This window comes from Miniopterus natalensis, chromosome 1 (assembly GCF_054644295.1).
Source record: "Miniopterus natalensis isolate mMinNat1 chromosome 1, mMinNat1.hap1, whole genome shotgun sequence".
NCBI lineage: Eukaryota > Metazoa > Chordata > Mammalia > Chiroptera > Miniopteridae > Miniopterus > Miniopterus natalensis.
In genome coordinates this window covers 58,912,135-59,158,409 of record NC_142081.1, presented here as the reverse complement: position 1 = coordinate 59,158,409, position 246,275 = coordinate 58,912,135, and the positions used below count along the sequence as shown (strand labels likewise).

At 44.3% G+C, this 246,275-nt stretch overlaps 8 protein-coding genes, 1 long non-coding RNA gene, 1 other non-coding gene and 1 pseudogene across 13 annotated transcripts; 7 read left to right on the top strand and 4 right to left on the bottom strand.

Annotated features, from left to right (window-relative positions):
* Positions 1-10,869: 10,869 nt before the first annotated feature.
* OIP5 (Opa interacting protein 5) lies at positions 10,870-24,670 on the bottom strand. The gene is made up of 5 exons (XM_016220399.2): positions 24,337-24,670; positions 24,018-24,084; positions 19,203-19,325; positions 15,322-15,403; positions 10,870-11,878 (listed from the first exon to the last, which is right to left on the bottom strand). The coding sequence occupies exons 1-5, from the start codon at positions 24,653-24,655 to the stop codon at positions 11,783-11,785; spliced, it is 687 nt and encodes a 228-aa protein (XP_016075885.2). The 5' UTR covers positions 24,656-24,670; the 3' UTR covers positions 10,870-11,782.
* Positions 24,671-24,732: 62 nt separating this feature from the next.
* Positions 24,733-51,130, top strand: NUSAP1 (nucleolar and spindle associated protein 1). Of its 2 annotated transcripts, none has more exons than XM_016220398.2 (11): positions 24,733-25,115; positions 31,996-32,058; positions 36,591-36,734; positions 37,750-37,906; positions 38,750-38,851; positions 40,123-40,232; positions 43,538-43,722; positions 46,447-46,604; positions 47,435-47,551; positions 50,100-50,208; positions 50,881-51,130. In XM_016220398.2, exons 1-11 carry the CDS (start codon positions 24,858-24,860, stop codon positions 50,972-50,974), a joined length of 1,497 nt encoding a protein of 498 aa, XP_016075884.2. In that variant the 5' UTR covers positions 24,733-24,857; the 3' UTR covers positions 50,975-51,130. The 2 variants fall into 2 exon arrangements, with proteins under 2 accessions (XP_016075884.2, XP_016075883.2); XM_016220397.2 differs by having other exon boundaries at positions 24,737-25,115; positions 43,535-43,722.
* Positions 51,131-53,063: 1,933 nt separating this feature from the next.
* Positions 53,064-69,533, bottom strand: NDUFAF1 (NADH:ubiquinone oxidoreductase complex assembly factor 1). 2 transcript variants are annotated; one of them, XM_087822223.1, is made up of 5 exons: positions 69,498-69,533; positions 65,838-66,486; positions 61,539-61,724; positions 54,439-54,513; positions 53,064-53,928 (listed from the first exon to the last, which is right to left on the bottom strand). In XM_087822223.1, the coding sequence occupies exons 2-5, from the start codon at positions 66,408-66,410 to the stop codon at positions 53,779-53,781; spliced, it is 984 nt and encodes a 327-aa protein (XP_087678349.1). In that variant the 5' UTR covers positions 66,411-66,486; positions 69,498-69,533; the 3' UTR covers positions 53,064-53,778. The 2 variants fall into 2 exon arrangements, with proteins under 2 accessions (XP_087678349.1, XP_016075933.1); XM_016220447.2 differs by lacking the exon at positions 69,498-69,533 and adding an exon at positions 69,260-69,483.
* Positions 69,534-69,794: 261 nt separating this feature from the next.
* LOC148094152 (uncharacterized) lies at positions 69,795-76,607 on the top strand. Its single transcript, XR_015715310.1, has 3 exons — positions 69,795-69,917; positions 72,322-72,408; positions 76,265-76,607. It is a non-coding gene; the product is annotated as an uncharacterized LOC148094152 (long non-coding RNA).
* Positions 76,608-83,170: 6,563 nt separating this feature from the next.
* Positions 83,171-144,780, top strand: RTF1 (RTF1 homolog, Paf1/RNA polymerase II complex component). Its single transcript, XM_016220410.2, has 18 exons — positions 83,171-83,374; positions 95,289-95,399; positions 110,505-110,652; positions 112,293-112,497; positions 117,657-117,771; positions 119,661-119,772; positions 131,698-131,833; positions 132,316-132,493; positions 137,142-137,224; positions 138,337-138,424; positions 138,524-138,631; positions 139,216-139,293; positions 139,815-139,936; positions 140,452-140,509; positions 140,915-140,992; positions 141,435-141,530; positions 142,294-142,405; positions 142,639-144,780. The coding sequence occupies exons 1-18, from the start codon at positions 83,171-83,173 to the stop codon at positions 142,743-142,745; spliced, it is 2,139 nt and encodes a 712-aa protein (XP_016075896.1). The 3' UTR covers positions 142,746-144,780.
* A 737-nt stretch (positions 144,781-145,517) lies between these two features.
* LOC107542963 (deoxyribonuclease-2-alpha pseudogene) lies at positions 145,518-148,291 on the top strand (annotated as a pseudogene).
* Positions 148,292-154,217: 5,926 nt separating this feature from the next.
* Positions 154,218-163,078, top strand: ITPKA (inositol-trisphosphate 3-kinase A). Its single transcript, XM_016212299.2, has 7 exons — positions 154,218-154,706; positions 161,202-161,298; positions 161,368-161,584; positions 161,697-161,901; positions 162,122-162,223; positions 162,690-162,761; positions 162,875-163,078. Exons 1-7 carry the CDS (start codon positions 154,218-154,220, stop codon positions 163,076-163,078), a joined length of 1,386 nt encoding a protein of 461 aa, XP_016067785.2.
* A 1,022-nt stretch (positions 163,079-164,100) lies between these two features.
* Positions 164,101-173,198, bottom strand: LTK (leukocyte receptor tyrosine kinase). The gene is given in 22 exon segments (XM_087814749.1): positions 164,101-164,249; positions 164,252-164,380; positions 164,383-164,425; positions 164,526-164,615; positions 164,687-164,813; positions 164,943-165,167; positions 165,284-165,328; positions 165,330-165,383; positions 165,473-165,598; positions 165,790-165,808; positions 165,811-165,850; positions 165,990-166,119; positions 166,629-166,668; positions 166,671-166,778; positions 167,060-167,151; positions 167,583-167,739; positions 168,151-168,249; positions 169,174-169,301; positions 169,533-169,617; positions 169,620-169,660; positions 169,662-169,759; positions 173,133-173,198. Coding segments are annotated over 22 exon segments (2,091 nt in total).
* A 1,802-nt stretch (positions 173,199-175,000) lies between these two features.
* On the bottom strand, positions 175,001-191,652 carry RPAP1 (RNA polymerase II associated protein 1). The gene is made up of 24 exons (XM_087822189.1): positions 190,614-191,652; positions 190,163-190,311; positions 189,794-189,883; positions 189,204-189,324; positions 188,319-188,540; positions 187,115-187,294; positions 185,999-186,114; positions 185,657-185,755; positions 184,438-184,539; positions 184,087-184,254; positions 183,421-183,603; positions 183,162-183,296; positions 182,898-183,068; positions 182,227-182,384; positions 181,628-181,786; positions 181,270-181,471; positions 180,728-180,837; positions 180,291-180,486; positions 179,931-180,083; positions 179,559-179,701; positions 178,081-178,837; positions 175,831-176,007; positions 175,624-175,683; positions 175,001-175,516 (listed from the first exon to the last, which is right to left on the bottom strand). The coding sequence occupies exons 1-24, from the start codon at positions 190,792-190,794 to the stop codon at positions 175,367-175,369; spliced, it is 4,182 nt and encodes a 1,393-aa protein (XP_087678315.1). The 5' UTR covers positions 190,795-191,652; the 3' UTR covers positions 175,001-175,366.
* Positions 191,653-200,112: 8,460 nt separating this feature from the next.
* TYRO3 (TYRO3 protein tyrosine kinase) lies at positions 200,113-216,708 on the top strand. Of its 2 annotated transcripts, XM_087822185.1 has the most exons (19): positions 200,131-200,272; positions 202,044-202,227; positions 202,433-202,533; positions 203,281-203,451; positions 205,120-205,206; positions 205,963-206,078; positions 207,596-207,773; positions 208,439-208,584; positions 209,117-209,261; positions 209,564-209,693; positions 209,776-209,876; positions 210,163-210,258; positions 210,602-210,682; positions 211,134-211,226; positions 211,619-211,740; positions 212,124-212,233; positions 212,412-212,571; positions 212,801-212,937; positions 215,197-216,707. In XM_087822185.1, exons 1-19 carry the CDS (start codon positions 200,146-200,148, stop codon positions 215,585-215,587), a joined length of 2,676 nt encoding a protein of 891 aa, XP_087678311.1. In that variant the 5' UTR covers positions 200,131-200,145; the 3' UTR covers positions 215,588-216,707. The 2 variants fall into 2 exon arrangements, with proteins under 2 accessions (XP_087678307.1, XP_087678311.1); XM_087822181.1 differs by lacking the exons at positions 208,439-208,584; positions 209,117-209,261 and having other exon boundaries at positions 200,113-200,272; positions 215,197-216,708.
* A 10,728-nt stretch (positions 216,709-227,436) lies between these two features.
* On the top strand, positions 227,437-227,567 carry LOC148094151 (small nucleolar RNA SNORA44). Its single transcript, XR_015716509.1, has one exon. It is a non-coding gene; the product is annotated as a small nucleolar RNA SNORA44 (small nucleolar RNA).
* Positions 227,568-246,275: the final 18,708 nt, after the last annotated feature.

Genomic DNA, 246,275 nt, shown 5'->3' with positions numbered 1-246,275 from the left:
CTACAGCAGTAAATTCCAGATATGTGTTGTACTTTGAAATGAAAGAGATGCTAATATATATATAATCCTGTGACATAGATTAACTGGACAAGAACAAAGGTCCAGTTTTGCAGTGAAACCTTTGATGTGATAAAGAAGCATAAAAACAATATTGCAAGGTTAATTTCATATATGAATAAGACATCACAGTCTCTGTATAAATACATATTTTAATGTGTAAATCCACATTTTGGGAAGAGATTTTTCTCCAGATAAGGAAGCTTTTCTTTCTCAGAAGTCTTTTTGGACATTCGATATTTTAAAATGTGGGGTTTTCTTCTTCTAAAGAAGGACCATATTGTGCTAACCCAATGAATGCATGCTTGGGTTTAGTGAGAGGTTGGTAAAAGGAAACAAAAGTTTTGAGTCCAGCGATGGAGCCCTATTTACCTCCCTAGGATGAGAGGCTGCTAAATTCATTCTTTTTTGTGGAGTCTTATATAGCACTTGGGACTTTTTCCATGCTCCTAAAGCTGGAAGAAAAGTGGCATAAGTGGTTTCTCTATTCAGAAGATTTGATGGACCCTACAGTACGATCTGTCTTCAGCTTTGGACATGGAGGAACGGGGAGGGAAATGAGAAAACTTTCCATGTAACTCTTCTAAGAAAATGAAGCAAAAAATGCCTTATACTTCCACCTGACTTTATGGCATTTTACATTCTATAGCTCTTTTGTAAAAGTATAAATAACTTTTTCTTTTGACCCAAGATCAGTACTTGGATGTTTGATTGCTTTTTCTAGATGATAGCTGTAGTGTTAGGCTGAAAAGGCTGGGACTCAGGTAACTTTCCCCATTCTCATGAGAGAATGGGCCTCAGAAGCAATGTTACTAAACATGGTTGGATCAGTGAAGTTTAGAAGAAATTCAGGTCTGAAACCTCAAACAAGAAAAATAGTTCCATTAAGAAATATGGATCTTCCTTTCCCTTAAAACTTACACTATATGATAAATAGACTATAGTGTAAAGCTGTTCTTGCTTCAAAATCAACAGAGGACTAGTGTATGAATTGTCAGGTCTTTACATGAGAAGGATGAAACCATTATGGGTCTTTGTGATTAGAAAAGAATTTAAAACCTCTTAGATGAAATTAAGAACAAATCATCCTAGGTCATTTGTGATTTAGGGAATGTGTGCCCATGGCCATACATGTTATAATGCTGAAAACTTAGGGTAGATATACCAAAATTTTTTTTAAAAAAACACCACATCTATCTTTATTGATTTCAGAGAGAGGAAGGGAGAGGGAGAGAGGTAGAAGCATCAATGATGAGAGTCATTGATCGGCTGCCTCCTGCACGTCCCCTCGTGGGGATCGAGCCCACAACCTGGACATGTGCCCTGACGGGATTGAACTGCCATCTCCTGGATCATAGGTCGATGCTCAACTGCTGAGCCACGCCGGCAGGGCAGATTTACCAAAATTTGAGAGTGGTAGGACGCCCAGAATGGAAATGTTGTACACTCTTAATGATTATTTTAATTGGTCAGCTAATCTGAATTGGCATAAGAAAGCTTTTTAGTAAAAATAATTATATAGATAAAATGTAATTTTCCTTAGTTGAGGGCAATTACTAGGTGGTAAAGCATAGAAGTAACTTTGGGTAAAGGTAACTTAAATTTTTCTCTAACTTCCCAGCCACTTCCTGATATTTAGTATTTTGTAATTATTAAAGACAGAATGGAATTTACATATATGGGTGCCATTGGTATATTGAGAATATCAAATGGAGAATTTTTGTATCTCCAGTTGTCTTATCCATCTTACTGGTGTCCTTTTGGCAACTTTTTGGGTAGGATCATTTGGCAGGAAATAGGGACCCTATACTATCAGCACCAGTGAAACCATCTCTGGCCCACTCGTTTGAATATGTATCAGACTGAGCTCCCCAGTTGCTTTATATATTTTTTCATTTCACAGATAAGAGAACCACCTTTAAAGTTGTTTTTGAATCTTGTCAGCAGATGGCGTTTAACAAAATGTGTATATTCCAGTTGTATTTGCTCAGTGTTTACTTAATACATCTACACTGTTTTTTTCCCTGGTCATCTTTTGGTCCCTTTCTTGATGGCAAAAGTTGTAATTTTTGGCAGGACTATGCTTCAATCTATAGCTGTGCCTGCTTCCTTTCCTTTGTTTCATCCATGTTAGCTGGCAGATTTTGGTTTTTGTTTAAGTTAAAAACGGGATACGTGCAATAGAAATATATATATGTATATTTTAATACTTGTGGACAAATGTTACAAGTTGTTTCAGAACAACAAAATCACCAATGTCTTCCATTTTGAGATGTGTATAGTTTTGTAAGCATTAGTGCTTGGTAGCATATTTGTAGTACCATGTTAGGAGTTAGTGCATGAGCCTAGTAATAATTTCAATTTCAGGATGAATTATAATAACCAATAGTGTAAAAAGTGGAAAACTTAGAACTTTCATAAATTTCTGTATCTATGATATTCTCCCTGGGGAGAGGAGATTAGGCCAAAAAAGACTCATTTATGAATAGTAATGTGGGGTCACAATGTGAAATACTGTGTTTGAGGATATTTAAGCTTCTTGTGAGGTAGCTGGAAACCAGCTGCCTTTGTCTTACGAAACCTCAAATCAAAATGTGGCCCCATTTCAAGATTCTGCTTTGCTCAGTTTTAGGTGAGATTGTTCTTATGCTGTTTTCACATTTTATGTCTTTTAGGTTTATTACTTTCCTGCTCCTTTTGCATCAGGAAATTATTTTGCATGTCTTACTGAGATGCTATGTTAATTGCTTAAGTGAGTGCTTTTCTAATTTGCAAACCATTTACACTTCCTGTCTGCAGCATGCCATGTGTCAGTACTTCAGAGTGTCCCGGATTAATTTGTTATGGGCTTTTCCTATTTCCAAATTTGCTGAATTTTGTATTGTGATTCCAGATTTCATGGAATTGGAAATGTAGCCAATAGAGCCTACGTAGGTTGCCATGTAATAACTAACTTTTGCTTGGTTATAGTAAGCTGCCTCAGATAGCTTTGACTTTTCTACCTTCCTTGTAGACATAAAAGTTACTTTGTTCTGAAAGCATAAGATAGCTTCCTGTAGGAAAGAAATTCCTACCTCTAAAAACTGCCTTGAGAACTTGGAAATGGCAGTGTTCTGAGGTAATTTTTAAATCATAGTGTTGGGAGGGTCCAGGATTTATTGACAGGTTCTACAATTAGCATGATAGGAAATGCAAAACTATTTTAATGTGGTTTCTCATGTGTAGAAGCAAGCTTAGACAAATAGACTCTTTTGCAGCAGCTCTCCAGGGACCCAGGTTTAGATTCTTATAGTGTACTTTAAGTAGTTGTACTCTTGGCTCAAGTAGTTTAGTGCCTGTAAGAATCCATTTCTGAAAAGCATTTAAACTTTTTTTTTTTAATACCTCTGAAAAGGTAATGAATGCAAAATAGCACAGTATATAGGAAAGGATATTTCCTATTGCAAAAAAAAAAGCCATAAAATGAACTAATAATTTTCAAGAGGTAGAATTTTAGTAGCAATAACAGTTCTGGCATGTATATAGTAAGTTGCATTAGCAAGGTTGTACAGTCGACTAAGTATTACTAGAGTTTGAAAGGCTCTGTGGTCAAGCAGAGTTGTACAAAAGGAAAAAGATGTTCTAGATAAAGAGCATATAAAAGGTACTTTTTAAAACTATGAATGTATATGACTATCAGAAATAGCTACTTTTGTATAAGTTAAAGGCTAAAGACTTATTTGTCTCCTAGAGCAGAGGGTTAGAACCATTGAATGAAATACTTCTAGTGCTTAACCTGGAAACAAATGTACTCTTACTGATGAAGTCCCACTGAAGCCATCACGTGGGGATTTTGCTTACAATGTTTTTTTAGCATCAGGCTAATAGCATACCTTTTGCCTTGTCACCTTATCTTTCTCCATTAGTTTCCTGGGTGCGTTTTTAAAAAGGAAAAGTTTGTTGTGTATATGTATTTAGAGTTAAAAAGAACAAGAACTTGGATCACTGGCTTTTCCTCAGGCCTATGGTTAGTTTAGGAGAGTTAAGATTTAAAGGTGTAAAACAAAAGGATTGAAGGGAATAGCCAAAGACAGTATGTTGGTTTTTTAAACCTTGTCTAATATAGATGTGCTAGGCCTGTAGCCTGTGACTACTTATTTTAACAAGAACCCAGCAAACTAGTTTCTTGATCTAAGGAATCATACAGCTCACATCAGGATATGAGTTGAATCAAAGTGACTTCTTACTCCCTTTACCTCATGTCATCTTGGCCATTTAGCACCTGAAGATCCCTGAAAAGACGTCTTCTATGTTCCCTTGTTTTCCCAGGGGGAAAATACCTAAAAGATAAGTGGAGATGATCTACAAAAATAGTGCCTCTTGAATATTTAATTCTTACATGGCAACTCCAAAGGATAGGGAGGCTATATTAAATTGATTATAGCTCCTCTTTAAATGTCCCAGACTCTCAGTTGGTGTTAGGGACATTGGAATAACCAAGCAATATTCAGACATCGGCATGATCATGTACTGCTGTGATGGGAACAGTTTAGTTACTTAGAACAATTAAAGATTACCCTTAATAGCCACATTAATTGTTCCAAATGCTAAAATGTGCTACAAGTTTTTGTGGTTTCAAAGGATGTGGCTAATTACCTTTCAGTGTTGTGATCTCATGTTTACTCTTTGTGTACTTGTGATATGCAAAATATGAAGAGACCCTTGGCCTCCAGGAGTTTACATTATCATGGTGCTGCTGGTGCAAGCAAATTACTTTGTTTATTCAGAACATTGCTTGGCTATTAATCATACCATATTTGGAAGGATCCCTTGACCAACAGTTTTCAAAAGCAGAGGGCTATGCTAAATTTCAGGGCATTGATTTTGAGTTTACTTTGTATTAGCTCTGCTGTTCATAAACTTTTCTCCTGGGAGCTGTGCAGATCATGCTCTTAATGTGAATCAGAAAAGAAACCATTCTAAGAGCATCTTCACCATCCCTACACCACTATGTTCCTCTATGCTGTAGCAGTCAGTAATTGGTCAAGCAAACTTACTGCTCCAGAAGACTGTGCATATCTCAATTCTCTTTCTTTTCCCAGAGGCTTTACATCATTCTCTACCCAGAAGGACCAGGATTTGCAGTTAAGCCTTTTATAACTGAATAGTGGTCCTAATTTTAACTTTTGTGTGTCACTTGTACATGTATTCTCAAGCAGCATTGTGATAGGTGTGGAGCACCTGCCTGCATTTCTAAGCAATCACTTATTAACCCAATTTTTGGTTGAAACTTTGCATGTATCCGTGCAATTTCTTATAATTCCTCTGAGTCAAGGGGTTTTCTCTGCATGTTTATTAAAACTGGGTCTAGATGAAAGTGTAAGCAATAGTGGCAGGCCCATAACTGATTTTAGAGTACTGATATTCTAATGCATGATTGAAAATGTCCAGTACTAAGTGGTTACTAGTAATTATATATATGCATTTATTAATGAAGCAATAGAGACTTAAACCAATAGCTTGAATTTATTGTTTGGATTATTAGTTTTATTTCATTTTCTAATTAAAGATGGTCTTCCATTGAAAATGGGAGCTAGAAGATAAATGGGCAACCATATCAAACTGTCAGGAATAGAGCATAACAGTGCTCATCACCCTCTAACCTCTTGCCTGGTTCCATTAGTCCCTAAGCATGTTTAAAAACAATACAAAAGGCACAAACTAAGCATGTGGAATAAATAAATAAGCAAGCTGCTATGGCTATAATCAGAAAAGGTGCAGAGTTTCTAAAAGGGTAGGAAAGTAGGGAATACTAGTGTGAAATTGTAAAATAATTAGATACGGGGTTTGTCTGATAAAGTTTATGTGGCTTAAGTTTGCATCTCATAACTAGTATCTTGGCAGTGAACAGAGGCAATTGCACATATTTCATGTTTCAGGATTTTCAGATAACTAGGGAACTCTTCTAGGTCATATTGGTTTTGACCAGCCATAAAGGATCAAAGGATCCCGGTAGCAAAAGAGATTTTCATTTTGTGGAAATAGTCCTGAAAATATTAACATATCTATGATTTGGTTTCTCTTTTGTTACTGTATTACATTGACATTTGTGTTATTATTTTTTAATAGCCAGAGTTTTATTCTTGGTGTTTTGGTCAGACTGCATAATTTGTTGCCTAAAGCTTTTTTTTTTAAATAAGAGTTTATTTAAACCAAACTGGCGACATGCTGGGAAGCAAGATCTCAAAATGCTCTTGTTGCTTGCCTAAAGCTTTTGATACCAGGTAAACAGGAGCAGGTTTTCACATTTATGTTTATTATAGTAGCTTAAAAATTTTTAGATGATTCCTAACTTTGGAATAATCCTTATAAGTCCAAGTGATTATGATGAATAATATAAATGGAAGTAATTATACCAGAAAGAAGCCTAAACAGGATTAGACTAGATGCTTTGCTGTGAGATTTCACTCCAGATAATGTTTGAAAATGTTTAAGTGTAATGGTAACTTTTCAGTAGTTTAGAGTGGAATTAGAAGGTATAGTCATCGCAATGTTTGGTTTCCACCCAAATACAGGAAGTGAGATGTCATATCCCATATGTAAATTTTCTCTTTACCACTTATTAATAACATACTTGTCAACCAGTGAACCCGATGAAGATTTAAGGACAGTTTCTGTAAACTCTGTTCCCATTCCACTGAGGCATATTAAAAGTTATTAGAAAAACAAACGTCACAGATTTCTCCAGGAACCCATCCATACTCACTCCTAAGCCTCCTTTTAAGTCAAAATAGATATTTTAGGGTTACTGATAATTTTCAAAACATTTTGTCTCCTGTGGTGATGGTCTGCCATGCCATCGATTAAAATATATTTTTCTCCCAGGGATAAAGGTATTCAGGCAATACATTATCATCAGTCCTTAACAGTAATCATCTTGGCGCTTACCTTAAAATCACCCATCGCTTGTAATTTAGAAGATTCATATTAGAGTACCGTTCACACCGAGTTTTATGTACTGTCTGTTCCTTTTAAGTGCAGTTGTTGCTCACTGTTGTTACTTGCTATTCTGCATCTTCTCCTTTGCACCATTGGTATAGAGTCTGTAGACGATAATGTTAAAAGAATTTCATTGAATGTTTAAAGTATTACAAAAGGCAGCTTGCTTTTTAATCTATGCATCTTTGGGATTTTAGAAAAGATTTTATTCTTTGATGTAAAAAGGAACTGCTTTAAGAGTTGGAAACTCTGCACCTGTGTATATATATTTTTTGGCAATAAAGCAGCATGGGCTGAGAATGCACTGAAATTTCATTGTGTTGTTCCTTGAAATGGGTAATTTCTAATAATGCAGTAAATTAGGAAGATGGGAAAAGGAACCTATCCACAGGCCTGTGCTGAAGTAGGCTCCAGATACCCGAGTCATGGTTTCTGGTGTCCAAGGGAACAAGCTGCAATTAGAAGAAAGAGGCTTCTTACTGGTTTATCTATTTTCAAATTGTAAGAGAAAGTTTATTTAGACAGAGGTAGCAGAAGTGAGCAAGCTGGGCTGCGTAGGCTCAGGAAACATGCCACTGAAGCAGAAGGGCCCTTGGGGATTAGGAGAAAGACAAAGGTAACTACTGGGGGGAAGAAGAAGGCAAAGGGACAGGCTTGCTCCTGAGAGGGAGAGCTTGCCAAGAGACATCCCATTTAAATTTATGCCATTCCCCTTTTTGGGGGTCAACTTTATTCTAGGTCTGTGAGCAAATATTTCTGGTAAGGAAATAGTAAACTAAGTACAATAATGATACTATTGCAGGAAACCCTATCTGAAATATATAAAGCATTTAAGATCCTTTTATATTTGATATTTAAATGTTGGCTAAGTTTTAACTAAAGAGATTTTAATATTATAAGAAGATATCCTTTTCCTTGATTAAGGTGAAAGGAAAGGAGTTTTCTCAGGTAAAATACTAGACCTTACAAACTTCCTTGGGATTGAATATTGTAAATGCAGAGGAACAAAAGCTGTGTGGTTTTTGTGGTGTGACTTACTAATGCAGTAGTTCCTTTGATTTATGAAACTATTCATTTAACATATACTTACTGATATACTTCACTCCCAGGTACTGGGCTATATCTTGGGCTTAAAATAATGAAGATGGTTTCTACTGTTAATTAAGGAACTCAAAAGTTTACAACTCAGGGGGAACTTCAATATGCAATTTTATTTTCATAAAATAAAACTCTGAAACTAATTTTATTCAACATATAGACAATGCTAAATGGTATCAAACTTTAGTATAGGAGCCTTAGAATCTGTTAATATCAGCCACTCTATCAACTCTTATACCACCTAAAGCATGTTTAAAAAGTGAACTACTTATATCAATTAGTGCAGTAAATTAGGGAACAAGTGTAATTTGATATTTACAGATGGTGTAATATCAAAATTGTAACTGCACATTGCCCTTTGACTCTGTCTCAGTTTAGGAGTCACTCCTACAGAAATGTCAGTACCAATATGCAAAGATATATACAAGGATCCAATATAAGAATGGTTAAATTCTGATATATTCATATAATTGAATCATAGGCAAATGTTAAAACCCAATGAAATAATTTGTGTATGGGCTGGTATAGAAAGCTGTCCATAACATTGTGTGAAAAGCAGGTTGCAGAATGTTAAAAATACACTTACCTTGCCCTAGCCAGTTTGGTTCAGTGGTTAGAACATCAGCCTGAGGACTGAAGGGTCCTGGGTTCTATTCCGGCCAAGAGCATGTACCTCAGTTGCAGGCTCAATCCCCAGCCCCTGGTTGGGGCGCGTGCAGGAGGCAACCAATTGGATGTGTCTCTCTCACACTGATGTTTCTTTCCCACTCTCTGAAAAGCAATGGAAAAAATACCCTCGGGCGAGGATTTAAAAAAAAAAAATATATATATATATATAATGTACGTATGTATATATAGTTGCCTTTGGCTTATGTCATGTATATACATACACACACATGAAGGTTATAATAGCTAGTATTTATTGAGCACTTTACTATGTACTAAACACTGTTGTAATTACCTTAGGTGTATTCATTAACTTGTTTTAATGACTATACCTCTAGTTTTTAATCCCTTTTTTACAAGAGGAGTTTAAGTAAATTCTTCAAGTTCATGGCTAATAAGTACCCAAGGCACAATTTGAATCCAAATAGTTTGGGGCTCCAGAGCTTGCCCACTTCCCAGCATGCTATATTAATGCCTCTCAAAAATGGAAAGGGAAGTACACACCCTTTATTTTGTTACACTTCTGTATCTGCATGCTTTTCTAGAGTGAGCCTATAATTTGGAAAAAGAAATCTTTTAAAAACCAGGCATCTTGATTTGATGCCAAATTCAAGCATTTAACTTTTTATTGAAAGTCTACCAAAATGCAAATCCAGATGTTAAAATAGCTACATAGGAACAGCCTTTTGATTTAGATAAAGGAAATATATTGAGGCAGATACATCCACATACAATAAAAAACCCACAGATGATTCAATATAGCATTAATTTTCTGGTACTGTTTGTTGACAGAGGCTTCACCCTTGCTTATAGAACAAAATTTTGCAACTCAAAAGCATAAATCAGAATTTTCAAGTTTAAAATATTTTTAAAGGGAACTATCCTTTGTACAGTATAAAATGGAAAGAACCTACTATAAGAAATATATCTAGGCCCTGATCAGTGTGGCTCAGACGGAGCATTGCCTTGTATACCGGTACATTGCTGGCTTGATTCCTGGTCAGGGTACATACCTAGGTTGTGGTTCCAATCCCTAGTGAGGGCACTTACAGAAGGCAACCAATCAGTGTTCTCTCACATCATTTCTCTCCCCCCTCTAAAATCAATAAGCATATCCTCGAGTGATTAAAAAAAAATCTAGCTACATCTGAACCAAGTTAACTTCTCTATGCACCACTGCTTGGCTATATCATCTGATTGTGCTAGTGTTAGCCCCTCTTTAGTGGTAGGTTGCCTTCCCTCCCACCCATAATGAGGTTCTGAAAAAGAACATTTGATCCTGTCATAAGCCTCCTCTAAAATTCTTCAAGGGTTTCCCATTGTTCTTGGGATAAACAGACATCCTTCTGGAATCTAGTATGGCCTTGTACCTTCTGGTCTCTGGCCACCAGAACTCCTGTAGGCCTTCTTCTAAGGGCTTCATAGGACCTTTGCACAGGCTGTTCCCCCTACCACCTTATTCACTCCTACTTACCTTTCAGACCACTGCTGAAACTTCATTCCTCAGGCCTTCCTTGACCCTCAGACCAGTTTAGTTACCTGCTACATGGGCTTATAACTCTCTGTCTCATCTCTTTTCATGTGTGTGTGTGTGTATAAAATTATTGATTTCAGAGAGAGGGAGATAGAAACATCAATAACAGTCATTGATCTGCTGCTGCTTGCACACCACTTACTGGGGATCAAGCCCGAAACCTGGGCATGTGTCCTGAGTGGGAATTGAACCATGACCTCCTGGTTCATAGGTCAACGTTCAACCAGAGTGACCCAGAGGTCTCTTCTCTTTAAACCCTTACTACAGGTGCTATAAGCCAAAGTGCTATGTAAAGCAAAATATGAAAAATCATTTCAGTGAATGATATTTCATTATTCCTTTCTTTTATTACCTTATTAAGCTCAGTTTCCAACTGAAAAGAGAGAAAAATTGTATAGTATTATTGAATAGCACCTATGTAAGTACCTGTATTTTACATAAAAAAAAAAAAAAAAAAAAAAGATTCTCAGTATGAAACCAATAAAATGACCCGGCTCCCAGATCCCAGCTTCGAAAATCAAACATGAGACAGGTGGTAATGAGAATGAAAGTGGTTTATTCAAGTTGCTGGCAACTCAAGATGGGGGGACTTCTGTCCTCAAAAACCCACCTTAACATCTCAGCGCAGGCAGAGGTTTTTATAAGAAAGCATAACTAAGAGATCAGGGGGAGGGGCTGTGGATGTTCTGTCTCTCCCTGTAGAAAAGGGAGGGAGAACTGAAGGGGAGTGGGAACATGCCACTTCTCCTGAGAAAGGGAAGAGGGAGCAAGGGAAAGGGAGGCAAGGGCTCAAGGGGAGTCACACAGCTCTTTCTCAAGTTTCCTCCCCTTGTTCAGATGCTCTCTCTCTTCAAACAGTAATTTGTGGACTTACAGCTCATGGCTGGCACCAGCAGCCCCTTCACATGAAAAAGGCTGCTCTAAGCTGTAATGAAAGCTCAATAAGCAAAAACACAGGAATTTATTTACACATTTTAAGAAAAAACAACTGACAATAGCCTTAAGAAAATGCAGAATATACAAACTTTATCACCTAATTGAAATGTTACATCATAGTTACAGCTATTCATGTAACCGCTCCATGTAGGAATCACAGTAGTGAACATTAAGTACAACTTTATTTTCATATACATCTTTGGATAGAGCATTCATGGCACATTGCCTCTTAATCCCTAAATATGCAGTTAAAGATGTTTTCAGAAATTACTACAAAGCCAATAAGAAAACTAAAATAATTTCTGAAGTCAAATAGCTATGAAACCTGGACAGAAAGCTCCTTTCTATAAACAGCTTTACAAATCACTTGGAAAAACAGCCTAGCTGTAAATATAATAAACTATATTTCCTGTCCATTCCTGAAGTTGATCTTTCTCAAGAAATGATCAAACAGCACCTGTCTTTCAAGATGGCAATAAGGCCTGACCCTGATACTCAAGTTCCCATTCTGGGTCAGTTTTCTGGGTTGGAATGGTCAGGAGTCACTTCCTTCAGCATCTTCATCAGTGAACTTAAGTGAGTATGCATTGATATTATCTTCTCTTTCAGCTGGGAAGAGAAATACATACGTATTAGGACATCTTAATGCTCAATTTGCTAGTTCTAGAAGTCACTTCAAGCTAGTGATTGGGAGGTGGAAATGTCTCAAATTTCATTAATACATTTGTTCTATTTCTGAAAGAAGTTTATGCAACAAAGAATACACTAAGATCCTCAGATATAAAATTTCACATGAGCTCAGCCGGTGTGGCTCAGCCGTTGAACACAGACCTATGGTCCAGGAGACTGAGGTTAAATTCCTGGCCAGGGCACATGCCCAGGTTTCAGGCTCAATCCCCAGCAGGGGGTGTGCAGGAGACAGCCATTCAATGACACTCATCATTGATGTGTCTATCTCTCCCTCTCACTTCCTCTCTCTGAAACCAACAAAAATATATTGGAAAAAAAAAAAACACAGCTTACAAAAAAAGATTTTCACGTAAAAAAAGACCAGCCATTATTAAGCATCACTGCTTCTGTTTCCCTCCTTCCTACCTCTATCACTAAGTTTAAACTCCAAAAATTGTGCCTGGCCAGCGTGGCTCAGCAGCAGAGCATCGACTGTGATCCAGGAGATGGCAGTTTGATTCCTGGTCAGGGCACATGCCTGGGTTTTGGGCTTGATCCCCAGCAGAGGGCATGCAGGAGGCAGCCGATCAATGACTCTCTCATCACTGATGTTTCTCTCTCTCTCTCTCCCTCTCCTTTCCTCTCTCTGAAATCAATAAAGGTATATTTAAAAAAGAAAAAAACTCCAAAAACTGGGAAGACAAGAATAAAATGAGCAAGAGAGCATGTGGAGACAGATGCATCAGCTAGTTTTCCTCTCCTTTTTCTAACTCTTTGTTCATAGTTCAAAATGCCTTTAATATTCTAATGGTCTCCAGAAGTAGCTCTAGTTGTCACGTTTAGAAGAGATGTTTGTTGCAATTCGATAATTTCCAATAGTTCTTTCACCATAGAATAGTTGTATCTAGAAACAAACTGGTGATACTCAGCATACAACATGTACTTAGACTCATAAATAAACTTATAAAGTTATCATGGAATACAGAATAATGAATAACAGTTATCTGTTGAAGTCAGGGTTAATTTAAAAAAAATCGTATTTCTGAGATTTGCACAGTATACTAAGTCCACTTTTTTATGACTCAAGATAGAAGAATATACAAAATTCATTAGAAAATTTGCTTAAACAGGTAACTCTAGGGCCTGTTAATCTTACTGGGGTGGTCTTGGACGTGATGAATCACTTTGTTTTAAAGATATTTTTCTCCTTTTCCATATTTCAACATTTTTACTATGATGTACTGAGGTATAGATCTCTCTGCATTTATCCTTCCTGAGCTTGTTGAGGTTTCAAATATGTAATGTTTTTCATCAAACATCAAAAGTTTTCAACCACATTTCCTTGATATTTTTTCTACTTCTTTCTTTCTCTCCTCTCTTTTTTATACCCCATTGCCAAAGCAGGTCTCAGGCTCAGTTCATTTTTCTTCATTCTTTTTTCTCTCCTCCTCAGATTGTAGAAGGTCATCAGTCTATATCTCCAAGTTTGGTGATTCTTTTTTGGCCAGTTCAAATCTGTTGAGACCCTCTCATTTCAGTTATTGTACTTTTCAAATCACAGGATTTTTATTTGGTGCTTTTTTATAATTTCTCTCTCTTTAGGGATATCCTGTATTTGATGAGACACTGTCATCACACATTTCCTTTGCTTCTTTAAGCATGGTTTTCTTTAGTTTTTTGGACCTATTTATAATAGCTGCCTTTTTTTTTTTTTGCTTTTTTATATCTTTATTGATTTCAGAGAGAGGAAAGGAGAGGGAGAGAGAGAGAAATATCAATGATGAGAAAGTCATTGATCGAGCCCGCAACCCGGGCATGTGCCCTGACCAGGAATCAAACCCCAATCGCCTGGATCCTAGGTCGACGCTCAACCGCTGAGCCACGCCCAGCCGGGCTATAATAGCTGCTTTGAAGGCTTTGTCTTGTAAGTCTAATATTTGGGCCCTTTAAAAGGTACTTTCTAATGTCTGTTTTTTATCCTGTGTATGTGTCATGATTTTCTCTGTGTCTCCTAGTTTTTTATTGAAACTTGTCAATTTAGATATTATATTGTAGCAACTCTGGATACTAATCACAACACACATACCTTCTCGTGATGGTGGTTTGCTTATCTGTTTTAGTGAGTTTGCTAGACTATTTTATTGATGCCTCTTTCCCTCACTGGGCAGCCTAATGTCATTCCTCGGAGAATAGAGCCTTGGGCATATGCAGTTGCCTTGGGATGACTGGTTTTAGCAGGGCTGTCTCTTTCCTTGGTCTCTATAGGCTGTCTGCCTCCATTAGCATCACACCCAGCTGTTAGCCTCCATCAACTGCTGGCTGATTGCTCTATTGTTTTTGATGATGCCCTGGGACACAAATTGCTCAACAGTCTAATCCAATTAAATTCAGACACTTTCTAGGGATGGTCTTTATTAAAGCCAGCCCTTTTTTGTTCTAACTCCAGCAGGGCTGCTCCTAGCTATTTCCCTGATTCTGTCATAAACTAGTCTAAGGTATAGCTTCTTGCTCTCATAGAATACCAGCCTCCTTTTAATTGCTAACCACCAAAATCTCCATTGTTTTGGGCAGTACCCTTAGACTTGAACTTCCCCACACAATTTCAAATAAAGTCAGCTCTTCCCAGACAAGAAAAAGCTAAAGGAATTCATCACCACCAAACCTGTATTACAAGAAATGTCAAAGGGTCCTTTGGGGGGGAATCAATAATAAAATGGCAATAACTATATACATGTATCAATAATTACTTTAAATGTAAATGGTTAAATGCTCCAATGAAAAGACAGGGTGGCTGAATGGATAAGAAAACAAGACCTGCCCTGGCCGAATAGCTCAGTTGGTTGGAGTATCATCCCATACACCAAAAGGTGGCAGATTCAATTCTTGGTCAGGGCACATACATACCCGGGTTGCAGATTTGATCCCAGGTTGGGGGACATATAGGAGGCAGCCTATTGATGTTTCTCTCTCTCTAAAATCAATAAAAACATATCCTTGGGTGAAGATTTTTTTTAAAATTCTTTTTAAAAGGAAATAATGAACTGTTGATCACCCTGACCCAGTGGATCAGTTGGTTGTAGCGTTGTCCTGTGTACCAGAAGGTCGCAGGTTCAATTCCTGGTTGTGGCATGTAGTACCTGGGTTGCAGGTTTGATCCTGGGTCAGGGCGCATGTGGGAGGCAGCCAATTAATGTGTCTCTTGCACATTGAAATCTCTCTCTGTCTCTATCTCTGTCTCTCTCCCCCTTCCTCCCTCTATAGGAAAAAAAAAAAATCAATTAAAAAAAATTATTGGAGTATCACATCATTTCATCTCTCCCAAGTTCACTGGCACAAATTATCAGGAATTGTCTAGATTAAAGGAAACAATTATGAAATTTTACCTCTGCAACCTTTTCTGGTAGAGGCATGTTGTGAATATCCATCTCAGATGCATTTACGATGGCTTTTGTTTTTAAGAGATAGCTAGATAGAAAATAGAGAGAGAAAATATTAGTACCATACTACAATTAAGATTATCAAAGAAGCAAACTTGCCCTCTAAAGCAATATCTGTCAAGCAAAGACTGCCTTCTTACTGGTTTCCATTTCAATATTCATAATGTATTTTGTAAGAAAAACAAATTCTCAATTAACAAATCATTAGAGAGACACTTCCTTATCCCATCCCTTGCCAGCCAGGCATACATGAGTCAAAACTAACCCAGGAGAAATTAGACAAAAACCAGGGTCACATGAATCATCATGATGAGTATAAACTTCACACTCCACCAGTAGGTCCTGTAGCACAGTTAGAAGAAACATAATCATATTATGACAAATAACTGTTGGTTGCCTACCCAGAAGCCATTCCCCAGTTCTTTGGTGTGAACAGAACCAAAATTTTTAGGGCAGTAGGGTGCCATCCTAGGAGATGACCCATAACTTTCTAAGCCTACTGTGGCAATCTTATTCCCTATTGTCACATACTTGCTTTCCTTGCTTAGGTGATCATGTGACACAATGCTGATAAAAGACCATTCCCTGTATTCCCATACTTCACATATCCTTTTCCATCCAGGTGGGTATGCTACTGTCTGTGGATGTAATGCTTATAATTGTAGCAGCCACCTTGCACCCAAGAGGAAAAGGCCAGGAGAACCAGAGATGATGACCCAGAGCCCTGTCATGACTGAGCCACTAGAAAACTGGAGTGGCCAACTGTCCGCATCCTTTGTTAAAGCCACTGTGGTCGGGTTTTCTCTGACTGGCAACAAAATTCATCCTGAGGCAAAGAGATATAGATTTATTATCTTCCCAGACTCATGCTACCTATACTTCCCTAATTTCTACTTAATCAAAAAGAATATACTGACCTTTGAGTCCAACTCATTTTATTTATTTATTTATTTATTTATTTATTTAATCCTCATCCGAGGATACGTTCTCCACTGCTTTTCAGAGTGGAAGAGAGAGAGAGAGACAGACAGACGGACAGACATTGATTGGTTGCCTTCTGCACGTGCCCTGACCCAGGCCAGGGATCGAGCCTGCAACTGAGGTACATGCCCTTGGCCAGAGTCGAACCTGGGACCCTTCGGTCCACAGGCCAATGCTCTAACCACTGAGCAAAACTGGCTACCGTGAGTCCAACTCATTTTAAAGATTAAGAAATTACTTAGAATCCCATAATCCCATAATGCTTTTCAAACTTATATTAAAATTTTGTTACTATACGTTTACTTCTCCTAGGCAAAACGCAATTACAACTCTGCTGAAAAAATTACTTATAACTATTTCTAAAAAATATTTGAGGTTACTAATAGCATATATTTAGTTATCCCCCTCTTTAAACTTAATTCTAAATAGAAATTATGTAAGAAGAAACTAGAAATTGAAGTATATCTCAAGTATGTATTTCCTTTCGAAAACCTGCATTGACGAACAAATGGTATACATAATGCACACTGAACAGCCTCATGGTAAAGGATGGGCTTTATTTATAAGTTTTATTGCTTAGTCATCCATAACTCAGCTAGAGATACCTATGTAAGCATATTAAATGAGAAAAGGGAAACTTCATGCTTTATGAAAGGAAAATGAGCTTTGGAGTTAAGACATGGATTCAAATCTCAGCTCTTCCTCCTACCTCTCTGAGCTTTAGTTTTATTTTCTGAACTCAGTGAGGTAAGCATAATGCCTGGCACAAACTAGGTCATCAATGGCAGTTTTTGTTTTTAATGATCAAGAAAAGACTTTTTTTTTTAACCTACTGATTGTGAGAGAGAGAGAGAGGCATCAATTTGTTGTTCCACCTATTTATGCATTCATTGGTTGGTTCTTGTATGTGCCCTGACTGAGGGTCGAACCTTTAACTTTGGCATATCGGGAGGACACTCTGACCAAGCTACCCAGCCAGGGCAAGAAAGACTTTGACGGATGTTTCAGTTTGTTGTAATAAAAAAAGTTTAACTAATAAGTGAATTTATTAGAAAGATAAATAAATATCCCGAGTAATTTCTGAGTAGGGTACTTATTCAGACTCTGAGGCCACATGGTCATTATTTGTTACTTTTCTTTGTGTATCTGCTTCTTGTCTTTTCCTGCAGACAAAATTTCTCTGTATCTACATTTATAATGTAAAAAATAACTATCCTAAACTAGAGCTTTCACTTCTCAACTTCAGCATCAGTACCACCTGCAAATGACCAATGTCTCTGGGTCCTTATTTCAATACCTAGGGTAGAAAGCCTGACTGACTTGGCTTGGGTCAAGTATCCATTCTTGATCCCATGACCTGGGAGTGGATCACACATGATACAAATATCCCACAATACAAGGTCCCACCCTATGGGAGGGAGACAGGGACCAGGCAAAAACCCATAAAGTGTTTACAACATTATTTTACAAAAGCTTACTTCCAGCACCTGGCCGGCGTGGCTCAGCTGTTGAGGATGTTTGATTCCTGCTCAGGGCACATGCCTGGGCTGCGGGCTCAATCTCTAGTAGGGGGCATGTAGGAGGCAGCCGATCAATGACACTCTCTCATCATTGTTTCTGTCTCTCTCCCTTTCCCTACCTCTCTCTGAAATCAATAGACATTAAAACAAAAAAACAAAACTTACTTCCAGATGTTCCTATAAGGAAAGAATGTCCTCTCAATTATTACATTATATGATTATTAAGACCTGGTATGATTATAAGACACCTAAAATGACTATATTATATATATATATATATATATATATATATATATATATATATATATATATATATATATATATTTTAATAATTTATTAATTATTTTGTTGTTAATCCTCACCCGAAGGATATTTTTTCCCTTGATTTTTAGAGAGAGTGAAAGGGAGGGAGGGAGAGATAAACATCAAGGTGAGAGAAAAACATTGATCAGTTGCCTCCCCCACATGCCCCAACTGGAGATTGAACCCAAAACCTGGGTATGTACCCTGACCAGGAATAGAACCCTCCACCTTTTGGTGTACAGGACGATGCTCCAGCTGACTGAGCCACATAGGCCAGGGCTTTTATTTTTAATTGATTGTACAGCGAGGAAAAGAGGGAAAGAGAACTAAAATGACTATATTTTGATCCCACTACCATCTTTTTTTAAGAGACAGTGCCTGGCTTTAGCATCTTCTTTGGTATGAACATTCTGCCTTTTCTAGACAGCAGAGATGGAACTGGAGTGTATTATGTTAAGTGAAACAAGTTAGGCAGAGAAAGACAAATATCACATGATCTCACTTATATGTGGAATCTAAAGAACAAAATAAACTGATGAACAAAACAGACCCAGTGACACAGAAGCACTGAACAGACTGACAAATCTCAGAGGGAAGGTGGGAAGAGATTAACAAAAGAATTTATGTGCATAAATGCATAACCCATGGACACAGACAACAGTGTGTGGTGAAGGCTTGGGGGCGGGGGGGGAAGGCGTCAATGGGGCAGAAAAGGTGACATCTGTAATTCTTTCAACAATAAAGATAAATTTTAAAAAATAAAGAAAATTTGATAAAGAAAATCTAAGTCGCCCTAGCCAGTGTGGCTCAGTTGGTTGGGCATCATTCTGTGCACCAAAGGGTTGCCGGTTCAATTCCAGGTCAGGGCACATACCCAGGTTGTGAGCTTGATCCCCAGTAGGGAGCCCGCAGGAGGCAGCCGATTGATGCTTCCCTCTCACATCAATGTTTCCCTCTCTCTGCCCCTCTCCCTTCCTCTCTAATCAATAAAAATATTTTTAAAAAAAGACTAAGTCTACTCACCACTCCATTTTATCACTGGAAAGGCAGAAGTGACCTTTCAAGGCAGCCAAGGCAGCATGGGTAGAATAGAGATGGAAACCAATGGGAATCCCACAGGAACTACAGAATAAAAGGTTGTAAGTGCTAGAGGGGAAAAACAGAATATGGGTAAGAAAGAAAATCTGAAAACAAATACAAAATAACCAGCACCTGGAAACATTCCTAAAAACTATGCTATAGTAATGTTACATTCAAGAAAGGTTAACAAAGATTTTAATATAATTACACCCTAGATTACAGATAACCTTGTGCATTCTGGTCACAAAAGAAATCATGGATGCAGAACTGTCACTTCAACAGAGAAAAGTAATTTACATATGAAAAGCAGAAAGAAAGCTAATCACCTTTAAACAAATAAAACTACACATGACTATGTTTTTTTTAAAATATGTATTTTTAAAAAGTGATTTTAGAGACAGGGGAAGGGAGATAGATACAAAAACATCGATGAGAGTGAAACATTGATCAGCTGCCTCCTGCACACCCCCTACTGGAAATCAAGTCTCAATTCCAGGCATGTGCCCTGACCAGGAATCGAACCAGTGACTTCTTGGTTCATGGGTCAATGCTCAACCACTGAGGCACCCTGGCCAGGCTACACATGACCCTTTAAATTAGCTACCATTAATCAATTTGACCAGGGCTTACTAAAAAATTTATTAATAGAATTCAAATCAGGACTTTTATTTTGCAGATGAAACAAAAAACTTTAAGGAATCCTATTATCCTAGCAAGCCATCAATTTTCTTTTCCTTCACCCTCTGAAACATCACTGGATGAAGAACAGGGAAATGTTGATTTTACTCCTAGTTATACCACTTGGGTAAGTCGCTTACCATATTTGCTGGTATATAAGAACATCCAAACATTACAAAGAAATGTCTTAGGAAAAAATGAACTATGTTTCAGGATGCCTGTACTGAAAACAATTTTAAGGGGGGAAAAATTGTATAAACATAATATACTACGCAGTAAAATTCTGTAGAGTATAAAAATCAGATGGCTAAAAATGAATCATTCTAGAAAACAGATACTAAAAAAGACCAAGCAACAAAATATACTAAATTTACTGGTAAATGAAGTCCCACACTACATATGTAGTATTGCATTTTTTGTGACTATGGTAACCAAAATGTAAGTCATGAAATAAAGTTGCATTAATTTGAATTAATTCCTATGTAGGAATTACATCAGACAAAGCACAGTACCTACAGATAAATGTCTCATGGAAACAGATATATAGCACAAAGCAAAATGTAAAGAAATCCCAAAATTCTTATGCATGCAATATAAAACAAGTTATTTCATTGAATATTAGCCTGCTAAAGACCCAGGTCCTTCACAAATGAAGGTCTATATCACCACACCGGCTAAAGAACTTGCTGAAGGCAGAGGGAATACACAATGAATGGGTAGTGAAGAAGGTAGTTATAAATACTAGCTATGACCATGTGACCAGTTACAGAACTGAGAACTATAACTTTCATGCGTATTTCCTCTTTATTTTGCTATGAATGTTTGTGTGTATATGTTTGTTTTCTTCCCTTTCTCTCTCTTTTCAAGGTTTTTAAAACTGATTTTTAGAGAGAGAGAGGAAGGGAGAGGGGGAGAGAGAAACATCAATTTGAGAGCAGAACATTGATCAGCTGCCTCCTGCATGCCCCGAGCTGGGGACTGAGCCCCAAACCAGGCATGTGTCCTGACTGGGAATCGAAATGTCCACCTTTCAGTGCAAGGGATGATGCCCAACCAACTGAGCCACACCAGCCAGGGCTCTTCCCTTTCTTCAATTGTTAAATTTACACAATAGTATTGTTATGAGAAATCAAGGAAATAAGTAAACATCAATTACGGACTTCACCTGGAGAGGGGTTAGTGCATTTTCAGTTATATTGTAAAATAGTTGTACCATGTTACACAGAATTATGACCTTGTTATTGTCTTTGTTTGGAGATTAGTAGTTCTAGGATATTCATGTGGGTGCCAAGTTAATAAGTGATGGTTAAATTTTGTGTCAACTTATCTGAGCCACAGGGTGCCCAGTTATTTTGTCAAACATTGTTATGAATGTGTTTGTGAGGGTGCTTTTGAATAAGATTAACACTTCAATCAGTAGACTCAGTAAAGCAGATTGCCCTAGTGTGGGTGGCCCTCCTCTCATCAGTGCCTGTACCTCTCATGAGTAAGAGAGAACACTTGCCTGACTACCTTGAACTGTGGCATTGGTTTTTCATCCTGCCTTTGGACTTAAACTGAAATGTAGGCTCTTCTTGGGTCTAAGAGCCTGCTGGGCTTTTGGACTGGAATTCACACCTTTGGATCTCCTGAGACAGGCTAGTAAGCCAGGACAAGAGGAATAGGGAAACTGAGACAGTTAAACAAGCAGTTGGCAGCCATCTAGTAAATCACAAAATCCTATCTTCTATAACCAAGGACACTTAAGAGTACTGTAAATAGTTTACACTTCTCCCTCTCCCCAACCAGAGGGTAAAAAACTTAAATCACCCTACTCAGGGAGATTGATAGCAGAAATCCAATTAGTGCCATTTGCCAACCACACCCAAGAACAGAAGAAGTTAAGGAAATAAATTTCATCTGGGCACATCAGCATAAAACTGATGAATATTCTATTGCGATCCTCCCTAAGATCTCCCCTAAACTCCTAGCCTCTAAAAACCTTCAAAATGAAGGTCCCAGCGTGCTCTCCCTCCCAGGAGCATGCCAGCACCTCTCCCTTTCCCCTCTTCTTCCCCCACAGGCATGCATCTCCTAAACTCTAAGGGACCCCACAAGGCTTGCAACCAGACAGCAAGAGGCAGCAGCAGCAGCTCGTACAGAGCTAACCCCCTGATCCTGTCAAGGCCCCCTTTTCTCTGACTTCTTAATGAGCCAAGGCAGCCCAGCTTAGGCTCACTTCCCCACCTAGTCCCTCCCCTGTAGCTTCTTCTACCTTAGGCTCTTCCCCAGCTTTAATAAACGTCCTCTAAAAATCACCTGGACTTGTACTGTGAAATCTTTGCTGCACCATCAAGAATCCACACACTAGCAGCTGGCGCTAGGCAGACCCACTCAGGGCCAAGTCCCCTTTCCGGTAACACTCAGGCCTGTGAACTTGGACTAGAATTAACCCAATAGCTCTGCTTGCCAACAACAGCTCTTGGGACTTCTCATCTTCCATAATTGCAGAAGCCATTCCTGATAACAAATCTCTTCCTGAAAAGTCCCATGGCTCCCCTTATTCCAAAAATACCCAAAACGTGGTTCTTTCCCTCCAGTGTTTTATAAACCATCTAGATCAGTACTGTTCAACAGAAATATGTGAGCCACATAAGTAATTTAAAATTCTCTCAATCTTGTTAAAAAAAATTTTAAACAGGTGAAATTAGTTTTAATATATTTTATGCTATCCAATATATCAAAAATATAATTTGAAATTTAATACTTCTAAATTATTGATTTTCTGTACCAAGTGTTCAAATCCAGTATGTATTTTGCACTCACAGCATATCTCCAGTCAGAATGAACACAGTGCTCAACAGCTAGATGTGGCTAGTGGTCACAGCATTGGAGAGTATGGGTCTAGACACATTATCCTCCTTTCTAAGACAGTATCAGAGAGCTTCTGCCTCTGGCCCCACATGATTCACTTCCAAGCAGGCTACCACTCCTTCCCTCTGTTCCTTCTGGGTGGGAAGAGGACACTCCAGTAAGGGTAAGGAGTGTCTTTCAGTTGGGAAAGAGAAGCAACAGAACTCTTCCTGGTTACTACCTAAAGCGACTAAGTATTCCTATACTTTAACCCTAAAACTGAACCAAACTGGTCAGAATGAACTGTCTTGCTGTTAAAGCCAACATTCAAAACTGAGGAGCCTTGTAATATAAGGCCCCCAGTGGATGTCTGAAACCATGGATAGTACTGAACTCTATATATATAGTATGTTTTTCCTATATATTCATACAGTTTATGACTTCTTTTCGGCATATCTGAATAAGCAACATCACTACTCTTGCATTTTGGAGCCATTATTAAGTAAAATCGGGGTTACTTGAACACAAGCACTGACACAGTAACAGCTGATCTGATAATCAAGCCAGTTAGTACATAACTAACCATGAGTTAGTATATACAGCATAGATACGCTGGACAAAGGGCAGAACACTGTGAAATTTCACTACGCTATTCAGAATGATGCACGATTTAAAACTTATAAATTGTTTATTTCTGGAATTTTTCATTTAATGTTTTCAGACTGTAGTTGACCTAGGGTAACTGAAACCATGGAAAGCGAAACCACAGATAAGGGGGGCCGACTACTTATTCAAGTACTTGACTTTCAACTGCGTTTTCCCCCTAGTTTCCTGGGTTACAGCAGAATAAGTTCTGCCATTGCTTATTACAAACTCCAGGTTAAATGCAAACTTAAAAGTCCCAGTTATCTCAAAGGACTGTGGTTTCTAGTAAGTTATTCCCACTATACACCAAAATATAATTTTCTCCTTTTTCCTCTTCTAGACACACCTTCTTAGCCTCACTTCACTTGCACAAGTCACTAGGGATACGTGGCCCTCAGAAAGATCTTAAAATCTACACACAAAGACAACTTGTCCATTCACTGATGCATCAAGTTCGTGGAAGACTGAAACAGGTAAAGGGAGCATACTTCCAATACAATGGATGGATGGAATATACTTTTCTTCCAGTGCCAAGATACCATTCCAGCTCCTCAGTATCATTAAGTCGGGGACTGGACACCGATCAGGAATCTCAGTACGTACCTGCCTTTGAGTAAACCTTCAATGCCAACTAAGAAGGGAGCTTCCAAAACCACGTTATTTGTAACTCCTATGAAGGAAAAAAAAAAAAAAGCGGGTCAGAATGAGTACCGGTGAGGCCTTGAAAGGGAAAACCTTCCCCTCCAGACAGGTTCATCATGGCCACAAAAATAAAGAAAAGTTGCCCCCATCCCTGGCAAAGGGTTAACTTCCAGATCTTAACCCGCTTTTCTTCCCCAGCCGGCTCTCTGCCGCCCCGAGAGAAAGCGGGAACACCCTCTTGGGCCCCCCTCCGCCTTCCCCAGACAGCGCCCCCACTCACTGGAGAAGGCGACGGCCCCCAGGGACCGCGACAGGTTCCAGGCGAGGTGCACCGAGTCGGCCAGCACTGCGTGGCACCGCGCGCACTGGAACACGACGCACCTCTCGGGCTGCAGCCACGACGGCAGCCGCGGGCTGGGTGGCGGCTCGTCCGTCCCCAGCCCTGCGGGACCAAGCGGCGAGGACCCCTGCACCACCTGCGTGTCCCACTCCATGGAAGTCGTCAAAGAAGGTTCGTCAATTGTCTTAGTGCCATCACAAAAGTCACCCTCCCACAGCTTTGCGTACCTAGAGCGGTGCCGCCGCGGACGAGCAGCCATCTTTCTGCGGCCGCCGCCAGGATTTCGAACACGCACCAGGCCCCGCCCCAAGCACGTGTCCTGCATCTTCATTGGACACCATAAGCCCGGGCCTGTAGCGCAGTCTGTGCCTGGACACGCCCTTCGGCTCCTAAGGATTGGTGAGGCGTGAGGTAGAATGTACGTTTGAGGCTGGGAATCAGCCTTTCTATTGGTCAACGCTATGAAACCCCGCCTTCGATGCATTTTTAACCAATGGAAGTGCAGCATTCTTAATTTAAACTGTATAAAACTTGGCGTAGTCAACGCTTCTAGCGGCGACAGAGGTTTGAACTGCGGAGCGGAGGTTGGAGGGTACTTTGTGTGGTTACCTCGATTGCAGATCGCGATGACCGTCCCGTCCCTCGAGGAGCTGGACTCCTTCAAGTACAGTGACCTACAGAACTTGGCCAAGAGTCTAGGCCTCCGGGCTAACCTGAGGGTACGGAACGGTAGCGGGTGGGGTCGGCTGAGCCGCCTCGGGGAGAGGCAGTGGGAAGGGACCGACCGGCCTGTGGGGGTGGGAGTAGGTATGGTTCACGAGTATCCCTTAAACTCTGCAAAAGTTGGGCGGAAAGGGAGCCATAACCTTCACCTGTTTTTGAGACTGACTTTTCTGGGGGCTCCCGTAGGCCTCGGCTTCAAAAGGGTTTGTTTGGTTTGGTTTTATTGGAAGTACTCTGTAATACTTCCCAGGACATCAATTACGAAATGCAGGCCCAGAAAAAAGCTCAAGTAACGCTGGCATTAATGCCGATTAATTGTTAGGCAGTCTCGGAAATACTGCCATGGCTTTTGGAAAATTCGAAACAGTAACACTTATATAAATTGTCATAGCACCCAAAATCTCTTGCTACTTTATTGGGATACCCGAAAGAAAGGTTTTTAGGGGACCAGCCCTGTAGGCACATTTTTATAACTCAGCCTTGATCTGGAATGATCGTTGTTTATTTTGATCGCTGTTGTGGTAGTGTTTCCAAACCTGTAAGGTCTTTGACTCCGAGGCTGCAAAATGTTGGGGGGGGAAATGTAGAGATTCATTTTGGGATTGGGGTTCTATATTAGATTGTAGTGGCGTTTTCCTATATAATGCTAATGTATACTCTGGAGATTTGTTCTTATGGCTTTTAAATGGTTTAAACAAAATAATAAGTGCCCAGGTATCTGTTGTGGCTGAATGATAAAGGAGTGTCTTTGGAGATATTTTTTAACTATGATGTATGGTTCCCCAATACTTCATAAACAAAGCCTAATACCTTAGCTTAAATTCCTTAGGCTTTTTGCAATCTGGCTAGAATCTTTTCTCCAAAACTGCATCCAATCTGGACTGCTTTCTGAACACTCCTTTGTCCATCTTTGTGCCTTTGCTAATTTTGACCCTTGGCCTCAGATCCCCTTCTCCCTCTATCGTCTTTATCTGCATGAATAATTTCCAATTATTCTTTTTTTTCTTTTTATTTAATTTATTGGGGTGGCATTGGTTAATAAAATTATATAGACCTCAGGTGTACAATTCTATAATACATCATCTGTATGTGGTGTGTTCACCACCCCAAGTCAAGTCTCCTATCACCATTTACTGCCCCCATACCCTCTTCTATCTATCCCCCACCCCTCTTTCCCTCTGGTAATCACCATACTGTTGTCTGTGTCTATGAATTTTGTTTTTTGCTTATCCCTTCACCTTTTTCACCCAGCCCTGCAATTCCCCTCCTCTCTGTCACTGTCTGACTGAGCTTTCATCACTGACTTGGTGCCTGGCCCCCTCCTCTTCATTTCCTTAGCCACAGGTCCACCACCGCAGTAATCCCAGGAGCCCTGTGTGCTTTTAAACAGTTTAATTTCAAGTACTGTCTTTGAGCGCTTGCAGGCTTCCACTTTGTACAATGGTTATTTGTGTATGTATGTTATCTTCTCTACTAAAAGTTAAAGTTCCTTGAACTGGGATCTTCTCATCCTTCCACCTTTGAAGTCTTTACAGTACTATGAGTACATTTTATACAGGAGATGTTGAATAATTATTCAGACTATTATTTACCCCTATTTTTTGGCAGTGCACCACAGGGTAGCAAGAGAAGCTTCTACCTGAATTCCTAGCTCCTAACAGTAAGGCCCCACAACCATTTGAATCTCTGAAGAGCTATTGCAAGTTTAGATCTTTTTCTGAAAGTCCCACCAATCATTGTCTCTTGAGGCACCTGATCTTGGGTAGTCAGTTAATCATCTGTTTTCATAGAGGGGGAGTGGTTTAGTATTTGTCACTGTAGACCTCATTGCCTGCCTAGCACACAATATCTGGCACATAGTAAGTGTCAAATACTTGAGAGGTACTATTTCTCATAATAATTTGATTATACAAGGCTTTATTATAGCCAATTATAAAAAGACACCTTTGAGATGGAGAAAATTAAGCTTGGACTAGGTGTTAAATTCTATTAAGGTATTGTTAATTTTGTTGGGTATGATAATGGTATTGTTATGTTTCCCCCATGTTTTTTTAAAGTCCTTATCTCTAGGTAATGCATACCAAGTATTTACGGGTGAAATGTTATGATGCCTTGGGTTTGCTATAAAATACTCCAGGAAATAGATGAACATGGAGTTAAAACATGGAGTTTCATTACACTAGTCTGTACTTTTGTATGTGTTTGAAATTTCTATAATTAAAATGTTTTAAATTACTTCCAGTTGGTACAGCCCAGGAGCTCATTAAATCTATCACCTTTTTAAATTCCAAGTACATAGCAAAAAATGAATAAGTTGCTCTAAGAAATTATCAAGATTTAATTATTTTTTAAAATGTAACAGTAAGATTTAAATAAATTCCACCAGTATGATAACATTCTAAATTTAGAAGAGAAAATGTTAGCTCTTTTGATTGAGGTACTGCTATTAAAGGTAAAGCAAAATGAAGGCGTCCACTGCTAATATTTATTGCGTGGCCACTGGTCCTTCTCTCACTCATGCCCTCATTTTCCTCCTTGCAGCTTAGATTAGGAAGACTGGCACTGTTTCCACATTCTTGCAGCTCTATTCCCTCACCTGGCAAAACTAAGCCTGATTGAACTCAGCTATGTGCTTAATCGTTGCCTATACCTACCCAGCTGATTCTGGCTGGAAAAGATCACCTACATTTGTTGGCTGAACTTAATTTAAATTTATGACCATAAATCGTAAAAGGGGCATTTGATTCTACCACACTTCCTTGGTAGTCTTAACTTCCCCATTTTGGGGGACCATTATTTCATATCTTCTCACCTCAGATTGGCTCTTTTCCCTCACTTGAGGGCCATGGAAAAATAGATGCAATCAGCTGAGAATTACCTCATCTTTCCACCCCCACACACTCCAGACAGCCTGCACCTGTCCCCACCTATTCCGCCTCCCTCCTGTGCCTAAGGGCAGCCTCATCATTCACGCTGGGGATCCTGTTCCTCTATGGCTACACTCCTGCAATTATCTCTCTCCTGCATCAGTTTCTCCCACTCTCCTGGCTCTTGTCCCGTTATGCATGCAATCAAGTCTTAACATCATCCTTTTTTTAAAATTGTTTAATTTTTCCAGTTATAGTTGGCAGTCAATATTAGTTTAGTTTCAGGTGACAGCATAGTGGTTAGACATTTATACGAAGTAATATCACCCATCTTTTAAAAAAAAAAAAAAAAAAAAAGAAAAAACTCTCCGGTTCCCACGTCCTTCATCTACTGCCCACTTTCTCTGTTCTTTTCCACCGAGATCGCACTTACAGAGGCAACCATGCTTACAAAGCTTGTGGTCATCTTACTGATACTTCATTTTCTCCTGCCTTACTAGCACTTCTTTCTAGTCTCCTTTGCTGGTTCTTCCTCTACCAAATCTCTCAATGTGGAGTGCCCCAGGTTTCTCTCCTTGGCCTTCGTTTCTCTAATTGTGCTGTCTCCATTGGTAACCTTATCCATGCTAATGATTCCCAGCTCCACGTCTCCAGTGGGACCTCTCCCCTGAGCTGCTGATTCATGTATTTAAGTGCATGTTAAACAGCATGGCCAGTTCAAAACAATTAAGATCTCTTCCTAATTTCAGTAAAGGGTTCAGATCCACGTTAAATCACTTTCATTCCTCTCTTCCCTGCTCACAACTGTCCATCCTGTCAGCTCTTCCTCCAAAATAACTTGAAATCTGACCTCTGCGCCATCTCCAGTGCTACAAACCTGAGCCACACCCTCGTCCCTTGACCACTGCTTCAGCCCATCCTGTGCTCCTTGCCGCTGCTCTTGCCTCACAATAGTATTCTCTTGGTAGACGAGTGCCATTTGAAACTTAAAACGAGTCATTTTTTTCCTGCTCAGTGCCCTCCAGTGACTTTTCTTACACTTAAAATCCAAACTCCTCCAAAAGTAATGAGAAGCTTGACTTGATCCCGATTGGGAGGGAAATTTTAAAAAAAGAAAACAGCTGCCCAGTCTGAGTGGCTCAGTTGGTTAAGCATTGTCCTGTGCACCAAAGGGTTGCTGGTTCAATTCCTGGTCAGGACACATGCCTGGGTTGTGGGTTGATCCCTGGTCAGAGAACATATGGAAAGCAACTAATTGATGTCTCTCTCTCACAATGATCTTTCTCTCTTTCCTTCTCCCTCTGCCCCCCTCCCTTCCACTCTCTCTAAAAATCAGTGGAAAAAATATCCTTGGGTGAGGATTAACAAAAAAAGAAGGAAGAAAACAGCTAACCTTGGACAGAGTGAAGGAAATTTGATTATGATCTACATATCAGAGGATATTAGGAAATTATTACCTTTCCTAGATATGGTAATGCATTCAAGGTTATGTAGGAAAATATCTCCTTAGTTTTAGGAGATGTGGCTGATGTATTTAGTGGTAAAGTACCATGTCTGGAACTTATTTTCAAATAGCATAGCAAGAGATATATAGTAATAGAGAAAGCAAATATAAGACAATGATTGATGAATCTATGTGGTGAGTATAAGAGTGTTTACTAAACTATTTAGACTTTTCTATAGACTTATCTTTTTTTATAATAGCAAGTTAGGAAGAAGAAACCCACACTGCTTGCTGTGGCCTGTAGCCCTCTACTGACCCAGGCTCTGGTCACGTCTCTGATCTCTCTGCCCTCCACTTGCCCTGGTCTCCACCATGTGGCTTCTTTCTGTCCTTCACATTCACCAATCCATCTCAGGGCCTCTGGGTTTGGTGTCCCTCTGCTTGGAATGCTGCTTCCCCACATCTTCACCTGCTGCCTCTTCTCATTCACATCTCAGCTCAAAAGTCACACCTCTTAGAGGCCTTTCTTGATCATCACAACTTGGGTAACACCCCCAGTCCAGTTATCAGTTTTGGTTTTTGTTTCATGCCAGTTGATATCATAGCATTTATTTTAGCTTACTTGGTTAATAGGTGGTTTCCCCACTAGTCCACCACTTGAGGCTCCTGGAGGGCAGTGACAGGGTCTCTTTTGTTCACCACTCTTTCTCCAGTGCCTGGAACAGTGTTGAGCACCATAAATGCTGGTTGAGGGAATGCATGGATATGTGCCGGTACTAACATCTATACCTCCAGCTCAACTCTTCTTGAGCATCACCCCATATCATACAACCTGCTAGAAGCCCTCACTTGGCTCTGCCACAAGCACCCCGTTTCATCATTGTGTGTTTGAGATTTTCGTGATAATCCAATGTGTCCTGGAAATCTGAACAACCTAGAATTTATGATTAACAATACTGTATTGTATACTTAAAATATTGCTAAAAGGATAGATCTTAGTTAAGCACTCTTACGGCCAAAACACCAAAGGGGGCAGTAGGAAACTATTGGAGGTGATGGGTAAATTTATGGCAGTGATGATGGTTTTATAGGTGTGTACTTATCTCCAAATCTCCAAACACGTGAAGTTGTATACATTAAATATCCACAGCTTTGGCGTGTCAACTATACTTCAATAAAGTGGTGGTGGGGAAGGGATGTTAGTATCAGAGGAACCAAGAATGCCTAAATTCTGCCCCCCCGATCATCCCCTGCACAGAGAAGACCCCAAAGAGGTGCAAGGAACAAAGGCAAGTAGAAAGTAAGGCACCACTTTATTACTAGCTGGAATGGTGTTGAGCATTCTGGTCAACTGGGCTGCAGCATGTGCTTCCCACCCCAAACACAGCCTCTCCTGTGCCGAAGCCCAGACCAAATCAGGATCTCTGCCATTCTTTCCTGGACACATGCCAGTGATACATGTGGCCAGCGAAGAGCCAAGTCTAGTGGCTGGGGCCCCTTGAGAAAGGAATCTGACTGTCAAACGCATGACTGGGTGAAGTGGAGGAAAAGAGTACACAATTAATATGCTTGACCTTTTAAGCATAGAAAAACATTACCAATTGGATTAAAAGGTCTTCTGGGGTGGGAAGAGAAACTAGGCGTTCTCTTTCACCAGGGACCTGTAACCATCCTCCTCTGTAAGACCTCCCCATCTTTGGCATTCCCCATTTAGGAACCCCCACCACACCCCACCAGCTGCCCATGCCAGAAATCTGTGTATAACAAAGTTTCCCTATTCCTCAACCCCCATATTCATGTTGATATTTTACTTCCTAGGAAGGTTTTGAATCCATCCATACTGCCTCAGCACAGTCATCTCTGATTTCCTACAACAGAAAGTCCCTGTCTTCCACCTTACCCCCCATCAAATGCGTCCTGCTGCTGTTCAGCCGGAGTGATCATTGTGAATAATGCAGAATCGGTCACTCATTGCCCTGCTGCACACTCTTCAGAGATTGTCCTTTACCCTGAGGGTAAAGATTATACTCTTAAAAGGCTTATAAGACCTGGTGGGATCACCCCCCCCCCCTTTCCCAGTCTTCTCTCTCACCGCCTCTAACAGCTCCACGCTCCCGCCACACTGAAACTGTAGTTTCTCAAACTTCACTCTCATTCTTGCCTTCCCGTGCTATTTCTTTACCCTTTTCCCTGTGTCCCACTGTCTTCTAGCCATCCTTCAGACCTCAGCAGTTTAGACCTCACGTCTTTGTCTTAGAACTGGCGTATTCTGTTACCTGCTGAAGTCTCTACCCTAGTGGGCAAGCCCAGCCGTGTGCTTGCAAAACATCCTGAGAGTCCTCATGTTGGCACTGACCCTGCTTCGATGTCATTGCCTCTTTCCTTGTCTCACTTCACTCTGCTGTGAAATCTGTGAGGCAGGGACCAATTCTGTTTTGGTCTTCATTCTATTCCCAGAGTCTGCCCAAAGGATGTTTGATGACTACAGGAACGGGAGGAAGTGTTCAATGTGTCTGTCTTGCTTATTTGATTTTGGTTCTGTTAAGATCTTTAACTTTCCTGCAGGCAGACAAGTTGCTAAAAGCCTTGAAAGCCCACCTGAGAGGGGAAGCAAGAAAAGAAAATCAGGTAAGTGAGGTTTTTTATCACCTGTTTAGCAAAACAATCATGTTCAGTTAATGAATGATAAACACAATTTAAGACCTACTGTTTATTACCAGAAAGATCATTATTGGTTATGTGAGTCCTTTCATAATAACTTGGTTATAAATGGTGAAAGTACCTTGCAGCAAGTTGGATAAGTTGTTCTTGTTTGAACTCTGTTGAATAAGTTGTTCTTGTTCCAAGTCAGAAAAACCCAGGTTAAGTAGCAGTTTTGTCTTTTTTTGTGTATTACCTGGGAAAAGTCAAACTCCTTGATTCTTAGTTTCCTGCTCTGCTGTATTGAGTCTTGTGAGAATCAGAGTGAGGACAATGCAAGAGACTTTGTAAACTTTAAACTACTGCTGACGGCAGAGGTTGTCATGGCTGCTTTAAATCCACACCAAAGATTGCTGAGAAGGCATGACACCTAAAAGGATCAGCGGGTGCTTCATTAGGGCCAGATTTCTTAACTTGAAATGGGGAAAATGTTGAAAGGCCTTAAGGAACTGGGCCTTAGAGAGCGTCTGTTATATATGTGGAAATGAAGGTAAATATAAACACGAACTAAAAAATTAACTTCCTCTTGTCTGTCTATAGTCTCTGTAACTGTATTCCAAGTTATAAATATTTTAAAACTTTCAATATTCAAAATTCTTTTGATTCCAGGTTTGAATTAACTAAATAGACAACAAAAACAAATTTTCAATTAATTAAAAGTTTTTACATCAACTAAATAATTTTATTTGTGTGTGTGTGTTTAAATGATTAAGGATATATGATTATAGTGCTATCTGAAATCAAGATTTTACTTTGGATAGTAATTGATAGACTAAATTAAAAGTGATTTACCATATTTTAACTACAGCATCTCAGGGGCCATTCCATTTTGAAAAAGTTTCACAAGAGCAGGGTGATAGTCAACATTCAGTCAGACAGAGAATTCCTAAGTAGTGAATCTGTCAATAGTGAGCTTAGATTGATGGAAAGACCTGACATACCAAAAGTTTATCTAAGCCTGCAAGAGTCAGCACAGTCCAAATACATAGCAAAGAGATTGCTTATGTCCCTAGGATAGACAAATGAGTAAGCTTCCAGACCCCCAAATCATCACCTGGGAGGTGCCCAGGTGTGGATCACATCTGAGTGAGAGTGACCTCAGACCTCTGGAAGCCTTATTTTCTCCTACTGGAGGTCAGCCTTAGCTGTGAGTTGGAGAACCTCTAGATGTAGGTTAGCCTGGCTGTGCTGGGGACTCCCTCTTCCAAACCAGGTGTGCCTGTTCAGTCTTGGATTTAGACAAGCTGTTACAATCACAGCATGGTGCATTCAGGAATGAACACATCTTCCCTGTCACTGTTGGCCTCCCAGACTAATATACTATAGTTTAGGTGTGTGGGGTTAAAAAAGACGTCTTTGGGAGTTTTGCTAACAGGCTTCTAAACCAACTATAGCACCTGTCCTGCACTGTGCTACTATAGGGGGCGGGATGAATGATTACTTTAAAAACATCTCTATATTCCAGTAACCTGTGGTGTAACCCAAAGGTACTGCTTCTATAGTGGAAAGTTTCTTTTTCTTTTCACTTTCTTCCCCATGACTATCCCAGGGGTTGGGGAGTCAGATCCAGAGAGCATCTTTCTAATCGCATGTAAATATCCCTGCTCCTTTGAAGTTATGCTCACCTATTCTCATCTCTCATCTCTTGACCTCCCCTTTGCTTTCTGATGTTCACTGTCTTGTCTTCCTCATCACCTCATGTCCTGACCTTATTTTGGGTGAATTCAAAGGTTCGTTTGGATGTCTCTTACTACCCTTGCCGCCTGTTTCCTTAACTCGTGTGACTTTTGTTTCTGCTCTTCATTAGCCGTCCACTTCTTTGAGCATATCCTGGACCTTACGTCCCTTGGAACTATACTACTTGGTAATACTTCACCTCTGCCTAAAACCTTCCACTCCAAGCCTCCTTATTCTTTCACTCCCAACACATTTACTCTATATTGTGGTTCTCAACCCCGGTTATATAGGAGAATCAGTTGGGGAGAATCATTTTTTGAAAAGTCAGGATATAAAGCAGTCTACCCCCTACTTCCATGTGTAGAGTACCAGGTGTTTACTGCCAGCTAAAATATTAGAAAGTTTCTGTGTAAGGAAATTAAATGGTTATCAAGCAAAGGCCTGGTGTTCAAGGATCTCCAGCACAGTAGCCTCCTCCTAAGGAACCTAGTAAGTCAGATTCCACCAGATAACAAGCACTCACATTCAAACTCCTCATGAGGTTTTTGCTCTGAATATGAATAAAAGACCAACAATCATAAACATTTGAGGAAAGCCTGTAGTCAGAGAGTTTAAGATAAAGATTACCCTAGGCCCTGCCCAGGTAGTTCAGTTGGTTAAGAACATCATCCTAATACACCAAGGTTGTAGGTTTGACCACCAATCAAGGCATATACAAGAATCAACCAATGAATGCATAAATAAATGGAACAACAAATCGATGTTTCTCTTTCTCGCAAATCAATTTTAAAAAAAAGATTACCGGCCAGGCGTGGCTCAGCGGTTGAGCATCGTCCTAGGATCCAGGCAATAGGGGTTCAATTCCCGGTCAGGGCACATGCCCGGGTTGTGGGCTCGATCCCCAGTCGGGGGCGTGTAGGAAGCAGCCGATCAATAACTCTCATCATTGATGTTTCCCTCTCTCTCTCTCTCTCCCTCTCCTTTCCTCTCTCTGAAATCAATAAAGATATATTTTTTAAAAAGCCTTACAATAACTTATTGATTTATCAACTTTTAGAATCAAGCTACAAAGAAAGGACATAGATGATTCAGTTAAGGTTACATAACAGGCTATAAGTGGTATCAGCTTGGATGCTTAAAGAGAATAAATGACAGAAGTTGAGGGGTGAAGGGAAATGTAAGGATGCTAATATCTGCAGTTTACAAGCTAGGTGTATATAGTTGTGGAACAATATTTAAAGCTCCAAAGGTAACTAATACAGTGACTAAAGTGGTATGATTCTGTTAGGACGAAGATGTGGAGATGAATGGTACAAATGAGCTAAATTTTATCACCTGATAGGCACAAAAATAACTATTGAAAATATAAGTATGGAGGGGGGCAGGAAGCCCAGCCAATGTGACTGACTGACTGATTGAGCATTGACCCATGAACCTGGAGGTCACGGTTTGATTCCCGGTGAGGGCACATTCCCTGGGTTGCAGGCTCAATCTCCAGTAGGAGATGGGCAGGAGGCAGCCGATCAATGGGTCTCTCATCATTGATGTTTCTATCTCTCTCTCCCTCTCCCTTCCTCTCTCTGAAACCAAAAACATTTTAAAACAACAGAAAATATAGATGAATATTTCATCTACAAATCACTGGTGATATATGTGACCACCCGAAATTAAGCTTGAGAAATAGGAAGGGTAGGCAGAGAACCAACTGCTTTATATGTTTATTAGTTCACTTATTATTCTATTAGTTTATTTCAAAAAATTAGAACTTATGAATTAAAAAATTAGAAAAGCACCAAAACAAATCAGATCTTTCCTTTATAGTCTATAGGTAAGAAAGCCTCCCTCATGTGAGGTTATGATAATATTTTCACCTATTTTTTTTTCCTAGTGCTTTTATTGTTTCAGCTTCTACTTTTTAATCTTTAATACATTCAGATTTCATTGTGGTATGAGAGAAGGATTGAGTTTCATGGCCCCCCTCCCAAAATATTAAAAACAATTTTCTCACCATCATATGTTGAATAATAAGTCTAGCCTCCTCCATGATATGAAGTGTGACCATTATCACATAATGATTTAGTATATAAGCAGGTCTGTTCGAGATGTTTTGGTACCTGTACTGTACTGTTTTGATAAAGTAGCTCTTTACTTTTTAGTTTATGGTACTGCAATTGCCTTTTTTTTTTAAATATATTTTTATTGATTTCAGAGAGAGGAAGGGAGAGGGAGAGATAGAAACATCAGTGATGAGAGAGTCGTTGATCGGCTGCCTCCTGCGCACCCCCTACTAAGGATCGAGCCTGCAACCAGGGCATGTGCCCTGAGCGGAAATCGAACCAGTGACCTCTTGGTTCACGGTTTGACACTCGACCATTGAGCCACACCCAGCCACGAGTGCTCAAAAATTTTAAAAATATCTTTTGCATATGTAATATGCTTTTTTATTGTTATTTTTTTTTAATCTTCACTGGAGGATATTTTTCCCATTGCTTTTCAGAGAGAGTGGAAGGGGGAGAGAGAGAAACATCAGTGTGAGAGAGGCACATCAACTGGTTGCCTCCTGCACACTTCCAACCAGGGCCAGGATGGAGCCTGCAACCGAGGTACATGCCCTTGGTGGGACTCGAACCTGGGACCCTTTAGTCTGTAGGCCAACATGCTAACCACTGAGAAAAACTGTACAGGGCTATAATATATGTTTTTTATTCAGTTTAAATGCTGATTCTTCTGAGCATTATACCGCTATACATAGGGCATGGCAGATTAATCTCTCTCTTTTTCAGGATGAAAGTCAGACTTCTGCATCCTCTTGTGATGAAACCGAGCTACAGATTAGCAGCCAGGAACAAGCTGAAAGGGAGCTGGCGAGCCATGTCACCAAAACAAGGAGAAGGCGCAGGACTGCCCACAGGAATCCTGACTCCCAGGTAGATGGAAGTGTGCAAACTGAAAACAAGCCATCACCTGTGCCAAAATTGGTATATTCTTAGGGAACTTTTTTGTTAATTTCCTTATGCTATCAGGTAGTGGTCCATGAGTGCACAGCCCCAAGTCTAGGATGCTCATCATCAAACCCCAGGCGCTGGCGTTCAGGAAGCACTTATTAAGTCTAAGCACAAATTATATACTTATTGAAGAAGTATGAACCTTCATTAGTTTTTACTTACGTGAGGTGTAGTAAATAAGAAGGAAAGAAGCCAACATTAAATATGATTTTTTTCCCCTTCTTTCCTCTCCTGTCCCAGGCCTGGTTATCACGCTCTTTTTAGTCTTCTAGCAGCGAGGCCATGTGATTGCAGGGGCTTCCCTCACTTGCTTTGAGAGGACTCTAATTGTATTGTCCTTTCATTCCAATATAATTTTTATAATACATGGTCCTAGCATTTCTAGCTTTGTTCAGTCCCTTAGTCATTCGCCTGTCTGGGTCTCTTAGTGTTGGTTTCGAATCCCTAAGAGGGTTTCTCCTGCCATTATGCCTTCCAGTGGTCCCTAGTATCTCCTCCTTCCAAATTCACACTCTTGTGACACTTGAGACAGAGAACCAAACCTGCCACTCAGTAATCTTATTGTCCTACTTTTCTTTAACTCCTTTCCTCCCTCAGCTTGGTACTCATCTTTGAAGGTACTGATTATTTCTCTGTTCTTTTTAAATATATGACCATAAGCAATGTTTTTAAAATTGTTAATGTTATATTTTTAAATTGAGATATAATTGACATAAGATTACTTAACTTCAGTTGTACAACCTAATGATTCAATTGATGTTTTTATATATTGCGGAATGAGCACCGTAAGTCTAGTTAATATCCATCACCGTGCATAGTTACAAAAATATTTTTCTTGTAATCAGTGCTTTTAAGATTTATTTTTTAGCAACTTTCAAATGTGATGACTTCTTATTTATCATTTAAGTCATTTATTTCCTTTTAAAATTTGTACCAGGATCCTTTACAGGTAAAAACAAGTGATCCAACTGAGTTCCAGACTCAAGAAAAGGAGGAAAATCAGGCTTTCAGAACTGTTGTAGAAATTTCTTCTCCACCAGATGATAGACAAGGAGATAAGAATGCGGTGTCCTCGGGAAAGAGTGAAATAAATGGTATGCCAAGTAACTAAAAAATCCAAAATTGCTAGGGCAGCCACGTGCCTTATATCCCTATCATTGCTGTAATGAAGTGCTACAAATTAGGCAGATTAAAAGAACACATTTAGCCCTGGCTGGTGGGGCTCAGTGGTTAGAGCATCGGCCCTTGCACCAAAGGGTCTCGGGTTCGATTCCTAGTCAAGGGCACATGCCCGGGTTGCGGGCTACAGCCAATCAGTGCAGTGACTCTCTCATCATTGATGTTTCTTTCTCTCTCTCTCCCCCTCTCCTTTTCCTTCTCCCTCTCCCTCTCCCCCTCCCTCCCCCTGAAATCAATAAAGATAGATTTAAAAATAAAAAGAAACAAGTATAGGCATACCTTACTTTATTGTGCTCCTCAGATGTTGCATTTTTTTTTACAAATTCAGGGCAAGACCCTCCACCAGCAAAAAATTTACTGCTTGCTTTATTGGGTGGTCTGGAACAGAATCCTCAGTATCTCTGAGGTCTGCCTGAGGATACATGCCAGAAAGCTAATGGTGTTTCTAAGGCTGGTGGGATTGTGTGATTTTTTTCATTCTAGTTAGAATAATATGTTTATAGCAAAAGTTCTGAAAAAGTGTTTTAAAATTTTTAGTATAACTACTATACAGAAAACAAAATTTCTGCCTACTTGAAGCATATGAGCTAAAATTTTAGTGATGCTATAAACGAATTCTTTGTGCTCCTCATGTGCCATTTCTCCCACCGCCCTGGCAGAGCCTATCACATCAAAATGCTCATGTTAACTGTCAGACATTTCTTTATTGTCAAGAATCTGTTGAAATCTTTTCATTAGTTCTGTATCTTTGTATTCAGGTACTGAAGATTCAAAGGTACCCTCAGAAAGAAAGAAGACTGTCTACACAGATGGGTTTTCCAAATCTGGAAAAAATAAAAGAATTGCAAGCACTACTCCAAGTAAGCTTTGCAGGCTGATGTTGGCGAGTCCGTGTGCTGTCACAGCTGGAAGTGGGATGCCAGAACCGGGCTGGCATCTGCATGCTCTTGTTTTCTAGCTGTGATATCTTGGGCAACTTACTTATCCTCAGTAATCTTCAGTTGAAAGTGGGAATGGTTGTACTACCTATTCATCAGGTTGATATTTAGATTAATTGAGACTATTTTTCCACTTCTGATTACCTAGCACAGTAACTAGTATATAGCACGTATTCAATAAATATCTGAGAATGAATGTCTGTAAAGTACTTGGCATAGTGTCTACCTTGTAATAAATTTTTTATTTTATTTTTTAAAATAATAAGTCTAAGGGACTCCATTTTGGGACATGTAATTGTTTGTCCCTATTGCTTGGCACATAGAATGTTGATTGTTATATGTTTATAGTACTTAGAATGCTGCTTAGCATATATTAGAAATTCAGGTACTTAACTAAAATATTCTTAATTGGAATGTGTGTGTGTGTGTGTATTTTTTTTTTTAGAATAGCACAGAACAGGGGTCAGCAGACTACTTCCTGCCTTCGCCTGTCTTATAGCCCTTGAGCTAAGAATGGTTTTTATAGTTTTTAAAGGGTTGTATAAAAAAAGAATCTGAGACCATACCATTTGTGGCCACAAAACCTAAAATATTTATTATCTGCCCTTTACAGAAAACGTGTGCCAATGCTTGGCATAGAGCTTTCTAGGCATTTTAAAACATCAAATTTATGATTAAATAAGGCCATTTAATTAATTGGTGAGGGGAGAGGACAAATCAGTTACAGTGGCACCTCAGTTTTCAAACGTCTCTGTTGACAAACGTTTGGGTTTACAAACACCGTAAACCCAGAGGTAAGTGCTTCTGTTTTCGAACTCACCTCAGAAGTCGGACATGGCATGTGGCTTCCGCTGAGGGCAGGATCCTGAGGCCCAGCTGTCGGCTATGGATCCCTCGGCTTTCGAACATTTCAAAACTCAAAAGGTCTTCCGGAACGGATTACACTCGAAAACCGAGGGACCACTGTATTCTTTTCTTATCCTCTGGACTAAACCAAGATGTCAGCAGTATATGTTTTGCCCCTGAGTTTCCAAAAACTAAATGTTTTGAAATTAAAGTTTTGGCAAAGATGATGTTGAAATTGAATGTTAGGGGTGCAGAGAAGTGAATAAGTGTTAACAGAAAAACAAAGGGAAGGTGAATAAATGGATTTTGTCTTGTTATTAATTTTCATATTTTGTGGAACATTCTAGACTTTAAGAAGCTTCATGAGGCCCGTTTTAAGGAAATGGAGTCCATTGATCAATATATTAAGAGAAAAAAGAAACATTTTGAACAACACAATTCCTTTAATGAACTGAAGGTAATTATGTTCTTAATGGGACTAAAATATTTTATTTTAATGTCAATACCACATATACACCATGGTTAATACAGCCAGCTTTCTATTACTCCATTAGTGGAATGGATTTGAGTTTATTGAATTTTATTATCTTAAATTGCTTTCCCCCACCATGAGAATTTTCAAAACCCTCCAGATGAAATAGTGAGTCCTCACTATACAGAATGAATTCCAAAGTGGCAATAAGTTGTTGTGTTTTCCGCATTCAGACATTGTGCCTATCACCTTCATTTATAGCTGAATCCATCTGCTTTCCCTTTCACCTAAAGGAAAACGGGTGACTAGCAGTGTCTAACTTAAAGGCTCAGTGATGACTGAGCTCCCTGGCGGGCCTTCAATCCAGGTCTTCCTGGACTCGGCCCCTTCAAGTAAGAAAAGGTGACAAAGTCAAGCCCCAAGGTTGAGTTAGCAGAGTAGTGAGCTGATAACATCCTAGATAGTTGATGCTATTGTCTTACATGGTATCTGGTGTCCAAGCGGGGAGCCTTAGAAACATTTATTTTAGAATTTTTAGTAATACATAACCAACCACCTGCCTATTTCTAAAAAGACTTTAAGGCAGTTTGTGCTATTACAGTATAAAGTCGATTTGAAAGGGGCAGAAAATGAGCGCTGTTAGCAGGTACATTGTCTATTATATCAGTTACTCAGTTGAGTTTTGAGTTTTCTGATACTAATGCCAACAGGGAAATGCACTGGGTGGTAAGTTAATTCTAAATGATTTAAAATAACATAAGCTTCTTAGTGAGAAGCTTAATCTTGGCTAATAAACATTGGAACGGTATTCATAAAACCACTGTTACACAGTTGAAGGCACTGTTTATCAGTCTTCAAGCAAACAGTGACAAAGCCAAGTCATGGCATTAAATATCTCCGTTCCTTCATACTGATCAAACAACATGGGTGGAGAATCCAGACAGGAGATATTTAATATGGTTAGAATACTTTCATAAATATTAGAAAGGGATAGGTATCACTACATTCACAGTCGAATACTGGGACAGGAGGCCCATACTGACACTTTACAGAAAGTAGGCATTTAGCTTTTTCTGCATAGGCACTAGGTAGTTGGAAATATGCCTTGGAAGCAGGGCCACTCATTTTCCTTACCAGGAAGTTAGGTCTACTTATGTACTTGATTGAAAGTCAAGCTTTCTATATGACATAAGATGGATGAGTTAATTTTCCAGCTAAAAGTTAAGGGTAGAACAACTGCCTCAACCATAAACTTGAATGTGGCCTTAAAGATGTGTTGAATAAATGAGTAGCTTATCTTTTTCTTTTTTTTAAATATATCTTTATTGATTTCAGAGCGAGGAAGGGAGAGAGAGAGAAACATCAGTGATGAGAGAGAGTCATTGATCTGCTGCCTCCTGCACCCCCCCACTGAGGATCGGGCCCGCAACCCAGGCATGTGCCCTGACTGGGAATCAAACCCTGATCGCCTGGATCCTGGGTCAGCGCTCAACCACTGAGCCACGCACAGCCGGGCAAGATGTACTTTTTTAAAAAACGAAAAAAAAAGTGGTAATGATCAAATTTTTAAAATTTTGATAATATGAAATAAATATCAATTGAATTGATATTTCGTTGATCATTCTGTTATGTTATTTATATATTATATATCTTTCTATGTTATAATTGGCTTTTTTCTTTGAATGCTTAATTTAAATTTTTGTACACTTATGAGCCATTAATCTATATTAATGATATATATTGTATGTTGCAAATATTTTCCCACAGTTTATCTTTATATTAATGGTGTCTTTTACCTTGTGGAAGGTGTTTTTGTTTTATTTTTAGTTAAATCTATCCAACTTTTCCTTTTAAGGCTCTGAATTCTTTTGATGCACTGCCTGTCCCAAGATCATGAAAATGTATTTTTATATTTATATTTACTGCTTTTGTTATTTTTCCCTGTTTAATTTTTTTTTTTAATCTTCACATGAGGATATGTTTAGAGAGAGGAAGGGAGAGAAACATTGATTGGTTGCCTCCCATACGCACCCCAACCAGGGATCGAACCCGTAACCTAGGTATGTGCCCTGACTGGAAATCGAACCCACAACCTTTTTGGTGTATGGGACAACACTCCAACCAACTGAGCCATCGTCCAGGGCCCTATGTTTTACTTTCATATGTGATATAATTGAGTTATTTGCTTTGTTAGAACAGGATTTTTATTGCTAAAAGAAAGGGAGGAATTGATTGGATACATTGCTAAGAAAATGAATTAATACTATTAGAATCAGCAATATAATGTTGTACCTGAAAAAAAGGCAAAGAGATTGGTTCTCAGTGCAATTAGAATCATTTATACATTATATGGTGCTCAAACAAAGATGTAGAGTAGATGGTCCTGGCACCAAGTGTGGACTGCAAGGAGACTGTGGAAAGGGGAAATTTAGAGGACACATAGAAGGCATAAAAGGTGTGATTAAATACTACGGTATACTTACTACATCTAATCTGGGTTCTCAGCTTATGGGAAAGATGTGTATTTATTAAAGATTGTAGTTTTACATTGGTCTCACAACATTAGAATCTCTTCTGCTTGTATGTCAAGATGACAAGTTAACATAATTCTCTAGTTTGTCTTTCACAGGATATAATCAGAATTTTTTCATTTTGCTTTTCATTGTGAATTTCATTAGTCCTGCCTCTGTTGTCAGATAATGAAGTTACATTTCTTCTGCTTGCAACAGAGCCTAGACTAATGATAATAAAACATTCAATTACTTTTGTCTTGACAAAAGATAATGTAAGTGGAACCCTTCCCAGCCATTTCAAAGAGAGCATTTCCTTCCCTCCCTTCTTTTCTTTAGGTTTTTTAGAAAGAATTTTTTAAAACTATGAGGGGAGTGGAGGTGAGATTATTTTTAGATTTCACATACTAACTATGTAGTAGGTTCTTCTTTGAGTTTGTATTTAATAAACTGCATATCATGCTGTCAGAGTTACCATATGTCCAAGATAACCTATTATTTATTCTCCTTTTCTGGCCACTGGGCCTGTTTAAGCCACATTCTTTCTCTAGTTAGAAAATACCTGGGTATTTGGGACCTGGGGAAGGCTTTCTGGAACACATTACTCAGCACAAGCAGAAGTTACTGTTAAATCAGAGTCACTGTAGCAACACAGGTGGAGGAACTGCCCAGCCTGCCAGGCAGGTAGGATAGGTGAAGTATTGGAGAAGGGATGACAGGTGGGGTTAAAAGTGGGGATGACGGAAAGCTTTAAGGATGATTTTCCTTTCTTCTTAGAAGCAGTCCGTCACTAAGGACGTGGTGGCAACTCCAGTTGGACTCCAAGGAAGACACTCTATGGCTTGTACACCCTCAAGCCAGCTGCGCCCGCAAGGCCGGGCCCAGGGCCCTGCAGATCAGAGCACCTTGTGTGTGAAGGGGTCAGTCAGGTACCCCACTCTCTCAGCAACTAAAATGAATGTCAGGTAAAGCACTCCAAAATGTGATCTAGGACAAGGCCTCAGAGCTTTACAGCTTCTAATGCATTTCAGGTGGACTACATCAAGTGTTTTCATGTTGATTAAAAAAAGAATGAGCCCTGGCCAAGTGAAGCATTGTCCCCTACAGTAAAAAGGGTGCGGGTTTGATTCCTGGTCGGGGTACATACGGGAGGAAGAATGAGAAAGTATTGGAACAGAGAGAAAGATCAGCAAATTGGTTTTATAAATTCTAATTTTTTTCTTTAAAATTGTATTTGGTTTTCTTGTTTCGTTTTGTTTTTTCTTTATGAATTTCAGAGAGAGGAAAGGGGAGAGAGAGAAACATCAGTGATGAGAGAGTTGTCATTGCTCGGCTGCCTCCTGCACGCCCCCTACTGGGGACTGAGCCCGGACCCCAGGCTTGTGCCCTGACCCGGAAACCATGGTTTCCTGGATCCTAGGTCGATACTCAGCCGCTGAGCCAGCCTGGTTGCGCCAGTTTTCTTGTTTTATCCAACTTACCTAAGCTCACATTTGATTCATAGATAAAGATAGAAAATAAGATATATGAATATTTTTCATTTTAATGTATACCTGCAAAGATGTGTAAAGAGACATTTTTCCATTGACTTGAACACACAGTTGAAGCTAAATTCCTATAGAAAATCTCCCAATGCAGTGATTAAAAAACGGACTCATCCTAAAACATAAATACTGTAACCCACTGGGCACTGCAGTATCATAGCTATCTCATGCCCATCGATCCCTCTGTTTTGTTTGCTTGTACCTTTCCTGACATCAGGGTACCGCTCAACTATGATTGTCCCCCAGATGAAGATCTTCATGCTCCTTTTAATACCAAAATTTTATTCTCTCCGTTTTAAAGAGCATCTACAGCTCTAATAGAGCTGGTGCACGGTAACACTTCCCCAACATGTGCAATTACGTGACATAGATTTTATCCTCACCCGAGAATGTGTTTATTGATTTTTTCCGAGAGAGGAGTAGGGAGAGAGAGAACACTGATGTGAGAGAGAAACATCTATTGGTTGCCACCTGTACTCGCCCTGACCGAGGATCGAACTCGGAACCTAGGTATGTGCCCTGACTGGGAATCGAACCTACTCCCTTTTGGTGTATGGGACAACTGAGCCACCCGGCCAGGGCTGACGTAATTTTGGTTTTTTTTTAAGTGTATAACATTTCTTGTTTATTTACAGTCAAGTTCTTTTGGGCAACACAGCTGAAAAATTAAAAATGTGCCCTGACCTGTGATTTTTCAACTCTGCTCAACTCGAGCTTTCTGAAGGACAAACAGAAAAGGGGAGACGTGGGTGGGGCAAGGGGAGGGGGAGCCCCGCCCAGTGGGAGGAAAGGTGCCCCTTACCCTTCACCTCCCACCAGGCTCCAGCACTCACACCCACAGCTGTCAAGAGAGCAAGCATGGGAGGAAACAAAGTGCAAATTGGAAAGTGATAAAAATATTGGTGTTTCAGACACTTAAGGAACCAAAATTTTTATACACAGGTAAAATGGGAAGGATAAATGCTTAGGAAAAAAATGCCCCAGGCCAGTTTTCCCTGGCCTGATCACAGCTCCTGAAATGGAAGGTGACATTCCCTCCCTCCCAGAATGAGCCCCCTGCCTCCTGCACCAAAGGGCACTGCACGGGGGCTTGGCACAGGGGGCATTGACCTGTAGCTGCTGGCTCCAGAGACACACCCTAGCCCCCGAGGCCCCGGCAGCTGTACTCTAAGACTGTGGCTTGCTGAAATAGTTTTTTAATCTTAAAAATGCCCTTAGGTTGGGAATTCTATTTACTGAGTTAGCTTGGAATATGAGGTGCCTATACTTTTGGCAGTTCTGATTGTATTTAATACTATTTAAGAACACTATGGTCAAAGACTAGCCTTTGTTTCATTGCAATGTACAAAACAGCCTGGAATTCACAACATCTGCCCTAGCACATCCAATTTTCCTAACTATTGTAGAGTGTTTGGTGATAATTTGGGGTGTTGATTCAAGATCACCATCAAATTACTAGTTTTAAGTCCAGAAGTCCCCTGTTAACCCACCACCAACAACCCTATGTATATTTTTATCTGTCATTAGTAGATATTCTTTAAAGGTAAGACACGATCATCTAAGGACTCACCATTATTTTATAAACTGTAAGAAAAGTAACTGCCAACTATGACATGTTAGTATTGTAAAAAACATCCCAATTTCAGAGATGTTAAAATGTAGGAAAACTATGAATCAGAGAATCAGTGAAGAACATACGTGGCAGTTTGTTATGAATAGAGAATGGGCTTATGTACCACTCAAATGAACATCTTCTAAGATGTAAGATCTGTTCCCTTCACTTATTTGACATAACAATCTCCTGTTCCCTCTGACTTGCCATCACCAGGAAGAGGAGAAATAAGGGGAGCTTCTTCCAGTACTTCCTAATCTGTAACTTGAGGCCTGCAGGCATCTCCTTCAAGCTCTGGCTTATACTGTCGTTGGCCAATTCATGGAGAGAAGAGAGTACAAGCCATATTTTATAAATAACAAAAGTTGGTAAATGATCAGTGTTTTAAGAGCATGTCTGTTCTGCAAAAGAGGTTCATTTTTGTAACAGTATTTATTGGGGCCCTTTCACTGCTTGGTGATGGCTTTGTTTATAATCTTGACACAAGTTGCTCTTGACACTAGCCATGTCTTGCACTCCACTGTTCTGTTTAGGTTTTCAGCTGCTACTAAAGATAATGAATACAAGCGTTCACTGACCAAGACTCCAGCCAGAAAGTCTCCACATGTGTCCATATCTGAGAATACCCCAAAAGGCCAGGCTGTGCTTGGGACAAACAAGTTACAGACCACAAAGGGGGATTCTGCTACAGGTAAAAAAAAATTTTGGTTGATCTTTAAGTCCTGTAACTTCCTGAAATTAAGTATATCTATTTCTTTAAGCCTATCCATACCTGTAAAATCAAAAGCAAACATTTCACCATAGCTTTTTTCATTTTATACTAGTGAGAGAAATGCCAGAGACACAAACAAAAAACTAGTATCTGCCTGAGGACTTGGTCCTGTTCAGGAGGGGTCCTAAGATGGTGATCCTCCCTGAAGAGCATTCAGCCCCTTCTCAGACCCAGGGGTTAGGAGGAGAACCATGGTATTCATTACAGACTCCAAGTGGTCCTGTAGGACCCTAAACTAACAGGTCCCAGAGTTCATGGAATGAATGCCACACTACTGACTAGTGGACTAGGTAAGGCAGAATAAGCCATACAGATGCTCTTGTTATTAGTAACAAACAGAGCCATTTCATCTATATGTGATTAGGTTTCTTGCAGTCTCTATATATGTGTTAATGAAAATGTTACTGTTAGTAATATGTAATTTTTAAGAAGGGTAAATATCAGGGAAACAGCCTGAAAAATTACCCACTTAATTCTTTAAACAGGATTCTAACCTCCCAGTTGATCCTAGGAAATGTCAAAATGTTTACACTATTTGAGGAGCAGCTAACACAGGAAACAAATCTCGGTGGTTAACTTTCTTCAGTTATTCTTTTCTCGTCCTTTTTAACCCTACATTTGTTTCAGACTTTTCATATAGATTATATTTTTAAGATTGAGAAGTGATACTTTAATTAAAAAAAAAACTATAACAGGTCTTTTTTTCCTCTAATCAAGCCCTTGGCTTTTGTGTGTGGGCTTTTTTTTAGTTATTACCCCATTCAAGTTGACAACTGAAGCAGCACAGACTCCTGTCTCCAACAAGAGACCAGTGTTTGATCTCAAAGCAAGTTTGTCTCGTCCCCTCAACTATGAGCCACACAAAGGTATGTGGGGATGTTTTAAGGTACAAGACATGCAAAGACTTAAGATTAACCAATTTCATAACTGAGGATGTGACCCAGATGGAAACCCTACTTGACCACCTAGAATTCCTGGCCCTACTCCTCATGATTAAAAAGAATGTCGAGCCCTAGCAGGTTTGAATCAGTGATTAGACCTTCGGCCTGTGGACTGAAGGTTCCGGGGTTCGATAACAGCCAAGGCCACGTACCTAGGTTGCAGGCTCTATCCCCGGCCCTGGTCTGGGCACATGTGGGAAGCAACTAATCTATGTGTCTCTCACATGGATGTTCTCTGTCTCTCTTCTACTCTCTCTGAAAAGCAATGGAAAAAATATCCTTGGGTGAGGATTAAAAAAAAAAAGGCCCAGCCGGGCGTGGCTCAGCAGTTGAGCATCGACCTATGATTCAGATCTTGGTTTGATTCCCAGTCAGGGCACAGGCCCAGGTTGTGGGCTTGATCCTCAGCAGGAGGCAGCTGATCGATGACTCATCATTGATGTTTTTCTCTCTCTCTCTCTCTCTCTCTCCCCCTCCCTCCCCCTCTCTCTGAAATCAATAAAGACATATTAAGAAAATAAAAAATAATAAAAATTTAAAAACAGCTACTCACACACCCCATTTTTTCTCCCCATTTTCCCATCTGGGGCAATGGTACCTCTGCTGACTTGTCTACTGAGTTGTCAGGGCAGAAACCCAGGAGTCCTCTTGCTCCTCATATCCAGTCTTTTCACTTCTACCTTTAAAAAAGATCTTTAATCTGATCGCTTTTCACCCCTCCACTGTGACTCCCTTTGGTCCAGGTCGTCATCCTCTCTTTTTTTTTTTTTTTTATATATATCTTTATTGATTTCAGAGAGAGAAAGGGAGAGAGAGAGAGAAACATCAACGATGAGAGAGTCGTTACTGATCAGCTTCCTCCTACATGCTCCCAACTGGGGATGGAGCCCACAACCTGGGCATGTGCCCTGACCTCCTGGCTCCTAGGTCAATGCTTAACCGCTGAGCCACACCGTCCGGGCTCATCATCTTCTCTTACCTGGGCTTCTAGAATAGCCTCTTTGCCCCATTACAACCTTATAAACAAACAGAGCACATCACTGCCTTGCTCAGAACCTCCTGAGGTCTCCCATCTCTCTCCCAACTCAGTCACCGCCTCCTCCCTTTCCTGACTTTGGGACAACCACACTAGTGTTTCAGCTCTTTAAACAAACAGAGCTCATTCCCACCTCCAGTTCTTTGAACTTATCTATCCCTCTGCCTTAGCTAGAAGTTTCCACAGACCTTTGCACAGCTTGCTCCCTCATTTTAATGGGACATCCACTCAGCTGTCATTAAGTCAGGCCTTTTCTCCACTCCCTGCCTCCCAGTCTTGACTCCTTAGCCTGGTCAATATTTCTTCATAGCACGTGGCACCACCTGATGTTATGTTACTTGACTATCATCTACTTCTACCACCCGAATGTAAGCCCAAGAAAGCAAGGATTTTTCCTGCTTGGTTCACTGATTGTGTCCCCAGCACCTCCAACAGTCCCTGGCACACACCAGGTGCTCAATAAGTATTTGCTGTGGGAATGACCACCACTAACTTTGACCGAAGGGAGAAAACCTAGATTAGAGCGTCATTTGTGCTTATTATTATTTTTATATCTTAGACAAGTCACTTAGTTCCTTTATGGAAGGGAAAATGAGTAAGTACTATTTTAGTGTTTATTGATTAAATGATAACCATGGGTGTGAAAGTCATTTTTATAAAATGGGAAACACTGCAAATAATAATCATTGGTACTCAGGCATAGGCCATAAACTATACAAATAAAGCAATACAGCCCGGCTGGGCATGACTTAGTGGTTGCGGATCAACCTAGGATCCAGGAGATCGCAGTTCAATTCCCACTCGGCATATGCCTGGGTTGCGGGCTCGATCCCCAGTGGGAAGTGTGCAGGAGGCAGCCAATCAATGATTCTCTCTCATCATTGATGCTTCAACTTTCCCTCTCCCTTCCTCTCTCTGAAATCAATAAAAATATATTTAAATAAATAAATAAAGCAATACATAAACATCTGGAAATTTGGTCCCGGTTCTAAAGCCAACAAAATATTCCCACTTGTTCCATTCCAAATACAGTTTACTAGGTAACGGTAATAACAAACTGCATAAGTGAAATACCTTTTTTTTTTAAATACCACTTTAATATTAATCATAATACCTATGCAACCTTGGAATAAACTACTTAGTTGTGATTGCTTCTTTTAATGTGCTATGTAATGGGAGTTGTTTTTTGTTTGTTTTTAATATTAAGGTTTTCTTTGTGACTTTCCAAGGATTAAAAAGTAGAACACATTATTTAGAGAAAAAAATGCAATTTATATCTGTGGAATATGAAATTGAAATTAATGAAAGACATATTGGCAAATGTCTATTTTAAAAAAAGTATAGATGTTGATAGCAAGCAAGTAGCCACAGATGAATAAAGTTGGGGCTATAAATACAAGAATCTTCATTAATCTGTCTTTGTCTGTCCTAATCTAGGAAAACTGAAACCATGGGGACAATCTAAAGAAAATAAGTCTCTGAATGAGCGTGTAAACAGGGTTAGCTTCCACAAGAAAACTTACAAACAGCCTCGTCTCCAGACCAGGTGAGTACATAATTATCCAGTCCTATAATTCTTTTAATTTTGAAAGAATGTATATAAAAGCAGAGCCTCTGAGGGACAGTTAGTGATGAGAGTCTCAGTAAGTGGTGTTTAAGAAGATGCTAGAATCACATATAGAACTTTATAAAAGTACACATGCCTAGGCCCCACCACAGTGGGTTCTAATTCAGTAGGTTTGAGGTGGGGCCCAAGCATCTGCATGGTTTCCAACTACATTTACTATTAAGATCATTAACATGATCCTGGGGCCTCCCCACCACCACCACCACCACCAATCCTTTCATTAAAACATAGTGGCTTAAGTCAGATCCTGGTTCCTAGTTCCAGCATTTTCACTAGACTGTGTAATTTTGAGCTTGACCTTTGACTTTCAGAGGTAGAGATTTATTAATTAAAACAAAAACTACAGGGGTTGGGTTCAAGCACTAAGGTGCCTTCTGGTTTCAGTTCTGTGCTTGACTTTAGAGTGCTGCATTAAGATAAAAAGGAAAATACCAATTTATAGCCCTTTAACACAGCAATGATTTTCATCACGACCACCAGATAGACTGCAGCATCCCTATAAGTGTGTTTTACACAAGTGTGCTAGATGTCATTTTAAGTCTGGACATTGTGGAGCTTCACTAGAGCCTAATGTGCACCTGTCCCTCTTAGGGAGGAGCAACGGAAGAAACATGAGCAAGAACGAAAGGAGAAGAAAGCAAAGGTCTTGGGAACCCGAAGGGGCCTCACTATGGCTGCAGATTAATAGTTTAACATTCTGTAAATATTCCTTTACTCTGAACCTTTTTTTGTAAATATTTTTATACTGTCCTTTCCACTTTAGTCAAAAGATCTTTTTCTGCTCTTAACTTTGTTCATAATATGTAGTGTCGGGTTCTTCACATGCTACAATCTCTGAAAAGATGCTACTACCTTAAAGCTCACACACTTTTCAAAATGGTTTTAACCTAAGCCCCTGTACAAGTCAGTTTTCCAATGAGACCCATCCTATAGGTCCTTTTTTTTCCATTCTATAGATTCTTGACCTAGATTTTTCCCCCTGCTGGTTCTAATATGAGCAGAATTGCAGTCCTCTTCTAGGCGAGAGCATTTACCTAACGGTAGCTTGTTATACCACAAGCTTTAGTAGAAATTGAACAGTAATCACTTATGAATAGGGTAAGTTGGGAAAAGTTACCTCTTCATTCTTTAGAGAATTTAGTCATTTTAATGAAACTGTGGGCCATATAGGTCAGTTATGGCATCAATATTTTACCCATGGGAAGTGGTTTGTTCCCAAGCTTACACACCTTTGTTCCTATCACTCCATGTAATTGTTATCTCACTCATTATAGTCTTAAAAATAAAAACTCTGTAGCTCATTCTAGCTTTGCTTATTTAACAATATACAGGGCCATGTTGAAATTTGAGGATTGCTGCTTTAAGGATTACTGTGCTGTCAGAATTAAATTGTATTCAATTTATGGAAAAACGAGAGTTGCTTAGCATCATATCCATGTTTGTTGCACCTAAGTGGAGCTTCTGAGTTTCGTACTGCTTCAGATTTTCATAAATAAAATTTTTTTCTCATGGTGGTAGATTCATTCTTTGTAAACATAATTGGCTTCCAAGATTTAGTTGAACAGCTAAGATTAACAAGTTTGTGCTCTTCATGCATCGTTTCCTGACCACTCACTCCCACCCCAAGAAGAAAAGCCTATGGCCTCCTCTTCTATTTTCACATATACAAATCCACAGAACATGACATACTCCTGGGAGCTTAATAAACTTAGATTTTGCTATCAAGAGGCAGAGATCAGATCGATCAAGAAAGTTTAGGGTAGCTGTCAAATACACTGATGCTGAAAAAGTAAAATTATACAACTACCTTAAAAAACAGTTTAGTAGTTTCTTTAAAAAGTTAAATGCACATCTACCATGTGACCCAGCAATTCTACATCTAGTATATATACCCAAGAGAAATGAAAACACATGCCCACACAAAAACTTATACGAAAATGTTTATAGCAGTATTATCTGAAGTAACCAAAGAGTGGAGAAAAGCCTGGTCTGAGTGGCTCAGTGGTTGAGCATCGACCCATGAACCAAGAGGTCATGGTTCTATTCCTGGTCAGGGCAGATGCCTGGGTTGGGGGCTTGATCCTCAGTGGGGCGTGCAGGTGGCAGCTGATCAATGACTCTCTCATTATTGATGTTTTTATCTCTCTCTCTCTCAAATCAATAAAACATTTTTTTAAAAATGGAGAAAATAACTCTCCATCAATTGATTAAAAAAATTATGCGCTTAAAAAGGAACCAAGTACTGATAACATGCTACAACATGGATGAACCTCAAAGACATTATGCCAAGTGAAAAGAAGCCAGACACAAAAGATCACACATTATGTGATTCTATTTATATGAAATATCCAAAGAAGATAAGCATCGAGAAAGTAGATTAGTAGTTACCAGGGGCTGGGGGTGGGGATGGACAGTGACTACAAAGGGACATTGGGGTTTCTTTTTAGGCCAATGGAAATTTTCTAAAATTACCTTGTGGTAAAGATTGCACAATTCTGTAAATATACTAAAAACCATTGACTTGTACATTTAAGACAGGCAAACTCTGTGGCCGTGGCTGGGTAGCTCAGTTGGTTAGAGTGTTGTCCTCATATACCAAGGTTGCAGGTTCAATCCCTGGTCAGGGCACAAGCAAGAATCAACCAATGAGCCCAGCTGGGCGTGGTTCAGCAGTTGAGCATCAACCTAGGATCCTGGAGATTGCAGTTTGATTCCTGGTGAGGGCACATGCCCAGGTTGCAGTAGGGGGCGTGCAGGAGACAGCTGATCAATGACTCTATCATCATTGATGTTTCTCTCTCTCTCTCTCCCTCCCTCTCCTTTCCTCTCTCTGAAATCAATAAAGATATTAAGACAAAAAACACAGGTATGTTACCCACACACTCAAATATTCACAGGTCTACCAGAAGGGGGCACTCACCATCTGGTGCATTCAAGAGATATGCAGGTACCTTGATCTTGGACTTCTCAGCCCCAAAAATTGTGAGAAGTAAATGTATGTTGTTTAAGCCACTTGGTCTATGGTAATTTGTTATAGCAGCCCTAGCAGACTAAGACAGTAGGTATGTCTTTTCTCTGTGACTTCAATAGTATCAATATTTTTTAGCAGTCTCCCTTCCTCAAAGATGGGTTGGAAAACAGAAGAAACCTATAAGGAATAGAGTGGTAGAAGTCCATCAACAGTCATCTCAGAGACTTCTTGCTTTGGAAACCATGCAGGAATTGTTTCTAATAGGAATCATTCTAACCAAAAAGTTATTTACATAGTATCTCTGCATCAGTATAGTACTTGTATTCTCTAAGTTAAGGTACAGTTTAGAACCTGGTTTCCCTCTATAAGGTCCCTCTTAGGAGCAGCATTTAGCTTTGTCTTAGGGAATATATACCAGCCACTGATCAGATGCCATTAATGAAATACTTTATTTTGTCTCTGAATCATCATGGATACTATTACCCTTAGTTTAGTAATACAAAACTACCACATGACCTCTATTTTAAAAGTCTTGGGTTAAGCTCTGGAGAATTTTCATAAGCAAATTCTTCTGTGTGGGCTGGATCAGTTAACACTCCAATAAAATCTATTTCCAGGTAGAATGGACCATCCACTTTATCAGCCAGGGTGAATCCAATAGAAGAGATCTAAATTTAAAATAGAGAAATTGATCAAAATTGCATACTGATGTTGCTAGAGTTTTAAAATTCCATGGATTACTATAGCTGGGTCCTTATACTCTCAGCCCTGAGCAAATATACCATAGTTCTCACATGCTGTAGCAAATTATAAGAGGGAATACTGGGCTGCTTTTCTTTCCACATTCTACGTCCTTTCCTTCTCCTTTAATGTAGTGCCACTTAAGAGTAGTGAGGACAACAAGGGTGTCTAGTGCAGGTTTCTGAAGCTCTCCTGAACTCTTAATACTGTTCTCTTTAAAGCTAAAATAAAATGAAGACCATAATGAAATTCTCCAGGATGGGGGTTTGGCTCAAAGGATAGATCTGTGTCAACATCTGTCCGGGTATTACAGGGGTAGCCTTGAGTAGGAATTTCCATCTTTTATTTGCCAGCCTTCAAAAATGGACTGAACTCATCCTCAGGAGTTCTGTTTCCCTAAAGAGAACATAGTTCTGAATAAAAGAGGAAAATGTTACCTTGTCAAGCAAAAGCTGGAACTGGGCATCCCGGATTCTTCCTTGATTAGAGAAGAAAAATTTGGAGAAAGGAATCTGAAAAAAGAAACCATTTACTTCATAGCTGAAATGTAAGTAACTGAGGCATTTATATGTTATTGCAATGATAAAAGAATAATAGTTTAATTCTAAAATTATATATGCAGTTATGACAAGTGGCTAGTCATTTGGATCACAGATATATAACTAAAAAAAGATTAAACAACTCAATAGAAAAATGGGGGTGGAGAGAAACAGGACACTTGTACACTGTAGTAGGAGTGCAAATTATTACAACTCTTTCAGATGGCAGCTGGCAGTTGTGGTAGGCAGATTCTAAAATGGCCCCCAAGACATCCAACTTCTAGTGTACACACACCTTCTTTGAGGTATTTGAACACTAATCTCAGCGTTGCTATGAAGGAACTTTTATATAAGGAAGATTATTCTGTATAAGGCCTGACTTAATCACTTGATCCCATCAAAGGGACTGACTGGTGACAGATTAGAAGCTTGAAGGGATTCAATGGGGTGGGAGGGATATTCCACTGCTTTGAAGATGGAGGCAACTAAATGGCAAGGAATTCAGGCACCTTCTAGGAGCTAAGAGTGGCTCCTAGCTAACAGCCAGTAAAGAAAGAAGGACAGCAGCCCTGCAATCACAGGAACTAAATTTAGCTAATAACCAGAATGAGCTTGGAAGATTCTTCCTCAGAGCCTTTGGAAAGGAATACAGACAGCCCAGCTAACATGTTGAGTACAGCCTTATAGGATCCTGAGCATTGAACGCAGATCTACTGTGTCCCAACTTACGACCTACAGAATTATGAGCTAATAAATGTGTTTTTGAAACTGCTAAGTTTATAGTAAGTTTGTGTGTGTGTGTGTGTTTAAATATATCCTTATTACTTTCAGAGAGAGGAAGGGAGAGGGGGAGAGAGAGAAACACCAATGATGAGAGTCATTGATAAGATGCCTCCTGCACACCCCCTACTGGGGATCGAGCCCGCAACCTGGGCATGTGCCCTGACCAGGAATCAAACCACAATCACCAGGATCCTAGGTTGATGCTCAACCACTGAGCCACACCCGGCTGGTCTATGGTAAGTTTTTTATGTAGCAATAGAAAGCTGACAGCACTGTCTAACAAAATCTGAAATGCCATAACTTTGACCTACCAATTTCACATTTAGTAATTTATATTTCAGATAAACTCTGATAAATACATAAAGACATAGCTTTTTCTAATAGCAAAAGAGAAGAATACCTTCACAATATATTATTAGTCAAAAAGTAAGATACAAATATACAGATTTTTCAAAAAAAATTAGCCTGGAAAAAAATAAAGCTAAGAAGGAACATTAAATCTAAAGCTTGCATAAAAAAGAAAAGGATAGAGAGAGACCACAAGGTCATGGCGTAAGTAACCACAGTACCCACACCACCTCTCACCACTACATCAAAATTACAACTAAAATACAGAACAACCATCATTCAGAACCTCCTGAAATCTAGCTGAACAGAAGTCCTACAACTAGGGAACTAAAGAAGCACATTGAGACTGGTAGAGGGGCAGAGACATGGGTTAGAATCTGAGCTGAATCACGAAGAGACACGGGCGCAGCCCACATCCTGGGGTTGAAAAGTGGGAGGAATATCTCAGCGGTGGAGGTTTCCCGGAGAAATGAGCGGTCCCAGCCCAGGGTCCCAGTGCTGGGAACAGAAGTCCCCCACAACTTGTGGCTGTAAAAACCAGCGGGGATTGGGGCTGAGGGATGCAGAGGCTGTTGGAATCCCAGGCAGCTCCTCTTAAACGGCCTGCACACAGATTTACTCAGACACGATCCCTCAGAGCTCCAGTGCTGGGCAGCAGCTTCAAAGGAACCTGGGACATTTGGGGAGGAACTAACTTGCCTGGAATCAGAAAGAGAGCTGGAGGGGGCAGCTTTCTCCCAGACAAAAGAGCTTGCAGAGGCCATTGTTTCTTTGACAAGCCCTTACCCCACAGAGCTGGCAGGCAGGCACCATATCTGAATCTCCATCAACCTGACTCATACCTTTCACCCTGCCCTGGTAATTCCAGGAGACCCCACCCCTCCCTACTCATCCAGGCCATTTCCAGTGGCTTTTCTATGCAAGTGTCCTCTCAAGCCTCATGCTTAGGACTTCCCTAAAATCTCTCAATCAAGTAGCAGCTGGCCCCAGGCCTGGCATTCATGGCAGCCTGCATTGGTTCATAGGTTTCCCTCTCCTGGACACCTCCAAGCCCAGCACAAGCAGCAGCCATATACGAATTGCTGTGTAGCTCATGCTGGGTGGCCCGGGGCAGGGCATAGGCAGAGGCTGCACCTCCTAGGACCCCCAGAGACAGTGCACCTGGTGGTCAGCTTAGACCATGCTGGATTACAACCCTACCACATCCATGAGTGACACACTCAAGGGGCACACTTGGTGAGCACCAAAGCCCCACTGAAGCAAATCCTGCTCCATAGGGGTGTCTCCAGCACAGCAGCTTTTCGTCTGTAGTTGCAGCTGGTCCTCACAGCCGATTGGCCTGGGGGTCAATTCCTCCCAGTGACACCAATAGCAACCAAGGCTTAACTACAACAGGACAGTGCACACAACCCACACGGGAGTACCTAGAAGGCCCAGCTCAGGTGACTGGGGAGATTGAGCCACTGGGCCCTACAGGATTCCTACCACACAAAGCCACTCTACCAATTCCAGGAGACACAGCAGCTCTTCCTAATACATAGAAACAAACATCTGGAAGCAGCCAAAATGTGGAGGCAAAGAAACATGTCACAAAGGAAAGAACAGAAGAAATCTCCAGAAAAAGAAGTAAATGAAATGGAAGCAAGCAAACTACCAGGTACAGAGTTCAAAACAATGGTTATAAGGATACTCAAGGGTCTTAGTAAGACTATTAAAGAAACTAGTGAAATCATCAATAACACAATAAAGAACCAGTGAGAAAGGAAGGCTACACAAACTGAAATGAAGAATAATTTACAGGGAATCAACAGGAGAGTAGAGGACGCTGAGAATCAAATCAGCAATTTGGAATATGAGGAAGCAAAAAACATCCAACCAGAAGAGCAAAAAGATAAAAGAATCCAGAAATATGAAAACAGTGTAAGGGGTTTCTGGGACAACTTCAAGATGCCCAATATTCTTATTATGGGGATGCCAGAAAGAGGAGAAAGAGAGCAAGAAATTGAAAACCTATTTGAAGAAATATAACAGAAAACTTCCTCTACCTGGTGAAAGAAATAGACTTACAAGTCCACGATGCACAGACAGTCACAAACATGAGGAAACCAAAGAGGCCCACACCAAGACATATCACAATTAAAATGCCAAAGGTTAAAGAGAGGATCTTAAAAGCAGCAAGAGAAAAGCAGTTACCTACAAGGGAGCACCCACATGACAGCTGATTTCTCAACAGAAACTTTGCAGATCAGAAGGGAGTGGCAAGAAATATTCAGAGTAATTAAAAGCAAGAACCTACAACAAACATTACCCAGCAAAACTATCATTTAGAACTGAAGGTCGGATAAAGAGGTTCACAGATTAGAAAAGGCTAAAGGAATTCATCATCACCAAACCAGTACTACATAAATGTTGAAGGGTCTTCTCTAAGAAACTAATGAACAAAAGAAACTAACAAACACAATAGACCCAGAGACACTGAAGCAAGCAACAGACTGTTGTATCTCAAAGGGAGAAGGAATGGGGGGTGGGGAGGTGGGAAGAGATTAACCGAAGAAGTTATATGCATATATGCATAACCCATGGACACAGACAATAATGGGGTGAAGGCCTGGGGAGGAGGTGGGAGAGGTGGAAGGGGTCAATGGGGGGGGGGGAATGGGACACTTGTAATACTTTCAAAAATAAAGATAAATTTTAAAAAAAAAAGGAAAACAAAGTCACAGAGATTTACCTATAATTCAGGCAGAGTAAAAATGAGATTCACTGGGTGTCACAAGCATTTTCAAGAACTGATTAAAGGGATAACAGGGTAACAAAATTCTATCACTCAATACAAAATTTTCCTACCAGAATAAAAATAAAATAAGTAAAAAAGAAAAGGATAAATAGTTGTTTTTTTCTCTACAGGTGACAGTTAACTAATATACATAATATTCCTCTATCTTTTCTCTCTGTCACCAGAGTAAATATTTGCATATCTCACTTCTGTTTACTAAAGAATTATTAATGAGGAAGTGAACAGCAATTAGTAACATTTAATTTTTTTAAATCCCTAACACTTCCCCTAATAATTTTTTTTTTTAATGTATCTTTATTGATTTCAGATAAAGGAAAGGAGAGGGAGAGAGAGATAGAAACATCAATGATGAGAGAGTCATTGATCGAGCCTGCAACCCGGGCATGTGCCCTGACCGGGAATCGAACCTGGATCGCCTGGATGCCAGGTTGATGCTCAACCGCTGAGCCACACCTGGCCGGGCTCCCCTAATAATTTAAAGAGAACTGTTGGAAACAATTATTATTTCTAGCCAAAGATTAGGGCCACATGTGTTTTTGGGAAAGAATAATCATTAACAATTACATAGCAGTGATAATGGAGAATAATTTGGCAATGTACATCAAAGAACTTTAAAATGTACATATTATTTATTCTAGGAATTTTATTTCCAGGAATATAAGACAATAATTAAGGATGTCTACTTCAGAGTTTGATATAATTGTGAAAAACTCAAAAACAATCTAAATTATAACAACAGGAGATTAAATTGTGTTCTATTATGTAATAAAAGATGCATTTATTTAAAATTATGTAGAAATATATTTCAACAGAAAGTTGTATACAAAATTCAGTTCAGTGTACAATATATGTTATAAAACAGCATTGGCACAGTACCATTTTTTTAAATGTTTGTATTAAAACCAGGGTTGCAGGCTTGATCCCCAGTAGAGGCTGTGCAGGAGGCAGCCAATTAATGTTTCTCCCTCTCCCTCCCTCTCTCTAAAATCAATAAAAACATATTTAAAAAATTTTAATAAAATTAAAATAGTATTTTATTTCTCGGTAGTGGTAACAAGATATTTTTTCCTTTTCTGAATTTTCCAAATTTTCTATAATGAAATACTTGTTTTGTTTATTAATTATATATTACTTATATACAGGTGTTACATATATAATAATTTTTTGGTTATATATCTGTATTAGTGCACAAATATGTTTCAAGCACCTACTATATGCTAGGCACAGTTTTGGGTGCAGGGAAAACAGCTATGAACCATACAGACAAGGTCCCTGCTCTGAGAATTTACAGAATTTATGTTCCAGGGTAGCAGGGTAGAGAGTGACAATAAACAAAGAAACAAGTAAATGAACAAAATTGTTTTACTTCACAGTAAGTTCTACTGATGAAAAAATTAAACAGGGTGATATTATTGAGAGTGACTTGGTTAGAGGGTGCAACTCTAGCTAGAGGGACCAGGAAAGGTCTCTGTGAGGCAACTCTCGAGCTGAGAGGTGAATGATACAAAAGAGGAAACCGGTGTAGATATGAGGGGAAAAGCATACCAGGAGATACAACACAAAGGGCAAAAGGTCTGAGATAGCCCAGCCGGTGTGGCTCAGCACTTGAGCATCGACCTATGATCCTGAAGATTGAGATTCAATTCCCGGGCAGGGCACATGCCCAGGTTGCAGGCTCAGTCCCCAATAGGGGATGTGCAGGAGGCAGCCAATCAATGACTCTCATCATTGATGTTTTTGTCTCTCTCTCCCTCTCCCTTCCTCTCTCTGAAATCAATAAAGACATATTTAAGAAAAAAAAGGTCTGAAATAGAATTGAGATTGTTGAGTTTGAATTGAGATTGTTGAGTTAGACACAGAAAAGGGGCCAGTGTGGAGGAAGGAGGTAGGAGGGGAGACTGGAGATGAAGACAGGTCTGATATTGGAGGCCCGGTAGGCCATGTTAAGGAATTTAGACTTCATTCTAACTGTAAGTGGAAATCACTGGAGGATTTTAAGCATGTGAGAGATATAATCTGAGCTACACTTTAAAAAGTTCACTCTGGTTGCTGTGTGGAGAGTGGATTTTAAGGGGGCAAGAGGACAAAGGGAAATCGATAAAGCTGCTGCTGCAGTAATCCAAAAGCCTGGACTAGGATGAGAGTGGAAGAGATGGCTAGAAATGTCAGATTCTGGATGTATTCTAGAAGTAGACATGACAGAATTTACTAATAGGTTGGATGTGGGGTGAGGGAGAAAGGAATCCAGGATAAGCATTAGGTTTAAGTATAAGTAAAATACTTTCTTTTGAGTTTAAGGATTAAAAACCTCCACTAGTCAGGAGACAGGAATAGGCACTTGATTTAATCCTCTCTGAATTTCCACTTATTTTCCTCCTGGTTAACGTCGTTTACCTTCTCAAAGCTCTTCTCACTTACAAAATAAGGCTGCCTTATACTACCAAGAAATAAAAATTTTGATGTCTATAAAGTATGAAGTATTTATTCCTCTTAAGGAAGCCTCTCTACTAAGCTAGGGACACTAGCTTAGTAGGGACACCAGCTTAGTAGAGTTGCCTTAAAGAAAGGACACAGCAGAAACGTAAAAAGAAACATCTACTTAGGCACAAAGCAGAGATGTGCCCATGACTTAACATGCACCTGCCCATATCCTTATCAAAAATATTTTCTGGTTAATAAGATAACATTTATATTAATCAAAGAAAAAATCAATTATGTAAATCTTGCCCCCAGGTCCTCTTCCTTCTTTCCTTTCCCACACCTTCCAAGGGGAACTAATAAGAAAACAAAACCCGCCCAGCCCGGCATGGCTCAGCGGTTGAGCGTCGGCCTAGGATCCAGGCGATCAAGGTTTGATTCCCGGTCAGGGCACATGCCCGGGTTGCGGGCTCAATCAATGACTCTCTCATCATTGATGTTTCTATCTCTCTCTCCCTCTCCTTTCCTCTCTCTGAAATCAATGTAGCTATATTTAAAAAAAAAAGAAAACAAAACAAAACCAAAAAAACTACAGTGTCATCATGATCTCAAAAGACCTAATTTCATATACAGTAAAGACTTGTGCTGTTACCTTGACCTCCTGCCAGTAGGGCCCACCACGGGTGAACATGAAGTAACTGTACATCTGATTCTTCCTCTGAACCAAATCTGTGTCCTCTCTGATATTCACCATCCAAGGCCGACCATCTCCACGGACACGGAGATACAGAGTGTTGAACTGAGACCAATCATAAGACTTCTTTCTCTCAAAAGCACCCTAGGGTACAGAAAGGAAAGTTAATTTCACCTCATTTTCCACTATTAGCAAAATGTGAGTCATCGCCTTTAGTAGCAACAAAAAGGATCCACTAGCCATTTTTCTTTTTCAGCTCTATCACAGGAGGTAGATAAATCAAGTGATTCTTATTTTAGTACAAAATACTGACATAGTTATATGTTTCTAAGGTAATGTTCAAGACATGATTGGCATAGGACAGTATTTACATGGGGTAGGCACTTACTTGTATCACTGAATGGAAAAGAATTACTGTTATGTACTTTCTTTCCCTGGTCATGAGGAGCAATGGCTTCTGAGTGGGTCATTTAATGACAACTGCCTTCCCATAAATTAGAAAACTATGAAAGAGCTCAAGTTTTAAAATTGATATTTTATAACAACAGCTACCACCTTTTGAAAACTTAAACACTTTGCATGCATAACTTAATCCTCATAACAGCCTATGAAATAGGTACTATTGTACTCCATTTTATAGGTGAAGAAACTGAGCGCTCAACTAATAAGTGATAAGTTCAATACTGTTTAACTCCGAAATCTGTGTTCTTAACAACTACCTATACTGTCTCTCTCTTTCAAAGTGGAATTTGGTATTAATTTCCAAAGGTGTTTATTTATAGCAATCTCAGAGGTAATCTGATTTCAAGAATACAGTGATGAACTATTATTTACTAGGTGTATAACTCTGGACAAGTTACTAAATCTCCCCAAGCCTCAGTTTCCTCATCTGTAAAATTGGGATGATCATACCTTACAATATCGTTGTAAGAGACAAAAGGGATAATGCAAAAAACTAATCAGCACAAGGAATGGCAAGGTACACTTAATAAATGTTATCAACATTTTCTATTACTCCACAGTGCATATCTAGCCATAGAACTATTTCCTACTATGGACTGATCAAATCCATTTTGTGTATTTTCAGTGCCTGGGGGAAAAAAATCTTGCATAATTTGTATGCATAATTTGTTGCCTCTGAAAGAATACCTACCTTTCTTTTTCATTATTATCTGAACAGAGGGAGCCAAATACTATTCCTAACATTTGTTTTTCTCCTTAAAGCAAAATATCCAAGCAAACAACCAGGGCCTGTGGCCAAGGCCAGGCATGGGAACCTGTCCAGGGCAGCCCTGAAACAATACCTGATCGGCAAATTTGCAAAAAGACATATGACCAGTGGCAAGATAAAGGAACTGACCTAAATAATTTTGCAAAATAATTTTCTTACTGGAAACTGTAAGGCTAAAGACAAAAGAAACCATACATAAACACTGTATTCTAGTTGGTAAAGTTGTCTCACAGGGTTACACATTAAAAATCCTGAAGCTGTATATTGGGGTTAATCTAATAAGTAAACGAATGGTAAATGGGGGGGATATGTTTCCCACTGTTACAGAGGGAAGTTACAGAAGCAAGAGGGGGAAGGCAGACTAAATCTCATGGTACTGAATTAGAGTGAGAACATTGGTATGAATTCATATTTAGCATAGTATGAATATAGAAATAATTACAGACATGTGTTTCCACATGTATAGGTTGGTATGTATACATATACTTCCTAGCTATGCCCACCGAGATGTCCTAGACAGAGTGTCAACCCAGTAGCAACAAGCATCCTCACTGCCCAAATATTGGTCTCTAATGACATTCTCCATAAAAAAGGAACAGGGCTCTTTCGAGAAATGGATTATTCTAGGATTGGGACAGGGGAACTAGGACATCTTGTAGAGCCAAAAAGTGCTCAAAAACCAAAGGATGGAGCCCTGGCTAGTGTAGCTCAGTTGGTTGGGCATCATCCCAGGCACAGAAGAGTTGCCAGTTCAATTCCTGGTCAGGGCACATGCCTGCATTATAGGCTGGATACCTGATGGGGGGCAAGTAGGAGGCAGCTGATCAATGTTTCGCTCTCACACTGATGTTTCTCTCCCCGCCCCCTTCCTCTATGAAACTCTATAAAAATATTAAAAAACGAAACAAAACAAAAAAAGGATGGGGGCAGATCAAAGGGACAGGAGCCAACCTGAAAGAGTTCCCAATGGCCAAAGCTAGAACAATTTCAGCAACAAAGTAATAGCACACTATTGGATTATAACCCAAAGTGTGAGTCATACTAAATGAGTAAGTAAATATGATAGAAAAAACAAATCTTTCTTTCTGAAGAATCCCAAGTAATTTATGTATATACTACACCTTCCAGGAGACACAACTTAATCCCACACACTTCCCGTCTTGAAAGTAGGGTGAACCTAGTGACTTGCTTCCAAAGAGCATGGTATAGAAAAAAGAAAAAAAGCCTTGGCCAGTGTGGCTCGATTGGGCATCGTCCGTTCATCAGAGGGTTGCCAATTCGGTTCCCAGTCAGGGCATATGCCTGGGTTGCATGCAGGAGGGAGCCAACCAATGTTGCACTCTCACATGATGTTTTTCTCCCTTCTTCTCTCTCTAAAAATCAATAAACTGCTTTAAAAAGAAAGAAAAAAAGGAACTGAACAATGGAGTAACCCAGCAAACACTACCTTGACCAAGTGATCAAGGCTAACACATCAGTCATAAGTCAGGTTGCTAGCACATACCTTTCTTTCTTTTTTAAAAAAAATATCTTTTTAAATTTACTTTAGAGAGAAAGGGGGAGAAAAAGAGAGAAACGTCTATTTTTGTTGCTCCGCTTATCTATGCATTGATTGGTTGACTCCTGTTGTGTGTCCTGACCTGGGATTGAACCCTCAACCCTGGCGTATCAGGACAATGCTCTAACCAACTGAGCTCCCCAGCCAGGCATTGCATGTACCTTTCATATGATGCAATGAGAAGGATACTTTAACTTTGTGGCATTCTTCCTAAAAGCCCAGAACCCCAGTCTAACCAGGAGAAAAAAACATCAGAAAATCCCAAATTGAGGGTCATTCTACAAAATACCTGACCAGTATTTCTCAAATCCTCATGAAAAATAAGGAAAGACTAAGAAACTCTCACAGACAAGAGGAGAATAAGGAGACATGACAACTAGATGTAGTGTGGGATCCTGGAACAGAAAAATACTGGTGGAAAAACTAGTGAAATCCAAATAGAGTCTGGAATTAGTTAATAGGTATGTACTAATGCTGTTTTCTTAGTTGTGACAAATGTACTACAGCAATGTAAGATTACAACAATTGGAGAAGGTAGGTGAGGGCCATACAGGAACTCTCTGTATTACTTTGCAATTTTTCTGTAAAACTAAAACTACTCTAAAATTAATTTTACTTTAATAAAAATAAATAAAAAGCCACAGGCTGATCCTACCTCCACTCTAAGGAACCCCTAGCCATCACAGGGTCTGTGGTCTACATTAGAGATGTCAATCTCCCCAGATCATCATCAATCGTCTAAACTCTCAAGGCACCTCAAACATAAGAATGAGCGGCTCTGGTCCTAGCCGATTTGGCTCAGTGGTTAGAACATCAGCCTGAGGACTGAAGGGTCCCAGGTTCAATTCCAGCCAAGGGCACATACTTTGGTTGCAGGCACAATCCCTAGCCCTGGTTGGGGCGCACGCTGGAGGCAACCAATCAATGTGTCTTTCTCACATCGATGTTTCTCTCGGTCTCTCTCCCCCTCTTTCATTCTCTCTGAAAAAGCAATGGAAAAAATATCCTCGAGCCCGGCCGGGCGTGGCTCGGTGGTTAAGCGTCGACCTAGGATCCAGGCAATCAGGGTTCGATTCCCGGTCGGGGCACATGCCCGGGTTGCGGGCTACAGCCGATCAATGACTCTCTCATCGTTGATGTTTCTCTCTCTCTCTCTCCCTCTCCCTTCCTCTCTCTGAAATCAATAAAGATATATTAAAAAAAAAAAAAAAAAAAATCCTTGAGTGAAGACAAAAAGTAATAATAATAAAAATAAAAAAAAGAATGCGTCACTTGGGGCCAAAGTGATGCCCAGAAACAAGTAATCCGTCTTCAGGAACCACTTCCCCCTTGTGCTTCAGCTTTACACTTGTGCCTAGTGGTTATTTAACCCCATACAGGTGTTTTCATTTACAGAAACAAAAGCTCTTGGTGTCAATGAAGTTCACCCCAATTCACTAGAAAACTCAGGCTCCTGGGCCTAACCTACCCTTGGAATCTTGGATATCATTGCACAGTACCCGCTGCGACCGCTCTCCCCATCCTGAGGTGCTGCAGAGCTCAGAGTTCCATACAGCAGTGCACTTTGGTTATTCTTGCCCATTTTCAGGAACACTTCACTTCTGCCTCCAATTGTCTTATCCGAAGTCACTATCCACTTATCCAAATCTTCTTTTCCACGGAACTGCCAGACAACTTTGGCTTGTTCCAGCAAGACCTCTTGCAGAGGGCGGCCTTCAGGCCCTATCCAATGATTCACAATCTCATCCTTCAAACGCCTAAAATGGTCCTTTATTTCATCTTTAATTGCTTTATCAAAACTAACTTCAGTCTTCTCCTCAGGAGAAGTTATATCCAAAGCAACTTCTCTCTGGTGATCTTGCAAACCCCCTTCAGTGTTCCTCTGAGAGGAAGCTTTGCCAGAAGTAGCCACTGGTTTCTGAAGACTACTGGAACAATAGTCTGCAAAGTGAGTGCTCAGAAATGGACACGAGGTAACACTTGGCTTCAGGCATTTTCTGAGAATACAAGTGCCATTCAGCAATTTGTGAACCAAAGCCATGGTAAGAAAAAGTCAAAATGTAAATTTCTCCCTAGGCTACCAGAGAAAAAAGCTTCAGCAAATAGCCCAATTCTACCTATAACAGAAGAGACATTGAACAGTTACCAGTGTAGCAAAAAAATACATCACAATTTCAAACTCAACATAGATTACGTATTATGAACTTATTTTCTAATTCTATAAACATTTACCCAAGACTTACTATGAAACTATTGTTTGCACTGTATGTAATGCATCCCACTGTCTTGTGAAAAAAATACCAAAATAAATATAAACACAGGGCCCCTTCATGGAGTTTATGATTAATCAACCCCAAAATAATTCAAGTATGTGTGTCAAAAGATTGTGTCCATTTTATTATTATTATTATTTTTAAATACCTTTATTGATTTCAGAGGGAGGAAAGGAGAGGGAGAGAGATAGAAACATCAATGATGAGAGAGTCATTGATTGGCTGCCTCCTGCACACCCTCGACTGGGGATCAAGCCAGCAACCCGGGCATGTGCCCTGACCAGGAATAGAACCCTGATCGCCTGGATCCTAGGTCGACGCTCAACCGCTGAGCCACACCCGGCCGGGCAAGATTGTGTCCATTTTAAAACAGTTTTATTCTGAATTTTGTTTGCTTGCTTTGTTTTTAGTTTTTGTTTTTTGGCAACTCTGCCGGAACTGGATTTTTAAAGAAATAATTGGTTTCTAAAATAAAGTATTCAACTAATTCACTCCAGGACCTAAGCTAACTGACATGTTAGCAGTCCGTAAAAAGAGGGACTTAAAGGTCCCAGCCAAGTTGGTTGGAGCATCTTTCTCCAAACACCTGCAACACCAAAAGGTTGCAGGTTCAGTTCCTGGTCACAGCACATACCTAAGGTTGTGGGTTCAATCCCCAATTGTGGGTTCAATCCCCAGTTGTGGGTTCAATCCCCAGTTGGGGCACATACGAGGGGAAACCTATTGATGCTTCTCTCCCAGCTGGTGTGGTTCAGCGGCTAAGCAGTTGAGCATCAACCTATGATCCAGGAGATGGCTGTTCAATCCGGATCAGGGCACGTCTGGATTGCAGGCTCGATCCCCAGCAGGGGGTGTGCAGGAGGCAGCCAATCTATGAAATCAATAAAGATAGATGATAGATAGATAGATGATAGATAGATAGATAGATAGATAGATAGATAGATAGATAGATAGATAGACAGATAGATAGATAGATAGATAGATAATGATAGATAGATAGATAATGATAGATAGATAGATAGATAGATAGATAGATAGATAGATAGATAGATAGATAGATAGATAATAGATAGATAGATAGACAGGCAGATAGACAGATAGATATCCATCCATCCATCCATCCTCGGATGAGGATTAAAAAAGAAAAAGGGGAAAAAAAGGGACTTAGAGTGTGCACTGAATATGGAATCAGAAAACTTCGACGTAACACCTGGCTCTGCCCTCTTATTAGGTTCTGAGCATTGTGAATACTGGCAATTTGATATGCTAAGCCTAATAAAGCTGCTTACCCTCAGGTAAAGTAGTTGATCTTTTGAGGTCTCCATTTCCTTGGGGGTAAGGCTGCATTAACAGTTCCCTTACTGCCTTAAGAGATTTTTCTGAAGATCAGATGGAATGATGGCTATATGAGGGGTCTCTAATCCAGTAAGTCTAACAGATCTCCACAATTCTTCATATCTAACAAGCTCTTAGTCCAAGGTTCACACTCTGAGTAACAAGGCTTTGACTATTAGTCATTACTTGAGCTCCTCAAAAGATAGAAACTAAACAACAGTAGCACTAATACCATCATGTTTAAATACTGCTCTTAATATTTTCAAATCACTTTGACATATTATCTCATTTAATGCGTATATGACTCCTGTAAGACAAGGCAGGTAGATATTTCCTTTCTCTAGGAAACAAGATACCAACAGATGAAGTGACTTGCCTAAACTCACATTGCTAACCAGTATGGAAGCTAGAACACTGGACTGAAGTCCTTCCACTCGATGCTGCTGCCTCTCTATATGTAAAGCATTAGCAATATAACTTCTATAGCTCTAGTAAATAACAACTTTGCTCCTAGCAACATTTCATAAGTGCTGCCAGAACCAGGAAGACTAGATAGTCCCCTCTCCTACCTGTTCCAGTTTCCCCTAAAAAGAAATAAACTATGCAATGCCAAACCATGTATGTTAACAGAAATATAAAAATGTACAGAGGCACTCTCCGTCCCAGGAGCACACTAGTGCCTTTCCTTTCCCCCTCTTCTTCCCCCACAGGCATGCATCTCCTAAACTGTAAGCACCACCCCCCCAAGAGACTTGCAACCAGGGAGCAATTGGCAGCAGCAGTTTGTCCCAGGTTAATCCCCTGAACCTGCCTCCAAGTACCCCTTTTCTCTGACTCTCCAGTGAGCTGGGAGTAGCCTGGACTTGGCTCACTTCTTCCCCATAACCTTTCTAAAGAGCAGAAGCAGCCCCGCCTAGTCTCTCTACGTCGCTTCTTGTATGCTAAGCCCTTCTTTGTCTCACTGTCCCCAGCTTTAATAAATGTACCGTCAAAATAAAATTTTAAAAGTACAGAAAATATTTGGGGGGGGGATAAAAGTCTTAGTCTCCTGTAGGATGATGGGATTCTGTGTAACATTCACCCTATTTTCCAAACACTCAGTAGTGTTGTTACTTCTCTAATAATACAACTTTAATTATAAATGTTTTGTTTCATATTTTAACCAATAAAGTCAAATCCGCTAACGGATGATCCCAGCCCGAAGTTGATGACTTTTGACAGCGACATAACCCACGCAACTAAATGGAGCAGGCTTTACAAAGATGATATATCCAGGGCTTACCATGTGCCAAAAGCTGTTCTAAGTGTATTTCCATTGACTCGTCACAACAACTCTGAGAAAGGTACTATTATTATTCCAATTACAGAGATGAGAACATGGAGGTTCCAAGATAAAATTGCCCGAGGTCATACAGCTAGAAAGTGGCAAAACTAACTCTAGAGCCCTGGCGATAAACTCCCAGTCCGAGCGCGGGAGCGGTCCGGGCCATGCTGCGGCGAGGTGGTCCCCCAACCCTCACCTGCTAGGGCTCTATCGCCCACGCACGTCCTGGACAGACAAACCGCCAGCGAAGGCCCCCATGCCCTCCCCGCCAAGCTCAAGAGTGGCTTCCGACGGGTCCCCAGCTTTTCCCCACCGGGTACTCCGCCTTCCCGGTGTAAGTCCAGCTGCTTTCACATCCCGGCGCCAAACCACGAGTTTTGACACTAGAGTTCCGGCCCGGTGCGGAGGCCCCGGAATACTAACGGGGTTCCCAAGCCAGGCGACCCGAGGCTTTGGTTGACTAGCTTTCCGAAAAGCGCGGCTTCCACCACTCCTGCTCTTCTCTGCCCCATGTGAGAAAAAGGGGATAATTTAGACAAGCTTTTCGTCTTTTCCTGCATCCCGTCTTCATGCTGCAGACTCCATCCCGCATCTTTCAAATAGGACCCTGCTGTTGGTAACGTTCCTCGCCTCGCGCCCCATTGCCCCCACCCCCACCCCCAGCCGCCCATGAGCTTTGACCTCACAGAACCGGTTCTGCTGGACTTGCCCTCACGGAATCTTTGGAGACCCAGCACGCACCTGGACAGCAAACCGTCCTCCCCGCCGTGTCCCCACCCGGCCCCTGGGGTCGCCCACTCCGCGGGGCTTCTAAATCTTGTGCACATTGCTGTTTAAGCATTTTGAATATTGTATCTTAATTGTTCCTTTACTTCTCACTTCCTCCAACATACTGTGAGCTTCTTGGGTCCAGACTGTGCAGGACCCCAGCACCTGGTATAGTGTTAGCAGGAATTAAGGGCTAAGCTTGAATCGAAAAGTATTGTAACCCCTGGCAGTCAACACCATTACTCTCCAGGGTTCGGAAAAGACCTCGCCAAATATAATTGCCTTTTCCAAGTTGCCTCCATTACTCGTTTCCACACCACCGCCTCTTCCTTCTTGAAATTTTGCTTTGACATCTCTAGCCTCTACACTTGCCTAGCTCTCCTACCTCCTCCAATCTTCCCTAGCTGCCTCCTTCACTGACTTCTTTCTCTTCCCACAGCCTTCAATGAGGTGGTCTCCAAAGCCCAGCCTGCGCCTTTCTCTTCTCTAGTTTCAGATATGAGTTATGAGTTATGTATCAATGAGATATGAGTTAAAGACAATGTGATAATCTCATTCCCTGCACCCCAGTAAACATTTTCAATCTCTCCATAGCAGTTTCAGCAGTGAGATATACACTAGCATCTCAAATGCCGTATGTCTAAAATTGAATTACCCATATTAACTCCTCCCGTCTTCCCTATGTCTGTAAATGCCCACATTCTTCTAAGCTGGAAACATTTGGTTATCCTTGGCTTCTCTCCTCAAGACCTCCTCTCATCCACTCTAAATCCTATTGAGCTCTCTTTGCTGTTTTTGACGTTTTGTTCCTTCTTTCCAAACCCAGTGAAACCTGGATAGTTACTGCTCTTATACAACTTACATTCAGTCTACTGACTGCCCTACTCTGAACATAACAGTTTGTCTATTTCCATTTTTAAATGTAGCACCCAGAGCTAAACACCATATTCCTTTGGCCTCCAGGTGTGCCACTGCATAAATTCTAAACTCTTCATAATATCCTACTCTATCTAGAATATTCATACTTATCCTCAATTTCTCATCCAAGCTGGTATCTACCTAAACCACGCTCATTCCTCCTCATAATGGAGTTAATATTTTCTCTGCTCAGCATTCCTCCCTCTTCTGCATCCCATAAATTTGGTCTCAGATGTTTACGTGACTCCCCTCACTCTAGCTGATTGGTACAGTGGTAAGCACCTGGTCTGCATTGGGCCAATCAGGTTATTCCCAGGAATTTTCTGAACAAAAACTGGAAAAGAGTCCTTTTATTCCTGGTGGCTCTTGTGGAGCTCCTGAGCTACCTACTAATATTGTGAAGAAAATTGGTTTGCATCATAATAAAATAAAGGTCCTGAGAGAAATGGGAATAAGAGGGTAAAAGAAGACTCAGTCAGCATTTATTTTCCTAATTCTAGTTGTTCCTGAGGCCCAGCTGCATCAGTTGTCTTGCCATGGCTTGGCCATTGAGTCTTTCCTTGACTTCCAAACACCAATAAATTCCTTTTACCTAAATTAATGAGTTTAGTTTCTATCACTTGCAACCAATAGGTCCTCACTGATACATTGACTGCACCTATTCAGAACACACCTTAAATCCCTTGTTCTCCTTAAAAACTTTCCCTAATGTGTTTATCTCATAATGATGGCTCTCCTTCTGACATCCTATAATACTGATTCTTTATGCTATACATACTGACAATTACATTCAAATGAAAACTAGATTATAAACTTGACAAAACTGTTCATTGTTTTATGTACAAGCCTTTTCTCTTCAACAAGAGGGTAAAAATCTTGAGGGTAGTGATTTTGTCATATACTTTAAATTATGTCTTCTACAGTAACCTACACAAATTTGGACACAGAGTGGGTACTGCCTCAAGAGGCCAAAGGACAAATTTCATGAAAACCTTTAGGAAGGGCTGAAGTGACACAGGCCAGCAAAATAATATTGCAGTAGTTCAGGCAGGATGCAAATAACTCAGCAACTTCATATCTTGATAGAGTTCCTTCAGAGTTTAAAGATGATCAGGGCATGATCCAGGCAAGGGAAATAAATGATTTTAGAAAAGGAAATTACCTCATGGGAATTTTGGGTCATGGTGGTGTCACTACAGATCCAGGATTAGTTCTCTGCTCTGATGATCCAGGAACTTGATTTTATCTGTTTACTCAGAGGATTAGTTCTTGCCAAGCAACTTCACAGGAGGAGAAATGGCAAACCAGAATGACCATTTATTCATCTACAACAGAAAAATGGGCCTGATTTGAGATTCAAGACATCTATCTGGGACAGTCCCTCCTGATGGGGAAGTCCACCTTGCAGTCCAGACAGACAGGTGAGGAGAGTCAACTAATTAGAAAGAGCTGGCAGTGTTCAAGGGAACTTTCCATTAAACAAAATGAATTGTCTATCCTTCCTTTGGTGATATTTCTATGCGCAGCTCTGAGACCAAGCATTTTGTGATGTCACTTTAATAAATGTCTGGGGACACACACACACAGCAAGCTCTGGCCAGTGTGGCTCAGTTGATTGACTGTCCTGCGTTCTGTACATGGAAAGGTTGCCGGCTGATTCCTGGTCAGTACAAATGCCCAGGTTGCAGGTTCCATCCCCAGTAGGGGGCATGCAGGCAGATGCCAATTGTTATACTCTCACACTGATGTTTCTCTCTCCCTCTCTCTCTTCCTCTCTCTAAAAATCAATTAAAAAACCTAAAAGTAAAAATAAAAAGACATGTTCTTTTTCTGTGGCTCAGGTCTTAGTCTGCTTCAGGCAGGTCTTTGGCTAAACCTCACTGGCCAGGGTGCAAGGATTGGACAGACTTAATAGCTTCAGTTCCTGATTGGCATCTCCTAACCTAATCCTCATATTCAGCAGTCGAGCCCTGCAGGGAAAACTACTCATTGTTTCCTGATAATCCTTTTTCATTCATTTCATTGTAATAGAATATTTAGCAGATCACGTGAATAAGTTTACATTTTCAGCTTCCTTTGCAGCTACCAATGGGACTGGAAATGTCATGTGATTCCTTAAAAGACAGCTGGCATGGGTCTTCCCCCTCTTCCCCTTTGCTTTCATATTACTGCCTAGAATTTGGAAATAACAGTTAAAACTCCATCTCGAACCATGAGGTTGAGGGCAACTTTCTGCAGAAATAGAAGAAAACAAGGAGCCTGGGACCTTGAGGACTTTGTGAATTGGAGAAGCTAAAATAGCCCTGGATTGCCTACATCTGGACTTTACCATGAAAAATAAACTTTTTTCCTATTTAAGTTATTGCTCATGGGGGTTTATCACCCACAATGTCCCTAATCCTAAAGAATATATCCCAGTTTTTGCCACTATCTCTAAGTATACAGCTTGACCACCTTTTTTCTTTTTAATCCTCACCTGAGGATATTTTTTCCATTGCTTTTTCAGAGAGATTGGAAGGGAGAGTGGAAGGGGCGGGGGGTGGGGGGGGTGGGGGGGAGGGAGACGGAGACGGAGAGGGAGAGGGAGAGAGAGAAACATTAATGTGAGAGAGACACATCAACTGGTTGCCTCCCACAATTACCCTGCTGGGCCAGGGATTGGGCCTGCAACTGAGGTACGTGCCCTTGGCCGGAATTGAATCCGGGACCCTTCACTCTGAGGGCCGATGCTCTAACCACTGAGCCAAACTGGCTAGGGCACTTGACCAACTTTTTTTTTTTTTTTTTACTTAGTATTTATTTTATGTTGAATTTACTCCCGGGCCATAAGGTTTTGTTTCTTCAGTTCCTCTGGGATATCTTTTTCTCCTGTGCAGCCTCCTCTTCTGGCTTAGAAACAATCTGCTCTTTTGCAGTAAGAATCATCTCAGTGTGGCAGGGACAGCTCATGTATGGGTTAATCCACCTATGAGCTCTGTAAGTTCTGCACCACATCTTGGGAGCTTTGCTCACCTGGATGTGCTCAGTGACCAGAGAATCTACATCTAAACCCTTAAGTTCAGCATTGCTCTCTGCATTTGTAAGCATGTACAGCAATAATTTAGCACTCTTGGGCCACCAACCCCGTGTCCAGCCCTATGTTTCCCCTGGGCACACCTACCAACTCACCATTGTAATGACAGAATGGCACATATTTCTTCTGTAATGTGACATTCTTCAGATACTTGGTGGCTTTTTGAATATGCCTACCCTTGATGGTCTGGGCAGGTTCACAAGTGTTCTTAAAGTGAACATGGAGATTTGAGCCTCTTGATTTGCATGATTTTATGGGGTTTTCTGGGTCAAGTGAATAGTGAGCCATTTTCAGAGGGCACCTCTGGGTGCTTTTCACTTGACCAACTTTAAAAAAAATTTTATTGCCTGGCCAGGCGTGGCTTAGCGGTTGAGCGTCGACCTGGGATCCAGGCGATCAGGGTTTGATTCCCGGTCAGGGCATATGCCCAGTTGTGGGCTCGATCAATGACTCTCTCTCATCATTGATGTTTCTGTCTCTCTCTCCATCTCCTTTCCTCTCTCTGAAATCAATAAAGATATATATTTAAAATAAAAGTGAAAATAATTTTATTTTATTGGTTTTTGAGAGAGAAGAGAAACATCGATTTGTTGTTCCACTTATCTGTGCATTCATTGGTTGCTTCTTGTATGTGCCCTGACCAGAGTTCGAACCCGCAACCTTGGCATATGGGGACAACACTCTAACCAACTGAGCTACCTGACTAGGGCCTAGAATGACCAATTTGAGGTCACGTTTCTATTTTAATAGTAATAGACCCAATGGGAAATACAGATAAATATGCAGAGAGCTTCTAAACACATAAAACTTTGTGATGATGGAAATGTTCTATATCAATTCCATACGTCAGTATTCTGTATGGTAGCCACTAGCCACATGTGACTATTGAGCACTTGAAATATGGCTAGTGTCACTGAGGAATTGAATTTTAAATTTTATTTAATTTTAACTAATTTAAGTTTAGCCACATGTGGCTAGGGGTTACCATATTGGACAGTGTAGTCCTATATAATAGAGAACTCTGAATTACTCCTGAAGTTGTCAGCGTGTGAAAGCCAGAAACTAATAAACATGATAGGGAAAGTAGGATTAAGTCAACTATAAATTTTTGCCACAGATTAGGCCTTCAGAAGATCCAGGTAATATTGGCTCTGATGGTATTAACCAGTAGGGCATTATTCAGCATTTTGTCTCCCTCATCCCCTAAATGTGAGGTTTCTTAAGATTCAGTCCTTAAGCCTTTGTCCCCCTTTGAGATTTCACCCCCTTCTACTACTTCACTGTAACATTTAGTATTCGATCTGCTTTCTATTCCCACGCAAGATTGGTACTTTCATTTTGAAATGAAGCCACCTGTTTTAGCTGCAACTGCCTCCCAATTGTATGTAAAACGTGACTTTCTAGGTGTAAATGTCCATGTAGAAGTACCTGGAGGGAAACATTCCTGAGCGACTCTAGTATACTGAGGATCACATGGTATGACAGGGACAACCAGTCTGCAGGATCTGAAGTCAAAATAAGTGGAAGATGAGAGAATATGGCCGTGACCAGGGCTTATACTTTCAGATGCATGGCTCTTATAGTGGACATTTCCTCTCCTTTTAGTACCATGTCCCCAAATATTGTTTAGAAAACTGCGCCTCCTCCATTCTCAGCCACATGATTTGGATGGCATTAAACTCCAAATCCAGGTCCGAGGGTTGATCTAACTGGCTTAATCCAATTGGCACAGCCCATCCCTTCGGCCCCAGGGATTGGTTCAGAAATTGACAACTAATCCAGTCAGTACCAAAGAGTTACTGGGGCCTTCTAGGAAGAAGTAGCTTCCTCCTGCTTCCTTGGAGGCTTCTGAGGTCCTCTATCTTTCCTTTGGTAATGTAGGAGAATATAAGCCATTTTGCAACCATAAAGAGAGAACCTACAATTGCTTGAGTGTGAGTGGGGTGGAACACCAAGGATTAAGGCAGAGTCAAGAACTGAAAGTAGGTCCCTTCTGACATCATTTGAGCTGCCAAATCAAGCCTTGCCTAAAGCCAGACCTGCTTCTGGACTTTTTAGTCACGTGAGCCAGCAGATGCTTTTATTTAAGCCAATGTATGTTGAGTTTTCTGCTACTTGCAGCCAAAAGCATCCTAACTGAAAGTGTTATGGAGAAGAGAATAGAACATGATTATAGTAAGAGGAGACACATTTTTATTTTTCAGACAAAAGAGGTGTTAAACGGAAGGAGCCATCAGAAAAAGAGATTGAGGACATGGAAAAGGAGAGCAATAATCAACAGAGTAGTGCTTCTGAGAAGTGGAAGTAACAGACTATAGGACATAGGAGGAGCTTTAAAGAGAAGTACATGCCCTGCAGTATCTGGGACAAAGTAGGCACTCAATAAATATTTGGTAAGTGAATAGATTAATGATTTGGAATCTTTTGAAAACTACATATTGACAAGTTGTTTATAGAAAGCTGCATTCTTCTGCATTTTGAATCTACTCAAGTCATTCTCTCTTTTTTTCTTTTTTTAAACATTTTTTATTGATTTCAGAGAGAGGAAGGGAGAGAGAGAGAGAGATAGAAACATCAGTGATGAGAGAGTTGTCATTGATCGGCTGCCTCCTGCACCCCCCACACCGGGGATCGAACCTGAAACCCAGGCATGTGCCCTGACCAGGAATCGAACTGCGATCTCCTGGATGGTTAAGTCAATGCTCAACTGCTGAGCCACACCAGCTGGGCTACCCAAGTCATTCTCAGTGGGTCACCCTAACTTCAGCTTTTGGAATACCTTATGATGTGCATGTACTTCTTATTTCAGGAAACATCAAGCATAGAAAAAAAGCCCCTGATCCTGAACCCCTTACATGATTTTGAGCTTCTTTCTCTGTGTACAGACCAGTGTTTTCCCAAATGAGTCCATCCCAAACACTTGAGGAATTATTATGAGTATTTGTTCAAAATGCAAATTCCTCACCTACTGAATCAGACTCTTCATTTTAACGAGCTCCTAGGTGCTTCTCAGTAAAGCTCAAGGACCACTGTATTAGGCTGTAAACAGGGATGATGTCTTGTTCACCTTTGTTTTCTCAGCACCTGGTTCAGTGCCTGGCATAGAGCAGGTGCTCAATTTAATGTCTGACACATGAATGTGTAAATCAGGAAATGCTGTGCTGTTAAATAAGCCCCAAGTTTGGCTTTTGATAAAGAATTTAAATTATGGGATTCACTTGTGTTAATGGCTTAACGTACATTACAATCAGTTGTGATATATGTCTCAAGTAATGAGTAATTAATCATGCTCAAAAATCAAAGTTGGCAAGTAACTTATAAAAATAAATTTTAAGATATAAGGTTATCTCTATGGCAACATCCCTTTCACTCCCTGGCATTCTGACGTGCTTTCTTGAGTACTTTTTGACTACAGAGAACATTTCAGGGTATGTGCACATAGACAATATTTGTTACGTGTGCTGAGGTAGGAACATAGAACAGATGTGTGCTGAGGTTGTGAACCATAGAGATATGCTGAGGAAGGCCAGAGAGAGAGCTGACCTTACAACATTTTCAAATCAGTTCCCACTTACAAGGAAGGAACAATTAAATGCAAGGAAGCCCATGTTTCCCATTTAATAAGCATTCAACATGTACAACTTAGCCATAAAACTCAGGCCTCTGGTGGTAGACACTACCTCGTAGTTACACACAGCACTTTCTCAGACTCCCTTGGGCAGCATTGGCCTGAGTTAAGCCAGTTTAACACTGCTGGGAGAGGCTAATTTCCAGGCTAATACATGTTGCATGATCCTGTTTTTAGCTGTGTTTGCATGTGTTCCCCAAAAGGTCTGGAACAATACACACCAAACTGCTCATATGAGTTATTCCTGGGGAGTAAAATTGAGAGAAAAGGGGAGTGAGGGCTTCCTTTTTATGTATTTGTATTTTTTATTTACAATGGACACATATTAATTTTGTACTTTTAAAAACAAATTTAAAAGAGCTGGGAGTGCCCTGGCTGGGTAGCTCAGTTGTTTAGAGCATCATGCTGATACCCCAAGGTTATGATATTGATCCCAGGTCAGGGCACAAACAAGAAGCAACCAATGAATGCATAAATAAGGGGAACAACAAATGATGTTTCTCTCTCTCTCAATCAATAAATTTTTTAAAAGTTGGGAGTAATTGTAACATGCCCCACATTACCCCAACTCTCCAAATTACACCTTACTCGAAGAAACAGAACCTAGAAACGTGTGTCATTTACTGGTGTTCAAAAAAATGTTTTTTGGATGAAAAAAGGAAGAGCCTAGAGAAGACATCAAAAGAAACTCTGGCTTTAAGTTCTGCCTTCAACACAGCAGGAATCTGCCATCTTCCTCTCCTTTTAATTTCCTTTTTCCTCCTCTTCTTTTTATTCCTCTTTAAAAAATAACAACGCAGTGCAGCAAAAGAGTTTGACCATGCCACCTTCTAGTAGTAGGAATCGCAGAAGCACATGAGAATAGTGGGGAGAAAAATATTGCTCCACTCATAAATGGGCATTAGGGGGTGCTTTTAGGCCGGAGAAGAGAGCCATCCAGTCCAAGGCAGAGAAGTAAAAAAGAGATGGGGAGAGGGAGAAAGGGTCATCCAAGAAAAGCATGGTACTGTGCTGAGGGGGATGTGAGCTCAGGGTTCCCAGCCTGTTACTCCTCTCTCAAAGTCTGGCTGTTCACTTCATTATTGAAAAATGATCAGCTTATGGCAAAGGGGTTCCTATTAACCAAAGACAAAGGGAGTGATTTATAGGATTGACCAACAATTTACCATTAGAAGGATGTTTGCCAAGAATATTTGTGTCAGAGAAGCAATATAGTCTCTTTCCAGGAGGAAAAGTGTTCTTGGATTAGGGGACTGCTTGGAGAACAGGGGCTTCAGAGCAGATGGACTTGGAGGCTATGAAGTGATATTTTTCCAAATTGTGGAAGTGGCATATTACCCACTCCCAGGCTTCCAGGAGATGCAGTCAGGGTGATGGACAGGGCATGCCAACTGCTCAAGGCACCTCTCCTGCAGTACTGGAGATCCACTAGAAAACTTTCCCTTCCTGAGTCCCCCTTCTGATTACTCTGTTTCTACCTCCCTGTCCTGTCTAGATCACCTTTACAATCTTGTCCCTCTACCTGTTTTACACTAAAGTTATTTCTGGTGGGCTGGCCCCTGACTGCTTTGGATAAGTAGGCTATAGTTGGTATCAGACTAGGCAGAGGTACCAAATTGCCGATGGTAATTAAGAACACCACTCTGGAATCAGACTGGCTCCATTACTTACCAACTGTGTGACCTTGGGAACCTCTCTGTGCTTCAGTTTCTGGATGGAGATGTGTCATACAGGAAGAAAGGACTTGCTGGCCCAGCTGATGGCCTTTAACTCTCAGGTACTTCAGCCTCTGGTTAAACTGCAGGGACACCCCTTTCCCAGGATCACAGCCTTCCCAGATGCCCTACAGCTAATGAGTGAATGAGGCAGGGCTATAAAGGTCTAGCCATTTCAGCCCAATGTGGGACAACTCTGACCATTTATTTCAGCTTCAGAGAGTCTATGTGATCAGTTGATAGTGTAGTCAGATACGTACTACAGTTGAACTTCTCCTACTTTCCCTCCTTTCCACAGTTGTCAGTTCCAGGGATAAGCATCCTGCACACTAAACTGCATCTCAGAGTCTGCTTCTTGGAGAACCCAACTTGCAACAGTTGGTGCTAGAAGTGGTCCAAAAAAGCAGGCAATAAAATAATGTTTAGAAGTTGGGTTACTCACCACACAGCTGACAATGAAGATCTGGTGGTCCAATTGTTAAATATTTCATTATTGGTGAATAGGGATAGTATGCTGGTAGAAGGGAATGTACTAACTGGTGGGATGTATCAGGCATTTTAAAAATATGGAGGGGGCATAGTAACTATAATATAGAATTGGGTCACTGTTACTGAAAGTAAAGTGTGAAAGCCAGAGGGCCTCCTTAATAGCATATGAAGAGGGGTTCAACACCTGCAGTGGGAGGGCAGGGAAAGCTGAGGCCCATGATAATCATTAGAGTAGTCTAAACTCTAGTAAGATTATACTCTCAAGCCAGGTAGGTCAGCTAAGCCAAGGCCAGGGCCCTAGTATTGCGACCATGACATTTTGGATGGCTATCTGATTGATGCCACTGAAGATCTTGAAGTCTCACACTCTTCTGAATCCTCTAAACCTGAAGAAATGGCTCACCATCCAGCAATCCTCTCTTGCTATCAGATGGTGAAGAGGCCTATACCCTGTAAGACTGCATGTGCCCTCCTCAACATGTACCCTTACCTCCCTCCTGGACACTAGGCCAATAACTAGGGTTAAAACACTACATAACCCAGTGGGGAACATACTGACCCTGATAAGGGAAGAAAGGGACTATACCACAAAGGAGCTGCAAGAACTAGCTAAGCATGTAATGGCAAAAGTTGGGAGAGTGGCAAGACCCTGGATTCTGAGGGTGCTTGATCAAGGGGACCAGAATGTGAAGTTGGATTAGGGAGCGTTTATTGATTTGGAAGCACCCTCCTGAGATACAGGATTTATCACTCTGCCAAAGACCCAGGAAATGGTGTAAGTTTACTACTAGAATGGCTCTGAGCGCTAGCCAGTTTGGCTCAGTGGTTAGAGTGTTGGCCCTGAGACTGAAGGGTCTCAGGTTTGATTTTGGCCAAGGGCATGCACTTCAGTTGCTGGCTCAATCCCTGGTCCTAGTTTCGGTCTCTGTGGGAGGCAACCAATCAATGTGTCTTCTCACATAAATGTTTCTCTCTCTCTCTCTCCTTTCCAGTCTCTCTGAAAAGCAATGGAAAAATAATCCTCAGGTAAGGATTAAAAAAAAAAAAAAAAAGGCTCTGAGAAGCATGGAAAACTCTAGAGCCCACATGAGTTTAAAAAAAAAAAGTGCCAGAATTGCAAAACTACATGGTGTAGGAAGGGATTAAAAAGCTGAGAAGTGAGCACAACAAAGGAGATGTACTATATAAGGTCATAAGTCCCACCAAATGATTATGTTCCATGTGAAGACCAAGAGGATATTTCATTTACTAAGCCATAAGGAATGTGATAATGAAAGGTGCATCAGCATCACTAGAAGTTCAGTGAGTGGCTTCACCTATGTAGGAGTAGGTGAGGCTGTTATAAAACTCAGCTAACAGCAATGGGGTGATAAGGATCTTGAAACAAGAGGCCTGGTGGCAGCACTTAACTGCTGGAAGCCAGGTAGATGCAATTATGAGTAGAAAGGTCGGAGTTATAGCCAAGGAGGCCTGACCCTCAGAGAATTATGCAAATGGCTAACAGAACATCCCCATTGGCAAAATAGGCAGCCAACATGGGTACTCCTCAACTTTTCAATCAGAAGAAATCAAGGTTGGGTGATCAGAGGACTGAGAGTAGTTTCCCCAATAAAAAGTGACCATCCTTTGCCCACTTTCAGATCTGAGCAAGTTTTTAGGCCCGGAGCCCATTAATTAAGAGATGGTTGGGACACTAAAAGGAGGACCCCACCTTACAGAAGGGCACCAGGCTTCAGGCTGGCTAGAAATGGGGGAGCTGGCCTGGTCATTTTGAGTCATCTTGGCCATGGTCTCAGTTCCAAGGATATATTGGGGGAAAGAAGTCTAGGGGTTATATCTTAGAAAAACTTTGGAATATGGCAGTAGCTGGGCCTTATTTATATCGTTTCCCCTACCTGGATCCCGAACACCTTGTCAAGCCAACTGGCAGCAAATTGGACATGTAGGTATGTGTTTAGTTCCAGGGATGTCTCTATGTTTAATATTTTTCTTTTATTACTATTTTAAGGTATGCACATTTGTGATATGTACTTTAAACCTGCTGGAGAAAATAAAACTTAGACAGAAAAAGGGAGCCAGAGACCAAGAACTCATCAACCTGTTTCTGCCCAGTAATGCCTAGGGAAGTCTGGGGTCTAATTCCCAAGTTCACTACCAGAATAATGAATTAAGGGTCTCCAAAAAGTTTTTAGAAACAGTTTCAAGTTGTTATCGCTTATGCTCCTTACCCTATATACCAAAACCTAGAAAGCATTTCTGGATCTGCCCTTTTTATCAGCTGACCTCAAACTCAACAGGCATAAAACTGAACTTATTCCCCACATACACCAGTTTCCCAAACCTCCTCCCATCTGTATTCCTTATCTCGACGCAGGGCGCACTTACCACCAGCTTCCTATGCCAGAACCTGAGCATCACTTATGTCTGGGACCTCATCCTTATCCCACTCCCAACTAATCTCCAAGACCTGATAATTCTAACTTCCAAATTATCCGTCCTATTCCACTTCTCCCGTCGTTCAGGACACCACCATCTCTTGCTAAAATGATACCAACAGCCTAAATGGCCTCCCTCTGGGGAGGCAGAGTAATCTTTTTAAAACACAAATCTAATAATGTCATTCTTCATTCGAAATCTTTCAATACTTCCTAATATAGCTCATTAGACTCTGAATGATGTGGCCGCTGGGTCTGCCCGTGGCCTTATCCCCACACCCCATGCCATCTGTCCGGCCATAATGAACTTTCAGTTTCCTGAACCCAACTTTTTCTATTATCGCGGCTTTCGCCCACGCGGTTCTCTGCTCTGAACACCCTTCCCTCTACTTTTCTTTTGGGTAACTCAGACGTACCCTCCACGTCCCAGCTCAGTTGTCACTTGCACAATCTAAGTAGGAAAAGCTTCATTCCCCCAACGGGTGCCCTCGGGGTGGTCCAGGAGACTTGAGTCTCCCAGGAGGGCAGCCCCCCTGACTTCGCCCTCGACACTTCTTCAGTGTCGGACAGTTGAAAGACCCCTCCGAGAGAACCCATATGCTTGCGGCTCCAGTTCACGACAGGTAGACAGCCCATTGTGCTTGGGCCCTGCAGCGGAAACACACCCAAGACTTCCAGGGGCCCACGCGGGGTGAAGGAAAGGGGTCCACTGCCGGGAACTGCGCCGGGTGCCGGGCCCCGCCTCCCACGCTACGTCGGGGGCGTGGTAGGGGCGGGGCGCCGAGTGCTGGCGAACGGCGTGCGCCGAGTGGGGGGCGGGGCCAGGGGCGGAGTGGAGCGCGCATGCGCGGTCGCCTTTGTGTGGGTCGAGCGGCGGCGGCGGCGGTGGCAGTAGCAGTGGCTGTCCCACTGGCAGGCGGGCTAGAGGGGAGTCCGGGCGGCGTCCGGCGTGGGAGCCGGGGGACCACCATGGTAAAGAAGCGGAAAGGCCGCGTGGTGATCGACTCGGACACGGAGGACAGCGGCAGCGACGAGAACCTGGATCAGGTGAGGGAAGGCCGCGAAGGCGCGGGCCGGCGGAGCGGGAGGGCTGAGTCCGGGCCACTGGAGCTGGGAACCGGCCGGGCCCTGGGCCACCCGTCCCTAGCGCCCGGTCCGCCCCGCGCCCTGACCGCTGTTGCCGCCTCCTTCCTGTTCTCCCCGCAGCTCCCGGGGCCCTCGGAGTCCGGCCGGGGCCTGGAGAAGGAGCCCTGAGTACTTGGCGCCTTGGGCGGGGAGGCGGGGCAGGGACCCGGCTGGTGGGCCTCGGGCTTGGGGGACCGGAGGGGACCCTGATCTGCTGGGGCCAGATCGGAGCGGCGGGCTGCAGGCCGGGCGACCTGGGCCAGGAGAGATAGGAAGTGTCGCCTGCCAACCCGGGAGACTGGAGGTTTTGGAGGAGGCGAAAGGGGTGAGCGTGGGGCTTTGGGGGTGGGGATGGCCAGGAAGGTGCGAGCTCTGGGAGATGAAGTTTTTCAGACAAGAGATGTGGACGGAGAGAAGGGACATTATCCTAAATGTTCCAGAGAACCTGTGCCGTGCTTGGCGTGGAAGACTTAGCTTTGCGCACGAATCTAGCATTTGGCAACAAGGGTCGTTAGTGGTTGAGAAGGGTCCCCGATGAGATGTCAGATTGAAGAAAACTCTTAGGAGGAGGAAAGAGGGCAGAAGTGGAGAAATACTGGGCGGCATGGAGGGACTGTGGCCGCGGTCTCTTGGCCGTTTTCATGCAGCATCCCAGAATTCTTTCTCACTTGAAGATTCTGCAGGAACTATTGAAAATAACTTTTGGTCTTAGTGTCTTGGGATTGCTTGAACTGTTTATATACTCTAGAAAATAGTGTAGGGAGGAAGCTGTCTTTTGTAGCAGTGCTGTAGTGATACAGGGAGATACAAAGAGGGCTTCTCCCCCACCCCGTGTTTTGTGAATAAGTGATATGAAGAAAGACCATGCAAGAGGTAGTATTAGCTTTTTAAGTTGAGTAGGGAAAAGTGCTGAACTTGGAATCTGAAAATTTGAATTCTAGGCTGGGCTATGCTGTTTTCTAGCTATGTATCTTTGGTCCTAACTGTAAAATCTAGATATAACTTCAGCCTTATATATCTATAATTGGGCCGTTGTAAGAATCGAGTATTTGTAAAAATGTTGGTACAAGGACTTGCAAATAAAGCTTTTGTATAAATGGTTTGGTGCCGGTCCTTTGTATTAGGCCAGAGGTCTCAGGACTAAAATATGAGGGCATAAAACAGGACTTTAAGAGGAGAGCTGGAGATATTTGAAGAAAAGAAAGCTGTTTTGAAAATGGTGGAAGGGGAGTGGAGAAGTAACAGGGTCTGTGGAGAACTATCAGAATTTTTCTGGGATAGAATTGAAAAGGTAAGTTGAAAATGTTCTCACTGAAAGGCTCCTGAAATTTATAAAAATATAGTCTTGACTGTAAAAGTTTTGTTGGTAATTTTAGACTAACACTTAGGAGAACTAGAACCCTTTTTAATTTTTTTACTATTTTCCAACCTAGAAATATAGATATTTTCGATAATAATATCAACTACCATTTATAGTGCCCAGGGTGAACTGGTCACCTTAATTAGGTGTTTTATTTACATTGTCAAGTTTTCAAGTTATAGTAAAGCTGGTATCATTTTCTTCACTTTACATATGAGGAAAATGGAGATTGAAGAAGTAATTTACCAAGGTTTACACAATTTGTTAGTGGTAGAGTTGGAATTTGGACCCAAATCTGCATGACAACAAGGCATGTACTCTTTCTACTATACCAACTTAATCTGTTAGTCTTTTAAGTTTTCATATTGCAAAACAAGAATGTTTAATGGTGATTTTCCATGTTGCTACAATTCTTGTTTGTAAAATACATTGAATAGTTTAGAGAAAATTGGTACATCAATTACAAAGATTATTTGGGGGCTTCCTTGGGAAAGCAGTCTTAAGACATTTGTTCTGATGATGAATAAAGTAAGCAAATTATTCTGCCCTTAGTGATTTTCCATAGAATCTGACAAATGAGTTGAGAACTTCCTTTTGTGGTAGACAGATCCACACAGAGCTTTTCTGAAGTAGGAATTGGAGTTGGAGAAGATTGTAATTTTAAATCCAACTATCTATTTGTAAAAAGAAATTAGCATGAAATGTGTAAGTAACACCTAATACATTATTTTTATTTGTTTTTTTATCTTCACCCGAGGACATGCTTAGAGGAACGGAGAGGGGAAGGGGGAGAGAGAACAGAAACATGGATGTAAGAGAGAAACAGTGATCAGTTGTCTTTCATATGTGCCCCAACTGGGGATCGAACCCTCAACTCAGTCATGTGCCGGGACCGGGAATCTAACTGGTAACCTTTCTGTGCACAAGACGACAGACACTCAACTGAGTCACTCCAGCCGTCCAGCCGGGCAATACCTAATACATTTTAATAGCAATTTCAACTTCCTCCTCTTCAATCACTCATTGACATTCTTTTATCAGGTGGGAACCAGCTTAGAATTCCTTTTGCCTGCACATCCTAACAGAGGTACCAATGCCTTCAGTCTATCTGTATGTTCAGCATTGTGCGAGGCTGCCAGAGGAGTCAGAGAAAGATCTCTGCCCTCTAGAAGTTTTCACCAGAGACTCTTAGAAGTTCAAAGTCAGCCTGGTTTGGGGTTCTTTAAGAATCCTCAGAACACCATGCTCCGGTAACTCAGTTGTTTAGAGCATTGTCCCCATACGCCAAGGTTTCGGGTTCAATCCCCAGGTACATTCAGGCATCAACCAATGAATGCATGGATAAGTGGAGCAACAAATAACTGTTTTTCTCTCTCTCAATCTCTCTCTCTCCTCCCTCCCCCATCTTTCTTCTCTCTCTAAAATCAATTACAAAAAAAGAATCCTCAGAACAAAACTAATACATTCTGTGCTCTCCTAACCAAGATGCCTTGGGCTGCTCCATCTAGTTTTGGGTCTTCATAGGGGGTATCACACCGTATTTGCTGTCTTGTGTATTGTCCTTGTGGAAAAGAATAAGCCATGACAAATCTCTGAGTGTCTAGTGTGATAGTGGAACACAGTTAGTAAGGAGGTCCTTTGTCCCTGGGTTTTCCAGATGGGAATCTTAGCTGTTATGTCAGAAATATTATCTCCAACTTAGTCCTTACTGAAGGTGAGGCAGGTGAGCCTTCTGTGCTGTTTTTTTCTAGTGGTAGAAGAAGGACCACCTATGTCAGAAGCTGCTTGGGATGCTTATTTAAAATATACTTTGCAGGAGCTCGCATCCCAGACCTACTGAATCAGACCTTCAGGGGATAGAGTCCTGGACTCTACATTTTTACCAGGTACAGTCCAGGTGCTTATTTATGTTAATAACTGAGACCACTATCTGTATGCAAGTTAATCTTTTTAGTAAGACACTCTAAGTAGTTTGGGAGAGAAATAACTTCCTTTCTCAGTCAGAGTATGTTAAGGTATATAACTGAAGAAACTTAACAGGTGTTTAAGGTGGCAGAGCTGCTGGTTCTTGTAAATATATGAAGCTATTTGAATTGTTGGGATGCTTTTTATTGAGGCCTTTTTTGTTTGTTTGTTTGTTTTTGGCTTTTCTTCTTGAGAGCAAGAGGTATGTAGTAACTGAATCAGAGTTGCTTAAATTTGTTTTAACTTTCATTGCTTTTTAAAACTCAAAATTTAGAGAATTTGAAGGATTTCTTTTTTAACATGTGGCCTGATAGTGACCTTACTTTTTATGTTGGCCACACTCTTTCTTCAACATTTAAAAAATTGCAAATCAACCCCAGCCCCTTTGGCTCAGTGGTTAGAGCGTCAGCCCTTGGACTGAAGAGTCCCGGGTTCGATCCTGGCCAAGGGCCCATACCTCAGTTGCAGGCGATCCCCAGCCTTGGTTGGGGTGCGTGCGAGAGGCAGCCAGTTGATGTGTCTCTCTCACATCGATGTTTCTCTCTCTCTTTCCCTTCTACTCTCTGAAAAGCAATGGAAAAAATATCCCTGGGTGAGGATTAAAAAGAAATTGCAAATCATGAAGATACTTGCTTTTGGTGCCTCTTGGAAAAAACAAAACAAAACAAAACAGAATTAAGGCAAACTAGGCTTTTTACCCCATCATGTACCTCCATGGAGATAATAATGTGTGTCACTTTTCACAGAATAATATTTATGCAGTGGGTCCTAGAAAATGAAAAGTGTCCAAAGTAATAAAAGAATCAGAGTTCTCTATTCAGATCAATACAGCATTTATAAAAACTTTACTCTGCCTTTCTCAAGAAAAAAAAATTGAGCCACATGCATATTGACATGCTTTATTTCATAATTTCCTTTCTTACTTAAAATAGTGATCAAGTTGTCACGTCCTGTTTGTCTCTGTTCATCCTACTTTTAAAATAGCAAAAATTAAATTTGTCTTTGAGAGAATAGGCCCCCTAAGTATTGTCTAGGAATTATTTTTAGACATTATATGTAAAAATGTTGATGTTGTAAAGTATTCTTCCATAAACTTTCTCCATTAAAGTTGGGAAACTAAAAAGCTGTGCTTCTCATTAATATAGTCTTGTGTGTTTTTTCCATTGGAGCATAGTTTCAAGTCTAGGATGAACTTGTGAGAAGTGTCAGTGTTGACTTGTGAAGTTTTTAATTTGTGTCATAATGTTGCATCTAATGTTGCATGAAACTCATTTCGTAATTTCACTTGACTTTTCTTTAGAAATAATGTTTGGCCCTAGCCAGTTTGGCTCAGTGGTTAGAGCACCGGCCTGCAGACTAAAGGGCCCTGGGTTAGATTCCAGCCAAGGGCATGTACCTGGGTTGCAGGCTCGAACCCCAGCACTGGTCAGGGTGTGTGCAGGAGGCAACCAATTGATGTGTCTCTCTTTCATCAATGTTTCTCTCTTTCTCTCCCTTCACTCTCTCTAAAAAAGTATTGGGGCAGTTGAGTCCCATGGGAGCTTTAACAGAAAGGCTCTTAGGAAGAATTCAAAACACATCTTTGACACCAGTTCTGTTGGTGTACTTATTGCTCCCTTCCTAGACTATAAGTTCCCCAAGGGCAGAGATTTTTTATTTTTCAACAAATGTGTTGGACAGTGCTAGGCACTAGGGCTACAGGGTGAACAAAATGGAAGCAATTTCTATCTTCAAGGAGCTTAGACAAAGAAAAATAAAATGAGGGGAGTGAGAGAGGGTGGGGGGGGGCAGGGGCAGGTATTGCTCAGAATCATTTCACTATAGACTGTATATGAAGGAAGAGCGAGGATACTGTGAGAGTATGACCAGGGATCCTATACTAGCCTGGTGGGAGTGACATTTAAACCGAGACATGGACTGTGTGGTAGGGGAAAGGAGCTTAGGAGACTGACAAATACAAAGAAGTGTTGAGTGTTCATGGTTGAGGGACCACCATGTACAAAAGCATTAAGTCAGGAAGGACCTAGCACCCTCATGAAACTGAAAGAAGCACAGTTACTGAAATTGTAGAGAGAGTGATACAGATGAAGCTACAGAAGTAGTTTGCTGTATGGACCCTCTGAGGATGAAAAACCCAGTTTAGTGGATCACAACCAGCATTAAAAATAGAAATGAAGTTGAATCTAATAGAAAACATCAAGTGTGTCAAACCTAGTTATAATAATAATAAGTATTGTTTTGTGAAACTTATATATACATGTACATGTATACTGGGTTATGAGGTATAATTTATGTACTATGTGCTGGGGTTAAAAAGTTTAAAACTACAGGCAGTGTTGCCAATGTTATGGACTTTGAACTCTATTCTGAGGGTAATGAGAAGCCATTGAAAGATTTTAAGATGGAAGAGGTGTTAAGAGTTTCCTTTTATAAAGTTTTCCCAGGCTGCTATGCAGATAGTAATCTGGAGAGGGGGTGAGAGAAGCTTCACTAGAATGGAAGCCTCAGGAGGTCAAGGCTCTTTGTTTGGTTGTGTTGGTTTTTTAAAAATTTTTTGGTTGTTTTTTTTTTAATTGTTTGATTTTAGAGAGAGAAGGGAGGGAGAGAGAGAAAAACACACATCAGTTTGTTGTTCTACTTTTTATGCATTCATTGGTTGATTCTTATATGTACCCTGACCAGGGATCAAACCTGCAACCTTGGCGTATCAGGACAACGCTCTAACCAGCTGAGTTACCCAGCCCGGGTGGCTATTTGTTCATTTTAGTATTTCTGCACCTAGAACAATATCTGCCATGAAGCAGACACTCTGTCGGTGTTTGTTGAATGAATGCCTGCCTTGGATTGGTATGGTAGTTATAGAGACAACACAAAGTAGATTTGATTGGACATAATATTCAGAATCTAAAACTGAGAAGACTTGACTGATTGGATGTTGGGGTGAGAACAAGGAGGCTCTGTCTGGTATGAGGCAGAGAACCCTGGAGGAAGATCAGGTTTAAAGGTGAAGATCATGAGTTCACTCTTGCATTTGTAGAGTTTAAAGTTGTCTATGAGGTAGCCATAATGCCTGCCTGACACAGAGTAGGCACTTACTAAATCTTTGTTGAATAAGCACATGCTGTTTGGCAAAAGCTACTTACCAAGTTTTCTAATCTGGTTACAGTGGGATCACTTATAAGGGACATTGTCAGTTTGGGGGTTCTTGCTCTAGCTCCCCTGCTTTAATGATATCCCTTCTTTAAGGGGTAGAAATGTGCATTAGTTAGAAAGTGTATTAGGAGAGAGAGCTAAGTAAAAACAACAGTAGGAGAATTTTTAAAACTTTTATGTACCTTTTATTTTGAATGGGTTGAAAACGGATTTGATTTTATCAGTTCTGTGCATTTTAATATAACTCAGTATTTTATCTACAATTATACTTTGCTGGAAACTTGAAGAGAAAGTTCCCACTTTTTGTGCCAGCATGTGAAATGTAGAGGATTGTTACACTGCCACTTGGGAATAATTACTTTAGAAGGGCTTTTAATTATATATTCATTATATATAATGATTTGATTTTTTATTTGATTTTTATATTTGATTTTTTCTTTTGTTGTTTTATTATAAAAATAGCACATTCTTGTTGAAACAGAACAGAAATATCTCTGTGTCCCTAAACATACTATAGAATGGTTCCATTCCTTACTCCTGGAAAGTAACCAATGTCCTCCTCTGATGATATCATGTTCCTCTACCAACCGTTTTGATATGAAAGAATAGGCATTAACATCGCAAATGGAAACCTCTGTGAATTACTACTCTTTCCTCAGCATCTCTAAGTCTTCCCACTTCTCTGTCCCTGTGGTTACTTACTGTGTCTACATCACCATCCACTCTGATGATACTGCTGTGGATTCCTCCTGACTCCTCTCTGCATTTCCACCCTGACCCCTCTAGTCTGCTCCTCTATCAGTCAGAGTGCTCTCCACAAACCCTCTGAGATGGTTACTCCCCTGCTTGAAATTATTTGACGGCTCCGCACTGCCTTCAAATAAAAGCCAGGTTCCTGGTCCTGTTTTATAAACATCAGAATGATCTGGTTTCTTCTTACCTCTAACCTGCCTCCTTCCTTTTCCTGCTTGCCTGGTAAGCTCCATTCACATTGGTTCTCTTTCAGTTATTTGATTAAACCAACCTATTGTCAGCTTCAGGGCCTTAGCAATTCCATCTGGAGACCTCTGTCCAAAAAATTGCACCTGTCTTTCATCTCCCAAAGTTTCTAGTCTCAGCCTAAATGGTACTGCCTCAGAGAAACCTCCCCAATCATCCTATCACAGATAGGTTTCCCATTTACTTGATTCACTTCCTTCTTAGCACTATCACTACGTACAATTAATTGTTTCTTTACTTGTTTATTGTATGTCCCCACTACTTGATTTTAAGTTCCGTGAGATCATGGACTGTATTTTTCTTCATGACTGTCTATCCAGCACTTGGTAGATAGTAGGTACTGGTTTTTCTGGAACTGAGGAGTTTCCCAGAATGCATGACTTTTAGTGTTAAAACCAGGGCAGTCCTGAGCACACAAGAATGTTTGGTCACCCTAGCTGGTAGTAATTACTTCATTAGTTATATTTGTGGAATAAATAAGTAAAAAAGAGCTCAGCATGCTAATTGGCTATAAAAACCTCAACTTTGCCCATATGGATTTCTGTTCTCTTTTTCTGTAGTACAGAATATGTATTCCGTTTACATGAGGTCATGGGAAATTTGATTAAAGAGATGAGATTTAATTTTCTTTAAGTATGTAAGAGGGAGCTAAGTTGCTCTATTATAGGTTGATCCTGATATGACATCACAGAAAATACACTATTTGTGAATGATTGGGGCGGGGGGATTAAATCTTAAGGTTTAAGTCTTCACATATTGATGGATTAGAATTTTAATCTTAACCAGAATAATACTGTTTCAATAAACATTACCTTAGTTCAATTAGGGTTGCTTAATTATAGGTCTCAGTTTTGGCAGTCTAGTTTAATGTTAAATGTGGCTTTTAAACAATGTTAATGAAACTACTGTAGAAGCCAGATATGACATCCTACACAGCCCTACCGATAGTATGTTGGGCATTGGCATTACTTTAAGCAGATTTTTAATTCAGCTTAAGTTTGATATATACCATGCTGGCACTCTATACTCCCATTCCCCTAGAGCAGGGCTGGGGAACGTCCAGCCTGCAGGCCATATATTGGTCTGGCCCTGCCAAGGCAACCGCAGGCAGAACTCGAAATTCAATAAATCTAGGAACTTTTTTCATAACTAATTTTTTAAGTTGATAATTTTGTATGGCCTACGAATGATGTTATAATATCCACATGGGCCTTGGCAGAAAAAAGGTTCCCCACCTCTGCCCTAGAGAAATGCCGAGATAAATGACAGTTTTTACTGGGTGAGATGAAATACAGGGATGATGGTGAAAGAACCACCAGACACACAGAAACATCGTCTCAATCAGTTTGGCACAGCGAAGCAGGCACGCAGGAGAGAGCTGTAGATGGACCTACCCCCTGTGCAAGAATCAGTTTTAGATTGGCTTTTTTGAGCACAGATGTTGGACAAATCAACCCCTACAGGTAGCAGATCTTATGGTCCCTTTATGTATGCGAGGTTGGAAAGACCTTTCCATTGCATGTTGGTCTGTTCAACTGTACTGTGAGCCGTTAGTAGAATATAAAGGACTTAACTATAGAGAGTAGCCTTGCCATGAATTCTCCCAGTAACTTCCTATACAATTCTCAACTTGTGGAAAGGGTATCTTTCACACTGTTAAAAAGGACTGTGCTGTCTCCATGTTATTGTTAATATGATGTTTAATGTTGTATAAGAGGAGGGACTGTACCTATCAGATGCAGTTGTTTGTTGTTGAAGGAGAGCCATTTGTTAGGTTTTTAGTACAGAGTGGAAGGTCTTTAACAGAAAGGCAGTACTAACATCTTAACACTTTAGTTACAGTAACTTTTAATGCATGTCTACTTCATGTAATAGTTAATGTTTTAGAGAAGAATTTGATAGCGTATCCAAATCTGGTATATTTGTGAACCTCAAAGGTCAGGAAAGAGATTACTTACCAGAATTCTTTGTAAAGTTTATAACTTTGCATTAAGGTAATTAATATGGGAAAAAAGATAATAGTTAAGACCAAACACAAATTACTGTATAACCCAACAATCCCATTTATAGGTATTTACCCAAGTGAAATAAAAACTTAATGTTTACACAAAAACCTGTACATGAACATATAATTGCTCTAAAATGGAAACAACCCAAATGTTTTTCAACTGGTAAATGGATAAACAAAGTGTGCTACATCCATTTAATAGAATACTACTTAACAATGAAAAGGAGTAAACTACTGATACATGCTGCAACATGAATGAATCTCAAAAGCATTATGCTAAGAAGCCAGATTCAAAGGTCACATGTTGTATGATTTCATTTATATGATATTCTATGATAGGCAGACCCATAGGGACAGACAACAGGTCTCTGGTTGCCAGGGCTTGGGGGAAGGATATGAAGAGCACCAACATTTTGGCAAGGCTGAAAATAATAAGGATATACACTTTTTCATACCAAAACAGTAACTCCTATTAGCCAAATGCAGATTACAGCAGTATTTGGGGCACCAATGGTATGTCATGTCTTAATTGTGGGAGTGGTCAAACTATATGTCAAACTCATAAAACTGTGCTTAAGAAGGGATAAAATGTACTGTATGTCAATTACACCTCAAGTTTTTAAAATACCTTCGCCCGGCCAGGCGTGGCTCAGCGGTTGAGCATCAACCTAGGATCCAGGCGATCAGGGTTCGATTCCCGGTCAGGGCACATGCCCGGTTGCGGGCTTGATCAATGACTCTCTCATCATTGATGTTTCTGTCTCTCTCTCTCTCTCCCTCTCCTTTCTTCTCTCTGAAATCAATAAAGATATATTTAAAAATAATAATAAAATAAAATACCATAAGCACAGCTGTTGCTATAACTTGCATTTGGTCAATAGGAGTTAATCATTTTGGTATGAAAAAGTAGAGTGTTCTTATGATCTTCAGCATTTTCAGGAAGTTGGTGTGCTAGCTCCCTCTAATGAAATGAGAAGATAACATTTCATGACTGCTTATGAAAGAAAGCATGTCAGCTGTTAATCTGAGAAGGTCATTTTCTCATTCTGGCCAAGGAGGGTATACTCCTAAAATAGAAACTGGAATAAGAAAACAGATACTTTCTAGCAGTCTATTATTTAAAAATCTATCTTGGCACTTGACCTATAATTGTATAGCACCATCATCATCAAGGAATGATACTACTTGTACTTATTAGTTGTATTTTTCTCTTTTTAGCAGAAGGGAAAAAGGTTTTAGACTAGTAAACCATGTCTGAATTAGGAGTTCTAGGATTCTATCTACCCTGGTTTGAATCCCAATTCTATCATGTACTAGCTATGTTACCTTGGGTAAGTTACTTAACCTCTCCTGCCCTTTAGTTTCTTTATCTTTAAATGTGGATGATTGCATTATAAATAAATAAACAAATAAATAAATTGTTGGCAAGACAAAAATGGGGATGATAATAATAGGTACCTTAAGGTTGTTGTGAAGAGTAAATGTTAGATGCTTAGAAAAGTACCTGGCATCTAGTAAGTACAGTATAATTGTGGGCTGGTATTGATATTAACAGAGAGCAAGAACCAGAGCAAGTATCCTTCTGTTGCATTTTTAAGTGACTGGGCTGAACTTGGGAGAGGTAGCAGGAGAGGGTAACACTGAGAGAACAGATCCTGGTTGTAGCCACGACTTACTCAGTGGCATACCCTTCCCCCACTATCGCTCCTAAATCACCAGGACAAGGCAGAAGTGATGAGTGGGAATATTGGGGTTGTGAAATTAGGATTCTGATGTAGTGGCCAGCACATTGGCGGCTAATTATCAGACCTTGGATTAACCACTGGAAAAATACTTTTCTTTTTTTTTCTGGCTTATGCATTAAAAAAAAAAATTTACCTTAGAAACTTGCAGTTTGTCAGCTTATTCAAATCAGCCCACAAATGCCAATTTTATTATGAATTACAGTGAAAGGATGCTCAGAATATTGGTTAGCTACACCAGTAAGAACAGTCAGCAAATTGCCTTTGTAAACATGGGTATTACCATGTAAATACCTGAGAATCAGTACTTCTCTAGCTTATAGAGAAAATTGTGACAATTTGGAAGTATTCTACAGGTCAGTTTTATATCCACTTTTGGATTTCACACATATATTTTGCCATTAAGAGGTAGGGAACAATTTTGAAAATATCTCTTTTAGCACTTAGGAATACTGGTGGTTGTATTCATGTGATAAAAGTTCCCGTGATGATGTCTTTCAATTAAAAGCACAAAGAGGTAGCAGAGATCTAGGGAGGGTGCATCTTATTATTCTTGGATATTTATTTTCTGTTTAACAAAACTCATTTTGATTACTTCTGCCCTATTAGGAGCTCTTGTCCCTGGCAAAGCGGAAGCGCAGTGACTCTGAGGAGAAGGAGCCACCTGTGAGTCAGCCTGCAGCCTCTTCAGACTCTGAGACATCTGACAGTGATGATGAGGTGGGTGTGGACAGGCTAGGCCACTGGAACTGACAGGTATTTGAGGGTCCCTGTGTTGGTGACTCTGGTGGCCTCTTGTTCTTAAACTGAGCCCTACAACTTAAGATCTATAAGAACTTCTTAGGAAAGAAAACTGTAAGGAAAACTCTCGAATTGTCATGTTCCCTATACTGCTAGTCTCTGTAGGGCATTTGTGGACATTTTTCCGTCTTTTGCACTCAGCCCTACTGCAGAAGAAAGGGCACAACTTGTTAGTCATCATCTCTTTTATTTGGTTTTTTTCTCCCCTCACCTTTTTAATCCCACTTTCGTGTTCGAAAAGAAATTTCTATAGAGAATGCCGTATTTTAGCAAGACAAGAAGCTTTCTTATAAGAAATGGAAGGATATGTCGTTCAGGAGGAATTTTTTTGACAGGAGCAATATCTATGGGGCTCGGCAATAATGTTCTCTCACAGCACCTCAATTTTGAGTGCACAGATCTCAGTCAGTCAGCTTCTGACCTCTTTTAGCACAGAGGAGCCTTTCCCCCCCAGCACTACATATTCAGAGCTCTCCCAGATCCAGCTTAATGGTCTTCAGAGACAATGGCTGTAAATTCTTTGTTGAGGACCTAAGATCCTGTATAAGGATACAGGTCCACAGCAACTATCTTAACAAGTATTAATTGCCACTGCCACTTTGATAAAAGTTTTCTGTGATAGTGTAGAACCAGCCTGTCTCTGTACTTTGGAAATATTTTCAGGTCGTAATGCTGTAAAGCATAGAAATGTTTTATTTATTTCATCAGTTCATTGCCAGAGAGAGCTGTTTGTACCAGATAGGGTCAATGGAACCAAAACAAATTTCCAAAGTCAAATATTGAGTCCTCAGTTCTATACCCTCTCCATGTTAAAGACCACCCCCCCTCTTTTTTTTAAATCCTTACCCAAGGATATTTTTCCCATTGATTTTTTTTTTTTTTTAAGAGAGTAGAGGAGAGGGTGGGGGGGAGAGAAAGAGAGAAACATCACTGTGAGAGAGACACATTAATTAGTTGCCTCACTCACACGGGGCCAGGGATTGAGCCTGGAACTGAGGCATGTGCCCTTGACTGGAATCGAGCCCACGACCCTTTGGTCCTTGGCTGATGCTCTAACCACTGAGAAAACTGGCCAGGGCAATACCCTCTTTTTAATTTAATTTTAATTAATTAATTTATTTATTTTTAAAAATATATCTTTATTGATTTCAGAGAGAGGAAGGGAGAGGGAGAGAGAGAGAGAAACATCAATGATGTGAGAGTCATTGATTGGCTGCCTCCTGCACGCCCCCTACTGGGGATTGAGCCTGCAACCCGGGCATGTGCCTTGACTGGGAATTGAACCAGGATCTCCTGGATCCTAGGTTGATGCTCAACTGCTGAGCCACACCTGGCCGGGCAATACCCTCTTATTAAAATGGGTGCCACAAAGTTACTTCACATGACCGCTGCTCCAATATGCAATAGCCAAAACCACACTGCTATGACAATCCCCTATGTTCCTTTATGTCCCCATCTTGATTTCTTTTTACTATTGATCCTCGGGCCGCCTTTTACTCCTTCTTGACAGTCACTATTATGGTGATCTATGACTTACCCACCAGTTTCTCCTCAGTATTACCAATCAATCCAACGCACCTCCCTGTTAATGGAGCAGCATTGACAGTTTCATTGTTCTATTTCTGACCTTGTCAGAAGGAACCAGGGGTAGGGCTTGTAGGACAGTGTTTATAGAGTTTACAGTAGTGTACAGTGATGTCCTAAGCTTTCACATTCACTTACTACACAGTCACTGACTCACCCAAAGCAACTTTGAAACCTATAAGCTCCATTCATGGTAAGTGCCCTTTACAGATGTACATTTCTGTTTTTAATATCTCTTTATTGATTTCAGAGAGGAAGGGAGAGGGGAGAGAGATAGAAACATCAATGATAAAAGAGTCATTGATTGGCTGCCTCCTGCATGCCCCACACTAGGGATGGAGCTCGCAGCCTGGGCATGTGTCCTGACCAAGAATCAAACCTCAGTATCCTGGATCATAGGTTGATGCTCAACCACTGAGCCACCCCGGCTGGGCCAGGTATACATTTTTTTTAAATATTTTTTTTTAATTTATTTTTTAGAGAGAAATGGAGAGGGAGGGAGAGAGAGAAACATCGATAGAGAAAACCATTCATTGGCTGCCTCCAGCATACCCACTACTGGGGATCAAGCCTGAAACCCAGGCATCTGCCCTGACTTGGAATCAAACCGGCAACCTCTCAGTGCATGGGACGGCGCTCAACCAACTGAGCCACAGCAGCCAGGGCCAGGTGTACATTTTTAAATCTTTCATGCCATATTTTTACTGTACCTTTTCTATGTTTAAATATGCTTAGATGCACAAATACTTACCATTGTGTTACAGTTGCCTACAATATTCCCTACAGTAACATGCTGTACAGGTTTGTAGCCTAGAAGCAATAGGCTAAACTATATAGGATAGGTATATAGGAGGTTATAGCACCTAGGTTTGTGTAAGAACACTCCATGATGTTCCCACAATGGTGAAATCACCTAATGACACCATTTCTCAGAACATATCCCCACCGTTACATGGCTGTAATTTCCTGGAGAGGGGCCATATATCATCTTTCTGTTTAATCTCCCACTTTGTAGTCTAGGAAAAAATTTTTTCTTTTTTGTTAATCCTTACCTGACGATATTTTTTCCATTGCTTTTCAGAGAGAGTGGATGGGAGGGAGGAAGGGGAAGAGAGAGAAACACATCAACTGGTTGCCTCCTGCACTCTGCCGACCAGGGGTGGGGAGCGAACCCACAACCCAATTACATGTCCTTGACTAGGAATTGAACCCAAGACCCTCCGGTGCATGGGCCAATGCTCTAACCACTGAGCACACTGCTTAGGGCTAGTTGAATATTTTTAACAGTGTACTTATTTTGTTTTACAGTTCTACTAAAGTAAAAAATGTTTTTTATTGTATAATGAAATTTAGTTAACAGCTAGAATAGTATTTACTAGTGTCTTGTGTGTCCAAATTATGGATACTTGCATTCTAATTTACTGTAGTGATGTTCTCTTAATTTTAAATAATTTAACATACCTAAAATTGCTTTTCACAGCAAGAGGTAGTGAATAGTGTTTTGTTTTGTTTTGTTTTGTTTTGTTTTGTTTTTTAGTAGAGGAGCCTTAAGCCCTCTCAAATTGATAATAACCCATTGTTAGAAAAGCAGTGGGCTCTGTGAAGTAACTTGGTTATTTGTTTTGTTTTCCCATTTTTTTAAATGTATAGACAACCGAGGAAAATCTTGAGTAATTTCCTTTTCCCATTATTCCTACTTCAACTACTACTGTTTTCCATGTTTCAGAAGCCAGCTGTTGTGGGTTTCCTCCCCCCCACCTACCAATGTTCTATTAAGTTTGAATCTGTGGTGTGTCTAGAATATCCTATTACATGTTTATGGTCTTTGCAATTCCTTAAGATACAAGCAATAAGTATTCTGTGAAGTACATCATTCTTCATATTTCTATCATTAAATCAGAGTCCTAAGTATGCAGTTACTGTAGGAATTCCCTTCATCCTTTTTAGCTGCTTCTATCAGGAGGGCAGAGTGTGCCACCTCTACAGCTTAGAGGAACCCAAAACTTGTGCTAGAGTACATCCAGAGTCCGTAAAAACCATTACAGCTTAGGGTTCCTTGCAGCTACTTAACCAGGTCTAAAAGCCCTCACCTTAGAATGCTACCCAACTGCTTGTGCACTTATTGGAGAAAAAGCTGACAGGCAAGTTGCACTCTGCCCAGTGGGCAATGAGACTTTGAGTAACTTTCATCCTACAAGGTTCTTAGCTCCTGCTACTGCCTTCAGGTCCCATTCCCCTGGGCCCATAAGCTTCTTGCAGCTCTACTCCAGTCTCCTTTCCCCCAACCCCACTGGGAATAGCAGCTTCACTATCATGGCCATTCTGAAAGGCACCTGTTCTTCACTCTGCATTATCATTCTTTTGCCCAGACTACTAGCTGAGCACCTCAAAGGTAGGGTGAGTATTTTATTACTTTGCACAATTAAGCGAACCTTTCAAAAAGATTAAGAAAAAAATTTTTTAATCCTGCCAACCATCAGAGAACTCAATAGTAATACTGTGAACTCCTATTTATGACTCCTGTAACGATATCTTGGATTGAGGAAGGAACTTCTAAGCAGTCCTTTCATATAAGTTTGAGACAGGCTCTTGCCTTTTTTTCTCTCATAATGATATTCATGTCTTTTTGTAGATAAAAACTATAATGAGGTAATTTGCTGTGTCTTCTCATTTCTCCTATAGCTTTTATATCCTTATTACTTACAAACTAGCCTTTTAGAAATTTGGTTGTTAAAGCGTCTCAGTCAGATGGAGCCTACTTGTTCCAGACTGTACTCTAATTTTTTCAAATACACCTCCCATCCCTTCTCCCCTCCTGCCTTTTTTATTGTTTATTGTTAATAGTGAACAGTGAATACAGGTGGAAAAAGTATGTTGGCCCCTTCAGGTTTGCTAGGACAGAAAACTGGTCAAGAACAACTGAGAAGGTGGTTTGTTATAAGGAGAGACATGCACTGATTTTAGAGAAGGAAGATATCTAGCTAAAAGTTATAAAAGTTTCCTGTCCAGAAAAATTGGGTGCATTGGACATTAAGTATAAGGTTCAATTAGGAAAGGAATAGTAGATGTCTTACTATATTATCTTCGCCCTGGAGGGAAAAAACCTAAGTTTAATGTATTTACTTATATTATTTTTGGTGAATGCATTATTCTCAATGATAATTTGGGGTACATGGAACTCTTTCTTTAATGTTTACATTGACCAAGCCTGGGAACTTGGAAAGCACACCTTAGTGGTAGGCCATAATGCTGTGCTATGGCACTTTGGTGCTGTCACTTCTAGTTCCTGAAAGCATTAGATAGGAGAAGCACCACCAAGGGTGCAAAGAGGAGTAGCAGAGAAGAAAAATAACAAGGTTAGGAGGAACAGAGCTAGCAGCCACTCACAAGATGGGATTTAAAAAAAAAAAAAAAAGGCCAAAACAAAAAATTCCTTTTGTTAGGAGGAATGGAGTCCTAAATTAAGTTGTTCAGAGTCCTTTTTAGAAATGGTAGATCATATATAAACAGACAGCTGCAGCTAGATAAGAATCAAGCCTAGATTTTCACTAGTTACCAATAAAAATCATGTTGGATACCAACAAAACCATTTTTTGTTGTCTAAAATTGAGTGTAACTACATTAGACATGGTGAGAAAACAGCTGAATTATGTCCTAATACCCTCCACCTAAACAAGAATTATTATTTTTTTAAAGCTTCATATATAGTCTTGTTTTCAAAATTTTTGAGCAATAAAAGCATTTGACTAGCCCTGTAATCCAGCACATGTCATACCTCTTTTTCCTTCCCCAAGACTTTTGTCAGCCTTCCTGGTTGTATTTATGCCCCCACTTGCCTCTCCAAAGACTCTGGTCTCTTCTTTCTTTTCCTCCATTCCATTTTTTTCTATTTCTTTCTGAAGCTTCTTTTCACCTATCTCATCTAATCTTTTATGTTCTCCCACTTTAATCTAATTACACTCCCAATTCCCATTCTGTTATCGCTAGCTGGCTCTAATATATTTATTAATATAACATTTTGAAAAAGATAACTTACTTATAAATTCATTTAGTAACAACTTTTCCTGGAAGTTGGCCTAGATATGCAATAGTATTTTGTTACTGCTTTACCATAGAGATAATACATAATTAGCACGTGCTTCTGATAAAGGCCTTCACTGCTAAGCTAATATTTTCTCGTGTGTGTATTAATTTAGTAAAGTTTTTGTACACACAGTCTTCCAGAAAAAGATGTTTCATGCACATTAATTATCCCAATACTTAAAACTAAACTCTTGAAAGTTTAAAATATAAAGCCCACTACATTTGAAGTGTTTTTGATAGATATTATTATATATATTTGTTTTTCTTGTTGATTAAGTCATGATCATGAATGGCAGTTCTTATACCATGAAATAATGACTTCCAAAATGTTGAGCTGTGTGGTACTGCTTTTTATACCTTTTCTTTCTCTCCGTTACTGTAGGTAAGAAGTGGCCATTGTTCTCATCTTTTGGTAATCTGCTCTACTTCCAACTTCCTGCATCTGATCTGCTCTGGGGTCAGGAACCCAGGGGACCCCATAGAGTTTAGGTTGGAATACTCTTCTTTAGTACTTGAACTTAACAACAACTATTTGGATTGCTTACAAACCTTATTTTTACATACTTCTTAGTTCTTGGCTATGTAGATTATCATACAGTAGCACCTGATTTATCTAGATACCATTAAAATCTCATCACAAAAATTTGGAAAAATAAAGTGATTTTCATAGACTATTTGCTCAAACTTGTTTACAACAAATTCTGACACTTCCTATCAAATAGTAGAATGGAGTGCTGATTACATTTTACTTTTTGTTGTTGTTCTTAATCCTCACCCAAGGATATTTTTTCCATTGATTTTTAGAGAGAGTGGAAGGAAGGTGGGGTGGGGGGAGACATTGATGTGAGAGAGACACATCAATTGGTTGCCTCTCACACACGCCCCCACTGGGACCAGGGATCCAACCTGCAACCCAGGTATGTGCCCTTGACTGGAGATTGAACCCAAGACTTTGATTCTCAGGTCAGTGCTCTAACCACCGAGACACACTGGCTAGGGCTACGTATTTTTGTATTATATGTTTCACTTTTGTTTTTGTCTCCATTCCAGACTTTTAAGTTTTTGTGATTGAGTGTAGGGATTCTCTATGTTTTCCAGTTAAATATATGTTATTGCCTGGTTATAAAATATAGTACTGTCTTTTGTACTTGTCTCATTAATTACATAGAAAAGAAAGCTAAGCCATTCTTCATGTTCTTTTGGCTGACATTGAATTGTATTTACTCTTCAACTCTACTGACCCTTTTCTACTTTCTGGTGGGCAAAAACACCTAAATCAGGAACCATACCCTTCTTGCACACTTCTTTGCTGGCCACTGTCAATATCTAGAATAATGACTGTGGAATCCTTTTGAAGATTGCTTTGACTTAGTATAACACTCAGTTAATATAGAATCTTACAACTAAAACTCCAAGGAATCATAGAGATCATCTGGACTCCTGTATTTCAGATCATAAAATAGTACCCTGCATTTATATAGAACTTAATGGTTTCTGATGGACTTTAAACTTATTTTATTCTGCTTTTTTTGAGTCTTACACTACCCTGATAGGTAGTCAAGGCAGTATTGTTGTTCCTACTTTACAGATAAGGAAACAGGCTCTGGTTAAGGGCTTGGGTGTATTCCAGTTCTTTTAACCCCTAATCCCAGTATAGTTTATCACTAGCCCAGCTGTTCTTCTTGAATCCTACCTACTTTCCTCAAAGTATTTTTGTTTCACTTGTAAATTCATTTCAGAATAACTGGGTTGCAGTGGTTTCTATTCTGACTCCTGAGACCTAGAATGTGATCTTCCCTGCCCATTAGAGATATCCTCTCTGAAGACTTGAAGTTTCTTTGTTTTTTTTTGCCTTCAGGATGCTCAAAGTACTCAGGTCTCAATGTTACCTAAATTCAGAGCAACAACTTCCAATCCCATGTTCCTTTCTGTCATTTGGCTGAGTGCCAGGAAGGTCAGCTGCTCCCTAGATTAGAGACCTGCTTATAACACCCCACCCCCCGCCACACACAAACACACACTCACACACTCAGGCTATCACAGGGTTGTGTAGTACTAAACTTCCTTGTATCATTAGATTATCACTGCCCATTAGAGTACCTGTAACACCAGTGAGGGTCAAATTACAAACCTTTATTTATTAAGAAAACATCTTGCCCTGGCTGGTGTTTCTCAGTGGTTAGAGCGTCAGCCGGCACACAGAAGGTGTCAGGTTCGAATCACGGTCAAGGGCACGTACCTGGGTTGCAGGTTCAACCCCTGGTCCCAGTCAGGCCGTGTGTAGGAGGCAACCACTCAATGTGTCTCTCTCTCTCCGCCACTCTCCCCCTCTCCCCTTCCACTCTTTCTAAAAATCAATGAAAAAAATATCCTTCGGTGAGGATTAACAAAAAAGAAAAGAAAAAGAAAACATCTTCCAGTTTCTGTTTTAGGTTTTCTTTACTACATGCAGGGTGGGGGAAAAGTAGGTTTACAGTTGAGAGTACATGAAACAGTTTATTCTTGTAATATTATTTATTAATTGTATTATTTTCCATATGAATAACTGTAAACCTCCTTTGCCCCACCCTGTATATACATGCTTCCTTTGTTATGTGTAGTTCTGAATAGATGTAGACTGCTTGGGGAAAGCAGGACGTCAATGTGTATGAGAGTTCTGACTGACAATGGACCCTTTTGCATTTCTAGATTGTTATTGAGCAGCTCTCACTGGGGTGGCTCTGGCCTCTGTACCCAGATGCAGATCAGCAGGCACTCATTTTCTCATTCTTGCCTTCTGTGTGGTGTACTTTAGTGCACTTTTAAGGCCACAACAGCTTGCCTTTTAGTAGAACCATAGCTCCCAAAACAAATTAAGAAATGCCAGGTCATTTCCTCTCCTCTGTTCTGGATGAGGAAGGCCTAAGAGCATTCGTTGAATCCTGTCCTTTACTTTTGAGACTCCATTTACTACCACACTCTGGCAATGAAAGAAGAATTCATTTTTCCTCATTCTCAGAGTCAAAAGAATAAGGGTTTTGCAGGGATGGGTGAGCATCGCTGGGCTAGTGGCTGGATTAAGATATTTCTATGTCGATTTTGCCTGCCACAAACCTTTCTCTTCTCCTTTCTGGTTTATTAAATTCTGTGATCAGGAGAAGAGGTACTGGACAAATATTTAAAATATGTACTTAGAACAGAAAACATTTGGGAACCTCTGGTTTATAGGAGTAAATGTAAAATATAACAAATGTGATCTGTTCTCCAGGAAAAAAAATCTTTGGGAAATTATCAGGACCCATTTGAGTCTCTTTCTCTGTATTAAACAGGAATAAACAGGAATGAGACTGGCCTCCCAAATCTTAAGTGATTACTTATCTTTGGGTGATGGAAATTTGGGTGATTTTCTTTTAGTTTTAAAAATACTTTTTTCCCTGGCCTGGTAGCTCCCTGGGCTCAGCTGATTAGAGCGTCATCCCTATACAACAGGGTTTTGGATTCAGTCCCCAATCAGGGCACATACAATAATCAACCAGTGGTCCAGCCAGCGTGACTCAGTAGTTGAGCATAGATCCATGAACCTGGAGGTCACGGTTCAATTCCCTGTCAGGACACTTACCTGGGTTTTGGGCTCCATCCCAAGTAGGGGACATTCAGGAGGCAGCTTATCTATGACTCTCATCATTGATTGATGTTTCTATCTCTCCCTCTCCCTTCCTCTCTCTGAAATCAATAAAAACATAAATAAAAAAAGAATCAACCAGTGAATGCATAAATAAGTGGAACAACAAATTGATTTTTTTTTCTCTCCCTCTCTCTCTCTTAAATCAATCAATAAATTAAAATTACTTTTCTATTTTTTAAAGCATATAATAAACATATTTTTCTTAAAATTAGATTTTAAAGGTTTGTAAAAAGTGAGATATGTTTTTAGAAAGTATATATGCAAGTAGCCTAATCCAGCTTCTGAGTACTAAAAGGTGTATTTGTAAGACATTTTCTTTTTAAAAGTAGAGTTACTTACATTATTATAATTCCTCTAAAATAATGTCAAATATAGTGAGCTTGGTTGTTTGCCGTTGGCATGACAGACCCTATTGACTTAGTCTCATGGGAGGTAAGGCATCTTTGTCATCTCATCTCTTTTGAAATTTGTTGGAAGGAAAAGTGAGGTTTTCTTCCCACACTAGGTTTAGCCAGGAAAGCCCTTTTTAAATGGAAACATTTTATTTTCTTTTTTTACTTTATCTTTTCTCCCTCTTCCCCAAGGGATAAACATGACACACAACAAATGAGTGACAGCTGCTAAGCTCAGGCAGTGGCAAATTGCAGCAGATTGAAGGTGGAAGGTTAAGGAAGCCAGCTAGCCTCCTAGTATGTCCTGAATTGGATTTACCTTTGTGACTTCACATTTAGATCTTTATTGCTCTCATAAACACTCCCCCCCCCACCCCAGGGAGTCCAGAATTTGGCTCTATTATACATGAAAAACCCAAATCTGTAGGCAGAAATAGACCTACTGACTCTAACAAACATGTAACCCTGGTAGCTCAGCCTTTACCCTCTTGGCCTCAGATTCCCACTGGGTAGAAATACAAAGGGTCAGGACACCTTGTTTGAAAGAAGAGGGTGATGCCCCTTTTCAAAACCACCTAGTAAATACGGACTAATATATGTATAATTTTGCTATTTGTTGTAACCAAGGCCAATACAAAAGATGTTTTATATACGTTATTGCCTCTAGTACTGTATCTGAGTTCTCAGCATAGGAAGTTGATATATTTTAGCTCTGTTAACTGAGAAACACTTTAGCCTCTTTTGGATTCTTTCTAAGTCACTTAAAATTATCTTCCTTGAATGATTAAAATTTGAAATAGTTAACTGCCATATTCAAATATCCATCAACCTGGCTAACGCAGTTCACCTTTCTCTGGTGATTCCCTGATACCCTGTCCCACCCAATTTGTGTACCCATCCAAGCTGCTTCCAGTGGCTTATCCATACAAATAGCCTCTCTTGTCTCATGCTGGAGAATTTCCTAAAATATCTCAAAGTTCCACAAATGCCAAACAAGCAACATCTGGCCTTGGTGTGCCCTCTTGCTAAGAGGCCTCAGCCCAGCACTAGCAGCAGTTAGCTTCAGTTCCCAGCTTGGCTTCTCCTAAACCCAGCACAAGTAGCAGCCCTTTTCAGATTGCTCTGTAGCTCATTTTGGGTGGCTATGGGCAGGCACAGGTGGCAGCTAATCTCGACAAGTACCTCCTAGGAGGCCCCAGAACCAGTACAACCAGTGGAGAGCTTCAGACCACGCCACAGCACCACCCAACCACCTCCAAGAACAATATACTCAAGGGGTGAACTCGTTGGACACCAGAGCCCCACTGACACGAGTCCTGCTCTGTCCTGTCCATGGGGTTGCCCCTGCACAGAAGCTCCTCTCCTGTAGTCACAGCCAGTTCTCACAGCTGATTGGCCTAGGGGTACATCACTCCCATTTGATGTGCCAACAGCATTCAAGGCTCAACTATAACAGGAGGGTGCACCTGGAGTGCCCAGCATGGGTGACTGGGTAGACAGTGTCACTGGGCCCTACAGGACATTTACTACATAAGGCCACTCTTCCAAGACGGAGATGTAGCAGCTGTACGCAGTACATAGAAACAAACACAGGGAGGCAGTGAAAATGAGACAAAGAAACGTACCAAATAAAGAACAGTCCATCAAAAGAACTAATATAAATTGGAGACAATCTAACAGATGCAGAGTTCAAAACACTGGTTATAAGGATGCTCAATGAACTTAGGGGAAGAGTAGATGAACTTAGTGAGAACTTCGACAAAGAGTTAAAGTTTAGATAGAAAACATAAGATAGGACAGTCAGAAATTAAGCATACAATAACTGAAATGAAGAATACATTACAGGGAATCAACAGTAGATAAAAGCAAAGGATCAAATCAGTGATTTGGAAGATAAGGAAGCAGAAAACACCCAATCAGAACAGCAAAAAGAAAAAAGAATCCAAAAAAATGAGGATAATTTAAGGAGTCTGTGGAACAACTTTAGGCATACCAATATTTGCATCATGGGGTTGCTGGAGGGAGAAGAGGGAGAGCAAGGAATTGAAAACCTTTTTGAAAAAATAATGACGGAAGACTTCCCTAACCTGGTCAAGGAAATCGTCACACAAACCCAGGAAGTGCAGTGTCCTAAACAAGATGAACCCAAAGAGGCCCACACCAAGACATAATTAAAATGCAAAAGGTTAAAGACAAAGACAGAATCTTAAAAGCAGCAAAAGCAAAGCAGTTAGTTACCTACAAGGGAGCTCCCATTAGACTGTCAGCTGGTATTTCAACAGATACTTTGCAGGCCAGAATGGATTGTCATGAAATAGTCAAAGTGATGAAAACCAAGATTTCTCTACCCAGCAAAGCTATCATTTAGAATCGAAGGAGAGATAAAGAGCTCCCCAGAGAAGGAAAAAGCTGAAGGAATTCATCACCACCAGACCAGTACTCCAAAAAATGTTAAAGGGTCGTCTTGCCCTGGCCGGGTGGCTCATTTGGTTGGAGCATCGTCCAGGTCAACGTGGGTTCGGTTCCTAGTCAGGCACATACCTAGGTTTTGGATTCAGTCCCCAGTTAGGGCATGTGCAGGAGGCAACCCATCGATGTTTCTCTCACATCAATGTTTCTCCCTTTATCTCTCTAAAAAAAAGAAAAAAATCAATAAAAGACATATTCCAGGCTCTGACCATGGTAGTTTGGTTAGTTAGAGCATCATTGCAATACGTCAGGATTGCAGGTTAGATTCCTAGTCAGGGTACATACAAGAATCAGCCGATGAATGCATAAATAAGTGGAATAACAAATCGATATTTCTTCCTCTCCCTTTTCCTGTCCCTTCCCCTCTCTCTCTCTCTCTCTCTCTCTCTCTCTCTCTCTCTCTCAAGGGAATAAATAAAAATCAAGAGAAAAAGCCCAGCTGGCGTGACTCTGGTTGAACATCCAGGAGATCGCAGTTCGATTCCTGGTCAGGGCACATGCCCAGGTTGCAGGCTCAATCGCCAGCAGGGAGTGTGCAGGAGACTCTCTCATCATTGATGTTTCTCTCCTTCCCCCTTCCTCTCTCTAAAATCAATAATAATAAAAAAAACTCACATATTAAAATAAAAGGAGTAATTGCAAAAAAGAAAAAAAAATCATATCCCTGGATGAGGATTAAAAGGGGGGGAAGGGTTCTTGAAGAAAAAAAAGATAAAAGATGTAAATGATAAAATGGCAATGAATACATATCTATCAATAGTTACTTTAGCTGCAAAAGGATTAAATGCTCCAATTAAAAGACTTAGGGTTGTTGAGTGAATAACAAAACAATACCCTTACATACGTCTACAAGACACTTACTTCAGATGGAAAGACACACAGACTGAAAGGAAAGGGATGGAAAACAATATTTCATGGAAACAGAAAAAAGCTGGAGTAGCAATGCTTTTACTTGTCAAAATAGACTTTAAAACAAAGCCTGTAACAAGATAACCAAGGACCCTGCATTTCCACTTTTTGGTATTTACCTGAAGAAACCCAAGACATCAAATTGAAAAGGCATATGCACTTATATATTCATTGCAGCATTATTTAGAGTAGCCAAGATATGGAAGCAACCTAACTGTCCATCAGTAGATGAATGGATAAAAAGTGGTGCATATATACAGTGAAATATGACTTGGCCATAAAGAGGAAAAAAAAGAATGAAATCTTGCCATCTGCAACAACATGGGTGGACCTAGAGGGTATTGGTGCTGAGTGATATAAGTCAGAGAAATACAAATGCCATATGATTTCACTTATATGTGGAACCTAAAAAACAAAGTAAGTGTACAAACAGACCAGAAACAGACTCAGTGATACAGAGAACATTTTGATGGTTGCTGGGTGGTTGGGGGATGGGTGAAAAAGGTGAAAGGATTAAGAAGTACAAATTGGTAGTTACAGAATAGTCGTGGGGATGAAAAGTACAGCATAGGGAATATAATTAATAATATTGTACCTTGGCTGGTTTGACTCAGTGATTAGAGCATCGGCCCTTGGACTGAAGGGTCCCGGCTTCGATTCTGGTCAAGGGCACGTACCTCGGTTGCAGGCTCAATCCCCCGCTCTGGTCGGGGTGTGTGTGGGAGGCAACCAATTGATGTGCCTCTCTCACATTGATGTTTCTCTCCCTCTCTCTCCCTTCTATTCTCTCTCAGAAAAGCAATGGAAAAAATATCCTTGGACGAGGATTATAAAAACAAACATTTTATTTTCAAAACTGAGCTGCTAAAGTGTGTATACATTTTTTTAGGACACCCTGAATATGCATATTTTTAAAATATATATGTATATATGTCTATTGATTTCAGAGAGAGGGAGAGAGTGTTAGAAATATCAATGATGAGAGAGAGTCATTGATTGGCTGCCTCCTGCAGGCCCCCTGCTGGGGATCGAGCCCGCAACCCGGGCATGTGCCCTGACCAGGAATTGAACCAAGATCTCCTGGATCCTAGGTTGATGTTCAGCTGCTGAGCCACACCTGCCAGGCTATGCAGATTTTTGAAATCCTCACCCAAGGATATGTTTATTGATTTGAGAGAGAAAGTCAATGTGAGAGAGAAACATACATCAGTTGCCTCCCATACACTCCCCGACTGGGGATTGAACCCAAAACCTACATGCCTTCACCAGGAATCAAACGTGCAACCTTTTGGTGCATGGGACCATCCATGCTCCAACCAGCTGAGCCACCTGTCCAGGACTATACAGATTTTTTAAAAGGTGCATACACACACACATAAAATGATCGACTTTGCTTTCTGCCTCCTTGGAGATGGTACCAGTGCTACCATCCATGCCAGAGCATGGTCCTCATCCCTTCTCCCTGTGCTTTCTGCAGTTTTCTTCTGCTGACAAGTCTTATTCCCTGTCTTCCTGGAATCCACTCCAGAACGAAACCATTCTCTATATACTAAAACCCAGACATACCAAACCCTAGCAGTTACTACCCTGTCTGATACAGGAAACATTAGAATCTAATTTCTGTAACAACTGAGGTTTACTTAGTTGATTTGCCATAAAATTGATATCTTTGTTCTGTTGTGATAAGAAGTACATTAATTAAATTTTGTTACATCAGTTATTTACTATCTCTAAGAAATTACAAATCATAAGTTATTAAATTTTAACCAAGATTTCAAAAATCCTTATCTTCATATTTATTTTCGTTCAAAGCAACAGACTCTTGTTATCATTTTGATGAATGTCAGAGACTCTTAACTCTTGAATTTCCAGCTTTTCCCAGTAAGTCTCTTTTTCAGTTTTCTTTTTTTTTTCTCCTTGTAGTGGACGTTCGGGAGCAATAAAAATAAGAAGAAAGGAAAGGCCAGAAAGATAGAGAAGAAAGGAACCATGAAGAAACAGGCCAACAAAACTGCTTCATCAGGCAGTTCGGACAAGGACAGTTCAGCTGAGAGCTCAGCCCCTGAGGAAGGTGAGCCACGAAGCCCAGACCCTAGGAGTGAACTCCCACTCTTGTCAGGCTAAAGATGCAGAGTCAGCAATGGGGGAAAACATGCATGCATTACAGCAGTTCACAACATTTTCAGTGGTCATGGATCTTTTGAGAATCTAAATAAAGCAAGAAAAATACATGAAGTTCTGAAGGTTAATGAAGTCCATAAAACCCATCCAGGAAACCTATGAGGAATCTGCATTAGAGTCTCCACTCAGTTTACCCTGATTGCCTACCCTTCCCTTTTATGCTTGGTCTAACTGAGGAGGAAAATCCTTGAACTGGTACAAAACTCAGTTAAAAAACAAATGTTATTAGGAATCCACTAATCAATTTAATGACTCACTAAACATTGATTTTTTTTTTTAAGCATTGATTTTTATTAAATGTCAGTAAGTATAGAAGAAAAATTATCATTTTTCAACCTGCACTAATACTTGACTTACTCAGGAGTTATCAATGACTGTTAAAACCATTGGGTAAGAGTTTGTTGGGGAGCAAGATGTTTACAGTCTCAAAGCATCTCGCCATTATACTTACCAACTACAAAGGAGGAAAAAAGTGCCTTTACAAAGGAGAAACTTGGGGACACTACCATAACTAAAAATCCAAATTAATATTACTAGTTATAGAACAAACAGATGTCAGATGCTTCCTTATGTGATACTTTGAAAAGGACACAATCACTTAGGGAGTATTGTTGCCAAAATTTCATAACCCAGACAGTGCTTCATGAAACCAACCAACCCAAATTGGGGACATTTGATAACTGTGGCTATTTAAATTTGAATTAATTAAAACTTAAAATTAAAAATCAAGTATCTCAGTTGCATTAGCCACATTTCAATTGCTCAGTAACCACATGTGGTGGCTATTACTCAGATAAAGAATATTTTTATCACCTCATAAAATTTTGTTAGATAACATTTGGGCCTATATTCCTCAAAAATTCAGTGGCATGAAAGACAAAAAAAGAAAGAAGGCTGTTGAAGATTAATGATGAGTACAGAGACATGGCAACCAAATACAATGTGTGATCCTAGATTGGGTCCTTCTTTGACTGAAAATTGAGATTTTTTTTGTATAGCTCTTTTGTTTGGCTGTAAAGGACTATGTAGAACAACTGGTGAAATATTAATATGGAGTATGTTGGATAAGGGTAATACATCAATGTTAAATTTCCTGAATTTGATAATTGTATAATTGGTTATGTAAAAAGACTGTCTTTTTAAGAAGTGTTTAGGTGTGAAGGGTTACAATCTCTGCAACTTACTTTCAGTTCAGCAAAATGAATGATAAAAATGTATACATTATTTTATATGGGTAGACAGAAAGTAAATTGGCAATGTTTATAATTGGTGAACCTAAGTTAAAAAATGTATGGGAATCACCTTTTCTTGCACTTCTTCTCTTTAGGTCTGCAATTTTTTCAAAATAAAAAAGTTAAAAGTATGCTGGTTTATATTCCAGCCTAAATTTCCCTAACCTGTCTTTGCAAAGATGGCAATATGCCACTTTACCTAGGAGAGCCAAAGAGTAATGACTATTAACTTTGTGGGGTCACTTGTGGCCTGTCTTCTCTAGTAGAGCCTAATCTTGTATTTCGGCCTTTGTTGCAGGTGAAGTGTCAGATTCTGACAGCAACAGCTCCTCCTCTAGTTCAGACTCAGACTCTTCCTCAGAAGATGAAGAGTTCCATGATGGCTATGGAGAAGATCTCATGGGAGATGAGGAAGACAGGGCTCGCCTAGAGCAGATGACAGAGAAGGAAAGAGAGCAAGAACTGTTCAATCGCATAGAGAAAAGGGAGGTGTTGAAAAGAAGGTAAGGTTGTAGTTCCTTAATGATTTAATAAAATAATAAAATAATTTTCCAGAATGCACATTTGTAGCCCTGTCTCCACAGGATTTAATTAAGACTTGGGATTTATCATTATTATTTATGAATTAGCTATCTCACTATCCTTCCAGCATGGTTTTTGTATTTTTTTAAAACTCAAATGTTAAATTGCTGTTTGATATTCAGAAGCCATGTTTATATGGTAAAAGTTCTTCCTTATCTCCTGAGAGAATTTCAAGGTAAAAATAAACTTAGCTTTTGTCTCAGGAAATAAAATAGTCCTCAGAACCAGGATTCTTCCCTACCTACTTAATATCATTAAAAAAAAAAAAATAGAAGCATTTTCTTTGGCAGCAGTTAGTTCCATTTCACCTGGGCCCGTTTGTCCATTCTAGAGACCATATTAAGTATGGTGAGTTATCCTAGACAAGAATGTTTAGCTTTTAGTCAGCAACAACTAATAGACATTTGGTTTGAGTGTGAATGCTTCCTAGGTTACCTGTATTGGAACAAACAGGACTTAAGAAACTGTGCCTGAGTTGCCAGATGGTTTGGGATGACTTTTAAAAATAGTATATCTGAATTGTGGAAAGCATAACAAGAGGTTCTTGTATAAGGCCAGTAGGGCCTCATGAGAATATCACAATGTAGCTCAAGAGTAATGGGTGGCTTATCTCAAGGTTTTTATTATATTTTGGTTATTTTTTCACCTATGTGAATGAGGCAGTAAACTGATTCAGTGACTTTTATTAGTGGCTGGAAGAATGTTTACAGTGATGATAATTAAGACAGAAGTTCCAAGCCATTCACAGAAAATTGAGATTTTTTTTTTTTATAGCTCTTTTGTTTATCAGCAAGGCAATGCAATAGTGTAAGTCAGAAATTTCCTCCCTATTTTAAGATAAAGGTCATTGTGTAGATCTCATTTAATCATAATAATCTATTATTTTATGTAAATACCATTAGCATCTCATTTTATATCCAGCAGCACCAGTAGTGAGATGTTATTTTCAGTTGTTAGATTCTTCACCTCTTCTAAGGCTGCTTCTTTTTTAATTTTTAAAAAGATTTTAAAGGCGAGTGCAGGCAGCCATCAAAGGTAGCTTGGTAATAGAAAGAGCCCTGACATTTTCAGTCAGAGGTCTAGGCTTAATTCTGACCAAGTGTCCAGGTGATCTGAATTAGTTGCGTTCCCTCTTTTCTGCCTCACCTTCTTCCATGGGGATTGTTGTAAAGTTTGAGTGAAATGATACATGTAAGAACATTACGTAAAAGCTATTATTATTATTTTTATTATTATTATTATTATTTTTAATCCTCACCCAACGATAGTTTTTCCATTGTTTTTCCAGAGAGAGTGGAAGGGAGAGAGAAAGAAACATCGATGTAAGAGAGACATTGATTGGTTGCCTCCTGCACGTGCCCTGACCAGGGCCAGGGATTGAGCCTGCAACCAAAGTACTTGCCCTTGGCTGAAATCGAACCCAGGACCCTTCAGTCCTCGGGCCAATGCTCTAACCACGGAGCCAAACCAGCTAGGGCATGTAAAAGCTAATATTTTAAAAATAATTTTATTGATACATATTTTACACACCATAGAATCCACCCATTTAAATGGTTTTATATATTCACAAAATTGTGTAACAATCACCACAATAAATTTCAGAACGTTTTCATTACCCCAGAAAGAAACCCTCTACTCATTGTTAGTCATTTTTTATTTCCTCCAAGCCTCCTAGCCCTAGACAACTACTAATCTGTCTCTATAGATTTGCTTATTTCTGGACATTTTACATAAATGGAATCATACATATAGTCTTTTGTGACAGGCTTGTTTTACTTAGCTTTTTTTTTTAAGTTTATCCACATAACACATATCAGCACTTCATTCCTTTTTATGGATGAATAATATCCCATTTTCCATTGTATGTATACATCGTATTTTGTTTATCCATTTATCTGTTGATTGACATTTGTGCTGTTTTCACCCTTTTGCTATTGTGAATAATGCTAATATGAACATTCATGTACAAATAATTGTTTGAGTGCCTATTTTCAGTTCTTTTGGGTGTATACCTAGGAGTGGAATTGGTGGGTCATATGGTAATTTTATGTTTCCTTTTGAGAAACCACCAAACTGTTTTCTGCAGCCTCTACACCATTTTATATTCACACCAGCAATGTGGATTCCAGGTTGTCTGCATTCTTGCCAACGCTTGTTATTTTCTCTTTTTTCCGTAATAGCTATCCTGGTGGATGTGAAGTATTATCTCACTGTGATTTTGATTTGTATTTTTCTGTTGACTAATGATGTTGAACATCTTTTCATGTCCTTGATGGCTAGTTATATATCTTTGGAGAAATGTCTGTTGAAGTCCTTTGCCCATTTTTTAACTGGGTTACTTTTTGTTGTTGAGTTATAAAAGTTCTTTGTATAGTCTTGTTACTAGACCCTTATTAAATACATGATTTGCAAATATTTTCTCTCATTCTGAAGGTTGTAATTTTCACTCTCTTGATAGTGTTGTTTGACGCACAAAATTTTTAATTCTGATGAAGTACAATTTATTTTTTCTTATCTTGCCCAAACTTTTGGTATCATCTCCAAGAATCTATTACCAATCCAAGATTATGAAGATATGTTTTCTTGTAAAAGTTTTATAGTTCTAGTTCTTATATTTAGATCATTGATAGATTTTGAGATCATTTTTATAAGTGGTGTGAAGTAAGGCTCCATCTTCATTCTTTTGCATGTCAATATTCAGTTGTCCCAGTTGCACTTGTTGAAGGGACAGTTTTTTTCCCAATCTTGGCACTGTTGTCAAAGATCAGTTGTCTGGTCCAGCAGGGCATGGCTCAGCAGTTGAGCATCAACCTAGGATCCAGGAGATCGAGGTTTGATTCCCGGTTAGGGCACATGCCCCAGTTGCGGGCTCAATCCCCAGTTGGGGGCGTGCAGGAGGCAGCCGATCAATGACAATTCTCTCATCATTGACGTTTTGTATCTCTCTCTCTCTCTCTCTCTCCCTCTCCCTTCCCCTCTCTGAAATCAATAAAAGATATATTTAAAGGAAAAAAAGAAACTAAAACAAAAAAAGCAATTGTCTATAGCCCTGGCCAGTGTGGCTCAGTTGATTGAGCGTTGTCCCATGCACTGATAGGTCATGGTTTGATTCCCGGTCAGGGCCCAGGCTGGGGTTGTGGGCTTGATCCCCAGGAGAGGGCATACAGAAGGCAGCTGGTTGGTGTTTCTCTTATCAGTGTTTCTCTCCCTCTCCCTCCCTCTCTCTGTCTAAAAAGAAAATCAATAAAAATATATATTTTTTAAAAATAGTTGTCCATAGATATTTGGGTTTATTTGTTTACTTTCAATTATCTCCCATTGGTCTATGTCTGTCCTTTTGCCAATACTATATACTGTTTTGATTACTGTAACTATGTAGTCAGTTTTTAACTTGGAAAGTGTGAGTTCTCTAATTTTGTTCTTCTTTTCAAAATTGTTTTGTTTATATGCGGCTCTTTGTGTTCCAATCTGAATTTTAACATCAGATTGTCAATTTCTGCAACAACAAAAAAAGTATCAGCTTTTTGTAGGAATTGTATCTGTAGATCAAATTTGGGAGTATTGTCATCTGAACACTGTTAAGTCTTTCTACTTCCTTAGGTATTCTTTAATTTCTTTCAACAATGTTTGACAATTTTGGTGTAAAAGTCTAGCACTTGTTAAATTTATTCCTAAATATTTTATTCTTTTGGATGCTATTGTAAATGGAATTGTTTTCTTTGTTAGTTTCAAATTGTTCATTGAAAGTATATAAATAAAATAAATATTTTATATACCAGTCCTGTACCTAGCAACCTTTCTGGGTTCACTTACTAGTTTTAGTTGTTTTTCGTGGCTTCCTTAAGATTGTCTATATAAGATCATGTGATCTGCAAAAAGAGATAAATTTTACTTCGCCCTTTCCAATATGGACTCCTTTATTTCTTTTTCTTGTCCTCCAGTACCATGTTGAATAGAAATGGTGAGAGCATACATCCTTGTCTTGTTCCTAATCTTAGGGGAAAGCATTCAGTCTTTTACCATTACATGTTAAGTTAGCTGTGGGTTTTTCATAGATGCTTTCTATCAGTTTGAGGAAGTTCCTTTTTGTTCCTAGTTTGTTGAGAGTTTTTATCAAGACAGGGTATTGGATTTTGTTAAATGCTTGTTCTATGCCTGCTGGGACACACTGTTATGTGCCCTGACTGGGAATTGAACCGGCAGCTTTGCGGTACACAGGACAATGCCCAGCGAACTGGGCCACACCAGCCAGAGCTATTTGTGATTTCTTCTTTGACATATTGGTTATTTAGGAGTGTGTTGTTTAATTATTAACTGTTTTAAAAGGAGTAAATTTGTAACGGTGCACCCCAGTCTCACATTATAAAAGTACATTTACAACCTTAATAATGACTGAAAAGGACAAAAAATTTTGATGACTGTGTTAGGAACTAAGTGAAAATTTGACTCTTGGGGTTACTTTGGAGTGTTATGATAAGAGTTTAATGTTTATTACATTCCTTTATCCCATTCATAAAATTCCTTAAGTTCACACACAAAAAAATAGTTTTATTTAATAAAAGCCTGATTTTTGTTATAGGGAGGGAGTCTAGATTGCATTTGTTCAAGAGGGTAGCATATTATTCATGTTTGCTTTGGGGGGAGCATTTTTTTCCTAATGAAAGAGAGAAAGTAATCTTATTCAAATACAGCCTTTGTCTTGATCACTTAAAAAATGTGACAGTGGCGCTCTGTGACTTCATTCTATTTCTAATGGAACACCATTGAAGTTTATTGTAAAAATCAGTTATTTTCTTCTATTATGTGAAGGTCAAGGAAGAGCTGTGTTTTACCAACAGGATATAATAGTATCCTAAATATTTTCTCTTCTCTTAAGTCTATTCCAACTTAATGTTTTTGAGTACTTTTGGTGTACTTATATTCAATATCTTCTATGGGACTTGTGCACTGGAGTTTCTTATAGGAAGCAAAAACATTTATTAACTCCTCCACCCTACTTACTTCCTTTCTCCTAATAGAAACCAGTCATTACAAATATTTCATTGCCACTTAAAAAAACAAACAAATATCTTTTAACCAGATTTGAAATCAAGAAAAAACTAAAAACAGCCAAAAAGAAAGAAAAGAAAGAAAAAAAGAAAAAGCAAGAAGAGGAGCAAGAAAAGAAAAAGCTGACACAGATTCAAGAATCTCAGGTAAGAGATTCAGTGGACCTCGTTATCCAAAGAGTAAAATTTGTTTTGAGTGTGTGTGTTTATTTTTGTTGTTGTTATTATTTGTTTTGTTTTGTTGTTTTTTATCGTTATTGTTGAAAGTGTTATAGATGTCCCCCTTTCCCCCCCCATTGACCCCCTCCACTCCACATCCGCCCCACCCCCAGGCCTTCCCCTTACTGTTGTCTGTGTCCACAGGTTATGCACATATGCATATAAGTTCTTTGACTGATCTCTCCCCATTCACTCCCCCCCCCTGTTTTCCCTCTGAGGGTCCTGTCTGTTCCATGCTTCCATGTCTCTGGATCTGTTGAGTGTGCATGTTTGTATAAAAGATGGGTTTATGCCCCGCCTGGTATGTCTTAGTGGTTGAGCATCAATCTGTGATGCAGGAGATCAAGGTTCAATTCCTGGTCAGGGAACATGCCCATGTTGTGGGCTCGATCCCCAGTAGGGGTCATGCAGGAGGCAGCCATTCAATGACTCTCTCATCATTATTGTTTCTATCTCTCTCTCCCTCTCCCTTTCTCTCTCTGAAATCAATCAAGACATATTTAAATATATATATATATATAGGTTTATATTAATCAGCGTAGGTCAGTTAGTGCATGACTGTTACATGCTGCCTTCATTAATCTGTAGATACATCATTTCACCATTAGCTTCACTGTTTAATTCCTTAGGAATTCTTCACTCAAGTGTGCATTTTAAAAGCAGCTCACTGCCCCACCAGGCGAGGCTCAGCAGTTGAGCATCGACCTAGGATCCAGGAGATTGAGGTTCGATTCCCGGTCAGGGCACGTGCCTAGGTTGTGGGCTCAATCCCCACTCAGGGGCATGCCGGAGGCAGCCGATCAATGACTCTCTCTCTTTCCCCCTTCCTCTCTCTGAAATCAATAAAGATATATTTAAAAAATAAGCAGCTCACTGATGTGTGAGCAGCCCTAAGGAAAAATTGGTAAACATCCTGTCCCAGGTAGCCTGATTGGTTAGTTATGATGTTTACTCAGTAAGGTGTTTGTCATCCTGTACTTGGTTGTAAAAGAAGATGGGAAAATTAGTCATCTCCGCATTCATCACAAAAAGTTTGGTGACAATATCAGCAAATATTAGCTATGAGCTAGGGTGTCCTTCTTGAAAGTGCTTATTCCTAATCTAATGAACAAAATAAACTGATGAACAAAATAGGTCCAGAGGCATGGATGCATGGAACAGACTGACAGATCTCAGGGGTGAGGCAGGTGGCAGGGATCTGAAGAGATTAACCAAAGAACTTATATACATGTGTCATAGCCCATGGACACAGACTGTGGTGAAGGCCTGGGGTAGGACAGGGGCTGGGTGGAATGGGGTAAAGTGGGGGAATGGGGGACATCTGTAATACTGCCAACAAATAAAAATATGTGTGTATATAAGTATATATATATTTTAAAGTGTTTATTCCTATAATTCTTAGGCTTTCTGTTTATTAGGCAGGTAAGATGAGGGCTGACTTTACTGTTCTATCCTCTTTGTCCACAAGAGGATGCTCTTCCCCTTTAGGCAAGTTCAGTTTCTGCAGCCAATATAGATCAGCCTGGTCGGTGTGGCTCAGCAGTTGAGCATCTGCCTATGATCCAGGAGATTATGGTTCGATTCCCACTCAGGGTACATGCCCAGGTTGCAGGCTCGATCCCCAGTAGGGGACGTGCAGGAGGCAGCCGATCAATGACTCTCATCATTGATGTTTCTGTCTTTCTCCCTGTCCTTTCCTCTCTCTAAAATCAGTAAAGATATATATATTTTTTAAATTGAGTGATTAAATATTGGGTATAGAAAATCTTATAAGCAGTTGGTAAAAAGAGCCATCCTACATATCTTTCCCTTTCCAGGTAACATCCCACAACAAGGAACGGCGTTCCAAACGGGATGAGAAACTAGATAAGAAATCTCAAGCCATGGAGGAGTTAAAAGCAGAGAGAGAAAAACGGAAGAACAGAACAGGTAAGTAGGGAAAATATAATACTACTTTGTGTCTTTGATCATATGCTTTGACTTCCTGGTACTCATTTTTGTTTTTCCCCCTTTTTAGCTTTTTATTATGGGAAATTCCAAAAACATACAGAATATAGTATAATGAACCTCCATGAACCCATCATTCAGCCTTAACAATCAACTCATAGCCAGTTGTTTTGTTTGTTTTGTTTTGTTTTGTTTGGAGGAGTTACAATAAAAATCTTTATTTAAGTTTGGTCAGTACAGGTAAGGTATACTGGAGTCACAGAGCAATATGCATTAACAGGGTACAACAGAGTAACTGTTGCACACAAATGTCTTAAACATTCATTCAGTCCCCTAAAGAGAAAATGCACAGATGTATGGTGGAAAAAACTGTATCTAACACTAAAACTACTATAGGACTCCATCAACAAGCCCAACTTTTGCCCAGCAGGCATAGCTCAGTGGTTGAGTATGGACCTATGAACCAGGAGGTCATGATTCGACTCCTGATCAGAGTACTCTCCCAGGTTGCAGGCTCGATTGTGGTAATAGTTAAGTAGGGGTATGCAGGAGGCAACCGATCAGTGACTCTCTCATCATTGATGTTTCTGTCTCTCCCTCTTCCTTCCTCTCTGAAATCAATAAAAAGCATATTTTTTTTAAAAAAAAACTTTAAAAACCCCGACTTTTAGTGATACTGTATGAGGCAAACGTGGCAGTCATAAACTCACATCTACTTTAACAAGTCTGAATGGTGCATAAGAACAGTAACAGTGCCCGGCTGGGCATGGCTCAGCTGTTAAGCATCAACCTAGGATCCAGGAGATCGTGATTTGATTCCTGGTCAGTCGGGGCACATGCCCAGTTTGTGGGCTCAATCCCCAGTGAGGGGTGTGCAGGAGGCAGCCAATTAGTGACTCTCATCATGGGTGTTTCTATCTCTCCCTCTCCCTTCCTCTCTCTGAAATCAATAAAAATATATTAAAAAAAAAAAAAAAGTAGCAGCAACTCATGGTCAATCTTATTAAAGCTATATTCCCTCTTCCATCAGGTTATTTCATTTTTTTATTTTTAAAAAATATATCTTTATTGATTTCAGAGAGAGGAAGGGAGAGGGAGAGAGAGAGAGGGAAAAATCAATGATGAGAGAGTCTTTGGTCTGCTGCCTCCTGCACGCCCTCTACCAGGGATCGAGCCTGCAACCCCAGCACATTTCCTGGCCAGAAATCAAACTGCCATCTCCTGTGTCATAGATGAATACTCAACTCCTGACCCACGCTGGCCGGGCATCCATCAGGTTATCTTAAGTAAATCCCAGCATCTTTATATTTCAGCCATAATTATTTCAGTATATTGAAATATATTGAAAAGATAATGTGGTAAGGACTTTTTCTTTTTTTAACATATCTTTATTGATTTCAGAGAGAGGAAAGGAGGGGGGGAGAGAGAGAAATATCAATGATGAGAGAGTCATTGATTGGCTGCCTAGCCCGCAATCTGGGCATGTGCCCTGACCGGAATCAAACCCCAATCTCCTGGATCCTAGGTCGATGCTCAACTGCTAAGCCACACCTGGCCGGGCTTTTTTTTTTTTTTAATATATATTTTCAAATTGACTTTAGAGAGAGGAAGGGAGAGGGATAGAGAGGTAGAAACATTGATGAGAGAAACATCGTTCGGCTGCCTCCTACACGCCCCCTACTGGGGATTGAGCCCCAAACCCGGGCATGTGCCCTGACCTGATGACCTCTTGGTTCATGGATCAGCGCTCAACCGCTGAGCCACACTGGTGGGGGAAGGACTCTTGTTTTAAATATAGCTATAATACCAATACATTACCTAAAAAATTGTAACAACGAATCCCTTAATATTTTATTCCTTTATCCAAATACCTAGTCAGTCCTCAAATTTCTCTAGTTCTATAATTAAAATATACTAATTTGTTCATTTGAATCAGGATCATAAATAAATCCACACATTGTGATTTGTTAATATATCCCTGAGTTCACTTGATGTGTAGGTTTTCCTGTCCATCTCTCTTTTTTAGCCCCTTCCAGCTTATTTGTTGAAGAGACTGGGTCATTAATCCTATAGTTTCTCACAGATGCTGACTACGTCACATTAGTGGTGTTGAATGTGTTCTTCTAGTTCCTTGTAATTTGTAGTTAGAGAATTGGACAAATTTGGATTTGTTATGTTTCTATTTTGTTTTTTGGTTTTTTTTGGAAGACTGTTTTAGGTGGTAGTATATTATATCAGGAGATCCAGGATATTTGTTTGTCTCTCATTTTGTGATACTACCAGCTCTTACTTAACTATTACCACAATAATGTGATGTAACAAACTGCCCCAAACTCACACATACAGTCATTTTTCTTGCTCATGCATCTGCAGTTCATCTAAGGGTTGCTTGATATACGAGTTTAGCTGGGATTGTCCCCAAGCTTCAGGATAGAACCAGGTCTGTTTCATCTATGTCTCTCCCACCTCAGACCAGTAAAACTAGGGCACATTCTTCTCATGGTGACAGCAGAAGTATAATAGGGGCAAGCAGAAACATGAGATGCCTCTTATGGCCTAGACTTGGAATGAGCAGTGTCAGATGCCTACACATTCCTTTGGCTGAAGCAAGTCACATGGCCAAGCTCAATATTAATGGCTGGGAGAAACCACTGAGTTACATGGCATAGGGCATGGGTACAGAGAAGGGTGAAGAATTGGGAATAGTAGTATGTTCTATTCTAACAGCCATTGATAATCATGACCTAGATCATTTAATGCATTATGTATGAGTTGCAAAAGGGTGATGTTATAATCTATTATTATTTCTTCATTTATCTGGTCTACTTCTATAAAGAGAAACTTTTCATCAGCTATTTAGTTACCACTAGGTACTATTTTTTATAGGAAAGGCAGAATAAATGCTTGATTTTTATTTATTTATTTTTTTGGCTTTACTAGTTTTTAAAAGAATGAGATAGTTCCTTAACAATCAGTGAGGTTTGTTCCTTTATTTTGAATATCCTTGTGAAATCATGGATTTTAAGATACTTTATACATTTCAATCCGTTGCAGTTATTATTATTGAGACTCATATTGTTCCATATTCAACCAGTTGTAGCCCCAGTCCTTTCTATATGAGACCCCAGTAGTCTTTAATAGCTTTCTTGCTTTCTCTATTTGGAATCAGCCATTTCTCTAAGGAACCCTGATTACTTTTTCATGAGAAATTTTATGTAGCCACCACAGTCTAGACCCAACAAGCACTCAAGCTACTCGGTTTGTTATTATGTCTAAGGCTTTTCAGTGTACAGAGCTGGGGTTTTTAATAATTTATTTTTCAGTTACAGTTGGTGTATAATATCATACTAGTTTCAGGTGTATGACTAGACATTTATATAACTTACAAAGTGATCACCTTGATAAATCTAGTACCCATCTGACATCATACATAGTTATGGTATATCACTAACTATATTTCCTATGCTGTACTTTACATCCCCATGACTATTCTGTAACTACCAATTTGTACTCCAAAATCCCTTCATCTTTTTCACCAGTTCCACCAATCCCCCCTCCCACCTGGCAACCGTCAAAATGTTCTCTGTATCATTTAGTCTGTTTCTGATCTGCTTGTTCCACATATAAGTCAAGTCATATGGCATTTGTCTTTCTCTGTCTCACTTATTACACTCAGTGCAATAACCTCTAGGTTCATCCTTATTGTTGCAGATAGCAAGATTTCATTCTTTCTTTTCTTTTTTTATGGCTAAGTCATGTTTCATTGTAGATATACACCACTATTTTATCCATTCATCTATTGATAGACACTTAGGTTGCTTCCATATCTTGGCTATTGTAAATAATGCTACAATGAATATATGGAAGCGTATGTCTTTTCATTTTAGTGTTTTGGGTTTCTTCAGATAAATACCAGAAGTGAAATTGCTCGGTCCTTCATTACAGCTCATTATAGCCTTTGTTTTTTTTAAATATGTTTTTATTGATTTTAGAAAGAGAGGAAGGGAGAGGGAGAGAGAGACATCAATGGGTTGCCTCCCCTACGCACCCAGACCAGGGATCGAATTGGCAACCTGGGTATGTTCCCCAACTAGATTCAAACTGGCAACCTTTCAGTGCAAGCGATGACACACAACCAACTGAGCCACACTGTCCAGGGCATTATAGGTTTTGTTTTAAAGTCTCTTTTATTTGGTATGAGTATTGCTACACCAGCTTTTTTGTTAGTTTCCATTTTCAAGAAATAATTTTTCCATCCCTTTCCTTTCAGTCTCTGTGCATCTTTTGATCTGAAATGAGTCTCTTGTAGACAACATATGGCAGTCTTGTTTTCTCATTCATTCAGCCACCCTGTGTCTTTTGATTGGAACATTTAATCCATTTACATTTAAAGTAATTGTTAATAGATATGCATTTATTACCATTTTATTATATTTTTTATCTTTTTTATTCTTCATAAAGAAGACCCTTTAACATTTCTTGTACTACTGGCTTGGTTGTGATGAGCTCCTTTAGCTTTTTCTTGTTCGGGAAGCTCTTATCTGTCCCTCATTTCTACATGATAGCTTTGCTGGGTGGAGTAATCTTGGCTGTAGGTCCTTGCTTTTCATCACTTTAAATATTTTGTACCAATCCCTTCTGGCCTGCAAAGTTACTGTTGAGAAATCAGCTAACAACTTTGTGAGAGCTCCCTTTTAGATAACTATCTGCTTTGCTTTTGCTGCTTTTAAGATTCTGTCTTTAATCTTTGGCATTTTAATTATGTGTCTTGATGTGGGCCTCTTGGGTTCATCTTGTTTGGGATTCTCTGTGCTTTTCCAGGTTAGGGAAGTTTTCCATCATAATTTTCTCAAATAGGTTTTCAATTCCTTGCTCTCTCTCTCCTTCCAGCAACCCCATGATGCAAATGTTGGTGTGCTTGAAGTTGTCCCAGAGACTCCTTAAATTATCCTAATTTTTTTGGATTCTTTTTTCTTTTTACTGTTCTGATTGGGCGTTTTCTGCTTCCTTATCTTCCAAATCACTGATTTGATCCTTTGCTTTTATCTACTATTGATTCCCTGTAATGTATTCTTCATTTCAGTTATGTATGCTTCATTTCTGACTGGTCCTATCTTATGTATTCTATCTACATTTTTATCTCTTTGTTGAAGTTCTCACTAAGTTCATTACTCTTCCCCTAAGTTGATTAAGCATCCTTATAATCAGTGTTTAGAACTCTGCATCTGGTAAATGGCTTGCCTCCATTTTATATTAGTTCTTTTTCTGGATTTTTTGTTCTCTTCATTCATTTGGGGCAAGTTTCCTTGTCTTCTCATTTTGGCAGCCTCCCTGTGTTTGTTTCTGTGTATTAGGTAGAGCTGCTGTAACTCCTAGTCTTAGTAGAGTGGCCTTATGTAGTAGGTGTTTTGTGGGACCCAGTTGTGTAGCCTCCCTGGTCACCCAAGCTGGGCACTCCAGGTGTACCTCTGTACCTCCCCTTCAGCCCCCTCCTAGGGTATGTGTACCCTCCTGTTATAGTTGAGCCTTGAATGCTGTTAATACATCAGTGGGAGGGACATACCCCTAGGCCAATTGGCAGTGACCACAGCAGAGGAGCTGCTGTGTAGGGGCTCACCCCATGGAGCAGGACTCACTTCCGTGGGGTTCTGGTGCCTGATTAGTTTGCCCCTTGAGTATGTTGTTGGTGAAGGTCGGTAGGTGGTGTTCTGGAGTGGTCTGAAACTGTCTACACGTTGTGCTAGCTCTGGGACCTCCCAGAGGTGCAGGCCAAGATCAACTGTCACCTGTGCCCTACCTGGGGCCACCCAGCATAAGCTACAGAGCTATCTGCAGATGGTTGCTGTTTGTGCTGGACTTAGAGGTGCCCAGGAGAGGCCAAGCTGCAAATTGAGGCCGGCTGCTGCTAGTGTACCAGTCCTGGGGTCACTTAGCAAGAGGTACAGGGCATGCCAAGGCCAGACGCCGCTTGTTTGAGGTTTGTAGACCTTTGAGAAATTTTAGGAAATTATTCAGCATGATCCAAAAAGGCCATTTGTATGGGAAAGCCACTGGAAATGGCTTGTGCGGGCCAGTAAGTTGGGTGGGGCAGGGTCTCAGGAGACCACTAGGGTGGGGCGGACAGTGTTAAACAGTCAGAGACTCAGATATTGTGCTAGCCTGCTGGCTCTGTGTGGGGAGGGCTCAGCAAAGGAACACCTGGGAGAAAGCTGTCCCTCCAACTCTGTCCCCAAAGCCAGACAATTCAATTATTCCCAATATGTTCGTGTCACCTTTTCAGCTGCTGTGGGGCCCGCATCACTGGAGCTCAAAGTGAGTGAGTTCGAGTAAGTCGGTGTAGGCCCTTTAAGAGGAATGCCTGGGACTTCAGCAGCCCTTTATCTCACTCAACTCCAATCCCCACTGGTTTTCACAGGCAGAAGATATGGGGATTTCTTTTACCGTTACTGGAACCCTGGGCTGGTGGGCCTGTTATGGTGCTGGGACCCCTCGCTCCTCAGAGGGGACTTTTGCAGCTGAGATATGCCTCCTGATTTTTAACCTCCACATGTGGGTATGGGACTAGCCCATTGCCAGTCTCTGCCCCTCCTACCAGTCTCCACATAGCTGCTTCTTTATAGTCTTAGTTTTAGGACTTCTCTTCAGCTAGATTTTAGGTGATTCTGAATGATGGTTGTTTGTAGTTTAGTTGTAATTTTGATGTGGTTGTGGTAGGATGCCAAATACCACATTTATCTAGTTGCCATCTTGTCCCAGAATTTTTTTTTTTAAAGGATAAAATTTTATCAGGAACCTCACACTGATAAGTCCGTTTCAAAATCAGGATGCCAAGATTTTTTTGCTTGTTTTTTTAATAACAACATTATGAGCTATATAATTAAGGCAATGGCTTTAGTATATTCACAGAGCTGTGCAGTAAATTGGATTTTAGGATATTTTAGGATATTTTATTATCCTAAAAAGAAACCCCATATCCCTTAGCTACCACCTCCCAGACCTATCATCCCCTAGCCCTGGGCAAGCATTAATCTACTTTTTAACTCTATACATTTGCCTATTTTGGACATGTCATAGAAATGTAATCACACAATATATGGTCTTTTGTGTCTGGCTTTTTTCACCTAGCATAATGTTTCCTGGGTTCATCCATGTTGTAGCATATATCAATACTTCTTCCTCTTTACGTCTGAATAATATTCCATTGTATGGATAAACATGTTTTATTTATGCATTGACCTCTTGATGGACATTTCAATTGTTTCTACTTTTTTTATTATTATAAATAATTCTGTGTACATTTGTGTATAAGTTGTTGGGTAGACCCTTTTTTTTAATATATCTTTTTTGATTTCAAGGAGGGAGGGGAGAGAGAGAAGCATCGATGGTGAGAGAGTCGTCATGATCGGCTGCCTCGTACACACCCCCAACTGAGGATCAAGCTCACAACCTGGGCATGTGCCCTGACTGGGAATCGAACCATGATCTCCTTGGTCCTAGGTTGATGCTCAGCCACTGAGCCACACCCAGCTGGGCCTTTTGCTCATTTTTTAATCACCTTTTTTGTTGTTAAGTTGAAGCAGTGTTTTATTTTTTTTTGACTGTTAATCCTTTATCAGATATGTGACTTTTTTCCCATTTGGTCTCTTGTTTTTGCTTTTGTTTTTGGTTAATCCTCACCCAAGGATATTTTTTCCATTAATTTTTAGAGAGAATGGAAGGGGGGAGGGAGAGAGATGAGAGAGAGAGAGAAACATCTATGTAAGAGACACATCTGTCAGTTGCCTCCCACGTATGCCCCAATCTGCAACCCAGGTAGATGTTCTTGCCAGGAATCTAACCTGCGACCCTTCAGTATGTGGGCCAACGCTCCAACCACTGAACCACATTGACCAGGGCCATTTGTTCTTTTCACTCTGAAATTGTTATTTGATTCATAGAAGCTTTTCATTTTGATGAAGTACAGTATAACTTAATATTTTTCTTTTGTTGCCTGTGCTTTTTTTTTTTAATCTTTATTGTTGAAAGTATTACAGGTGTCCCATTTTTCCTGCCCGATTGACCTCCTCCACCTCGCTCCCACTTCCTCCACAGGCCTTCACCCCGTTATTGTCTGTGTCCCTGTGTTACACATGTATGTATATAACTCCTTTGGTTAATCTCTTCCCACCCTCCACCCCCCTTCCCTCTTCCCTGTGAAATATGATCGTCTATTGCATGCGTCAGTGTCTTTGGGTCTTTTTAGTTTGTCAGATTCTTTTGTTCATTAGCTTCTTCTTAAAGAAGACTCTTCAACATTTCTTGTCGTACTGGTCTGGTGGTGATAAACTCCTTTAGCTTTTCCTTGTCTGAGAAGCTCTTTATCTGACCTTCAGTTCTAAATGATAGCTTTGCTAGGTAGAGTAATCTTGGTGGTAGGTCCTTGTTTTTCATCACTGAGTATTTCTTGCCACTCCCTTCTGGCCTACAGAGTTTCTTTTGAGAAATCAGCTGACAGTCTATGGGTGCTCCTTTGTAGGTAACTAACTGCTTTTCTCTTGCTGCTTTTAAGATTCTCTCTTTGTCTGTAACCTTTGACATTTTAATTATAATGTGTCTTGGTGTGGGAGACTCTGCTTCCTGGATTTGTAAGTCTGTTTCTTTCCCCAGGTAGGGGAATTTTTCTGTAATTATTTTTTCAAGTAGATTTTCAGTTTCTTGCTCTCTTTCCTCTCTTTCTGGCATCCCAATAATACAAATATTGGGCCGCTTGAAGTTTTCCCAGAGGCTCCTTACACCATCTTGATATTTCTGGATTATTTCTTCTTTTTGCTCCTCTGGTTGGGTGTTTTTTGTTTTCTCATGTTCCAAATTGCTGATTTGATTCTCAGTGTCTTCTACTCTCCTGTTGATTCCTTGTAAATTATTCTTCATTTCAGTTCCTGTAGCCTTCCTTTCTGATAGGTACTTTATTAGGTCATTGTTCTCACTTGTTTTCATAATAGTCTTACTAACATCCTTGAGCATCCTTATAACCATAATTCTGAACTCTGTATCTAGTAGCTTGCTTGGTTCTATTTCATTTAGTTCCTTTTCTGGAGATTTCTTCAGTCCTTTTCTTTGTGACATGTTTCTTTGCCTCAGCATTTTGGCTGCTTCCAGGTGTTTATTTCTATGCATTAAGTAGAGCTGCTATGTCTCCTGGAATTTGTAGAGTGGCTTTGTGTAGTAATGTCCTGTAGGGTCCAGTGGTTCAGCCTCCCCAGTCACCTTAGCTGGGCCATCTAGGTACCCCCCTGTGTGGGTTGTGTGCACTGTCCTGTTATGGTTGAGCCTTGGTTGCTGTTGGTGTCACTGGGAGGAGTTGACCCCCCCCAGCCAATCAGCTGTGAGGGCCAGCTGCCACTACAGTCAAAGAGCTACTGTGCTGGAGACACCCCTATGGAGCAGGATTTACTTCAGTGGAGCTTTGGTGTTCATCAAGTGCGCCCCTTGAGTGTGTCACTTGTGGATGTGGTAGGGTTGTAATCCAGCATGGTTGAGTCTTACCACCAGGTGCACTGTCTCTGTGGCCTCCTGGGAGGTACAAAGTCAGCCTCTGCCAGTGCCTTACCCAGGGCCACCCAGCATGAGCTACACAGCAAACCGTAGATGGCTGCTACTTGTGCTGGACTTGGAGGTGTCCAGGAGAGGCCAAGCTATGAACCAGTGCAGGCCTGGGACCACTTATCATGCCGTATGGGGCACGCTGCTGCTTGTTTGAGAGATTTTAGGAAAGCCCTAAGCATAAGGCTGGAGAGGCCACTTGCATAGAAAAGCCACTGGAATTGGCTTGGATGAGCTTGCAGGTAGGGAAGGGCGGGGTCTTCAGGAATCACTTGGGCGGGGCCAAAAGTGTGAGTCAGGTGCTAGCAATTCAAATATGGCACCTTCCTGCGGGCTGTGTGTGGGGAGGACTCGGCAAAGGAGCAATCGCCTCTGCCAGCTCTTCTGTCTGGGAGAAAGCTGCCCTTCCACCTCTCACCCCAATTTCAGGCAAGTTAGTTCCTCCCCAATGTCCCAGGTTCCTTTCAAGCTGCTGCACAACTTGGGGGCTCAGAGGGAGCGCATCTGAGTCCAGGTGCAGGCGCTTTAAGAGGAGCTGCCTGGGGCTCCTACAGCCTCTGTGCCCCTCAGCAACAGTCCCCACTGGTTTTCACAGCCCAAAGTTGTGGGGATTTCTCTTCCCGGCCCTAAAACCCTGGGCTGGGGCCCAATGTGGGACTGGGACCCCTCACTCCTCTTGGAAACCTCTACCGCGGAGATATCCTTCCCGGGTTTAAACCACGGCACTGGGTGTGGACTCGTGGCTGCATCTCTGTGATTCAGCTCCAATCTGCCCAAGTCTCCAGCCCTCCTACCGGTCTGGATGCTTCTTCAGTTCCTTGGTTGTAGGGCTTCTCTTCAGCTAGATTTCAGGAGTTTCTGAGTGGTGGTTGTTCTCTATTTTAGTTGTAATTTTGATGTGGTTGTGGGAGGTGGCAGGTGCAGCTGTTACCTATACCACCATCTTGTTTCTCCATTGCCTATGCGTTTATTGTCATATCCAAGAAATTGTTATCCAGTGTCATGAAGCTTTTCCCCTATGTTTTCTTTTAAGATTTTTATAGTTTTAGTTCTTATATTTCAGTCAATGATCCAGTTTGAGTTAATTTTTGTATATAGTGTAAGGTAAGAGTCCAACTTCTTCTTGTTTGTTTGTTGGGGGTTTTTACATATGGGCTAATTTTCCTAGCACCATGTATGTATATGTGTATGTGTGTGTGTGTGTATGTATGTGTGTGTGTATGTATATATACACCTATATATTATATATATATATTAAATATGTGTATTATATAATACTAAGTATATATTTAATATTAAACATATTAAATATATATATATTAAAAAGATTATTTTTTCCCCCATTGAATGATTCTAACACCCTTGTCGAAAATCACTTGACCATATATGTAAGGGTTTATTTCTGGGCTTTCTATTCTATTGGTGTATATGTCTATCTTTTGAGTGGCTATATTTTAAAGTCACTTGTTACAGTTTCTTTTTGTGTGGTGGTGCCATCAAATGAATACTTTGCTTCATTTTGCTTGTGATATATAGAGATGATTTTTTATTATTTTGTTTTATGATTACATAAGATACAGGGTTCCAAAGTCAAATCTACTAAACAAGGTATAGTCAAAGAAGATTAGCACCACACCTTTCTGTTTCACCCCTTGCCTTCTTTTCATAATAGGTAACCACTTAAAATTTTTTTTATATCTTTTCCCTTTTTTCCCCCTAAACAAAAGGACACAGATTCACCTCCTGTCTTAGATTAATAGTAGCACACTATATACACTTTTCTCTACCTTGCTTTTTCACTTAACTGTATATCCTAGAAATCACTCTTTAGATTTTACATCAAGCAGCAGTTGATAAACTACCTTTTTGTAAATAATATTTTATTTGACTACAATGATGCCCATTTGTCTCATCATTGTCTGTAGCTGCTTTTCATCTACAACAACAACATTGAGTAGTTGAGAGTTATCATATAAAGTTTTACTCAAAGATTCTCTGAAGACATAAAATTTTTTTCCATCTTTCCTATTGTCAAGTGTCTTGAGTCCAATAAAAGACAACTGTCAATATAATTGGTGACCCTTTCTGCCCACTTAGGAACAATATCTCAGCCCTTTCTTTGTCTACTGACGCTTGACATTTGGTGCCTAAATGATTTTAATTCTCTGGCTTAACTCACTTCTTTATGTAACCCAAGTAATAACAGTCCAGTCCAGAGCAGATGGAGCTGTCAAGTCATTTTCCATGCGTTCTTTTTCAAAGGTGAAGAATGTTTTCAATTTCTTACTGAGAGAACCTAGGTAAACAATTCTCCTTTCTTTTTAGCTGAGCTCCTTGCCAAAAAACAGCCATTAAAAACCAGTGAGGTGTACTCTGACGATGAGGAGGAGGAAGAGGATGACAAGTCCAGTGAAAAGTCAGACCGCTCATCCCGAACATCGTCCTCAGATGAAGAAGAAGAGTAAGCTTGTGTACATTTGGTCTGGTACTTAGGATAGGTGGGTTCTTTGAGGAGAAGCTTAGTGTAGTTTCTAAAATCTCCGTTTGGGCTGTGAATACTCTTTGGTTCAGTACCCTGAATTGCTGTGCTGAGTTGCCTAGTACTTTAGCCCAAATATATGTTCCTGCCTTTGGCTCTTGGCCTGAAGCCCTGGACATTTCATTTGGGCCCAGTAGATAGAATCTGACTTCATGTCACCCTCACATTGGCCAAGTGCTTCCATTTGTTTTCTTACTCTGGGATAGCAGCCTTATCAACATGGTTCATGCTACTGGTTAGGAACAGGATTCTATTTCCACTCTTTCCTGTTGGTTCATTTATTCCTCCTACTGCCTTAATCACATGTACTTTGATTGTGTTGAGTTTTCAGAAGTTGGTATTAGTTATTTATTGTGATTAGTTTTTATGATGAACACTTTTCCCAGTGCCTTTGTTCCTCACAGGAAAGAAGAGATCCCTCCAAAATCACAACCAGTTTCCTTACCTGAAGAATTGAATCGGGTTCGATTATCACGGCATAAGCTAGAACGTTGGTGTCATATGCCATTCTTCGCTAAAACTGTCACAGGATGTTTTGTACGGATTGGCATTGGAAACCACAACAGCAAACCAGTTTACCGGGTTGGTATTTCTTTCCTTGGACAATTATCCATGTTTTAAATATAATGACTCTATTGGGAGTAAGAGCTACTGCATAAATCTGTCACTTTCTAGTCCCGTTTGATGGGAACATAGACTCCAATTGAGATGCCTGTAGAACAGTGACAAACTGAGGTAACCAGGATCATGCGTGACCTGCTGCCAGGAAGAATACTTAGAGCCGAAGGGTGTGGTATGTTTGGATTTAGAATAATTTATATACCTTCCTTCCATGTAAAAGCAAGAAGGGAGACATTTATGAAGTATTCATTGTTACATAATCTGGAAGTTTTGTCCTTTGAAAAATAAATACAGTATCCTAGCCAGCGTGGCTGAGCAATTGAGCATCAACCTATGATCCAGGAGATACTGGTTCGATTCCTGTTCAGGGCACACGCCCTGGTTGTGGGCTCGATCCCCAGCAGGGGCCATGCAGGAGGCAGCCAATCAGTGACTCATCATTGATGTTTCTATCGCTCTCTCCCTCTCCCTTCCTCTCTCTGAAATCAATAAAAATATATTTTAAAAAAAGAAATACAGTAAGTCCTCACTAAACATCGTTGATAGGTTCTTAAAAACTGTAACTTTAGGTGAAACAAAATACAACAAAACCAGTTTTACCATAGGTTAATTGATATAAACAAGAGTTAAGTTTCTGTGACATATTTCTAGTCACAAAAACATCACCAAACGTCTAAATAGAGACCCAAAACACTTCTAATATTAAGCATTGAAATAAGTGTGAGTTGTACATACATTTAAGATAGACTAATAAAAACAACTAAGAGGCTTCCAGTCAAGATGGTGGCATAGATAAATGCAAACTAAAGTACAGAACAACTGTCATTCAGAACCACCTAAAATCTAGCTTAATGGAAGTTCTTCTACCAAGGATTAAAGAAGCCACATCAAGACTGGTAGGAGGGGCAGAGATTCAGAAAGTGCTGGTCACACACCTATGTCGGGAAGTACATCTTGGCTGTGGAAATCCCCCTAAGGAGCGAGGGGTCCTAACCCCACACCAGGCCCCCCAGCCCAGGGTACTAGTGCTGGAAAGAGAAGTCCTCATAACTTCTGGCTGTAAAAACCATCGGGTATTGCCCTAGCTGATTTCGATCAGTGGTGAGAGTGTGGGCCTGCAGACTGAAGGGTCCCAGGTTCACTTAAGGGCACGTACCTCAGTTGCAGGCTCAGCCCCAGTCAGGGTAGTGCAGGAGGCAACCAGACAATGTCTCTTTCTCACATTGATGTTTCTCTCTCTCTCTCTCTCTCTCTCTCTCTCTCTCTCTCTCTCTCTCTTTCTCTCTCTCTCTTTCTCTCCCCCCCTCCCCCTTCTACTCTTTCTGAAAAGCAATTGAAAAAATATCCTTGGGTGAGGATTAAAACAAAAACAGGGATTGTGACTGAGAGAGAAGGAGGGCTGCTGGAGTCCCAGGCAGTTCCTCTTAAAGGGCCTGTACACACACTTACTCAGATTCACTCTCTCTTGAGTTCCAGTGCCAGTGCTGGGGCAACAGCTCAAAAGTCACCAGGGACATACAGGGGGGAACTGAAGTGTCTGGCATCGGGACAAGAGTGGAGGGGCAGCTTTTTCCCAGACAGAAGTGCTGGCAGAGGCCACTGATCCTATTCTGAGCCCTTCCCCCACAGAGTAGCAGGCAGGTGCCAAAGCTGAGGCTCCATCAACCTAGCTGTCACTTTTTGCCCCTCCCTGGTGATTCCCTGAGACCCTGCCCCACCAACCTGCTGGCCCACCCAAGCTGTTTCCAACAGCTTTTCCATAGGAATGGCCTGTCTTGGCTCATGCTGAATTATTTCCTAAAATCTCAAACAGGCAGCATCATACCTCTTGCTGAGTGGCCCCGGGCCTGGCATTAGTGGCTGCTGGCCTCATTTCGCAGCTTGGCCTCTCTTGGGCACCCTCAAGCCCAGCACAAGTAGGAGCCATCTGCAGATTGCTCTATAGCTCATACTGGTAGCCTCGGGCAGGGCACAGGCAGCAGCTGATCTTGGCCTGCACCTCCTAGGAGGTCCCGAAGCCAGCACAACCTGTGGACAGCTTAAGACCACACCAGAGCACCACCCGTCCACCTCCATGAGCTACACTCAAGTGGTGAATTCGTTGGGCATCAGAGTCCCACTGCTATGGTCACAGCCAGTTCTTGGAGCCAATTGGCCTAGGGGTATATCACTTCCATTGATGTGCATTCAGGGCTCAACTATAACAGGAGGGTGCACACAGCCAACATGGGGGGTGTGCCTGGAGTGCCCAGCTTGGGTGACCAGGGAGGCTACACAACTGGGCCCTACAGAACACCTACTACATAAGGCCATTCTACCAAGATTGGAAGATACAGCAGCTCTACCTAATACATAGAAACAAACACAGGGAGGCTGCCAAAATGAGAAGACAAGGAAACTTGTCTCAAATGAAAAAACAGAACAAAAAATTCAGAAAAAGAACTAATATAAAATGGAGACAAGCAATCTACCAGATGCAGAGTTCAAAAACACTGATTATAAGGATGCTTAATGAACTTAGGGAAGAGTAGATGAACTTAGTGAGAACTTTGACAAAGAGATAAAAATATAGGTAGAAAACATAAAATAGGACCAGACAGAAATGAAGCATACATAACTCAAACGAAGAATACATTACAGGGAATCAGCAGTCAAATAGAATAAGCAGAGGATCAAATCGGTGATTTGGAAGAAAAGCAGAAAACACCCAATCAGAACAGCAAAAAGAAAAAAGAATCCCAAAAAATGAGGATAGTTTAAGGAGTCTGGGACAACTACAAGCATACCAACATTTGCATCATGGGGTTGCTGGAAGGAGAGAGAGAGAGCACGGAATTGAAAACCTATTTGAAAAAATAATGATGGAAGACTTCCCTAACCTGGTCAAGGAAATAGACATAGGAGACTAGGAAGCACAGTGTATCCTAAACAAGATGAACCCAAAAAGGCCCACACCAAGACACATCATAATTAAAATGCAAAAGGTTAAAGACAAAGAATCTTAAAAGCAGCAAGAGAAAAGCAGTTAGTTACCTACAAGGTAGCTCCCATTAGACTGTCAGCTGATATCTCAACAGAAACTTTGCAGGCCAGAATTGATTGGCAAGAAATTTCAAAGTGATAAAAGCAAAGAACTACAACCAAAGTTACTCTACCCAGCAAAGCTGTCATTTAGAATTGAAGGAGATAAAGAGCTTCCCAGAGAAGAAAAGGCTAAAGGAGTTCATCACCACCAAACCAGTATTACATGAAATGTTAAAGGGTCTTGAAGAAGATAAAAAATATGAACAAGAAGATAAAAAATATGAATAAAATGACAATAAGTACATATCTATCAACAGTTGAATCTAAAAAAACAAACAAAAACAAAATAGACATTTAGAACAGAAACAGACTCATAGATATAGAAAACATTTTGATGCTTGCCCAATGGGAAGGAGTTGGGTAAAAAAGGTGAGGGGATTAAGAAGTACAAATTGGTTGGTACAGAGTAGTCATGGGGATGAAAAGTACAGCCTAGGGAATATAGTCAATAATTCTGTAATAACTGTGTATGGTGTCATATGGGCATGAGATTTCTATAATATGTAATTACTGGGTTGTACACCTGGAACTAATATGTCAACTGTAATTGATAATAATAAAAATTATTTAAAAAATAAAACACAGGAAGTTGGTAAAGATAAGTGATAGATTCATAGATAGGTAGGTAGGTAGGTAGGTAGAAACATAAAATAATGATTTTTTAAACCCATTTATTCTGGTTCAGAGTAATGGGTGGCACAGTGCAGGTGGAACACCTGACACACAAATCCCTTCTATCACAGGATGCACTCACACACATTCAGACTGGGACAAGGTAGACCTTCCAGGACACCTCATTTGCACATCTTTGAGATGTGGGAAAAACCGGAGTCCCCAGAGAAAACCCTCACAGACTGGGAAGAACGTGCAAACCACACAGACGGTAGCCCTGGCCAGGAATCAATTTTGTTTTCTTACCAATGTTATAACAAAACAATGGAATCAAACAACTTTATTTGAGGATCTGCTATAAATGAAAGTTTTCCATGTTATATACTAAGTGACTTCTAGAACAGGGAATTATATTGTAGTTGTAAAAAAAAAAAAACCTCCAACCTAATAGAGGTTATTTTATGGGTTCCAGCACTGTAGTCTGGATGGCTGGGACATAGCTGTTCGATTTTTTTCCTTTATGTTTTTATTCTGGGTTGTATGCTTTTAATGTACCATACCCTGGAAAGCTTGACAATGGAAACTGACCTCCATGGTCTTCATATTTGGTTGATGAAACTGACCTCTGAAATTCCAAGTACATCCCCCAGTAAGGTAGGAGGGGAAGCTTCTCACGAGCCCCACCAGGCTAACTGCCTCCTCTCCTAGTACGTGCTTACTCTGGGCACAGAGCTCCTGGTGTTTGGCCATCAGTTCTAGACCTGAGAAAGGTGCCCAGAACACCTTTAAGCTGTGAACTCCTCTCAGTGCAGGGTCACTTATCTGCATTCAGGTAGATAGAGCCAAAGAGAGAGTGTTGTGGAGAGCTCTGAAACCATCTCTTTTTGAATATTGTCTCTGTCCTTTCACTTAGGTTGCTGAAATCACGGGTGTTGTGGAAACCGCCAAGGTTTACCAGCTTGGTGGCACCAGAACAAACAAAGGGCTACAGCTACGGTAGGAAAGGTGTTTCTGTGTGATAGCTTCTGCTCCCATTGCAAACAGGCACTGCCTGTGTGAGCTGTTACTCTCTCCCATGTGATGTTTTTCTGGGACTTGGAGTTAAACTTTTATTCTCCTGTTGCCTAGAGAGAAAGTAGGATATATCTCTGTCATAGGGGAAATCAGGGATACAAAGTGGTAGGAAGTAAAAAGTCAGGTTGTGGGGACCCCCCTCCTCCCAGAGCCCTGCAGGCAGTTCCTGAGCATGGTCAGGAGGCTTTTTTTTTTTTTTTTTTTTTTTTTTTTTTTTTAGTCGTAGCTCTTTCACTAACTGTTCTTTGACAAGTCAGGACTTAGTTTCCTCTTCGGTAACATGGTATTTACTGAATGCCTGCTACATACCACTGTTCTGGGCATCAGGATAGAGGTGAGAACAAAATATACACACACAACATATACACTCCCTGCCTTCTTGGAGCTTGAAGATTCTAAAGCCCCATATGGGAAGGGACAGGAGCAGTTTGCCAGGACCACTGCAAATAATGGGTAATAGACCCTGCTCTACCATGGCCTAATTTGCTCTGTATGGGCCCTCCTCATTATGTCTCTTGGTCTGTTTGAAAAGAACCAGTTGGGGAGGGCTGTGGCCATGATGTGCAGCAAGTGGCTGTCTCTAGGAGAGTGGTGCCAACTTACTTCACTTTGTCAGCACAGGGGTCAGTAGAAAGACAGTGTTCTTCCTCTACAGGGAATAGTTTCCTTGTCATTCAGATATGTGCATAATATTTCATATTTTGGAGGCCAATTGACTGCGACAAATTTTATTATAAATGGACTTTTGAAGTACTGGCTAAGTCCATAGCTTTGATCCTTAATCTTGGCTGCCCATTAGAACAACCTGGGGGGTTTTGTTTGTTAATTTCAGTGCTGGTTCCTACTCCCAGAGATTCTTATTCAGTTGATCTACAATGGTGCTTTGGCACTGGAAGTTTTGTAAATCTTGATGATGCTAAAGGGTAGCCAGGATTGAGAACCACAGAGATAGGTGGTACACAGTCTGGTAGGATTGCTTTGCTGGTACTTGTCTACATACCTATTCTTGGAGATGCTGTCTCTTTTTTATGTAGGCATGGCAATGACCAACGGGTATTCCGCCTAGAGTTTGTCTCAAACCAAGAATTCACTGAAAGCGAATTCATGAAGTGGAAAGAAGCGGTAAGTGAATAGAAAACACCTAGCTGTTCCTGAAAATAGTTACAGCGTCTCTTTCCAAAATCACTTATTAATACAACCTTTTGTCATGTTTTGGTCCAGATGTTCTCTGCTGGCATGCAGTTGCCCACTCTAGATGAAATCAATAAGAAGGAATTATCTATTAAGGAAGCTCTTAATTATAAATTCAACGATCAGGACATTGAAGAGGTAAGAAAACTGGTACTCCAGAGCCCAGAGGTTCATCAAGAACCAGTGTTAGAGAAGAGCATGGCTTTTTTTTTTTTCTTTCCCTATAGCTTGATGTTTTTAGCTATGCTATTATTCCTTGAGGATGAGGAAATGCTGATATTGTTATCTTACTATTTATAGTTTATCAAGATTTTTTCTAAACATTCTCATTTGAAGTCATGGACTACAGAAGTATATTCAGGGTTCAGGGATCTGTATTCTGCTAGGCTTGGTCCTTCAAGAGTTTTTTTTCTCCAAAACATTTTGGTAAAATTCTTTGATCTCTGTTCTTTTGGACAGTGGCTAGCCTTACAATACCAGGCCTTTGGCTGCTGCTGTTTATTGGTGCATGTTCCTTCAGACTGTCCCAGAAGAATCTCCGTGACCCCGGAAGCAGCATAGTATCCCTTGGAATGAACTCGCTCTCCCTCTGGGGCATGACACTGCTTTAGGAAGAGCAGCCCCCTTTTAACTAGCTGCTTGCCTCCAAAATGGGCTAACTTAGCCTCTCTACAAAACTAGTTTAGGAATACCTCACTGCTGGTGTCTCCTCTCTGGTACAGATTGTAAAAGAGAAAGAAAGGTTCAGGAAAGCTCCACCCAACTATGCTATGAAGAAGACTCAGCTGCTAAAGGAAAAGGTAAGGACTTGTTCTCAAACCCCTTTTCCTGTCCTATAAGGACATGTGGAGATCAAACTTGTTCACCCTGTCAAGCATGTGGTGGCAGGATTTTCCTTTCTATAAACTGATCTTGCTTTTTCCTTTCTTTTTACTTTCTAATCACTTCAGTTTCATGTATAATCAGATAGACCCCAGGGTAGTGTCAGCACTGGGTCTGAACAGATGAATGTCTTGCCAAGCCCAGTTGCAGTAGGTGGTTTTCCATTCTTCACATCAGGAATGGGTGAGCCTTGTTGGAGTGAGAGAGCCATATGGAGCCTGGGTTCTAAGGTTAATGCTACCAGGGGCCCAGAGCCAGGTAGCTATATGGGAACGTTTTACTACTATAATAAGAATTATACCTTGCATTTGTAAAGTTTAAGTATCCTTTCATATCTCCTGTCATTTGTTCATCACGTGAGATAGCTTGCCTGTGCTGGAATTCAGGGGACACCCGATACAGATTGTAGCCAAAATCACACAGTTTTCTCCATGTGCAGGCCATGGCTGAGGACCTGGGGGATCAGGACAAGGCCAAACAAATCCAAGACCAGCTGAATGAGCTGGAGGAGCGGGCAGAGGCTCTGGATCGCCAGCGGACCAAGAACATATCTGCTATTAGGTGTGTTACAGAGCCTGTTTTTTATTGTTGTTGTTGTCTTTTACCCTCACCCGAGGATATTTTTTCCCATTGCTTTTTCAGAGAGAGTGGGAGGAGGAGGAGGGAGGGAGGGAGGGAGGGAGGGAGGGAGGGAGGGAGGGAGGGAGGGAGGGAGGGAGGGAGGGAGGGACATTGATGTGACAGAGGCACATTGATTGCTTGCCTCCCGCAAATGCCCCAAACAGGGCTGGGGATCGAGCCTGCAGCCGAGGTACGTGCCCTTGGCCAGAATTGAACCTGGGACCCTTCAGTCCACAGGCTGACTCTAGCCACTGAGCCAAACCGGGTAGGGCTACACAGCCTATTTTGATTGGGCTCCTATCCTTGGTCTGCAGACCTTGCCACAATTATCAGGCGCGCCTATGGCCTTGTGCACGCTGTGCTGCGCTGGCTCCACATCTCTATGAGGTCAGAGCTCAGTGGTTCCCTCCCTCCTCTCACAGCCCACTGACTCATTCCTCTTATTTACCCCCTAGTTACATCAACCAGCGGAACAGGGAATGGAACATTGTGGAGTCTGAGAAGGCTCTTGTGGTAAGTAAGACAACTTTCTCTGGATCACTGAAAATAATTTCAGTTAGTAAAATGATATAAAATCCTCTCTACACCTTGCTTGAGTTTGTTTTTTAAATTATTGAAATAATGTGTTCACTGGACATATGTAATCTCTCTGTATGTATACATACACCCATACAATTTATTAATTTATAATGAAAAGCAGCAGTCTTCTGCCCTGTCTTATCCCTCCCCATCCTTAGATTCTACTCCACAGGTATTTGTTTTTATCTATTTCCAGTTTTGTTCCTTAGGTTGTTGCCCCCATATCTACTTTGGCTTTGACTTTTTTCAAGCCCTTGCAAAGACTGTTACTTATATGTGAGCTTATGATGAGGGGTGAGGGAGGAGATACAGTTCTGTAATGCATGCTTTCTCCTTCAGGCTGAAAGTCACAACATGAAAAACCAACAGATGGATCCCTTTACCAGGCGGCAATGCAAACCTACCATTGTTTCCAATGTGAGTGCCTAAAGAGGACATTTTTAGTCAGGACCTAGATTCTGGGACATAAAATGAATTCCATTAGGAGATTAATAAAGAAGTTAAAAATAATGTTGTCTTAGTGGGATTTGCTTGCCTCAAACTGTAGGGTCTGGATACTACCTTTTTTTATCTTGCTGTAGGGTGTCCAGGTGGTAAAAACCTTGCATGGATTTATAGAAACCTATGGACTAAACCACCCAGTGCCACAGACATTAGAAATGTGTGGGCTGGGTCACCCACCTAGGCTTGGCTTCAAAGCTTTTAATTGCCTCTTTTTGCTGCCTTGAGGAAAATCCCACTAAGCTGCTGATAGGGCCACTGTGGTGCTTGTGATATTAGTGGTGGTAGGTGGGAAAGAATTGCAGTAGGACTGTGTGAGTGTTGAACAATCTCTAAAATACCTTATTTTCTCTCTCAGTCCAGAGACCCCGCTGTTCAAGCTGCCATCTTGGCCCAGCTGAATGCAAAATATGGTTCTGGAGTGTTACCAGATGCTCCAAAGGAAATGAGCAAGGTAAGTGCAGCACTACCCTACCTTGTGGCCTGCGGAGCTAGGCTGCTGGCCTGGACGCCAGAGCAAGAACCTTGCCTAGTTTGGACTTGATTTTCCCACCTGGAGGAACATGGAGTCCCACTAGCCATCCTTTCTCCATCCTAGTTATGTAAAAATGTGGTAAACAGCTACTGAATTTTGGTCAGGTGACTTAAATTCTAAACCCAATACCACTTCTTAACTAAGGCCTTCACTGCGGCTTTAGGCAACTGACATCTAGTCCTCTGGTCTGCATTCTCTCCTATGTACAAGGAGTATAATACTCTATACCCTGCCTACCTCACTGGGGAATTAAGAGGAGCAGATGACATATAAGGATCAGACAGTGATGAAAGTGAAAGCTTTTTGAAAACTAAAATGTTAAACCAAAAGGAACTGCCCATTCAGAAGTACTTTTCTGCCTAAGTCAGGTCTTTTCCTGTGGAGCCCAAACGGTCCCAGGAATTTCTGAAATCTTGGGTCAGAAGGTGGCTCGTCTTAAGCCTGTCTTTTCTACCCTCACATCATAGACATGAGCCTGCCCTCTCCTCTTTGCTTTTAAGCTTCAGAAAAGAAACCTCTTTGTCTGGGCCTCCTGTCCTCTGAGAAAAGGAATCAGAAAAGGGCCTTAGTAGGAAGATCTAATAAACTTGAGCAAGAGCTTTTACCATTAGTGACTGCTACTACTGCTTGAAGTCCACTTACATTTATACTTTTATAATTAGTTTTTCTCTTCACATTTCAGGGTCAGGGAAAGGATAAAGATTTGAATTCTAAGTCAGCCAGTGACCTCTCAGAAGACTTGTTCAAAGTACATGATTTCGATGTGAAGATTGATTTACAAGTTCCCAGCTCAGGTAGGTGAGGGTGGAGAGTGGTAATGGCCAAGGACCGGATAGCTCCATGGCCCTCTCAGCCTGCAAGGCAGCCTGTTTTAGGGAAGAAATGGGGGTTTCTGCTCATCAGTACTTATCGAGGCTGCAGGCATGTTTTGAGAGGTCATTCAGGAAGGCTACCTGAAGGAGTGAAGCACAAGACTAAAAGGACTTTGTAGGTACCTCAGCTGCCAATTTGCTCTTCTTTCCCATAGAGTCAAAGGCTTTGGCCATCACCTCCAAGGCTCCACCAGCCAAGGATGGGGCTCCAAGGAGATCTCTGAACTTGGAAGACTACAAAAAACGACGGGGGCTTATTTGAGCGCACCCAGCCTGCTGCTTCTGACCCTGCATGCCCATCACAGTGTCCCGCCTTTCCTCGTCCTTTGATTTGCCCTCTTTGGGCTGGAGCAGCAGTAGAAACTGGGAAGAGACTCTAAACTGCCAGTCATCTGTAATATAAACCATTTGCTGTATAGACCTCCCTTGTTTGCACCATCTCCCATCAACCCCTCCCTCCAGGCCTCACCCAGTGTGGACCTGGGCTCTCTCTGGCTTTATCCATGTCTTTAGATTTGTGTTTGCCTTACTGTTTTGTTTTTTTTAAACCAGCACAGTTCATTGGCCACTCTGCACGCATTCAGTATTACCATGGAGCTGGGGTTCTTGCTGGAGCCCCTGGTGGTGATAGCAGCAGCACTGGGCAGTCTCTCTGGACTGCCTTGGACCCAAACATTGAACATTTGGAACCTGGCCCTTGTGGATGGAGTGGGTTCTGGGCACCTCTAGTCCTCCTTCCTCTCTCCTCGTCTTTCTCTTCTTCCCATCTCTGTGGAAGAGGGGTTTTCAAAACCAATTTAGTTTCCAAAAAGTGTACATTTGTGGGGAGGGAGGGGGTTCTATTTGAGAGTGAGTGAGAGAGAGAGAGAGAGAGAGAGAGTGTGTGTGTGTGTGTCTTAAGTGTGTGGATTTTTTTATCATTTTTTTAAAATGCAGTACTCTTTGTATCAGTCTGTCATGGGTCTATAGCTGTTTCAGATTTTTTTCAGCTGTACTTGAGCATCTGAAACTGCAAGAAAGAAACTCATTAAATGTGATTCTTCTTACTAAACAGGCCTGACTGCTGTAGCTGTGTAACTTCCCCTTCCCCACCTCCTCTTCCTCATCACCTCCCCACCTCAGAGAAAACTCCCCAGTTTGGCCCCTTCCCTGTAGGCTGTGTCCTGGCAGGTGGGAGGGAAGCCATGGCCAGGACCAGGGAGAGCAGTGCACGTGTCTTGCTCATCCCATGGGTACAGACCACAGCTTCTTGACTGAACATAGAGTGAATCTTTTCCCACCCAACGTACTTGTCTCTTTCTAGTGATTCTGTTCTGCTGTTTCAGTAAGAATAATATTTTGTTTTTAAGAGAAAGTATTCAACATGATGTGGAGAAAACGAACGCAAAAAGATTTAGGTTGCAAATGTTACAGCATGTGCAGTTTTGTGTGTGTGTATACATATATATATGATAAGCATATATATTGTGCAGCTAGGGTGAAGCCAGCAAAGAAGTGTGTATGTCTTTATGAAATGTTTGAAAAGAGATAAGCTGACTGCTTGATAATCATTCTCAGGTGTAAAGCTCCAAGTGTAAATAAAAGTGGCATTTAACAAATCTTTTCAGAACAAAGTACAGCTGACTATATATACCTAGAACTAAGCTAAAGAAACAGTGGAGAGCTGCTGATTCCCACAAGAGGGAGAGGAAATCTAGCTAGAAGCTCTGCTTTGTATTCCCTACCTTTCTGTAAGGAAGTGGGGTGATGGGAAATCATGGAATTAAGTTGTATTTAAACATAAAAATGAACTTGCTAACTCTTCTGGGTTTAGTAGAGCCTCAGCGTTGCTTTAACTTAGTTTACACTTTTTTATTTTAAAAAAAAAGCAGTAATGGATGGTTTTTTTAAAAGTATTGTGACTGTACAATTGATAAATATGACTGTAACATAGCTATGTGGTAGCTGTGACACAGTTCAGTTGGGCAAAGGAGTGGTGATGGACTCATTAAAATCATACATACTTGAATAGTCCATTGACCAGAACCCTTTATCGACTATTGTGTAAATGTGGAATCACAGACTGTTAAATGTTGCCTGGACTCCAGCAGAGTCCCAGAGGCTCCTGGGACCTCTCCTATCATGACAAACCTGGACTTTTTTCTCTTTCTGGTTTTAAAAGACATGAAATTATAGAACCCATATAATATGCTGGAGTCATTCTGATTCACCATGTAGATCTGTATTTAATATAACTTGGATTTGGAGAAGTGTCAATTACATTATGGCTGTGTAATAAAATTTTTATTAAAACTCTATCACACTGTAACCACTTCACCACTACCTCCCCACATGCAGCTGCTGAAACTTTCGTTCTGAGGTGCCAAAATAGCAGAGAGAAAAGCCAACCAAAGAAAACCAAAAGTTAGCTCATCACCTGAGTAGCCTTCTTGGTGGTTGGAATCAAGACTGAGGACTTTGCTCCAGTCTCAACTGAGGCAGTGCCTCTGAACTGAGATCCTGACCACACATAAGGCATGAAATTATAGAATCAGCTGGGCTTCTTGGTGATTCACAGTATTTCTTGTTTTCTTGTACTGAGAAATGGTTGCAGGGGGCCCCCTGTTCCACCTCCCCACACCCCCCACAATGTGGTTTCAGTGTTGATGGGTACAGTACCTAAGGCTGGTTTATTCATTTTTCACTTCCTTCCAAGAAGCAGAAAGGCCAGTGTCCATATGCCTAACTCATGATGTATAGGTCTGTTTGTCTGTCTTGCTTCTGACAGGTGCAGGGAAAGTCTACGCTTGCAGCTTCCCTTGAAAAAGTATGCTTTTGTTTTCTTTGTTTCTGTTGTGAAATCCTGACCTGTCACTCAAACTGTACAGATATTTGTAAATAAATTTTATGCCCTGTTTTAACAAGAGGATTGGATTTAGTCCAAGGGTTGCATCCTGAGTGGCAACTCTCAAAGTCATGTTTTGAAAGTCCAAGAGAGCCTCGCCTCTCTTTTGCTTTGTTTCTCACCTTTCTCTTAGTCCTGCATGTCCCCAAAATGAAAGTGGCTGTTTTCAGCTCTTCAGCAGCCTGGTTCCCCAGAAGCCTCTCTGGTATGGCAGTTGTCTAGTACCAGGGCTGCCTCCAATTGGCCTGATTTACTTCCTACCTTGGAAGATACACCAAGCTTTAACAGAGCTAGGTAGGCTCCTGATACACTGCCCAACCCTAGTGAGTGTCTGGTCTGTCCAGCTTTCAGATGGCCTAGTAGCAGTTCCTTTGCTATCCAGTTTTCTTGTGAAGGGGGAAGCCAAGGCATTGGGTGTGACCCTGGAGGAAATACTGATAACCTTCCCTCATGCCCCAAAGCTAGGAAGATCTGCGAGGGCCCACACCCACTGCCTGAGGCTAGGCTGTGTCTCAGACCTTTCTGACCTGTTTTAACTAGGAAGCAAGGTCTTCCCCTTCAGAGATGGAAAGGTGGGCGGTGACAATCACAATTGTAGGAGCCCAGCCCAAGCCTGCCTCTAGTGTTGGGAGAGATAGGTCACAGGGGTTCACCCCACAACTGTGTCCAATGAGGTTTTCTCCAACTACCTATCACTCCAGATACCTGACTGTTGGGAGCAGTGGGCTCCCTGTGTCCTAGAGAGCAGGGATTTGAGCAGAGGACAGCCTAGTCCATTCGTCTCCCATCTGGTGCTGTGGAACAGCCACATGCTGCCTAGCTCGCTTACTGGGGCGGGCGCAAGAGAGCTGACCACTGAGGACAGAGGGATGCAGAGGGGAGAGGGGTGCAGGGTTGGTCAACCTCATCTTCCAGAGTTCCGACTGGGCTTGGCTTTCCTTGAGTAATCCTGAGTGGCAGTGTCCATCAGCTCTCCAGAGCAGGGAAGCCACTGGCTGACCCCCAGCTCAGATTCTTTGTGTAAGTGACTTCCCCAGCCGCAACCTGCCTTCTCAGCAAAGTTCCCCAAGCCAGCCCCAGTGCTGGCTGAGCAGAACCTAGAAATGGAGTTTCTTGGCCCTGTGCAGAGGCTTAGCAAAGGCACATCTAGGGCTTTCAGCCAGTGCTCTGGACCCAAGGGAGAGCCAAGAGCCACAAGGCTTGTGGGTGCAGGGTTCATATCCCAGGTCTGCCACTTACCACTTAGGGCTGAGCTAGTTAACTCCTCTAGGACAAAAGAGTTCCTGTATTGCCTGACCGGGTGTGGCTCAGAGATTGAGCATCAACCTAGGATCCAGGAAATCGAGATTCGATTCCCAGTCAGGGCACAGGCCTGGGTTGCGAGCTCGATCCTCAGGTGGGGAAATGCAGGAGGCAGCCTATCAATGACCCTCTGTCATCGTTGATGTTTCTCTCTCTCTCTCCCCCTGCTCTCTGAAATCAATAAAGATATGTATGTATATATATATTTTAAAAGTTCCTGTATTTAATATTAGATCTGTCAGAAAGTCACCAAGGACTGAGCCTGGCCCAACTCGTGATCCGGCACCCCAGGGTCCCAACACAGAATCCTTGACTCCAGCCCCCTGGTCGCGCTGAACTGCCTGCTCCTGGGTGTGTTGCTATGGGTCCCTACAGGGACCCTGACCTGCTATGGGGACTCGGGGCAGCCTGTGGACTGGTTCGTCGTCTCCAAGCTGCTGCCAGCCCACAGCAGACCCGGGTCTGGGGCTCAGACGGGGCTGCGGTATAAGTACTTGGATGAGGGCTCAGAGGGCTGGCCCAAGGGCGCGGGGTCCATCAACAGCTTGGAGGGAGCTGTAGGCTGCAGCTTGCTGCCACTGTGCCACTGTACCGCTGTACCAGACCAGCCAGCTCGCCTTCCTACTTTACAATGACCAGCCGCCTAATAACTAGGGACTCAGAGCTCTTGCAGCCGAGGGCACACAAAAGGTGTGCTGTTTCTGGATAAAGAAGGGGGCTTCTGGCTGATCCACAGTGTTCCCAGGTTCCCTCCACGTGCTGCATACAGCTGGCCTCCTAATACCCACAAATATGAGCAAGACCCTGCTCTGTATGTCTTTTCTCTTCAACCAATTCTCAAAGATTGGCAGACAACTGGACTACACCTGCCCAAACGTGTACACCCACAAACTGGAAGGGATCTTCATCAAGAAATTATCTGACCTGGGTGAGGTGGTCAAGGGCCACCATGTTCACCACAGACCCTGGAACAGCAGTGTAACACTCAAATCAAAGGCAGGGACCACCTTCCAGAGCTTTGCCAAAGTTGGAAAGTTTGGAGATGACCTATACTCTGACTGGTTGGCGGAAGCCCTTGGCAGCAATCTGCAGGTCCAGCTCTGGCAACACTCTCCTGGCATCCTGTTCTCCAGCTGCTCCGGGGTCCAGCAAATGCTGGACGGTGACCCAGATAGCCTTCCCTGGGCCAGCTGGGCCCACCTTCAGTGCCACAGATCACTACTCCAAGAGATGTGTAGCCAGCCCCAGAAGGGCCCTGGGCCTGTGTGGGTGAAATGAATCACAACTGTAGAGAGGAGTTTCGAGGTGGGGGCATATTGTGTGCCCAGCTGCCTGCCCTCTTGAAGGCCTTGCAGCCTCTGGTGAAGGCCTGGGAGTCCTGTGGTAGAAGAGCAGTACCTTGTCTCCAGAAAACCCAGCAGAGCATGCAAGAGCTAAGGCTTAAGAGCCACTTTGGACTTCAGTTTACATCCTAGTTTAGTCCCTTCCTTATTGTGTGACCTTAACTATGCGCCTTAACCTGTGATTCAGTCTACCCATCTGCAAAATGAGAACCACAACGCTTGACTCAGAATTTGTGAGGAATAAAAGGAAGCTGGTAAAAAAAATTATAATAGATCTGTCAGAATCATGTTAAAGATTAAATATTCCTTCCCCCAGTAAGGGTTCAATAAATGCTGTTGTTAGTGAGAGCTGAGGCTGCTGGGCTTCGGAAGAGAGACAGACTGTCCAGGCCAGAGGCAGGCCCCAGGATGGAGGGAGCTGCCTGGCGAGGGAGGGGTCTGAAACCGCAGAACAGCCAACAGCCCCAGTGAGGTGGGGTGGTGCAGAGGCCAAGATCAGAAGCTGGAGCGCTCAGACCAGACTCCTGGCAGCCCCTACATGGGGTAGGGTTAAGGGGGCAAGAAACTCCTCTAGGTTGAGGTTCAGACAGGTGGCTGCTGGGGCTGGCCTGGGAAACAGTCCAGAGATGCAGGGCTGCCCTCCCTCCCTCAACACACACCCTTTACAGATGGTGGGTCTTAAAGCATTGTCCAGATCTCAGCCTTCAGCCGCTCAGAAGGCTGCCACCTCGCCACAGCCCAGCAGACTCAGAAAGATTGTGAGGCCTGGCCTTCTCTCCACCACCAAGAGTAATTAAAACAGAAAAACTACAAAACTGGACAATAAGTGTAAAGAAGTCCAACGAGGTCCTGATTCTTCCCATAATGACTACTTCAGTACCTTCTTCAAAGTACCAGATTCTTGTTTTTTAAAAGTTTTTGTAAGAGCCCAGCTGGGCGTGGCTCAGCCGTTGAGCATCGACCTAGGATCCAGGCGATCAGGGTTCAATTCCCGGTCGGGGCACATGCCCGGGTTGCGGGCTGCAGCTGATCAATGACTCTCTCATCACTGATGTTTCTCTCTCTCTCTCTTTCCCTCTCCCTTCCTCTTTCTGAAATCAATAAAGATATATTTAAAACAAAAACATTTTTATAAGAGTTTATGTGAGCCAAAACTGATCATCGCTGGGAAGCAAGATCTCAAATGCTCCAATACCAGAGTCTTTAAAAAAAAAAAAAATCCCTCTTTTAGCTGTCCATGGCGCTGCTTTACTAATCGCGTACAGAGACCGCATCTTGCGGCCACACTCCTGGAATGCACTGGTCTATCTCCATCGATTTTCCCTGAAGGACTCCTCCTCGCTCTGCAGCGCACAGCCAAAAGGTCACCTCCTCCGGGAAGCCTTCCCTGATCTCCCCCTCCCACTCGGGTTTGGAAGCACCTCCCGCCGGCTTTCCCTAGCGCGGCGCTCACGAAGCTATACTCTTATTGAGTCTCCACCCCAAGCCTGGAAGCTACTTGTATTGCCGAATTAATCTCCGTAGCTCCAGCACCCAGCGCTGCCTGGCACTTAGTTAACGCGCAGTAAACGTGGTGGAGGGAACGGGTGCGCAGGCGGACGTCCAGCCGCAGGCGGTGCGGCGTTTGGAGGACCCGACCTCTCGCCTCGCATCTTGCCCTCGGACCACAGCGCACTCGGGGTGAGACCCGGCGGCACCGACACCGCCCGCAATAGAAACCCAGGCTGCCCGTCCTTTGGGTTCGACCCAAGGCCGCGAGAAACGCGGCTGCTGTGGATGGAAGCGGCCGGCTACCCGGCTGGTGTGCGGCGGCCCCGACGGCCCCTAGGAGCCCACAGCCTCCGCCCCTGTTCGCCCCCCGGCGGCTCGGCTCCCCGCCGCCCGCACGGGCACGCGCCTGCGTCTCTGGGCGTGGAGCCGGGCCGGGCGCGCGCCCGCGGCCTCGCCGTGGGAGGAGAGGCCTCAGCTTCCAGAAGCGCTCCCCGGGGGCCGACCTGAGTCTCTGTCGACTCTGTGGCTGCGCACCCGCACCCGGGGTGGAGGCCACGCGGGCAGGCAGAGACGTCACACATTGAATTAGGGGCTGCGCCCAGCCCACCCCCACCCCTTCCCCCGCGGTTACAAGATGGGGAGCATGGGAGACGGAGGCCTAACGCACCCCGGGCCTTAGAGCCGCTGCTTCCACAGACACCAGCGGCCACGTCGCTGACCAAGGCACTTGGCCACTGGGAGAGATGCTGCGAGTTCTGAAGAGAGAAGAGGGAGCCACAGGAACACAGGCTCCAGGGAGGGATGGGAAACCTTGTTTCTGAAACGTGTCAGGAGAGAAAATGTTCTTGTTGCGCATACACAGACGTGGTGACACATTTTGTTCGTTTTAAAGGAGAGTTATTCAGAAGGCCGAGGGTCAGCGACAGCTGCTAGAACTCTAGCCCTGCTAAACTATCCTAGCACCTAATTCCAGACTATTCCCACGAAATCTATCAATTAAGGGAACAGAGATGGATGGCATGGGGAGCAGGAGAAACCCAGAGCAAAGGGTCTGGGGTTGTCAGTTGAAGATAGCCATTAGCTCCCTCTCCCCAGGAGGAAGACTTCCAATTCTTCCCCATCCTCAAGAGTCCACTGGGCCCTGGCTCTGGCCAGCCCTCCAGCACCCTCTCTAGTATGCTCTCAACAGAGAAGGGCATCTGACTGACCAGGGGTGGGGAACCGTTTGCATGAAGCGGCTGAAAGACCAAAGTCTCACGGACTGCCCCTTGGAAACAGTAAATGCAGCCATTTGGCATCTTGGAGCTTGTTTTCTGGTTGGTCCTTTCTGGTTTCCTTCCTCCAGAAGACAATATAAAATGATACACTGCCACTCCTAGTAAGGAGGCAGTCTTCACAGGAGTTACTCGTTCCCGTATCCCTTTTACCTAGTACAGTGCCTGGCTTATAGCAGCTGTTCAATGGAAGTTTGTTTGCTCTGTGAGTAACTGAATGAATCACAGGTATTGTCACAGAATATTGGAACCTTGGAGTTAGAAAGTCCTTTGGAGGATACCAAGCCCCACAGAGCATGTCTGGGAGTAGTTGACTAGGGTGAGGCCCTGCACCACCTGGTCTAGAGTAACATTTCTTGCCCACTCCCAACACACACACACACACACACCCCACACACACACACACACCATAAAGGCTTTGCTCTCTCTAGAAAGGACTTCAAGTCTCCTCAAAGCAACAGATGATCCATTCAGGAGCACTGGTCAGGTCAAAGGCTGTGCTCCATCCTTTCTCCCCCAGTTGAGAGGTCCTGCCTATGGGTCTTAGGAAACAGAAACTGGCACTGCCTGGCAAGGGATGGTGAGAAGTGACCTTGCTTCTGTCCCTGGGGCCACTGGTGCTGCCCTGAGGTAGGGTAGAGAAGGGGCAGCGCCAAATCAGAAAGGCTGGCCAATAACACCAAGATCCCAGGAACCCCTCACCTCACATACCCCATTTTCCCACCTTTTGTGCCCCAGGTTGTTACCCCTAGGAGGGTATAGCCCTCAGACCTGATAAATCCTGAAGTCCATGGAGAGGCATGGAAACTCAAACACCCCAGAATGCAGGCTTCTAGGGTTCAGAAGGATCCCTAAACTGAGATGCCACAAGAAGAAGAAAGATCAGTTCTTCCCTCAGACATGCTGGCCATGTTGGTAAGGCAGAGGAACTCCCGTGGCCTATCTCAGATCAGCCACCTAATGACCACCAAAACCTTGAAACATTCTTTTATGCCTCCATTTCTCCATTTTTTTGCAGTACAGAGGCCATTCCTCCACCTCCACAGTAGTCTGATTTTCTCTATATCCCTCTCCTACATCCATCTACTCATGACCTCAAGGGCTGGGGTAACTGAGGCACAAAGACAAGATGCCAGGATTTGAAAGGTCATTCTTGGCTCAATTAAGAAGACATGAGAGCCCCTTGACTTTGTCCCACAACTATATTGGGACCCCCAGGCCCTGCTCCAATATATATTCCCTTTATGCTTTCTGCCTGTGGTTAGGTGGAAGCAGACTCTGCTTTCATTGTATAAGGTAAAAACTAAACTACCAGATGTTAATGAAAGATTTGGAACACAGCACAGGAATAGAAGTCAGGGAAGTCCAGATACACTCTGGATTTTCCACCAACTAGCTGTGTGACCTTATACAACTGCTTTAACCCCTTTGTTACTTCTCCTGTATTGTGAGGATAGGATACATCTAAAGGCCCCTCCCACTCTAAAAGTCTATGAAATTAGCGGTCATTTCAAAACCCATTTCCAGGTTTTCCCTTACCTTTCCAGTGAGGGACACTTGGGCAGGTATGGGCAAAGAGCTCTTCTTTGATTCCTGACCCTTGGGCAAGTACCTGATACCAGAAGAAAAGAAATTGCCCCTGAGTTTTCTCTTGGCAGCGGGACAGAGACCCAGTTCCCACCCTGCTTGTGCCTTCAACATTGCCCACACATTGACTGGCACAGTGCCTATCTTTCCAATTCTGGCAGGTCCTTGCTGACTTCCTGTGCTGTGTTTGTCCCCAGTACCCCCTCTGAGGGAAGTACCTTTCCGGCTTCCACCACAGGCCAGGGCAGCTCCAAAGGAGGGAAAGAAGTGAGTGCAGGAGACATGGGTGTTTCTGGGCCTTCAAGCCCTAGAGTACACCCCTCACACAGACACCCAGGCTCCTCCAGACCTCTGTGCCTCAGAAGACATAGCTATGTGATTTCCCAGATTCTCCACAGAGGACTCAATATTCAAACTCCTGTATTTCCTTCTCTCTCTCTCACTCCACTTCCCCTTCCTCCTTCCCCACCCACTCCATCAGTCCCCCAGGATCTTCTCCTTTCTTCTTTGCTGAAGGTTCCAGTTCTCTCTCTGAACCCTCCTTTTCTCTCCTCCAGGGCCATCCTTGAGTCCTGGCTGAAGGGACATAAGGAAAGGAAAGCTCCTTCTCTGGGCCACCAGCATCAGAGGCAATCCTTCTGGGACACTGTCCCCATAGGGCCCCCAACAATTCTTAGGCACCAGGCACCTGATAAGGGATTCTCACTTGTGGCATTTGGGGGAAGACAGGAAATGCTGTGAAACACTGAATTCTGCTCAAAGCAGCCTTGCAGTTCCATTAACCACTAACATGTGAAGTAGCCAAAGACACCCCAATGATGCCACTGAAGAGCACGTCGCAGTGTCACAGCCCCAACTCTGGGTCAGGTGAGGTTTTTCTAATTACATTTAGAGTGTGGGGAACCTGAGATAGGCTATTTCTACCACCCACACTAAAATTAGTCTAACGTTTTCGAGATTTCATATCTTTCATTGTATTTTATTCTCACAGCAAACCTGTGATGTGGAGGGTAACCTTGGGGAGGAGAATCAGCAGTTCAAGGAGAGGAAATGACCTGCTTACAGTCGCACAGCGGACTCCAAGCCCCAAACTACAAAAGGAAAGGGGAAAGAGGGGCTCAGCCCCCATCAGCCTGCGACCAGGTGGGCTGCCCAGGACTCTGCCCCGACACACGGAGAGGTCCAGGCCCCAGCCCTAGCCCCGGCCTTGTTCTCTGCGTGCTGGGCAGTGGGGACTTTGAGGAGAGAAGTCTCAGCTGTTCCTGGGACGGTGTCCCCACTTGGGCGCACGCCCTGGGGTGAGGCTTGTTTGGAAAGCCAATGGCCTTGAACTCTGTGCTGAAGGGGCACTGGGCGGAGAAAAGCCCCGAAGACCGGATGGGAGGAACGCTGAAAGGAGCCCGAGGGACTGAGTGGGAGCGCGGGAGAAAGACGAGCCCCTCCCCTGCGGGGCCAGAGACCCGGCGCCGCGGGGAGGAATCCTCCCGGCTCGGAGCCAGGGAAGGCTGCGGGACTCGGAGGTGCAGCGGCCCCTCCCGGCTCCTCGAGGACGGGCCCAGGGAGCACGCGAGGACCAGGCCCTGGCTTTCCGTGCACGCTGCCTGGGCTTCCCGGACACCGGGAGCGGCGACAGGGAGCCTGCTCCGCCCCGCAGGGGCCCTCGGAGGCCCGCGCTTTCTCTGAAAGTGAAAGAAGTGGGCGGGGGGCGCGGCCGAGGCGGGGCGCGGCGGGCGGGCGGGCGGGCGGCGGCGCAGGCTCCGCCTCGGGGCAGTCTCGAGCCCGGGGCGCCGAGCGGCTCCAGTCCCCGCCGCGTCGCGGGCTGGTGGGCTCCGCTGAGGCTCCTGTGCCGGGAAATGACCCTGCCCGGGGGCCCGACGGGCATGGCGCGGCCCGGAGGCGCGGGGCCGTGCAGCCCCGGGCTGGAGCGGGCCCCGCGCCGGAGTGTCGGGGAGCTGCGCCTGCTTTTCGAGGCGCGCTGCGCCGCGGTCGCCGCCGCCGCCGCCGCAGGGGAGCCCCGGGCCCGCGGTGCCAAGCGGCGTGGGGGACAAGTCCCCAACGGGCTCCCGCGGGCTCCCCCTGCCCCGGTGATCCCGCAGCTGACTGTGACAGCCGAGGAGCCGGACGTCCCCCCGGCCAGCCCCGGGCCGCCCGAGCCGGAGGGCGGCTGGCTCCCGGCCGTGGGCTCGTCGCACCTGCAGCAGCCGCGCCGCCTCTCCACCTCGTCGCTCTCCTCCACTGGCTCCTCGTCGCTGCCCGAGGACTCGGAGGACGACCTGCTGAGCGACAGCGAGAGCCGGAGCCGCGGCAACGTGCAGCTGGAAGCCGGCGAGGACGTGGGTCAGGTACGGCCTCGGGGGCGGGGCCAGCGCGGGGCCCGGGGCCGCGCGCTGCGGACCCAGCTCCGAGCTCTCTGAGGTCCGACTCCTGCCCTCAGTCCCCTCCGCCGAGGGTCTTCTTCTCACTGCCCAGCGGGCCTAGGGGTCGGAGGGCGGGGCCGGGCGGACCTCTCCCCTCGGCAGTTTTTACCCGGGTCCCCCTGGAGGGTCGCGGCCCGCGCCCTGGGGCGTCTAAGAAGGCGAGTGAGGAGGAGCCTGCGCCCGGCCGAGGGGACCGGGTGCGGTGGGGAGCAGGGGGTCGTGACCTGCGGACTGCGAGGTGGGCTTGAGGATCGGAGGGGTTGGCACTGCCCCGCTAACTCTCGGGGAGAGAGGGGCGCGTGAGTCTCGCAATCCGGCCGCCCCCTCTCCCGCGCCGCGGCCCCACCCCCGCCGTTGCCACGGTTTCCCTCTCCTGAGTGGGAGTGGAGCCGCGCTCCAGGCTCAGCTCGGGAACCGCCGCCGTCTGCTCCCCGAGCCCGCACGAGGCGTGGACGCGGGGAAGGGAGGAGCGCAGGGCTGGGAGCCCTGGCAGGGAGCGGAACGCCGCCCTCCTCGGTTTACTGCAACTGATTAGGGCCGGGGGAGGGTAAACTGAGGCTGAAAGGGCGTGATCAGTTTGTTAATCTCCGACTCTGGTGTCGGAGGCCTGGTTTGACCCCCGAATAATGCAGGCCAGGGTGTGGCGAAGTCATTCCCGGTGCCTGCCTCTTAGGGGTGTGCCGCGCCCGGGAGAGCCGTCCCGTGCCCCTTGTTTAAACGGAGGCCAAATACTTTAAATAACTCCCCATGGCCAGTGCTAAGGAGTTGCTCTAGATCCACGTTATGCAAGTGCCCCTGGAGCTGAGGGAGAGGCGAACGAAAGGCGCCCCGCGGGCTCCGGCGGCTCCGGCCTTCCCAGCGGGGCGGCGGGAGCGGCGCGCGCTCGCCCGGGTTGCGGGGGAGCCGCGGGGAGAGCGCTGGGCGCGGCCCCCGCCTGCTGAACCCCGGCTCCGCCGCGCGCTACGATTGGACGAGGCGGGGAGACACTGTAACGACTTGCAGTGGATCCGTGACTCAGTTACCCCGTGAGACTTACATTACCCAGAGGGTGGCATGGTTTGTGACACCGAAGAAAAAAAAGTCTCAGAATAGGAACACACCCCGCCGCCAGGTGTAGGGTGCGGGGAGTCCCTCTCCCCTCTCCCGGGAGTAAGGATGCCCCTGACCCACGATCGTTCCCAGTGCAACCCTGGCCCACGTAGGGAGGCGGGTGCCACCCACGGGGTGGAATTTCCAAGGGGGTGGAATGTGGGGCAGTGGGAGGTCTCCTCCCTCTCTGCCTCCTCGATGAATCCGGAGCAGTATCTGGGTCCACGGCTCCCCCGCTCAAATCTCTGACAACCGAGAGGCGGGCGCAGGAGGAGGGGCGCCCCGACGGCAGCCCCCGGCTTCCCTCTAACGCCCGTGGGTGGAGGAGGTCCGGCGGCCCAAGCCTGTGCGCAACCTAGGCAGCCCGGCGGGGGTCAACTCCAGGGACAGTCGCCGCTGTGCCCCGGTCGTCTTTGGCCCTTCGGCCCGCCTCCCCCACCCTGGGCCTCGCCGTCTCCCACATGGCCAGGAGCTGGAGCAGATGGCCTCCTGAAGGCCCTTCCAAGGCTCCAAGGCTGCGTCTCTCAGGCCTCCCCAACCCCCAGCCGCCGGGGCCTCCCCGAAGGCAAACAGCCACGGCGGCGGCAGATAAGCCCGGGACTGTTGACAGAGGCCGCCTGCGTCCGCGTGGAAGGGCTCGGCGCGGACTTTGCCTCGCGCCGGTCCGGGCTCGGGAGCGGCACAGCGCCCGCCCAGGCTGCCTTCAGGGCTCCCCCAGGCAGGAAGCAGAGCCCGTGGGCTGCCTGACCGTTACGATGCGCCTGGGAGAAGGGCACTGCGGTGGCACCCAGGAGCTGCAGGGTCGCCGGCCCTCTACACTCCGGCCTGAGCAGATAACGGAATAGCCAGAGCAGAAGGAGGCCAGGGGAAGCTCTACCTTGCCTCGGCCAGGCACATACGACCTTCCCTTTCTCCTAAGAGCCCCCAACAGCCTGCCAGGAGCCTTGCTTCCCACAGGGCAGTTGGGGCTGGACAGCCTGCCTCCCTCCCTGGGCCTTTCCTTTAGTACAAGGAAAAGTCATGGGCAAGGGGAAACCCATACAGGTAGGGGAAGGGGTGGGGGTGGGAGCCTATCCCCAAGGACAGCTGGCATGACTGTACCTTAGGCCTTGCCTACCTCTTAAAACAATTTTGGGTGTTGCTCTAGCAGAAGAGAGGGTGTTTGGCTCCTGTTCATTTGGTTCTCTCAGTGCTCCGGGATGGGTAAGGAGACCTGGATGCCATCCTGTCCTGGACCCAGAACTCCCATACTTCACTTTTCACTAATTATAGAGCAGAATTTAGGTTAACCGACTTCCTTTTTAAAAAGTAAACGCCCTGGGGAGGGTGAAGTCGTGGGTCACTAATACCTTAGTGCAAATGATTTTATAAATTTAAACTGATTGCTTTCACCACCACCACCATCTCCACCACCACCACCACAGGGAGTGCTAGTTTGATAGGGCAATGGGAACACGGGGAGGGGGTTGGGCTGGTAGAGTTTCAGCCTGGGGCTGGATGGCTGGAGGGAGGGAGTGGGAGTCAGCAACCATGGGAATGAGTACCAAAGGCAGAGCAAAGGGTCCATTCTGGCAGAAGATACACTGAGTATCTGATGTGATATAAAAAGCAGGAGTCCTCGGGGCTTCCAAATGGAGCTTAGATAAAGAAGAGTCAGAAGCTAGTGTCTAGCCAAGCTGTGCCCAGAGAGAGATGCTCCTAGTTCAGCCCTAGGGGTGAGGAATTATCATAGGGTCTACCTGTGACTTTGTTAAAGACATGGGTCAGCTCTCCTGGGCTTTTTGCCCTAAGATGCTCAGGTAGCCTGTGGCTGTGAGTTGGTTTTCCAGACTTCCGTAGCGAGTAGGCTGGGCCAGAGGATGGGGTTTTGGCCCTCTTTTCAGGTAGATTTCACTTTGTAACATAATAAATCTGCTTTCTGAGATCCATACAATAAAAGCCTAACCTGCTCAAAATATCTTCCCTGCTGTTGTTTATGTGCCCAAGTCATCCATCACCCACCCACCAAAGAATGTTTCTCCAGGAGCCTTTTTGGACACATGCACCTTTTTTTTTTTTTTTTTTTTAACCCTCACCATTTTTATTGATTTTTTGAGAGAGAGAGAATGAAAGAGAGAAACATTGATGTGAGTGAGAAACATCTATCAGTTGCCTCCCACGTGCACCCACGATGGGTGATTGAACCACAACCTATGTGCCCTGACCGGGAATCGAACCCACAGCCTTTTGGTGTATGGGATGATGCTCCAGCCAATTGAGCCACCAGGCCTGGGCGGACACATGCATCTTTATATGCATTATGTCCACTGGGAGAGGTAGCACCCTGAGTTCCACGATACTTGTATCAACTCCTTCCATGTTTGACCATATCCATTACTGGCAGGGGAGCTAAACCCTGTCATACCAACCTCAGGAGGTGGCTGGGAGGGCTCAGATGACATAATGCTATGAAAGCCCTTTTAACCTGCATGGCTGGACCGCGCCTCAGTCTTTGCTGCTCTCAGCTGACATGATCCTCTCAAAATTGGGGTTGGGAGGGTAGGTGATGACCCATTTTGCATCATCTTGGGAGGCAGTTGATGCTGTGCTGTCACATACCAACCAAGTGGCAGTAACCCGGGCCTGCAGGTGCTAAATCCCCTTCTACCAGGTCTACCTCTAACTTCAGCCCCACTCACTGCTCCCACATGATCCCAGAAGAAAGAATGATGCAGTTCTCCCATCTTGCTTGACCCAAGGCTGATTCCCTCTTCCACTGGGGTGGCTACAGAAACAGGTGTACCCTCTGATTAACTACATTCTGGTCTCACTGTGTCCCACGTTCTGCCAGTAGGCCCCTAAAGCTGTCTGAAAGCCCTACCATTAAACCCATTCCTTTGCATGAAGGCAAAGGTGTCCAGCCAACAGAGAGGGGTCCCCAGGCAGATCTCAGTGTTTCCCCAGAGATCAAAGCACACCACTTTGTTCCTGCAAATTGCTTCACCAAGTACAATGCTCTTTCTCATGTGGAGGTCCCATTTGACCCTCAAAGGGGATCAGGGTGATAAGATGGACTTTGGAATCTGCTGGGGCAATTGGAACATAGGGAAGGGTTTGGACTGGTAAATAGCTTAAAACAGGGACTGGGAGGCTGGAGGCAGGAAGTGAGGGCATGCCTTGATTTCTTTCTGTAAAATGCCAGTAATGCCTCCACCTCATGCACTTGCTGTCCATGTGCATCATCATTATCATGATTCTCAAAATGAGAGTGGGAGAAGAGGGTATAGGGTGGTGCTGCTGAATACGTCTTCCCAGAATTTTATTTGAGGATTTGGAGGTGGGAGAGTTTTATAATAAAACTTGGGTTATTATGCAGCATAATGCAAGCCTTGTATGTATTTAAAGAGTGAAAAAAAGGAGTTTTGAAAGAGCTGTCATGCTTTTAGTGGGCTGCTTCTGGCTACACCCCTAGATCCCTGGGGGTTGGACACGTGATCACACCCCAGTGTGCCATGTAGGGACTGCAGTAGGAAAGCAGGAGCAATGCTGTCTTGTGGAGGTTGAGAAGTGCCTGGCATGCAGTAGGCGGTCAGTAAATGGTGGCTTGTGTTATGGCAGCAGCTATGTATTCCCAGAAGAAACAGGCTCACAACAGATGAAGTTCGCGCTGGACTCACTCAGCTAGGAAGTGACAGAGCCTGGACTGGAACCAACTCCCTGACTCCCCATCCAGCGCCCTGTCACTAACCCCCATCTCCTCCACATGGGAGAGGGCTTAATGGTCAGCAGCCTTCCCCTATTTAGGCCACTACCCCAGCTCTCCCTCTCCCTCTTATAACTCCCGCTGTCAGGGAGGCTGGATTCCTGGGTTCCAGCCCTGTGGGGGGCTCACATGTGTAACTCCTCTAAAATCAGGCACCCTGGGAGAAGGCAAAAGACAGGATGAGCAAACCTGTGTACTACAAACCTGTAGACATAGGAAGAATGGGTTTGGGGTGAGAAGAGGAAAGGTCCAGAGTATGAGATGCCCTCAGGATTGGGTGGAGGCAGAAGCAGTGGTCATGAGGCATGAGGTACACCAAAATCTACATTTCCCTCCCAGTTTCATTAAAGATGACAGGCCCTCAGCTCTGCATCCCATTTTCAAAGCTCAGGTTTCTAGGTCCAGATTAGGACCAAGGGTGCCCTGGGTCTTGCCAGCTGGTGAGGAGTGATGTGGCATCCAGGGATAGCAGACGATTTTGGGAAACCCCAAGCCATTCTTTCTTCAGATCTCGCCAGGCTGTCCTCCCTGCCCTGGGCCTTTGTAAAGGTTTCTTTCTATGACTATCTGTCTCCCCAAATGAGAGGAACCTATGGTCCCAAAGTGGATGAATCCACAGTCTACATTTGGTTGTGCTTTCCTCTTTCCCCTCTTCTTCCCCCACAGGCGTGCATCTCCTAAACTCTAAGGGACCCCATGAGATTTGCAACCAGGGGAGCAATGGGCAGCAGCAGCTTGTCCTGGGTTAACCTCCTGTATCTGCCCCCAAGGCTGCTTTTCTCTGGCTCTCCAGTGAGCTGACAGCAGCCCACCTTGGCTTATTTCTCCTCCATAACATTTCTAGTAAACCAAAGCAGCCCTGCCTTGTCTCTCTCTCGTTGCTTCTTCTATTCTATGCCCTCCCTTGTTTCACTGTCCCCAGCTTTAATAAATGTACACTCAAAATAAATTTAAAAACAATCCAGATTTGTCCAGCTTCTGCTTCATGCCAAGAAATGAGGTTGGAGGAGAGTTTGTCACAATCAAGCCTCATATACTACTCACAACAACCCAGTGAGAGCAGTTATTTCCCCATTTTACAGATGAAGAAACTGATGCTCAGGGGCTTGTTTCTCAGGCCCCAAAATATCCTGAGGCATTGGTAAAAATGCAAATTTTTGGTCCCAACCCAGACCTACTCAGAATTTCCCTGTGGTAAACCCAAGAATCTGCATTTTTTAACAGGGGTGGTCATCAGGTGATTCTCACATTCACAAAAGTTCTAAAGCTTCAATGACCTAGCAGTTTAGTCACCTGACCGCCCAGCTTTTGAGCTGCAGAACTGGGGTACAAACCTGAGCCTTCTCACGCCAAGTCCAGGGCTCTTTTCAGCACAATCGAGGAGCTGGATACCCGTCACCACCCTGTGTGTCTCAGTGTCACCACACAGGCGCACGATAAACTTACCCGAGAGAACAAATGAATGAATCATCGGGCCCTACCTGCTGGCGGTGGGGCGGGGCGGGCCGAGTCCCTGTCCTGAGGAGGGAGGGTTTATGCATTGGCCAGACGGACGCTGGACATGCAGGCCCGGACCGTGTTGCTTTCAGAAAAGCCACTGGCAGAAGATCCGGACCATGGTGAATCTGCCTGTCATGAGCCCTTTCAAGAAGCGCTACTCCTGGGTGCAGCTGGCCGGGCACACGGGTGAGCACGGGCGGCGCGGGTGGGGCGGGCGAGGGAGGGAGAGGCAGAGTTAACTGGTGCCCGTCGCAGGGAGTTTCAAGGCGGCGGGCACCAGCGGGCTGATCCTGAAGCGCAGCTCGGAGCCCGAGCGCTACTGCCTGTCGCGGCTGATGGCCGACGCGCTGCGGGGCTGCGTGCCCGCCTTCCACGGCGTGGTGGAGCGCGACGGCGAGAGCTACCTGCAGCTGCAGGACCTGCTCGACGGATTCGACGGCCCCTGCGTACTTGACTGCAAGATGGGCATCAGGTACGCGCGCGCTCCCGGGCCGGGCCGGGCGGGGCGGGGCGGGGACCACCGGGCGGGGCCCAGGGCCGTGCCGACCTGTCCCGGTGTGAGTCTGCCGCCTGCGCCTCCGTAGGACTTACCTGGAAGAGGAGCTGACCAAGGCCCGCGAGCGGCCCAAGTTGCGGAAGGACATGTACAAGAAGATGCTGGCGGTGGACCCTGCGGCGCCCACGGAGGAGGAGCACGCGCAGCGCGCGGTCACCAAGCCGCGCTACATGCAGTGGCGAGAAGGCATCAGCTCCAGCACCACGCTAGGCTTCCGCATCGAGGGAATCAAGGTGGGCCAGGCTCGCTCTGCTTCGCACAGCCCCGCCCTTCCTCCACGCCAGCCCCACACCGCGGCGTTAAACCTGCCAGCTGCCCCCCCCCCCAAGCACCCTCTGGCGGCCGTCTCGCTGACTCTGGCCTCCAATGTCCAGGAGGTACCGCCGCTCTAACTGATCCTCTCCCCTCTGGCGGGTGCGGGGCCCCTGACACTTCCTGTCCCACCTCCTTAAGAAAGCCGACGGATCCTGCAGCACCGACTTCAAGACCACGCGAAGCCGGGAGCAGGTGACTCGGGTCTTCGAGGAATTCGTGCAGGGGGATGCGGAAGTGCTGGTGAGCGCCGGGCCCTCGAACCCTGAGCCGCTGGGGAGCCTGAAACCGAGGGAGGCCCCCAGGTCATCCTGTCTAGTGCATCGTTAGCATTTTTTTAAAAATCTTTATTGATTTCAGAGAGAGAGATAGAAACATCAATGATGAGAGAGTCGTCATCGATCGGTTGCCTCCTGCACGCCCCCGACTGCGGATCGAGCCCGCCACCCGGGCATGTGCCCTGACCGGGAATCGAACCCGGATCGCCTGGATCCTAGGTGGACGCTCAACCGCCGAGCCACGCCCGGCCGTGCGCACCCTGGCATTTTGTCACAGTTACGTTCCTTCCCTTTTGCTCTGCGCCACTCGAGGGCCTGTGTTTTCCCCCACGGTATTTACCAGACGGGCAGGCATCGTAACCCCCGATATTAGCAGAGGCTCTGTAAGTGTTTAGTTACCGCGCCCTCCTCTCCTCTCCTGCCCTGTCCAGAGGAGGTACCTGAACCGCCTGCAGCAGATCCGGGACACCTTGGAGGTCTCCGAGTTCTTCAGGAGGCACGAGGTAAGAGGGGTGCCGTCAGGCTCCCGGCCCGTGGCCTGTGAGGGCTGCCCGGGAGGAGGGTGGGGTGCTTCTCGGGGGAGAGGGCGGTGGTCTGACGGCGCGGGGCTCGGCAGGTGATCGGCAGCTCCCTGCTCTTCGTGCACGACCACTGCCACCGCGCGGGCGTGTGGCTCATCGACTTCGGCAAGACCACGCCCCTCCCCGACGGCCAGACGCTGGACCATCGGAGGCCCTGGGAGGAGGGCAACCGCGAGGACGGCTATTTGCTGGGGCTGGACAATCTCATTGGCATCCTGGCCAGCCTGGCCCAGAGATGAGGCTAGGCCCCTGCCCTCGCACAGACCGACTGGTCTGACAGACGGACCCGCGGCTTTGTCCCCGCTGTGCATGCTGGGAAGAGACAAACAAACCCAGAGGTTGGGGCGGTTCACAGGGTCCTGGAGGGCCAGGTGCCAACCACTAAGGGACGCCCTGCACGCACCAAGGCTGTTCCCTGTACAAACCCAAGCGGTCCCAGAGCCAATGACACTAATTTAAGGGGGGAAGACTGTGACAATGGGCTTCTTCCTCAGCCTAGCTCTTCTGAGGGCGCTCTGTACTTCTCCAGAGAGGCCAGATAATGAATTTTATTTCGCAGGCACTAGATCTATTGATCTAACCTCCCACACTACAAAGGACCCTCCTCCACAATAAAACTCAAACACACCAGCTTTGGTGACTCAGGCTTCATCTTCTCCCTCCTGTGGTCCCCTCTTTCTCAGTTCCCAGGCATCCCTGACGTCCACTCAGATCACTGGAGGATATCAGAAGAGCTCTTTAAAAAAAATAACTTATTAATTGATTGGAGAGCGAGAGGGGGAGAGAGAGAGAGAGAGAAAGAGAGAGAGAAAGAAACATCAGTTTGTTGTTCTACCCATCTGTGCATTCATTGTTTGCTTCCTGCATATGCTCTGACCAGGATCCAACCAGCAACCTTGAAGTATCACGACACTTCAACCAGCTGAGCTAGCATCCAGGGTGAGAAGGGCTCTTTATTAGAGGTATTGGTAGGGTTGCGGACTGCCCAGAAGAAGGATGCTCATAGGGGAAGGGCAATCCAGCAAAGGCTTCCTGCAGGAGACAATTTCAACTGGGCACCCACATCTGAGGGAGAGGGGTTGGCCTCTACTCTGATCCCAAAGTTCAAAGCCTGGGAGTGGCCAGGCTCTTCCCCAGGAGGCCTGGGTCTGGTTTCCAGGATGGAAAGTCCTGTGGTGCAGGCCAGCCTTGAGACAGGCCCAGGCTTGCAGCACAAACTGGGGTGAGGGTGGGGGGAGAGGCTACTCAAATAACAAGCCACCTAGAAGCCTAGGGAGGAGTGCAGGGAGGAACCATTGCTAGCATCAATGCCTGTATCATCACCCTCAGGGCCGCTTGGGGCCCACCAGCCATAGATGGGATCCCAAATGTTCTGAGGTTGGGGTCCCCAGGATTTGGGGGTCTTGAGGCAGAGGGCAGCCAGGGGCCAAAGAAGCTCCCTTTCCAGCTCTTCAAGCTTTCCAGACTCAGTTCCTGGGCCTGTGGGTATCGTAGGCCCTCCAAAGACCTGCTCTCCAGCCCAGAAGTCTCTTTCTCTTTCTGGGCCCTAGCTCCATTGGCAGAGGCGAATTTAGCACATCAGGGTCCTATAATGGGAGGGTAAGAGAGCAAGGGGTCAGTGTTGTTTTATGGCCTCCTTCCTGATCCCCAAGACCAGGATGGTCAGGGCAGGTCACACAGGCATACCTGAGTGCAGTATTGAAGATGCTCCAAGATGCTGACAAAACTAGGGCCAAGTTCAGGCTGGTGCTGCCAACACTGGGTCATGATATGATACTTGGGGAGAAGCAGGAGTTTGTGCTCAACCATGGCTGTGAAGGACCCCCTTCCTGAGCAACACTACATACTTACACAGGTCCTGGACAGCCCCTGGGAGGGTCCATCCATCCCCCTCCAACTATTAAGTCCAGCACCTCCTGGTTGGTGTGCCCAGGGTAGGGCCAGTGAGATCTCCCAGAGCAGTACCCAAAAGACCTGAATCATGAGTGTGGGGAACTGAATGAAGCCCATCAGGCAAAGCCTCTTTCCTCACATGAGGTGGCCCAAGGCAGGGGAGGGGGAGAGCATGGTATCACCAGGAGTTTGTCTTGGATGTGAAGATGCCCTCCAGGTAATAAAGAACATCTACAGGAGGGAGAGGGGAGTGATGAGTTATTCAAATCATTGGGCTGCTGGGAAACTCCATTGAAGCAGCAGCCTTTCCCACCTCCCCAGACCCCACAACTGTAGATATCTCTAGCCAACCCCAAGTCCCCCATCTTGGCCATTCTGCTGGGCCCACTGCAGCTCAGCAGGCAGTTTCTGGTAGAATTGGGGTTGGGGGAATCACTACCAGAACTCAGAATCTCTGGCTCTGATCTACTTTCATAAAAGTTATGTGGAAGGTCTCTTTATTGGGGAGGGAGTTGGGCTAAGGGGTCTCATGAGCCAGGATGACTCCTGACCTGTGGATGAAGTGATTTTCCTCCAGGTAGTGGGAGCCTGGGGCTGTCCTGGGCCAGCTGGAGCAGGTCCTGCATGGCCAGAGGCTGGCCCTGGGTTGGGCAGAGGGTGCATTAGCCCATGAAGATTCTGGCATACATGGACAGGGTCTTTAGAGGGGCCTGGAGGGCTGGGAGAAGGGTCTTATTAGGTGCAGCTGGCTGTACCTCAGGAAAGTCTTCACGTCAGCTCCAGACATCAACTCCAGCAGAATTAGGTGAGGGGCAGCCCAGAGGTTGAGTTCCACACAGCTCACAATGTTTTGATGGCTGAACTTGCTGGGTGGGTGGTACATATACCCCATCACCAGCAGGGAGAGAAACCATGCTTTAGGCTCCAAAAAACTGGAGGGGACCTCTGTTTCCCTAGACTTGCTACCACTCAGCCTCAGGGTGAAGAGAGGCTGCTCCCACAGGCAGTTCTGGGTGCCTTCCCCACCACTTCCACCGGCACCCAGGCCCAGGTGCACCTGATGATGGGCGCCTCGTGAGGAAATTCAGCTCCTGGTGAGAGCACAGTTCTGGCAGAGTCTGGGGAGGAAAAGGGCACAGAGCTCCTGAGTTCCTCAGACACTTTAGGAGGGTGGGTTGACCCTAGCATCAGCAATTGTTTCTCCCTCCATGGAACCCTGCTCTCCTACACCCAGCCAGAAGCCTCACCCCCTCTCACCTTGATAACCACCTGCAGGGAGCTGGGGTCCCCAGAAAGGCCAATAACCAGTCTCTCATAGATCTCTCCAAAGGCACCATGGCCCAGAGCTCTGCATGAAGACAGGTTGGAAGGGAGTGGGTGGCTGAGCCTGAGGAAGGGTTCTGGAGAGTCTAATGTCTCTTTACCTCCTTTCTCCCCCCTCCTTTGCCCAGCTGGCCTTATCTGAGTCTGAGCTTTCTCTATATCATGGCATGACCCCAGGTGTAAGCCCTACAGAGGCAATGTTGACTGGCACAGAGCCAGGGCAGAAGAGAGGGCAGGTATGGAGTCAGGGTGGGGGTGGGAGTCTGTATGAGGCCTACCCTTGGGTCCTTGCAGACACCCTGAGGTGGAAGCAACCCTTGCTCCAAAGGAATCATATCCTAGGGTCCCTACCATCCCAAAATTGGGGATGACATCTGACCCTGGACAAGTTATTTTCTCTTTTGGAAATTCTCTGGCCTCTATCTCCTCTATACAAGGTGTTTGGGTCAGCAGCTGCTCTCTGGGATCCTAATTCACCATAGCAGGGAGCGGGCTGGGGAGTGGAGATTCAGAGTACATAGGTACTCAGGAGGAGGAGGATTCACCTGAGCTGAATGACTTGTCTGGGGAAACCTCTGTAAGCCCTGGGGGCGAGGCCCCGGCTGCATTGGGCAAGCCCTGTCCGGCAACAGTAAGAACTGGGAGCTGTTCTCATGGTGGAGGATTGAAGCTTGCTCAGCTCAAGCTCAGGGCCTGGCAGCCTTGTCCCCACAGGCCCTACCACTTCTTAGGGTTCACTGAGGGTGGGAGGAAAGATGACACACACTCTACCTGCCCTGCTTTGCCTCTCCCTGCCCAGGGCAACTCCACAGATGCCCATTAAGGCAAATGTTTTTCCCTTGGCCTCCCCAGCTGCTTCTATGCTCAGAACCCCGGAGGAGTTCACCATTGCTCTGCTGGGAGTAGGGGTCTTGAAATCAGCCATATTTGCCCCTGAGATCCCACACAGCTCATTGGATAAGTAGGAAGCCTTGAGTCAGCCGTGCCTGCTGGGTGATCCATACCCATAATCAGGACCCCACACACCATAAGGAGGTTCAGTGTAGAAGTCGCCACCACAGCCACTAACAGAACCAGAGGGCCCGGGTGGGGGAAGCTGGTCTAGGGAGAGAGACAGCTCCAGTGGGAAGTTCCTCTCTGTCCCTCTAACCCAGGTTTTACCCATGTCTCAAGATTCAGCTCAGGCATTAACTTTTCCATAATGCTTTTTCCACTTATCCTAGACAAACACAACCTCTCGCTCCTGAGAACCCCTAAAACACTTTACATCTCCATGGCAATTGTCACTTTCATATGCATCTATATCTAGATATATAGAAATAGATAGATTCGTATGTCTAGATAGGTAGATAGTGTCCCTCACACTAGACTACGTGCTCCCTGAAGGCAGAGCATGCATTGATGTATCTCCAATTTCCTGCCCACACCCAACACAGTGCCTGGCACACAGCAGGAAATGTTCCCAGTACCCTAATGCTCCTCCCAGCCTGTGGCCCCAGGAGTCCAAACTTTGGGCAAAGGCAGAACATACCTATGCAGGTGATATTATTCACAGCTAGCTCCATGCCCTCTGGGCACATGCATTTGAGCAACTGGAACTTTGCCTGCCATTGGCAGTCTTTCAAAAGGCAATGACTGGAACTGAGGTGCAGTTGGATTTCCACTTCTCCATGGTTCTCTGTGACTATGAATGAAAGAACTGATATTGCAGGGTAAGGGAGGACAAGGTAGGGTGGGATGGAGGGGACACATACATATTTTGTTTAATTCTAGCCTTTGGAACAGGGAGTAGAGCCACGCATTTAAGGGTGGGTGGGAAGTAGTGGGGGACTTCTGTCAGGCCTGCATACTCCCTCTTCTGGATTCCTTGAGTGTGCAGGCATTTGAAGAGAATTCATAGCAAGGAGGTACTTAACAAGCACTCCAGAATACCCCATACTGGCGTCACAGCTGACAGCCCAGTTCCCAAATATTTCTGTGCTGTGCAAGAAGCAGGTAGTTCACAGTGCAGAGTTGCTGGCTCAGATGGGAGTGGGCTCAGGGATTGAGGAAAAAGGTGAGGCCAGGCTGAAAGGTAGGGGGTAGGGGCTAATACCTGCCAGAGGCTGCAGGTAGAGCTCACTGCTGGAGTGTTGGAAGGATACTCCATCTTCCTCATCAGCCCAGGGCACATCAGTCTCTGAGGCATCACCTTCTGGAAACCTGAAAGTGACAGAGGGAGGAAGGTGCATACACCTGCCTCACTGCTGGGAAGATGGCTTTTGAACAATGGGGAAGCTGGAGTCTCCCAGTGGAAATCCCAGTGTGGCCTCCTCTACACTAGCATAATACAGGTGCTGCCGGTTCACAAGTGGGAACCGGGAGCCAGAGAGGTGGGGAGGGAGTGATCGGATGGAACCTGCAGGTCTATCTCAAGCTGGTTGGGACACCTTGTCCGCTTGACCCCTCTGGTCCCTTGTGTTCAGTTATAAAATGGGAGAGGCTGTATATAATGAGAGAAGATGTATATAAAGTATTTACAAACTACAGCCCAGACAGACACAAAGGTTCTGTTCTTTACATCAGTGGTTTCCAAACTCGAGTGTATTAGAATCACCTACAGGATGGATTAAAACACAGATGGCTGGGACCCTCCCCTAGACTTTCTGATTCAGTAGGTAGCAGAGGGGCTGAGAGTTTACATGTCTGACAACTTCTTAGGTGGTGCTGATGCTACTGGTTCAGGGACCACGCTTTGAGACCTACTGATTTAAACAATCCCTGCCTTTCTGCCTGTCTGCTCAGCTTGCTAATTCGGCCAGTTCCTAAGCGCCGGCGACTGGAGGGGACCTGTTATAATGGGAAAGCGCCTGGATTTAAATGAAAATCTACGGAGTCCTGTCTGGAAGTGTGACTTGCAATTTATCAAACCTCTTTTTCTTTTGGCTTTTTTCTGACCTTTTTTTTCCCCCGAAGAGCTACTTACTCTATCTGCTCTTCGCCCCCTCCCGCGCTGGGCGAGCTGCCTGCGGAGAGGAGGCCCACGGCGGCCAGCCCCCCTCCACCTGCGGAGCCGCGGAGGGACGGCGAGCAGCGGGGTGGGGAGCACGCCCGCCCCTCCCCGCCCCCCAGCCCCCGCCTGCCGCCCCGCCTCTCCCGCTGCGCCCGGGCGCCGCTGAGCCGCTCTCCAGTTTCTCCGGGGCGGTCTGAGTCCGGCCCAGGTCCTGCCGCCTCGGGTAGGCCCGACCCCCTCCAGCAGCCGCCCCGCTCGCCTGCGCGCAGCTTCGCGGCCAGCGGCGCGCTCGGGGGCTCACCCTCCAGCCGTCGAGTGAGGACCCGGGCGCTGGGCGAGGCTCCCACCCCGGGGGCTGGAGTAAGGAAAGGGGCTCCCAGCCAGACCCAGGGACCCTGGGACCCTAAGGCCCGTACGTAGAGCTCAAGTGTGCGCCCGCGGGAAAAGGTTTGGGTCCCCGCGCTGAGCGCCCGGGGCGGGAGCGCGCCCTCCCCGGCCGGGAGCTGGCACGTGTCCGGAAACCGTAGGTGGCGTCCCCGCCTCCGCCGCCACCACCGGCCCAGACCCGGACCCCGGGACCTCTTCGGTCCCGTTTGCCGCCGCGTGCTCCTCAGCGAGACTCTGCGAGGCGGACGAGCTGGCTCCCTGGGCTCCCCGGGGGTATCGGGCGCCATTCGGTAGGCCCCGGGCACTCCCCCGGCAGCGCCGGAGTCTGAACACAGGGGGCGCTCCCTCCCTTCGAAGACCCAGCCCTTGCCCTGGGCGCTCGAGCCGCCCCTTCCCCCGGCGTCCTCCCTGCTGCCCCACGAGGACGGAAAGCGCAGAGGAAGATGCCACGCACCCGTTATAAAGGCCCTGGGTGCCTTTGCCGCCCGCGGCTCCGGAAGCTGAGATCCTGCGGACGGAGGGTGCTGAGCGCCCAGCCCTCGCCTTGGGTCCTGGGGCCGTCCGCCCGGGGCAGAGGTTGGTAACAGAGGCGGCTCCAGAATTTCTTATTTGAGGGACTTAAAGGCCGCAGTCGATTTTTAAAAAATGGGAGACTAGGTTTACACACCATAAAATCAGATTTTACACCTATTGTAGGAGGCTTGATGGCGGGGGGGGGGGGGGGGGAGCTCCAGCCACCCATGGCTCCGGCGCTGGTTAGGGGCCCTCTGCTTGGCGGGAACAGGCTCCTGGGTCTGGGCTGACTCGGTGGCGACTGCTGCCACCCTTCCCCTGAGTTCCACTGAAAGACGGGACAGTCCGGGTCGCCGGGGCCGCGCGTCGCTGCTTGGTACCCTACCCGCAACGTGGCGCGCGCACGTAGCCTTCCTTTCCCTGAGGGTGGAACCTCACTGGGTACCACCCACCTCTACCCCTGCTCCGCAGCCACAGGTCCCCGCCCGGCCCCGCACCCGCCACAGCTGCGTGCCTCTTACGCGCGGCGGCCGCCCGGGTCACCACCACTCTGCTCCCCGCGTACGCCCGTCGCACTGTGTGGGGGCCCAAGCCGCTAGGTGACGTTCCCGTCCTGGGAGCTTGGAGTTGGCGGGGACGCGGATGGCAAACAGGAGCCGGGGACTCAGAACTGGAGCAGAGACTGGCTCCTGAAAGGGGACACGAAGACGGGGGTTGGGAGATGTTCATGGGAGACAGGAGAGGAAGAGAAAACCTCTCCACAGCCTGCCTTGCCTCTGGAGGCCACACGCCTAACCCACCCCGCCAGTGCACACCAGCGCGTGGCAGCCAACCCCACCCCAACTTTGGTCGCTCCCGCCCCGCAGGGTGCCCGCTGATACCTCTGCAAGTTTCTCTCCTAGAAAGCCCCTCCCAAAATGACTAGGGAGTGGCACTGAGCTCTGATCTGCAGACCCTCCCATCCTTTCCCCGACTTATGTGATCCGGCCCCCAGGCGGTGCTGAGACCCCAGGGCCTGTCCCTCCTTCCCAGGCTGAGTGATCAGGATCCTAGGATTTAGGCCCGCATTTTCTTTTTCTTTTTTCCCAGAAGCCAGTTGCCCTGTGAGAAATCTGACTACCCTGCTGGAGGAGAGGCTGCATAGGAAACCCTGAAAAATGAGAAGTTCTGTAAGGAGAGACCCCATGGGATGGGACATAAAGCACCAGCCACAGGAGGGAAGGAGTCATCTGGACAGACCAGCACAGTCAGGCCTGCAAATGACTCCAGCCCCAGCTGCCATATGATCACAGGCACATGAGAGTGCCAGTGACAGAGCAGGAAAACCACCCATCTGAACCCAGTCAACCCATGGAATTCTGAGAAATAGTAAGAGCTTATTTTTTTAGGGTGGTTGGTTGTGCAGTAGCAGATATGTGAATCAAAACTCTCAAGCAAATCCTTGACCATTCTTTTTTCAAAAATTTTTAAAAATATCTTTATTGTTGAGACCATTACAGATGTCCTCCTTTTAACCCAACTGATCCCCTCCACCCCACATCCATCCCACCCCCAGGCCCTCCCCACACTAATGTCCATATCCATGGGCCATGCCCATAAACATACAAGTTCCCGGATTAATCTCTCCCCACCCACCCCCATACACCCTGCCTTTCCTCTGAGATCCCTCAGTTTGTTCCAAGCTTCTATGTCTCTGGATCTACTTTGTTCATCAGTTTATTTTGTTTATGATATTCCACATATAAGCGAGATCATTTGGTACTTGGCCTTCTCCTACTGGCTCATTTCACTTAGCATAATACTCTCTAGTTCTCTCAATGCTGTGCCAAAGCCCAAAAGGTCCTTCCTCTTCACAGCCGCATAGTACTCCATGGTGTAAATGTGCCACAGCTTTTTTATCCACTCATCTACTGATGAGCACTTGGGCTGTTTCCAAATCTTAGCTATAGTGAATTGCACTTTTATGAACATAGGGGTGCATAAATTCTTTGCAACTGGTGTCTGGGATTCCTTAGGATATATTCCTAGAAGTGGGATCGGCCCGCGGGGGTTCGAGGTTTCTAAAGGAGCCATTGGGACCCAGTCTGTAGCAACCGCTGTCCCCAACCCTAGGAAAGTGCCTCTGGCCGGACAGTTCCCTGACTGCTAGAAAGGACTTACCAGAAACTCCGAGCTACAGCCCCAGCAGGCAGTAGTGGCCCATCACCTGTATCACCTGCCACATCTAGGGTTGCCGGCTCAGACCCAGCCACTGCCACTCTGCCTGGGACTGCGGCTTGTAGGAGTGTCCAGCAGCTCACTAAACACTGCCTGTCCTAAAGCCGGCCTGGCCAATCCCACCTCAGACCTTGGGATTTTGAAGGAGGGAAGGGCAGGGCCAGTGTCAGAGAAGTCCCTAAGCTTCCAGGAAGAAGGCTTGGAAAGCCCCACACACAAGGGCTCTGTTTCCAGCCACTGGGTCTGCCACCAGCTAGGGAAGTAAGTGTCCCCACTCTTTTGAAGCAGGATCTGAAAAAAGCCACACCTGACACTACACATGGGGCTTCTAGTCCTCATGTCAGCAGTGGGGCGTGTGCACACTTCATTGGTAGTGGCCAGTGTGTTAACACATGGGAAGTGCTCTTTAAACTCCCCCCAAGTAAGGCATCATCACTTGCCATTAATTGTGTCTTTCAGTGACTGTGACTGTAAGGCTGCACCTCCCAACACCCTCAGAAACATGGATCTCCAGGTTTACTTCATTCAATTCCATTGCCTGTGTTAACTTTGTGCACAACTTTTAATGTGATGGCGTGAAAGCCTGACTTCTGATGTCAGATATGAGTGCTAGTACTGTATTAGCATCTCTGGTCAAGGGGTGATGGTGTTCTGAGAGTTTTCCCACCACCTATAAAAATCATAGGAGGGGAAATTGTTCTGTAAATCACAAGGCATCCTACAACTGTGAGGGCCATTCTGCCTTCATAGTTTTGTCTTCCTCACTCTTTTGCACAAAGTACTAATTGTATAGGCTGAAGCCTGTGTTTACTATAAAACACTGCAAAATGAAGCTATAGTACTTAGGTACTTGGTAGTATCCGAGTGTATATTGTTAGGTGTAGATACAACAGTGATTTTGTAACAGCTCTGGTGCCCTTGCCCTATGTAATTCTGTAGATATTCCACTGTGAGGTCATAGAATTTACTTTGCAAGGTCTCTGTAAGCCAATGGTTCTCGAAGTAAGATTGAGCTGGGACAGCAGCAGCAGCATCGCCTAGGAACTTGTTAGAAATGCAAATTATTAGGTTTCACCAGAGATTTACTGAATCAGAAACTCTGGTTTAGGGCCCAGCAATCTGTTTTAACACATTCTCCAGGTGACTTTTGTCACATGGTAAGCTTAAGAATTACTGCTATTTGCAGATACAGTAGTTGCTTTATAAAACTTATTGTATAATACTGTGTTCAGCAGCTCCATTTATGGGGAGTGGGTTCTCTTTACCCCGACAGGGCATACCATACTCATTGATGATACTCATTAATATAAATAATTCCATACAACAAATGACAGCTTGTGTTAGAAACTCTTATCAAAAGAAAGAGATGGCCCTGGCTGGTGTGACTCAGTGGTTGGAGTGTCAGCCCGTGAACTGAAGGATTGAGGGTTCGATTCCTGGTCAAGGACACAGACCTGGGTGTACCTGGGTTGCAGATTCGATCCCCGGGTGCAGGAGGCAACCAATCGATGTCTCTCTCTCACATTGAAGTTTCTCCCCCCCTTCACTCTCTCTAGAAAATCAATGGAAAAAATATCCTCCAGTGAGGATTAAAAAAAAATAGATGAACCAATGAACCAAAGTTTATGTTTTGACCCACTCCTCCCCAGGCTTTGCCTACCACCGATAGTCCATTATGAAAAGGGTGTTTGTAGGACAGTGCTCAAGAATGAAGCGTTGCCTGGCCAGGAGTGGCTCAGCTGTTGAGCATCGACCTAGGATCCAGAAGATCGTGGTTCGGTTCCCAGTCAGTGTACATGCCAGGGTTGCGGCTTGATCCCCAGTCGGGGGCATGCAGGAGGCAGCCAATCAATGACTCTCATCATTGATGTTTCTATCTCTCTCTCTTCCTCTCTCTGAAATCAATAACGATATTAAAAAAAAAAAAAGAATGAATGGTTGTGTCCTCACCAAATTCATATGTTGAAATCTAATCCCCAATGTGAGGGTATTTAGAAGTGGGGCCATTTGAAAGTGATTAGTCATGAGAATTCCATCCTTGTGGGCAGAATAGGATTGGTGCTCTTATAAAAAGACCCCAGAGAGCTCCTTTGTCCTTCTGCTATGTGAGAGCTGTCTATGAACCAGGAAGGAGGCCCACACCAGACACCAAATCTGCCAGCATCTTGATGTTGGATTTTCCAACCTCCAGAACAGGGAGGAATAAATTTCTGTGTATAAGTCACCTAGTCTATGGTATTGTTATAGCAGGCCAAATAGTTAAGAGAAACAGCTACTGCAATAGTCTGATTTCAGGCCTCTTCATGTTTCAGGATAGCTGATGATGGAAATGGGGGACCACAAGACAAGATGCTAACCTACTTCATTAAGGATGCCTATACTTTTTTTTTTGTAAACATATCTTTATTGATTTCAGAGAGAGGAAAGGAGGGGGAGATAGATAGACAGAAACATCAATGTTGAGAGTCATTGATCGGCTGCCTAGTCCGCAACCCAGGCATGTGCCCTGACCAGGAATCGAAACCCGATCTCCTGGATCCTAGGTCTCTCTTGGATCCTAGGTCGATGCTCAACTGCTGAGCCACGCCCTGCCAGGCAGGATGCCTATACTTTAAGGGGAGTGCTGAGAGGGTCATTCCAGAAGTGCCTACAATCCCAAGAACCTTGCCCTGGTCTGACTCCACTCCAGGACTGGGACCCACATTTTTGTTGTCTCCACATGTGGACTGTTTTCACCTTCCACTCATGATTTCTCCCATTTTTCTCACATTTCTCCCCTGGGATAACCCAACCCTTGATACCAATTCTGAACTAACACATCTGAAATTAGTCCAAATCAGATTCTCAGAAAATACTGTTTATTTCAGTGCAGTTATAGCATTCATATACCCTAGGCTGGGTCAGCGGGAGGAGAAAAAGAGGTGTACTTAGTTTGTCTTGTCCCCAAGAGGGGGTAAATAGCTAAATCACCCTTCACTCCCAGCACTGATCCTCAGGAGCCCCAGATCCTGAACTTGAGATATCAGGATATAATGGTAGAGCTCACCCTGCTCCAAAAAACTCAAACAGCCTGCTCCCGGGAAGGGAAGCTTTCTGCTCCTTTGTCTCCTGCCCTCCCTTAGGACACAAAGCCCTTCTGTCTGGCCAGGCATCTATTGGTGAAATCCAGAATGTATCCATCTCTTCATCCATAGCAGCTATACTAGGTCTCTGATACCCCATTTTGGGTCATCTCTAAGGTCAGTCTCTGGAGGTACTGCTGACGCAGAGGGGGCAACTGGGGATATAGCTCAAAGCCCTCTGGGAGGGTAGAATTAGGAAGTTTATAGTGGAGGAGATGCTGCCGGAGACCCTGCAAAGAGGGAAGAAACTTTATGAAGTGGGTAGTGAGATCCTGTTGAGATATCTCTCCCCAAAGACCCTCTATTCTCCCTCTCTCCAGGATGTACCCAACCCTACCTCATCTGCCAGCAGCCACGTTTTCTGCAGCATGCTCCTGCGGGCAGCCTTTACCTCGTCCTAGAGGCAGAATAGGGAGAGGTCGCACTGGGCCAAGGGCTGGTACCCATCGCTGACCCTGCCTGGCCCTCATCTCCTCTCCAGCTGGCCCAAAGGCAGGGCAATTGCAGGCTCCCTTCCCCCTCTGGAGATGGGGATGTAACTTACTGAGCTCTTCGGATCCTGGGAGAAGATGAAGCTGTTGACATGAGCCACAGTCACGGCATAGAGCACTGGGCACCAGTGTGGACGGAGTGCACCTGTAACCAGGGCCCGGAAGTAGAGCTGAAGGAGCGCCAAGTTGTCTTCAGGAGGCCCCGTGTAGCATTCCAGGGACACAGGCAACTGTGACAGGGAGATGAAATACACTGAGGGTGAGAGTGGGAGTATGCATCACCGTACAATAGGGTAGATGGCTGATCGTCACATGAATCAAATCATGAAGGCAGAGGTCGTGTCCTAGACAGACATACTTTCCTCTCTATCACAAGGATAAGGTTAAAAAACTAAAAAGCTGGAAAGTCAGGGAAACTGGGAAACTGAGAAGCAGTTGTGCATCTCTGCTGCCTACCACTACTTGTTTAATCTACTTAAAATTAAAACTTTAAAATGTCATGTTCAACCGCTCAATTATATTATCAAATCTTTCACAGCCCTGGCCAATGTGGCTAAGTTGGTTGGAGCATTGTCCCATGCACCAGGTTGGCAGGTTCAATTCCCAGTCATGGCACATACCAGGGTTGTGGGTTCGATCCCTGGGCAGAGCACATATGGGAGGTAAATGATTGATGTTTTTCTCTTTCTTTCTCCCTTCCTCGCTCTTTCAAATCAATAAAAACATATCCTCAGGTGAAGATTAAAAAAAAAAAAAAAATCTCTTAAAAACTTTAAAATATATATTTTTATTGATTTAAAAAAAAAAACTTGTTCAGGTTTTTATTGATTTTTAGAGAGAGGAAGGGAGGAGAGAAACATCGATGTGAGAGTGTAACACTGATTTGCTGCCTCTGGCACACCCCCTACCAGGGATCCAGCCTGCCACCGCCACCAGGGCATGCACTCTGACCAGGAATCCAAATGTTAACCCTTCAGTGCATGGGATCAAACCCAACCAACTGAGCCACACTGGCCAGGGCTCTCATTAAATCTTTCAAAAGTTCATGTTCTTTGGACCAGAAATTCTCTTCCTAAAAAGTCATTGCCCTGGCCAGTGTGGTGGGGTTGGAGAGATGTCCTGTACACCAAAAGGTGGTGGGTTCGATCCTCAGTTGGGGAGCGTGTGGGAGGCAACCAATGTTTCTCTCTCACATTGATGTTTCTCTCTCTCTTTCCCTCCCATCCTTTCTAAAAAATAAAGTTATTCTTAATTCTGTGCAGAGATTATTATGAGAGAAAGAGATAAAGCTCTCAATAGTGTTTATCATAAATTCAAAAAATAAAAAAATAAAAATTTTTTTTTAAAGCAAAAAATCAGAAACAACTTCAGTGGGTTCTGGTAAAGTCAACTAGGGTACACCTACACAATGAATTATTACATAATAATAAAAAATGTTGATTTCTTAGACTATTTAATGCTTATTATATAATCATTAAATGAAGAAAACATTAAGCAGTGATTCCAATTTTATAAAAATATATATGCATATAAAGAAGACTGTAAAAAGATAAACCAAAATTAAAATGGTTACCACTGAACAGTGGGATTACAGATGACTGTAATAATGTTTTTTAATTTAAAAAAATTTTTAGTTTTTATATAAAATATACATTCGTATTTTATATACATATATTAAATGTATATACTAAAATACTTCTATTTTAAGTTTACCAGAAAGTTATAAGGAACATTTTAAAACCAAATCTTAAAAAAAAAATAGCTCTTTACAGCTTATAAGTTTAACTCCTTAGCTTGATATTTGAGGCCCTCAAAGACTTTATTAGCCTTGTTTCCAACAAGTTCCCAAACTGAGATCCTATCAGACTCCATCCTCCTCCCAGGCCCTGTCACATTTCTCTCCATCTCTGAGCTTCTGCTCACGCTGTTTCACTAGGTATATTCTTGGTCAATGCCAGGTCAATTCCTATTCTTCCATAAAGCCCTCTCCTTAAGGGAAGCCAAGTTTCCCGTCTCTGAAACCTGACTTACCACCTAAAATATGAATAATTTAGAACTACCTTGGGATTTAGGACATCTCTTATCTAGATCACAGCACCTCACGATCAAGAAGCTGTGCCTTGAACAAACATCTACTATATGCCAGATACCATGTTAAACCCTTTTCATGGATTCTCTTAATCTCCTCAAAGAGGAGGTAAGATAAGGAACCAGAGGCCCACCAAAGCTCCCCACTGCTCATGACTGCCCCCAAGGTCCAGTACAGGATGCCCATGGTAGGCCCTGCTGGGCTGAGAAAGTACCTGGGTCAGAGGCAGGCCCAGAGCTCGCAAGGCTCCCACGTGCTCACCAAAGAGGGAGAGGCGATAGGTGACGCTGAACCGACGCTGCAAGGGAAGGAGTACCAGAGCCCCAAAGAGGTGGTCCCCAAAAGAGACAGCCTCAAAATGCTCCAGGAAGTTGGCATAGAGGTCAGGGAAAGACGTCAGGCCAGGAAGTGGGCAATCCAGGTTGAGGTTTGGCAGGACTTCAGGCTGGCAGAGTCGGGCCAGGAGGGCTGCCACCAGTCGTTGTATTGGGGTCTCCCGGAACAGTTCACTGTCCACCAGGAACACACACATGAGCCGTGCCAGGCGGGCAGCAGAGGGCACAGCCCAGAGGGCCTGGGGGCGCCAGCTTTCCAGGACTAGCACCCACTGCAGGGCCCGCATGGCTGTGCCCACAGTGTCAGCAGGAGGGAGCCCTGAGGGGGTGTCTGAGGCCTGGTGGTAGAGGTGAATCAATGGCAGGAAAGGCCAGTCAGTGGGCAGCAGAGGCTCCTTAGGCAAGGGGAGCAGCAGAGCTGGGATTCGCAGTAGCTCCCCTCGGTACAAGGCCTGAGAAGCTAGCAGGCTGGCTCGGGCCAGTGAGCAGTGGGTCAGGTAGCAGCTGCGAATGCTGGGAAGGTCCTGGCAGGCCTGAGCCAGCAGAGTCCCTCGCCCACACCCAGAGTCCCTGCTGCTCCCTAAGGATAGCTGGTCAGAGAAGTCTGCTGCCTCTGGACCCCCTGATGCTCTTTCCCTGTAACAGAACCCAAAAGTAAAAAATAAGGGCTGGAAACACAGCATCCAGAAGGCCATGCCAGCTTTCCAGGGCTTCCCAGAGGTTCCTAGGTCTTCCCATTTCCCCTAATACCCTTCCTTGTGTGTGTGGCAGTTAAGAGGACGGACACTAGAGCCAGCTGCTTAGGTGCAAGTTTACAAAAGTTCTCTGTTACTCAGTTTCCACATGGTAAAACGGTGATAGCAGTAATACTAATTTACTTATCGGAGTGATCACTTTGTAAGGTGTGTAAATGTCTAATCACTATGTTGTACACCTGAAACTAATATAATATTGTATGTCAACTGTAGTCGAAAAATAAATTTTAAAAAACAGTAATACCTATCTCATGGTACAGGTAAAATACTTAAAATATAGTCAAATACTTAAAGAAATACCAGACACAGAGTAAGCACTCAGTAACTGTTGGCTATGATATATGTATACTAGTTCATATACCACACAGTGTCAGCAGGAGGGAGCCTGCTGAAGGGAGCACACTGAAGTCTCATAATTCTCTAGTGTGTTATCCTCAACTCATTTTACTAATGAGGAAATGGAAGCTCACAGATGTTAAGTGTAACCCATGGAAGAAAGAGAATTAAGCCCAGGTCTCCTGGCTCCAAATTTAGGGCTGTTCTGCCAACAACCACAGCACCATCTCAAAGGGCTGAGTTGATACCACCAACCCTGGACTTACGGGAGGAACTCCAGCCGGAATACACAGCTCAGCAGTAGCTCATGGGCAAGGTGCTCGCTTCCGGGCAGCAGCCGGCTCAGCAGAGCCAAGGCCATGCCATGATGGAGGGCAGCATTGGTGGCTGGCACTGGCTTCATTGTTGCCTGTGGGTAGAAGGTGGGGGACCCAGGGATGAGAGGGGACAAAGCAAATACAAGTGAGGATGAGAACATAAGCAAAGCGGGTACCTAGGATATATGCTGAAGGGCAGGTCTGGAGAAGAGCAGAAACTGCAGTGCCTGCCAGAAGCAGCACAGGTTCCACAGCAGCAGCATGGGGATAATGTGGGGTAGACGGAGTAGATAGAGGTATGGGGGGTTGGGGAGTACCCACCGCTTTCTGAGCCAGGGCGAGCGCCAGGTACTGCAGGTGGTACTCATGGCGCAGGGCCCACACAGAGAAGGGTGTGAGGAGGGGGGCAGCCGTAGGAGCCACACATTGGAGGAAGTAGTTCTGGAGTCCCGGGGCCGCCAATATAGCTGCCAGCTGAGGGAAAGCAGGCTTGTTCAGATCTAGAAGGTGAGTTTATCCCTTCTGGGGGTCCCCAGGTGGCTGCTCCCTCCCCAGCCAAACTAAGAAAAATGGGTGCTGGCAGAACAGGCCTCCTTTTCCCAAAGGGCACCCTCCCCTTCCTTTCTGACTCCTGGAATCTTGGCCCCCTGCCTACAACCTAACCAGGTGCCTAGGGCTCACCTGGCCACATAGCCCCTTGTGGATCCGGGCTAGGGTGTTGAAAAGAGAGAGGAGGGCAGTGAGGACTGGGAAGGGTGAGGCTGAGCCAGCCAGACTGAGAGGGGGGCAACCTCCTGTGCAGCCCAGTGACACGAGGCTGGGGAGAGCTTCTGGTGCCGGAGCACAGGACTGTGGGTTGCAGAGAGGAGAGCAGCGCCTGGAGGCAGAATGGAGAAGTTGAGGGGGGGCTCTAGCCTGATGTGTGCCAGATTGGATCAGGTGGGGCTTGGCTGTGCAGACTAGTGCCCACCTTCCTCAGAGTCCCCAGCTGAGGTCTAGTAGGGAGTCAGGTTTCCCTCAGGCTGAGGGCTTCCACCTGGGATGGACCAGGGAGCTAACTCCTGGAATCCCACAAGGAGAGAAACTGCCTCCCCCATAACTACACAGACAGTACATACCCAAGGGTGTCCCACAGGCTTCCCAGAGTGGGATGGCTCAGCAGGGGCAACAGCAGCTCCTCCGACAGGCGCTCCATGTCCTGAAGCCAATCCCCTGGGCACAAGTCTGCCTGGAGGACCAAGGCGCTCTGTAAGCTGACAGCCCAGGACATCCATTCTCCTAGACCCTGAATACCTAGGCAAGTCCATAATTCCAAGAACCCAAAAGAGTCAGTGTTTGGAGGCTTCTGCCTTCTGGCCCTCATGGAGGGAGAAAAGCCTCTGAGGTTGCTCTGGCACCTGCTGTCTAGGGTTCCTGAGAGAGCATAAAGGCTCCATGGAGGCTGAGTTGCTGCTTAGGGTTCTCTGGTCCCCACCAACATGGCTCTGTGGAAGCTCCACTGGGTATGGAGGTAGAAAGAGGACAGAAGGTGGGAAGAAAAAGGGGGAGAGTGGGAAACGGTGGGAGTGGAGAGGCAAGATAAGAGAGAGAAAGAGGGTAGTGTATTAAGATGGAGGCAGGGAACCCAGGACATGGTGGAAGGCAGGCGGGCAACACTTACCTGCTGGCTCCAGGCCTGGTAGTAGGCATCTAGGAAGAGCAAACAGGCAGTGGGGACCGGGCCCAGAGCACTCCACATCTCAGGTCTGGGCAGCAACTTCAAGGTCTGTCTTAGACATGGCTCCACAAGAGGCTGGAGCCCAGACACCTGTGTCCAAGTGATCAAGGAAGAGGTGGCAGACAGACTGGCCCCAGCAGAGTCACTACAGGAATGCCAAAAGGGGCCACAATGAGGATCTGGCTGCCTCGACCGACTCCCCTCTAAGCTTTAGCCACCCTCTCCCTGGGAAGGAGCTCTCCTGCCTGTCCCAGAGGTCTCGGTAGGAGGTCTCTGCTGGCAGCTCAGGGCTATGACCTACCTGCTGGGTTCCGGGGTGGTGCTGCTGGCTGCCAAGGTCAGCTGGGTGAGGACAGTGAGCAGTGAGGCTATCCGCTGCATGGTCAGGGGCTGAGGGAGGTGGGTGCTGAGCTCCTTAGGCATGACCTGCAGGGCCTGAATCAGCACTGGGTATAGCTCCCTGGGAAGAACAATGACTGCCTCTCAGTGTAGAAGAGAGATGGAGATGTAAGATACAAGGCGGGCCTGCTCTAGGCCTCTGCAGTCTAGTTAAGGAGGATCAGAAGGGAGGCCCCAGGGATGGGTACTCCTGGTAGGTTTTAAGAGGGAATGAAGGTTGGGGGCTGAAGGGAAGGAGGTAGCTCTTTAAGGCTTCTCCTCAACAGGGAATTTAAATCTGATCTATACCAATGCTGTAAGGCTGTTGTACACAGAATGTAGACAACATTCTGTGCACAACAGCACAGAATTTGTTTCACTCTCCCCTGGCTGGTCATTACTCCCAGAACCCCCTCTTCTTCATTTTCAGCCTCCCTCTTGAGCAAGGCTGAGTCATCAGGTTAGGCAAGAGTGCAAACCTGGAGGGGTCTCCCAGGGAACCTACCCCTTGTCTCTCCTCACCTGTAAAGGTCACAGCCCTGGCCATAGGAGGCTGCTACAGCCCATAGGCGGAAGGACTCAGTGTTCAGCATCTCAGCTTCCTCTGGGGGCAAGGCCAGTTGCTGGGGAGCCTCAGCCATAAAGCGCCACAGGCAGCTCCGGAGATCAAAACTACTCAACTGAGGGTGGAGAGAAAGTCTGGGGATCAGGGTCAGCTGGAGTCTCAAGTAACCTCAGGTTCTCTCACTACAGAGGTTGACTCAACTCAGCCCTATTCCAGGCCCCTCTGGTGCCACAGGGTCACAGCTCTGGGCCAGGGTGAAACTACCTCATCTGCCCTTCTCTCCCACCCTACCCCCTCCTCTTCTTTTTAGCAAGCATTTTCTGGGCACCTTTTCCAGGGCTACTGGGCTATGGGTGATGTGTGTACATCTGTATGTGGCTTTTCTAGTCTGGGAGCCCTCCCTTCTCATAATGAGAGCAGAGTAGGCCTATAGGATATACTAGGTTCCAGGTGACTAGGTTCCTGACTGGTGTTTTTTGTTGCATTTCTATGCAGTTGGATTAAGAAGAGGAAGATGGCATAAGCAGGCCACCCACAGTCCAGAGGTCATGCTTAGCTCCCAGCCCAGCACTGTCTGGGGGGCCCCAGCCCCACCCCCACCCCCACCCCCACCCTGTGTCCTGCTTACCAGCCGGGCAGCAATATTTCTACCAGCTGAGGCCAGGACACGAAGTAGTTTCATAGCAGCTGCACAGGGTACTTTGTGTAGACTGGGGGTAGGCCCCACCCCCACGGGGGACCAGCTGGTGGGCAGGAACTCTCGAACTATGGTCTCTATCAGCCGAGGGCACTCCAGGACCTGTGGGGAACAGGAGGAAAGGGAAGGAGGGAGGCTGAGGGTCAATACCAGGCCCAGTTAGGCTCTTTTTCCATTCCATCTCCTCTTTCTCACCCGTGTGGCTGACTCCAGGGAATGCCGGGCCAGGCGGATCAGCACCGCCAGGATGTCAAGGACCACAGAAGGTCCTGGGCAGGTCACCTCTAACACGTAGCGCAGCCGATGCAACAGGTTGGTGGCCAGAAGCCCCTGGGGATTAGGGAGATAAATCCACTGCCAAATGCAGCTAGGCCCCAGGCCTTGAAGACCCCTCTTGCCTAATGTGCATGCCCTCGAGGTCATGGGACAGAGGCAACTGTCATAGCATCTTTACCTTGATGACATCATGTCGGGCCAGGTCCGATGGAGGCTGGTTTCCTTCCTCAGGGCTCTTCCTTTTTCCCTTTTCTCCTGAGAGCTCTTCATCTTCATCCTCGTCTTCCTTGTCTTCCTGGCTGGGCATCAGGGGGAACACCATAGCTCCACGGTACCAGGAGAAGGTGCTGTCAAGGAGCTCCTGCCAGAGAGAATGGGGTAGGAAGAAGGGGTCAGTCAGGAAAAGGGTCCAGGAATAGAGAGTGGGACCACCCACAAAGAAGAGAAGGGCAAGGCTCCAGACTTTGGGGCCTTAAGAGAAGAGGGTAACACTGCCATCCCATTCTCTGCTCTGCCTGGCAAAGCCTTCACAATGAAGGCATGCCCAGCAGGAGGAGGAGGGACCCTGATATTTCTTTTCTTTTTTTTATCCTCACCCAAGGATATTTTTCCCATTGCTTTTCAGAGAGAGTGGAAGAGAGAGAGAGAGAGAGAAACATCGACTGGTTACTTCCCGCTCATGCGCTGACAAGGGCCAGGGATCCAGCCTGCAACTGAGGTATGTGCCCATGGCTGGAATTGAACGTGGGACCCTTCAGTCCACAGGCCAACACTCTAATCACTGAGCCAAACCAGCTAGGGAGGGACCCTGATATTTCAAGCCTCATTCCTATCCCTGTTGTACCTCATCTCCAGGAGCCACCAGCAGAGCTCGAAGAGCCCGAACAGCAGCTGCGATGACCCCATCCACTCTATCGTCCAGGGAGAAGCGCAGGAGGAAAAGGAAACCAGCATCCAAAAGAAGGCGCAAGACACTGCCCACTAGCCGGTCCCCAAATTCACCAGCCTGGGCCTGGGAGACAGGAGAATAAAACCTTGCAGGAGGAAGTTACAGAGTCTTTGTCCTAAACCCTTCACTTGCCCACCCACAGACAGCTGGTGTATGGACTAATGAGAAAAGGGTAGGAGGTGGGAAAGTCTAAGGTTGAGAGGTGAGATGTAGGGGCAGGAAGGCCCAAACCAGCAGTGCACTCACCCTGCTGATGACCTGGGCCAACACATTCAGTGCTAGTGCTCTTTGCTGGGACACCCGGCTGCGTGTCAGGTGAAACAGCTCCTGTAGGGAGTACCCCGCTCTCTAGGGCAGGGACAAGAAGTCAGAAAGAGCCAAGATACAGGGCAACACCCCCCAACAAATACACAGAAATCCTTATATGCCAGGTACTGAGTTAGGAGTCAAGGAGAAGACAAAGATAAGTGATATCTCTTGCCACTGCTCTCCATGAACCCTCAAAATGGTAAAGAACATAAGATTTGCATACAAATAATCATGACATAAGGCAGATTGGGAAGAAGATAATGATCAGTATTTAATTTGAAACCAGAGAATATGAAAGAGAGAAGGGGAAATAGGAAAAGTGATATGGTCTTAGTGGGTGGGAGGAGCTTCAATGGCCTGGCCTGGAGCACAGGGTAAAGGCATTCATTCCTTGGAGCAGGCTTTAGGAGCTAAGCCCTGAAGGACCTTAAGCACAGGATGTATGTGGGGAGAGGGTAGCAGAATGGTGTGGCAGGAGTGAGAGAGGCAGGGAGAGACTGTGGAAGGACAGCCTTGCGGGGCTAAGGAGCCAAGAGCTTATTCTTTTGTTTTAAACCCTCACCCAGGGGTATTTTTTCCATTGCTTTCTAGAGAGTGGAAGGGAGGGAGGCAGAGAGAGAGAGAAACATCGATGTGGGTGCCTCCCGCATGAGCCCCAATCAGGGCCTGGGATCGAATCTGCAACCCAGGCACGCGTGCCCTTGACTGGGAATCGAACCCACAACCTTTCAGCACATGGAACAATGCTCTAACCACTTAGACACACCAGCCAGGGCAAGACCTTATTCTTTGAGCAGAGGGGAGTCAGGAAACTTTCTGAGGCAAGGGATGGCCCAGAGGGATCAGTGTGGCAGCCTCATGAGGGATGGGATGGATGGCATGGCAGAGAGAGTTGGAAGACAAAGCAATTGAGCAGATGAGAGGGAGCAAGGGTCTTATCTAGGAAGCATCAAGGGGAAGTGAGAAAACTGGCAAGTTCTGGGAACTGACTATAAAGTGAGGGAACAAGGAGAAAGATCTCGAGATAGGAACCTGAATGGATAGCAAGGCCATGAACTGGAATAAGGCACAAAGGAGGTCCAAGGCATCTGACCAGAGGTCCTTTTCCACATGGTTGTTAAAAGCTGCCCAGTCCTTTCTGGGCCCCATGCCTCACCTCTGCCTCTTCTCCATGGTGGTGTAGTCCCAGATGGGTGGGTAGGTCCACATCGGGAGCCAGCAGTTCTCCCTGAAGACTGAATCGGGCCTGCATCCTCTATAATGAGAAGAGAAAGAGGACTATAGGCTGGGGGTAGCAGCAACTTCCCCACATCCACTCCTCACCTTTAATCTCAGGCCTCTTAGGACTTAGGTCCCTGACTCTACTGATAATGGGCTCCTCTGGCCTGTGGTGCCAGGAGGGTGAGCACAGAAAAGAGATGTTTTTTAAGCTCAGGGGAAGAAAAGGGCCTGAGTTTCGGGTACAAGAGCCGCAGCCCCATTCTCACCCGGCGCTCACCTCCTGTGTCTGCTGCCGCCGGACTGGGGGCAGGTCCTGGGTCCAATGGAGCTTGTCCAGCTCAACAGTGTCCATGTGCAGCCATTCCTTGTGGGGGGCCACGGGCAGTGACAGAGCTGGGGAGATGGAAGCAGAGTAGTATTCCCTCACTGACCCACTGCGGCCCTAGCCATCATCCAGCAGCTGCCACATCCGCCTCTGCCCAAGGGTCTGGCAGCCTGACTTCAGCTGTGGCTATATGGCATGGCCCAGGATCTGGAACTCCTGGAACTGGGCGAATGTCTGAGATATAGCAGAACACACCCAGTCCCTGGGCTCTAGCCCCTATGTGACCCCAAGGATTCATTTGGAGGGGAAAGAGGAAGAGGAGAAGAAAGGAAGAGAAGAGCGAGGCAGCAGAGAAGGGAGGACCACATGTATCAGAGAAAACATAGTTCTTCACTGCCTAGTACCAACCTCCTAAAGGAGCAGAGAAGTGGGGACAATGAAGTAGGGGCAGCTCTACTGCTTCAGGGAGGCAAGATACAAAAACACCCACCCATAAGCACCTCTTCCTTCCAACCCCCATGCCCCACCCAACTTGGTTAGCTGGCCTGGAGTCCATCCAACAGCAAGAGGTTCCTGGCTCATAATTCAATTTTTTCTTTTGTTCATCACTAATAAAATAATCAAGTTCCTGGGAAATGAGTGCTCCCACTGGCCTGTCTGCTTCAGGTCTGTGTTTGTAAGACCTGCGTCACTCTTCTCCCAACACCCTGGCCCTGCCAGCTTCCCTCCAACACTGAGAGCAGAGGCAGAAAACTGGGATGGATGGAGCTACAGCTGGGGCAGCTATAGCAAAGGCAGGCAGAAGATGGTCTGTTGGAGGAGAGGGCCATTCAGCTATCACACACTGCTGTCCCTTACCAGGGAAGGGGGCGGAGAAGTAATGGGACAAGAAAACAGGAAGCATGTGCAGGAAGAATATATATGCCAGCAAATGAAGACTGATGTCAAGGCAATAACGAGGATTCACGTTAGATGTTCAAGGACAGAGAAGATTCTCTTTTCTCATCTGCCAGAAGGAATACTTTCCTCTACTTTTATTCCCCCAAAGATGTGCCCCCTCCTCCAAACCTGGAGCTCCTGGTTCCTGCTCATCTTCTTGCTTAGGTTCACTGGCAGAAGTTGGCATAATGGACTCCTTTCCAGTGACCTCAGCAGAGGGTTCTCTTGGCCCCTGCTCCTTGGTGGCGTTTTCTTCTGCTTGCTCATGGGTACAGCTGCGAGATCTCAAGAAGGCAACCAAGCTGGGATCTAGAAGAGAGGTGGAGGAAAGAGTGGGTGAAGGCAGATACTCCCTAACCTCTGCTAGACCCGAAACCTGAACAGTCTGCCTATGGGTGTCAAGGTCAAGACAAGCCACTTTCCAGCCCTAAACTGAGCCCCCAGGGCTCTCATGGGGCCTCAATGACCCATACCTGTCACTGGGACCTGCCTGCCCACCCTTCACAGTCCCGTGGCCCAGGTTTATGTCCATCCCTGTGCCTGGCTCCAGGTTATAGACCCAAACTGGCTGTGGAATAAATGAATAAATGCTGACTAGGGTGAAAGAGAAGGCATTTAGGGGGACATTTTCTCTCTTTATGCTAATTTACTTACGCACAAACATTCACTAAAAACCTAATATAAACTATATATAGGTGCTAGATATACAGTTTGGAATAAGATTGACTTGGTGCACAGAAACTAGGAGCAAGGTATAGAATAGCAGAGTATCATATAGCAGACTGTACTACAGCCATACTAGAGAATAGCTATAATATAGTGCCTATTACATTAGGGTCGTACAGTACACACAGAGTGGTTAAGAGTAGGGCCTGTGAGACCACACAAACTTAGGTTTACATCTCATCCATGTTCCTTACCAGCTGTGTGACCTGGGGGAGAATTTCTTAAAAATTGGTGTTTTTTTATTTTGACTGTTTAAAATTTTTTTATTGACTTGAGAGAAAGGAACATCAATCTGTTGTTCCACTCATCTATGCATTCATTGGTTGCTTCTTGTATGTGCCCTGACCAGGGATCGAACCCACAACCTTGGCACATCAGGATGACACTCCAACCAACTGAGCTACCCTCAAAATTTCTTAAAATTTTGAGCATGTTTTGCATAAGTAAATGAGGTTAATACCACCTACGTCACAGGAACAGTATAAGGACAGAATGATATAATGCATTAAAGTACTCAGCACAATACCTAGCAATCACAGTAAGCTTTCCTCAATAAGTGGCAGTCCCTTCCTAGCCTGGTCTTGACAGGAAAGCCAGGTACCCATACCAAGCTGAGCCAGCAACCTCTGCTGTTCCTGCAGGATCTCCTCAGAAGTCATGGCTTGCAGTCTTGCTATGTTCTCTTCATGGATGGTCTTGGCTTCCTGCTCAGCCTCCTGACCCCTAAGCCCCTTCCCTGTGACCAGATGGGGTCCCTGGAAGCTGTGGCTGCCCCATGGAAGCTGGTGATCTTGCTCCCTAGGTGTGAATGAATCACAGGTCACAGCACCTGGAAGAAGTGTATGATAAGTTTAATTGCCTCATACCAACTGGGCTTTCTGGCCCTCTTCTCCAATCCCATTAGCCCTGGAGACAGATGGAGGCCCTAGAGCTTTGCCAGGCGCAGAGTGGAGACCCCTACTTCCACTCCCTACCTCCACGTCCCCTTGGACTTATATAAGATGGCTTAAAGAAATCTTGTCTTTTTGTTTTTTTTTAATATATCTTTATTGATTGTAAAGAGAGAGAGTTGAAACATCAATGATGAGAGTCATCATTGATCGGCTGCCCCCTGCACGCCCCCGACTGGGGATCGAGCCCACAACCCAGGCATGTGTCCTAACCGGGAATTGAACTGCAATCTCCTGGACCCTAGGTCGATGCTCAACTGCTGAGCCACGCCTTGCCAGGAAAAGGAATCTTGGCTTCTATCTTTATTTTACAGTCTCTGCCAGACACTTCTATCCTTTTCCTTGGCCTGCCCTCTCCCTGCATCTAAGTCCCAGATGTGGACCCAAGCCACCTATATGCAATACTCTGAGAATATGGGACAGTTTCCTCTTTAGATGGCTCATGTGCAATTCATGTATGAAGCAGGGGATGTGTATATCCAAAGATGACTCTATGATCATGCATCACAAGCCAAGCTCATGCCACTTCAACACCAGCTCACCCTCTGGTCTGTCCGGGGCAGACACAACTCCTCTAACTGGTGGGACAATGGCTTCAGATACTCTCCTTGCTGCAATTTCCTGGGCAAAGATGCTTCTCTTACCAGATGTTGCTGGCTTCCTCTATGGGGCAAAAAGAAAACACTGGTGACTGATATTCCTTACCCCATTCTCTTCTCAACCTCTTTATACCAAGGTCACTGGGACAAAGAGATAAAAGAAAATTGCTTAATCTCCAAGGGTCACAACCCTAGTCCTCAGAAAAAGCAGGGCACTATAGGAGCACAGGTCTTGAAGTCTAACAGACCTGGGCTGGATTTCCAGCTCTTCTATCTATTAGATGTATTGTATTGGACAAATCATTTATCTTTTGGGTGGGGTCTCAGTTTCCTCATCTGAAAAAACGAGAATAATGTTACCTACCTTACACGGTTATTATGAGGATTAAAAAAAGTAATGTATATAAAGTGCTTAGTATGGTGCTACTTTATTAACAGAATTGTTTATCATTAAGATGATCGATCTGCAGAAGATGCACTATGAGGTTCACTTTACTGCACCCTAAGCACTATCTAAGGTTACCCCTGCCTACCTGTCTCTCCTGAGAGCGATGAAATACAGGGGGGAATGCAACACCACTGGGCACAGGAAGATTCACAGCCACTGAACTCGTATCTCGTTCCTGCGGCAACAGAGCACAAAGGAGTGATGATAGACATTTCCACAGGCTGGAGCCTATGCTAGTAGCCCCAGTTCTGTATAACTAGAACCTCACTCTAGGAAATTACAAACCCACTTTGCTTTTTAGGGCACAGTGATTCTAAACCAGCCCCCAACCTGACTACAGGGGAATAAAGTCCCACCTTTCTAAATCACCCTTTACTCGTAAGGCTCACCACCCCCACCCAATATCCTTGCTGCTCTAGGATGCCTTGTTCCATTCAGCTAGGGTGAGACGCACAATAATCTTAGTCAAGACAGCAGTGATGTGCTGATCATGCCTGCTCAGACTCTCTTCAGGGTCCTCATGGTCAGCCAGGGGATGGCCTGGACTGGGCTTGGCTCTTTTTGGGGGAGCAGGAACCAAAGCTGGGGGCAAATCTGGGAGATCTGGGAAGAAAAAAAAAACCAGATGTAAGGATACTCACACATTCCCAGGAAGAGTTTGAAGGCTAGGGGAAAGCCAAAGAAAATCAGCTATTAAGGGGCCCTGGCTCAAGCTGTGTCACCTTGGGCAAGATCTTTAGCCTCTTTGAGCCTCAGTTTCTTCCTATGTAAAATGGGGTTGCAGCAACAAAGGCTATGCAGTGCATGAAATAATAATGGGTAGAATCCAGCCACATCAGGAAGAGGAAGGAGACCTTGAGGTTATACCCTCCCCTCCTTAGCCTCACACACACACAGCCACTCACTGTCCAGCATCACCACATCCCGATGATCCTGCAGTGGAGGCTGGTCCAGTTTAGCACTGGCACCTCTTCTAGTTCCTTTCTTCACCAATTGCACTGCTGGGGCTTCGCCAGCTGCAAGAAACTGACTCTGGAATCGCAGCAGGTCCACCTCGGACTCCCCTGGTTTTGGTCTCGACAGCATCTTGACACTCCAGTGCAACTCTTTCCAGCACTGCTTTGGTATGGGGACTCCCTCTTACTCGCCCCTAAAAGCAATAAACATATGCCCCCTTTAACTGAACTTTGGTTCTCTTTATTGGGCATCAAAGAAGACTTTTTCCTTGGGTTCAAGTCAACTCGTTACTCCTCATTCATGCCTTATAGCCATTCCCTTCCTATTCAGCCCTCATTGATATCATCAGCCTAGCAACAATATTTACTGGTTACTTAGGCTGTTTACAACCTGTGGATGATAAAAGTCTCAGTTACAATCCTAGAGTAACTAAGGAAAGTGCCACCAGGAGCCAAGCAGATAAATGCCATACCAGGTAGTGGTGATTCTGTATCAAACTGGACAGAACATGCCTGGACTAAAAGCACTGAATTAGTAAAACACTTTGGACTGTAAAAGATCGATATGTGTATAAATTATTTTGTACTTTTATATACCAGCAAAGAACGATCAGAAAATGAAATTAAGAAAATTCCACTTACAATAGCATCAAAAAGAATAAAATATTTAAGAATAAACTTCACCAAAGACTTGTACACTGCGGAGCCCCACAACCCCGGTAGGGCTCTGCGGACGGGCTTGCTCTTGGACCACCCTCGTCAACAAAGAGCAATCACGGAGTCTCAACCCAAGCTGCCGGCGGATGGAGGGCCGTGCCCGGGATCTCCACACCGAAGTGGCCGCGGCCGCGCCTGTGCAGTCCAAACACACTCTGCAGGCTCTGACAAAGGAACTAAATGCTCTGCACCAGAGTCCTCGGCCGAGATCGCCTGAAGTCTGTCTCTCTAGCCCAGCAACTTACTCGGTCCCGGACCGCCTGGGCGCCGCCATCTTGGCCCGCAGGCTTCCGCTACCAGATTGCGCTTCCGCCCCCAGCGGGCCCCGCCTCCCAGCCAGGCCCCGCCCCTCCAGGCCTGGCTCCGCCCCCTCTGGGGTTTGCAGCCTTGGCGTTCCGGACCGGCGAGCGCGGAGGTCCTCCGCTTGACTTCTACCCGCCGCATGAGTTCTACGCCGACAGTCAGAACACATCCTTAGGATGTACATCAAGCACAGGCCCTTCGCCACATACAACACCCGGGACAGAGGCAAAGGGTTTCTCACCAGCGCGGATAACCGCATCCTGCATTCCAGCACCCAAGCTGCAGGAACGGTGGCGGTAAGAAGAGAGGAAAAAGCAGCCTCACTGCCCAAGGCGATTTCCTTAGTGAGCATTCTGCCATCCTGCATGCCAGTGCACCTTATTGGAAATTCTGTTTTCCCTTCCACCCTATCCCCAAAGTCTTTCTCTTCTTTAAAGGCCTAGCTGGAGTCAACTCTAAAACCTTGACCAACCTGGCTGCTCACTGAACTTTCCTTGGGACCTTCCACCTGTGCCATTTGTGTGGCATGTTTGGGAACGCACTACCGACTATCAGCTATCACTAGTTACCTTTTAATAAGCGTATGTCTTGTTCCCTTGAATAGACTGAGTTCCTTGGGGGCATGAGGCGTTCTTTTTTGCATCCATAATGCTCAGCACCCAGCATATTGCCATGCACATAGGACCTTAGTAAATCATTGCTTTGTTGAAGGCCATCTTAGGGCAGCCAATAATTAGTACAGTGGTACTCAAACTTTAGCAGGCACCAATCACCTGGAGGGCTTGTTAAAACAGATTGCTGGGCTGGGCCAGTGTGGCTCAGTGGTTGAGTGTCCCACACACCAAGAGGTCGCCAGCTGGGTTCCTGGTCAGGGCACATGCCCTGGTTTTTCTCTCATCGATATTTCTTTTCTTTTCTTTTTTAAATATATCTTTATTGATTTCAGAGAGAGGAAGGGAGGAGAGAGAGAGATAGAAACATCAATGATGAGAGTCATTGTTGGCGGCGGCCCACAACCCAGGCATGTGCCCTGACCGGGAATCAAACCCTGATCTTCTGGATCCTAGGTTGATGCTCAACCGCTGAGCCATGCCCAGCTGGGCTCTCATTGCTATTTTTATCTCTCCCCGTCTCTAAAACCAATGTGTGTGTGTGTGTGTTTGTGTGTGTGTTTGTGTGTGTGTGTCTAAAGATTGCTGGGCCTCATCCTCAGAGTTTCTGATTCAGTAGGTCTGGAATAGGACCCAAGAATTTGCATTTTCAACAAGTTTCCAGATATTCTATAGAACTTTTTAGTTCTTCTCTCTCTCTTTAAAAAAAATCCTCACTGAGGATATTTTTTCATTGCTTTTCAGAGACAGTGGAAGGGGAGGGGAGAGAGAGACAGAGAGAGAGAGAAGCATCAATGTGAGGGAGACACATTGATTGGTTGCCTCCAGTTTGTTCCCCAACTGGGGCGGGAGGTCCAGCCTGCAACCAAGTTATGTGCCCTTGGTAGGAATCGAACCCGGGACCCTTCAGTCCACGGTCCGACACTCTAACCACTGAGCCAAACCAACTAGAGCTCTCTCTCTCTTTTTTAAATCCTCACCAGAGGATATTTTTTCCCATTGCTTTTCAGAGAGAGTGGAAGGAAAAGAGAGAGAGGAAGAAAAACATCTATGTGTCTTTCATTGATCGGTTGCCTTCCGCACACGACCAGACCAGAACCAAAGATCGAGCCTGCAACCCAGGTACGTGCCCTTCACCAGAATTGAACCCGAGACCCTTCAGTCTTCAGGCTGACACTCTAGCCACTGAGCAAAACCAACTAGGACTTCTTTAGTTCTCTTGATCTCAACTGCAGCAGTAAATTTCAGCTCCTAGGATTAAGTCAACCTTGAGGTCCAAAATAGTACTGGACCTGGTCAGAAGTTATGGAAGATGAGGGAGGGAAACTGGAGCCAAAATACAAGAAGAATGCTAGTAGAAAATCATTGTTTGCAACCACTCCAGACAATGATCATCAATGACTAATAAAACTATTAAGTGAAAGCTTGATTAGGACTTTATATGGATGGATCAGGTAGCCAACTTATGAATCTACTGATGAATCTTAACATCACTAAAAGTGGGACCACTGGATATAATATGCCTCCTGATACAGTTGGAAGTACAGTACAAAACACTTCTTCAGAAGGCTTCATGCCAAAAAATTGAACCTGAATCTGGCCAGGCATCTACATCTAATTACTTATCTTCAGGAAATATGAGCGGGAGAGGAATATGTTAAATGATAGCACAAGGATACAATTAACCAAATCCAGATTGTGGGAAATTCTTCAAATTTCTTCTATAAGTTTTATGTCCAAAAGAGAAAGACATTATGTATTACATATGTGGTTCTTATTTGTATCCTGCTTCAAACAAACCTACTGTAAAAATACATTTTTTGAGACTGTTGGGGAAAATGAAACACAAACTGGATGCAATATGATATTAAGAATTTAAACATTTTTTATTGGATATGGATATGTGTGTTTTTTAAATAAACTTTATTTTAGAATAGTTTTAGATTTATAGAAAAATTACAGAGTTTTCATTTATCCCAAACATAGTTTCCCCTGTTATTAACACCTAACATTAATATGGTACATTTTTTTAGAATTAATGAACCAATATTGACACATTATTACTAACTAAAGTTCATATGTTATTCAGATATCCTCAGCTTTACTCTGTCCTGTTTCTGTCCATCAGCCACATTACATTTAGTTGTCATGTCTCCTTAGGCTCTTATTACTGTGACAGTTTTGTAGACTGTGGTTTTTGATGACTTGGACAGTTTAGGGTAATACTGGTAGAGTATTTTGTAGAATGTCCCTCAATTGGGGTTTGTCAGATGTTTTTCTCATTATTAGACTGGGCTTCTGGGTTTTGGGGAGGAAGACCACAGAGCTAAAATGCTATTTTACAAGTGTAGCTACTATCAACATGACTTACCACTTTTGGTGTTAACCTTAATCATCTTGCTGAGGTAATGGTTGTCAGATCTTCCCACTCTAAAGTTACTTTCCCTCACTGTGTTCCATCCTGTCCTTTTTGGAGAGCAGTCACTATATGCAGCCCACACTTGAGTGTGGAGTTATGCACCTCGTTCTTGAGAGTCAAGTATCTACATAAATTATTTGTAATTCTTCTGCATGGGAGATTTACCTATGCTCCCTATTAATCTATGTATTCAAATATATATTTATATTTGACCCTTTGATATACTCCATCACTGTGTGTGTGTTTGGGTTTTTTTGTTTTGGGGCACTTCCTTACTTTCTGGGACTATAAAATGCTCCAGGCTCACCTTGTATATTTCCTGTTCCAATCCTAGAATCAGCATTTTCCCAAGGGTTCTTGGTTCCTTTTATTAGAAAATAGTATTAGAAACAAAGATTTGGGTGCTAAATATGCTCATTGCCACTGGAGTGTCTTGCTTTTTTACCCTTCTCAGCTGACAAAGGAAATATATGTGTATACTGTTATATTTTTCATATTTATAAACATTTCTATATATAACCACCTGAGTCTATATATGGATGAATTTTTTTAAAAGTCTGTTACAGATATGTAGTGTAATATTTACAGCTGAAATTAATTATATAGCTAAGATTTGCTTTTGAAAACTCCGGTAAGTCCTAGCCGTGTAGCTCAGATGCTTGGAGCCTTGTCCTGATAGACCTAGGTTACCGGTTCGCTCTCTGGTCAGGGCACATAGAAGACGCAACTAATGAATGCATAAATGGGTGCAACAGCAGGTTATTGTTTCTTTTTCTCTCAAATCAATTTTTTCATTGAAGCAGAGTGATAGGCATATTGGGGATTTATCATTATACTATTCTCTCTACTTGTGTGTATGTTTAAAATATTCCATAATAAGCCCTGGCTGGATGGCTCAGTTGGTTGGAGCGTTGTTCTGATATGCTAAGGTTGCGGGTTTGGTGGGCATGCAGGAATCAACCAGTGAGTGCATGAATGGGTAGAACAACAAATCAATGTTTCTCTCTCTCTCTCTCTCTCAAATCAATAAATAAAAAATTTTAAAAATATTCTATAATACATTTAAAAAAAATAGAGCCAGAAAAGCCTGTTGCCAGGCTGCGGTTAAAGAGGGTCAAGTCAAAAAGAGAAATACAGCCAGCCAGATATTATTATTATTTTTTAATCCTCACCTGAGGATGTTTTTTATTGGTCTGAGAGAAAGAAAGGGAGAGAGAGATAGAGAGAAACATTGATTGGTTGCCTCTCATGGGCACCTGGACCGGGAACCAAACCTACAACCTGGGTATGTGCCCAGACCTGGAATCGAACTCGTCACCTATTGGTGTACGGACCATGCTCCAACCAACTGAGCCACACAGGCCAGGGTCAGATACAGGGTTTTTAGACAGACACACACACACACACACACGCGCGCGCACACATGAAACACTTCCTCTCTAGGCGAAACTCTGCCATCCCTAAGTGAAATTTTGAAGAGGACAAGTATTTTTCTTTCACACATTTGGACCCATCTGCTAGTTCAGAAACCCCAAACTTATTGCTCTTCCTACTTCCTAAGTCTGCTTTTGGGTGAAATCTGATCCTTTGAAAGTCCCCTGTGACTATAAATCAAAGTGTGGTTTTCCCTAGGAATTGCCTGTTCTGCTTCATCTTTGGCTGGCCAAGGAGCGGCATTGTTTTTGGCTTAGAAATTTCAGGCGAGGTGTGTTTGGCAGGCACAGCAAGTCTTCAGCGCTCCTGGAATCACACCTGCAGGTAGTTTTCCTCCGAGCCCCACGGGGGTTGATTCCCTGCTTTCTTGAACGTGATGGAGAACACAGTCTGTGGCCTGCCCCATTCCTTAAGTGAAACTTCTCAATTCTCACCTCTTTAACCAGTATTGGGGAAATTGTAGGTCCTTGGGTCCTTGGCCATAGAGCTGGGGAGAGGGCCAGGACTCCATGGCTCACCTTGGCTCCCTCTTGGTCTACCCCACACACACACCGCAGGGTGAGGGGACAGGAAGAGGAGGCCCGAACTCTGAAAACGATGAAGCAGCTGCTTCCTGTGAATGCTGGAAGTTGCCGTTAGGGTGTTCTGCTACTATGGGCAGATAGTTTTTCTTTCCAGGTTTGTCTTTGCCTTTTCTGGATCCTTGGCCTTCTTGGACAGTCCTGGGTCATAAAAGGCAGAGAGCGGGCAGATACTTAATTCACCTGAGTAGGAAAATGCCAGGACTCAAGCTAGTTCCATCCATAAGGGACTGCTGGTGGCCCTTTATCTCCCCTGCAGCCCTTCTTACTCCCTAGGGATAGATCATAGCTGGCTCCTGTTCTGTTCTGAGGACAAAAATTCCCGGGACAGCTGCTCCTGCATTAGGTCAAATACATTTCCTTGGGTTGATTTGATTAGCTTCCTTCCAAGCAATGCGTTCATGAAAGGAAGGGAGATTTTTGCAGGCATAGGCAGCCACCCTCCTCCAGTCACACACACTCACACACACGCACTTTCTCCCCATCCACCCACAAAGCGTCAGTCACATTTAGAGTTTGCACAAATGCACACCCTCCCTCATATATCACAATGCACACCCTCTCACCCACCTACGCACCTCTCCCACAAAATCACGCCTGCTTGCATACCCTCACAGTATGTCCTATACCATGCCGAGAGAGAGAGAGAGAGAGAGAGAGAGAGAGAGAGGAGAGAGAGAGAGAGAGAGAGAGAGAGAGAGAGAGAGGGAGAGGGAGAGAGAGAGAGAGAGAGAGAGAGAGAGAGAGAGAGGGAGAGAGGGAGAGGGGGGGGAGGGAGAGGGAGAGGGGAGAGAGAGAGAGAGAGAGAGGGAGAGGGAGGGGGGGGAGAGGGAGAGAGGAGGGGGGGGAGGGAGGGAGAGAGGAGGGGAGGAGAGGGAGGGAGGGAGGGGAGAGGAGAGGAGAGGTAAGAAGAATGGGTTGTGGGGGCTCAGGAAGGCAAGCACCCTATGTGGGATCTAGAAATTCAGAAGATCAGGACCCTATAGTCCCCCCTACCCTGCAAGTAGAAGTGCTAAGAATTGAGAGGGATTCAGGAGCACGGGTAGAGGAAGCAGGAACTCAGGGCTCTTGCCCCCTCATGGAAAGTGTGCTGCTGGAGGGTGACAATGATGTGCCTCAGGTCTGGAGCTGAAGTAGGAAGTTTGTCTAGGCTCTGAGTAGAGAATGCAGTGGCACCCATGACACGTCTGAGAAGCCCATTTTGGCGGGTGGCAAAGGATGGTCTTTGGACTGGGATTCCTTGTCAGAGTTCAGGAAATGGCGGGAGGGAATGAGGGGAGCAAAGGAAGTGGAAGGCCGGGTTCGGGCTCTGGGTTTAACATTCTCTAGGTGGGGTCTTTCCAGTGTCAGTCAGAGTCAATAGGAGGAAGCTTCCTTCCACTGTAAACTTGAAGTCCCCTCTAGAGAGGAGAGGTGGGGGAGAGAGCCTTGAGAAGTAACAAGTGCTCAATCAAGTGTTGGGGTGCAGCAGCCACCCTGCCGCAGTATTGGCCCTTGGGGGAGCTGGTTTCAGCCCCAGACTGATGTGTGCCTGCCCTCATCCAACTCAGCCCAAGCTCAGAATCTGTGGATTCTGGAAAGGAGCAAGTTTTGTTTTTCTTTTCTTTTCTTTAGGAAAGGATTCTGGAGCCAACCCACAGTATCCAAGAAAATTGGTAGAGCCCTAGCCAGTTTTGCTCAGTGGTTAGAATATGGGTCTGCGGACTGAAGGTCCAGGGTTTGATTCTGGCCAAGGGCATGTACTTCGGTTGCAGGCTCCATCCCCAGCCCTGCTTAGGACCAGTACGGGAGGCAACCAATCGACACATCGATGTTTCTCTCTCTCTCCCCCTTCCACTCTCTCTGAAAAGCATTGGAAAATAAATAAATAAATAAATAAATAAATAAATAAATAAATAAATAAATAAATAAAATAAAATTGGTAGAGTGCTCAGCTAAACCGAAGAATCTGGCCCCCGCGAGCCAACTGACAGCTCTTCTGGAGTTCTCCTTGTGCTGCCACCTGGGGGCACCCGCAGCTGGATCTGAGGCTGCTTCCAGCACTGCTGTTGTTATCATTATAGTAATTAATAAACAAGCACTGATGGGGCTAAGTGGAAGAAGAGGCAGACTCCTGCTGCTCAGAAGGCGAATCCCTGGAAAGATCCAATGAGGCTGCGGAAAACAGGGGACTGAGTGGCTTGTCTCTCCTCCCCACCCAGGAGTTCTGGGAAGGGCCCTCTGGAGTAAGCTCCAGGGCCCAGGTAGAGGCAAGGGGAGGGGAACACTTGATAGCCTGGATTTGGAGCCAGCTCTGCATCTGCCTGACAGGATGTCCGTGGGCACAGCCACCCCAGTGATTACTGGTTGTGGGACAGGTCACGCTCTGAGGCAATTATTTAACAGGCATCTGCCTATTTATTTACCGAGTGCCTACTGTGTGCAAGGTGCTCTACTAATAATAACTAATGTTTTATTGGATATTGTAATTATACAGCTAACTTTCATACCATGTCCTGGGTGGTGGGGGGTAGAAGCTGAGGAACCAACGAGGAAGAATCACAACCTCCAAAGATATGGGCCCCTGGGCGTTGGCCTAGCAGATAAAACCTGAGGTTTACCAAGAAGAGCTTGGAGAGTCGAGGCCCAAGATCTTGGGAAATGGAGCACGAATTGGGGAATTTGGGCGAAAGGCTCATGAAAGAGGCACGAAGGGGTGCTAGTAGATCCTATGGTGGGAGCCCTGAGTCACGACAGTGTCGGGGGCCTGATGGTTGGCAGTGCCCAGGGTGTTGAGATGCTTTACATGCTGAGAGGCAGGTGCTGGGTTTTGGACTCAGTCTGAACAAAAGTTGAGGTGTGGTAGAGGCTTCTAGCGAGGTTTTGAGGGAAAGGATCTGGAGTGTTGGGTTTGAAAAGGTTGTGGAGCGTATTTCGGGAAAGGAGGGGCGTGGCTGGGGGGCCCACCCAGCTCCTGGGGTTCGGCATTAGGGTAGCTGGGGCAGGGGTGCGGGCCAGGGCTGGGGAGGTGTGTGGGTGGGATCCGGCCGGAGGCCCGAGACCGGGTTGGCAGCCGCCGGGTCGGCGCTGGGAGCGAGCCGCCCGGGCTCCGCGGGGGGGCGGTGCGAGCTCGGGCTGCGGGCGGGAGGACTAGGGAGGAGGCGGCGGCTCAGAGAACATGAATCAGCGGCGGCGGCGACGGCGGCGACGGCTGTGGAAGGAGCGCGGTGGCCCAGGAGCGGCCCCGGGGACCCCGCGCTGCTGACGGCGGCCGCCGCGACTCTCCGCGGGCGCGGGTCTGAGAGGCTCGGGCGCCAGCACCGCCCCCGGGCCGGCCCCCGCCCCGGCCGCCCCCTCCTCCCCCTCCCTCCTGCCTTCCTCCTCCCTCCTCCTGAACGCTCGCGGGCCGGGCCCGGCATGGTGCGGCGTCGCCGCCGATGGCGCTGAGGCGGAGCATGGGGCGGTCGGGGCTCCCGCCGCTGCCGCTGCCGCTGCCGCCGCCGCCGCCGCCGCTGCTGCTGCTGGCGGGTCTGGCTCTGCTGCTCCCCGAGCCCGGGGCCGAAGGTAGGGGCTGGCCCGGGAGGCGGCGGGACGCAGGGGCTGCGGGGGGCGCGGCCGGGGTCGCAGCCCGGGGACCGCAGGCGAGCTGCCCCGGGCCTGGGCGGCCCGGAGGTTTGGGAGGGGTCCCGGGCTGGAAGGCCGAGGCTCGGCGGCTGGGGGAGGGGGCGTAGCGGGGTGTGCGCTGTCGGGTCCCCGGCCCCCGCCCCCAACTTTCTCCCGTCCGGGGCTGTTCTGGCGGGGTGGGAAGGGAAGGAGTGGGGCTGTGTGGTCAGCCGGTGTTTGGAACCGGATTTCCCACCTCTGTGTTCCTAGTTGTTTGCTCTCCCTCCCAGTTCTGGGGACCCCCATTCTGCCCACCCCACACACCAGGGTCTCTCTCTGAAACCACAGGGGCTGGGGGTGAGCGCCCCGAGAGGCACCGTTTAGGTACAGTGGCTGCGAGGTGCCGGGGCACAGAACACATCTGGGCACACTCTAGTTCCTGTGCCCCGCTCAGCTTCCCGAAGCCTGGAATGTTGGAGAGGATGGGATGGGGCAAGGTTGCCAGTCTTTGTGGGGGTTAGCCTTGTGTTCCCACATAGCCACGGAGGCATTTGCCAGTCACTGGAGTGCTCCTTGTAGCACTTTGGATCCTCAAGTTTACACTACACACCCCTGGAGTGTTTGGGATGTGAGGCTCTCCCTCCTTGTCCTGTGAGTGATCCCGACAGGGTGAAGGTAGTAAGGAAGGATCACAGGCCAGAGCAGCAGGCACCCAGCTGGCACCTTCTCTTGAGACAGCACTCCCTGCCATATCAGCCTTTCAGGGAAGGGAATGGAAAGAGTGACAAGTGTTTACAAGCTGAAAGGTGTGTGTCTCAGGATCAGAGAGCCCAGTATTTAACACACAGCAAAGGGCAGGAAGAACCAGGACTGAATCTCAGATATGTGGATAGTACACCCGCCCTTCTCTGCTTAAAAACACAACAGGAGAGCAGGAGAGGGGGGTGTGTGTGTGTGTGTGCGCGCGCACTCGCGCAAGCGCGTGCTCGTGCATGCGCACGCATGTGTGCAGAGGGTAGTGTTCACAGGGTGGCTTCTGTTGGTTCGACAGTAGCTCAGGGGTCTTGGGCTCCCCATTCAGGGCCCCTCTCCTCCCTTCTACCTCCTACCTTCCTAGCAGCCGCCCCTGCACACATTCAGGTATTAATAGAGCAGGCGGCTGTGAGGAAGGCTGCCATGTGTTTGATCTGACGTGGTTTTGCAGCCATATGTTCTCCACTTCAGGGGAGCACCCCCTCCTTCACTTCCTCAGTCTTCTTTCATTTGCCTGGGTGGGGTACAGGAGGGTGCTAGCTGCAGTTCAGGTCTGGGCTGACACCTAGGGTGGAGAGCTGGCTGCCTGTTGCACTGGCTGGGTACAGCAGTTATTCACAGGGCAATACCTGCCTCAGGTATGTGGGAATGCCTCACTGTTTCAGCCTGGCTTGACTTCTTTTTGGTTTTGGGGCCTGAACTTAACATTGCCCAGCAGGGAGATATGGGGAAGAGGTCACTGCCTTAGCGCTGGGGAAAACTTGGCAGTGGCAAAAATGGTGCCTGGAGAGCCTGTCATGTCCCTTCCCACATTCCAGGTCTAAGTCCTTCCCACACTGTCCTGCCTCTGCTTCCTTGGCCATTGGCTGAGAATGAGCCCTCTGACACAGAAGCTAGGTTCTAGAAGAGGATGGGGGGATATTTCCAGAGACAGGGGACCTCTCAAGCTGGCTGACACATTCTCCTTCCCACCTCACAGGCCTGAAGCTCATGGGAGCCCCGATGAAGCTGACAGTGTCTCAGGGGCAGCCGGTGAGTCTCAACTGCAGTGTGGAGGGGATGGAGGATCCTGACATACTGTGGATGAAGGACGGAGCTATGGTCCAGGGCCTGGATCAGATGTATGTCTCAATCAGCGAGCAGCACTGGATCGGCTTCCTCAGGTGCAGGACTATGGGGAAAGGTGTGGGATACCAGCCTGGGGACATTGGGAGCTGGGGCAATGCTGATGCCCAGAGGTCTGTGGTTTCTTTATTCTACAACCTATGGAAACTTCCAGAAGTAAGGGCAGGCTGAGCCCCTTGAGTCTGCACAGCAGAGCTGCCTCCATTGACTTTGGGAGGCAAGCCTGGTGTCCTGTTTCCACAGCCTGAAGTCAGTGGAGCGTTCTGATGCGGGCCAGTACTGGTGCCAGGTGGAAGATGGGGGCAAAACCGAGATCTCCCCGCCAGTGTGGCTCACGGTAGAAGGTGAGGAGGCATGTGGGCATGTTTGCTGTCTGCTGGTGACCACAGCTCTGGAGAAGAAAGCTCAGTGGAAGAAAGCTGCCTCACTGCCCTCTGAAGCCTGATTGTACCAGGTTCCAGGCCCACCCCAACATCAAATGATCATACCCACTGGAGTCTGGGTATTTCAGAGCCAAAGGGGCAACTAGGACGCACAACCTATGGGATGCAAGTCAGTTTCAGTTGTCTGAACAACAAGCCTCAAGCACCCATCTGGGGCTGGACTCTGTTCTGCCAAGTGGCCAGGCCAGGAGGGGGAGAGATGGGGGAGGGGAGGAAGGCTTTGCAGCTGTGGGAGCTCAGAGCTGTTCAGCCCTGGAAAACAAAGTGACTAAGAAAGTAACAAAGGCCTCTGAACTGGATCTGGGTCCTTCCCCCAAAACTCTGCTCAAGGTCCCGCCCACTTCTCCCTTTTTGCCCCTCCCCCAGCTCCCCACCCTCTGCTCCTTTTCTTGCTCAGAGAAGGGCTGTCAGAGAAAAGTCTGGGAAGGGAGAATCTGTCTTGCCCAAGGAGAGAACACAAACGATATTCCTAAGGGGGCCAAAGAAGAGCACTCCTGTCAAGCTAGGTTCCTGTTCTGCAGTTGACCTAATCATAAGGGCCTGTGGGACCTTATGCAGAGAGGGCTTCAAATGGTAGCAAACTTGTGATTTGGGCAGTTGGAAGCTGAGAAGTGGCAAGGCTCACTCCCATGCTCCTTTTCTTCCTAGGTGTGCCATTTTTCACAGTGGAGCCGAAAGATCTGGCAGTACCACCCAACGCCCCTTTCCAACTGTTTTGTGAAGCTGTGGGTCCCCCTGAACCTGTTACCATTATCTGGTGGAGAGGAGGCACGAAGGTTGGGGGACCTTTTCCCTCTCCTTCAGTTTTAAATGTAACAGGTGAGCAGCCTCAGGAGGGGCTTTGAGCAGGGGTGGTGAGGCTGGCAGAGTTCAAATCTGCTTAAATCACTGTTTGCTGTTGTGAGTGTCCAGAGCAAACCCTGGTGCCTGGGTACGTGAGCTGCACCATTGCTAAGCTCATTAATCAGGTGTGCTAGGTCTGCTGGGTGGGCAGATTAGTGGTGATCCTGCTGTGTATGCTTAAGGAGGATGCTAGAGCCTCATTCCCTCATTGACGATAGTGCAGGCTGTGTACAGCTGGCCTTGGGAGATGAATTGGGTGGAACCAGGGGCACCCTTCCTCCTCCACCCCCCACTCCTCCCAAGGAAAGGAGCCAGGAACCAGCCCACACAGAGCTAGGAGGAGTGTCTGGCAGAAGACAAGAGTCTCAGGCTGCAGTGGGGAATGGCAGGGGGAAGGAAAATGGGGAGGGGAGGCCAGCACAAAAATACAGGGCCTCCTTTCCTAATGGCACTTGTATTGTTTTCCTAAACAACTGTATCTTTGCATACCTCCACACAGTTAACCTACAGCAGCCACATCTGCACACCCACCTGGACCCCAAGATTTTTGGGCACATACCTCACATGCTTGTGAGGCTCACTTATCTGTGAAACAAAGTTAATGTTTCTGGTGGAGGCTTGAACTGGCCAAATATTGTCTGAGCTTGGTGTCATGTACTGGCAGGTAGGAGGAACAGGCTGTAATCTGCCAAGTCATATTGCCTTAGCAATATGAATCTTGAGACGAGGTGGACTGCAGGACCTGTTGGAAACAAGGGCAGGTCCTGTTTAGGAGGTGCTGGGTTGGAGCAGATTAGAAGGGAGGTTGGGTTTCAGTTCTCTCCAGGTGTGCGTGGTTGGGACCCTCAGGCAGCCAGCCTGATAATAAGCACTCACTGAACTCCTACTCCACACGCCACACTGTGCTAGGCACCACGGGGGATGGAGGGAATACAAGAAAAATAGAAGCCATCTGTCCAGCCCCCAAGGAGTTAGAGACAAGACACATGTCTAAGGAGCTGAGAACTATTGCAAGGCAAAGAATCTGCAAATACAGCAATGATGTGTCACAGAGCAAACAGAAGGGCTCTGGAATGTGCAATAAAGGAGTGACCAGAAAAGGGAGGCAGTTTTGTGCTGTCTTCGGGAGATGGGATTGAGGTGGGAGGGGTGGTATAGCATTTCTCAAGTGCTTACTGTGTGCCAGGCACCTTACATCATTTGGTTGTCACAGTTCTCCCATTTGGGAGATGAGAAGACAGAGCCCCAGCCTTTGGATTTATACCCAGGCCTGTTAGACTCCAAAGTCCCTTCATTCTGCAGTACCCCACTATCTAGCCCAGGGGTGGGGAACATCCGGCCCGCAAAATCATTTGGTCTGGCCCTGCCAAGACAGTTGCAGGCGGGACTCAAAATTCAGTAAGTCTAGGAGCTTTTTTCATAGCTAATTTTTAAGTTGATAATTTTGTATGGCCCGAGAATGATGTTGTAAATATCCAAATGGCCCTTGGCAGAAAAAAGATTCCCCACCCTAGCCCCTTCCTTTAGCTGGAGGGATTTCTAGGATATTAAGATCTGGAGCCTAAGTATCCACTTTCCACAATACCAGAGTGAAAGTTGCTACTTGGCAGTGGGAGGGGGCTGACTGAGGCTTTCTGGCCCCAGGGGTGACCCAGAGCACTGTGTTCTCCTGTGAAGCTCACAACCTGAAAGGCCTGGCCTCTTCCCGCCCAGCCACGGTTCGTCTCCAAGGTAGGAAGACTGGTGGGAGAGGGTACATGAGGCAGGTGCGTTTTCGGCAAGCTGTCCAGCCGTGGGTAAAGAATCATTTGCTGTTCCAGCTCTTCTCGGTCCTGCTGGGATCTGAGGGATGAGGGGTTAATTGGCATAGCTCCATTCCTAATGGGAGCACCTGAGACCCTGCTGAGGCTGAGATGAGAATAGAAACCTGACGTCACAGCAGATTTCCCATCATGAAGCAGAGCGCTTGGGAGGGAGGGAGAGGAAGCCAGCAGGAGATGGTCAAGGCTCATGCCCAACTTTGTTTCTGCCAGCCCTGTGAAGGGAATGGGGGAGGGGAAAACAGCCTGGCAGGATGATAGAGACCCAAAGGGCTAGTTTGCACAGAGGGAGGGAAGGAGAGAGCCAGCTTGTAGAGGAATGAGCTGTGGCTACAGGGACTTCCTCTCCCATGGCTGAGGTACTGCCCCCTCCATACCCACTATCTTACCCTTTTCCTTGGTCAGACAGGGCCCTTGATTCTGGGAGAGGCAACCTCTCTCCACAGCCTAGGCACTCTCCTGAGTATGAGCATCTGTCTCCTACTGGTTGCTTGGCTTGTATATTATTGTGGTCCTGGGAGTACTGAGTAGTCATCTTTAGTTTAAGAGGGGCAGACTCTAAGGAGGAACTCAAGGCTTGACTCCCATGCCTTCTGTCCCCTTCTCTCATATTGTTGGTTCCTGGGCACTGAACTCCAGGGCACTGACTCTAAGTTCCCATCCACAGCACTGCCTGCAGCCCCATTTAACATCACAGTGACAAAGCTCTCCAGCAGCAATGCTAGCGTGGCCTGGATGCCAGGTGCGGATGGCCGAGCTGTGCTTCAATCCTGTACAATCCAGGTAAACTGAGAGGGTGGGACGGGCTCTCCTGGCCACGTTTATTCTGGCTGCCTCAGTGGCACTTTGTGGACAGTGGTATCACACTAGATACCACTGGACTTGCCCATGGGCTTTGGTCTCCAGCTTTGTTCAGGTGGTGTTCCCTTACCTCATCTTAAGGTGCTCTGGCAACTAACTGACTCTGAAGGTTGGCTAAAACCCATTCATTCTTCAGGCTGGAAAGCAAATCACTAGAGCAGATTTGGGATGTCTGGAAGGGTTTTTCTTATGTTGCTGAAAACCCAAACCTTTGATTTATCTGATACCTGCACTCTCATGCCTCACCCCCTAACTCATGCCAAAGAGAACAAGGGGACTGGGGGTGGGGTGGGGTGGGGTGGGGTGGGGTTCTAAGCCACAGAGAGTGAACAACCTGGGTAAGGTGATACTAAAAACAAGAGATGATGCAGGCTTATTTATTTTCAGGTGTTTACTCAAAGAGCATTATTTAATGAGCACCGTGGAAACTGTTCTAGGCAGTTCCCCAAGGAGAGGCCCTAGCTCTGGGCTCCACCATTTAGAGGACCCCGCACTCTGACCCTCCTTTGTCTGCACCCCTTCACCTCTTGCCCCTGGGCAAGTGGGACATGCCTATCCAGATCATGAGGACAACCCCCCCCCCACACACACACACATACAACCACCATACCATACTATATTCTAGATACTCAGGATTTCTTGTCTTATGACAAGTCTGCCTGTGTGGGCCTCTTTCGTGGTGCATCCTTGGGAGGGTATGGTTCGTACACCTCTGTGTCCAAAGGGCAGCCATTTGTGGGGGGATGGGTATGCAAGCAGTATTTCCACACCCGTGCACGTGATGTCCCTCAAGGTACAGATCCTTGTGCCACCACATTCTGGTTTGGGAGTCTAAGGATTTAGAGGATTATAAATGCAAACCTGACCTTCCAGGTTGTTTTGAAGCTTTTTTTGTTAATATATTGAGATAGAAAGTATTTTATTTAATAATTTGTTAGCTGATTTGTAACATTTAAATATTTAGCCATATAGTACATGGATCTCCATTTGCACTGTTGCCCTGAGTGGTTCACAGTGCCCCTTAGGCTCCCAGTTACTCTGCCCTTCAGAAGCTCTGAGACTTTGAGCTGGTTGGCATACATATAGTTACAATAAGTGGTAACTACTCTAACCAGGTTATGCACCAAGCACAAAGAGGCATGAATTTTCTGGAGTAGTTGAGGACTGCTTTCCTGGAGAAAGTGGCATTTGTGTTGAGTCGTAAAGGATGAGTTGAACTTTGCTAGGAAGAGCAGGTCATTCTAAGCAAAGGGAACATTTGCAAAGGTACAGAGGTATGGAAGCTGGTGTGTTATTAGAGGTGGGGCTGGTGGGAAAGGGTGGGTTACAAGTGTTTGCTGACAGGCTTGGAGGCATTAGCTCAAGTCCCCCCACTCCATACCCATACCTATCCTATTTTCCATCTCCCTCTACATCATTAGTTTTCTACTTTTCTGTAGGTGACGCAGGCCCCAGGAGGCTTGGAGGTCCTGGCTGTCGTGGTCCCTGTGCCACCTTTTACCTGCCTTCTCCGTGACCTGGCACCTGCCACTAACTACAGCCTCAGGGTGCGCTGTGCCAATGCCTTGGGGCCTTCTCCATATGCTGACTGGGTGCCCTTTCAGACAAAGGGTCTAGGTAAGGGACTTACAGAACAGAGTGGCTGGGTAGGGCTGGAGTGGGGGAAGGGAAGGACTGTCTGGCTCCAGTTCTGGATGGAGTTGACTGGGAGAGGAGCTACCTGAGATGGAGCTTTATGCACCATTTTGCAAACACTTATTGAGTACCTGTGGCATACTTATGAACTAGATAAATCCTACCGGCATCCCATGTAGCTCTTGTTCTAGTGAGTAGGACAGATAAGCAAAGTAGATAAGATCAGATAAAGAGAGTGCCCCAGGGTGGTTTAGAAATTGATAAGGAAGGAGCCATATTTGGAAGGAAAATCACTGCGGGAAGAGGGGACAGCAAGTGCAAAGACTGTATGGCAGGAACTTGTTTGAAGTTCTCTAGCAATTGCAAGGAGGCTGGGAGGACTGTGGCAGGAGTAGTGAAGGATATGGCTGAGGCAGTCACCAAGGTGATTAAGAGCAACACTCTGCCTAGCAGGGGTGCTGCCATTGCAAAGCCCTCCTCCCTAGGGACAGGGGTGAGAGCAGTCAGAATTGGGAGACAAGCTCTCCCCCCACCTGTTGATCTCTTACTTAACTGTTTAGTTCTTGGGAGTTGGCTCCAAAGACCTGCATGGGATAGTGATGGTGGGAAGAGCAGGGCTCTTAGCAACCTTCTCTCTTTGGGTACAGCCCCAGCCAGCGCTCCCCAGAACCTCCATGCCATCCGCACAGACTCAGGTCTCATCCTGGAGTGGGAAGAAGTGATCCCTGAGGGCCCTTTCGAAAGCTCCCTGGGACCCTATAAACTGTCCTGGGTTCAAGACAACGGAACCCAGGTAAGGGAAGACAGAAGCCTCCACTCTCTAGGTGTATCACAGTCACCCCTCAGTGCTCTAAAGCCTTTGGCTTCAGAATGGCTGTCCTTGGTAGGCCTGGGGGGCCTTGGTGTGCTGGTCCTCTCACTACCCCAGGAAGTCCACTCCTCTTACCTTCCCCTGCAGGCTGCACTTCTTATTGGATTATGTTTCTGTTAGGATCCCATCCATTGGCTACTTTGTATGTAAAGCAGGAAGCACATTTCTGCACAAACTGGGGGAGGGCACAGATAAGACCTTCTTATCCGCTGCCCAGTTCTTTCCCATCCCCCACTCCTGCACTCCAGAGACTGAGCCTTGTTTGTGTTCAGGATAGGCCTCTGCAGCCTGGAGTAGGAACGTAATAACTACCAGCAGGTTTTGTTCCTGTAACCTCTGAACCCAGTGTCCCTAGGTTCCCATGCTCCTAGCTAGACCTTTTTCTGCCTTCTGGCCCCAGCTGGAGGCCTTTTCCTCAGACTCAGTGTGGGATGGGGGCTTTTCTTGGCTGCAGGGTGAACTGATAGTGGAGGGGACCTGGGTCAACTTGACAGTCTGGGATCCTCAGAAGGACCTGATTGTGCGTGTGTGCGTCTCCAATGCAGTTGGCTGTGGGCCCTGGAGTCAGCCACTGGTGGTCTCTTCTCATGACCATGCAGGTGAGGCCTGTAGAGAGAGGGGACAGGATGAGGGCTTTCAGGGGCACCCTAGGAGGCTGGCAGCACCTTACCTTCCAATAGGCCCAAAGACAGAGTCAAGCAGTTGAGGCTAGGGATGATATTTAAACTATATCTCATTCTCTGGTTGTGCTATAGGTCCCAATAGCCAGGGCCTGTCACTGACAGGGTAGGATTTCTCGGGTCTTCCTTTGGAGTTTCTTGACCAGGCCAGATGGCCATCATTGGAAAGTTTTAAAGGGACTCTTTGGTGTCAGCCTACCTCATGCCCCTGTCTCCCACAGGCCAGCAGGGCCCTCCCCACAGCCGCACATCCTGGGTGCCTGTGGTCCTGGGTGTGCTGACAGCCCTGGTGACGGCTGCTGCCCTGGCTCTCATCCTGCTTCGAAAGAGGCGGAAGGAGACGCGGTTTGGGTAAGGGGTAGGGACACAGAGGGAGAGGAAGGTGATGACTGAAGACCTTGGAGCTGACCCCAAGTCTTGGGTTTCCCTTTAGGCAAGCCTTTGACAGTGTCATGGCCCGAGGGGAGCCAGCTGTTCACTTCCGCGCAGCCCGGTCCTTCAATCGGGAAAGGCCTGAACGCATCGAGGCCACGTGTGAGTGGTGGGGAATCAAACGAGGGAAGAATGGACTATCTTGTGCCCCTCTCTGTGCTCCTTTTACTAATTCATTAATTTGACCAATGTCTGAACCTTCATGAGTCCCAAGCACACAGTATGGAAAAGATACACAGACCTTACCCTGTGGAGGCCGCCATTCTAGCTGTGGGCGAGCTAAACTAAGCTCATCTCTGCTCTGTGGGTGGAGTCTGTGGTATAGGAGGCAGACTGGGTTTGGGATCAGGAAGCAGAGAGGTCCCTCTCACAACCCCCTCCCCAACAGTGGACAGCTTGGGCATCAGCGATGAACTGAAGGACAAACTGGAGGACGTGCTCATCCCAGAGCAGCAGTTCACCCTGGGCCGGATGTTGGGCAAAGGTACGCGGGGCTGTGCAGGGATTGGCATGAGTGGAGTTTGCCATGTCTGGGTGTGTTTGGTTGCTCCCATCACTTTGAGGGTGTGGATTTGGGTCAGCTCCTATAAACAGGATATGCTTATAGACTCCTGAGTGTGGGATGCTTCGGGGAATGGTAGCTGGGGACTAGGAGTGCCGATGAGGAGTCACTCCCAGCGTACTTTGCTTTGGCTGTGGAAGAGGGAGCCTTTGCCAATGGCCCCAGAGTCTAATGAGTTTTTGTCTTTATGGAGGGTCACCTGGGAGGGATGGGGGTGGAGGACAGGAAGGTGAGGGGACTCACCATAATTTGGATTGGTTTGTAGGAGAGTTTGGTTCAGTGCGGGAAGCCCAGTTAAAGCAGGAGGATGGCTCCTTTGTGAAAGTGGCTGTAAAGATGCTGAAAGGTGAGTGGAGAATAGTAGATGTGGAGTGAGGGCATCACTTGGGAGGGCAAAGGGGGTGACTGATACTGAAGCAGGCTCTGCTGGGCCCCTAGACTTTCCAAGAAGAGTTAGCACTAGCTGGGATGCCAAGTGACTAATTCACAGGCATGAACCCACACACATTCATGCCCCAGCCTTTGCTCTCTGCCATCAGCAGTGACTATCGTCTGGGCTCACTCAGAGTGATGAAAACCATGGTTGGTTGAGCTGCTGGGCTGTCCAAAGGAAAAGCATTAGCAAGTGGAGAAATTGTTAGATAGCACCACTCCTATAGCAGGGTTTTTCCTGCTCATGGCCAGACTGTTTCCTAGGCCCCCTGGGAAGCCCAGGACATCTGAAGAACAAAGCCTAGGAGTCTTGGGTCAGAACTGGGGACACATCTTCCTCATTCCCTCCCATCCTTTTCTCCCAGCTGATATCATTGCCTCAAGCGACATTGAAGAGTTCCTCAGGGAAGCCGCCTGCATGAAGGAGTTTGACCACCCACACGTGGCCAAGCTTGTTGGTGAGCTCCTTCTTAGGGGATGCAGATACAAAATTAGGCGGGAGGGCAGCCTGTGGGAGAGAAGTTCAGACTTACCTGGTTAGTAAGCAGATGGCAAAGTAGCCAGGAGGTCCTGGCTGAAATCTGATCAGACTCCAGGTAAGGACTTTAGTTTGCAGGCCCTATACCAAAGGTCTGCACATGCAGGAGGAAGAGGGGACAGAGAAGATGCTCCAGAAATCTGGGGGCAGCCACAGTTCATCCTGGTGGTCACCAATCAGTGTGGAACTTGTGGGGAAAGAAGTAGCAAAGCCAGGGCTAGAGGTGAGACCCAGCAAGTAGGGGCTCATGCAGACACCTGAGCCATTCTTTGACCATTATGTGCCCCTCTCCTGTCTCTCCTTTGTTCCCAGGAGTCAGCCTCCGGAGCAGGGCCAAAGGCCGTCTCCCCATTCCCATGGTCATCCTGCCCTTCATGAAGCACGGGGACCTGCATGCCTTCCTGCTTGCCTCCCGGATTGGGGAGAACCCCTTTGTGAGTGCCTGGGATGGAAGTGGCCAGGAGTTGGAAAGGTTTAAAGACCCTGAGAGAGAGGTTGTCTGGTTGGGTTGGGCCAGTTGAACTGGTTGGGAGAAGGCAGGCCCTGAGTTTGACTCCTTTTATGCTTGCTAGGAATTTTACGCTGGGCAAGGACTTTTCTGGGAGAAGAGACCTGTGGAGCACCAGATTGGGGGAGTCTTGACTCCTGGGTGCTCTGGAAGGTTTGCCAAAGCTTCCTTGCTTTGGGAAGCCCCTCTATCCCCTTCCTTTCAGTGATTCCAAGGATAGTCTCTAGGCTTTCTGGCTGGGGAACCCCATTTATCCCACCCTGGCTGGATGGACAGATCCAGCCTGAGCTTGCTTCGTCTGCCCACCAGAACCTGCCCCTGCAGACGCTGATTCGGTTCATGGTGGACATTGCCTGTGGCATGGAGTACCTGAGCTCCCGGAACTTTATCCACCGAGACCTGGCTGCTCGGAATTGCATGTATGTGAATTCTGGAGGCTCAGGCGTGGGAGGGAGTGGTTAGTGCTAGGAGGAGCTGGCTAATAGTCAGCTCCTGCCTGGGGCAGTATCTGCTATGTAAGGGGACAGCTTGGGAGTAAAGATGCCCCTGCTTTAGTAAGGCTGTCAGCATGACCCCACCCTTCAATACTTCTCACAGGCTGGCAGAAGACATGACTGTGTGCGTGGCCGACTTTGGACTGTCCCGGAAGATCTATAGCGGGGACTACTATCGCCAGGGCTGTGCCTCCAAATTGCCTGTCAAGTGGCTGGCCCTGGAGAGCCTGGCCGACAACCTGTATACTGTGCACAGTGATGTGGTGAGTATGGTGGCACAGTGAGGCTTGGTGGTAACGCAAGCTGTGTGGACTAGTGTGTGGGTGGACCTTTAGGATCCTCAAAGGCCCCTCAAGGGCCCATCCAGGTCACCGCTCTGGGCCTTGGTTGGCTTGTATGAGGCTCCTGAGCCCTAAGATGTACTTGCCTCGGGGCTCTACGTGGCGCAGGAAGCCTAGTGACACCTTTCCTCCTATCTTGATTCTCTCCCAGTGGGCCTTTGGGGTGACCATGTGGGAGATCATGACTCGTGGGCAGACGCCATATGCTGGCATCGAGAACGCTGAGATTTACAACTACCTCATCGGCGGGAACCGCCTGAAACAGCCTCCGGACTGTATGGAGGACGTGTAAGTGCCCTGGGAAGGGGATTCTGGAGGAATCGGGAATTTGGGGTGTGAGCTGATGGCCCCCACCACAGCTGCTGGACCAGTGGCAACTCAGAGACCTTTTTATTTTTTTTTGGAAATGTCCTTGTCATTCATTAGAGGGAAGGCTGACCTTTACCCCAAACTACTTCGTCATCTAGCACCTCCCTGTTTTCTTTCTTCCCTCCTTTACCATCTCATTTTTCTTGCTCCAGCCTGTTCCTGTCATTCTGTTTTCTCCAGTTTCCAAGGAGAACCAGGAGCCCTGAAGGCAGAAGTTACAGGAATGAGCAGCAGTCAGTGCAGGTTTCCCTGTCACCTTCTCCCCACCCCCACTCCTGCTCAGTCCCCAGCTAGTCTAAGAAAACCTCCTAGGTGGAGCTTTCCCTCCCTCTAAGAGAGGGCTGCACCGGGGCAAGGAAATAACTGCTTTCTCCATCACATTCCTTGCTTGATAGGAGGGGGCGCTGGGGGCGGGAGGTTGAGTTCCTTTCTTGTCTTGGCCTCTTGAGGGGAGTGAAGGGACTCCCTCCCAGGGTTACTAGTGAAAAGGTCCTCTGGGGCCCAGGGAGACGCTGGTTTGCATGGGGTGAGGGAATATCACTAGAACAGACAAGTCACGGTTGGTGCCATGGTTAAGAAGTACATGTTCTGAAATGACAGGGATCTAGGCTCTAACCCCAAGTCATTCACTTAATAGCTGTGTGACATTGGTCATATTACTTAACCTCTTTAATCCCAGTTCCTCAGCTACAAAATGGGGTCTTTTCCTTTTAGGATTAGAGGAGGATTACCTCTTATTTCTTTCCATGGAGTTGGACCTCCAGTGGTCCGAGAATGTTGGACAGGTAGAGGAAGGCTCAGCCTGAATGGTGGGGTCCTCTTTCTCTAGGGCAGTGGGTTCGAAGTACCCTGAACCTGGACTGTGGGTAAGAGAGAAATCTGAGCCACAAACCAGGCCCTACCCGTCCTATTCATTCAGCAGAGCTCAGGGCATGGCAGGGGCAGGAAGCTTAAGTCGCCCTTTGGCTGCAGCCTGCCTAGGCTTCTGGAGCCGCAGAGAGTCTGCTGGGCAGTGGGGACTAGTCCCTAGCTTACTCTCTGAGACTGGAGCTAGTGTTGTCAATAGAGGGTGGGCAGATGCTGGCCTCCCACCAAGCAGCCTGGTGGATAGGTGCCAGTTGGCTCCTAGCACAGCCTTGACAGTTTGTCCCAGGCTGACCACAGACCCATGGCACTGGACCATTCCCATGGCCTATTCGGTATCTGGCATGATTCCCCCCATCATTGGGGGCCCCTGTCAGGAGGGCTGGTGTGCAGGGAGTGTTTGGAACTTTTATTGTGGGCACAGGCAAGAGACTCAGGCATTTGCTCTCTCTGACTAATCTGGTCTCAGCCCCTTCGTATTAGTTTTTTTTTTTTTTTTTTCTCCTCAGCCTGAGGCAGGCCCTAGGAATAGGATAAGACCTCAGGGAATCTGTAAGGTTCCTGAAATTGTGTGTCAAAAGTGTTCCTGCCAGGGGAAGAGGGCTGGAAGCTTTTCTGATTCTCAAAGGTATCCATGAACAAAGAGATTTAAGACTGCCTGCCTGAATGGATGAGAGTTTAGGACAAAGGGTGGATGCCGAAACCCACATTCCTGGCCGCATTCTGCAAGACAAAAACACTCGTAGTACTTCCTCCCAAAATTGAATAGGAGGGACTTGGGGCCAGCCCACCTGGCTACCAGTTGCAGCTTCATCACTTTCTACCTGTGTGACCTTAGTCAAGGTTCTTAACCTCTCTGTGCCTCAATTTCCACATTGGTAAAGTAGGGATCACTTATTTTATAGGACGGTTGTGAGAATTAAATAATAAACGTAAACTACTTAGAAGAGTTTCTGGCCCGGCTTGTGTGGCTCAGTGGCTGAGCATCGACCTGTGAACCTGGAGGTCATGGTTCGATTCCTGGTCAGGGCACATGCCTGGGTTGTGGGCTCGATCCCCAGTAGGGGGCATGCAGGAGGCCGCTGATCGATGATTCACTCTATCTCTCCCTCTTTCTCCCCCTCATAAATCAATAAAAACAAAAGAAAAAAAAGTCAATAAAAGTAAAGAGTTCCTGATACATGGAAAGCCCTATACAAATAAAATTTTTTAAGATCCTAGTTTTGTATGGGACCTCTGCTTTTAAGGGAAGGAACATCCTTCCTCTTTCTTCTGGCTCCTCACTACCTCCCCTTACCCTTCTGTCTGCCCCAGGTATGAGCTCATGTACCAGTGCTGGAGCGCCGACCCCAAGCAGCGCCCAAGCTTCACATGCCTGCGAATGGAGCTGGAAAACATTCTGGGCCACCTGTCTGTGCTGTCCACTAGCCGGGACCCCTTGTACATCAACCTTGAGACTGCTGAGGAGTCTGCGGAGGGAGGCAGCCTGGAGCTGCCTGGTGGGGACCAGGCTGCTAGCAGGGCTGAGAACAGCAGTGGCATAGGGGCAGTGGGGGGCACCCCTGGTGACTATCGGTATATTCTCAGCCCTGGAGGGCTAGCTGAGCAGCCCAGGCAGGAGGAGCAGCAGCCAGAAAGCCCCCTCAACGAGTCCCAGAGGCTACTGCTGCTGCAGCAAGGGCTATTGCCCCATAGTAGCTGTTAGCCCACAGGCAGAGGGCATCTGGGGCCATGCGGCTGGCTCTGCTGGCTAACCTAGCTCCATCTGACCCCAGCCCAGGCAGCAAGGCGTGGAGGCTCCTGTGGTAGTCTTCCCAAGCTGTGCTGAAGCCTGGACTGACCAAATCGCCCAATCCCAGTTCTTCCTGCAGCCACTTGTGGCCAGCCTGGTCTCAGTTCAGGCCTTGGCAGGGTGGAGGTGGTCCAGGTCTGGTTGTCTAAACCCAGGCAGCTGGCAGGAGGGGGTGGTTATATTTCCATGGTTACCATGGGTGTGGAAAGGAGTTGGGGGAGAGTATATCTAGCCCTGTGGGCCCCTACTCTCCTGGCTGAGCTGCCCCTTCTGCATGCATTGAGGTGTTTCTGGCCTGGAGGCCCAGCTGTGTCCATGCCTAGGGCCCAGGTTTGCCCCTCCTCACAAACAGATGCCCTTGTATTATTCCCCTATAGGTAAGAGTAAGGGGTTGGTACGGTCAGTACCTGAGCCCCGTGGTAGGAGGCAGTGGGACACTCTCAGGTCTGATTTCGTTGTCACTTTGCTGATTACCAACCCTGCTTAGGCCAGGAGTAAAGTGCAGCTGACCAGGTCACAGCGAGGTATGCTGGATAACCACAGGCTATAATTTGCCCAATTTCTAAAGGCAGTGCCCTGAGCCTGGCAAGAAAGGGTGCTGTAGGGCTTGCCCAGGAATGAATGAGGCCAGAGAGGAGACCAGGAGCCCCTCTTCAAGCCCTCTTATAGTGTGTCTGAGCATGCTACCAAATCCCAAAATATCCTAAGACTAACAAGGCAGCTGTCTGAGCCCAATCCACACAGCATCCCTTAGTCCCAACTTTCCCTCTCCCTGGAGACCCTCTTCTGTCTCAGGTCTCCTGAGAAAACAGGCCTGATCGCGCTGGTGTGGGTGAGGGGGAGTTACTGGAGCCTGGACCCCAGCCCTGGCTGGGGGAGTGCATGGGGTAGGGCCCTGCTATTAGGGACATTTCCTTGCTGTTAGGGACATTTCCAAACTGTTAGATACTGTTTAAAAACAGAAATAAAATTGAAGACTAAAGACCCAAGGCTTTGTCTCTTAAATGTTTACTTTTTTTCCAGATCACAAAAATGAAGCATCTTTACACAGGAAAAAGTCTGGAAAGACATACGCCAAAATGTTAACAGCTGTTATCTTTGCATGATATGATTAAGGAGGCTTTTTTACAATGGTTACAAACTGCTTTTGTAATTAAAGAAGACCCCAAAGAATCTTATATGAAAGATAATAGTCATTGTAGATGTAGGCGGCAGCGACCGCACCAGATGTTAGTCTGGTGGGGTCACACCTGACCTGGGTTCAGCCACCTTGTTACTTGGGGAATTCAGAGCCAAGACCCGAATTGTAAGAGAACATTTATTGGGTAAAATTACAAAAGTGGAATAAATAATTCCTAGAAGAAATGGATTTAGGGAACAAGTTATAGAGGCAATGGAAGGGCCCTAGGAGCTTGGGACTGAGGAAGCTAATGGTAACTGCCTGGGGGTGAAGGAAGGGGAAGGCATGGGCATGCTCCTGGGAGGGAGAGTGCTCTGGGTTCTCCATCCTAATAGTTTTAAACATGGAGATCTTAGGGGAGGTCCCAGAGAAAGATCTGATAGTATTCAGCAGCTTTCCAGGTGTGTCCTTTCAGAGCTGTGGTCTCCACTGATTGGTTGGCACCAGGGTGGGGGCCATCATTCAATGCAGCAAGTCCTGAGGTCAGCTGTGGCTGGTTTTGTTGTTTTTCTGGGCCCGGAGCTGAAATACAACTGAGGCGTAAATGTTATAAAGGTCAGGGGATCCAAACGACATAACCAGTGATATGCTAGGGAAGGAAAGGCCACCCTGGGGGGAGGTCCCACCCTACAATTGTCCTTTGCTAGGCATCCAGGTCTTCCCATCCTGGTGACCTTCTGTACCTGACCCATCGTCCTTGTTCTGCTCATGTCTAACTGCCTATCACATAGACAAATGGAAAAACGGAAAAACGCAGAAAATCATTTAAAAAATGTTAAATATCTATATCCTACCACCTAGAAATAACCAGCTTTTGAAAATGCAAATGTTTTGCCCTGGCCAGGTAGCTCCGTTGGTTAGAGCTTCATCCTGCTATGTCAAGGTTGTGGGTTTGATCCTGGGTCAAGGCACATATAAGAATCAACCAATGAATGCCTAAGTAAGTGGAAAGACAAATTGATGTTTTTAATCTCTCTCTAAAAATCAATTTTTTTAAAAAAAAGTGCTACAGTGCTGCTGCCCCAGGGCCTGGTAGTCCTGGGACCAGGCCCAGAAAAAAATAATGCAAATGTTTTGAAAAAGTTCTTCACCTTGAATAAAGGATAAAGAGACTGCATTGTCTATCTCCAACCCCTCTATCAGACTTTCCCTTCTATCGTCGGGGTGGAGACTGTTCTCACCTTTACACTGTTGTCTGGAGCCAGGGGAAACAGAAGTGGGCAAAGAGAATGTGAGCCTCTTGAGGATTAGAAATCGGAGCATGAAGTTTGCTTGCAAGTATTTCCACCTGAAAATTTTAATTTATAAGTTTTTAGAGCCAGTTCCTGGGAAAGTACAGCAGGAAGCATGAGAAACAGGCCCAGCTCTGTGCTGAGAGCTGTAGGGAAAGTGGGCGGGACACAAGCTTTACTGCTGGCTAAAGGTAATGGAATGAGACAGGTGCTTCTGAAAGCAAATATCCTGAAAAACCTGTTGCTGATACTCCAGATTCTGGTTCCCACATGGATCATGACACCTGAATTGAGATCAGGGAAGTGGCTTTCAGAATGTTTTCTGCTGTGATTACTCTGAACTGCAGGTAATGATTATCTGTGAGGTAGTGTTCGGGAGTTACTGATTGAGAAGACCTGTACTCAAAATAATTGTCCATTAATGGTCTATTACATGCCAGGCACTGTGCTTAGCACTTCATATATATTATTTCATTTAACGCACAGAGCATACCCTAGCCCGTTTGGCTCAGTGGTTAGAGCATTGGCCCGTGGACTGAAGGGTCTCAGGTTTGATTCCAGTCAAGGGCACGTACCTCGGTTTCAGGGTTGATCCCAGGCCCCGGTCAGGGCGTGTATGGGAGGCAACCAATCGATGTCTTTCTCATATCTATGTTTCTCTCTCTCCCTCCCTCCCTCCCCTCTCTCTGAAAAGCAATGGAAAAAATATCCTTGAGTGAGGATTAAAAATACACAGAGCATTCCTATAAAGTGAAACAATAATTACCATCCTCCCATAGGACAGAAATGCAGAGTAACTAGCCCAAGACTATACAGGAGCTGGCAAAAGCAGGTTTACAGTTGTAATAATACAAGAATAAACTTTTGTGTACTCACAACTATAAACCTACTTTTGCCCACCCCTGTACAGCCAATGAGTGGTAGATCTGTTGTAGGCGGCAGGGGAATGGCACTGGTTGTTAGACCAGTGGGATGAGACCAAACCTGGGTTCAGCAACCTCAGTACTTGGGTTCTGGCTAGGAAAGAATTCAGAGCCAAGACCCAGACTGTAAGAGAATATTTATTTGGTTAATCACAGAGGTCAAAAAAGTAATTCCTAGAAGAAATGGGCTTAGGAAACAAGTTATAGAGGTAAAGGAAGGGTCCTTGGAACTTGGGAGTGAGAAAGCTAAAGGTAATGAGCCTGGGGGATGGGGAGAGGAATGGGGAAGGGAATGGCATAGGTGTGCTCCAGGGTGCTCTCAGGAGTGAGAGCATCCAGTCCAGTCCAAGGGCCTCCGTCCTTAGGGTTTTAAGGGCAGAGATCTTAGGGGAGGACCCAGGGCAATCTTATTATAATCTTCAACAGCGTTCCAGGTGTATCCTTTCAGGGTCTAGGTCTCCACTGATTGATTGGTGGCACCAAAGTAGGGGGTCATTATCCAATGCAGTTGGTCCTGAGGTCAGCCATGGGGTGGCTGGTCTGTTTTTCTGGGCCTAGAGCTAAAATACAATGGAGGCCTAGATATTATTTCTAGGGAAGAAAGGTCAGGAGGTCCAAACCCAGTGACCAGTGATATGCCAGAAGAGGAAAGATTACCCTGGGGGCAAGGTCCCACCCTACAACTGCTAGGCGCCTGGGGCTTTCTGCCCTGGTGACCTTCTGTACCTGGCCCATCACCCTTGGTCTGCTCATGTCTGGCTAAATGCCTACCACAGATCCAGGCTCCAAACCCACTAAGTCAAAGAGCGGAGTCTGTGCTCCCTCTGCTCCCCAAGCATGGTCAAGGGGTTTGAGGTAGGTGATAATAGTGGAATTTTTTAAAACATTTTTTTCCTAATTTTTTAAAATTGATTTTTAGAGAGAGAAGGAGAGGGAGAGAGAGAGAAAGAGAAACATTGATGTGAAAGAGGAACATCTATTGGCTGCCTCCAGCTACCCAGGATTGAGCCCACAACCCAGGCATGTGCCATGACAAGGAATCGAACCAGCAACCTCTAGGTGCATGGGATGACGCCCAGCCAACTGAGCCACATTGGCCAGGACTAAAAACCTTTTTATTGAAATATAAGACGCAAAAAAGCACACCAATCAGAAGTGTATAGTCCTTAAGAATTTTTACAAACATATAAATTACCAGCAACATTATCAGCCCTCCAAAAGCAACCCTTGGACCCTGCTGCAATGGCTATCTCCTCCCTACTCCCCAAAGGTAACTTCTATCCTGACTTCTAACACCATGATTAATGTAGCTCTTCTGAAAGATCATATAAGTGGAATCATACAGGTTGGATATTTTGCTTGCCTTCTTTCACTCAGCAATTTGTTTTCCAGGATCATCTAACCACGGCAATTTTGAGATGTGTGTGGTGGGGGGGAGGGGCATAAAAGATTAGAGACAAAAGTAGAATAGTGTTTTTGTTTTGTGTTTCTTTGTTTTTTATTATGTCTTCTAGCTCAGTGTTTTTTATACCTCAAATGAGATCTTTCAGACAAATCACCTGAGAATCTTGTTAAAATGTATACTCTGAGTCAGTAGTTTCTGGGGTGGGGCCTGAGATTCTGCATTTCTAACAGATTCCTAGGAGATACCGAGGCTGCTGGTCTGAGGACCACACTTTGAGGTGCAAGCACTATTGTATAGCAAGTTTTTGAAAAATCATTCAGTGATTACAATATCTAATCATTTTAACAAAATAACACTATTGGAAAAGATTGGAACATGATTTCTACATCTCAAAAAATTTAATTACCTTTTCTTTATGTTTCTGACTGATATTTTTCTATTTAAAAAATTAATTTAGCCCGGCCGGGTGTGGCTCGGCGGTTGAGCGTCGACCTAGGATCCAGGCGATCAGGGTTCGATTCCTGGTCAGGGCACATGCCCGGGTTGTGGGCTTGATCAATGACTCATCATTGATGTTTCTCTCTCTCTCTCTCCCCCTTCCTTTCCTCTCTCTGAAATCAATAAAAATATGTTTTAAAAATAAATAAATAAAAAATAAAAATAAAAAATTAATTTATCTTTTCACACAGATGTCAAATGCCCATGGTAAAAAATTAAAAAGGTATAGAAAGGTACACAGTGAAAATAAGTTGCCTCGCCCCTGGCCCCTCAGTTACTCTCCCCAGAAGCAACCACTGTTCCTGATTTATGGTGAAGTTTTCAGGAAAGAATTCAGAGCCAAGACCCATATTTTACCCATATACTTGTTTTTTAATAAAAATTATTGTACATGCTCTTTTGCCCTTTGTTCTTTTTATTAACAATACGTATAAATAAATAGCTAATGATATATATTCTGGATATTGTTCTAAGTACTTTTGGATTTAATTCATTTAATCTTCACAGCAACCTTGTGTATTAGGTACAGTTATTGTTTCCATTTTATATATGTAATTCGAATCCAGTACACCCTACAGAGCCCTCTACCTTCTGAAGATTTCCTCCCTAGCTGTACATATGCATCTCCCCTCCTTTTTAATGATGTCAGTTTATTTATTTATTATTATTATTTTTTAATCCTCACCCAAGGATATTTTTTCCATTACTTTTCAGAGAGAGTGGAAGGGAGAAAGAAACAACGGTGTGAGAGACACATCATCTTGGTGGTCCCAACCAAGGTACGTACCCTTGGCAGGAATTGAACCAGGGACACTTCAGTCCACAGGCTGACACTCTAACTGCTAAGCCAAACTGGCTAGGGCCTCTGAGATTATGTTTAACAACCTATATATTCTTCTAGTGCTTGTAAAGTTTATTTTTTAGTGTTTCATTTTGAGTCATCTAAAATGTATCTTGTGAGATATGGATATAAATTTCTTTTTTTCCAAATGTCTATCCATTGTCCCAACACCATATATTTTCCTGTTTCTTGAATAATCTATCTCTATGTATTTCTATATATTACTTTGTCATATACTATATTCACATATGTATTTGGGTTTTTCTAGACACATTTCCCCTCGCCTAGCACCTGGGGAATTTGTCTTGCAGGCTCTCAGTCCCCTTTTGTAATTATAATAATTAGTTGTGACTGTCACCCCCTTCCCCCCATGTAAGTTCTCTTGTCTGCTTCATTCATTACAGTATCTCCAGCACCTTAGCACATAGTAGACAATGAATAATACTGATTAAATGAATAGGGGAGTTAAGGGAAAGGAAGAGTCTAGCAAAATTTATAACTGGAGAATTTGGTGGATGAAGTTATTAACCACAGCCTAGGGCACAGAGGGGAAAAATTCTGACCTCAGTTTTCTAAGAATGGAAAGAGAGAATGGGAAAATAATATTTATTTCATAAGTCCTGGCGTGTAGGCAAGTTATGTCAATATTAGGCACGCCTCTTCTTCCCCCGGTTCCCAGTTCCCCTGACTACCTGGGGGGAGGGGAAGGAGAGGAGCTGCGCGGGGCCCTCCCGAGGACGCGGGGGGGAGGGAGCCCCGGGCTCCTGAAAAGGGTGAAAGGAATTTTACATTCCCGCCCGGATTTTTGCTTGAACCCGCTAAAAATGTCTGGGAGGGACACGCGGTTGCCTCTGGAAACTGTCTACCCGCTGGGTCGCCCGGGGGAGGCTCCGACAGGGGTCAGAGCCGGGGTTCGAGGACGCGGCGCCTGGGGGGACTGCAGCCCGCGCACCGGCCGCAGGCGGAGGCCACACGCAGGGTCCCGCGCGGCTGCGCTGCGTCCCCGCCGGGCCGGGCCCCCGGCGGCCAGCGGGAAAGGCTCAGAGCCGGGGGACACAAGCGCCTTTGTCCGGGCCGCGCGGGGGCCCAGCTGCGAGGCCGGAGCGGAGCCGCGGGGCCCGGGCGGCGGGGGAGGGGGGAGCACACGCCTCCCCGCCGGGTGGGGCGAGCGACTGGAGGCGTCTGCAGGGTGGGTCCCCCACGGGGCCCTCCCCGGGCCCTCCCATCGCCCTGGAAACATTCCACTGCCACCCAACGCCGGCGCTGCTTTTGTTAAAACTGTTTGTCTCTTCCGGAGGTAAAATTTAATTCACGAAGGACTGACTTGGCCAAACTGAAGGGGAAAAAAAAAGAGACTGTGAGCTGAAGTTTTTACGCCCGGAGAGCTCACCTTATGGAAACAAAGCGTCCCCAGTCTGTCCAGAAGAGCTAAGGAGCGCGACAGACAGTAGGTGCACAGGATGATGCCCAACCAAGTGAGCCGCAAGTCCCATAGTTTCAGCAGACCATGTCTCTCTGTTGGCCATTCTGGATCGATTTTCCCAGATACATGGCATGTGTTTTTTATTTAAAATTTTTTTAGCCGGGCCGGGCGTGGCTCAGCGGTTGAGCGTCGACCTAGGATCCAGGCGATCGAGGTTCGATTCCCGGTCAGGGCACATGCCCGGGTTGCGGGCTAGCCGATCAGTGACTCTCATCATTGATGTTTCTATCTCTGTCTCTTCCTCTCCTTTCCTCTCTCTGAAGTCAATAAAGATATATTTTTAAAAAAAAAAGAAAAAAAATGTTTTTTTAATTTATTGATTTTAGAGAGAGAAGAAAGGAGAGAGAAACATCGGTTTATTGTTCCACTTAGTTATGCATTCATTAGTTGATTCTTGTATGTGCCCTGACCAGGGGCCAAACCTGCAACCTTGGCCTATCCAGACAACGCTCTTACCAACTGAGCTACCCAGCCAGTGCCATGTGTATTTCAACGTTTTAAATTCTAGAGTAGAGCTTCCTGTTTAGTTGTATTTACACGGTGACTTAAAAACAAAAAAGATGGCCTCATATGTTCCGAGATTTGCCTCTTCTGCTTCCCTCTCTTACTTTTATTTTTAATTGATTTTGAGAGAAAGAGGAAGAGAGAGAGACATTGGTTAGTTGTTCCACTTAATCATGCATTCATTGGTTGATTCTTGTATGTGCTCTGCCCTGGATTGAACCCACAACCTTGGCATATTGGGATGATGCTCTAATCAACTGAGCTCCCCAGCCAGGACCCTTCCTTACTTTTATTTGGGCCTTCTTCCTTTTTGAAAATCTTATTTTATTTTTTTAAATCCTCACCCAAGGATATTTTTTCAGAAAGAGAAAGATGAATGTGAGAGAGACACGTCGATTGGTTGCCTCCCGCACTAGTCCCGAGCAGGGCCGAAGATCGAGCCTGTGACCCAGGTATATGCCCTTGGCCTGAATCAAACCCAGGAGGCTTCAGCCCGTGGGCTGACGGTCTAACCACTGGGCCAAATCAGCTAGGGCTACAAACCTTTTCTTTATAACCCAAGTAAACTACATCTCTGGCAGCTGTCAAAAGCTATGTTTGTCAGTCTCTTTTCCTTAGTGGAGAAACTGCCCCAAGCCCTGGCTTCAAGTCCTGAGCCTGACTCTAGGCTGTAGCACTTTTTGTCCCCTAAGTGCCTGCCTGCCTCCCCTGCATCTGCTAGGATCCTTGAAGCCTTGAGACTTCAGTCCTGCTCATGACTTTGTGTTTCCATTTAGTTCAGGGTCACAGAGATGATAATATTGGTTTTTGAGATCCGTACTATCATTTTGGTGTTTTCTTTTTATGTTTTATGTATCCCTGCTATGTATTTGGAGCAGAGGGAGTGCCTAAAGAGTCAGTTCACAGAGCCATGTTGCCTCACAGTACCTCAAAAAAACAGTTCTGAATGCATAACGCTCAATGAACTGACAAGGCACCGTGAGGATACAAAAATGGGCAAGAAAGGGCTCCCACTTTCAGAGAGATTAGACTCTAATGAAGGAAGGTAACCTTTAGCACACAGATTGAAACTGCTCTGTTGGAAGTGATTAGTAGGACTATGTAAGCCCGCAAGAAGAAGCAAGGACTTGTGGGTGAGGGGACCAGGAAGGCTTGTTGGTAGTAATGGCTTTGAAATGGATCCTTTGGAGATGTCGTGGCGGGAGGGTGCATGGTGGTTTGGGAGCACCATCTTTGGAACTGGAGCACGGGCTGCTTTGGTAGAGGGTGGAGGGTGTGCTGAAGGAAGAGGCTGGGGGTTAGTGCACAGGTGTAGAGTTCACAACGACTTAACTGCAGTCCTGCTTCTGCCACCGACTAGAAGTGTGAGCCCGGACAATTCAGTTCATCTCTCTGAGCCTTAGTTTCATCTATAGAAAGGAAATAGAGAATCCCCTACTTCAGAGTCTTGTGAGGACAACTGGTGGTAATTTTTATAAAGTCATAGGAAACTCTTAAAAAGTGGTAGCCATAACTGTTATGAGTGAGACAGGCTAGTAAGCCGGGACAAGTGGAATAGGGAAACTGAGACAAATAGTTAAAGGGCCAACTGTTTGTAACCATCTAGTAAATAGCAAAATCCTATCTTTCCTAACAAAGAACACTGAAGAGTAAATGGTTTAACATTTTCCTTCCCAACTGGAGAGTAAATGGCTTAAATCATCTTACTCAGGGAGATAAATAACAGAAATCCAATTACTGCCATTTGTGCCAACCATACCCAAAGATTGATGAAGTGAGGGGAATAAATCTCATAAAGCACAAAACTGATGATTATTCTGTTGAAATCCTCCCCTAAAATTCCCACCTTTAGAAAACAGGTAACTCTCAAGACAAAGACCCAGCTCTGGTTCTCTCTGGAGCACGCCCACACCTTTCTTTCCTCTCAGGAGTGCATCTTAAGTTTACTCTCCTAAACTCTAAGGGTTCCCACAGGACTTGCAACCAGGGGGACAAGGGGTAGCAGTAGCTCATCCTGGCTTACCCCCTGAACCTGTCTCCAAGGCCCCCTTTTCTGACTTTTCGTGAGCTAACAGCAGCTCTGTGGTAGCTCACTTCTTTCCCATAACGTTTCTAGAGAGCCAAAACTGGCCCTCTCTTGTTTTTTCTAGTCCAAACTTTTCAGTGAGCTCAAAACAGCCCTGCCTTGCCTCATTTCTTTCACTGTGACTTGTACTTCTCAGTGAGTTCACACAGCCCAGCCTAGGCTCTCTCCAGTTGCTTCTTCTACCCTAAGCCCGCCCTTTGTTTCACTGCTCCCAGCTTTAACAAATGTACTCTCAAAATCACCTGGACTTGTTTGGTGAAATCTTTCCTTCAGGAAGTCAAGAACTCACACATTATCAGCTGCCCTGGGGCAGACCTGTTCTGGGCCTGGTCGCTTTCCAGTGACATTGGGATTATGGAGGGCCTTAAATGTCAAACTGTGAACTTTATAAAGCTTAGTTGAGGTATACTTTACATAAATAACAAACTAAGCACTTTTGACTGCCACACACTGCCCTACTTCTGCTTTCTGGAGCAGCCTCTGGAATATTACCCAGACTGTGATAACCTTTGTGGTAGGCAGAGTAATGACTCTTCAAAGATGTCCACTTTTTATTTTTTAAATCCTCACCAGAGAATTTTTCCCCCCATAGCTTTTCAGAGAGAGTGGAAGGGGGAGGGAGGGGGGGGGAACATTGATGTAAAAGAAACACATCAAATAGTTGCCTCCCGCACGTGCCCTGACCAGGGCCGGGGATCAAGCCTGCAATCGAGGTAAATGCCCTTGGATGGAATTGAACTTGGGACCCTTCGGTCTGCAGGCCAATGCTCTAACCACTGAACCAAACCGTCTAGGGCAAGTTGTCCACTTTCTAATCCCAGGAGCCTGTAAATATGTTAGGTTGCATGGCAAAGGGAATTAAAGTTGCAGGTGGAATGAAGGTTGCTAATCAATTGAACTGGATTTGGGGACATATCCTAGGTTTTCTGGTAGACTCAGTGTGATCAAGGGTCCTTATGAGTGACCAGGAAGGCAGAAGAGGGAAAATCAGAGGTAATGTAAAAAGGACTCTTTGATATTGCTGGACATGGCTTTGAAGATGGGGGGGCCATGAGTCAAGAAATATGAACAGCTTCTAGAAACTGGAAAATGATAGGAATTGGATTCTCCCTGGAGCCTCCAGGGAAACAACTCTGCCAATACCTTCATTTTAGCCCAGTGAGACCCACTTTGGACTTCTGATCTTTAGTACTGTATGATAATAAAAGTGTGTTGCTTTAAACTGCTAAATTTGTGGCAATTTGTTATAGCAGAGAAAAGAGAATTATAGTCTTGAATCAATGCTTGTTGACTAATTGAATTAATGAATCAAGGACTACTTTTTTCATGTAATAATCCTTTTTATTTCAGAAGAGAGAAGATTTAGTTTGGATCATGCTATCTCTCTGAAGGTACTCACATAACATGGAATTCTGGGTGTGATGCTAAAGTGATTTTGAGGTTAATTGAAGAATGCTATATAGACTGACTGCTTGTATCCCCCAAAATTCATATGTTGAAACCTGATCCCTAGTGCGATGGTATTTGGAGGTGAAGACTTTGGGAAGTGATTTGGTCATGAGGGTTGAACCTTTATGAATGAGATTAGTTCTCTTATAAAAGAGACTCCACAGCCTGTTTCCGAGAGCTGTGGCCGATTGTAGCCATGGGATCTTCAACTGCATGGGAGAGCAACCTGGAGAGACTTTGACAGCTCCTGTCAACATAATACCTGCAGCTGCCGCTTGCCTCTCCTATAATATATATAACCCCTCCCCTCCAAAAACAAAAAACAAAACAAAACTCCAGAGAGCTCTCTCAATCCTTCCACCACGTGAGGACGCAGTGATAAGATGTTTGTCTCTGAATCAGGAAGTGAGCCCTCACCAGATACCAAATCTGCTGGCACCTTGATCTTGGACTCCCAGCCTCCAGAACTCTGAGAAATGATTTTCTGTTGTTTATAAGCCTCCCAGTCTAAAATAGTCTGTTATAATATCCTGAGTGGATTAAGACAAAGAGTTTGGGATATGCCCTGACTGGGGACAGAACCAGCAATTTCTGGACGATGCTCTAACCGACTGAGCTACCTGGCCAGGGCATGGGTAACTTCTTGAGCAGTGGTTCTCAAAGAGGCAAAGGAGGAACATATCAGAGTTAGATGGGAAATCTCTTTTATTTTCTTTCCTTTTTTAAAATTCTCACCTGAGGACATGCTTAGAGAGAGGAAGGGGGAGAGAGAGAGAGAGAGAAACACTGATGTGAGAGAGAAACATCGATGTGTTGCCTTCTGTGTGCTCTCTGATTGTGACCGGTAATAGAACCAGCAACCTATCCCTGAGCGGGCCAATGCTCAACCAACCGAGTCACTCCAGCCAGGTAATCCTACAAACTATAAAGGCTCTCTACCCCCTTCTTTCTTGCCTACCCAGGGAATCTGCTCTGCCTTTTCCCCCCTTTCCACACCCTTGAGAATCACTGTCTTAAAGCAAATGCTATCTGAGCAGAAGGGAGAAATATACATGTAGAGACACACAAAGGGAATTCTGAATGAAAAGAGATCTCATTCTTTTTTTTAATTGATTTTTTTATAGAGAGAAAGAGGAAGGGGGGGAGACATCGATTTGTTGCTCCACTTATTTATGTGTTCATTGGTTGTTTCTTGTATGTACCTTTGACGGAGGATCAAACTTGCAACTTTGGTGTATCAGGAGGATGCTCTAACCAACTGAACTACCCGGCCAGGGCCAAGAGATCTCATTCTTATTTAGAGCTTGTCATAACTCTTACCCTATGACTATGTTCAAGCTGTTGACCTTTTTCTGTGGACAGAGCTTTCCCAGAGCATGCAAAAGCCCCAAGAAGACTGAGCCCAGCTGTGAGTTTCCTCTCTTCTGTTCCTTTCTGTGTCACCTCCAGCCCTGGGAAGAACAGGTTCTGTTAGCTACTTTTCCTCCTGGATGCTAAAGAACTCTCCTGTCCTGCTTGGGACACAGCCATTTCTATTTTGCTTTGGGTAGGGTTCTGTGTCCCAGAGTTAGGGACTGCGTTTGTTCGGTTTTATCTGGGATTTCAGTAAATGAATTCCCTTGGTTTCAGGACTCTGATCCTGCAGAAGTCAGAAGCCTCCTTTGTCCTTTGCTAGGGTTGTCAGGATCAGAAATTCCTTTACTGGACCTTATCTATTACCTCTCTGGCTTGAAATATCATGTCTACCCCTCCCCCCCAGTAGATCCTAGTTCTGTTAAAAAAAAAAAAGACTAGATGATCTCTAGGTTCCTTCTTAGCTCTATGATTCTGGGGTGGTTCTGCTTCTACTATGTTCTCCAGCCAAATTCTTGGAGTAAGTTTTTGAATGAAGAAGTCAGATTTCTCTACTGGTTTGTTCTAACCTGGTCATCTGCTTATTTTCTCTAGAAGTTCCTTCTGTGGGGATGGTTGCCATTTAGTCCATGCCTTGACCATGCTTGCCTTTAGGGATCCCAGATACTTCTAATCTCATTATCGGCTGAGTGAGAAAACTCTTCTTCCTGTTTGCCTTTTAGACTCTCTTCCTCTGCTCTGGCCGTTCCTCTCTCCAACCCAAGTCTGTCTCATGGACCCTTATCCTGCCCACTCACTGCTGCAAACCCCTTTCTTAGCTGCAAATGTCCACTCAGATTAGAATGAGCAAGGGGAATGTAGACCCCATAAGGCCACACTGTCACCTTTTATAATATTAAAATTTTGTTATTTTTATGGGTTTAGGATATATTTAATATTATTAAAATATAAATCTATATGTGCATACATGTGCTTATATTCATGCATTTAAAAATATTTTAAAAGGTCACAAACATGTATTTTTTAAATAATATTTTAAAACAAATGTTAAACTGTAATATAATCAGCTCCCAACACCAGAAGGGGCAGCTCTTTGCACAAGGAGATGTGCGCATGTGCTCGCCTCTGTGATGCTGAACTCCGGGCAGCATTTTGGCACCATGCAGAAGTAGAAATGTGCAGATAATGTACTCAACCCAGTTCCTCCCTCAAGTCCTGGGGAGTAGAAAAACTCCCCCTAAACCATATTTCTTTGGGGCGGGAAGTTTCTGGGCTGCCCTCTTCCCAGCTCCAATGAGTGGCCTACGTCTCTCCTGGTTTTCAGTCTCAGCACTGATGTTCTCCCCACCAGCACCATCCTAGGGAGTGTCTGACTATGTTCAAGGTTTAATGACCCTCGGATGAGGCCACATTGTCCTCCCTGCACGTTTAGGTCACATTCCAGCTATCAGGGTCCCTAGATTCAACCTGATTCCAAAGTCCATAAGCAGCAATTTAACATTTCTAAGGGCTTAAAATCAACTCTGCCTTTATATCCTTGGGCCAGGGATTTTTTTCTAGGACCATCTGGACTCCCTAGAGTTGCTGCCAATAGGACAGAAGGGAAACTCCAGCCCAGCCCAGGTTGACCGGCCCCAGGGTATCAGTGTGGTTTCCTGTGCCGACTTCCACTCACCAACAACAGCCTGTTCCTGTGTTTCACAGAGACCTTGCGGTGGAGCTGTTCCGTTCCTCCTGGAGCACAGGAGGAAAACAGCGAGGAGGAGGACTGGGGAGCGAGTCAGGCAAAAAAGGAGAGGAAGTGAGTGATACTGAGGGAGGGGAAATGGTGAGCAGCAGCAGGAGCAGAAAACCCAGGAGTGTGAGGGAGGGAGGGAAAGACAGAAAGGCAGGGTTCTGCTTATGACAGTAGTCTCAGGTTAACGTTGTACAGTGACCTGTCAAGTATGCATAAGAAAGGGAGGAAGGAAGCTCGGAGTTTAAACTGATGATAAAGCCCAGTGTTTGCATCGTCCCCATTGGGTAGAGCGGTGGGCCAACCCACCAGGCTTCCTCTGCGGCTGGCTCTCAGGGTTCAGAGTTGGGGAGACTAGTGGAGCTGAGTGGCTTTGTTGCACTCCCTGTATCGACAGAAGGTCCCCTACATCATAGTGATTGAGATGCCAACAGCTCTGAAGATAATTCGCCTTATCTCTTTCTTTCTTGGGCTTTCCCTCCTTAAATTCTGCTTTGTGTCCACTTTTGGCCGGCTTGATTCTGGATAAGTCATTAAACCTTTCTGAATCTTCTGCATCTATAAAATGGAAATAAGAACACTTCTTTTTGGCTTTTTTACTAGAATGCTGCAAAGATCAAATCAGCTCTCATTTATAAAAAGTGCTGTGCAAATTACAACACAAATATTAATTGTGATGGCTGTAACCTACAATGAAATAAGTTGCTTTCCCTAACACACAAGCTTCCCATTTCTCAGTGTGATTGTCAGAGAGGGTATTATTAGTATGTTTTCAGAATTTCTCTATCTCCTAGGCAGCAGGAAACGTTTATGAGAACTTGGAAAACAACTGCTGGATCACTGGAAATAACATGGAGTCTGTATTCTCAATGTTTTCTGTTCTGTGGGCAGTAATCCACCTCGCATATTCACAACTCACAGCCTTGCTCTTCTTTCATTCAGTTAAGCAGGTATTTTAGGGCCAAACTCCCAAAGAGCTATGGATTCAGGCTCTGCATATCTATTTAGAATGAGTCTACTTGGGCCCAGGGCATCTGGATCCCATGTAAATACTGAGTGTGTGTATGTGTGTGTGTAGGGGGATATCCTAGAAAGTGCTATAGAAAGAAATAATGGAGTAGCAAGGAGGGCCTTCTGTGTGATTATGGTGAAATAACACTAAACCAATAGGAGAGAGGAACAAGAGAAGTAACTAAGAGGAAAGAAGAGCTGATCTGGGGTAGAAATATAAGGTCCAAAAATCTACGTAGCTAAGCAGTGACAAAGAGGGAATGAAATATGACCTAAAAATTCAAGAAGAGGGTTTGAGCCTGTGCAAGAAGCAAAAGTAATGGGGAAAACAGATTTTTAGAATCTGTAGGTATCTTTTTATTCTGTTAGGAGAGACAGAGGCTTGGGGCTATATAGGCCTTTTTTTTAAGAACTTTCTTGAAAAGACATGCAGATTGCTTAAGGTCAGATGGCATGAAATAACCCCCAACCTGTGATTTATTTGCACATGTAGATGCATAACATCTAGTTCTGATTAGAAACAGTAATTAGAGCCCTGGCTGGGTGGCTCAGTTGTTGGAACATCCTCCTGTACACCAAAGCATTGAAGTTCAATTCCTGGTCAGGGCATATGCTTAGGTTGCAGGTTTAGTCTCCAGTTGGGACACGTGTGGGAGGCAGCGGTTGATGTTTCTCTCTCACATCAATTTTTTTTCTCTCTCTCTCCCTTCCTCTCTCTCTAAAAAAACCCCAAAAAACAAACTAAAAAAGAAATAGTAATTAGAAGATGGCCTGCTTTTGTTATAAGAGTCTACTTGCTCATATGTGGAGCCCCCAGGAGTGTGGCTGGATATCAATGATAAGCTGTTATGTAATGGCTTTGACAGTCTCAACTCAGTCTGCTTTAGTGTCAGGCACAGCTGCTCTTTCCCCAAGCCTTACCCAGAGCAGTCAGAAAACCTGTGGGCTTCTCCTCCCAGTAAGACTACATGTTGCCATTTATCACTCCTCTTAAGTCAGTCCACAAAGAATGAAGAAATAGATCAAAGCCTACCCATCAGCCCTCGCCGGTTTGGCTCAGTGGTTAGAGTGGGCAGCCCACGGGCTGAAGGGTCCGGGGTTCGATTCTGGCCAAGGGCATGTACCTTGGTTGCAGGCTCGATCCCCCACCCGGTCAGGGTGGGTGCGGGAGGCAACCAATCAATGTGTCTCTCTCATATCGCCCTTTCTCTCTCTCTCTTTCTCTCTCTCTCTCTCTCTATTTCCTCCCTTCCACTCTCTCTGAAAAGCAATGAAAAAAAGGATCCTCGGGTGAGGATTAAAAAATAAAATAAAATAAAAGACAATTCTTTAAAAAAAAAGACTCATCAGTCCTGAATTGACCTTCACTGGCCATCTTAAACCCACAATTTAGCTTTCTACTCACTATAAGGAATTAGTCTTCCCTCCACAACCACCAGGAGGAGTCAGAGAGCAGGACAGCCTGGGTGATGCCAGGGGCAGCTTAGCTCCACAGGGGTTTTATGAAACTACCCCCACCTCCCCACCTCCCCACCTCACGTCCTTTCCCTGACCACAAATGCAGGGGTTACTGAGCACCCAGCGTCAAATTCGGTTCTCAGAGTGGGGAGAGGGATATGAGGGAAGGGAGACAGCATATCAAAATGCACTTCCGAACGAAAATGATTTCTGTGGCACATGGTGCTACCGAGGGAGAGGTGATGACAGCCTCCTCCCGTTTCAGGAATGGTTCCCAGAGTTGTCTGTAGGCGGATTCACATGACACATTCTTAAACCCAATTCCATTTTGTGCTGTGTTTGCTCCGCATTCACATCTTGGTAACAATGGATCTCTATATCTTAGTATCTGAGTTTGACTCCTGGTTGGTTGCCTAGCTGAACATCCAGGCTGCCCCGCATCAAATGTATTTGTGGAGGTATTTATCCTTTGAGTCGTGAAACCTCATCAACCCAGTTCTACATGCACATGTGAACTGTAATATTGAATTGTATGAATGTTCATACATTAAGAGAATTATTATAAAAATGTTGGGTGTTCTTCACAATGTGTTGTTTTTTTTTTTAAATATATCTTTATTGATTTCAGAGAGAGGAAAGGAGAGGGAGAGAGACATAAACATCAATGATGAGAGAGTCATTGATCAGCTGCAGCCCGCAACCCGGGCATGTGCCCTGACCAGGAATCGAACCCCGATCTCCTGGATCCTAGGTCGACGCTCAACAGCTGAGCCACGTCCGGCCAGGCACAATGTGTTTTTTTTTCTTCTAATTCTTACCCAAGGATATTTTTTTACATTGATTTTTCAGAGAGGGTGGAAAGGAGGGAGGGAGTGGGGAGAGAGGGATAGAAACATCAATGTGACAGAGACACATCGATTGGTTGCTCTTGCCTGCGCCCTGACTGGGCCCCGTGATCAAACCTGCAACCTAGGTATGTGCCCTTGACTAGGAATCGAATCCGGGAGCCTTCAGTATGAGGGATAATGTTCTAACGACTGGGCGGAACTGGTCAGGGCTCTTCACAACGCTTTGATGTGAAAATAATACATATTGCTAGAGGAAGTGATATCAATGATGCAAATTTGCCTGGAATCTATCCTGAATCCAGTTTGCCTTTCTGTGAAATAAAATTTGAGTTGTGACATTTTTTTTGATTGATGTTTCTATATAAGGAGGTTTTGGGCTTTTTAGCGTTGTTACTTTTCTGTTCTTATTCCTCTAAGAATCTTTGCCAACATGCCGCTGACATTTGAAGAAGAGAATAGAGACAATTTGGCTTCTTGTAAAATGTTCCGTTTCCTTGGTGATGTAAATAATTATGAAACATATAAAAAGTTTTTAGCAAATTCAAGTTTGGTTTTGAAAAAGCAGGTTTGTTACCTGTGGTAAGGGCTACAGGAACAATCTCAGCAAGAAATTCTCTATAACTCACTTTAAATTAGAAACTCTTCCCGAAATATAGGGCCTACTGAGACCCCAATTCTAATGCCCATATAAAACACACGCTTCATAAAGTTCGGAAAGCTGCCCAGGTATGTGGGTGACTTCAGGCCTCATCTGTGAGAGCCAGAATAATTCTCTGCCATTTTCAACTTTACTAGGAGAATCTTGTCCAATGGGGAGACCTAGAGCCCAGGAACTCGAAAGGAAGGATTGAATCACCTAAAACTGAGTGAGGAATTGTGCAGATCTTGATAGTGGAATATTCCAGTTCAGGGGTTCATGAGAAAGAAAGAAAGAAAATGCAGGACTGCTGCTCTGGAAGAGGTCTCACTTTAATTGCACCCTCAGTAGCATATTTTTCACTTTGGCTGTTCTAAACGTTCTCATAGTCAAGTCTTCAATTTCCCTTTTCCACCACTTCCTCTTTTAATCTTGGCAAACACCTCACTCCCTTCCTACCTCACAGATGGAAATATGACCTCTACCATTTATTACCTGTGTGACCTTGTTAAAGTTATTTCGCTTCTCAAGTGACTGTGTTTCCTTAACTGTAAAATAGGCCTAACAACAGTATAGGCGTACCTCAGAGATATTGCGGGTTTGACTCCAGACTGCAGCAATAAAGTGAGTCATAATCTTTTTGCTGGTCGAGGGTCTTATCGTCAATTAAAAACAACAACACAACACAACACCAGTGAAGCGCAATGAAGTGAAGTGCAATAAAATGAGGTATGCCTTTACCTACCTTATAGTTGATGGGATTAAATGAGTTAATAAAAAAAAGCCCTGGCTGATGTGGCTCAGTTGGTTGGGGTGTCATCTGTACACTGAAAGGTCTGATCACTGGTCAGGGCACATGCCCAGATTGCAGGTTTGATCTCTGGTGTTCGTGCAGAAGGCAGCCGATTGATGTTTCACTCTCATTGATGTTTCTCTCTCTGTCTCCCTTCCTCTCGCTCGGAAAAATCAATAAAAGCATATCCTCGGCTGAGGATTAAAATAATAATAATAATAAATAAATAAATGAGTTAATATATAAAAATTGTTTAGGTCAGTACCATGTTGAATGCTTAGTAAATTTATTATCTCTTAATTTTACTGAGAATACAGAGGCCAATGACATAAACTCTATTATCCAAACTCCTCTTCAGCTAAAAATAATCTCTATTACTATCCATTCCTGCCTCTCTCTCTACCTCAGAGTAAAAGGCTGTCTTATATCTAAGCCTGTGCTTTCCACCTGTGTCTTGATCCCATCCTCTCCTATCTCCTCAAGGGAACTTATTACACAAATTATTTTCTCCTTCACATTTTAAATTGATTCCTTTTTTCCTGGCTTCCTTTTCTCATTCTCAGACACTCAGGTCTCACCTATTTTGAGAAAGGCCACCATATGACCCCACTCTCTTTAAGCTCCTGTCCCATTTTCCCTCCTCCTTTCACTGCCAAAAACGGTGTGCCTCCATGTCTTCATGACTCATGCTCTCGTTCCTCTGCCATCTGGCTCTCTCCCCCCAACCCCCACTCTCACATGGCTGTGTCCGTGGTCATCTGTCTCCCAATTCAAAGACTTTTCTTGATTTCTGTCCTCTTAAGCCTCTTTGCAATGGTCAATAGTGCTGACCACATCTGCTCTGAGGCCTCCTCTCCCCTCTCGAGCCTGTGTGCAAGTCTGTTGTGCTGCTTCTTCTGCCCTGTGGTCTCTTTGTCTAATGCCCTTGCAGGCTCCATTTCTTTTTTTTCCTTCTACTCCTCAGCTGTGGGCTTGGAGAGAGGTTCACTCTGCAACCTCTTGATCTGTCTCTGCATTCTTACCCTTTGATCTCCTTTTTAAAAAAATCTTCACCTGAGGATATGTTTATTGATTTTTTAGAGAGAGAGAAAGGGAGAGAGAGAAACATCAATGTGAGAAACATTAATTGGTTGCCTCCTGTAGGCACCCTGACCGGGAATCCAACCTGAAACCTAGGTATGTGTCCTGACTGGGAGTTGAACCCCGAAAACTTATGGTGTGCAGGATGATGACCAAACTGAGCCATCTGGCCAGGGCCTTTTGATCTCCCTTTTGTCTGATGCCTTACCATTATTTCTCTAAGTATGGCCCCTTCATCATTCCTTGTACTCAACTCGTCAGCCTCATCATGCATCATGCTCACTGTCACTCTGTGTTTTTGGGTTTTTAAAAATATATCTTTATTGATTTCAGAGAGAGGAAAGGAGAGGGAGAGAGACAGACAGAAACATCTATGATGAGAGAGTCATTGATCGAGCCCACAACCCTGGCCTGTGCCCTGACCGGGAATCGAACCGCGATCGCCTGGATCCTAGGTCGATGCTCAACGGCTGAGCCATGCCTGGCCGGGCTGTGTTTTGGCCATGCTGACTGTCTTCTAGTTTCTTGAAGGTGCTATGGCCCGTCTGACATAGGCTTTTTGTTATTGGTGTTGTTTAACTGGCATTCATCTTTATCTTTAAAAAATATATATATACTGTTTTTAAAAAAAATGTTTTTATTGATTTCAGAGAGAAGAAGGGAGAGAGACAGAGATAGATAGAAACATCAATGATTAGAGAGTCATTGATCAGCTGCCTCCTGCATGCCCCCTACTGGGGATCGAGCCCAGGGAATCAAACCATGATCTCCTGGTTCATAGGTCAATGCTCGACGCCAGCCAGGTTCATCTTTATTATAATTTTTTTCTATTTAAAAAATTGAGATATAATTCACATACCACAAAATTTTAAGTACACAATTTAAAAGGACACAATTCAGTGGATTTTAGTATATTCACAAAGTTGTGCAACCATCACCACTATTTCATTCCAGAATATTTTCATCGCCTCAGAAAGAAACTCTATACCCATTAGCAGGCCCTCCCTTTCTCCCTTTTCCTCCTCTAACCCCTGGCAACCACTAACTTACTTTCTGTCTCTGTGCTGTAGGCTTTTGCACATGCTGTTCTTTTTGCCTAGAACCTTTCCCCTCCCATCACCTAGTCAACTTCTCTTCCTTCAGTGATTGGTGCCAACTTACTTGAGCAGGTTAATTTCTCCTATTATATGCTTTCATAAGAATATGTACCTCTTTGAGGCATTTATTATAAATTTTAATTTTACATTTACTTATAGGATTCTTCCATTTGTGTCATATATACATACATATATATGTATTTTTTTTGGGGGGGAGAGAGGCATTCATAAATGAGTAAGAGTCTGCATCTCTATCTGTAACACAGTTTCACTTGTATGTAATAGTATGATACCCAACATGGCTAAGACAAAATTCATTATTTTTCTTTTAAAACATTTTATTTATTGATTTGAGAGACAGAGAGAGAGAGAAACATTTATTTGTTGTTCCACTTATTTATGCACTCATTGGTTGATTCTTATATGTGCCCTGACTGGGGATCTAACCCACAACCTTAGGTCACAGGACGATGTTCTAACCAACTGAGCTACCTGGCCAGGACTTCATTATTTCTCTACAAAGCTAATTCCTCCTTCACACTCCCCCATTTGATGATGCTTCCTTATTCTCTCTTTTTTCTTGAGAATTTTTATAAAAGTTTGAGTCAAACTGATGACGTGCCAGGGATATCGCAAATGCTCTTGATGCCTCCTTATTCTCGAGGGCACACGGGCTCTGAATTAAATATAGTATATGACTCCTTTCTTTCATTTGTCTTCAATATTCAGTACTCTTCAGCCCGGGCAGCGTGGCTCAGTGGCTGCACATCAACCTAGGATCCAGGAGATGGCCGTTCGATTCCCAGTAACAGTCCATTGATAATCAATCTGTTTATCTATTTATCTGTTGATGGACATTTGGGTTGTTTCCGGTTTTTGGTTATTATGAATAGAGCTGTTTAAAAAATTCTTATGTGACACTTTTTCGTAGAGACATGTTTTCATTTCTTTTGAGTAAATACTTAGGAATTGTATTTTTGTGTCATCAGATTAGGTATATGTTAAAATTTATGAAAATTGTCAAACTGCTATCCATTTTACACTCCCACAGCAATCAATATATGAGAGTTATAGTTGCTCCAAATCTAGCCAACACTTGCTATTGTCAGTCTTTTTATTTTTTTAAATATGTTTTATTGATTTTAGAGAGAGAGGAAGGGAGAGGGAGAAAGAGAGAGAAACATGGATCCACCACCTCCTGCATGCCCCCTGCCGGGGATCGTGCCTGAAACCTGGGCCTGTGCTCTGACCAGGAATTGAACTGGCAACCTCTTGGTGCATGGGATGACACCCAACCAACTGAGCCATACCGGCCAGGGCGTCAGTCTTTTTAATTTTAGACATTCTGGAGGGTATGAAGTGGTATCTCAGTGTGGTTTTAATTGTATTTTCCTGATAATTAATATCATTGTGCATCTTTTCATATGCTTAGTAGATATTTGTAGATTTTTTGTTTTGTCAGTTCAAGTCTTGCCTACTTAAAATATATTGGGTTGCTGTCTTATTATTGTGTTGTAGGGGTTCTTTATGTATTCTGGATATTTGTCCTTTATATATATATCATGACTACATGTTAATGGATTGGAAGACACTATTATTAAGATATTAGTTATTGAGATATTGATCTGTAGATTCAATGCAATTCCAATTAAAATACCAGTGGGTTTTCATAGAAATTGACAAGCTGATTCTAAAATGTATATGGAAATACAAAGGACTTAGAATAGTCTAAATATATATATTTTTAATATATCTTCATTGATTGCAGAGAGAGGAAGGGAGAGGGAGAGAGAGATAGAAACATCAATGATGAGAGAGTCGTCACTGATCGGCTGCCTCCTGCAGGCCCCTTGCTGGGGATTGAGCCCGCACCGGGAATTGAACTTCGATCTCCTGGATCCTAGGTTGATGCTCAACTGCTGAGCCACACCCGGCCGAGCTAGTATAAATAATTTTGAAAAAGCTAAAGTTGAAGGACTTATAATACTACCTGACCTTAAGACTTAACTTTGTATAAAACTACAGAAATCAAGGCAGCATGGTATTAATATATAGACAAATAAATAAGTCAGTGGAACAGAACAGAACCTAGAAATAGACAAAACATATATAGTCAATTAGTTTTTGAAGAAGGATGTTATTGTACGCAGCTTTTAAGACGGCCCCCAATGATTTCTACTTCCTGGTATTTACACTCTTAAGTAATCTCCTCCCCTTGAGTGTTGGCTGACAGAAGTGATAGGATGTCACTTTGGGAGTTAGTTAAAAACAAACAAACTATAGCCCTGGCTGGTGTGGCTCAGTTGGTTGGGTATCATCCTGTGCACTGAAAGGTTGCCAGTTCTATTCCCAGTCAGGGTACATGCCCCTGTTGCTGGCTTGATCCCCTGTGAGGGTGCTCCCCTGTGAGGGTGCGTGAAGGAGGGAGCTGATTGATCTTCCTCTCTTACCTCAATATTCCTGTCTCTCTATCCCTTTTCTCTCTCTAAAATCAATAAAAACATATTAAACTTTTTTTTTTTTTTTTAAACTATGGCTTTCATCTTGGGGGCACTCTTTCTCTCTTGGATGGAAGAACTAGCTGCCATATTGTAAAGCAGCCCCATGGAGAGGCCCATGTGGCCAGAGACCAGAGCCTGCTAAGAACCACATGAATGAGTTTGGAAGCAAACTACTATCCCCTTGAATCAAGCTTTCAGATGAGACTACAACCCTGGCCAACAGCTTGACTCAACCTCATGAGAAACCTTCTTCCAGAGCACCCAGTTAAACTGTACTCAGATTCCTTAACCACAGAAACTATGATGTAATAAATTTGCTATTTTAAGCTTCTAATTTTGGAATAATTTGTTTCAGAGTGATAGATAACTAATATAGGTACCAAGGTAATTCAAAGGGGGAAGAAACAGTCATCCACAAATAGTGTTGGATCAACTTGATATCTTTATGGGGAAAAAATGAACCTCAAACAAGACCTCACACTATACACTGATAATAATTTGAGGTATATATTATTTCCTAAATGTAAAAGCTAAAACTATAAAACTTCTGCAAAAGCACAGAAGAAAATCTTTACAACTTTAGGATGGGCAAGGATTTCTTCTTCAGTAAGATAAAATAAGTACTAACCATAAAGAAAAGGTCAATAACTTGGACTTTGTCAATGGTTTTATATAGAGGCATTATATGATGTGATCTGTGTTTCAGAAATATAAGATAAATCTGGGAGCAGTGTGGAGGATGGATTGGATAGGGAGAATTGAGTAAAATGCTGAATCAAAGAAGAAAATAAGAGATAGAAAAGAGGGAGAGAGACACACATATACACAGACACACACACATACACACAGAGACAGAGAGACAGAGAGAATCTGACTTCTTTTTAGGGCAAATGCCATAGGTAAGATCTGGTATAACACTTTTTAAAATTAAAAGTAAAAATTTGGCTTTTGATATAAGAATAACAGAAATAGTGATTGTCAGTGTAACATTTCATTAATCTGAAATCCATCATATTTTTTCCTTCTCTCTGTCTTCCTGTATCTCTATGTCTCTCTGTTTCTCCCCCCCGCCCACTCTCACACACACACACTCTCCATATTAGTAATCATTGGAGGTAGCCAAGCCCAGTGAAGTTGAAATTATAAATGAGTATCAGAAACATCAGCCTTAACTTTGCAGTATATTCATTCATTCTTTCACCCAGTCAACAAATAACTGCTGTCTTTTTGTTTGTTTGTTTGTTAATCCTCACATGAGGATATTTTTTCCATTGCTTTTCAGGGAGAATGAAAGAGAGGGAGGGAGAGGAGGAAGAGAGAGAGAGAAAGAGAGAAAAACATTGACATGAGAGAGACACATCAGTTGGTTGCCTCCCACACACGCCTAGACCGGGGGCAGGGAGCAAACCTGCGACTCAGTTATGTGCCCCTGACTGGGAACCAAACCCAAGACCCTTCAGTGCCAGCGGTCGACACTCTAACCACTGAGCAACACTGGCCAGGGTCTGCTGACTGTTTTCTATTAAAATCGTGGTAAAATACACACAGCATAAAATTTCCCATTTTAACCATTTTTAAGGGTACAGTTCAGTAGTGTTAAGTACATTCATATTGTTGGTTTAACCAATCCCCAGATCTCTTCATCTTGCAAAACTGCAACTCTATATCCTTTAAACAACTCCCTATTTCCCTCTCCCCTCCAGACCCTGGCAACACTTCTACTTTCTGTCTCTATTAATTTGATTATTCTAGGTACCTCCTATAAGTAGAAATGTAAAGTATTTGTCCTTTTGTGACTGGCTTAATTTACTTAGCATAATGTCTTCAAAATTCATCCATGTTGTAGCATGTGTCAGATTTTTCTTTTTTAAGGCTGAATATTTTAATACACACACACACACACACACACATATATATATCTCACATTTTGCTTATTCATTCATCTGTTCATGGACACGAGTTGTTTCCATCTTTTGGCTATTCTGAATAATACTGCTATGAACATGGGTGTATAAGTATCCCTTTAAGACCCTACTTTCTTTCTTTTATTATATGTGCTTTTATTGATTTTTAGAGAGAGAGAGGGAGGGAGAGGGAGAGAGAGGTAGAAACATCAATGATGAGAGAAAAAACACCCTCCTGCATGCCCCCCCACTGGAGATCGAGCTGGCAACCTGGGCATATTCCCTGACCGGGAATCGAACCTGTGTCCTCTTGGTGGATGGGTTGACACTCAAACACTGAGCAACAAGGGACAGGCTAAAACCCTACTTTCAATTCTTTTGAGTTTATACCCAGAAGGGGAATTGCTGGATTATGTGTTAATACGTATATTTTTAGTTTTTTGAGGAACTGCCGTAATGTTTTCTATAGCATCTGCACCATTTTACACTTCCATCAAGTCACAAGGGTTCAATTTTCTCCACATCCTTGCCAACACCTGTTATTTTCTGTGTTTTTCAAAATTAGTAACCAAGGCCCTGGCCAGGTAGCTCAGTTGATTAGAGCATTGTCCCGATCAACCAAGGTTGTGGATTTGATCCCTGGTCAGGGCATATATAAGAATCAACTGATGAATGCATATATAAGTGGAACAACAAGTCAGTGTTTCTCTCTCTCCCCCTCTCCCTCCCTTCCTCTCTCTCTCTTAAATCAACCAAAAATGACAAAAAATTAGTAGCCATCCTAAAGGGTATGAAGTGGTATCTCATTGTAGTTTTGATTTGCATTTCCCTAATGATTAGTAATGCTGAGTATCTTTTCATGTGCTTATTGGCCATTTGTATATATCCTCTGGAGAAATGTCTATTCAAATCCTTTGCCCATTTTTAAATTGAGGTTTTTTTGTTTGTTGTTGTTGTTGTTGAGTTGTAGGAGTTCCTTATATATTCTGGATATTAAGTCCTCATCAGACATATGGTTTGCAAATATTTTCTTGCTGTCTTTTTTTATTTTGATTTTTTTAATCCTTGCCTGAGGATATTTTTTCCATTGCTTTTCAGAGAGAGTGAAGGGAGGGAGGGGAGAGAGAAACATCATTGGTTACCTCCCACATGCACTCTGACGAGGGAGGGGGATGGAGCCTGCAACAGAGGTATGTGCCCTTGTCTGGAATCGAACCCAGGACCCTTCAGTCCGCATGCGGATGCTCTAACCACTGAACCAAATGAACCAGGGCCTCACTAATATTTTTAAAATACCACTTTGATCTGTGAAGAATAGTTAGGGGAGATGAAAAGTAAGGTTCCATTGAATGTTCTTCTCTCAGAATTCCAATGAATGTTCTTTTACACCATCCTCAGGCAGTTGTCCCCTCATGCTGCTAGAGTCTCCCACTCTCTTATGTTTCTAAATTTGTATAACATCGTGGACATGGGCATTAAGGTCTTCCTTAATAGAATGAATTTTGGTCACCTCTAGCAACTTCCTCCATTTCTGTATCATTCAGTGTCTGCTAGGTTATGTGTGATAACTGACAATTCCAATTTCAGTGTCTTAAAACAACTTAAGTTATTTCTTGTTTAGGATACATACTCAGTGCTAGTTGGCTTGGAGTGTCTGCTCTGTTTCATGCATATTATGGGACCAGGGCTGATGGAGTAACCACCAATTGGAGGATTGCTTGTAGCTGTGGCAGAAGGAAAGAGAAAATGGTTGAATTTTGCAGTGTCATAAAACTTTTCCCCAGCCCTAACAGTTTGCTCAGTGGTTAGAGCATCGGCCAGTGGACAGAAGCGTCTTGGGTTTGATTCCGGTCTAGGGCAAATACCTTGGTTGCAGGCTCGATCTCCAGCCCCACTAGGGGCACATGCAGGAGGCAACCAATCGATGTGTCTTTCTCACATTGATGTTTCTCTCTCTCTCTCTCTCCCTTCCACTCTCTCTGAAAATCAATGGAAAAAATATCCTCAGGTGAGAATTAAAAAACAAAACAAAAAACCAAAAATACTTCTCTCCAGAAGTGATACATGTCACTTTCAGTCACATTTCATTGCCAAAGCAATTCATATTGTCACTCATAATTTCAAGGGAGCAAGGAAGAACAATTATATCATGTTCCTGAAAGTTGGGAGAATGAGAAATGTTTAAGAATAGCATAAATGTCTATAACCACTTCCGAGATCACTGCTAATACTCTTCAGCACTCAGGAAACTATGTCCATAACTCCCAGACTTTATAATTTCCTATTCTATGTATTTAGATATATTTGCTCATATTAAAAGAATTATTTGCCCTGGCCAGTTTGGCTCAGTGGTTAGAATGTTAGCCCGTAGACCGAAGGGTCCCAGGTTTGATTTTAGCCAAGGGCAAGTACCTTGGCTGCAGGCCTGATCCCAGGCCCAGTCAGGGCACGTGCAGGAGGCAACCAATTGATGTTTTTGTCTCTCTCACATTGATGTTTCTCTGTTTCTCTCTCTCTCCTCTCTCTCTCCCTCTCCCCCCCCATACTCTCTCTGAAAAGCAATGGAAAAAATATTCTTGGGTGAGGATTAAAAAAAAAGAATTATTTCACTCATCCTTACTAAGGACATTCAAGGTGTAGGACATTATAAACCTTGTGTAGTCTATTGTAAAAACAATATAGATGGCAAATTTTATATTCTGAAATCCATTTTAACATGCTGTTGTCATTATAGTGAAAAACATTTGTAGGGTCTCATAGAGATAAAGGCTGAACTAATGCAATGGTGGAAAAAATGGAAAGTAGGGGATGGTTTGAAAAAATATTTTATGACAAGCAACAGAACTTTGTAACCAATTGGAGTGTGGAAAATAGATGAGAAGGAGCAATTAAGGATAACAAAGATTTCTTAGACTGGAAGACTTATTGGAATAGTGGTGTCATTGTCCACTTAAGGGAATACAGTAGTAGCTGATGTGTGGGGTGAAGGCACAGAAAATTAATTCGACTTTGGAAATACTGAATTTCAGATGTATATGGGAAACTCTGCCTTAGCTAAAGCTTTCCTTTGTTAGGAGTTAATGATGAAGCTCGGCGAGGAAAAGGAACCACTGGAAGGAGGCTGGGAAGGGAGCATCTAAAACACTGTTATATATGTGAAGGGAAGAGTGAGTTAGAGGGTATCTTTATTCTGAGGTATATAGATATATACAATTTTAATCTCCTTGAAGTATACGTACAGGTGCCCTCTTCACCCTCCAAGCATCTCTGTATCATCATTATTTTACTTCAATAATGTCTACAGTTCAGCATTTTATTTTATTATTATTATTATTTTTAAAAATATTTTTATTGATTTCAGAGAGAGGAAAGGAGAGGGAGAGAGAGAGATAGAAACATCAGTGATGAGAGAGTCATTGATCAAGCCCGAAACCCGGGCATGTGCCCTGACCGGAATCGAACCCCAATCGCCTGGATCCCAGGTCGATGCTCAACCGCTGAGCCACGCCCGCTGGGCAACAGTTCAGCATTTTAATGTGTTAAGGAAAAAAACTTGAAATGAAGGCAGAAGATAATGTAACAATTTGTACCAACAGATGGGCAACAGTCATCAAGGAGTCTAAAAGAGATCTGCAGGGTAAGGATCTGTTAGTGTACCTCTAGCACTGTCTAGGGGAGAAAGAGAATAGTGGAGAAAAAAGGACTCAGGAATCTGCTCTATTGGAAAGAGAACAGGATGCTGGTTAGAATACAATCTTTGCCACTAAGTAATGTTCATATTTATAGAGTTGCCTCCTATTCACCAGGGACTGTGACAGGTATTCTAAATTTTTTATCTCAGAATCACCATGATAATCCAAAGACTAGGTATGATTGGCTCTAATTCATAGTTCAAGGAACTGAGCCTCAAAAAGTTCAAAACCCGTTCAAATTATAATAAGTGACAGAACTGCAAGTTCACCCAGATGGGTCTGACTTTAAGGCTTGGGCTCTTTCCACTGTAGCCAATAGACTCCAAACCTCGTTGTGCATCAGTTGCCTGGAGAATATGTTAAAACACATTTTCCAGCTCCCCACTCAAGATTGTCTTACAAGATTGTTATATTAGTATGGCACTTTTCTCTCAGGATTGTTGTTAGAATTTCAAACAATAAAGTATATTGAAGTGTTTCATAAACTTCAGGTTTAAGATAGATATAGTTTAATGGTTTTACCATGTGATTACCTAATTCCCTTTTATTTTTATATTATTTTTATTTCTATTTATTATATTTTAATTGAGGTAACATAGAATTTTCAGGTGTACATTATAATTTAATATCTGTATACACTATAGCATGTATACATCTAAACTAGATTCCATTTTTTACTAAATACATTTGACCCCCTTTTATAATATTTTTGCCCTTCCAGTACCCATCTATGAGTTTATTTTTATCTGTTCATTTGTTTAGTTTTGTATTCCATGTGTGAAGTTTTTGTCTTTTTATTTTGTTGTTAATCCTCACCGTAAGATAGTTTTTCCATTGATTTTTCTTTTAGAGAGGGAGGGAGGCAGGGAGAGAGAGAAAGAAAAACATCGA

Coding starts and splice junctions, on each gene's coding strand:
- OIP5 (XM_016220399.2), bottom strand. CDS start 24,655: ATGGCTGCTCGTCCGCGGCGGCACCGCTCTAGGTACGCAAAGCTGTGG. Junction 24,085..24,336: donor GGGGGCCGTCGCCTTCTCCA/GTGAGTGGGGGC, acceptor TTTCCTTCATAG/GAGTTACAAATAACGTGGTT. Junction 19,326..24,017: donor GAAGGTTTACTCAAAGGCAG/GTACGTACTGAG, acceptor TTTCCCCTCTAG/CACTTACAACCTTTTATTCT.
- NUSAP1 (XM_016220397.2), top strand. CDS start 24,858: ATGAAACCCCGCCTTCGATGCATTTTTAACCAATGGAAGTGCAGCATT. Junction 38,852..40,122: donor AATTGCAAGCACTACTCCAA/GTAAGCTTTGCA, acceptor GGAACATTCTAG/ACTTTAAGAAGCTTCATGAG. Junction 50,209..50,880: donor CAGCCTCGTCTCCAGACCAG/GTGAGTACATAA, acceptor TGTCCCTCTTAG/GGAGGAGCAACGGAAGAAAC.
- NDUFAF1 (XM_087822223.1), bottom strand. CDS start 66,410: ATGGCTTTGGTTCACAAATTGCTGAATGGCACTTGTATTCTCAGAAAA. Junction 61,725..65,837: donor TGATATCCAAGATTCCAAGG/GTAGGTTAGGCC, acceptor TCTGTACCCTAG/GGTGCTTTTGAGAGAAAGAA. Junction 53,929..54,438: donor TCCAGCTTTTGCTTGACAAG/GTAACATTTTCC, acceptor TTTTAAATTTAG/ATCTCTTCTATTGGATTCAC.
- RTF1 (XM_016220410.2), top strand. CDS start 83,171: ATGCGCGGTCGCCTTTGTGTGGGTCGAGCGGCGGCGGCGGCGGTGGCA. Junction 137,225..138,336: donor AACAAAGGGCTACAGCTACG/GTAGGAAAGGTG, acceptor TTTTTTATGTAG/GCATGGCAATGACCAACGGG. Junction 138,632..139,215: donor ACGATCAGGACATTGAAGAG/GTAAGAAAACTG, acceptor TCTCTGGTACAG/ATTGTAAAAGAGAAAGAAAG.
- ITPKA (XM_016212299.2), top strand. CDS start 154,218: ATGACCCTGCCCGGGGGCCCGACGGGCATGGCGCGGCCCGGAGGCGCG. Junction 161,299..161,367: donor GCAGCTGGCCGGGCACACGG/GTGAGCACGGGC, acceptor TGCCCGTCGCAG/GGAGTTTCAAGGCGGCGGGC. Junction 161,902..162,121: donor TCCGCATCGAGGGAATCAAG/GTGGGCCAGGCT, acceptor CACCTCCTTAAG/AAAGCCGACGGATCCTGCAG.
- RPAP1 (XM_087822189.1), bottom strand. CDS start 190,794: ATGCTGTCGAGACCAAAACCAGGGGAGTCCGAGGTGGACCTGCTGCGA. Junction 190,312..190,613: donor GGATGTGGTGATGCTGGACA/GTGAGTGGCTGT, acceptor TTTTCTTCCCAG/ATCTCCCAGATTTGCCCCCA. Junction 175,684..175,830: donor CCCAGGATCCGAAGAGCTCA/GTAAGTTACATC, acceptor TTCTGCCTCTAG/GACGAGGTAAAGGCTGCCCG.
- TYRO3 (XM_087822185.1), top strand. CDS start 200,146: ATGGCGCTGAGGCGGAGCATGGGGCGGTCGGGGCTCCCGCCGCTGCCG. Junction 209,262..209,563: donor CTCTTCTCATGACCATGCAG/GTGAGGCCTGTA, acceptor TGTCTCCCACAG/GCCAGCAGGGCCCTCCCCAC. Junction 212,572..212,800: donor ATACTGTGCACAGTGATGTG/GTGAGTATGGTG, acceptor ATTCTCTCCCAG/TGGGCCTTTGGGGTGACCAT.